The sequence below is a fragment of the Trichomycterus rosablanca genome, chromosome 5 (genome assembly GCF_030014385.1).
Source record: "Trichomycterus rosablanca isolate fTriRos1 chromosome 5, fTriRos1.hap1, whole genome shotgun sequence".
Taxonomy (NCBI): domain Eukaryota; kingdom Metazoa; phylum Chordata; class Actinopteri; order Siluriformes; family Trichomycteridae; genus Trichomycterus; species Trichomycterus rosablanca.
In genome coordinates, this window is record NC_085992.1 from 43661344 (window position 1) to 43895886 (window position 234543).

At 39.7% G+C, this 234543-nt stretch overlaps 4 protein-coding genes and 2 long non-coding RNA genes across 10 annotated transcripts; 3 read left to right on the plus strand and 3 right to left on the minus strand.

Annotated features, from left to right (window-relative positions):
• The first annotated feature begins 23 nt into the window (after positions 1 to 23).
• On the plus strand, positions 24 to 5197 carry ccnj (cyclin J). Its single transcript, XM_062995254.1, has 5 exons — positions 24 to 92; positions 1841 to 2051; positions 2687 to 2986; positions 4192 to 4351; positions 4435 to 5197. Exons 1-5 carry the CDS (start codon positions 24 to 26, stop codon positions 4769 to 4771), a joined length of 1077 nt encoding a protein of 358 aa, XP_062851324.1. The 3' UTR covers positions 4772 to 5197.
• An 18528-nt stretch (positions 5198 to 23725) lies between these two features.
• Positions 23726 to 27250, minus strand: LOC134314598 (uncharacterized). The gene is made up of 3 exons (XR_010012406.1): positions 27177 to 27250; positions 24138 to 24322; positions 23726 to 23947 (listed from the first exon to the last, which is right to left on the minus strand). It is a non-coding gene; the product is annotated as an uncharacterized LOC134314598 (long non-coding RNA).
• A 4849-nt stretch (positions 27251 to 32099) lies between these two features.
• On the plus strand, positions 32100 to 89669 carry btaf1 (BTAF1 RNA polymerase II, B-TFIID transcription factor-associated). The gene is made up of 38 exons (XM_062996193.1): positions 32100 to 32158; positions 43306 to 43429; positions 43645 to 43759; positions 46820 to 46966; positions 57051 to 57250; positions 57524 to 57657; positions 57781 to 57910; positions 58339 to 58407; positions 58556 to 58645; positions 61724 to 61819; positions 61997 to 62173; positions 62295 to 62435; positions 62587 to 62711; positions 64574 to 64694; positions 64956 to 65060; positions 65140 to 65289; positions 66103 to 66245; positions 66512 to 66686; positions 68513 to 68716; positions 69092 to 69524; positions 71815 to 71999; positions 72235 to 72388; positions 73360 to 73469; positions 74975 to 75176; positions 75760 to 75908; positions 76750 to 76902; positions 79261 to 79382; positions 79489 to 79656; positions 80352 to 80429; positions 80508 to 80637; positions 81285 to 81426; positions 81844 to 81974; positions 82169 to 82291; positions 83153 to 83305; positions 83595 to 83806; positions 85675 to 85834; positions 85931 to 86101; positions 88270 to 89669. The coding sequence occupies exons 1-38, from the start codon at positions 32145 to 32147 to the stop codon at positions 88417 to 88419; spliced, it is 5586 nt and encodes a 1861-aa protein (XP_062852263.1). The 5' UTR covers positions 32100 to 32144; the 3' UTR covers positions 88420 to 89669.
• Positions 89670 to 98954: 9285 nt separating this feature from the next.
• cpeb3 (cytoplasmic polyadenylation element binding protein 3) lies at positions 98955 to 184148 on the minus strand. Of its 5 annotated transcripts, none has more exons than XM_062996197.1 (11): positions 183982 to 184148; positions 173533 to 174332; positions 163761 to 163845; positions 134312 to 134365; positions 123465 to 123488; positions 119611 to 119778; positions 118688 to 118777; positions 104533 to 104651; positions 103904 to 104018; positions 102972 to 103153; positions 98955 to 99337 (listed from the first exon to the last, which is right to left on the minus strand). In XM_062996197.1, the coding sequence occupies exons 1-11, from the start codon at positions 184019 to 184021 to the stop codon at positions 99110 to 99112; spliced, it is 1905 nt and encodes a 634-aa protein (XP_062852267.1). In that variant the 5' UTR covers positions 184022 to 184148; the 3' UTR covers positions 98955 to 99109. The 5 variants fall into 5 exon arrangements, with proteins under 5 accessions (XP_062852267.1, XP_062852264.1, XP_062852266.1 ...); XM_062996194.1 differs by having other exon boundaries at positions 163692 to 163845; XM_062996196.1 differs by lacking the exon at positions 183982 to 184148 and adding an exon at positions 174638 to 174781 and having other exon boundaries at positions 163692 to 163845.
• A 2589-nt stretch (positions 184149 to 186737) lies between these two features.
• marchf5 (membrane-associated ring finger (C3HC4) 5) lies at positions 186738 to 228684 on the plus strand. The gene is made up of 6 exons (XM_062996199.1): positions 186738 to 187082; positions 206669 to 206871; positions 222826 to 222956; positions 224378 to 224561; positions 225657 to 225823; positions 227773 to 228684. Exons 1-6 carry the CDS (start codon positions 187039 to 187041, stop codon positions 227887 to 227889), a joined length of 846 nt encoding a protein of 281 aa, XP_062852269.1. The 5' UTR covers positions 186738 to 187038; the 3' UTR covers positions 227890 to 228684.
• Positions 222818 to 225748, minus strand: LOC134315177 (uncharacterized). Its single transcript, XR_010012473.1, has 3 exons — positions 225642 to 225748; positions 223850 to 224016; positions 222818 to 222939 (listed from the first exon to the last, which is right to left on the minus strand). It is a non-coding gene; the product is annotated as an uncharacterized LOC134315177 (long non-coding RNA).
• Positions 228685 to 234543: the final 5859 nt, after the last annotated feature.

Sequence of the window (234543 nt, forward strand, 5' to 3'; positions counted from 1 at the left end):
AGCAGCCCAACACGTTTCATCTAATGGAGCTGGAGGGTCAGTGGTGGAAAGGCCAACTCGCAGGAGATATTCACCATGCCCTGCGTTACAAGGTACGTGCTGCATGTGTGTGTTTGCTTAATAATAGAAGATGTGCACATGAACCTACAGTTGATGTAAATTGTTTACATGCACGTGTCATGGTAATTTCAATTAGAAAACAAATGTTCAAATGCATTTAGTTATTTCATGTGTTTAATATGAATATCACATTTACTGAATTCACCTGCTTTATCTTTTGGTACAAGCCTGGTTGGATTGTTGTGTGCTTCACTTTATTTTCGTGGCACACACTTGACCTTTGAGTAAGATAAGATACGATTCCTTTATTGATCACTATGGTGGAAATTCAAGTGTTGCAGCAGATCTAGTACAGTGTAAGTAGAGTAAATAGAGTAAAATAAAATATAGTAAAAAAATTACTATTATACAGCAGTACGTGTATAATACATGGAATGCGGCCCCCAGACCAATGGCACCATCGGCATCGGCGGCGAAAACCTGGAGAAGACCACGAAATTTAAATACCTTGGCTCCATCATCAGTAGCGATGGCAACACCCTTTCCGATGCCCGAGCCCGGGTCAACGCGGCATGGCTGAGGTGGCGCCAAGTCACAGGAGTGCTTTGCGACCGCCATATGCCTGACCATTTCAAGGCCAAAATATACAAGACCGTCGTCCGCCCAGTGGCCCTCTATGGCACCGAGTGCTGGCCGGCATCTGTAAAACACGAGCAAGCGCTCCATGTCATGGAGATGCGGATGCTCAGGTGGAGTCTGGGGCTAACGCGGTGCGACCACATCACCAACGAGGACGTCCGGTAACGTCTGAGCATTGCCCCTATCCAAGAAAAGATGAGAGAGTCGCGAGGCTGCGCTGGTATGAACACGTCATGCGGAGCAAGGCAGATTCAGTGGCCCGAATAGCCCTGCAACTGAACCCTCAAGGGTGCCGGCCAAGTGGGCGACCAAAGATGCGGTGGCTGGACCGTATCAATGTAGACATGAAGATTGTCAACGCGGCCCCAGAAGACATCCTAGATCGCGCCAAATTGAGAAGACTGTGCACAAGAGCGGACCCTGCACTGCAGGATTAATGCCAGGACAGAGAAGACTATTATACAGCAGTACGACTAATACAACTATATAAGAAAACACAATCTATACTATATATAAACATATACATATCTGTGTAGTATGAAATGTAGTCAGTGCAGGGAAAAGGGTGGCTTGTCAGTGTCAGGACAGTCTGTGTATTCTGCTATTGTTATGCAGTCTGATGGCAGTTGGCACAAAAGAATGCCTGAAGCTCCCGTCTTGCTCTTTGGTGGAATGAGCCTATGATTAAAAGAACTGCCCAGCTGCCAAAGTTCCTCATTGAGAGGGTAGGAGGGATTGTCTATGATTGCCCTTATTTTGTCTTTCATCCTCCTCTCACAAATTACCTCCAAACTGTCTAGCTCCAGACCCGTTACAGAACTGGCTTTGCTCACCAGCTTATTTAGTTAGCCTTGTACAGTCCATATACTCCTGGTAGGATTGGGTAATTGTCCTACTGGAACTCCCAATTATGTACAAATCTGGGGTAATTTTACTTTTTCAGTATCTACTGTCTGCAGTGCACCAGTTCCATTAGCAGCAAAATAACAAATTACTATTAAGGGGTCTCGGCACAAATCAGTCAATCCCAGGACGTGCATGTAAACATTTGACCTAAACTGCACCTTCATTTTGCTTTGGTTTGGCCTCCTATACCTGCATAAAATTGTGATAACCATGCACTTGTATTTCCTTTTCTAAGGAGCTGATGTTACCTGTCTACAAAAGTCAGTCCCCTCAACTGAACCTTAGGCGTTACTTTGCAGACCTTATAGCTATATTGAGCAACAAGTTCAGGCTGTGTCCAGCAGCAAGACATTTGGCTGTGTATCTGCTGGACCTTTTCATGGACCGCTATGACATCTCTGTGCAGCAGCTTCACATGGTGGCCCTTTCTTGTCTGCTTTTGTCTAGTAAGTTGCTTGCAATTTATTTGTACAATTTACTACACACCGATGGTGTAATTTTTAAAGCATTATTTTATTAAAGAGTGTTATTGCAATTTATTAGGAACATACTTGGCAAACTTTTATTGGGTATTTATTACATCCCTACCATGTAGATGGCCTTTCCAGGTGTGCTTGTAATGTTACCCATATAATGCTGGGTGCCATTTGTCAAGGTACCCCCTACCCTGACTTACCTCTTTAAAAAAAACTTCAGCTGATTAAAATAGATATATGACTTAGCATGTTGAGACAATGATGTGATGTTTGTGTTGGTGGTTCTGGTATTAGTGTATCAGTCCTAGTGATGGCTCATGGCATTGGTGGTGGTATAAAGAGTGGCTGACATTGTGCATAGGTGTAAATAGGCAGGGGAATCATTGGCTCTATATTAAAGCCCAGGAGTCAGATACTTAATTTTGTCCACATACTAATTAAGTCCACATACTTTTGGACATATTGTGTATTGCTTTTTGTCTTGTTTTCTTCACTTGAATGTGCATGAGAAATGCTATGTAACATTTATCATTACTTTCCCAATGTCAAAACATTAATATTGGCATGATCAACAAACTACATATTTTGGTCCAATCTTGTTTCAGGTAAATTTGAGGAGCGAGAAGACAGAGTGCCTAAACTAGATACCCTGAACAGCCTGGGTTGTATGAGTTCCATGAACCTAGTGCTGACTAAACAGGGTCTGTTGCACATGGAACTGCTTCTGCTAGAAACATTAAACTGGAACCTGTACTTACCTACTGCTGCCCACTTCATAGACTACTACCTGTCAGTCGCCGTCAGTGAGATGGACTTGCATGATGGCTGGCCAATGGTGTGCATGGAGAAGACGATGTTATACATGAACAAATATGCTGATTATTTTCTGGAGGTTTCATTACAGGGTAAAGTTTATTCTGTTTTATTTGTATTTGTTTTCTTAGTTCTGTCCTAAAAAGGTCATCAAGAGTTCGAGAGGCTTTATTGTCATTTCAGCTATATACAATGCATATTGAAAGGAAACAACATTCCTGAAAATGAAAATGTTTTGTTTATGTAAATAATGCATGGTGTGTTTTCCCAGCCTTAAGTTTAAAAAGAGGTGTCTGTCATGGTATGGGGTGAATTGTAGTTATGGGTAACTTTTTTTTTGTACATCTATTACGGCCCTATTAATGCTAAAAAAAAAATCACATTTTAAAAGCGACATATGCTGACGTGACAATACCAAGCCATATTCTGCACCTGTTGTAATAACATGTATGCATAATAAGTGTGCATGTGCTAGACTGTTCTGTCTGCAGTTCAGAATGATAGTGTATAATCCCAATGAAGTACATAACGTACGGAGGCTAAGTGGGTAGCACTGTCGCCTCACAGCAAGAAGGTCCTGGGTTCGATCCCCAGGTGGGGCAGTCCGTGTCCGCGTGGGTTTCCTCCCACAGTCCAAAGACATGCAAGTGAGGTGACACTAAATTGTCCATGACTGTGTTTGATATGACCTTGTGCACTGATGAATCTTGTGTAATGAGTAACTACCGTTCCTGTCGTGAATGTAACCAAAGTGTAAAACATGACGTTAAAATCCTAATAAATAAACAAACAGTACATAATGTACAAATGTTTTTAGTATAGACTTTCTGGAATTATGGTTTGTCAAACAATAGACTGGAACATTTACACTGGGGCTCTTGGATGTCACAGCAGGTTAGCTTGCTAGCACAGTACTGTTCAAACTAAATTCAAATCTCAGCAGAACCACTGACCTGCCGGGCAGCCCCACACACGCACACAATTGATCGAGTAAGAGGGGGAAGGTTGGACGAGGTTTACCTTTTCTGACTGGGACTGGACATTTCTGACTTCCGCTGTCTGGTCATCTGCACAGGGTGTGTGTTGGTCACAGAAAGCCACGCTATGCTCTGGCAGGTGATGCCAAGCAACAGGGTGCATGATGGTCTTGAAGTAGGCATGACTTAGGGCAAGCAGCAGCAGAGTTACAGTAGGAAGTGTAAAATGACTAGATTGGGAGAAATAAGGGGGACCTTATCTCCCTGAAAGCTTTCTGAAGTTTGGCTTATTGGTTAAAATGCATTGTTTTCTTCCTCAGACCATGCATTTCTACAATTTGCCCCATCACTGGTAGCTGCTGCCTGTGTGGCTTCCTCTAGAATAATCCTCCGTCTGTCCCCAACCTGGCCAGCTCATCTACAACGCCTGACCACCTACACCTGGGAACAGCTGCTGCCCTGTGTGGAGAGACTGCTTCTGTATGTCATTAATGTAACAAGATAACTTGCATTATTCCAGATGGTACCCAAGTATGAACTGAAATTTGCTTGTATTTCTGCAGTGCCCATGATGGAGATTTAAAGGAAGCCAACAAGCAGAAGTGCAATCTCCTGCAGCCTGGTTCACAGCCAGTGCAGGCCATGTATCCACCTCAAAGCCAGAGTGCCACAGTAGCCCAGTTTGTCCACAGGCCAGCGTTGCAGTATGCCCAACAGAGCTGCCAACCTGTTCTGGTCTCAGCCCATGCCCCAGGGGCCTACCTGTCCTCAATGCAGACTTCTATCGGTGCTTCCCAAGGGCAGTCACAGACTATCGAAGTACCACTGGATGCTAAGATGAGCAGACCATTTCAGGTGAACTCGGTGTACTCGTACACAGCGCCATGCTTTGACAGGTGATTAATACAGGTGATGAACTTAGTGGCTTACTACAAAGTGGAAAAGGTGTTCGTGGGACCTCACAGCGGGAAAGATAAAACAGAGTTTGTTGCATCTCAAACTGGTTGACTTGAACTTGTTTTAATTAAAAAAATAGAAAAAAAAATGGACAATGTGTGAAATACTGTAATTACTGGACAAGGTACAGTGTATTAGAAGGGCCAGTGATAGCTCAGTGGTTAAGGTACTGGACTAGTAAACAGAAGGTTGCCGGTTCAAGCCCCACCACCACCAAGTTGCCACTGTTGGGTCCCTGAGCAAGGCCCTTAACCCTCAATTGCTCATCGTGTTCCACTCATTGTGTAAGTCGCTTTGGATAAAAGCGTCTGCTAAATGCTGAAAATGTAAATTAGAACAATCTTGAGGCTTGCTTGTCTTATCCTATTCCTTCCCAGTGGCCTAGGATTTGTTTTTTTCCATATTGTTTAGTTTTCTTTCCCTGAGAATGCATGCTAGTGAAGCAAACATGGCAAAGAAAATCAGCTATTGGAAAACCATGGTGTGTTTTCTTTTTTACTTTTTTTAATTTCACTAGCAAGCTCATGCAAATGTCAGTCAGAAATGCTGAATACAGGCTATTTGCCTGTGATGTTACAAATGCACTTTATTTTTAAATTTAAATATAGCACAGATGTGTGAGTAGTATAATTGTTGTACAGCATCTGATCGAAAAAAAAAATCATGCTTTTGGTGTGTACTATACTGGTTGAATTTAATAGACAATTGCATAAAAATATTTGACTATAAAGGATAATTGCTTTACTTATTTCCAAATGCATTGATTTAGTTTAAAAAGTAGTTATTAGGCACAGTGGGATTTTCCGCTAGCACACCATCGCTGAGATTCTGAACTCCTCAGTTCAAAACTTGGCTTTGCCACCAGTTGGCTGGGTGCCATCTGGCAGGTATAATTGGCAGTGCCTGCAGCAGATACTAATTGGCCATCGTATCTGCTAGGGCGGGACGATCGGACTGTGTGTGGGTGGGATCTTCATAAGCTGTGTAATTCAATTTGTCATTTACAATGTGCATGCACAATGTAAACGAAAAAGAGGGTGTGGTTTCACCTCGACACAGGTACTGTACAAGGTACAAATAATGTGCAATGTGATGTGCAAACAGCAAATAATAAATGGAATTGGATACAGATAAAAAAAATGAATAGAATTTAGTCTATAATAGTGCACGGCATATTAATGTGCGGATCGGGGAGGATAGTGGTGTAATCCCGATGAAGTCTTTGGAATGTATTGAGTGTTCAGGGTAACCAATGATGAGTAGCACGGTTCCTAAACCTGGTTGTCCGAGAGCCGAGACTCCTGTAGCGTCTCCCAGAGGGCAAGAGGGAGAACAGTCCGTAGTTGGGATGTGTGGAATCTCTACTGATGCTGAGACCTCTGCGCAGGCACTGTTTATAATAAATGTCATTTATGGCAGGAAGCTTGGTACCGATAATATGTTGGGCTGCCTTGACAATTCTCTGTAAGGCATTCTGGTCCGCCGATGTCCAATTACTGTACCATACTGAGATGCAGCCAGTCAGGATGCGTTCAGTGGTACAGTGTTAGGAGTAAGTAAGTATTTTTGGTGATAGTTGGACATTTCTTAATCTTTTTAGGAAGTGTAGTCGTTGCTGAGCTTTCTTTACCAGGGTTTGGGTGCGTGTTGTCCATGACAGATCAGCACTGATGTGTATTCCAAGAAATTTGAAGCAAGGGACACGCTCCAGCTCAACCCCATTGATGTAGATGGTGAGTGGTTGCTTTTAGACTTCCTAAAATCCACAATCAGTTCCTTTGTTTTTTCCACGTTCAAGAGGAGATTATTAGAGGAACACCCGGTCGTGAGTTGCAGAATTTCATCTCTGTAGGCTGTCTCGTTGTTGCTAATACAGCCTATCACAGTGGTGTCACCTGCAAACTTCATTATTGTGTTGGACTGGTGTGTCACCTGGCAGTCATGGGTAAAGAGGGAGTGGAGTATGAGACTCAGAACACATCCCTGAGGGGTGCCTGTGCTGATGATTAAGGTAGAAGTGTTTTCCTAACAGACTGAGGCCTGTTGGTCAGAAAATCCAGGGTCCAGTTACAGAGTGAAGGGTTAAGGCCAAGGGTAAGGAGTTTAGCTGTTGGCTTTGAGGGAATGATGGTATTAAAAGCCGAGCTGTAATCGATGAACAGCATTCTGGTATATGTGTTCTGATGCTCCAGATGGGTCAGGGCAATATGCAGGGCAATGGCATCTTCAGGGTAAGGACCCTGATTGGCGGAAGAGACGCCTGTGCAAAATGCAGGGGTGGGAAGAGGAGGGCTGTACACGTGTCGGAGGAGGTGTGAGCAGCAACATGCCCCCTCGGATGCAATAGGGTATCCCTCAGCAGCTGACTGCTAAATTGGGAGGAAAATGAGAAAACACATTAAAAAAAAGTAGTCATTAAAGACGGGGACAGAGGGCAGTAAAATCATTTTTAATCTGGGTGTGCACTAACTGGAACATCTTGTCTTTTGTAAGTGACTGCGGTTTGTCTGGCCAAAAAAAATTATGAAGGTTAAACTTATTGCTTCAAATTTTGTAACAAGGCTTATACAGTAGACCCTTGACTTACGAATTTAATTGGTTCTGAAGGGCTGTTCTTAAGTCAAAATGTTTGTTAATTAATAAAGCAATAAGCCACGAGAGGCCGTGCATTACTGTGATTTTAGCACGGGGATGACGTTTTTGGCACGACGCGAAGCGGAGTGCCTAAAACTTCTTTCCCCGTGCTAAAATCATAACAGTAATGCACGGTCTCGAGTGGCTTATTGCTTTTATAAAACGGCGGTCAACATAAAATATAATAAATACAACAATGTTTAATTCATAAATGTATTTATTGTGTATAAACTTACAATAAAGCATTCTTCCGCGACGCAAAATAGTTCGATTAACAGTGTTGCTAGGCAACATGAGGGCGAAAATAACATAATTTTTTTCTATTCAGTGGCGTATTAATATGGAATGATGTGAGGTGGTCATAGGTGTGCGTTTATCGGGGATTTTACAACGGCTTCGAACGCGGCTCAGCCAATCAGATTTTAGGACCGGAACTATCCGTTTTATAAACCTATTTTTCTTATAAGTAATCATGTAAATAGAATTAATCTGTGCCAGACCTCCCAAACCACATCCTTACCTAACCTTTCTAATGTCTTAAATGGTCTTTTTTGTTATAAATACAAGCATATTTTCCCTTAAACCTTAAATTATAGAATAGACATTCCTGTAATAAACAATAATAAACAACAATACACAGTAGTACTGTACTGTACATAAAAAACACATCACATTTCAGTACAGTACGTGTGCTGTACCATGCACCATAATAAATTTCCTTCTTTTTTTTAATAAAATGTATCTACCAGAAACGACAGTAACTCTCATATTTCTCTATTATTTCCTTCTTTATTTCAATAGCGTTGTATTTTGTAGGTGTAATTGCACGAAAGAAAGAATACTTTACTGAGCCGAATTCCTTCTTCTCTCTCAAGTGACATCTAATGGCAGGAGTAATTATACAACAACAAATAGTACGTAATAGATTTGTTCACTTTCTCACCACTGCACTTTCTCTGCACCTTCTTTGAGGCCATTTTAATACAGAATTTACAAAATATAAAGAAAACACCGTCCGCTGTCAGAGAGAGAGCGAGAGAGAGAGAGAGACGCTCAGTCAACTTGTTCGTCACGTGTTTCGCGAATTTTGGTTTGTAATCCGAAATTTGTTCGTACGTTAAGCTGAAAAAGATTGTTCATAACCCAAAATGTTTGTATGGTAAACCGTTCGTAACTCAAGGGTCTACTGTAGTTATATGCAATATGCATTTTAATTATACTATGATTTAATTAAAAATAGTAGTATAGCAGTTCTACAACAAATACATTAAGTAATACAGTTTTAGTTGCATTATTTTATATTTAAGCCATGCCACTTAAAGAAATTAGAAGTTTTGTCTTTTGTAATTGCAGAAACCTACAAACCTTTTCCTCCTGTAAAGAATAAATAGAGGAATGTACAGTGTTTCCTTTTGCCGTTTGACAAGTGTGGTCAGGAAGACCCACACAGAAAGGATGTTATTAGGATAGGCCTGAACGTGGACAGCCAGGGCAAATTCTGTGCCTGGACTCTCAGTACTGTGAATCCTTGTATTACAGACTGTTTTAATGTGGCGTATATCCACAAATGGAATGTGAACCACCACTCTGTTAACTGAGAAGGAAAGCTGTGATGAATAATTACAAGATAAATCTTATAGATCCATCATATACACAGATATGCCAAAACATTAGGACCACCCCCAAAAATGGGCATAACAGTGTCTACCTTGTTACAATTGTGCCTGTCAGTCAGGAATATAGTAAACATTGGGCTGATTGTAGTTCTCATAGTACACATGTTCAATGCAGCATAAAGACCTGAGTGGCTTAAAGTCAAAACAGTAAGGGGTGCTAACAAGCAGCCATGGTAAGTACCTACCAGCAGTAGATACTTGGGCAGCCAAGATTCATTGATGCCAAAGGATGTGAATTCTATGGCATCTAGTACCCTTCTGTGTATTTTCAGTCCAAAGTGCCCATGCTAACTTCTGTCTATGAGTACCAGTTGGCACCAGGATGTACTGTAGGACAGTCCACCTCATTCCACCTCTGGTGTATTCCTGCCCCGCACTGATCATGTATGCGTGACACATTTGTCTGGTTATTGTTGATAATGTTGAATATTAATTGATTTATTTATTTTTACTAATGACTTGTATCCTGGTCAGGGTCACAACGGGTCTAGTGGCACTATAAAGAATAATGACAAACCACTTATTTCTAGTTCTAATTCACCCTGTGACTGCATACTGTACAATCACTAAATAATCTCACTGCTGGGCCTCTGATGTACGGTTCAGGAGTCATATACTGTCATTCCAAAACCTGGTTTAAAGGACCACTTTGTTTATTTAAACAATGCAGTCAATGTTTGAAAGCATGCAAATCATGCAGTGTATTTTTACATGCTGGATAATTGTGCACTGTTTACATTTTGTGTACGGATGAAGCAGTCCACAGTCTTAAAAGGACAGAAAACATCAGATATTTGCTAATGTCTGTTGTCTTTGCGATTCCACAGCTGCTTTGTTTGGTAAGAACAAACGCTGTGTCTCCCTGAAAGAAAAAGTATTCATGACTCATGTAACCTTTCTAAAGCATTATATTACTGAACCTCACTTGACATTTAACAACAATACATCTTTACTCTCCTTACGCAATAACTCATACCCGGCAGAACAAAGATGTCAGATTCAGCCCTGTAGTGAAAAGTCGTCTTACTCATTTTGTGAAAGGTCAGGTTTATTATATGAATTAGAAGTGGACCTAAAGTGCATCAAACAAATAAGTAAATATTTCATTCAGAAATCAAAAAACACTAACCACAAAAAATAAATCAAAAAGGATTTGGGAGAGCAAACAAGCAAAAGAGGCGCTTGGATGGTGCAGTGGTCTATTACACTAGCCCACCACTGTTGAGATGCTATTGATGGCAGATCGGGTGTGTACATAGACATGATTGGCTATGTCTAAGGAGAGGATGGCCGAGCCCTATGATGGATTGGCGCACTGACCAGGATACTGCCTTGTGCCCAGTGCTTCCTCATTGAAGTGGGGGTGGCACGGTGGCCAATGCAAAGTTCACACTACACGACTTTCCAAATCGTCAGGTCGCTGTACAGTTCACACTACACGACTGGATCTCTTGTAATCAGGAGTCTTTTAAGTCGGTGTGGCTTTCACACTACACGACTGATCGGCGATAGGGGGATTCACACTACACGATCTATCACCAACTGAAATAGCAGGCGAACTTCTCTGGTCTCCAAAACTACATTTTGTCACGAAAACAAACGTGAGAAGTGACGAAAGGTTTAATGATACCACGTCCAAAAATGCACGTCAACAAGTAGCGATCAAAGTTGTTAGTGCGCTGATGTGCAGCGTAAAATCAAGGAGAAAAAATAAATGAATCCGAGTGGATTTGGCAACGCGACCAGCAGGGATTTTGTTCTGTAGTGAGTTGGAGGTTAATAAATATTTTTTTTGTGATGCAGGTATTATGGTTCGGCATGGACGATAAGGTTGCAAATATTGTAAAGCTTGTGTGTGTGCCGATGTATTCCGATAGAAACTATATTATCCCTCTCACCACACTCATTGCCAGTTGCAACCGACTGATCCAGATATTCAGCATGCTAGATATCTCTCCTCAGTTGGCGAGCGTTCGGCGAGCCGCTCGGATCGAGTTGTTGAGTAGTTCACACATAGCGATTGAGAGCCGAGTTTAGATCGCCAAGCAAACGCCGAGTTGCTCCCGAGCTGGCAAATCTAGCGGCGACCAGTCGCGAGCAAAAATTAAGGGCAAAAATTGTGTAGTGTGAACTAGGCATAAATGGGTAGCACTGTCATCTCACACCAAGAAGGTCCTGGATTCGATCCCCAGGTGGGTCCTATCTGTGTGGAGTTTGCATGTTCTCCCCGTGTCCGTGTGGGTTTCCTCCGAGTGCTCCGAGGTGAATTGGAGACACTAGATTGTCCATGACTGTGTTTGATATAACCTTGTGAAGTGATGAACCTTGTGTAATGAGTAACTACTGTTCCTGTCATGAATGTAACTAAAGAGTGTAAAAACATGATGTTAAAATCCTAATAAACAAACATTGAAGTGGAACCACACCAACCCTGATCAGGATAAAGTGGTTGATAAAAATGAAATGAATGAGCAAAGGTGCATATTGTGGAGTCGTTATGACACATACAGAGTTATATACAGGATGATCTTGTCTTCACCAATCACCTCCTAATATTTTAACAGGTCAGACAGGATCCCAGTTTACAACATTTTTGACAGACCAGTGACTGGAGGAGCCAGGGCTGCAATCACAGGGACATTATAAGTTGTCATTTTTTTATTAAATGAAATAAAGTTACGGCTTTTCAGGTCATCTATTAAATGTTGTTATATTGTTTGAAACTTCTATTAGTGCAAATGTGGCTCTGTGTGTTGAATTTCTATTTTTACTCACATTTTATATGTAAAACACTTCCCGAAACCTCATACGGATGATAAATAATTATGTTTACCTTGTTCTCATTTAAAGAAATTTGCTCATTTTATAACACTGTATTTATCATACTGAAGTATTACAAAACTTAGTGTGTAAGCACTAAAAACCAAAGAAAACCAGTCAGCATAAAGAGCTGGCACCACAACATTATTACAACATTATTGTTATTATATACATTTTGTCCCCTAATGTAGTCATATCCAAATACCCTGATTGCATTATGCTACCCCCTATCGATACAACCCTCCACTGCTGATTCAGGAGCTTCGCAACTGACACACGCCCCCTCCAACACGTGTGCAGTACCGACTGCATCTTTTCACCTGCATGAGGCGAGTTCATATGCGGATCGGCCTTGTGCACAGAGAGCCACATTCTGATCAGCATTATTCCCTAACTCTGCTCAGGCACCATCAATCAGCCAGCAGAGGTTGTATTTGCACCAGTTTTGAGGAACCCTGGTCCAGCTTTTCCCACCCTGTGAACAACAGCCAATCGTTGTTCGTGTAGCTTCCCAGCCCAGCTGGATGGCAGAGCTGAGATTCGATACAATGTATTAGAAATCCCAGCTCTGGTGTGCTAGCGTATTTTACCGCTGCGCCACCTGAGTGGGACCAGCTTATTTGTTTGTAGATAAAAAGTTGAGACGGGATGAAACAAGATTGAAACATTCCACAATAAGCAGGTGAATTGGTAACAGGTCAGGGAATCACAATTGTGTATAAAATTATATATTGGGTATTCTGAAATTTCCATTTGGGGATGAACAAAATAATCAGTTAATCAACTGAAGGAGGGTCCACCACAGGCTCAGCCTTTTCAAGCAAAGATGGGTCGTGGCTCACCATTTTGTGCCAAGCTTTATTTATTTATTTTATTTATTAGGATTTTAATGTCGTGTTTTACACTTTGGTTACATTCATGACAGGACAGGTAGTTACTCGTTACACAAGATTCACCAGTTCAAGTCTTTTAATTTTAAACACAGTCATGGACAATTTTGTATCTCCAAATAACCTGACTGCATGTCTTTTGCAAATTATATCTGTCTGTTTATATTGTTTCTACAGATCCAGTATTTTTGGAATTGAATTTCTATGCTGAGAAAGGACTTTCTGCAAAATTCTTTGGCAGCTCCTGCAGAGGAGGAACTGGTCTGAAAAACTGTAGTACCCACTCTCTTCCCTTGGCAGCTTGCTCTACAGCACCTCACAAAGTCGTATATGTAGTCCAGAAGTCTGTCAGACTCTTATTCGGAACAGAAAGGAACCATGACTCAGAGCTCCCACTGATCATTACATAACATATCTGAGGAAAGAACTAAATCACATAATGCAATCAGAAATCCATTTTACTTTTAGTTCCTGCAGGCTTTAGTAGGTAACTTGACCAAATTGATTTGCTAATACTTACTAGGCAATGAAGCTCTGGGAATTCTTTATATCCATCATTAAAAATGTGAATACAATTTAGCAAAAGTGTTACTTTATATATAAATGTGATACAGCTGAATGTCGATGAGCAGTGATGCTCACTCTAACGTTAGGAATTTGATTCAGGCTGATATGTGGTTCGAGGGTTATGAAAACATTTATGTAACTGTGTTTATCCTGCTCTTTGGGTAGAGTCATCTTTTGCAGAATTGTGCTCATCCGACCAGCTGTAGCCCAGCAAAGCTGGAGGAGTGTCCAGTTTCAGAATGCAGCTTATCTAAGTGTATGCAAAAACACACAAGCACAGCACACAGTATTTCTAACCACTTAAAATGAAATGTGTTTATGTAAAATGAATCAATTGGCCAAAAGAAATTATACAATTCACAATTTTTTTTTGTTTAGTTGTTATGAAGTTTATCAACCACATCAGTTTTTCCCCCAGAGAACAAAAGCAATTTCAGATTTAGGTTTTGTGTTTTTAGTCAGATAACAGTGTACTTTTTGTTATTTATCTAAGTTGCGTACAATCAAATCTATGTGTAAACTGAACGTATGTACACCAATCAGGCATAACATTATAACCACCTTCCTAATATTGTGTTGGTCCCACTTTTGCTGCAAAACAGCCCTGACCCGTCAAGGCATGGACTCCACTAGACCCCTGAAGGTGTGCTGTGGTATCTGGCACCAATATGTTGTCAGCAGACCCTTTAACTCCTGTAAGTTGTGAGGTGGGGCCTCCATGGATCAGAGTTGATGGTCCAGCACATCCCACAGATTCTCAATTGGATTGAGATCTGGGGAATTTGGAGGCCAAGTCAACACCTAAAACTCGTTGTTGTGCTCCTCAAACCATTCCTGAACCATTGTTGCTTTGTGGCAGGGAGCATTATGCTGCTGAAAGAGGCCACAGCCTTCAGGGAATACCGTTTAAATGAAAGGGTGTACATGATCTGCAACAATACTTGGATAGGTTAAATGTGTCAAAGAAACATCCACATGGATGGCAGGACTCAAGGTTTCCCACTGCCTCCACCGGTTTGCCTTCTTCCCATAGTGCATCCTGGTGCCATGGGTTCCCCAGGTAAGCGACGCACACGTTCATAATCCGTGCCAGACCTCCCAAACCACCCCCTTACCTAACCTTTCTAATGTCTTAAATGGTCTTTTTTGTTATAAATACAAGTATATTTTCCCTTAAATCTTAAATTATAGAATAGACATTCCTGTAATAAACAATAATAAACAACTACACAGTAGTACTGTGCATAAAAAAAACACACATTACATTTCAGTGCAGTACGTGTGCTGTACCATACACCATAATAAATGTCCTTCTTTTCTTTTTTTTATAAAATGTATCTACCAGAAACAACAATAACTCTCATATTTCTTTATTATTTCCTTCTTTACTTCAATAGCGTTGTATTTTGTAGGTACAGTGTATCACAAAAGTGAGTACACCCCTCACATTTCTGCAGATATTTAAGTATATCTTTTCATGGGACAACACTGACAAAATGACACTTTGACACAATGAAAAGTAGTCTGTGTGCAGCTTATATAACAGTGTAAATTTATTCTTCCCTCAAAATAACTCAATATACAGCCATTAATGTCTAAACCACCGGCAACAAAAGTGAGTACACCCCTAAGAGACTACACCCCTAAATGTCCAAATTGAGCACTGCTTGTCATTTTCCCTCCAAAATGTCATGTGATTTGTTAGTGTTACTAGGTCTCAGGTGTGCATAGGGAGCAGGTGTGTTCAATTTAGTAGTACAGCTCTCACACTCTCTCATACTGGTCACTGAAAGTTCCAACATGGCACCTCATGGCAAAGAACTCTCTGAGGATCTTAAAAGACGAATTGTTGCGCTACATGAAGATGGCCAAGGCTACAAGAAGATTGCCAACACCCTGAAACTGAGCTGCAGCACAGTGGCCAAGATCATCCAGCGTTTTAAAAGAGCAGGGTCCACTCAGAAAAGACCTCGCGTTGGTCGTCCAAAGAAGCTGAGTGCACGTGCTCAGCGTCACATCCAACTGCTGTCTTTGAAAGATAGGCGCAGGAGTGCTGTCAGCATTGCTGCAGAGATTGAAAAGGTGCGGGGTCAGCCTGTCAGTGCTCAGACCATACGCCGCACACTACATCAAATTGGTCTGCATGGCTGTCACCCCAGAAGGAAGCCTCTTCTGAAGTCTCTACACAAGAAAGCCCCCAAACAGTTTGCTGAAGACATGTCAACAAAGGACATGGATTACTGGAACCATGTCCTATGGTCTGATGAGACCAAGATTAATTTGTTTGGTTCAGATGGTCTCAAGCATGTGTGGCGGCAATCAGGTGAGGAGTACAAAGATAAGTGTGTCATGCCTACAGTCAAGCATGGTGGTGGGAATGCCATGGTCTGGGGCTGCATGAGTGCAGCAGGTGTTGGGGAGTTACATTTCATTGAGGGACGCATGAACTCCAATATGTACTGTGAAATACTGAAGCAGAGCATGATCCCCTCCCTCCGGAAACTGGGTCGCAGGGCAGTGTTCCAGCATGATAATGACCCCAAACACACCTCTAAGACGACCACTGCTTTATTGAAGAGGCTGAGGGTAAAGGTGATGGACTGGCCAAGCATGTCTCCAGACCTAAACCCAATAGAACATCTTTGGGGCATCCTCAAGCGGAAGGTGGAGGAGCGCAAAGTCTCGAATATCCGCCAGCTCCGTGATGTCGTCATGGAGGAGTGGAAAAGCATTCCAGTGGCAACCTGTGAAGCTCTGGTAAACTCCATGCCCAGGAGAGTTAAGGCAGTTCTGGGAAATAATGGTGGCCACACAAAATATTGACACTTCAGGAACTTTCACTAAGGGGTGTACTCACTTTTGTTGCCGGTGGTTTAGACATTAATGGCTGTATATTGAGTTATTTTGAGGGAAGAATAAATTTACACTGTTATATAAGCTGCACACAGACTACTTTTCATTGTGTCAAAGTGTCATTTTGTCAGTGTTGTCCCATGAAAAGATATACTTAAATATCTGCAGAAATGTGAGGGGTGTACTCACTTTTGTGATACACTGTATACATTATACAGAATAATTTACTTAACCGAATTCCTTCTTCTCTCTCACTCACTGTCCCCGCTGCCTGATACACAGTGACATCTACTGGCAGGAGTAATTATACAACAAATGTAATAGATTTTTTCATTTTCTCACCACTGCGCTTTCTCTGCACCTTCTTTGAGGCCATTTTAATATTGAATTTTACAAAATATAAAGAAAACACCGGAAAAACACCGTCCGCTGTCCAAATGTTCGCTCACTGTATATATATAGACAGAGGCGGTCGGAGTCAACTTGTTCGTGACTTCACGTGTTTCGCGAATTTCGGTTCGTAATCTGAAATTTTTTCGTACGTTACGTTGAAAAAGATCGTTCGTAACCCGAAATGTTCGTATAGTAAAGCGTTCGTAACTCAAGGGTCTACTGTATTTATTTAACAATGATTAACAATAGTTATTATTTAACAATAATTGCTGTTAAATCATTTAAAAGTATTTTACATAGGAATTAATATCAGTCAGGAATGGTTTGCTGTTCTGTCTGCAGTGTGTTGTGCCCAATGATTCCAGAGAAGCCAGACCCACCACCACACTGATCAAGATACAGTATCAATAAAACACGACATTTCAATCATTATATTAATAATAACAATGAAATACTTGTAATTAAGGTCACATTGATTCCGAGGCTTTAGCCATGAAGACAGAAAGGAATTTACCCTGGACTGTGCACCAGTCACAGGGCACCTCATACTCATTTTTACGCTCTCACACATAAATGAAATTAAGTAAAAATCAAGATAATGTAAAGAATTTGAGGAGAAAAATGCTACATAGTTATTGTGCATACAGCACTGAAACAGATCATTTGTTTAAATATTCACAATATTATTGGTAAGGATGAACTAAGTTCTACATAACCAGAATTATATAAGCTTGTACAGCCCTAGTTACGTAATGAGTATAAATAAGAGTTGGATTAAGGTAATGGACTAGTGATCAGAAGGTTTCCTGTTCATGCCCCACTACCACCAAATTGCCACTGTTGTATTCGGTCACAACTGTAAGTTATAAACTGTAATTGGAAGTCGCTCATTATTCAGTGGATCATGACCTGGTTATGCTCCACAAGTATTTGTTTGTTTGTTTGTTTATTAGGATTTTAATGTAATTTTTTACACTTTGGTTACATTCATGACAGGAACGGTAGTTACTCATTACACAAGGTTCACCAGTTCACAAGGTTATAACGAACACAGTCATGGACAAGTTTTGGTCAGTTCACCTCACCTGCATGTCTTTGGACTGTGGGAGGAAACAGGAGCACCAGGAGGAAACCCACGCAGACATGGGGGGGAAATGCAAACTCCACACAGAAAAGACTCAGACCGCCCCACCTGGGGATCGAACCCAGGACCTTCTTGCTGTGAGGCGACATTGCTAACCACTATGCCACCGTGCTGCCTTCCACAAATATTTGCCACAAGAGGCACATCTGTATATCTTTACTCCACCGTCTCCACTTTTTTTTTTTTTTAAAGTTTATTTATGATCTCTATCTATTCTTAGCTAAAACTGAATAAAATCGAGCTGGTTTTATTAAAATATAGATAATTTGAGGCGATTCAAATAATAAACAAATAAGGGCAGCATATGCACCTCAAGCTGATTCATCAAGTACGTTTACTGAATAGGTGTTTGGTAGTTTCCATAACACAATGCTACTTCTGTATTTGTGATCCTGACACAGGACTCAAACCCCAGGTACACATTTTGCATTCTGCCACACAAGCTCAGAAACAGCCGCCCTATATTGCTGAAGGGCATCTGGCAGTAAACTTAACTTTGCACCCATATGAAACCTCTGCAGGAATTATATGCAAAATGCTTGTGCAAAATGAGATTTGATAACTACATATATGCCTAATTGCCCACTTTATTAAATGTAATGATAATAATTAATGTATTTGTTCACCTAGATCCAACACAGTTCATTTATATTTATCTAGTTACTGTGATACAAAATAACAACACTTTACAACACTTAAAGATAATGGATTTTGGCTTAATCACCGAATATTATTCTCTATGTGGTCTAGTGGGTGGGAGTGGGAGTGAATGATAGAGACAAAAGGAGAGAGGAAGAGATGAGTCAGTGAGTGTACCTGTGAGAGTCCTTTTCCTGAGTGGTACTTTTTCGTATTTCTGCAGCCCTTGTGTACATCTACTTCAAACAGAACTAATGTCCCAGCAATTTATTAAATATGCACATGAAACTACACTGATCAGCCATAACATTAAAACCACCTCCTTGTTTCTACACTCATTTTATCAACTCCACTTACCATATAGAAGCACTTTGTAGTTCTACAATTACTGACTGTAGTCCATCTGTTTCTCTGCATGCTTTGTTAGCCCACTTTCATGCTGTTCTTCTACAGAGTAGGTATTATTTGGGTGGTGGATCATTCTCAGCACTGCAGTGACACTGACATGATGGTGGTGTGTTAGTGTGTGTTGTGCTGCTATGAGTGGATCAGACACAGCAGCGCTGCTGGAGTTTTTAAACACCTCACTGTCACTGCTGGACTGAGAATAGTCCACCAACTAAAAATATCCAGCCAACAGCACCCCGTGGGCAGCGTCCTGTACAACTGATGAAGGTCTAGAAGATGACCAACTCAAACAGCAGCAACAGATGAGAGATCGTCTCTGACTTTACATCTACAAGGTGGACCGACTAGGTAGGAGTGTCTAATAGAGTGGACAGTGAGTGGACACAGTATTTTAAAACTCCAGCAGCACTGCTATGTCTGATCCACTCATACCAGCACAACACACACTAACATACCACCACCATGTCAGTGTCACTGCAGTGCTGAGAATGATCCACCACCTAAATAATACCTGCTCTGCAGTGGTCCTGTGGGGGTCCTGACCATTGAAGAACAGGATGGAAGCAGGCTAAAAAAAAGTATGTAGAGAAATAGATGGACTACAGTCAGTAATTGTTGAACTACAAATTGTTTCTATATGGTAAGTGGAGTTGATAAAATGGACAGTGAGTGTAGAAACAAGGAGGGTACTGTAAGAAGTCAAGTTCTCAAACAGGTAGGTTTCTAGCACCATCTGGGAGAACTGAGCAGGGGATACTTTTCTTCTGTGTGTCTCACCTTCAGCTGCCTTACTAGTGTAAATGTGTCCCTCTTAAAATTCCTTCAAAACACATACAAAGAGAAATCTACTGCCTCACACTGACCTAAATATAAAACATCAATTATTTTCTATTTGCATCACTGCATTAATCCTAAAACTTTCAGTCAGTCTCAAATGCTTTAATCTTTTTTATGTCGCTTTATCTGGTCATGGTTGTGGCAGGTCTGGCTCCTCAAAAATCACTAGACGCAATGCAGTAACACAGTAACTTCCATTGTCTGTCCAAACAGGTTTTTGTCCAAACGATTAAAAACCCACCTCTTTACTAAGCACTTCAGCTGACATGTACTTACTTACATTCTTATTAATTTCTTTGGTTCTAAGAGGGTTTCAGCAGATTTATATTCTTGGACTGTTGTCTACTTAACCTAGAGTAAATTAATTTTTACTTCTATAAGTCGCTCTGGATAAGAGCGTCTGCTAAATGCAGAAAATGGAAATGGAAATCTAAATGCCGAATATGTAAATGCAGTAACACACATCAGAAAGAACGCCAGTCCATTGTGTGGCCTCGGCTACCCCCATTCAGACATGGCCAATCATGTGTGTATGTGCACTTACACTTACACTTTCAGCATTTAGCAGACGCCTTTATCCAAAGCGATTTACAATTGGGACCATATACATTGCAAGCAATTGAAGGTTAAGAGCCTTGCTCAAGGGCCCAACAGTGGCAAGCTGGCTGATGTGGGGCTTGAACCAGCAACCTTCTGATTACTAGTCCTGTACCTTAACCACTGTGCTGGCACTGCCCTAGACATGTACAGGCGTGACCACCCGATTGCATTGCTGTGGATTCGAATGAGATGGTGCAGCATTACACCACTTTGAATCTCAGCAGTTTGAATCTCAGCAGAGCCATGTCCTAGGCGGCATCCACACAAACACAGTTGGCCATGTTTAAGGGAAGGAAGGTGGTGGAAGGGATGGAGTGTCTTCCTGCTGCGGCTGTGATATCCGCTCTCCAGGAATAGTCCAAGCATCTGTGTAGGTTGCGGGGGATTCACATATAGCTTAGTGTGGCTCTCCATACACAATATGGTTCTGTGTGGGAAGAGACCGCAGATTTGACACGTGTCGGAGGGGAGGTGTGGAGATTTTCTGTGATCAGATCAGGGGTTGTGCAAGCAGCCAAGTGAGAACTGGAAAGGACTGGATTAGGAGATAAATGGGGGGAAATGTCTCTACACTTCCATGGAATATATTTATTAATTTAATTTGAATAACCTCTTTAACCTGGTTGGGGTGACAGTGTTTCTATCACTGAAACAATGGGAGCAACCTTTAAACAGTCCCTCTTTCATACACAATTTTATTGGTCAGGTCAGTGTAGAGGCCTGGTTGGCTGGCACCACTAAGATTCGAACCCAGATATCAGCAGTGGTGGACTTGTGCAATAGACTGCCGTGCCACCCAGGAGCCTTTGTTCATAATTTTAAACTCAGTTCAGGCATTTACCAAGATAGTTTTAGAAGGTGAGAGAAAACCCGAGTACCCAGTGGATTTCTATACAGACACGAAAAGAACATGACAAATTCCACACAGTGGAACAGTATCCAGAGCTCAAAATCAAAGCCAGGACCCTGGAGCTGTATGGCACCCACACTGCCATATGCACTGCCATTTAAACCTTGGATCTGTATGTACTTGTGTACATTTTACTACACTAATTATTCCTAAAGCTTGATTATGATTATTATGATAATTTAATGTCAGTTTTGTATCTTTACATATTGGGATATTAGGGCCACTGTACAAAATGCTTATTTGATCCAGTATTAAAACTAGCTTGAAACTAATGTATTATCTTTGCTGAACAGCTGAGTTACATGCATTCAAGAATCACATGTAAGAGGAAAAGAAACCACAAAGTAAGCCAATAAACATCCACACCCATCCACCCCCCTACACACATTTCCTGAAACATGTGCACATGATTTACTTTCCAAAAAGCTATATTTGTCTATCATAACAGTATTTCTTAATGCCTATCATAACTCTGTTTACTTAATGTACTACAGTTTTTAATTTTAGACTTCAGTGTAAAAGCAAGATCATTCAATCTACCAACAATAACAGCATATAACAAACAGCACAACATTAATCTGATACTGTAATGTGGCTCATCTGCTAAATTAATTCTGCAGTGAGTCACATTAAGAGTCGTGTCCTTCTGTGTTGCCATTTTGGTTGGCAGAAGTTGAGAGAAATGGTAGTTATTCATTACACAAGACTCATCAGTTCACAAGTTCAATGTCAAACACAGTCATGTACAATTTGGTATCACCAATTCACTTCACTTGAAGGTCTTTGGACTGCGGGAGGAAACCGGAGCTACTGGAGGAAACCCACACAGACATGGGGAGAACATGCAAACTCCAAACAGAAAGGCCCCACCTGGGGATGGAACCCAGGACCTTTCTGCCATGAGGTGACAGTGCTACCCACTGAGCCCAAAAACGTTTTTATATATATATCACAGTTTCTCCCTTTTACACTTGCCAGATTCTTTGTTGAGATATTTGCATTTTTCTTAACCCGTGATATTTTGGGCAGTGGTAGCTTAGCGGTTAAGGTACAGGACTAGTAATCAGAAGGTCGTTGGTTCAAGCCCAGCATCTGCCAGCTTGCCACTGTTGGGCCCTTGAGCAAGGCCATCAACTCCTAAATTGCTTGCAATGTATAAGCTCAGTTGTAAGTAGCTTTGGATAAAGGCGTCTGCTAAATGCTGAAAATATAAATGTGATAATGGGCGGCTCTTTCCGACTGGTCTCGGTCTGGTACGCAATGCCAGCATTCTTTAGTTTTCTAGAAACTTACCTCAGTGTTGCACCATTTTGGGCTTCTTGGTGGAACCGCCCTGAGAGAGCAGATTGCCCCTGATACACTGTGACATCCTTTTTCACAGCTGGCCCTACCCATAAATCTATGTTATGCATGGATCCCAGTTGGTGGGATAGGGGTTCCGCTCATGCATGGCCGAACAGGCAAGTTCTGAAAGTTCCCTATCTTTCCTGTTTTCCTGAGAGCTAAAGTTCTATTTATTTTCGTCTTTCCGAGAGTTGGCTTGTTGCAGACGATTGAAGAAGCCTGTCATATTGTAACATCCGGTTCTCTTTTCTTCACCTCCACTATCCTAGTTCTATTTATTTTCTTCATTGTGGGCTATCAGTGTTTTTTGTTTTTCATTGTTACTTTGTTTCTATTAATTTGGCCACCTCTTTTATTTGTAAGTATCCCCTTTTCGTCAGTGGCTTTTAGACACAGTATTGTTCTACCTTCGTTAAAGCTTTTGCGAAAGGTTTTAATTCCATTTGTGGATTCGCCTCATGATTTAATAGCAAGGTTACAGAAGGAGCTGGCCATGAACCCAGCATCTTGCACAATGAGTTTGCTTTTTTAATCTTGCAGGTATGGGATCTATGTGCACATAAAAACATTTGTCAATCATTATATTGTTTGATAACTTAAAGCATTTCAGTTTCTATATTACGTGAATGTCCTTGTCATTATTTATTATTTTTCCTTTAAGCTTCGCCCTAAGTACCACCCAGCAACACTCAGCGAAAACCATGTTAGACACAGCACCAACATTCACTCAGTTATTCACTCACTCACACATAAAGGGAATTTAAAGCAGCCATATTTGGAAGGTGGGAGGAAACTTCAGGGAAGCTTGGAGAGACATTGATAAATGCAAAACTTCAAACACGGTAACCAGACAGTTGCCAAATGAATCCAGGCCTCCAGGGCTTATGTGTCACACCCATTCTACCGGTTGCCTTATTGTGACGGCTTTCCTGCAATTTAATATATTCAGGAACTATTCCATGAGCTTGTGATAAGTTAAACCCCTGCTATTAAGCTAGACTCGCTACTCCCAACACCTGTGAAGTATGGTTGGACTAGGCACAGCAGTATTACCTCCATTGTTATGCTTTCCAGACATATAACAACTTGCATGTTAAATGTTTGCTTAAAATGAATTCTAAAGTAACTGGTAAGTGATTGTGCCTCTGAATCAGCCACATGTTTTCCACTGTAGAATATTTTTACTTTAATATTACATTACCCATTCAGGTCATTAAATGTATCAGTGGATTGTGGATAAGTAGAACAGGGCGCTAAGGCCCTCCATCACTGAGATCCAGATTTGAATCTCATCGGCTAGCCGAATGTTTACACAGACATGACTGGCTATATCTGGGGGTGGGAAAAGCACTGCAATGGATTGGCGTCCTGTCCAGGTTATTCCAGCCTTGCGCCCAGTGTTTCCTGGTGAAATAGAACCCGCTGCAACACTAACCAGGATAAAGCATTTTTTTAAATGATATTAAATGAATAAGTAGTATATGTCGGCTTCAATAAAATATGGATCTATTATTTAGTGTCAGTATTGTTTTCAATAGGTATATCCCAAGTTATAAAATAAATGGTGATGCTCAAGCCTGTGATGCTGCCTGACCTGTGGGAAATGCCTGTGCTATTCCTGCAGATTAGTAACTTTTCTTTGGCATTTTTCTGGTTTGGTAATGCTCATATAGTTCCAGCAGTCTCTGTGCCACACATGCTCTTGGCTGAACAGTGGATGATGGGTGAACACCAGTGCTGTTAAGTTCAAATCCAGTTGCCAGGGCTTCTTGATGTTATCTGCATAAAATTCAACCACAGGTGAGAAGGAAGAACAGACTTAGTTTAGCATGATGCTGAAGGGTACTATTCTAAATTGACCAAGATATTTAAGCAAAGATAGATAGATAGATAGATAGATAGATAGATAGATAGATAGATAGATAGATAGATAGATAGATAGATAGATAGATAGATAGATAGATAGATAGATAGATAGATAGATAGATAGACAGGGTTATATAACCCTTAAAAATAAAATTGCACATCAACACACACTGATCAGCCATAGCATTATGACCACCTCCTTGTTTCTACACTCAACTCCACTTACCATATAGAAGCACTTTGTAGTTCTACAATTACTGACTATAGTCTATCTATTTCTTTACATACTTTTTTAGCCTGCTTTCACCCTGTTCTTCAATGGTCAGGACCACCACATGACCACCACAGAGCAGGTATTATTTAGGTGTTGGATCATTCTCAGCACTGCACTGACATGGTGGTGGTGTGTTAGTGTGTGTTGTGCTGTATGAGTGAGTAAGACAGCAGCACTGATGGAGTTTTTAAACACCTCACTGTCACTGCTGGACTGAGAATAGTTCATCAACAAAAAATATCCAGCCAACAGCACCCCATGGGCAGCGTCCTGTGACCACTGATGAAGGTCTAAAAGATGACCAACTTAAACAGCAGCAATAGATGAGCGATTGTCTTTGACTTTACATCTACAAGGTGAAGCAACTAGGTAGAAGTGTCTAGTAGAGTGGACAGTGGGTGGACATGGTATTTAAAAACTCCAGCATGCTGCTGTGTCTGATCCACTCATACCAGCACAACACACACTAACACACCACCACCATGTCAGTGTCACTGCAGTGCTGAGAATGATCCACCACCTAAATAATACCTGCTCTGTGGTGGTACTGACCATTAAAGAACAGGGTGAAAGCAGGTTAAAAATGCATGCAGAGAAACAGATGGACTACAGTCAGTAATTGTAGAACTTCAAAGTGCTTCTATATGGTAAGTGAAGCTGATAAAATGAACAGTGAGTGTAGAAACAATGAGGTGGTTTTAATGTTAACTGTTGTAACATTACTCTAAATAAACATACTTTCTGAAACACAGTGTCTAGGCACAGGAATTATTATTATCAGTTCTTGAAAAGGTACATCTAGCATATCACCTCAGTCACGCACCATAAAAACCTGTTCATCAGGATTTAAAATTTCCAGACAGAGGCTGGCAGCATGTTACCATGTGCTCTCCTACACACCTACAATCACATTATTATCTGCAACATGCTGATCTAGCAGAACTCTTCACCACAAATACATTATATTACTAGAATTCAAGATTAACATTGTTGGTAAATACGTTATCTGTTAAAATCAGTCGGTAGGCCATAAATTATTTAATTGTCTTTGATAACTTTAGGTCTCTTACATACATAAAGACTTTTATCTTTAAGAAAGCAAGGTTTTAGATTACCTTCTATAATCATTTCAAAGGAACTGTTCAAAATATATTTATAAGATAAAAATTAGAAAATGATCAAGCAGTGAGTTGTTGCATTGATATGCGTACATTGTATATGAACGTATACTGTATTAATGTCTTTTTAGAGCAGTGGCGTAACTAGGAGCTCATGGGCCCCCTCAACATATACATACATATATATATATATATATATATATATACTGATAGCTGATCAGAATTAATTAAAGGTACTCACTAAGAACTCACTTCATGTGGCCTTCAGTAGACTTAAAGTCCAAATTCCTAAATCTGGTATTTTTTTAATGCACAGTTTTAATTATTTAAATTTTACTTAATGAAAATATAGTAATATAATATTAACGACATGGCAAGTGCAGCCAATGGGGGGCAATGAGGTGAGTGGTTGAGTTCATGTCGTGGAGGCCCCCCCCCTCCCCCCCGCCATGGGCCCCAGTGCACCTGCCCCCCCTGTAGTTACGCCCCTGTTTTAGAGACATGTAACAGCTCTATATTCACACTAAGCTTTTTCTACCTTTTCTGCACACGAGTACTCTTAACCTCATTCACACCTTTAGTGTTGACAACCACATCCTGACTCTGCTTCTTCTAAAGAAAAGCAGTCAAATTAGGTCAGTTCAGATTTAAATAAAAGCAAACTATTCGTTTATATATTAAACCATTAGTTCTACTAGGTACATAGAATAAACCTCTGCCGAGTCTAAAAACATCACGATGGTCTACTTAGATTCCTCAAACTCACGGCAGAAAAAATTCATTTATCAGAGCAGCTCTATAAAGAAAAAGAAACTGGGCTGCATTAGTACTACCACAGTGTACATAGCAATATTAAACACAGAACAAAAAGTCACCATATAAATCAGCTTTGTAGCAGCATGTTGTTTAAAATAGTCATATTGTACTGCAGTTAACAAATGAAACCATTTCAGCAGTAACTGCTTTAGCCTGATCAGGGTCACAGTGGGTTTAACAACACTGAGAGTAAACCATAAGTATGTTTTTGACAATACACCAAGCAACGTCCATTATACATACACAAACTATTTAAAAACCATACAGTCGGTTTGCCTCTTTGCTGCTATAACAGCCTTAATTTTTCTGGCATTGTATTTCATGAGGTTTTGTAATGTGTATAAAGATTTGGTTCAAAGGTATTTAATAAGGTTAAGATCAGAGCTGTGTTCAACAAACTTCACACCTTGTCTCTATGGACCTAATTTTGTGCAGCAGTCAGGCTGGAACAGGAAGGAGCCGTACCCAAATAGTTGCCACAAACTTGGAAACATCTCATTAATTTTAAGCAGTTTAGTTTATACGCCTGTTAGCGTTGGGTGTTGATGCAACTACTGACCTCAGTAAATAGTAGGGATGTCCAGCATTTTTGGCCCGATAGTGCATGTTTCTTACAAGCATATACACTTTTTAATTTAACTGTGCTAATGTTGGGCAGTTTCAACCATCCACTACTTACCATTCATACACACTTTGGAAAATTAATAAACAAAGTGTAAGGAGTAAATGGTTGTTGAATATGTATTACTGTTAGTGCTGTAGTAGGTTAACCTGAATTATGCTAACGCTGTCCAACGGTCCAACTAGAAACCTGACTAAATTGCAGTTAGCTAACCGGTTACTTTAAATTAAACTTATTTTGGTATGAAAAACTATTCTTTGCGAACCATGACAGGATATAAGCACAATGAATTAGTTAAGAAAACGTTAATGGTGAAGTATTTTATATTCAGACGACAGCTTTTTAACTTAACTAAATCTCTATCTGGTTGTGACCGTGTTGATTTTTAACAGGGGTTGCCAGGTGCTTAGATAACACTCTTATCATCTCTCACAAAACCCAAGTTCGTGTAGTGCACTCCTCTCAATAGTTTTTTTTTTTTTTCTTTGGTTTGTGCTGTGGACACAGTCTCATGTATTTTTTCTCATTTATTAGTCCAATCTTTGTTTTATGAATGCAATTGTTTTTTTTTATTCTCTAGTTCTTGGTTCCGCAGCAGGGCCATGGCCACCATAAATGAATCTTCGGCCACCCCTCCGGCCCCCCCCATCACCGCTTTGCCGGCAACTTTTTTTGCGGAAGCATTTCTGCACGCAGGTGTTCTCACAGGGACGCAGCGCACCTCAAAGAAGTAGTTCTCCCCCAAAACCGTGCAGTAATACACGACATAAAGGTCAACCACCAACACAATTACAGAAGCAGTACTACATAGTGCTACTAGTACTATTTAGTAGTATTTGTGGCGAGCTACGAATAAAGGCGCAACCGGGCTCTGCGCGTTCCAGTGTTGCCAGATTGGGCGGTTATCCGCCTAATTGGGCGGATTTTGTTTGAAAACAATTTAATAGCAGTTAAATAACACTTCTATTTAAAAGAATATATTCCGTTTTAAGAAGCTCCAGCATTGTAGAAGGCTGTTAAAAGTAAAGACTATTTTCAATGCTGATTTGGCTTAATAGTGTTGGTCAGTCTGTATCATATTGTTGAAAGAAAATTTAAATTTGTTTTCCATGCATTCACACTAGCATGTTCTGGGGTTCAAATGAGTCTCATCATTACACACAAGTTGGCAGCCAAATGATAATGTATTGCAAAGGAATAGCTTTGAAATTCTTCCTGATAATGTTAAGGTTATAGGCTATATTCTGGTTTTTCACTTGTCAGGGAAAATGAAGAGAGAAAAAAAGCTTATTATTCTTCGTGATGTAATTCTACATGGCACTTACTGCCTGTATAGGTAAATGAGTGAGTGACCACATAAAAAAAGGTATCAGTTTCTGTGCCACCCCTGTGTGAGCAATGGTCTCAGTCTGGCCACCCCTATGGAAATTGTCTGGCTCCGCCACTGTTCCGCAGCCGACGTTAACTGAGGGTTGCCAGTTGCAAGTCCTTTACGTCACATGGTTCCCCTACAGAGTCTTAATTTATTACGCAACATTTTAGTCTTGTTGTCTGGTGTAATAAAGCTTCTATGCAGCATACCAGATACTAAATACTAGAGGATAACTTACTCAATTAAATACTATTACAATAATATTAGTAAACTACCTAAAAGCATGTAATATTTTTTTTCTTTGGTTAAATGTATTTTAAAAACTTTTTTAGGTCTTGTTTAAAAGACACTTTATAAAGATCCATAAAGATGCACACACACACACAAATGTACTTAAATAGTTATTTACTAGATACATGTTCAGCTAAATAAATATAGATTATTATTATAACAAATAAATAAACATATAATATGTAATAATATAATATATAGTAAATAGGTTTACTTATAAATAAATAAACATGGCAGTTTGTGGTAGTTTTTATAAACACTGCACTATGTTATTAATGGACAAAAAATGTATAACTACATTTCTGAGACTCCTGATTAACAATATGTTTATACTATTATCAAAATGACAGAGCCTTAGGCTTTACATGATAATGGATCTAATGCTTTATTGAAAGACATTTTCTCCTCTATCCAAAATGTTGTGAATTTATTTTATCTGCTTTACTAGTTTGTCATGTGTGAAATTACGCATTTAGGCATTGTTAGCTTTGGGCTATCAACTGGAAGATTGGCGGTTCAAATCCAGGCTAAGCTATGCGGCCACTGTTGGGTCCTTGAGCAAGGCCCTTAACCCTGTCTGCTCCAGGGGTGCCGTACAATGGCTGACCCTGCGCTCTGACCCCAGCTTCCAAACAAGCTGGGATATGCGAAGAAAGAATTTCATTGTACTGTATATGTACAGTGTATCACAAAAGTGAGTACACCTCTCACATTTTTGCAGATATTTAAGTATATCTTTTCATGGGACAACACTGACAAAATGACACTTTGACACAATGAAAAGTAGTCTGTGTGCAGCTTATATAACAGTGTAAATTTATTCTTCTCTCAAAATAACTCAATATACAGCCATTAATGTCTAAACCACCGGCAACAAAAGTGAGTACACCCCTTAGTGAAAGTTCCTGAAGTGTCAATATTTTGTGCGGCCACCATTATTTCCCAGAACTGCCTTAACTCTCCTGGGCATGGAGTTTACCAGAGCTTCACAGGTTGCCACTGGAATGCTTTTCCACTCCTCCATGACGACATCACGGAGCCGGCGGATATTCGAGACTTTGCGTTCCTCCACCTTCCGCTTGAGGATGCCCCAAAGATGTTCTATTGGGTTTAGGTCTGGAAACATGCTTGGCCAGTCCATCACCTTTACCCTCAGCCTCTTCAATAAAGCAGTGGTCGTCTTAGAGGTGTGTTTGGGGTCATTATCATGCTGGAACACTGCCCTGCGACCCAGTTTCCGGAGGGAGGGGATCATGCTCTTCTCAGTATTTCACAGTACATATTGGAGTTCATGTGTCCCTCAATGAAATGTAACTCCCCAACACCTGCTGCACTCATGCAGCCCCAGACCATGGCATTCCCACCACCATGCTTGACTGTAGGCATGACACACTTATCTTTGTACTCCTCACCTGATTGCCGCCACACATGCTTGAGACCATCTGAACCAAACAAATTAATCTTGGTCTCATCAGACCATAAGACATGGTTCCAGTAATCCATGTCCTTTGTTGACATGTCTTCAGCAAACTGTTTGCGAGCTTTCTTGTGTAGAGACTTCAGAAGAGGCTTCCTTCTGGGGTGACAGCCATGCAGACCAATTTGATGTAGTGTGCGGCGTATGGTCTGAGCACTGACAGGCTGACCCCCCACCTTTTCAATCTCTGCAGCAATGCTGACAGCACTCCTGCGCCTGTCTTTCAAAGACAGCAGCTGGATGTGACGCTGAGCACGTGCACTCAGCTTCTTTGGACGACCAACACGAGGTCTGTTCTGAGTGGACCCTGCTCTTTTAAAACGCTGGATGATCTTGGCCACTGTGCTGCAGCTCAGTTTCAGGGTGTTGGCAATCTTCTTGTAGCCTTGGCCATCTTCATGTAGCGCAACAATTCGTCTTTTAAGATCCTCAGAGAGTTCTTTGCCATGAGGTGCCATGTTGGAACTTTCAGTGACCAGTATGAGAGAGTGTGAGAGCTGTACTACTAAATTGAACACACCTGCTCCCTATGCACACCTGAGACCTAGTAACACTAACAAATCACATGACATTTTGGAGGGAAAATGACAAGCAGTGCTCAATTTGGACATTTAGGGGTGTAGTCTCTTAGGGGTGTACTCACTTTTGTTGCCGATGGTTTAGACATTAATGGCTGTATATTGAGTTATTTTGAGGGAAGAATAAATTTACACTGTTATATAAGCTGCACACAGACTACTTTTCATTGTGTCAAAGTGTCATTTTGTCAGTGTTGTCCCATGAAAAGATATACTTAAATATCTGCAGAAATGTGAGGGGTGTACTCACTTTTGTGATACACTGTATATATGAGAAATAAAGTATATCTTCTTCTTCTTCTTCATCTTAAGCCCTGACTTTAGACTTATTAAACATCTTTGGGATGAACTCGAAGGCAGACTGTGAGTCGGTCCTTATCACTTCAACATCAGTTTCTAAAATGTTGTTGTACGTATGTATGTAACAAGTTGTTCGTCTGATGTGAGCTGCTGTAACAAAGGATCAGTAAAGTATCTATCTGTCTGTCTGTCTGTCTATCTGTCTGAAATGAGTGGAGGCTGTTATAGAAGCAGGTGGGACCAACTCCAGATTAATTTCCATGGTTTTGGGAGGTGATGCTCATGTGTGACAGACTCTGGCTGTTATACATTAAGCATGGTTGACAGTGTGTGAGAGATAATGAATGTTGTACTATATTAATCCACTTGAGTGGGAATCCCATATCCTGTCAGGGAGGATTTTTTTGGCTTCCTTCTGACGTGTGCGCGCTGATTGGTCAGCCGAAGCCCATGTAACCAATCAGGCCGCGGCAAGTGCGGAGGAAGGAATAAATACAAGATGGCTCCTCATATAAAATCAGCCTCCCGGCTTCTCTTTTGTGATCAACATAATTACTTTTCTTTACTTATTCGGGTGAAAATACAGTTCGGGAGGAGTGCTGAGGGCTGAACCCAGCTCAGCGGTGATACATGTAACTCTTTGTTTCGGTGTAGTCGAGGATATTTGAGGAAAAGCCGGGAGTCTGAGCGAATCCTGTGTACGGATGGTGTGCGGCACTGTCGGGCCTTTTCTCCTTATAGCAGCCGCTAGCTGAGCAGCTAAACCCGGTCAGAGTGATCATCTAACCCCGGTCAGAGTGATCATCTAACCCACATGCGGACTATTAATGCTGGTGTGTGGGTACAGAGCTCACCAGCATTCGATCTACCGCACCTAACCAGTTACCATGGCTGTTTCGAGGTGAGGATGATTTTATTCATGGTTTATTGTGTGTGCTGACTACTTAAGATACTTGCTAGCTAGCAGTATAGCTTTAAAGCAGAGCCACGGTGAGCCATGCATGCAGTAGTGAGGCTTCCACAGTTAGTCTGGTGATCAGCTCTAATTCACAGAGGATCATATTTATCTGCTTTTTTCACTCTTAAAAGACCTAAAATGTAGAACTGTATATGCCAATGGACGTGTTGATTGAATAATGACAATATAGACGTGAACACGTGGGTGTTTATCTGCATGTTTATTGTGCTGAAAGTTTATTCAGGCTTGTAACCAGTACAGCAGCCAGTGATGCTTCAGTGAGGTATCAGTCAGTAACAGCAGTAATAAGTAGTGCTTATTAAAACATGTTATTGTCAAACATTATGGCTTGCTTAGATATATAAGAGTTGTTGTGTAAGATCATGGCTGGGCGATTTGATATAACAAGATCACGATATACTGATAGGGCAGTTGTAGTCTAGCGGTTAAGGTTGCTGGTTCAAACCCCACCACTGCCAGGTTGCCACTGTTGGTTGCCACCCTTGAACAAAGCCCTTAACCCCTAATTGTTTGGACTGTATACTGTAAGTCCCTTTGGATAAAACCCTGTTATTACTCATTGAAATGTATTTCTGTGTCAGATGCTTAACCTTCCATTCTTTGTAGTTTTTCATTTAATGTTAATGTTCTGGAATCAAAATCTCACTGTAATGAAATTACACTTTCATTATATGGCTTAACTGGTTTGTTGTCACTTGGCGACACCCATAAGATATGCAAAGATCTTGCTTATGTCTAATGTTTTGTTTTTTTTTGTCATTTCTGTGGGGAATAAAATATAAAGTTAATTTTTTACATTTACATTATCAGCATTTAGCAGACGCTTTCATCCAAAGTGACACAGTATACAAGGGCCCAACAGTTGCAACCTGGCAGTGCTGGGGTTTGAACCAGCGACCTTCTGCTTGCTAGGCTTGAACTTTTTACAATTTTTTTAAATTAGAAAATTAACTAGAAACCTTTAGTGGTATGAAAGACTGACTGTGTATGCCTAAGCATCTTCCTTACCGCTTCCCACTATGTCTTGGTGTACCCCATGTGTTTACCCTCTCTGTCTTTTGTGAACCCCATCATAAACAATGTGAGCAGAACCTGAACTGTTAGCAAAGTCAGATTAATGAACTGGAAGGCAGATTGTGAGTCAGTCCTTATCACTACAACATCCGTTTCTAATATGAGTGGAGGCTGTTATAGCAGCAGGTGGGACCAACTCCAGATTCATTTCAAAGGTTTTGGACTTGATGCTCATTTTGTCACAGAATTTGGCTGTTATACATTGAGCATTGTTCACAGTGTTTGAGGGCTAATGAATGTTGTACATTATTAATCATCATTCATAAAAAAAAAAAAATGCAGACTGGATGTTAATGTGCTTCCTGTCTACATTAGTGTAGTTCTTATATGCCGATAAACAGAGTGAGTCTAATCAGTGGTGTGAGATCTGTACTTCCGCTCTAAGTTCATGTCAAGCCTCAGCTGTTAGAAATGAATTAAAGTGTTCTTTATAACCAACAGCTTTAACATTAACATTCTTTGTGGGTTATCTGTTAACCCATTAATTGTTGCTGTTTCTTGTCTGCGTGCATCCTTATTATTGAAATAAATTGTTTAGCCAAAAATCGCCAACAGAAATGCAATGTACACCATAAAGGCTATCTTGTATGGTTTCAATTTAAAATGATTTTATTTAATTGAATTGTATTATGGTTGGGCTATGATGAGTTCTAATGTCATGTGACCCATTTCACAATTACTCCTGTATGAAATAGCAGCCAATGTCAGTTGTATACTTGGCAAGTAATATCACGGCCACATCATTCTGAACTTTATAGCTTGCACTGACTTTACTGCTTTAAATGCCTTTAGATGTGATTTACGTGGTTCTGTACACATGAAGCTATGTGAATTTGCAGGCCACTCGTTCCCTCATGTAATAGCATTTATACACAGTCTACCACTGGTTTGATTATTTACAATGCATTGATGTTTGCCACAGAGCCGTATAGAAAGCGAAGTCATGATGCCAACCTATTTTATTAGCATTCCTGTGGGAACACCGTAAAGGTCCTCCACTGTTACCTTGGTGATATGTGTAATTTTGACTCCATTCCTGTGGATAACCAAGTTTACAGTTTGTGATGTTAAGGTGTGGGCTCATGGTGAGTAGTTCAGATTTCTTAAACATCTTTGGGATAAACTGGAAGACTGTGAGTAAGTTCTTATCACTACAAGATCCGTTTCTAATATGAGTGGAGGCTGTTATAGCGGCAGGTGGGACCAACTCCAGATTCATTTCAAGTTTACAGTTTGTGATGTTAAGGTGTGGGCTCATGGTGAGTGGTCCTTGAGGATACTTGGCTGCAAAAGCAAGTATTTCAGACACTTTCCCTGCATTGATGAATATCCAAGAAAGAAGGTTTAGATTTAGCTTGGTGTTATTTTTATCCTTGGCATCTAGTCCGCTCACAGCCACTGACTAGATCTTCAAAAGTAAGGTTAGCTGCACATTATCAGACAGCTTCAAGCGATTACTCAATGAAACCTTGAGCTGAAAGCACCAGATTTGTGTATAGATAGCTTTATATGGTGGAACTACACGGAATTTGGTTGTGTCTGAACGTGCTGTTTTGCTTGCACCTCTGCAGAAGTGTAGGCTGAAGCTGCAACAGGCTAGAGAGCCACACTTTCCTCCTTCTTAGAAAGTCACCCCATCTCAGAAAAGATTAATTGGACCGATTTAGAGTTCATTTGGCTGTTCTATTGGCTGTTCCAACAACTGCTTTTAAGCAAGCCTTTAAACTGTTTTCATTCCTTTTCAGAGAAAGCATTTATATATAGACTGGATCACTATTCATTTGAATTAGCATGTTTAGTTAGCGCTTGGGGTGGCTCAGTGGGTAGCACTGTTGCCTCACAACAAGAAGGTCCTGGGTTTTATCCCCAGGTGGGGCGGTCTGTGTCCTTTCTGTGTAGAGTTTGCATGTTCTCCCTGTGTCTGCGAGGGTGCTCCAGTTTCCTCCCACAGTCCAAAGACGTGCTAGTGAGGTGAATTGGAGACACTAAATTGTCCAGGCCTGTGTTTGACATTAAAAGACTTGAACTGATGAATCTTGTGTAACCACTAATTTCTGTACCATTTCTGTCATGAATGTAACCAAAGTGTGTAAAACATAAGACGTTAAAATCCTAATAAATAAATAAATAAGTAAATAAATAAATAAATAAATTAGTTAGCACTTGTAATAAGCAGTTCACTACCGACTCTACATTCTGAATGCTGAACTGGTTCTGTTCACAGTTCTGTTTTAGGTCGTCCCGGTGTCCTACATTACTGCCATGTTCACTACATTACACTGCTTTCTAATTGATAAAGCATTTGTGACTTGGTATGAAACTCAATGGTGTGTTTTTACATTTGTAACACGTTTAAGATCATTCATTTTATTGAAGGAAAAATGCTGTTTAGTCCTACCTGGCTCTATGTGACAAAGCAAACGCACCCATAGTGACTAGATTATTCAATTTCACTAGCCTCATCCGGGCATGCTTACTGCCAGACCTGTTGAATCAGAACATAATATAAATAGAACCTGTTTTGCATTGTGAAGCAGGCTAGTTCTCAAAAAGCAGCTCATGACACCTCGTTGTAAAGAGATTCAAATGTAGATGTGAAAAAAGTTCCTAGTCTGGAAAGAGATGCAAAACCATTGCTAAGGCTTTGGGACTCACAGTGAACCACAGTGAGAGCCATTATCCACCAAGGGAGAACCTTGAACACTGGTGAACGCATCAACAACTTATCCAGGAGGTCACAAAGGAAACCAGAGGAACATCTAAAGAGCTGTGGGCATCATATAGCTCGGTTAAGGTCAATGTAAACAATTCCATAATATGAAAGTCACTAGGCAGAAATGGCATTCATAGGAAATTCACCAAAGAGAACACAAAGCCTCATCTCATGTTTGTGTCTTTCTTCCCACAGTCCAAAGACATTTAAGTGAGGTGAATGAATTAGAGATGCAAAATTGTCCATGACTGTGTTTGACATTAAAAGACTTGAACTGATTAATTTTGTGTAACGAGTAACTACCGTTTCTGTCATGAATGTAACCAAGGTGTAAAACATGATGTTAAAATCCTAATAAATATAATAAATAGGTTTGTGCTTGTAATGAACAGTACTTTATATTCTGAATTCTTAACTGGTTCTGTTCACTGTTCTGTTTTAGGTTGTCTTAGTGTCCTACGTTACTGCTATGTTCACTACATTACACTGCTTTCTAATTGATAAAGCATTTGTTACTTCAAAGGAATCCAAAGGAACATCTAAAGAGCTGTGGGCATCATATAGCTCGGTTAAGGACAATGTGAACAATTCCACAATATGAAAGTCACTAGGCAGAAATGGCATTCATAGGAATGGTGACCAAAATGAACAAAAAGCCTCCTCATGTTTGCCATGTGAGTTTTGGGATGATGTTTTATGGACTGATGTGGAATTTTTTTTTGGAAGACATGGGTCCTGGTACATTTTGTGTAAAACATCACATTCCACCATAAGAACATCATACCAGCAGTCCAACATGGTGGTGGTAGTGTCATGGTCTGGAGCTGGTTTGCTTCTACAGGGACTGGACCACATGCCATTATTGATGGAACCATGAATTTTGCTCTCTATCAGAAGATCCTGCTCATGTATCAGTTTGTGACCTAAAGCTCAAGCACAGTTAGGCTATGCAGCAACACTGATTCAAAGCAAGTTTACCTCTTAATGACTCGGTAGCAAAAGAATGAAGGTGTTGGAGTGGCTGAGTCAAAGTCCTGACCTAAATTCCATTGAGATGCTGTGACACGCACCTAAATAGGCAGTTCATGCTGGAAAACCCTTCAGTGTAACCAAACGAAACCAATTTTCCAGAAATGAGTGGGCCAGTATTCCTCCACAGTGATGTAAAAGACAAACGTGAAAGTTTGATTGTAGTTGGGGTTATTTAAAACCTATACTTACCTATAATTGCCCCCTAATCTTTGTTTTTGCTAAATAAAATGTGCATTTAAAAGCTGCATTATTCGGAAGATCTAAAACATTTAAGTGTGACTATCAAAAACGGAAGAGATCTGGTGAGTGGCAGATAGTTGTTTATAAGACTGTAGGTGGTAGGTTTAGTCTGGCACCTCTGCTAAGACCTTTTTGTCACTGGAGACTAGGGATGTAACGATACACTCTACCCACGATGCGATACGATTCACGAGACTGGGTTTACGATATGATTTTTTTTCTTAAACGAAATAAAATTGAAGACAAATTATGACAAAGTTTCCTTTTATTATTTCTCTTAAAATAAAAATAAAAGACTGTATTTGTGCTTATCTTTTATTGATCTAAATAATAAATGCTCTTTCATTTCTGAGGTAGGTACGAACTTTGCCAAATAATGCTTATTGTGTAAAAAAACTGAAATTAAATTTGAAAATAAATCCCACATTATATAAATAAATGAATAATACAAATAAGGAAAGTATCCTCACATATAAATTTGGCTGGAAAATTCCGAACCTGGCATCTTTGTGAAGTGCCGTCAACCAGGTGAGGTGAATAGCACCAGTGCCCTCTGCTGTTTAAAGTGAATATCGATCCATCTTAAATGAATAACCGATTCGAATCGTGGCACGGGTACCAATTTTTAACTGTCTTGTGGTACATGGTCTTGTGGTACATCCCTACGGGACCCTGTCAGGAGGTAAAAGTCTAGACAATGTAGCTCTCTGCTTTCCTAATGCACACAAGCCTTCTCGCTGTACCAAGGCACCTCACCATGAGGAGGTTGTTTTATAAAAGCTCATCTGAATTTGAGGTTAAATGTCAGTGTCATTTATTATTGTTTCCATGTCAAGATGAAAATGTAATGCTTTTAAATTCAGATAATGTGTCTGCAGTGAATAAAAAAACTGAAATAGTTTTTATGTACACAGTAATACAGATGCACTATTGTGTCTAGCCGTCAGTAAATATTTGCCACTATTTAAGCATTACATTATTACATGAACTATTCATTACTTAGAAGTGTGTCACTGTTGACAGGTGCTGGTTCACACCTCAAACTCACACATGCGCTTGTTAGAAAGGGAAACCGTTTCTGCTCTAGTGCTTTTGTGGTAATCTAACCACATATTCCCTTTACACAGTACTGTTACACACACAGTGTGGATTGAAAATGGAGCTAAATGGTAAGAAGGTGGTGCATTTCTATTAGTAAAATACTTAAAGCCAGTTTTCAGTATTGTTTGGCAGGTATTTTCAACCAGGCTTTCACAGTCTATACTAGGGCTGTGCGATATGACTAAAAAACTCATATCTCGATATGCTTTTGAGAAGTGGCACTATACAAGCACAGCTCCCTGATTTGATTCCAATGGAATAATTCATTTGAAAAGAGTCGTTTCTGACTCTTTACTCAGTGATTCAGTTTGCATGAGTGTGCGTGCACGCGCCCACCCGCACGTGCGCTAGAGAAAGTGTTAAGCACAGCGCTTGTGCTCTGTCTTAAATGTTCTCAAAAAGGTAACCTGTGTATCCTAGACCTACTCGATATATCAAATATGGTCATTTTTAACATCGTGTACAAAGTAATATCGAATATATCGATATTCGCGATATAACGCCCAGCCCTAGTCTATACCCATCACATCTGTTACCATCCTACTAAGAGCCTGAGGTCTTTACCTGTATGCAGAAAAAAATCAGAGAACTTGAGGCTTTGCAATCAGTGTTTTCAAGTCGAGTTAGATTCTGGTTTAAATTGAGGCATTCTACAGATGCAACCAAAAATTCAACCCCCACTGCAAATTAGGTTTATTACCAAATTTTCTAAACTTTCAGCTTTTTGCAATAAACCAATCAAACTGCAACAATTTAAATAGCACAACACAACAAATATAATGAGAGGTATGCTGTTGAGGGGTTCAATGACACCCAAGCTTCAGCTTCCTCACAGAAGATATTCTGTTTTCTCCTACAATTCCCTGATACTTGATTGAATCCATCTTGCCCTCCACACGCTTCAGATTTCCAGTGCCAGATAAAGCAAAGCAGCCCCAGAGCATCACCAAACCACTCCGTGCTTTACTGTAGGCTTTACTGTAGGCAGGGTGTTCTTTTCAGTGTATGTTTCATTGTTTTATCGCTCTATAGAACAGAATCCCAATACTTATGTGGCTTATTCATATAGTTTACAGCATATTGGAGCTGACTTTCCGTAAGCTTTTGGGTCAGTAGAGGTGTACGTCTTCCAGTTCCCTCAGTGTACTTTACCGTGCAAACTGAAACCTCAGTGTCTGCAAAAGAGCTGAAGCAGGATCTGGTGCCAGCAGTCACTCGTGGGTTTTTTTAACCTCCTGCCTCCTCAGGAATCTGGTAGCATCAGGTGATAGCTTCCTCTCTCTGCCATGTCCGTGTAGTGTAGCCGGTGTTCCTTTAAGTTTGAACTTGTGAACTATTCGTCCAGCTGTATCTCTGTATATCTCTAGGAACAGTCAGTGCTTTTGCTATCTTTTTTTGTATCTTTATGTTTTGTGCAAGCAGCTGTCTTAAATTTTTGGACAGTTCTTTTGTCTTAGCCATAAACATCAGTGTCAGCAAACCCATAGCCTGTCCAGATATTTGATGTGTTTTTATCTCAAGCACACCTGATGCAACTAATGAAGCCATAGATAGATAGATGGATGGATGGATATATAGGTGGATGCATAGGTGGCTAGATAGATGAATGAATAGACAGACAGACAGATTTAACTTTATTGTAATTGCGCAGTACAGTTACAAGGCAATGAAATTCAGTTAGCATCTACCAGAGGTGCAAATAGTAGCACTGTGCAAAAAAAACAAAGAACGTCAGTAAACTTGTATATCTATGGTTAGTATAATAACTATAACTATACATTTTTGGCATTTAGCATATGTCTTTATCCAAAGCGACTTACAGTACTCTGACACCATACAGTCTCAGCAATTAAGGGTTAAGGGCCTTGCCCAAGGGCCCAACAACAGTAACCTGGCAGTGGTGGGGCTTAAACCAGTGACCTACTAATTACTAGTCCAGTACCTTAACCGCTAGGCTACAATGTCCCAATAGCAATGTCACTATAGCAATTTACATAACTGGTATTAGGTCTATGTACATATATTACTATGTACATAGTAATATATACATAATAATAATAAGCATAAGGATGGGAATAGTAATTAGGTATGTATAATAATCATAATAATAGTACAAATTAAATTAAAAAAATATATATGTGCAGATATCTGTAAAGTAAGTTGTATGTAAAGTGCAATAATAAATGATAATAAATAATAAGAAATAGGTCCATTGAGTTGTGTAGTCCAGGGTGTTAGTGGTGTTAACAGTGCATTTAGTGGTGGTAACCCTGTTAGCAGTAGTGGTGTTAACGGCATTATGTGTACTTGACAACACCCGAATTTGCAAATGTGTGCTCTTACGAAGAATTCTATTCTGGGGTTGAATAATGTTGAGACTCTATCAGTCATTAAAAGCAGCATTTTTTTTTGTTTATTTAAAGAAAACCACTTGTTAAATTAGTTGTGTTGAGTTCTTTAAATTGTTCTTGTTTGATTGGTTTATTACACACAGCTGAACGTTTGAAATTTTGCTAATAAACCCAATATACAATGTGGTTAAATCATTTTGATTGCAACTGTAGATGTATTACGAATGCATTAAATAATGCAAACAAAAGTGCTCAAATACTTGATTGCTATCACTGTATATGCATACAAGGTACACTGCTGTGTTTGTTTACTTTGGCTTTCATGGGTTTTGTTTTTTTACTGGAAAGTCATGGATTGCTTTGACTGCAGGTGTGCTAAAACAGCAAACTCGATGTGGTCACAACGTCTTTTACGCCCCTTTTGTAAATAAAGAAAAGGCAAATGAGGAATTCACTGGGTTTTTTTTTTTCCTGGGTGTTGCTTTTGCACACTGGTAAAGTTAGTAAAGCTTATATACGTATATAGCAACACCCAGAAAATATATATATATATATATATATATATATATATATATATATATATATATATATATATATATATATATATATATATATATATATATATATACATATATACATATATATATACATATACACATACAGGGGCTGGACAAAATAACTGAAACACCTGGTTTTAGACCACAATAATTTATTAGTATGGTGTAGGGCCTCCTTTTGCGGCCAATACAGCGTCAATTCGTCTTGGAAATGACATATACAAGTCCTGCACAGTGGTCAGAGGGATTTTAAGCCATTCTTCTTGCAGGATAGTGGCCAGGTCACTACGTGATGCTGGTGGAGGAAAACGTTTCCTGACTCGCTTCTCCAAAACACCCCAAAGTGGCTCAATAATATTTAGATCTGGTGACTGTGCAGGCCATGGGAGATGTTCAACTTCACTTTCATGTTCATCAAACCAATCTTTCACCAGTCTTGCTGTGTGTATTGGTGCATTGTCATCCTGATACACGGCACCGCCATTGGATGCACATGGTCCTCCAGAATGGTTCGGTAGTCCTTGGCAGTGACGCGCCCATCTAGCACAAGTATTGGGCCAAGGGAATGCCATGATATGGCAGCCCAAACCATCACTGATCCACCCCCATGCTTCACTCTGGGCATGCAACAGTCTGGGTGGTACGCTTCTTTGGGGCTTCTCCACACCGTAACTCTCCCGGATGTGGGGAAAACAGTAAAGGTGGACTCATCAGAGAACAATACATGTTTCACATTGTCCACAGCCCAAGATTTGTGCTCCTTGCACCATTGAAACCGACGTTTGGCATTGGCACGAGTGACCAAAGGTTTGGCTATAGCAGCCCGGCCGTGTATATTGACCCTGTGGAGCTCCCGACGGACAGTTCTGGTGGAAACAGGAGAGTTGAGGTGCACATTTAATTCTGCCGTGATTTGGGCAGCCGTGGTTTTATGTTTTTTGGATACAATCCGGGTTAGCACCCGAACATCCCTTTCAGACAGCTTCCTCTTGCGTCCACAGTTAATCCTGTTGGATGTGGTTTGTCCTTCTTGGTGGTATGCTGACATTACCCTGGATACCGTGGCTCTTGATACATCACAAAGACTTGCTGTCTTGGTCACAGATGCGCCAGCAAGACGTGCACCAACAATTTGTCCTCTTTTGAACTCTGGTATGTCACCCATAATGTTGTGTGCATTGCAATATTTTGAGCAAAACTGTGCTCTTACCCTGCTAATTGAACCTTCACACTCTGCTCTTACTGGTGCAATGTGCAATTAATGAAGATTGGCCACCAGACTGGTCCAATTTAGCCATGAAACCTCCCACACTAAAATGACAGGTGTTTCAGTTATTTTGTCCAACCCCTGTATATTAGGGATGCATCAATACCATTTTTTCCCAACCGAGTACAAGTACATGTATTTTTGTACTTGCCGATACCAATACCTTTTTAGAATGATGGAGTTAATGAGTTGGAGGTTAATAAATATTTTTGCAGTGTTGGTGTTTTTTTGTTGTGTTTTGTAGAGAATGATCAGGTCAGAAATACTGTAAAACGTATGTGTGCCGGTGTATTCTGATATAAACTATATTATCCCCCTGTCCCACCTGTTTACACTCCTCTCCTGCATTTCCCCTCACACCGTATCCTGCATTCTCATTGGCTGTTCGACATGTCACTCTGTGAGCCAGTCGGATCGAGTTGTTGAGTAGTTCACACTGCAACGCCGAGTTGCACCCGAGCCGGCAAATCTAGCGCCGACCAGTCGCCGAGCGAAAATCGGGGCAAAAAATCATGTAGTGTGAACCAGGCATAACGCAGCAACGTGCACTAGGCACACGGTCTCGGATGTTTCGTATCGGAGCCTCGTTTGCGAGCACGAGTACAAGTTAAGTTGATCAGACATCAACTTTTTTTTGTATGTTTTTTTTAGCTTTGTATGCTTTCTCAGCTTTTTTTGATGAGCTGTGTGCATGACTTGTGTTGTCTAAACTTTTGCTGTATTTTTTATATCAGGCTTGAACGTCTGTTCATTTTGCTGGACACCGGAACGACTCCTGTAACAAGAAAAGCCGCCGCTCAACAGCTTGGAGACGTGGTCAAGCTCCATCCACACGAGCTCAATAACCTGTTATCAAAGGTGAGCACATTACTCATCCAGCCCCAAACCCTTTCCCCTTTCTACAGCCTCCATGCACTTTGAAGCTTTAGTGAAGGTGCCATTTCCTCCTTTAAAAAAAAAAATATTTGTAGTTTTAATTACGCTGGCATGGCAATTAGCACTTTGCATTCAGGTGGCACATTCTGTAGGTTAAATTAGCACTAGCTTTAATACTGTGTATCCTTCTCTTTAAGGTTTTAACGTATTTAAGGAGTCCTAACTGGGACACACGAATTGCAGCTGGACAGGCAGTCGAGGCCATAGTAAAAAATATTCCAGAATGGAACCCAGCGCCAAAGCCAAAGGAAGGTAAATCACATTTTAAGCAACCCACTGTATATTTCCACCTCATAAACTGAACCATATTTCTGTATAGCTAACTTGCCCTCATGGTTATCACTGGTGTAGCCTGTGAATCTTAGCTGTGCTATCGACCATCTGAGGATGGGTGAATTGTAGGGATATTTAATTGCTGCTGAAATTGCAGCCTGTGCTGGCTTGTTAAAAGTGCCTGCAAAGAGATGAGACCCCCTCTCAGGGAGAGAAAAAGAAGTGGTTTGCAACTGTACATATCAGGGTGGTGGGGGTGGGGGTGTATGTTAAGTTAAGCCCTCTTTGGTCAGGGCAGGGGTCTATAGCACCGAAGGAACGATACAACTGGGTAATTGGATATGATTACATTGGAAAAGCAGCTGGACAGGCAGTTGAGGCCATAGTGAAAAATATTCCAGAATGGAACCCAGTGCCAAAGCTAAAGGACTGTATATTTCCACCTCAACAACTAAACCGTATCTCTGTATAGCTAATTTGCCCTCATGGTTAGCACAGGTGTACATTTGAATACATTTCAAACAAATCTGTGTGTGAATAAACAGTCAGTGCTGTCAGTCAATTTTGTCGATGGTGTTTATTATTTTAAGCATGACGCTCAGTGGCACAGCCAGCAGAATGAGTGCTGTGTGTCTTGTGAAAGGTGTAAACACCGCTGTAACCAGCAACGTGCGTCCAGCCTCGCCTTGAATGAAGCCCAAAACAAAGCAGTCTAACCCGCCAACACGCAATCGAATCTTAGCTGTGCTATCAACCATCTGAGGGGGGCAGGTTGTAGGGATATTTCATTGCTGCTGCAATAAAAGCCATGCTGGCTTGTTAAAAGTGCCTGCAAAGCGATGAGAACCCATCCCGGCCAGGGAAAAAGAAGTGGTTTGCAGCCGCACACATCTGGCTGGGGTTGGGTTGTATGTTAAGTTCAGCCCTCCTTGGTCAGGGAAGAGGTTTATAGTATTGGAGGAACAATACAACTGGGTAACTGGAGAAGAATTAAATTGGAAATGTGGCATGGAATATGGAACATTAAAGAACAAAAAAAAGCTCTAACTCTGATGTTAGGTCATGAGACTGTATTGTGAGGAGTTTGAGCAAACATGTCTCCAGTCCAGGACTAATGGTGAATGATCTATTTTGCACTAAACATTTGGTCACTGTACTGTTTGGCTCATCTGGGTTAAGATTTTAAAGGCAGGCAGTCGTGTTTACTCTTTCAAGTCTCATTCTGCTAAATGGTCAGTTGTCAGCTTACTTTGTTTGTGGACTGAATTTTATTAAATGTAATTTAAATAAGGCAACTTATTTTTGCTTTAATACTAAATGAAAAAAGCCACAATTTACCATATTAAAGAAATGATAATGTTATATACACAGATCAGCCATAACATTAAAACCACCACCTTGCCGCTCAGGTGGCGCAGCGGTAAAAAGACACGCGCTGCAACCAGAGCTGGATTTCGAAGGAGCGTCGTTTCGAATCCAGCTCTGCCTTCACGGTCGAGGCTGGGCGGCTATGGACAACGATTGGCCTGTTGTCCGGGTGGGGGGCGGGACTTGAGACCGTAGGGGATGCTCTCTCAGGAACGGGGCGGTTGCGCCCTCTGCTGGCTGGTTGGTGGCGCCTGTATGGAGACGGGAGGGGGTGTGGCGGAGTGTGTGATCCTCCGTGCACAGTACTCTGCCACGCTACACTCGTCAAGTGTGGGTGAGAAGACTGTGGGTCGATTGGCTGTGCACGTTTCGGAGGAGGCGTGGAACGGCCTCGTCAGCCCCAATCAGGAGCAGGAATCCGCACTAATGAGAGGATGATAGATGGGATAAATTGGACGTGCTAAATTTATTTAAAAAAAAAAAAAAAAAAAACGCCTTGTTTCTACACAGATTGTCCATTTTATCAGCTCCACTTACCATACAGAAGCACTTTGTAGTTCTACAATTACTGACTGTCGTCCATCTGTTTCTCTGCATGCTTTGTTAGCCTCCTTTCATGCTGTTCTTCAATGGTCAGGACTCTCACAGGACCACTACAGAGTAGGTATTATTTGGGTGGTGGATCATTCTCGGCACTGCAGTGACACTGACATGGTGGTGGTGTGTTAGTGTGTGTCGTGCTGGTATGAGTGAGTAAGACAGCAGCACTGCTGGAGTTTTTAAACACCTCACTGTCACTGCTAGACTGAGAATAGTCCACCAACCAAAAATATCCAGCCAACTCAAACAGCAGCAATAGATGAGCGATCGTCTCTGACTACATTTACAAGGTGGACCAACTAGGTAGGAGTGTCTAGTAGAGTGGACAGTGAGTGGACACGGTATTTAAAAACTCCAGCAGCGCTGCTGTGTCTGATCCACTCATACCAGCACAACACACACTAACACACCACCACCATGTCAGTGTCACTGCAGTGCTGAGAATGATCCACCACCCAAATAATACCTGCTCTGTGGTGATCCTGACCATTGAAGAACAGGGTAAAAGCAGGCTAAAAAAGTATGTAGAGAAACAGATGGACTACAGTCAGTAATTGTAGAACTACAAAGTGCTTCTATATGGTAAGTGGAGCTGATAAAATGGACAGTGCGTGTAGAAACAAGGAGGTGGTTTTAATGTTATGCCTGATCAGTGTATGTTGCAAATGATAAAATACAGAACATGTCAATATTTATTTACCATGTAGTTAATACACATAAGTTTCCCAATAACTGAATGTAGGCTTAACGTTACATTTCACACTTTTGTTCAATAGCAGATGTAGCTTGTTCTGTTTTCGTTAGTTTTAGAGAAATACTCTTCGAAACTGAAACTGTAGAGTAAACCAGTGAAAGTGAAGTGAAACTCTCTTTTGAAGTTATCAGATTGACATGCAAAGGTCATGTTCTTTCATCTTAATATCTTTGGTTAACATGTCAAAATTATTAGCTCTGTATAACTAAAATACATAGCGACGTTATGCATTTTTTGAAACCACAGAGAGAAGTTAATCACCACATTTTGAGGGATGTTTCTGGCCTAAGGTGTCCTTTCTATTTCTGTTCTTTAAGAATCTTGTGCAGAGGACATGTCTCCTGAGGACAGCACTTCAGACAGACTGAGTTTCTACAGGTTTGACATTTCCCGCTTGCTCAGACATGGCGTGTCCCTGCTTGGGTCTGCCGGTGCAGAGTTTGAAGTACAGGATGACAAGTCAGGTAGGTTATATAAGAACACACACGGTGTACATGATTTTAGGTTTTTCTAAGTTTTTAAGTAAATGTGGGTTACATTCAGGTATTACATTTTCTTAAGCAAAGTTATACTGTCCCCTTCACAATTGTTGGCATCCCTGGTAAAGATGAGTACAAAGGGTTGTACCAATCACATTTTGGTGAATTAGCCCAATCTCACACTTTTCATTAGAGTTTAGGGACTGAGATGAGCAAAAGAGGACCTGAGACCCAGGATGATCTGGAGAGATTCTGTAATTTTATACCCTGCTGAGTGCTGGGTATATAAAAATAACTGCTGTTTTATTGGATGGGGAGGTTTTTATTGAGTATTAAATGCAGGGGTGCCAATAATGGCACATGTGGTTTATAAATATATAAATAAATGTATTAAGATTTTAATGTCATGTTTAACACACTTCGGTTGCATTCATGACAGAACATGTAATCACTGGTTACACAAGATTCATCAGTTTAAGTCTTTAATGTCAGAACACAGTCATGGACAATTTTGTATCTCCAATTCACCTCACTGCATGTTTTTGGACTGGGAGGAAAATGGAGCTTCCAGGGAAACCCTATGCACACACAGGGAGAACATTCAAACTCCACACTGGGAATCGAACCCGGGGTGGGGTCGGGGGTTTGGGGTTGTATGAATTTACTGTAAAGGTTGATTTTAACAGGGTAATTCAGTGTGTTTTACAAAATGAGTAAGAATACAGCAATGTACCTTGATTTTTTGGGTTCTTAGGTGGCTGAGCTTGGCTTTGAACAGAAAAAATTGGTTGGTTTTTTGCTTTGACTAAAGTGGTAAAAAAAAAAAAGGTTAAAAAGCACTTAGCAAATATACTTTGTGCATTTATCTTACATGGTTTTTAAAAATATATATTTAAATCTAAATAGGCTTTTCTACGCCTGTTAAGAAGGTCCTGGGTTCGATCCCCAGGTGGGGTAGTCTGGGTCCTTTCTTTGTGGAGTTTGCATGTTCTCCCGTGTCTGCGTGGGTTTCCTCCGGGAGCTCCGGTTTCTTCCCACACTCCAAAGACGTGCAAGTGAGGTGAATTGAAGATACAAAATTGTCCATGACTGTGTTTAACATTAAACTTGTGAACTTGACGAATCTTGTGTAACCAGTAACTACCTGTCCTGTCATTAATGTAACCAAAGCGTGTAAAACATGATGTTAAAATCCTAATAAATAAATAAATTCTACCCTTGTTACAGTATCATGGCTAGGGTGCTAAAGTGGCTCAGCGGTAGAACACACTAGCCCACTGCGGAGATCTCAAGTTCTTCAGCTCTCTTGTCAGCTCTGCTATCAGCTGGTCAGGCACCTACACAGGCATGATTGGCTGTTTGAGAGTGGGATGTCCAAAAAAAACTCGTCATCTCTGCTGCAGTGGCAGACCTTTGCTTTCTGGTTGTGGCTATATGCCAAAGTTTGAACACTCCAGGTTAAGTGGTCTGTTTTGTATGTCTTTTTCTAAATGCAAACTCCATAAATCATTAGTTTATTGCATGTGCAAAGATTATAGGATATTTTCTGTACATTTTTGAATGAGATTTGACTAGGGGTGTGTAAACGATTACTTTTTTTTTTTACTGTGTTTGTGATGCTCGACAATCAGTTTGTGCGGCTTGATGGTAAACAGCAGTGCCTGAGTTCCAGGGGGCTGGAATTCTGGGTTGGGCTCACAAAAACAGAATGTGCATGGCATTACGGCTATTGGGAGGTGGGGCAGGGGGACACATTAGTTCACCTTTAGTGCATGTCCCATTTACATTTTCATTTTTGGCATTCAGTCTGCTTTACATATCCAGACAGGTTCTATTTCAGTGATGTTCAAATTCAGCATGTCTGGCATTGAATTTGGTCAACTGGTTGAATTAGTAGCTAAGGGGGCAATTACTTTTTCACACAGGGCCAGGTAGAGCTGAATATTTTTTTTTATTTTTTTTTTATTTTTTTTTTTATAAATTACAGTGGACCCTTGACTTACGAATATAATTGGTTCCGAAGGGCTGTTCTTAAGTCAAAATGTTCGTTAGTTAAACCTATTTTTCCCATAAGCAATAATGTAAATAGAATTAATCCATGCTAGACCTCCCAAACCCCCCTTACCTAACCTTTCTAATGTCTTAAATGGTCTTTTTTGTTATAAATACAAGTATATTTTCCCTTAAATCTTAAATTATAGAATATACATTCCTGTAGTAAACAGTAATAAACAACAATACACAGTAGTACCATACTGTACATAAACACATCACATTTCAGTACAGTACGTGTGCTGTATCATACACCATAATACATTGTATCTACCAGAAACAACAATAACTCTCATATTTCTGTATTATCTCCTTCTTTATTTCAATAGTGTTGTATTTTGTAGGTGTAATTTTACGAAAGAATAACTTCCTTCTTCTCTCTCACTCACTGTCCCCTCTGTCTGATACACAGTGACAGCTATTGGCAGGAGTAATTATACAACAACAAAAAACTGTGCTTTCTCTGCACCTTCTCTGGGGACATGTTAATATAGAATTTTACAAAATATAAAGAAAACACCGAAAAAACACTGTCCGCATGTTCGTAGTATGTGTGTATGTATATACAGTGGGGGAAATAAGTATTTGATCCCCTGCTGATTTTGTAAGTTTACCCCCTTACAAAGACTTGAACAGTCTTGAACATAATTTTTATGGAAGGTTTATTTTAACAGAGACAGAATATCAACAAAAAATCCAGGGAAAAAAACATTAAATAAAAGTTATAAATTAATTTGTATTTAATTAAGGGAAATAAGTATTTGATCCCCTACCAACCAGCAAGAATTCTGACCCCACAGACCGGTTATGTGCCCATGAGGCACACAAATTAGTCCTGTCCCTGTGTGGCGGTCAGAATTCTTGCTGGTTGGTAGGGGATCAAATACTTATTTCCCTTAATTAAATACAAATTAATTCATAACTTTTATTTAATGTTTTTTTTTTCTGGATTTTTTTGTTGATATTCTGTCTCTGTTAAAATAAACCTTCCATAAAAATTATAGACTGTTCAAGTCTTTGTAAGGGGGTAAACTTACAAAATCAGCAGGGGATCAAATACTTATTTCCCCCACTGTATATATATATATATATATACAGTGTATCACAAAAGTGAGTACAGCCCTCACATTTCTGCAGATATTTAAGTATATCTTTTCATGGGACAACACTGACAAAATGACACTTTGACACAATGAAAAGTAGTCTGTGTGCAGCTTATATAACAGTGTAAATTTATTCTTCCCTCAAAATAACTCAATATACAGCCATTAATGTCTAAACCACCGGCAACAAAAGTGAGTACACCCCTTAGTGAAAGTTCCTGAAGTGTCAATATTTTGTGTGGCCACCATTATTTTCCAGAACTGCCTTAACTCTCCTGGGCATGGAGTTTACCAGAGCTTCACAGGTTGCCACTTGGATGCTTTTCCACTCCTCCATGACGACATCACGGAGCTGGCGGATATTCGAGACTTTGCGCTCCTCCACCTTCCGCTTGAGGATGCCCCAAAGATGTTCTATTGGGTTTAGGTCTGGAGACATGCTTGGCCAGTCCATCACCTTTACCCTCAGCCTCTTCAATAAAGCAGTGGTCATCTTAGAGGTGTGTTTGGGGTCATTATCATGCTGGAACACTGCCCTGCGACCCAGTTTCTGCAGCGAGGGGATCATGCTCTGCTTCAGTATTTCACAGTACATATTGGAGTTCATGTGTCCCTCAATGAAATGTAACTCCCCAACACCTGCTGCACTCATGCAGCCCCAGACCATGGCATTCCCACCACCATGCTTGACTGTAGGCATGACACACTTATCTTTGTACTCCTCACCTGATTGCCGCCACACATGCTTGAGACCATCTGAACCAAACAAATTAATCTTGGTCTCATCAGACCATAGGACATGGTTCCAGTAATCCATGTCCTTTGTTGACATGTCTTCAGCAAACTGTTTGCGGGCTTTCTTGTGTAGAGACTTCAGAAGAGGCTTCCTTCTGGGGTGACAGCCATGCAGACCAATTTGATGTAGTGTGCGGCGTATGGTCTGAGCACTGACAGGCTGACCCCCCACCTTTTCAATCTCTGCAGCAATGCTGACAGCACTCCTGCGCCTATCTTTCAAAGACAGCAGTTGGATGTGACGCTGAGCACGTGCACTCAGCTTCTTTGGACGACCAACGCGAGGTCTGTTCTGAGTGGACCCTGCTCTTTTAAAACGCTGGATGATCTTGGCCACTGTGCTGCAGCTCAGTTTCAGGGTGTTGGCAATCTTCTTGTAGCCTTGGCCATCTTCATGTAGCGCAACAATTCGTCTTTTAAGATCCTCAGAGAGTTCTTTGCCATGAGGTGCCATGTTGGAACTTTCAGTGACCAGTATGAGAGAGTGTGAGAGCTGTACTACTAAATTGAACACACCTGCTCCCTATGCACACCTGAGACCTAGTAACACTAACAAATCACATGACATTTTGGAGGGAAAATGACAAGCAGTGCTCAATTTGGACATTTAGGGGTGTAGTCTCTTAGGGGTGTACTCACTTTTGTTGCCGGTGGTTTAGACATTAATGGCTGTATATTGAGTTATTTTGAGGGAAGAATAAATTTACACTGTTATATAAGCTGCACACAGACTACTTTTCATTGTGTCAAAGTGTCATTTTGTCAGTGTTGTCCCATGAAAAGATATACTTAAATATCTGCAGAAATGAGAGGGGTGTACTCACTTTTGTGATACACTGTATATATATATATATATATATATATATATATATATATATATATATATATATATATATATATATATATATATATATATATATATATATATATATATATATATATATATATATATATATTAGGGCTGTCGAAGTTAACGCGATAATAACGCATTAACGCGACCTCAATTTAACGCGATTAAAAAAATTAGTGCCATTAACGCAAATTCTAGTTCATGTTGACACTTGACTGGTAGAACAAACGTTTTAATGTCGGACTTGCCTCCGTTTTTCATTTGCGGTTTGTTAACATAATGTAACCGATCGTGGTAGTGATGCACTTGCATAATAAAGAAATAAATACACGCTATATTCACAAGTTGTCGGGAGCAGAACACTTTATTACACTTAATTAACTTCTTCTTCTGTACCGAATACCGGAAAGCTGAGTCGAGCACGTTAGTTCATAAACTATGGAAGCCCCAAAGGGTCAAAACACACTCACTTCGTGTAGAAACGTCCATCAAACCATCGTCACGATACAACCACAGACAAGTCTGTTACAATAACTACGCCTTATCCCATCTAAAGCACCGCTGATCTACAATGTTTGCTGATGGAGAAATTCTAACCTACAATCTGACATTTACTGCCTAGTATGTGAGTGAATAAAACTCCCTTACAGTTTTCTCTTGTCCCAGCAGTTTTTAACATAAGTACATTTAGCATAAAATGTGTTCACCATTTTAATTGTAACATTTCACTTAAAAATCCTTGTTTTCTATAACATTTACACAGATTTTTTTTAATGCGATTAATCGCGATTAACTATATGAAATTCTGAGATTAATCGCGATTAAAATTTTTTATCGTTTGACAGCCCTAATATATATATATATATATATATATATATATATATATATATATATATATATATATATATATATATATATATATATAAAAAAGAGAGAGAGAGAGAGACACGGTTGGAGTGAACTTGTTCGTGACGTCACGTGTTTCGGGAATTTCGGTTTGTAATTCGAAATTTGTTCGTACGTTAAGTTGAAAAAGATCGCTCGTAACCCAAAATGTTCGTATGGTAAACCGTTCGTACCTTAAGGGTCTACTGTTTATCATCAGCAGATTGGATAGCAAAGAAAACAACAGGAGGAAAGCTGTCAACTGCAGGCTCCCCCATCAGATATAAAACAAACAATCACTGCCTATATTAAAAATATGTGGCAGAAAGAATGGGAAAAGCAAACCCAGAACAAACTCTACAACATCCACCCCAACATCCAAGCACGGCCAAAACTGCTGACTGGAAAGAGATTGGAACAGACGATATATACAAGATGTCGTATTGGGCACTCTCACCTAACACATACACACCTGGTAAAGGGAGAGCACCCATCGATATGTGACCACTGTAATACACAGATAACCATTGAACATTTATGAACAAAGTGCACAAAATATAACAAAGATCCTCAAAGACTTGCAATACCAAATACAATGGTTGGAATTTTTAACAAAACCAAAACAGAGACTGATCAATTTTCTGAAAAATGCAAGACTGATAATACACATCTAGAACTAAACACAGAAAGGACACTAGACAAAGAACATGAATAAATAACCTGTACAAAATCTAGGTACCTATCTTGCCATGAGAATGACCAATGTGTAAACAACTAATTAATTAATTAATTAAAATAAGAAAGCTCTTTGTGTTTACTTGAGTTTTTAATACTGTAAGTAGTTTCCATACTGTGTTTGTATTTGGTTTATTTTGCCGTTTACTAGTCTGTGTTTGTTGCATCTTTGGATGGAAAGCAGGTGTCAGGAGTGCAGAATATTTGCTTGCTATTTGACTGACTCATTCTGACCTCTGTAAGGACACAAGAAAAACTAAATGTTTGAACTTGTAGGACGTTTACGTGTGTGGAAACCCACACAAACCTTTTTAAAAAACTCAAATATGTGAACTAAAAGCTTTGCTCTGTGCTCCTCATCTTTGTCCTGCATAAGTTTCAGTAATCCAGCACTGTGTAAAACACATCAGAGTTGGTGCTATTATGTAAAACTGCTGTTTACTCAGGTGTATGTGTTTGCTCTTGCTTGAATGTGTACATGTTAATGTGTCCTAATGCTTTTGTTATGAGGCAGAGATGCTTATTTTTGAAACAATGTGCTGAAAATACAGTTATGATAATTGTCAAATAATTGGCCGATATTATTGCTGGGATCCAGGGTTCAAATCCATAAAACAATTAGCTGGTTGAGCATCTACATACAGACATGATTGGCTATGTCTGAGGGGGCTGGTTGGGGCCTTACAATAGATTGCCACCCCGTTCAGAGTGTGTTTCTACATTGAGCCCAGTAAAAATATATTATTTTTAGTAATTTAAGTACGAAAAATGCTCATGGTGAATCTAGTCCCTACATTTATACATTTGTTACCTGCATCTGCAAATGTGTCTATGACATAGCAAATATTTCTGCATCACTACATACTGGTATTTCTATTAACAATACACCGATCAGCCATAACATTAAAACCACCTCCTTGTTTCTACACTCACTGTCCATTTTATCAGCTCCATCTAACATATAGAAGCACTTTGTAGTTCTACAATTATTGACTGTAATATGTCTGTTTCTCTGCATGCTTTGTTAGCCCCCTTTCATGCTGTTCTTCAATGGTCAGGACTCTCCCAGGACCACTACAGAGTAGGTATTATTTGGGTGGTGGATCATTATCAGCACTGCACTGACTGACATAGTGATGGTGTGTTAGTGTGTGTTGTGCTGGTATGAGTGGATCAGACACAGCAGCACTGATGGAGTTTTTAAACCTCACTGTCACTGCTGGACTGAGAATAGTCCACCAACCAAAAATATATCCAGCCAACAGCGCCCAGTGGGCAGCGTCCTGTGACCACTGATGAAGGTCTAGAAAATGACCAACTCAAATGGCAGCAATAGATGAGCGATCGTCTCTGACTTTACATCTACAGTAGTGTTCAAAAAAATAGCAGTGATTTTAAAAAAGTGAATAAAGCACAAAATCATTATAATAACTTTTGTTTCCATAAATGCAAATGCACTGAAAATACTACACTTTCAATTCTAAATCAAAACATTAACTAAATTTAGCCGGTTTGTGTTCATCCTTTACAGAAAATTAAGAAAAATGAATATTAGGCTGTTCAAAATAATAGCAGTGCCAGCATTTTTCATTAAAAACTCAAAAAATGTAAGTATAAACTGAATTTTTTTTTAAGGTTTCACTTTACTTTAAATTACTGAACTAATATTTAGTGGCAGAACAATTGTTTCCGAGATCTGTGTTGCATGGAGTCGACCAACTTCTGGCACCTCTGAACAGGTATTCCAGTCCAGGATGATTAGACGACATTCCACAGTTCTTCTGCATTTTAGGGTTTTGCCTAAAAAAAAACATGTTTCAGATTTCAGCCCACAAGTTCTCTATGGGATTAAAGTCAGGGGATTGAGCTGGCCACTCTATTACCTCAATCTTGTTTGTCTGTAACCAAGATGTTTTGGGTCATTGTCATGTTGAAACACCCATTTTAAGGGCATTTCTTCTTCGACATAGGGCAACATGATGATCTCAAGTATTCTGATATATTTAAACTGATCCATGATCCCTCGTATGTGATAAATAGGCGTAACACCATGGTATGAGAAACATCCCCATATCATCCTTTTTTACCACCATGCTTTACTGTCTTCACAGTGAACTTTGGCTTGAATTCAGTGCTCGAGGGTCATCTGACATACTGTCTTCGGCCACTAGACCCAAAAAAACTATTTTGCTTTCACCAGTCCACAAAATGTTGAGCCATTTCTCTTTGGACCAGCCAATGTGTTCTTGGCAAATGTTAACCCATTCAGGACATGTCTTTTTCTTAACAACGGGACTTTGCAAGGAGTTCTTGCTGGTAAATTGGCTTCACTTAATCATCTTCTGTACTCACTGGTAACTTCAGATGTTCCTTGATCTTTCTGGAGGTGATCATTGGCTGAGTATTTGCCCTTTTGGCTATTCTTCAATCCTTTCGAACAGTAGTTCCACGCTTCCTTCTGCATCTTTCAGGTTTTGGTTGTCACTTTAAGGCATTTGAGATCATTTTAGCTGAGCAGCCTAGAATTTGCTGCACTTCTCTGTATGTTTTTTCCTCTACAATCAACTTTTTAATCAAAGTACGCTGTTCATCAGAACAATGTCTGGAACAACCCATTTTACCCAGTATTTCAGAAGGAAATATGCTATGACCAACCTGTGCAACAATTGCCACCCTCCTACATTAAATAAGGGCCAAAATTGACACCCGTTCTTCTGCAGAATGAACGACTTCACCAGTTGAACTCCTCACTGCTATTATTTTGAACAACCCCCTTTCAATCAATGCTTTGATTACTCAGAATGAGCGGCATGCATGTCCTAATTGTTGGGTTTTTTTCGTTTTCATTACTCTACTACACTTTCAAGTAAATGATTTGCTATGTAGAAATATCACTTCTACTAAAAACAGTGATTTATCAGGTTAATGATGTTGGACTGCTATTTTTTTGAACACCACTGTACAAGGTGGACCAACTAGGTAGGAGTGTCTAATAGAGTGGACAGTGAGTGGACACGGTGTTTAAAAACTCCAGCAGCGCTGCTGTGCCTGATCCACTCATACCAGCACAACACACACTAGCACACCACCACCATGTCAGTGTCACTGAAGTGCTGAGAATGACCCACCACCTAAATAATACCTGCTCTGTGGGGGTCCTGTGGGGGTCCTGTGGGGGTCCTGACCATTGAAGAACAGGGTGAAAGCAGGGTAAAAAGGTATGTAGAGAAACAAATGGACTACAGTCAGTAATTGTATAACTACAAAGTGCTTCTATATGGTAAGTGGAGCTGATAAAATGGACAGTGAGTGTAGAAACAAGGAGGTGGTTTTAATGTTATGGCTGATCGGTGTATATCTTATTTTTCATTATTATTATTATTATTATTATTATTTTTATTAATCAGCTCACAGGTGTTACAGTTACACTAGCCCACTTCTGGGGTCTGATTTTGAATCTCAGGAGGTAGGAATACCCATGAATCCACTATGACCTAGACCAGAATAAAGCAGTTGATCATTGATAATTAAATAGAATGCTGATTATTTTACCAAGTAGTTTTTTTTTTCTATTGCCAAAAATAAATGTTACAAACAACAAGCCCTTGCAAACCTTTGACTACTAATTTGATCTCTGTTTGCTTTGCAGGTGAGGTGGACCCTAAAGAACGTCTGGCACGACAGAGAAAGCTCCTGCAGAAAAAGCTGGGTCTGGACATGGGTGCTGCTATAGGCATGGATACAGACGAACTGTTTAATGATGACGACCTGGACTACACCTGTTCCTCTAATTTAAACAGAGCGCATGCTGTTAAAGGGCCTGTGTTTCAGGGTTCACGCAGTCAAACAGTAAGACTAAGTCACATAACAGTTCTGTCTTTTAACCAATTATTTGAGCTAGATGTTTTTTAAAACTTTTATTAGCTGAGTCTGAACCATCTAAAAAGCTTTTTTATATATTACTCATTTGTGAAATACTAAGCTTTTCCTGTTCACTATAAATGAAAACAATCCATAATAATTACAAACATTTTTCAATACCCGCCTAAATATTACAAAACATGTTTGTTGAATTGTTGAGTCCTACTGGGCAGTTGAAAAGCAATTTAATCTTGTTCACAGTCCATGCAGGCGGCAGAGTTTATCGACTCCGAATTCCGACCAGGCATGAGCAATCGGCAGAGAAACAAGGCTAAAAGGATGGCCAAGCTGGTAGCAAAGCAGAGGTCAAGAGATCTGGATCCTAATGAAAAAAGGTAACAGCATTTTCAGCACACTGGTCTAAATACAATGTTGCGTTATATCTGATGTGGTGTTCAAGTTTATATAAAAATCTTCAATTAGCAGCAGTTTTCCTCTAACATTGTCTTCTTTCTCAGCAATGATAGCTTTGAAGGAGAACCTGAAGAGAAACGGCGGAAAACCACAAATGTACTCATAGAGCAGCCAGCTACTGAAAACAAAGTCTTAATCGATAACATTCCTGATAATTCCAGCTTGTTTGAGGAGGTATGTCAACAGAAATGATCAATTATGAACCAAGTACTTAATGCACCTGTCCAGTTTTACTATCCACACTTCATTTTTATTTATTTAGTCATGTTTTACACATTTTGGTTACATTCATGACAGGACAGATAATTATTAGTTATACAACATTCATCAGTTCACAAGTTCAATGATAAGCACAGTCATAGACACTTGTATCTCTAGTTTACCTCACTTGCATGTCTTTGAGCTGTGGGAGGAAACTGGAGCTCCGGAGGAAACCCACGCAGACACTGGAGAACATGCATACTCCACACAGAAAGGACCAGGTCCGTTCCACCTGGAAACCGAGCCCAGGACCTTCTTGCTGTGAGACATGTCTGTGTCTGTTTATACTTGTTACAAGCATATATGATATGCTTGTTTCTTCCCCATTTTCTCCTCACTAGACTCAAGAGTGGCCCCTGGAGAGTTTCTGTGAAGAGCTTTGTAATGACCTGTTCAATCCATCCTGGGAGGTAGGAGCTTAATCTTAGCGCTGAATTCGGTTTTATATTTGTTTTATTATGACATTCTAATATGTTGGACTTTTATTAGTGTTCTGTTCCTACCAAAACTGCAGAAATTAGTGCTATGGTGGTATTATGGTGTTTTTATATATTGCAGGTCCGGCACGGTGCTGGTACAGGCCTGAGGGAGGTGTTAAAGTGTCATGGTGAAGCAGGAGGGAAGATGGTCGATAGCACTTCAGAGCAGGTAAAAAACAGAAAGGACAGCAGATGGAATTCTTAACCAAGTGTTTCAATATATAATCATTTTTCTGAATGTGCTGATGGACATCTAATCTAGGTTGTAATCTAGGTTGATATTTCATCACAAGCTTGATCTGATTATCAGAAATAGTCTAATCACTAAATGCAGTAAAATCATGCTACCACATTTTGATGTATTCCAGAAATTAGTGCAGATTAACTCCGGCACAGCGAGATATTCCGCTAGCACACCAGCGCTGAGATTCTGAACACCCCGATTCGAATTTCAGCTCTGCTACCGGTCGGCTGGGTGCCATCTAGCGTGCACAGTTGGCAGTACTTTTAGCAGACAAAATTGACCATCGAGTCTGCTGGGTGGGAAAAAAGACTGGACTAATAAAAAGTGTGTGGGTTCTTCAAATGCTGTGCAAGGACCCTAATTAGTAGACCAAGGCACGTGTCAGAGGGGGTGTGGGGCAGGCGAATATACCCTTCTCAAACGTAAACGGGATCCCCAGCAGTGGAAGACTAATTGGCTACGCCAAATCGGGAGAAAAAGGGAGAAAAGCATAAATGAATAGAAAAAAAATTAAATAAACAGTCAAGTTTTTAATTGTACAGTTCTGTGTCTCCCCCCATTATGAAAAGCAACATGCTAATGCTTTCATCTAATTTAGTGGGTTCTATAGAACAGCATGGGTCCTGGGAACCTACTTGCTATCTGAGGAGTTTTGTATTTGATAGATAGATAGATAGATAGATAGATAGATAGATAGATAGATAGATAGATAGATAGATAGATAGATAGATAGATAGATAGATAGATAGATAGATAGATAGATAGATAGATAGATAGATAGATAGATAGATAGATAGATAGATAGATAGATAGATAGATAAGCATAATACAACAAATAATTTACAATACAAAAGCAAACAGAAAAGTAAAAATAGAACTGAGTCTTTCTTGTGATTAACATAAAATGAATAACTGGTAACTGTAATGATGCATGAGGTATATTGCTAGTGTAAAAATTGAATAGTAATTAAATTATTAAATTACTATTAAATAGTAAAGTGAGCTTTTTTATGTGGCTGCACAGGTTTTCTTCCATTTCCCAAAAATTAGGTATATAGTGGATAAGTTGCTCAGATTTACTCTGTGTGTGTGGTGTGTGTTGCCCTGTAATTAATTGCCCCCTGTCCAGGATGTATGTATCCATTGTGCCCAGTGTTTCTTGGTGGAATTGGTGCAAATGAGCAAATAAATAATGCACTGTTGCGTGCCTGTTCTTATGCCCATTTCAAATCTCTGTATGCACAATACAGATCACAGCTTTAAGTCATTAATACCTGCACATTATAACTTTGCACTATTTCAACATAATCACATGGGAACTCGGCACAGTGGGCTTAACGTGCTAGAGTGCAGCATGTTCCATGTACTTTGTACTACAGACAATTGTTTGTACGTATAATCCTGGGATCTTAAGTTGCTTATGAATTCCTTGGTTGTTGAAATCTAAGATCTACTTTCGTTATCTGTACAGACTTTCCTATTATGATGCTTGTGGCTTAGTCTAATCAGTGCAGCCAAACAAGCCCTTTTAAGTCCAGAATAGTCACCAGCAGTCTATCACAATCACTAGTTGAATATAGATAGAGCGGTGTCACGGAATTAAATGAAATTTAGTCTTTTGATACTTTTTGATCAAATTAATAATTTGTTTCTTGATATTTTTATGCATTTTCTTCAATGTTCCTCCTAATCTAGTTTTATCCAGTTATCCTATTGCATTTTACTGCCTCTACTGCTCCTGACCTCCACTTTAACTGAGGAGGATTGGGGCTAACACACACCCCCTATAACATCCAGCAGATGATGTTTGTTTATTAGGATTTTAACGTCATGTTTTACTCTTTGGTTACATTAATGACAGTTAATGACAGTTACTCATTACACAAGATTCATCAGTTCACAAGGTTATATCAAACACAGTCATGGACTATTTCGTATCTCCAGTTCACCTCACTTGCATGTCTTTGGACTGTGGGAGGAAACCCACACAGACACGGGGAGAACATGCTAACTCCACACAGAAAGGACCTGGACCACCACACCTGGGGATCGAACCCAGGACCTTCTTGCTGTGAGGCGACAGTGCTAGCCACCGTGACGCCCTTCAACAGATGTTGTAATTACAGAGCAATCCCCTCCTGCACTCCCACCCTCGGACAAGCCAATCATAGTCCGTATAGGCGCTCGGATTGTCTGTATCAGAGCTGAGATTCGAACTTGCGAGTTTGAGATGTCAGCTCTGGTGTGCTAGCTGTGTTTTACCACACAAGCGACCTCTTGATGTATATTTTGACCACACAGAATTTTAAATATTTTTAGAAACGCACAATAAACTGGCTTATATCAGCCTGGTTATTATTAGTAAAAAAAAAAAATAATGTGTATTTAAATTTCCTCCCACTTACCTGAAACTAATGGAATGTTACAGGGCCACACTTAACTGTAACTCTGAGGACAAAAAATTGACACTGGCCAGATTTATGCAGTTAGTAAATAATCTAAGGGGTTTTTTTTGTATTTATTTATTATTTTTCCTGATTTAGCAGTCAGTTTGTCTTCCACTGCTGGGGGATCCGTCATTGCCTTCGAGGAGGGTATGTTGCTGCTCACGTCTCCTCTGACACGTGTGCAGCCTTAGCTGACCCCTTCTTTTTGCCCTTGCATTCTGCACAGACGCCTCTATCTGCTAACCAGGGTCCTTACACAGCGTTTATAGAGCCCACCCACATAGTCCGGTCATCCCACCCCCTAGCAGACACGGTGGCCAATTAGTGTCTGCTGCAGGCACTGTCAATTATGCCCACTAGATGTCGCCCAGCCGACCTGTGGCAACGCCGAGTTTTAAACCGAGGAGTTCAGAATCTCTGCGCTGGTGTGCTAGCGGATTATCCTGCTTCGCTACCTGAGCGCCTAATCAAAGTTTTTGATTTCTTGTTTTTTATTTACAGTATATATACACTTGTTTTACTAAATCCTAAAATACCTGTTCTTTATTTTCCTCAGTTGATCCAGCAGCATCAGGAGTGGCTGGAAGACCTAGTCATTAGACTCTTGTGTGTCTTTGCTCTTGATCGTTTTGGTGACTTTGTATCTGATGAGGTAAGTGACTTTCTGGTCTTTCTGGGGTTTTTTTTATCCTCTGCAACCACTCCATGAAGCTACACATTCTTGTTTTTAAATTAGTGTGACTGAAATTAAGTTTCAAGAATTGTAGACATGCTTTTAGGTAATATAGACCACAGGTTGAGATCCCTTTCTTCATTATATTACCACCAGGTTGTTGCACCAGTAAGAGAGACGTGTGCACAGACGCTAGGCGTGGCATTGAGACACATGACTGAAAGCGGCGTTACCATGACTGTTGATGTGCTGTTGAAGCTGCTGACTGAAGATCAATGGGAGGTTCGGCATGGAGGACTATTGGGCATCAAATACGCCCTTGCTGTTAGACAGGTGCCAGCAGTTTGTACCTTGTCATGTTTGTGTGATCCTTATTGGCAAGTGACTTTGCCTTTATTTTTTTCTAATGAAAGTTTAATTTTGTAAACACCTGTTTGTCTTTATTGACCGATAGGATCTTATTCCCCTACTGCTTCCTCGAGTACTTCCTGCAATCACTGAGGGGCTTCAGGACCTGGACGATGATGTGCGTGCAGTAGCCGCTGCTTCTCTGATCCCTGTAGTGAAGGGACTTGTGCAGCTACAGCCTGCTAAGGTATATGTAGTAAGAAATCGATATATTAAATGGTTCTTTTGTCCTGTTTTGGGTCATTTTTTTTTAAACCATAGTGTTGAAAATGCTACTGATTAAGCTTTTAAGCTTGAAGCCATGTTGATATTAATAAGCTTTTGTTTTAATGGTGTAGGTTCCTTTCATAGTGAACACTCTGTGGGATGCTTTGTTAGAGCTGGACGACCTCACGGCTTCTACAAACAGCATTATGACCCTCCTGTCATCCCTGCTTACATATCCTCAGGTGCTTCAGTGCAGGTATGCTCAGACATCTAGCCATACTGCTGCTTGCTAGGCTTATTGTATCAATTACTTTTACAACAGTTATTCCCATTTGTTTTGCAAGAATTATTCTATTAGTTCTTTTGTGGCTGTATAGCATGGTTGTTTTTTTTGTGTGTTTGACCCTATAAAATCTTGGGTGTTTTATAAGTTTGCTCTATAATGTTATACTTTTAATTTATAGCAACCCTCCCACATATTTAGTAAACACAACCCTGGCTTCAAGTCAAACTGATACATTTTCAGGTTTCAAATGGCATTTGGGTGAGACAGTGGTAAAATGTTGTAGTCCAGGATTTTTCAAACTTTTTTCAAGCGTCCCACATTTTGTCCATGATTTTTACCACGACCCAGGCAACACAAACAATGCATCATAACGAAAACGAAACACAAAAACCAAATGTACTACATTAATAAAAATGATGTCAATCTGGTCCCACTGTGGTCTACAAGATGTCATGTAAAAACTTCACAAAGGGGTGTTCATGTATAAGTTTATTTTGTTTTTATGAAATTACTTTATTTTTTATTCTTTTTTTTGTATTTATTTTTTTTTTGTATTTTTTTTTTTTTGGTGACGCATTTTTTCGGCCTGCGACACACCCAAGGGTCGTGACCCAGGATTTGAAGAACCCTGTTCTAGTCCATTACCACTGAGATATTATTGTTATTATTATTTCCAGGTTTCAAATATGGCTTCAATACTGGCTTCAAATCTAACTGATTGATTTCCAGGTTTCAAATGGCATTTAGGTGGCACACTGGTAAAATATTCTAGTCCAGGGCCAGTGATAGCTCAGTGGTTAAGGTACTGGACTAGTAAACAAAAGGTTGCCGGTTCAAGCCCCGCCACCACCAAGTTGCCACTGTTGGGTCCCTGAGCAAGGCCCTTAACCCTCAATTGCTCATTGTGTTCAGCTCATTGTGTAAGTCGCTTTGGATAAAAGCGTCTGCTAAATGCTGAAAATGTAAATGTAGTCCAGGGTCTTTAACGTTTAGCCTCCACAAGGGGACGTTTTTGTACAAGTTTATTTTGTACTTGTTAAAATGAGTTTGTTTTGGGGGCGGCACGGTGGCTTAGTGGGTAGCACTGTCGCCTCAAAACAAGAGGGTCCTGGGTTCGATTCCCAGGTGGGGAGGTCCGGGTCCTTTCTGTGCGGAGTTTGCATGTTCTCCCCGTGTCCGCGTGGGTTTCCTCCGGGTGCTCCGGTTTCCTCCCACAGTCCAAAGACATGCCACCAGGCTAATTGGAAACACTGAATTGTCCTATAGATACCTAGCCGCTAGATGTACAAACCAGTGCATTGTAGTGCCGGTCCCAAGCCCGGATAAAATAGGGAGGGTTGTGTCAGGAAGGGCATCCGGCGTAAAAACTGTGCAAAATCGATGCGCGGATCATGATCCGCCGAAGAGCTGACCCCGCAACCAAGCGGGACAAAGGCCCAGAAGAAGAAGAAGAAAATGAGTTTGTTTTGGAAGCCAAGGTTTGAAGAACCCTGTTGTAGTCCATTACTGCTGAGATATTATTGTTATTATTATCAAAAGTCAGTGGTGCTATTGACCATTAGGGCGTCTAAACAGACGTAATAAGCTGTGGGTTTGGGCATTATTATTATTTTATAATTTTTCTTGAGTTTGCTCCAGTATTGGGGTCACCACAGGGGATCATCCTGGTCCCCATACTTTATTCGAGACTTTTTATACCGGATGCCCTTCTTGACGCAATCCTCCTCACTAGATCTGGGCTTGGGACCAGCACTAAGAGCACACTGATAAATGCTATTTTAATTGGTTAATGGTTCAATGCTAAGAAAATTCTGCTCTATTTTTATCTGCAGCATGCAGCAGTCTTTAACAGTCCTGGTTCCCCGGGTGTGGCCTTTCCTGAGACACACCATTGCTTCTGTTCGACGTGCTGCCTTAGAAACCCTCTTTACGCTGCTGTCCAAAGCTGACCAGGTGGGTACTTCCTAGTAAAATGTAGAAATTTGTTTTAAGAGCTTGGTTACTTATTGATTCCAAATCTCATCCATGCACATGTACAGAAAGTCCTGCCTCCCAGAGCCTACAGGCTCTAAGGCATTTTTTGGCTACTAGTTAATATGCGAAGTTTTTCATTTCCTTACGAGTGTCTTCAGTTTTGATAGACCAGGTAAAAAAAGCCAGGGCAAGGTTACCCTACACTGTGTTTTATAAGTATTCGTTTTTGTTCCTTTCCAGACTTGTGCCATGTGGCTGAACCCCATCCTCCAAGACATGCTGAGACACATATTTCAGTCCTGTATTCTAGAGAGCAACCAGGAGATACTAGACCTCATCCAAAAGGTTTGTCGTGCATAAACAAAAAACATCTTCTAGCGTTTTATGGCTGATTGTGTCCTCATTGGCCATCTTGTTTTTAAAGGTGTGGGGAGAGCTGCTACGCCAGGCTCCACAACAGTACGTGGTAGCAGCCAGTTGTCCGTGGATGGGCGCTTGGCTTTGTTTGATGATGCAAGCAGCTCACATTCCCATTGACCTCAACATGCTGCTGGAGGTCAAGTCTCGCTCCAAGGTGAGTGCAAGCTGATAGCTTTTCTTTTCAAGCAGTTTTATTATTATTATTTTTCTGTCATTGCATTGTGTGCAGGGGCATAATCAGGTGGTTGTAGCCTAGTGGTTAAAGTACTGGAATAGGTCACTGGTTCAAGCCACACCACTGCCAGGTTGCCACTGTTGGGCCTTGAAGGAGGCCCTTAACCCTCAATTGCATAGACCTCATGCCGTCACAGTACTGTTAGTCGCTTTGGATAAAGGCGTCTGCTAAATGCAGAAAATCTAAATGTCAAAGATGGTCTAGTGTGTGATAAAGCTGGGTGGAGTATCATGTGGTCACTAGTTTTGTTTTACTGTTTTCCACTTTAGATGTTGGTCTCTGTTGATTGCATGACACCCTCACTAGCAGTGCAGGGCTGCAGACAAGCCTAAGACTTTTGTACATCTGTGAAGCCACAGACCACATATAGAAATCTCCCTGATCTGTTTGGACATCGATGTGTCTAAACAAACAGTGTTGGTTACATTGTATGATGTGACTTAATATTTCCAAACCACACATGGCTTTACTAATATGTAACAGAGTAACCAGAGTACCTAAATGAGGCCCATGCAGACCTTGTAGAGCTTTTAAAAGTCCTTAGAGACACATCTGCTGCGCAACTTTGCTGCCTGACTGGTGCATCTGCAGGAAGTTTTCAGTTGGCACTCAGATGGAAAGAGTAGGAGGCATGCTGATGAAATCAGTCCTCAGTGATTGGTCGATTGAAATGTTCGCAATTAGCAGTATTGTGGGTGCTGGTGGTGTTTTTAAATTGATCTGTGGTTGCAGGAAAAGGCAGGTGGGAAATCTCGGCAAGGCGGGCTGCAGGTGAAGGAAACCGTGCAGGAGTACATGGGTGGATCGGATACAATCACAGAAGATCAAGCCACGCGAGACTACGTAGTGACCCGAGCCCGGCTTATGGCTGCCAAGTGAGTGCTTCTTCATTCTGTCTGCTCCAAACATATTTTGTCCTAGAATTTCAGCCATCAGAGACGACTTTTATAGGGTTGAGAACATGAAAGGCTTGTTTGAGAAGGTTCCTCCAATTAAAATTCTGAACTTTTTAGACATGATATACAGTAAAACAAATGATCTTAACAAATAATGATGTACAGTTTCAACATCTGTCTATGCCATAAATATAACTTTTTCTTAACAACAGATTTCATTGTTTGTATGGTATATTTTCTGGCAGGCTGTTGGGAACGCTGTGCAGCTCTATCTGTGACCCACGTCTTAACAGCGCCACTCAGGAGATCAGGCCAGCAGAGTCGCTGGCTCAGCTGCTGCTCTTTCACCTCAATTCGAAGTCGGCTCTGCAGCGCATCGCTGTATCCATGGTGCTTTGTGAGTGGGCCTCTCTGCAGAAGGTGAGCAAGTTGCCTCAAAGTCTTTTTCCTAATGTCCATAAGCGTTGTTCACATGATCTTAAAAATCTTAAATACTGTCTTTATATTAGAAAACATTTGACGGGCCGCTCAGGTGGTGCAGCGGTAAAACACGCTGTTCACAAGAGCTGAGATCTCGAATACATCGTATCGAATCTCGGCTCTGCCTTGCCGGCTGAGGCAGAGCGGCCACATGAACAACGATTGGCCTATTGTTCAGATAGGGGCAGTATTAAGCCGGATGGGGACTCTCTCTCTCAGACTAGTGCGATTACGACCTCCGCTGGCTGGTTGGTGGCGCCTGCACGGAGATAGGGAAGGAGTGCGGTAGAGCGGGTGGCCCTCCGTGCACAGCGCTGTACCGCACTGCACTCGTCAAGTGTAAGTGATAAGATGTTTGATTGCTGTGCACGTGTCGGAGGGGGTGTGAAGCAGCCTTATCCTCCCCAATCAGGAACGAGGACCAGCATTAGTGAGAGGATGATTGACGGGCAGAAATTGGATGCGCTAAAAGTGGGAGAAAAAGGGTTGAAGGAAAAAAAAGAAAACATTTGACAAGAAAAGCATTTGATTCTGGAGTTTTAGCCATGTTTTTAAATTTTTTTCAAAAGGTTAGTGTTTTAATTATAGTCCTACAGTCCAACATATAGAGAAATATCTAGCATATAATCAATGCTTTATTTGTGTCACACCGAGTAACACATAGTAAAGGATTTGTAACACAACTTTTAGGAATGACATGGAGGAAAAAAGCTTTTCTGTGCTTGTAACAGCTATTTACAACAGCTATTTCTTAGTCTATCGAAAAGATAATTACTAATGGCAATTATGCTATCCATTAGTACACAAGTCTGCTGTTCTTTATTTCCTGGCGAAGTTTTTAATGCTGAGCTGCTGCTCTTTGGTAGATAGCTCTTTCTTGTGGTTCTTAAATTTTGCCACTCGACTTGAATCCGGTCAGTTTTTCCCATAATTCCCCAGAGTGCAGTGCAGTAACACACCCCGAACAGGATGTGAGTCCATCACAGGACCTTGTCTGTCTCGATTGTCTGACTGGCATTATGGATTCCCAGAAATAGCTAGACATTTTAAGGACTATTGTGCCTTCTGTGGCGAAATTGAACTTGGTGATAATTGGATCATTTCCAGCAAGACATGACTGAGGTCATCACTGAGATCACATCGCTGACCACCCACTTTTCTACAGACAAAGAGAATTATATGTTTTTCATGTAAACAGTGCTGCTTACTATGCATTTCTGGGGCAGACTTGCTTTTGAGGTAAATAAGGAATCATGGCAGAGGAATAATGACAAGACCACACACACTTTTTTACTACTACACTACCACACAAATTAAGTGAGTAGTTTGAAGTAGAGAGTTTAAACTGTGACCACTGCATTTCTTATGAAAAGTTAATATGCCCAGCCGGGTAATGATAATGAAAAAGATGAAGAAGATATACTTTATTTGTCATATATACATATACAGGTGTACAGTACAATTAAATTCTTTCTTTGCATATCCCAGCTTGTTTGGAAGCTTAGGTCAGAGCGCAGGGTAATGGTTTATATTTGTAGTATACCATTGTAGTTAGGACTAAATGCACATAAACGTGATGTGAAATCTTAAAAACAGGTCACTTAGGTTTCAGCTAAAGAAATCTGTCACCTACGTAATGCATCCTGTAGTTAGCTTGAAACAACTTAACTGCTAGGATGCCTTTTGCTTTGTATCAGACGCATTAAACCAGAGTTGTACAATTACACTAAGCTTTTGGGTCTGTTTTGTACCTTTCCCTTTCTCAGGAGTGTGAAGTGGTGTCCAGTGTTGTGCAGCCTCGCTTGCTAGCCATCCTGTCAGAACATCTGTACTATGATGAAATTGCCATCCCCTTTACCCGAATGCAGAATGAATGCAAGCAGCTCATTGCACTGCTCGCTGATGCCCATATTGATGTCAGGGAGAAACTCGACTGCAGTGTTTTTACCATCGATCAGGCCCATGAACTGGTGAGTGCAAACTAACAAGTGGACCTCTACACTTCTAATACTGAAACCAGGAACTCTGTTCTGTCCCAGAGTTTTTTGATTATATGGGCTAGAAGTTTTAAAGCAGTAATACACAGCTCTTTTCTTCTGTAGACAAGATGAAATCTTAGCAGCTGCTTGAAAAATCTCAAGTTTACCTGAAGCAAAATGATATTACAGTGTTGCTCATTTAGTGCCAAGTCACATTGGCTTCTTTTAAACGCAATAACCTTTTATCAAAGCATTAAAGTGTCATAAGAGCACAATGTTAGCAACAGACTTTACCTAAATATCATGAATATGCTGTAATGTCTATTCTCATTTCAAAATTCTTCATATCCTCATTTGTTTCATCAGGTGACCACTATCTTTTCCGAGGCCACATCGTCTCTAAACCTAAAGTCTCGGCAGCTTCAGCCGTTGGACAGTAAGCGACAGCAGACGTCCTCAACGGTGGCAGAGACCAGTGCTGAGTGGCAGCAGTTGCATCTACGTGTGCACACTTACGCCGCGTGTGCCGTGGTGGCTCTGGCAGCACTGCCCGAAAAGCTCAACCCTGTAGTGCGCCCGCTCATGGAGGCAGTCAAGAAGGAAGAAAACGTGCTGGTGCAGGGATATGCGGCCTCCAGCATCGCCCGACTGCTGCAGCTCTGCACGGGTCGCACGCCCTGCCCTAACTCCAAAATCATCAAGAACCTATGCAGCTCTTTGTGTCTGGACCCCATGCTTACTCCTAATGCAGAATGCCCTGTACCACCACACACACCCTCCACACAGGATAGTGGGAAAGGTAGGAATATAGTATTTAGGTACTGGAGATAGAATAGAATATAATGCCTTTATTTGTCATATATACATATACAGGTGTACAGTACAATGAAATTCTTTTTTTTTTTTTTTTTTTTTTTTTTTTATATAAAGTAAAAGTCTAGCTTAGTTTCATAGAAACAAAAGATTCCCAGTGTTCTCCACTGAAGTGTCGATTTAAAAGGACGAGTCCAGTTCTGTTACATGATCCCCATGAGTGTGAGTTCCTCTGTAAAGAGGAGTTTAACACACACTGCTCATACGCCCCTCAAAGGCACGCCCTCTTTCCCTTTCCTCTTTGCTTTCTGACGTCGTTTGCAGCAGATCACTGTTAAGCCAATGTTAAGGGCCTTGCTCACAGACCCAAAAGTGGCTACATGGCAGAGCTGTGATTCGAACTCTCAACCGTTCAATTAATAGCCCAAAGCTCTACCCACTAGGTTAGCACTGTTATACTGAAGTAGACTAGACTGCCACAAATAAAAGGAACATCAGCGGTATTGCTACATGATAAGTTAAGAAGGTCACAAAGTGTGTAAGATGTTATTGTAAACTTATCGATTTTACAATTCTTAAGCAGTGAGCAGACCTAACACATCATATTCTACTAAAATAAGTTTCATTTGGCTAGCATTGGCGCATGTAATAAATGTTCACATTCAAATTCAAAACTATCCATACTGTACCTAATGTGCTATTTGCACAAGGTTACTCTCGAAACTAAGAGGAAAAACTATAAAAAATTTTACCAGATACATCCCAGCGGTGGTGGCACGGTGGCTTGGTGTGGGTAGCACTGTCGCCCCACAGCAAGAAAGTCCAGGGTTCAATTCCCAGGTGGAATGGTCCAGGTCATTTCTGTGTGGAGTTTGCATGTTCTCTTTGTGTATGCATAGGTTTCCTACAGGAGCTCCAGTTTCCTCCCACAGTCCAAAGACATGCAAGTAAGGTGAATTAGAGATACAAAATTGTCCATGACTGTGTTTGACATTGAAAACATGACTTTAAAATCCTAATGAAATAAAATAAATACACCCCTGCATCAGAAGTAAACCAAAAATACATTGGAAAATGCATAGATCAAGTAACCTACATTAAATGTAAAATAGGCTATTCCAGACTGACGCACCAACATTTAATAAGAGAGTAAGACCTCACACAACGCAAACTCTCATCACTATAAAACATATCCTGGCAGAATGCCCTAAGAACAACAGTAAAGGACTTATGCCTAAAACATTAAAAGAGACCATCGCTCTATTGCAGGAACATTTCTAAAAGCACATACATAAGATCACAAACAAGCACAAAAATGCCATTAAACATAAACATGGCCTAACAAAACAAATAAACAAACAAGAAGCAGGAGTAAAGACTGTAAAGAATAGCATTAGCAGCAAGACGATTTTCGGGTAGCCCCATGTTGTCGCGGTGTTTCATTTTCTGTAGCTTTTTGTTTTCTTTTAATACAATCTATTGCTGTTGGGTTTGGTGATTTCATTTAACCAAACAACTGTCTGTATTTTCTTACCCCACCCATACAATCCACTCACTCACTTAACCGCTTATCCAATCAGGGTCGCAGGAGGGTGCTGGAGCCTATCCCAGCTTTTCAATGGACGCAACACCCTGGATGGGGCGTCAGTCCATCACAGGGCAGACACACATATACACACACACACTCATTCACCTATAGGGCAATTCAATGTCTCCAATTAACCTGACTGCATGTTTTTGGACTGTGGGAGGAAACCAGAGCTCCCGAAGAAAACCCACCTAGACACGGGGAGAACATGCAAACTCCGCACAGAAAGGACCCGGACCGCCCCACCTGGGGATCGAACCCAGGACCTTCTTGCTGTGAGGCGACAGTGCTACCCACTTAGCCACCAAGCCATACAATCCAGAATAACCAAATTTAACATGAGTACTTGGGTACAGTTCTGCTTGGCAATGGAAATAACCTCTAAATTTGTGGACACAATTAAAAAACCATAGGGTAAATGCAGATTTTCTTTTTTTGGAGGTGTAATCAAATATCAAACTGCAGAACAAGCTGTGGTCACTGCTTTCCATAAGAGCAAAAAGAAACTAATTAAGGAGCTGTCAACTTTTTTGCTTAGCTAGTTTGGACTGCATAACAGTCCAAAACCACCTTATATGTATGCTTACTGCATAGGGCTTTCTAGAACCTGTAAGCATGAATTATTTATCTGTTTCTGTTAAAACATTAACATTCCTTACAGCTCTTTGTTTTGTTTTATACTTTTTAGCCAGCATGTCTGAGAAAGATGGCCTGCACCACATGGTGAACAAGACAAAAGGCATCATCACTCTGTACCGTCACCAGAAAGCAGCTTTTGCAATCACCAGTAAAAGAGGCCCTGCCCCCAAACTACAGAAATCCTCGACCAATGACTTACCTCAAAGCAGCTTCATCTCCACCGAGACTGATGAGGTCAGGTTTAAAAATAATGTATGCTTTAATTAGATACACACTGTTCTTTTTTGAAAGACGATGGTTTTGGCTGGTACTGTTTTTATACTGATAATTTCATTAGTACCCACAGTATCAGAAAACAGTAGTTTTTGTGTAGCCTGTATTTATCCTGATTAAAATTTATGCTAATTTAATAACACTGTTATGCTGATAAAATCTTTAAAGCTGATTGAAATTGTGCTTACTTCCTCAGAGTAAGAGGCCGAGCCTCATTCAGAGGAGAGGTGCAGAGTTCTCACTGATGACAATGGCTAGACACTTTGGGTCTGAGCTGACCACTTCTTTGCCTTATCTCTGGGAGTCAATGGTTGGCCCATTAAAAGCACTGATGGACTCACAGGTTTTTGGTAAGCATTGCAGCTCCAGTGACCAGTGTGTCACGGCAGACTACACAAGATGAACGATTATTTTTTTTTTTACCAGTAATGAATGTCCATCCCTCTTGTTAATTTACAGTTTTTGGGTTTTCAGTGTACATAAAGAAATCATGTGTTTAATCCTCAGTTGTTTTGAATCCCAAATGGGTTTCTCTTTACTTCACACTTGCTCTACTTAAGGTACAATTTTGGGCAGTGTTAGCTTAGTGGTTAAGATACTGAACTAATGATTAGAAGGTTGTTTGTTTAAACCCCACTACCACCAAGTTGCCATTGTTGAGTCTTAATTTCTTAACCCTTAATTTCTTGCACTGTATCAGTTCATGCAAATAATGAGGGTGTGGTGAATCCAGAGATAAATGATTTGGATGGTTTGTGAAATTAGTTACAAGATTTAATTCAAGTCATGTGGTGATATTTGGGTTTACATAAATGTCCACATGGACTACAGTGCAATATTGTAAAAAAAAATTGTCAATTGTGTCTTTTTTTCCTTTACTAATTGATTGTTTAAATAATTACTATGTCTTGTGTATCACATCTGAATCCATAAGACAAACTGATCTCAGTTTTTTTTATTTTATGAATGCCTTTGGATAGCAATCGATTCATGTCTGTTCTAAAATATAAACATCGGTGGCTCAGTGGGTGGCACTGTCGCCTCACAGCAAGAAGGTCCTGGGTTTGATTCCCAGGTCTGGCGGTGTGGGTCCTTTCTGTGTTGTTTGTATGTTCTTCCCGTGTCTGTGTGGGTTACAGTTTCACAGTCCAAAGACGTGCAAGTGAGGTGAATTGGAGATACAAAATTGTCCTGTAATTACCTGTCCTGTTGAATGTAACAAAAATTTATAAAACATGATGTTAAAATCTTAAATAAATAAAATAAAAGCTAAATGTTAACTAAAATGTTTTAAAGTTTTATTAAATGTATTGTGCTTTAGATTCTCAGCAGCTCTTGGAGAAGGGTGACTCTGTAGCCCAGGAGCTGGTGAACTCTCTGCAGGTGTTGGAGGTCACTACAGTAGCCATGACTCAGGAGCTCAGGTCTCAGGTAAATCACTACATATTACTAATAGCCATTACCTCAATCTTTACATGTTGTGCTGCACTAAATAGCCAATAACCTGTGGACACCAATTTTAAACATTGAGCTCAAGTCCTTCAGCCACACGTGTTGCTAACGTGTAAAATCAATTACACTCACCAAGCATGTTATTAGGGACACTTGGGCGGCACAATGGCTCAGTGGGTAGCACTGTCGCCTCACAGCAAGAAGGTCCTGGGTTCGATCCCCAGGTGGGGCGGTCCGGGTCCATTCTGTGTGGAGTTTGCATGTTCTCCCCGTGTCTGTGTGGGTTTCCTCCGGGAGCTCCAGTTTCCTCCCACAGTCCAAAGACATGCAAATGAGGTGAACTGGAGATACAAAATTGTCCAGGACTGTGTTCAACATAACCTTGTGAACTGAATAACGTTGTGTAATTAGTAACTACCGTTCCTGTCATTAATGTAACCAAAAGTGTAAAACATGACGTTAAAATCCCAATAAAACAAACATACAATATTAGGGACACTTACCTGGTATGTACACTCATTGAGCATTATCTGCACCTACCATGCAGATGAGCTTTGTGGCTATACAATTACTGACCTGTAGCTCATCTGTTGATCTGTACACTTTGTCCCCCTTCTGTAACACATTTAGCAATTGAAACAGACCCCCGTAAACCCTCACTGACCAAATGAGTGTGGTGGACCATTCTCAGCACTGGCTTGACACTATCCTGGTAATAACAGAACAAGCACACATGCCAAAAACTATCAAAGAGATTCTCACACAAGACAACACAAGAAGACTTTTAACCTACCTTGCAACCATAAAAATAAACATATAATATGGACCAAAATATGAAGACACATACATAATACCTATTACTGCCATTAAATGAGACCAATGTGTTAAACATGGCGTTAAAACTTAAATAAATAAATAATCCTGGTAATAACATGGTAGTGTGTGTTGTTCTGATATGAGTGTCATCTGTAGGTTTAAGTAAGTAAGTAAAATTTATTTATATAGCACTTTTCACAGATAAGAATCACAAAGGTTTAAGGTTTAAGCACTATTTAAAAATCCCAACAACACTGCTCACCTGATACAAAGTCTACAGAGCAATGGATGGACTACAGTCAGTATTTGTATATGCACAAATCTTATCTTGATGGTTGGTGTAGCTTATAAAATAATTAATGTACATGCTTAATAGATGTACCTAATATATGCTTCCAAATTTGGCAGCAGTTCTGCTCTTGAGCTGTTGATCACAAATGGGTTGCACTGTAACCTTAATTGCGAGCCTGGGTTTTTTGTCTAACATCACAAGTTTTGTGGAAGCTTTTCCCAAAAGACTGAGGATATTACCACAAAGGGTTTGTGGGGTCAGATTAGATGTCCACATACGTGTTGGACCTTTAAATAATTATAGTGGAAAGAAAAACAACTGCTGTTTAGAAGGTTTTTATCAAACCCTAATCATTGTTTTTCTTCCTCTTCTCTAGCTGTTGGAACAGTTGCCTCTGCTGTGTATGTGTCTCCATCACCCGTACACATCTGTCCGCCACATGGCTGCTCGCTGTGTTGGTGTGCTCAGTAAGATTGCCACTATGGAAACAATGAACATCTTTTTGGAGAGAGTGCTGCCATGGCTGGGTGCTATTGATGACTGCACCAAACAGGAGGGAGCCATCGAGGCCCTGGCTTGTATCCTTCACCCCAGATCTTCTACTGTCCTGTGAAGCCTTGAGTCACTTCAGGCTTTTGCATTATAAAAATTCAAATGCTTCAATGCTAGGATTATGCTTTACTCCAACTAGTAAGTGAATTAAGTAAAGATGAGGTGTAAAACAAGCCATAAATCAACACATTTAATGTGGTTGAAAAATAAACAATATGCTGACAATGGGACACCACCCAGCGTGGTCAAATTAAAACAGTTCTTCAGAGAGGGACCCAAATTCTTCCATAGCTATTTATTAATAAAAAAAAGTTTGGTTGCAGTTTTTCCTGCTGAAGGTGGCACCAGTGGACCAGTTATTAATTTTTGAGGAACAATAAGCTTTCTAATAGGAGAGCCAGGGATTGCATGAGCTTTTTCCCTTTATATATAAAATAATTTATAAATTTTGTTGTTGTATTTGTTTTAAGACTTTTGCTCAATTATTGCATGTTTCACATAATTGGGTTAATTAGGAAGGACAGATTCTTTATAATGTGAGAAATGCTTGTTTGACATGTTATTGCAACATTGTGGGCTCTTTGCTTAATCCTTAACCAGAAATCTCAGGTGTGATGGAGCAGCTGGATGTGGACATCGTGCCCTACATTGTGCTGTTGGTAGTGCCTGTGTTGGGCCGGATGAGTGACCTCAGTGACAGTGTGCGCTTTATGGCCACGCAATGTTTCGCCACCCTTATAAGACTGCTGCCTCTGGAGGTACACGCTGCTCATCTTAAACAGTCTTACTGTCCAGAGAGTAACCAATAAAACCTTTTGTTCATCATTAAACTGTTTCATGGATGCACTTCAGGATTATGTTGCACAAACATTTTTCAAATCCCAAAGTTTGCCGCTTCTTTGCCAACTTTCTGGTAATAAGTACATTTTGGACATTTGTTCAGTAGACACAATCGATCTAATCCATATCAAATCTAGTTTTATTTCAGTAGGAAGTTTTCTGGACAGTACATAGCATTGTATTTGGCTAAAGAATGTTGACAATGATACTCAAAGGGCGCTCAGGTGGCACAGCGGTAAAATACGCTAGCACGCTAGAGCTGGGATTTCAAATACATCGTATCGAATCTCAGCTCTGCCATCCGGCTGGGCTGGGCGCCTATATGAACAACGATTTTCCGTTGTTCTCAGGGTGGGAAAAGCCGGACCAGGTTCCTCATAACTGGTGCAGTTATGACCACTGCTGGCTGGTGCCTGCGCAGAGTTGAGGAATAATGCTGACCAGTGTGTGGCTTTCTGTACACAAAGCTGATCCGCATATGAACTCTCCTCGTGCAAGTGAAAAAATGCAGTCGGTACTGCACACGTGTTGGAGGGGGCATGTGTCAATTGCAAAGCTCTTTAGTCAATAGTGGAGGGTTGTATCGGTAGAGGTTAAGCGTAACACAATCAGGGTAATTGGATACGACTAGATTAGGGGAGAAAATGGGGGGGGATTGAGTATCATTTTTTTTTTTTCTCCAATTATACAATGACTTTATTCAGTTATGATCCCATTCAACACGAACAAGTGTGTTCTTACGGCTGCTGTCATTTGTAGGCTGGCATTCCTGACCCACCCAGCATGTCTGAGGATCTTATTCGTCAAAAAGCCAGAGAGCGTCACTTCCTGGAGCAGCTGCTGGATAGCAGGAAGCTGGAGAACTATAAGATCCCTGTGCCCATCAAGGCAGAACTCAGGAAATACCAGCAGGTAGGTGGTTTATGGTTTTGACCTTTACATAATGCATGTATATCTATTTAAATGTCTTAGTATTAAAATACGCCTCATTGTAAGGGTATTCATGAATGACCATAAATTCCCAACATTCTTCATATTTATTACAGTGAGTAGGTTTGTGTGTTGGTGCTGACGTTTTCTCTGCTGCATGCATTTGCATAGTAACTGAGTGTGCTGAATACTCTCCTCTCCTCTGCTGTGCCTCTCCAGCTGAATGCTGGGTGAAGTATGGCCTCTGCCTGCTCTTTTTGCACTTTAATTAAACCGTTGACCACTCAGCACTTCGTCCCTTCTTCAGAGTGTTTCTGTCAATATTACAAACAGCTTTTGTTGAAAATGAATAGGAGTTGGTGGGTGTGTGCTGACGACAAGAAATTACATTTAACCACAACAAAAAGTAGCTGTTTCATTTACCTCTAACACTGGCACAACACCAATCCTGAGTGAAATGCCTTGCTCTGGATTTGGCTATTCTTATTCTTTTAGGGTCTCAAACATTGGGTAAGAAGAAATTTCAACTTTATTTAGGAACTGTTACTGTACAGGTATATAAAAGAGCATCCAGTGTTTGGAGTTAGGATGAATAAGCTGATGAAGAAAAAAGAAAGTAAAATACTGAGCATTTTAAAACTTACAATGATGAAAATTATTGTCATGTGGGGTGATCCGCTCAGATCTCGTGTCTGCATGGATTTTATTAGAATGCACCAATTTTTGATTGGATTCAAGTGGATCGATTGGGCCAGATTGTCTTAGGCATGATTAGTTTTTGCCATGCAACAATATGAAGTTCTGGTTCCACGTCTACCACAACCATGACCAGAATAAAGTGATCACTGCTGCTTCGAAAATGTGTCTACGAAATAAAATTTCGTACATCTAGGTCAGTGACAATAACACCTAAAGTGTGTTGGAAATTTAATTGCACTTGTAGTGATCTCTTACTACCTTGGGGTAGTAAGAGATCCTGGGATCCTGGGTTTGATCCCCAAGGTAGTAAGAGATCACTACAAGTGCAATTAAATTTCCAACACACTTTAGGTGTTATTGTCTCCTATTACCACAAGGGTGGGAGCAGTGTCTCATTGCAGTGAATAAAATCTCAGGATACCTGTATGGTCTAGGGATTATTTGTCATGTCTTTTAACCGATAACCAACTGTCAGTATTTGATGGGTAACCTATAATCAAAGAGCTCAAACCTTCCCATCAAAATATACAACACATCAAGTTTTATAGTAACATGTCTTTATACAGTAGTTTATTTAATAAACAGTGTAACATAGTGAACATGGCACTGATGTAGAACAGTAAGAACAGTAATCAAAACCACTTTAGCATTGAGAATGTAGATTTTAAACAATAGCCAACAGCAAATCACTCATTGCAAGGGCAAAAAAGAAATGCTAATCATAATTGAGATACACTCATTAAATAAAAGTGTAGTTATTATAAAAATACCTTTATACTGGGACATCGTTTTTGTGAAAAACTAGATCAAATGAAGCTTTAGCTGTTGGAAATAAATGAAAATGACCTTTTGTGACCTACAGCATTAATGGAACAATGACTTCTATGTCAGTTATAGGCTGAACGGGTAATTATTAACCTTCCTAGTATTAGTTTTTGCTTTTGAGATTTCTAGAGAAGCTAAAGTGAATGTGCAAGAAGATCCTGGGTTTGATCCCCAGGTGGGGAGGTCTGGGTTCTTTCTGTGCAGAGTTTTCATGTTCTCCCCATATCTGTGTGGGTTTCCTCTGGGTGCTCCAGTTTCCTCCCACAGTCCAAAGACATGCAAGTGAGGTGAATTGGAGATGCAAAATTGTCCATGACTGTGTTTAACATTGAACTTGTGAACTGATTAATCTTGTGTAACGTGTAAATACCGTTCCTGTCATGAATGTAACCAAAGTGTAAAACATGACGTTATAGTCCTAATAAATAAATAAATATATAAATGAATGAATAATGAATAAATTCAAGATGGCTTTCCTGCCATCTGGCAGCTTGTTTTTTTAGTAGCAGTATAATTAACCTTTATCCATCCTATATAAATGTTACGCCTGCCCACAGAAATCCCAATAAGTTACTGAGAAGAAGTCTATAAATAGCTCTGTGGAGGGGACACTTCCTTAGATGTTATTTGTATAGATAAATATTTAAGAAGTTCCCCCCACGGGCCACTCCCTTGCTGGTCGTAAGATTGCTCTAACATTTCAGTCCTTGCCGACAGTAAGATAAGAAAAGGTTAAACAAACAGGTTCTGCTCTAATGGTGTAATTTAGGACTTGAATCTGATGACTAAAAATGGCTTGTTTTCTGTCTGTTATAGGATGGAGTGAACTGGTTGTCATTCTTGAATAAGTACAAGCTGCATGGAATCCTGTGTGATGACATGGGTTTGGGTAAAACCTTACAGTCCATCTGCATTCTTGCTGGAGACCACTACCTCAGGTACACCACAGTGCCAATACGCAAATGCTGGCTAAAATTGTAATGTAGTTAGTTTTATAGTTAAATGTTTAAGCCTAATTTTCCATGTTTGTGTTTTTGTGTGCAGGGCACAAGAGTATGCCAAAACCAAGGCTTCAGACTGTTCTCCTCTACCCTCCATAGTAGTTTGCCCCCCTACTCTGACAGGTCATTGGGTAGACGAAGTGGGCAAGTTTTGCGCTAAGGAGTTCCTAAACCCTCTGCACTATACAGGGCCGCCTACGGAGAGAGCACGGTATGGGTTCATGCTGATGTAGTTAAACAGGACTTGCTAAGGCTTTGTACTTGAATAATGTAGGCAGAATGTTATATTAAAGCATGACAGACTCACGCTCGTACAACATCTACTGCCTCTTGCCATTTCTGTAATGCCTGCCTATGTTGGTTTCCCACTCAGACCTGTATTGCATTTCCAAACACACATATATACACACACACACTTGCAAGCACCCAAACCAGTCCCAGCAGCAGGAAGAGACACCGTCTGACAGTCCCTGGCCCAGCCAGGTCGGTGGCTCTGCTGAGATTTGAGCTTGTGAGTTCGAACAGTCCTCAGTGGTGTACTAGCACGTTGGACTGCTGTGCTATTGTATAAATTTAGGTTCCCAGTTAGTTTTATGTTTGTTTTATTTTCAAAGTTACATTAAGGGAGGTTCATAATAAAAAATTTACTTTGTTTAATAAAAAAATATATATTTTTGAAAACATACTAGATAAGATGCTTGATCATATGTGGTCACTACAACACAGTGGCACATCTTAAATGTTTCTGAGTCCAGCTGCAAACACACCTGGAACAAATCAGCAACATGCATCAATCACGGTTAGGGGTTCATGTGATCTCATTTAAGTTGGAAACAGGCCTAAAAGCTTTTACTGACGTCAAAGGTGCATAATAATTTAGTCAGTCATTGATTGTTTTTGTTTCAGGCTACAGCACCAAGTGAAAAAGCACAACCTTGTGGTAGCATCATATGACGTAGTGCGGAACGACATTGACTTTTTTAAGTAAGCATCACTTTTCACTGTATGAACTTGGTATCATGTTTTCAGCTTTCTAACCAATAGTCTTTCTTTCCTCAACAGAAATGTTAAATTTAATTACTGTATCCTTGATGAGGGGCATGTTATTAAGAATGGAAAGACCAAACTATCCAAGGCTATTAAGCAGCTGGCTGCCAACTACAGAGTTATTCTGTCAGGAACTCCAATTCAGGTAAGTCTGCACTTTTTAAACTCACTATTAAATGCTAAATTGATCTTTTTTTTCCCAGTTTCATTATCGGGCAGTAGTAGCTCAGTGGTTAAGGTAATGGACTAGTAATCAGAAGGTTGCCAATTTAGGCCCCACCATTGCCAGTTTCCCACTGTTGGACCCCTGAGCAGCGCTCTTAATCCTCAATTGCTTGAATTGTATTCAGTCATAATTGTAAGACGCTTTGGATAAAACTGCCTGCTAAATGGTGAAAATGTAAGTCATGGTAAATATTGTGACCAATATAGTAAAACTGTAGTCAACACCATTATAATATCAGAAATTACTGAATTAAAAAAAAGCTGTGTTTTTTTAAATGGACACGTTTTAACAAGAAATCATTGTATTATTATATGTGATGCAACTTTAGTGTTGGCATTTGTTTTTTACGTGTTACTGTTTTAAACGTGTTTTTTGGATTATATTTTTGATTATATTTGTATATTTTTAGTTACAATTTGTTAAACATGATCATTTTATGACTTACTATAGTTACTGAAATAGACTTGGTTGAATAAGGATGCTAAAATGAAAGGCTTGTGGCATGTTTTGTTACCACTTTAAATTCTGAGTAAATATTTACCTGAATGATTGACCTTTTTTTATAGAATAATGTTCTGGAGCTGTGGTCTCTCTTTGATTTCCTGATGCCGGGCTTTTTGGGTACGGAACGGCAGTTTGCTGCCCGCTACGGAAAGCCCATCCTTGCTAGTCGAGATGCAAAGAGCTCCTCTCGGGAACAGGAAGCAGGTAGAGCTGCCATTTCAGTTTCCTTGTATTATAAAGTAACAATAGAATTTAAATTTTGTCCCATAGATAAGGACTGGAATATAAGATTACTTGCCCTTGTTGAGATCCTCTACTGAGGGTAGTGATAGCTCAGCAGTTAGGGTGCTGGACTAGTTATTACAAGGGCACTAGTTTGAACCCCACCACCTTGATGGGCCCTTGAATAAGGCCCTTAAACCTTAATTGCTTGGATTGTATTCAGTCGTAAAGAATTACGTTGCTTGTGGTAAAAGCGTATGCTAAATGCAATAAATATAATGTAAATCTTAGCCATTATTTTGTTAAACCGAGATCTTTAGTCATTTTACTGACTGTAGGAGCTGCTACATTTTTGTGCAGTGCTTTTACTGTTGTGTTTTAATTGAGAATATATTTTAGGGGTTTTGGCTATGGAGGCTCTGCATCGACAGGTTCTTCCCTTCCTCCTAAGAAGGATGAAGGAGGATGTCCTCCAAGATCTGCCACCCAAGATTATACAAGACTACTACTGCAATCTTAGTCCCTTACAGGTATCCATCTGCACTTTTTTGATGTTGGTCAGTTTTTCATTGAATGGCAGCTACAGTGTAATTATAGAAGTCAGTTAAAAACAGGAACTTTTTCAGGAAATGTTCCTAAGCAGTGGGTAAAACTGATTGGTCCAATGTCATGAGTTAAGTGCTCTGTTAGACATAGTTTATTGTGTGTGTGTGTGTGTGTGTAGGTTCAGTTGTATGAGGACTTTGCTAAGTCCCGAGCCAAGGTGAGTGTGGATGATGTCATCTCCACTGCAGCACAGGATGAAGAGGATAAACCCAAGCTAAAGGCCACTGGACATGTGTTCCAGGTAAGGTGTGCAGTGGAATTAGAAAGTATTTAGACCCTTGACTTTTTTGCTCACTTTATTGTGCTGGGCATTTGCTTGGCAGTGAATATAATTGGCAACTTTGCCCATCAGTTACTTAAAACTCAATTATCCATAATAATGACATTAAAACAGGGTTTTTGAGAAAATAGTTGCAAATACTTAATTGAAATCTTATTAACAAAAGTGGCACCTATTTAAACTTACATGAAGTGCAGTTGATGCCATGTAAATTGATTGGGCCCACCTAAGTCTGTAAGGACCCACAATTTACACTGCATTGAGTCAAAGCAACTGCAAAAAGTTCTGGCAGGGCATAGATAAGGGCAAGGATATGAAATGGTTTTCAAGTCATCCCTGTACCACTGTGGTCCTAATTTTGTAATGAAAAGTTTGGCACAATCACAAACCATCCTAGAGTAGGCCATCCGGCCAAATTTGATAGCTGAGCAAGAAGGCCTATGTGAATTTGCAGGCTAATGTTTTACATTAATTTTTATAAGTAATCTAAAATTATTGATCATCTTAAATTTAATTGAAAATAATTTAAATGGTAGATAGGGTATTCAGAGACCTGCTGATCAGGGCTTTTTATACATTGTACAATATAGCTAGATACACCTGATCACCAAAACCATCCTTTTCTCTCTTATAATAAATAAGAGTATAAACTACATCCAGTAGCTCATTAAAAAGCTTCAAATTATTATTGACCCAAATGTATGGCACCCTGTTGGGTACAGTTGTATATACACTAGCCACTCGATATATATAAGGTAAATGATCAAAGTTAGACAAATAAAAACATGACCAATTTAATCATGTATTGTGTGTATTGTCTAGGCCCTGCAGTACTTGAGGAAACTCTGTAACCATCCAGCACTGGTCCTGACCCCTCAGCATCCTGAGCACAAGCGCATCAGTGAACAGCTCGCCACCCAAAATTCCAGCCTCCGAGACATCCAGCATGCCCCCAAGCTCTCGGCTCTCAAACAGGTAGGCTGCTTTATCTCAAGTCTGAGCAAATCTTTGTTTTCATTTGTGCTTGTTTAGCCTTCCAATTCGACAGGCATGGCCAATCATGTCTGTGTAGGCGCCCAGTTGAAAGCACAGCAAAGATTTGAACTGAGATTCGATTGATCTCAGCAGTGGTGGGCTAGTGCATTACACTGCTACGCCATCCGGACACCCAGGAGGGAATGTTCTTGTTAACAGCACAGCTAGTTATAGTGTATATTGTGGTTTTTCTTTAATTTCTTGTATTTTCTCGTCTCTTCACATGCAGTTGCTGTTGGACTGTGGTCTGGGCTCGACTGGCAGCTCAGACGTTGGCACAGAGGCTGTGGTGGCTCAGCACCGTGTGCTGATTTTCTGCCAGCTAAAAAGCATGCTGGACATGGTGGAGCATGACCTGCTAAAGCCTCAGCTGCCCAGCGTGACCTATCTGCGGTTGGATGGCAGTGTGCCTGCAGGCCATCGTCACTCCATTGTCTCAAGGTACCAGTCATCATTGTCTCATCATCTGTCTTGATGCTTGGGTGTCAGTATATTGCTAACTAAGTAAATACACTATAGATATGCCCAAAAGTATGTGGACCCCTGACTAAGGACCTGTTGGGATCACACTTGTTCCATCGGCTCTCCCTGCCCTCTCCCCTTTGGCTTCTGAGAAAGCATTTCACAAGTCTGTCTGTTCAAATTGATGCCTAGTCAGACAAGGGAGCATTTGTGGAGTATGCTCCACTACAAGGCTTGGCTCATAAATGACATTCTATTTTATCTCAAAGCTGTTAAGTTGGCGTGGACGTCAAACAACTGAACTGAGTAAGCAGAAGGGATGTTTATGTATTTTTAACCATATTGTTTATTATTGTCATTTTATAATTGGGCTCTTGGGTTGCACAGCTGCAACATGCTGGCCCACCATCACTGTGGTGCTATCAACTGGTCAGGCATATGAGGTGCCCTTGTCGGTGAGTTCTCAGTGCCAGTCCCAATCCTGGATCAAACCAAAGAGGGTTGTGCAGAAAATCAGGTATGTGGACCAGAATGATCCACTAGGGCTGCAACTAACGATTATTTTAGTAGTCGACTAATCTGACAACTATTTTTATCCATTAGTCGACTAGTCAACGATTATGTATGTCATACCCTCCATCTCTGCCTTAACATAACAAAACTCTGTTATGTCATTTAAGTTGCAATATCAAATTAAAATAATGACCCATGAAACATGAATATGAAACTTAAGCTTGATAATTTAATATAAATGTTTGAAACATTAATACACAATCACAATAATAAAATTCAATGAAATAAGAAAGCTTTGGACGGCATTAGAAACTGTTATGTTTCAGAAGTTATCACTCTGGAAATCAAAAACATTTATAACATGTGGTTGAGAAACATGTGAATGCTGTCTGTGAAGACCTCAGCCATTTGAGGGGTGCATGAATTTCTTCTCTTCTCATCCACACTCCATTGCTTAGTGCTATTAATAGAAAGAGCAAAAGAGAAAGCTGTATTAATTATCACAAACTGAAGGCTATTTATCATAGATTATTACAAATAGTGTACTGGCTATGCCAACTAAACCATAACAGGGTAAATATCTTAACTGAGCTAACTAGCTATCATTAAGTGGAGGAGGCTTATTATTTAGAATGAATGCTCTCATTAACGAGAGCAAAAAATATGGAAGACGAGACAGGGTAACGTTAGGCTATAATGTTAAGTTATATAATGTTAGTCATATAAATTACTGATTAACTATTGCACTTAATGCATTAGCTAGCAAACAAACCTAAAAAATAGCGAACTCTTAGGAAGTTTTCCAACAAGTACTCTAGCATTAACAAACATTAACTACGTTGGTTAAAGCACAAAGCGGTGTAAAAACTTACCTGTCCGGAATAACGCTGGTCATCATGGCTGCAGGGTGCTCGCGTTTCACCGTAGTGCTGGCGTGAAACCATAACTCTGCTTTGTAGCGTCTGCGTTCAGCTCGTTTCTTTGGGTTATTTTGGCTGAAATGCTCCTGAAATACTTTAGAAAGTTTCGGTCTCTCTATCTTTACCTCTCTGTCTTCATAAACTCCACGCTGCGCCATGGAAGCGATGCTGCGCCCCCTGCAGTTCCTTTAGTGCGTTGCAAAAATAACGACGCGTCGACAAATTTGTATAGTCGACGTTATCGATTATGTCGACTAATCGTTGCAGCCCTGTGATCCACTGTGGTCCTTACATACAGAGCAGCTTGAAAGAAAGAAAAATGTATTGTATCCATAATGACTAGGTCAAATCTCAAGTCATATATTAGTCCAGGTCAGATCTCCTCTCACCTTCTTCCATCTTTTCCTTCTTCAGGTTTAACAATGACCCATCAATAGATGTCCTGCTACTAACCACACACGTTGGTGGTCTAGGCTTGAATCTGACAGGAGCAGATACTGTGGTGTTTGTAGAACATGACTGGAATCCAATGAGAGACCTACAGGCCATGGATCGAGCTCACAGAATAGGACAGGTAAGTGTGTGTGTGTGTGTGGTAAAACTGTTATTTACATTAAGCTCCTTGCCATTTGCCTACAGGATTTAAAGATTGGATGTGTCTGTGTTTCAGAAACGTGTCGTCAATGTGTATCGTCTGATCACGCGGGGCACTCTGGAGGAGAAGATTATGGGCCTGCAGAAGTTTAAGATGAGCATAGCTAACACTGTGATCAGCCAGGAGAACGCCAGCCTCCAGAGCATGGGCACAGAGCAACTGCTCAACCTTTTCACTCTGGATAAGGTCAGTTTGTCATACACCCTAATCTTGCATGTTTACTTATGTGATTTCTAGGACTGTATGGCAGTTATTTATTAAACATTGGCAAAAGCGTCTTGTATAGTAGTGGTGGCAGCAGCCATAATGATGGTGAGATCACTTCTTGGCCTCAAACATTGGATCACACCTAACATTGGGTTGAATTTAAACTACAGTGGCCTTCCCTCATAATTTTAAATCTTGATTTCTTTCTGGAATGTTTCGTTACATATTTCTGAGCAAGTGAATCTGCTGATTAGGAGAAACTACTATATATATACAGTATATATATAAAGCTTTTTCTAAAATGTAGATACAGTGGTACCTTGAAACTCGACGTCAATTGGTTCTGGGACTGGCGTTGAGTTTCAGTTTTTCCCATAAGGATGTATACAAACCTGTTAATGCGTTCCATGGTCCAGTGGACTTACATATATTTTAGGCTTATGTAAAATAATGGGGTTGTTTTTGACACTTTTACACTGAAAATAACATTATCTTATCTTACCACGGTGTTCTTTTATTGTAGTAATACAAAATATTTAAGTTTTTTGCTAAACAATGACTAACAGACTATGATATGATCCTTATTTTAGAAAAAAGGAAAGATTGAACGATCCAGCCATGAATGTAACCAATGTGTTGACATGGCATTAAACCAATAAACAAACAAACAAAACTAAACATTGAATAAATAATCAGATAAGTCACTGTTGACAAGTCAAAGATCCTTTACAGCAGTGGTCCCCAACCACTGGGTCATTTATTACCGGGCCGCACAGAAAGAATAAATAATTAGAAATCTCTACATCAGCAATGAAAACACTTCTTCCATTTCCAACATACGGGTGTTTATCATCTCAGATCACCCCCAGGTGGAAGCAGCGTCTCATTGCAGCGAAAAAATATAGTCACTTCAAATTTGTTATTTTTTGTTTTCCCCCTCGTCCTTGACTCAGTAAAGCAACCTTGGCTATTACTATCTACATATAATATTTTTTACATTTTTTTTTTTTATATAATATCCCTCTGTATCGGAGCATTTGTAAAGATGCATTCAAGAGCCCAAAGTCTTTCCACTTATGTGGATGTATGCACCCTTTCACACTGTCCTACACAAACAGCCCTTCACAATAAACAATAGTGCAAATGTTCACACTCAATAGTAGTGGGGTTTAAGTTTTGCATGGTTCAGCATATGTGCATACAGATCGACCCCCTCGCACAGAACAAAACCCCTGCCACTGGATAGCATTGCTCACTTTACACACAGTTTCCCTTTATATGTAAAAATGCATGACATTCATGTGTTGTAATGGTCATGCAGAGTGGATCATTGTAAGCCAGTGGTGTACAAAAACACCACATACAAATGACCACAGTTCTATTGTAAAGCGTGGCAGCTGTTCTAACGGTAAATGAAAAAGAGGTTTTAACCATTTTGAAAAAGGTATTTTAAATGACATGCCAGAAGTGATATCAACTGCCATATCCTCATTAGGGTCACAGCAGGTCCAGTTTCACCGGTAGTACTCTGGTCGGCTAATAGCACCACTGAGATTTGAACCCGGCTCTGGTGGTGATTGGCTAGAGTAATAAACAGGGTACAGTTGAGGCAGTGGCCTATGATTGTTGTCATCATAAAATAATTAGGCCTGTTCAACTGTAATAATGTCAGGGTGGCACAGTGGCTCAGTGGGTAGCACTCACAGCAAAAAGGTCCTGGGTTCAATCCCCAGATGGGGTTTCATCCGGAAGCTCTGGTTTCCACCCAGTCCAAAGACATGCAAGTGAGGTGAATTGGAAATACAAAATTGTCCATGACTGTGTTTGACATTAAACTTTGTGAACTGATGAACTTTGTGATGAGTGACTATCGTTTCTGTCATGAATGTAACCAAAATGTGTAAAACATGACCTAATAAATAAATACATAAATAAATGAGTAATAATATCTATTTTGTCTCATACTTGTATGCTAGATTATTTAATACCATTTTTTTAAATGTTTATCATTTAGAGAATGTACCTAATGTGATCAATGTAAAAGAATCATGACTATCACAATCATTCTATTACTAATTAACCCTAAACAATAAAATAAGTATTGTCATTTTTGACCTGTTTGTCTAATATTCATTATCTATTTGCAGGGTGATAAGGCAGATAAGAGTGAAGCTGCATCCTCTTTGTCTGGAAAGTCCAGTATGAAATCAGTGTTGGACGGACTTGGGGAACTGTGGGACCAGCAGCAATACGAAGCAGAGTACGACCTGGATAGCTTCATGCACTCGTTGCGCTGATCCAGTGCACCCTACTCAGGCAGCTTCCATACATGAAGTGCACCGTTGCTTTTTGTTTATAACCTCTCTCATTATGGACCTTTACATACCTGTATACCTGGGCTGTCTATGCCCCTGCTGCTTTAAACCCCATCAGCATAAAGACATTTGTTCAAAATCTCTGTAAGAACTCGTACACTCCATGTGAACGCTCAGCTAATGTATACTGCCAGGTCAGTTATAGCTGAAAAGGAACAGGGTCCCATTTCTCTTTAAGTCAAGTTATTTTCTCACATGCTGTGGGATTCCTGAGTATTACTTTTGGGAGTCATTAGGAGTGTTCATCAGTATCATCCACCATCCGGGTTCCTAGATATGGTCTTAATACCAACCCCAGTTCAGTCACCTATCAGTATTTGAGCTTATACCAAATGCTGTTTTGTATACTTCTGCCTGGTCATCGTTTAGTTTTGTAAACTGGATAGCCATCTTAAATCCTTCATTTCTTAAAAGGCTTCTGCAGCCTTGTCTCTAGATCACCAGGGGACGCTGGTGCCACTTTTTCACTGGACAGTGTGGTTCAGCATGGTGCAGTTGCTCATCTGAATCCCAAAATGTTTACATACAGGTGAAAATACCAGTGTCTGTTTTCTGTGACATCCAGCGACTGTATCTCTGAATGTATGAGTTCTCTGAAGATTGTTGGATTTTATGTAGATCATAAATAAGGAAACATTACTGTCAGTAAATTAGTCTAAAAGATTATGTTTCATGATCTGTAGTAGTGCTATTATGGCTGTTTTTTTGCTGGGACATAAATGTAAACAAATTCTAAAAGGATCTCAGGATCACAGGTTTATAAATGTACCCTGCCCTCCCACACTAGCTGTTAAAAACTGCATCCATGTATTAAGAAGGGGGAGAGGGGGCTGGAATGAAATATTTATCATCTTTTCCACTGAGATGAGATGCTCTCACCTGTAAAGCGCTCTGCCCATTAGTCTTTTTCCATCACTTATCTCAGACCAGATCGAATCAGGACACAAGATCTACTGCAGCACATTCACACCCACAGAAAATGTGAACTGTCTGTCCAGGAGAGCACGGTGCTAGTTTCAAACATAGGTACTATAGACTCGGCGGACATATGATGGTCATGAAGCCGCGTTGCTTAGTTTTAAATAAGAAAAAGGAAACATGTAAATATTTCTGTAATTTGCCTTTGATTAAGCCAGTAGAATTTTAATAAATTCTAATGAGCTTTCTTTAAAGTCTGTTTCTTTATTGTGTATAAACAACAAAAACAAGCCACTCAGAACTGGTTTGAGGAATGAGGAAATCCTGTATTTGTTTTAAGTCTGGAGGAAAAGTAAGAATTTTACCTTTAACACACACATTTGTTTTATTTTGGACACCCTTAATCAAATGTTGCAGATTTTTTAAATAAAAAGAGGTTAATGTCCTCTACAGGAAACAAAGCTTTGTACATTCATTTCACAGTAACTGTTTATTTGCTAAATGTAACATATTGGGCACCCAGGTGGCGCAGCGGGATATTCCGGCACACCAGCACAGAGATTCTGAACTCCTCGGTTCGAAACTCGGTGTTGCCACCGGTCGACTGGGCGCCACCTGGCGGGCATAATTGGCAGTGCCTGCAGCAGATACTAATTGGCCACCGTATCTGCAGGATGGGGGCCGGACTATGTGTGGGTGGGTCTTCATACGCTGTGTAAGGACCCTGGCGGAAGAGACACCTGTGCAGAATGCAGGGGCGAGAAGAGGAGGGCTGTACACGTGTCGGAAGAGGCGTGTACAGGGACGTGCTCTCCTTGGATGCAATCGGGTATCTTTTATCAGCGAAAGACACAATTGAGTGTGCTAAATCAGGAGGAAAATGGGGAGAAAATGCATATAAATTTTTATTTTTTTATTTTTTTATTTTTATGTAACATATTGGAGGAGTGTTTGGATGACGGCGTTAAACTGCACTAACCCACTACCACTGGGATCCAGTGTTCAAATAGCCAGCGGTGCTATCAGCCGGTCGTGCATCTACATACAGATCCCTTGATAAACTGGCGTGTGTTGCTGCATTGGGTTTGGTAATTTCAGGGAAACCGGACCCGAACAGAGTAAAGGTGTGGTACAACATGAAATTAAATAAAACGTATTTTTGGGAAAAAATAAGCATTTTCAGGCATGTTATGACACATTAGATTTTTTTTTATGTTATATTTTACATTTCTGAAAAAAATTGTACACACAAATAAGTTACAAAATGCCATATTTATGTAGTAAATTTAAGTTTGATTACTGTGGTAACTTTTCGTTATTGTAGAAAATCAATAAAACATTGAATTTTATAAGAATGCTAATCAGTGTGATTTGAATTACCATCTTGAATAAAATTACTTTAAAAAGTACTATTTGATGAATGTACCAAATTCATTGTAATTATTTATTTTTACATTTGTTTTACAGTTGTTTTGTGGCTCACAGTTAAGTCAGTAAGTTTAAACACTATTACAAAAAAGTCCCAGCAATCAGCAATACCTGATTCTCTAATACCAACACATGTGCAGTGGACTTTCTGGTACCTTATAAAGTCCTCAGTGAGTAAATGTAGTGCTGTAAAAAGATTAAATGCTTTTTTTTTTGGTTTTTAATTTACATTTGTTACTCTGAATTCTGATGCAGTCTATTATGTTTCATAATAAGAAGTAAAAACATTCTGTACATTTTATATTTTTAACGGGCAAAGATATCTGAAATCTATATCACAATTGTTAAAAAATAATTGGTTGCACCACATTTGGCAGCAATGACTCCCACTTAATGCTTTTGGTGATGTTAGTGTTTAATATTAAAGTGGAGGAAAATTTAGATTACTAGCTTTTGCAACTAGCTACTTACCGTTCTAACTTTTCTCGCAGGCCATAACATTAAAACCACCTCCTTGTTTCTACACTCACTGTCCATTTTATTGGCTCCACTTACCATGTAGAAGCACTTTGTAGATCTACAAGTACTGACTATAGTCCATCTGTTTCTCTAAATACTTTTTTAGCCTGCCTTCACCCTGTTCTTCAATGGTCAGGACCCCCACAGAGCAGGTATTATTTAAGTGGTGGATCATTCTCAGCACTGCAGTAAGATGGTGGTGGTGTGTTAGTGTGTGTTGTGCTGTATGAGTGGATCAGACACAGCAGCGCTGATGGAATTTTTAAATACCGTGTCCACTCACTGTCCACTCTATTAGACACTCCTACCTAGCTGGTCCACCTTGTAGATGTAAAGTCAGAGACGATCGCTCATCTATTGCTGCTGTTTGAGTTGGTCATCTTCGAGACCTTCATCAGTGGTCACAGGACGCTGCCCATGGGACACTGTTGGCTGAATATTTTTGGTTGGTGGACTGTTCTCAGTCCAGCAGTGACAGTGAGGTGTTTAAAAACTCCAGCAGCGCTGCTGTGTCTGATCCACTCATACCAGCACAACACACACTAACACACCACCACCATGTCAGTATCACTGCAGTGCTGAGAATGATCCACCACCCAAATAATACCTGCTCTCTGGTGGAGTTTTGACCATTGAAGCATGCAGAGAAACAGATGGACTACAGTCAGTAATTGTAGAACTACAAAGTGCTTCTATATGGTAAGTGGAGCTGATAAAATGGACATTGTGTGTAGAAACAAGAAGGTGGTTTTAATGTTATGGCTGATCGGTGTAAATCAGACACTGGTTATTTTAAGAATGTATGAATCATACACTGGGTTGTGGCAGGTAATCCAGAACACACCTTTTATAGGTGCCAATCCAGTGCAATACAAGGTCACTTACAGCTAGAAGAAATTTGCCTAGTTTTTTTTTCATTCAGCTAGTTCTTTTTTTATTAATACAATCCATAACAAAAGGTTTGTGGACACTCCTTAAAAAGTAAATTAACCAGTCTGTTGCCCCAAATTTGAAGGCATCTCAAACCCCGTTCCTGTTCCAGCACGACCATTAAGGATTATGAAGACTTTGGTTTGGAATGTTGTTTGCAAGTCTTGTCTTCTCATCCAACATCAGTGCCTGATCTCAAATGTGTGTGTGTGTGTGTGTGTGTGTTTTAATAAATACCCTACTAGGATGTACAAAGCAACTCCAAATTAAGGTCCATGGTTTTTGAATGGTATGTCCAACAGGCCCATGTTTTGTGTCCACATACCTAATTACAAAAGTTTATATCACATCTCTTTAAATTACAACCTATTTTATAAAGGGTAAAAAGTATAGAAAAAATGGCATATTTGGTTCTACCTATGTGATTAATCTTCGCAGCCTTTATTCTTCTAGTAATGGGCATGTATGCCAAGATAATAACAATGCATGTAACTGCAGAAGCAGCCTGCTATTAGATCTATGCATGGTTGTGCTGTACAGTGCATGCATGTAACATTAGAGTTCCAGTAAGATTAAGACCATGCAAAAGACACACACATTTTGCAGCATCATACAACTATGTTTAATAAGATTTTGCTTATTAATACATAAAAGGGGGAATTAATGAAGGTGAAAACTACAAACTTGAAGCAAATTGTAAGCAATAGCAGCATTGCCCTCCTTTTTAACCACATTTGAACTACATCAGACAAGCACAGGTCCAGTTTAACAATCGTATTTTTATGATAGAACCTGTCAGTAGTTACAAAATAAATATTAGAAAAGCAAAACATATTTTTTAATATATATATTCTTGTTTTGTAGAGATCACAACATAAGTGTGTTGTACAGAACACCCAGAGAATGAGCATGAAGCACAGGTGAATAAATAACTACCCAAATCTATTGTTACACCAAATATATTCACATCAGCAGTGTGAAGCAGCCATCATCACACGAGTCGGTTTCTCATTTTCTACCGTTTAGTGATCTTATCAATTTTATCTTCATATTACAAGGAGGATTAAACAGGTGCAGGATAAGCCAAATAAACATTACAGGAGGACACAAGAAGGTTAGTATGCAAGTTTAGGATTAGTAAGTGATTGGAACAAACTAGTACAAAACAGCAAGCCAAAAGGACATTCTTTCATGATTTGACCTTAGCTCAGAGGGGATTACCACACCACCAGTGCTGGAGCATTTCCCAAATCCCTTCTGTGTGTTGTTCATGCTCATGCCAGGTTTGTTTTGTAAAAATCTTTACTTTCAATTCTCAACCATTATGAATCTGAAGGCTGCATCAGTAAGTTTCTAAACACGTGTTACTAAACACATTCACTCAGCTACAATCAGAAAAGAACATACAACACAATAATTTAACAGTATTTTTTTTTCTTAAGGTTTGCTAGTTAGAGTCTGGTCATTGTCCAGCACCCTGGAGCAAACGAGGGTGAATAGTGGCAAACTCTGGGATTTGACCTCTAAATCTTCTGGGTTTGGTTGCACCAAGAGGATAAAAAAACCTATCAACCTATTTTTAATTAATAACAGAGTTTCAATTTTTACACAAGGTATAATCTAATGGACTACTGAATCTTATTTCACCTAACAGACAGAAGCTCTTTTGCATGTGTCACATTTTTATGTTTAATATGTTCAAGAAATAAACAGTAATTTTACTCAAAACAGGAAAAACAGAAAACATGGAATTTGACGAAACGTTTAAACTTTGTTATAAAACTATTAATATTATTTATATGTAATGTAGGGATTATTTGTAAAGGAATAATAAGTAGTTGGGTATAATATCAGCATTTTGTTGATTTATTTTTAGTGTTTTTAATAAATGTGACTATTGACTAGAAATTATTCTAGGGTTTTTTTCACAATCAGAAAAAAAAAAACATAACTTAACCCCTGGTTACATGGTCATGACTGGCTTTTGCTTTTAAATGAAAAGGTGTGTGACTTCAATGAATGTAAACTCTTTAAAAATCAACATTGGCTGCTAACTGATTCGGCTCTTTGCTCATTTAGCCCTGTTGGTGCAACCAGCCACTGGTCACTAATACAGAAGTTTACCTGGTGAATTATACCTACCCTCTATATGCCGTCTCATCGGTCTTGGTCCTGAAGATAGCAAAGCTTTTACACTGAGCATTGTGGTAAACTAGAATAAGCAACAATTTTAGCCATAGCAGTTAACATTACAGTACACAGTAAGTGGGCTTTAAGTGGTAGAAGAGTTCTAGTACTAACGCAGCTACCACAGTATGAGAACATTCACCTCACATTAACTCCATTTACTTTTATTGCCCATTCAGTCAATAACAGTGCCAATCATTGTTCATTACCAAGCATCATTACCGTTCCCCCATAACTGAGATCTTCACACTAATGTAATCACTAATGTAACTTCAGCAAGTTAACAAAAAGCTTTGCATTTCAAAAAATCTAGACACTTTAGTAACATTACAAAAATTCTCAGCTTTATCAAATTAAATGAAAAACAAAAACCTTATTTAAAGAATTACCATCATAAAATTAATTTATTCCAAGTAAAAATACAAAAAAATAATAATAACGACATTGACCAGATATGAAAGTCTCCCCCACAAACAGCCAATATTAATGGAAATAAGTCTGTAAAGAAACATCAAATAAAAAAATGAAAAAATATGTCAATGTTTAAATTCCTTTCTTTTTGCAAAAATCTCTAAAAATAATGAAAAAAATTTCTCAGTACAAAGGCTACATTACCACTGGAAGGTACTAGCATGTAGAGTAGGTAAATACACAGTAGAAAATGATTTTAGTGAATCACAATGCTTGCAATGAAAATAAATCTGCAATAAAGATTTATACCTCTTTTTCTTTTCTTTTTATCTTTTTTACAAACAGTACAAACAGTATTGCACATTACAACAAAGAATCGAGGTTATAGCCTTAAAAAATGGGACTAATTCAAGTCTTAGGTGAATAGAAGGCCACCGCGCCGCTGATGCACCTCGGGGGCTTTCAATCAAGTTACAGCTGAAACTATTCAGATTTTCACTTTAGTTTTTTAAAAGAACATTCTTTCTCTTCATTTAAACAACAATCCTCAACGATCAGTTTAGCTTTGTTTAGGGCAATCTGCTTTTACAAAACAAAGAGTTTTATTTAAGAAACGTAAAAAAGTCTTCTTAAAAAAATCACAAACAAAAGATTTAGTTGACAGGTCAGTAAATGTGATTACAAACGTACAAAAGCATGGGAAGTAGTATTGTCAGGTTATTCTCTAAGCACCAATTGGACTGTTGACAGTAAATATTATTATTACTTTTTGTAGGAGTGGGATTTGTAAAATAACTAATTTTTTTTTTTTTTTTTTTTTTTTTTTTTTTTTAACACTGAGGGCGGTGAATCTGTTATGCTGTTTACGCTGTTACGGTAGGCTCTTCACTTCAGCTATCTCGTCCTCTACTAATAAAGTTATAAAGCTCTAGCTCCTTCAGTTGCTTTTTTATATATATATTTTTTTCAAAAAATAAAATTAAACATAAAAGCAAATAAACATGACAAAAATAAAACTAACCATCTGTTAAATCATTTAGCAAATTTAAATTAATATATATATATATATTGTATTTGAATAAACGTACTTAGAAAATATTGATTTCTCTCCTATATTTCAAAATTGAGGTATTGCAAAAATTATGTCAGTCAGAAAGCACACGTTTTAGTTTAGTTTTTTTTTTTGCTTTGTTTTTTTTTTTCGTCTAGCTCGCTCTCAACAAAAAACAGCTGACTGATAGCTAACCAACTAGATACAAAGAGTAGTGCATAACAAATGTCTATTACAGAAAACGAACAGATCTAGAAAACTCTTATGAATGGGGAATATTACAAACCCCACAGAATTCATGTCCATAAGGATCCTCATTGCTAATCGTGATTAAATTCTCTCCATCAGTAAAAAAAAAAAAGTAGCTCTTGTTTTCATTATGTTCAAAAGTGTTCCATTCCATTCAAGATGACAGTTTAGGACTGAAACACATAATTCAGGGCTGCAGGCCTTTCCAACATCACTATGGAACAGAGATGGGGCATACATGATTTGAGAACACACTGGTATTACAAACCCCATCTTGCTCATAATTATACGCATCACGTCAGCAGCCAATACACGCATTGTCCTTTACTCCCACCCACCCTGTCATTCCCATACCATAGTACGATTAAAAGTATCCACCATCATTATTAGGTTGTTTCATTCAAGCTTTGCAGGAAAATCTGTATAGATCTAAAGTGTGTGCAATGTTAAACCAATGCTCTCTCTGAACTCTTAACACTCTTAATGAGTCTGACACCCACACATCACTGTAGCAATGTTGTTTGTTTGCTTGCTTTAATAACCTCACTAGTTAGGCAGGAGCTACATGTCGTGATGGACTAGTTCTTAAGTATGCTGGGTGTCTGTGGTTGTGTGTAGAGAGTTCTTTCGTGTGTGTGTGTGTGTGTGTGTGTGTGTGTGTGTGTATTTTGTTTAGAAACAGGGTGTATAAATGGTACACACAGAGAACTTGTGTTTCTCAGAGTCAAGCTTCATCTATCTCTGCATCCTGTATATGTGAGAACTATCAAATGTGTGTGTGTATGTGTGTGTATCAGTATATGTGAATGCGTGACTGCACTCTTAAATAAAGGTGCCAGAACAGGTTCTGTATAGTAGTGTCATAGAAGAACTATGTTTGGTTCTGCTGTTGCATGTATCGCAAGAAATCAGTAAATCATATATTTATAAGGAAGGTTCTTTTTAGGTATGAATGGATTCATCATGAGTTCTACAGGGCCAGAAAACCTTTACCGGGATCAGTCTAGTAAAATATGTGAGGGATGTGATTGTGGTTTGAAGATAAATACAAAACTGTATCAGGCAGGAAATGAAACTCAGTTATGTTTGCCTCCTGAAGGCATAGCTCAAATAAACAGTAATAGACGTGCTGTATTCAATCTGCACTGTAGTGTACTAAATAGTATGTCTAATTAGTGTGCTATCAATAGTACAGTATGCACAAACTATTTAGCGGATTAGACGTGGTTTGAGATACAGCCAGAAAATCGGTCGTGTCTTGTTTAAACAAAGTCTACCTGTTAAACCACAGATGTAAAGCACTCGTGGCTGGCACAATGTGGGCGTGGCCTGTGCTTAATTTTAGTTTGTCAACTTTTGTTAAGACTTTACCCATTATAGATCTTAATGGCCTCGAGAGATTAGCTCATCATAGAACCTTGTGCTGTTAACAAAATACTGTGTTTTATGGCATGTTGGAAAGAACTTTCTGGAACCTTTATATTTTAAGTGTATGCTAGGGACATGGTTATATGGAAGACTGTGTGTGTGTGTGTGTCTGTGTGTGTGTGTGTGTGTGTGTGTGTGTGTGTGTGTGTGTGTGTGTTTACTGTATACTCTGGTTAAGTTTCACAGGACTTGTTAGACATCAAGAACAGTTAAAGCGAATCACAGTACTAGGCATATACTCAAAACTACATACTCTATAAAAAATTGCACAATTATATTAACAATCACCGAAACTAAAAACTTCTTCACCTGTTAGAGACAGCTGGTTTGAAAGTTATCTATGATACATCAAGGCCTATAAACTCAGAATTAGAAATCTGCTCATGCTCCATCAACTGTCAACATGATCAGCAAGATTAAAAAAAATGGCCCTAGTTTGACTTCAGAGAGATGTGCTTTCCTCTCAAGGCGCCTCTGTCCTGTCTGTTTTCCTGCCTATTTTTGTGCAAAGTGGGCCGAGTAGACTTGATACTAAAAATGATATTGTGTGCAGCGACCTGATTTGAATAAACATGCAGTTCGGGGGCAGACACCAACATCCCGAGGGCGATGCCCACTCCACCTCATGCTAGCCTGTGTATCTCCGAACCAGGTGCCCTAATGTATTCTCCTCCACATCCTAGCCTGAATAAAGTACTATGGTATAGATTCATATACCATGGATTTAGCAGCAGAAGCTATTGCAGCATTACATGTACATAACACTAAAAATAATATTATTTAAAAAATAAAGGCCTAAAAATTAAAAGCAAAGAAAGAATTGTGCACATGAGGTATTAATAGTACTAAGCAAAATTTAGTTTGGGTGAATTACTGTTTTTTTTTTTTACTACTGAATGCCATGATTGCTTAATTTTGCTACATTATTTTGCCACCTATAACTAATCTTTTCATTTTACCTTTGGTAATTTTTTGTCTCACATTTTAGGGGCAATCATATACTATTTTTGAAAATAAGTGCATGCTCCTCACAAAAAATCTCAAATGAATTATCTATGTTTATAGATAGATTAAAAAACAAAACAAAAATATATTCTTTTTTTTAAATATATAAGTATATAGATGTATATAGATGTGTATATAGTATCACTGATCTAATGATATCCTATAGGGAACACTGAAATAAAAACTGGAAAATATGGAAAAGAACAGTATCTCATGACCTAGCTAACATCAAGTGTGTGTACATGTGTGCCAAAGTGCAAATTTTTCTGAGCAGAGGGACTCAAACCTCTTATTTGTCTGAACGTTAGCAGAGAGTATAGTGGACAAATAGTAAGAGCTGTGATTTTTTTGTACTCCTAAAAAGAAAAGATAAAAGTTGACCCAGGTTATGTTGGGTTGTAGTCGTGATGGTGGTGGTTAGTTGGTTGAAGGGATAGATGGGATGAGATGGGATGGGAGTGAAGGGGAGACGAAGCGCCCCCCTCATCAGCTCCAGCGGAAGGAGACGTGGCGTGGTCGGTCTCCTCCTTCCTTTACCAGCGGTTTGTGGAACTCGCGGCCGGCGCGCGAGTGAATGCTGGCCCAGCAGTACTCGCAGTAGTACTGCAGGCATGTGACATTGGCACAGAAGAACGGAGCAAACTTGCCCCCACAGCGGGCACCCTGGCATTCGTCACACATCTGATCGTCCAGCACATACGGCTTGACCTCCACCTACAGATAAAGAAGATATAAGTTACTACTGAAAAACTGATCCAGGGAGCAAAGGGCAGTTTATTAAGAAACTAGGTTTGTAATATTATGTATATACACCGATGAGGCATAACATTATGACCACCTCCTTGTTTCTACACACATTGTCCATTTTATCCACTTACCATATAGAAGCACTTTGTAGTTCCACATTTACTGACTGTACTCCATCTATTTCTCTACATACGTTTTAGCCTGATTTCATGCTGGTCAGGACTCTCCCAGGGCCACTACAGAGCTGGTATTATTTGGCTGTTGGATCATTCTCAGCACTGCGGTGACACTGACATGGTGGTGGTGTGTTAGTGTGTGTTGTGCTGGTATGAGTGAATCAGACACAGCAGCGCTGATGGAGTTTTTAAATATCGTGTCCACTCACTGTCCACTCTATTAGACACTCCTACCTAGTTGGTCCACCTTGTAGATGTAAAGTCAGAGACGATCGCTCATCTACTGCTGCTGTTTGAGTTGGTCATCTTCTAGACCTTCATCAGTGGTCACAGGACGCTGCCCACGGGGTGCTGTTGGCTCGATGTTTTTGGTTGTTGGACTATTCTCAGCCCAGCAGTGACAGTGAGGTGTTTAAAAACTCCATCAGCATTGCTGTGTCTGATCCACTCATACCAGCACAACACACACTAACACACCACCACCATGTCAGTGTCACTGAAGTGCTGAGAATCATCCACCACCTAAATAATACCTACTATGTAGTTGTCCTGTGGGGGTCCTGAAGATTGAAGAACAGGGTGAAAGCAGGCTAAAAAAGTATGTAGAGAAATAGATGGACGACAGTCAGTAATTGTATAACTACAAAGTGCTTCTATATGGTAAGTGGAGCTGATAAAATGTAGAAACAAGGAGGTGGTTTTAATGTTATGGCTGATCAGTGTATATGCAAAGACTGCCAATTCTGTCCAATCACCACACTTTTTCCTGAATGTAAAAATGAGCTAAACTACTAGATAGATACTAGATGTAGAGACACGAGGAGAAACATCTTGTAAACAAAGCAACACTGTTGTAGACCACAAACAAAAATTAATGTCTGACCCCAATTGTTGGAAACTGAGGCATTTTGGGGGGAAATGTCAAATTATCACAACAAAAATAAAAAATAAAAAATCTAAAATAACTAATCTAATCTTACTTCACTTCCCTTTTATTTGGTCCATTTTCCCCCTATTTCTAAGCTTTGGCATATAACAGCCTATAAAATATTTTATATAAAGAGATTTCTACCTATGCTGTGATACTTTATTGGTACAGTAAATTGTCAAATGGTCCTAGCGTTGGTAATGACTACCAAAATATACCAAAGTAAAAAGACTCTTTCTTTATTATCTCTCCAACTCTATTCAAGACACAGAATAAGCACATATGAAATGTCACAGTCACCTTTGTGGCACAAAGGCCCAAAGTTACAGCGAAATTAATGACACACAGCCTTTTCTTTAAATATCACACCTCAAAAAGCAAACGCAGCATCACACTGTGTAAACAGAACCGAAGAATAGTTTGGGTGCAGGATGAAATGATGAGATGGTGGTGCCAGTCTGGCACTTTCAGTAACATTAAACAGTGTTCTAGGGAAACCGAATGTGCTGGGTGAAGAAAGACGTTTCTGTTGGTAGGCCAGAATATAAAAAAACACCCAAAAGAGGCTGTTGTTGACAGCACAAGATTCTGTCACATACATACAGCCCTGAGTCAATCCAACCGTCCAGGCAGCCTGCCAGTGGTCGTCTGCTCAACATCAGTTCTACCCAACAGGAAAACACGCCTAAAATAGGTAACAGATCCATGCATGTGCACGCAATAGTAAAAAAAGCCAAGACCTATAATTAGCCAGACGGCGTGTGTGTAACTTCAATTGGCTGTCAGCTCTCCAGAAGCAACTGGTCAAGCAGATTACACAGCCTGCTTCAGACTTTCCATTTTCTCTGTATTCTTAAATAAAATCAGGATAGTCTGAGGATGATGGCAGAATAACTACCTGCTTGTGTGTATATACACTGTTCAGCCATAACATTAAAACCACCTCCTTGTTTCTACACTCACTGTCCATTTTATCAGCTTCACTTACCATATAGAAGCACTTTGTAGTTATACAATTACTGACTGTAGTCCATCTGTTTCTCTGCATGCTTTGTTAGCCCCCTTTTATGCTGTTCTTCAATGGTCAGGACCCCCACAGGACCCCTACAGAGTAGGTATTATTTGGGTGGTGGATCATTTTCAGCACTGCAGTGACACTGACATGGTGGTGGTGTGTTAGTGTGTGTTGTGCTGGTATAAGTGGATCAGACACAGCAGCACTGATGGAGTTTTTAAACACCTCACTGTCACTGCTGGACTGAGAATAGTCCACCAACCAAAAATATCCAGCCAACAGCACCCTGTGTGCATTGTCTTGTGACCACTGATGAAGGTCTAGAAGATGACCAACTCAAACAGCAGCAATGGATGAGACCAACTAGGTAGGAGTGTCTAATAGAGTGGACACGGTATTTAAAAACTCCAGTAGCGCTGCTGTGTCTGATCCACTCATACCAGCACAACACACACTAACACACCATCACCATGTCAGTGTCACTGCAGTGCTGAAAATGATCCACCACCTAAATAATACCTACTCTGTGGTGGTCCTGTGGGGGTCTTGACCATTGAAGAACAGGGTGATATCGGCTAAAAAAAAGGATGCAGAGAAACAGATGGACTACAGTCAGTAATTGTAGAACTACAAAGTGCTTCTATATGGTAAGTGGAGCTGATAAAATGGACAGTGAGTGTAGAAACAAGGAGGTGGATTTAATCTTATGGCTGATCAGTGTATGTTTATATATCTTGAAAGAAACTCTATGGACTCAACATACACACACCACGGCTGATACAATGTTTGTTAAATTAATTTTTAATTCAAGAGATTTTCACTTAGTTTTCAGATTTAGGAACTTTAGTATGGAGTACCAAATAAGGCTTAGATTTTTGTAGATCCCAAATGAGAAGTGTAAATGTGTGTGGGCAACATAAGACACAGTTACGTGATGAATTGGGACGTTGGCAAACATATTAAATGTGTTTCTGCTGGACTCTGGGGGTGAGATACAGAACCTTTTTTTTTTTTTTAGAACATTGTGTAAGCAAGAACAAACAGCTTGCCATTTTCCATGTTGTTGTTTTTTTTGTAATTTTGCACTTTTTATCCACACACAGTTTATCAGGAATACATTTTGGGAAAGACCAACAATAAATGAATCTGTATAAAGCACCCAGTAAATTACCCAGACTAATGAGGAAGTGCACTTCTTTGAAATTACTATAATTTTACTCTGAATACACAGATGCGGTACTATATAAACATACATTTATAATTATAATTTATTATATGAGTTTTAATTGTACATCTATATAGTCAAAGCTTTTCTACATATCCTTGAATGCAAACTACATTTACATTTTACATTTGCAGCACTTAGTATTGACATCACAGAAGAATGAATCACATTGGTGCTTCACTATCCGAAATAAAAACATTAGGTGGTTGCAGCCTTAAGCCACAGGAACACTTCCTGTACACAACTTGTGTACTTACCCGCTTGTCGATGTCATTGTGCTGCAGCTGGACGAATCGAGCGCTGATGGCAGCGATGTAGCTTTGTTGATTGGAGAAAGCCACTCGACCTGCTCCTTTTGGGTACTTCAATTCAGGATCAGTATCAATACCAGCATAGCACACGCCTCCATACAGCCGGTCCATAATCATCGCTAACTCCACTGCAATCACAGACAGTAATACAAGCACAAACCTGTTTTATGACCTTAAAATATAACCAAACCGCAACAGGTAGAATAAATACATGCATGTACTAGAATTTTATTTAGAGGAGTAAAGTATATATTTTGCAATTTAATTTAACTTATTTAGGAAGCAAAAGCAATCAACACACATTACCTTTGTAGGTAATTATGCCATTACTGGTTACTCAGTTAATCAAATTTAATTGGTGATAAATTAAGATAAATTTCAGCCAGCCCTGTAAAATATAATTCAAGATTTCCAAGGGTGTCCAACTTTTTTTGAAGAGCCATATTCCCCCTACAGATATAATAATTTATACTACTAAATTAGTGTTTCACCGAATATTATTATCATATAATTGAAGGCAGTGTTAGGACTTGTGGAAAGACGAATGAAGTATGAATAAGCAAGAATGGCTGATCTGTCAAATTATCTTAGACTCAACAGCAACAACTCAACCAGGGTGTCACACAGATCCCAAAAAAAACATGTTAAGAACTGCAGAAGTATCTAGCTTTAACTTGCGTGCTAATGACTTTACGATATAAAAGAGAAGACAAAAATGGAATTCATTAGAAAGATGCAAGGCAGAAACCACTGCTAGCCAACCAACTAAAAAAGTAATGCTCACCTAACATCTGCAATCATTGACAAACAAATATCCACCTTGGTGACCCCCAAACCGATATAAATATTATCCTATAGCCTGATGAACTTTTCCTGACCTGCACGTAAAGGTCGGGGGACGCCTCCCACAAAGATGGTCTTGCGAGGGTCCAGAGGCTGGGAACCATCCATCACAAAGTCACTGTCGCTCAGGTTCCATGGGCGAATCTGGACCTGAAGAACAAAAAAGTGTCAACATTAATTAAAAAAGAATGCTTCCTGAAAAGCTGCACTGCAACTGTTTATTAATTAAATTGTTTAACTTTAATTATGAGTGTGAAATGCATGCAGTAAAATCACAATCACAATTAATCCACAATAAAACCCCAAAACAAACTGCAAATCTGACATTTAGGGTAACCACAAAGCGATTTTTCATAGAAGCTAACAGATCTGAAACTCAACAACTAATTAAATTCAGTCATTTCTTTTCAGAGCCACAGCTCAAACACACATGCATAAACACTGCTTAGAACCACTGAATGCTGATGTACTGATTAGCAATCAACACATCATGCTGATTGGTTGATAACAGTCTGCGTAAATCCTTTTAAATCAGTTTAAATGCTGGTTACTAGGGCCCTTCAGATGTGCAATGTCTAGACTACTCAATAGAATGCAAGTTACTGTTTATATGAATAACATCTGGATGCAAAGTGGAGAAACGTCACTTGGTTTTTAAACTTACCGGTTTATCTTTAATGGTGGGGCTGGAAACGCACAAATACAGCTTTCCATCTTCCTCAATACAGGCGTCAATTAGTGCCTGAACTGAACTTTCCTCCTGGAAAAGTAGGAAGGCATAACCTGCACAGAGAGAGAGAGAGATAAGACACACTACGGTCACTCCAGGCCAGGTGTTGATTCTGCGCTGTTATTTGGAAACATTAAAAACTGCATAAAATACAACATAATACAATTAAACACCACATACTACATTGTTTGGAACAGTGGTAACCTAGTGGGTAGGGCTTTGGGCTATCAACTGAAAGGTTGAGAGTTCGAATCCCAGCTCTGCCATGCAGCCACTGTTGGGCCCGTGAGCAAGGCCCTTAACCCTCTCTGCTCTAGGGGCGCCGTACAATAGCTGACCCTGCACTCTGACCCCAGCTTCCAAACAAGCATGGATATGCGAATAAAAAATTTCATTGTACTCTACATCTGTATATTTATATATGACAAATAAAGGCATTCTTCTTCTTCTTCTTCAAAAGCACAGCCACAAAAATCACCACTAACTTATATAAACATCTCTAGATTTTACCTCCTGTATTTCTTTAAAGATAAGAAGGGAAGACCTAATTTCTTGTTAGCGATAATGATACACTATATCTAATATAACTGCACCAAAAAGATTCATGAAATACATAGATCAACGAACAAGTAATCTAAGAACCACCAAAAACAAGATGAATTAGAAGCTGCTGGAACATGAGTATCACTGTCTAAGCTTTGTAGTCCAATGATTTTAAAGGTGCTGAGAAGCAAAATCAGCATCAATTGCTGTATGAAGTAAGACTCATTAGACTGAAGACAGTGTCACTGTTTTAGTAGCTTTTCATTCATGGCTGATATTTTTTGATGGTTCTCAAGATTGAAATAGACCATCCAGACATATTTGCTGTCAGAATAAGGTGATATCCGAGGTTTAAAAGCCAACCTTGACAAAAGAGCAATATTTTAAATACATTGTACACTGTGCAATGAACCCAGATATAATAATTAATTAGCACACCATACTACACTATCACATGAATAATTAATGTTGCTGGATAAACATTATCCAGAAATCTTTTAGACAGATTTGTAAACAAGAACTTCATTTTTTAAACAAATATGTATAAGTTCCAACTATTTATAAATTAATTAAATACCAACATTGCATAATAAACAGTCCCATTTGAAGGTATTGGAACAACATGGCCAATTCTTTTGTATTTGTTTTACACTTAACACATCTGGGATCATTTGTTTGTTTATTAGGATTTTAACGTCATGTTTTACACTTTGGTTACATTCATGACAGGAACGGTAGTTACTCGTTACACAAGATTCATCAGTTCACAAGGTTATATCAAACACAGCCATGGACAATTTAGTATCTCCAATTCACCTCACTTGCATGTCTTTGGAATGTGGGAGGAAACCGGAGCACCCGGAGGAAACCCACGTGGACACGGGTAGAACATGCAAACTTCACACAGAAAGGAGCCCACCTGGTACTCGAACCCAGGACCTGCTTGCTGTGAGGCAACAGTGCTACCAGTCTAAAACCTACCACTTTTTTCTTCCAATGAAGTACTCTTTTGTGCTGACAGTGTTTTGGGTTATAATATTGCCTCGTGATTAAGACTGAATTCATTTATTTCTAAATTGGCAAAGAGAATGCTCTTTTTTTTAATTCATTTTATTTAGACCATCATAATTTAATGATCAAAGAAGATAATGAATCTATTTCAGAGACACCCATGCAACCCTAAGACATGGCACTATCCCCACCATGCTTACATTTGTTAAATTATGAGCAGAACACAGTGGCCTTTCTATTACTTTGGTAGATGTTAATCTCTTCTCAGTAATCCATAAAACTATGCTTTAGACATTATGTGGGTCATTTCCTTATAAATTCTTGTCTGGCCTTAAAAGTTATTGCAGCTAATAAGCTGTTTTACCATTACCATGTGGAGGTTTTTAATAAGAAAAAAAAATTTCTTCACAACTTTCATAATGTTTGTCATCAACTGATGTTGTTAGTACACCAGTGGTTACTTTCTTATTCACAAAAATTTTAAATGTAGCATTAACTTCGCCCAAAGTCTGTGCAATGGCTCTGACAGATTCTTTCAGCTTGAAATAGCTTGCTTTCATCCCATAGCCAGCACTCTGGTGTTAATGTTGGCTGTTACTTTTTAACAACAAATTCACTCTTCACAGTCAGGTCAATCATCACAGATCTAACAAGCTCTAATATAGCAAAATCTGTACATTTTTCCATCATCAAACAGCGTATATCGTCATATTGTCCAGTCCTACTGCAGAAAGAGAAAGAAGAAAGAGAGTATTTGAGTGTACATAAGCACTTTTCTCCAAAGGACTGTAGCACTGAAACAAAAATCAGGGCCAAGACTGCACAGAGCCACATGAGAATAATGGAACACCATGTTCTGTCCATCAGAGAGGAAAAGAAACAGGGGGAGAGAGGGCAGAGGAAAGAAAGTAGGAACATTTAAATAAGCTCTACTTAAGTCAAAAACTTTGGGTCCTAGGATAAACCCTGAGAAACACTCAGAGATAAGAAAAGAGGTCATATAAAGAAGTAAAAATAAAATTAATACAATATATTAAGGTAAGAAAAAAAACATTATCTGGATAATACTCTACCTACAATAAAAAAAATGGCAGTGGCAATATTATGCTGTGGAAGTGCTTCTGCAGGACAGGGAGACAGGTAAAACATAAGGAATTAATAAATTCAGAGAAACGCAAAGACATCCTTAAAAAACTTTCTGAACCTTCTTGAGTGACCTAGCCAAAGTCCAACCTAAACCCCCTTTAACACCTAAGAAGACACCTAAAAGTGACAGAGTTTTCAGAGGATCGCCATCCACTCTGACAGAGCTTGAGAGGATCTGCCATGAAAAATGGGATAATTTGCCCAAATCCCTATGTGCAAAGCCTGTAAGGCATATCCAAAAATAAACTTGCAGCTGTAATTGCTGCAGAAGTGTTGAGTTTTAAGGTATTTTTTCCCATAAGGATGTATGGGAAACCTGTTAATGTGTTCCATGGTCCCGTAGAGCTGCATATATTTTAGGCTTATGTAAAATAATGGGGTTGTTTTTGACACTTACACACTGAAAATAACACAAATCAATCAAAATACAATAAAAACTGCACCTGACCTTTACTTCTTTATTGTTTTCTTGTGCTTGTTAATTAGTGGAGAGGACTTATAAGCAGTAATAATTAACAGAGGTTTAGTGTTTCTATGTTGTTCTTTTAATATATTAAGTTACATTACTATAATTTTTTTTACGATAAGCGTTTTAGACTCTCTTGGAAAAACTGATTCTTACAATCTCTCAGAACCTCGACTGTAACAAAAGCTTAAAGTGAAACAGGAGAAAAATCCAGCTGAATATAGATACATGTGGAGCTTTCAGAGTAAATTTGACGATTATTCCACACAAATGCAGATTCATCTCAAGCCGAGCGCTGAGCAAAGCAGCAGTCGCACACACGTTGAGTTTAAGGGTACAAATTTCTCTAAGAAGAGTGTTGAGTTTTAAAGATTTTGAGTTTAGGGGACATTGAGTTACAAGGAACCACTGTACTACTACATCAATAGTATGCAAATTTTGTAATCAATGGTGCTGATGGAATTTTGACATTCTATTTCGCAAAGTACTGTATGATTTGGGACACAGCCTAATGTTTGATAAGAAGGGTATACTAGTTCCTATATTTTTTATCCTCTTTGGACCTGCCTACCATTTGTTGTCTACTTTAGACTTGCCATCTAACTCCAAAATGCACAAGCACCCAATGAACATCCCAAGGTGAATCTCCAACACAACCCCAACCACCAAGCCAATATTTATTCTCATTTTTAAAAACAGACACGTTTTATATAATACAAATTTGTTGGTCATTTTTATTCATTTTATTTACTTTTAAGTGACATCCCAAGCCTAACACACTCAGCATAGCATGACTGATGGTTGTGTTTCATTACAGTAGCAGTAAAAGACAGGATAAACCCACCCTCCTCTGTGTCTATAAAAGCAGTGCTCTTATCTACTTTTCAGATTTATGAGCGTGTGGAGGGATACAGGGATTAATCCATAAAGACTACAGCTCAGACGTAGCTCAAACAGAACACTGAGCAACAGCCCCTACAGGACAGTGTACAATGTGACACTACCTGACCACAGAGTCTGATATACAGCAGAGTTGTGTTGACAAAGTACAGACCAATTGAGCATGACCTGACTACACAAACAGACTGAGGAAGAAAACATGACGGGAACAGCCAATCAGAAGAGCCGCAGTGACACCGTCACACTGCAAACTTTAAAAGTAAATATCCTCCCTTCTCAAATTACCAACCATCTTTTTTTATATTTGGAGAAAAGAAACAAGTGATTTGGTTGAACAATTTATCACTTACTGCCAGAATCTGAAAGAATTGTGCCACACACAGTTTGAGGTTAAATTATTTGAATCCAGTAGGAAATACACGATTTCAATGTTATTTTATAAAAAAAAAACATATAAAACAAAAAGAAAAATACTATTTATTTGTATCAAGAAGAACGTAATACAAGTTAACTTTGCAGGTATACAATTACTGACTGTATGCCATCTGTTGCTATGAACACTATGTCCCCCACTGACCAAATGATCTTTGGTGGAGGACAATTTTCAGCACTATAATGACAAGTGTATCAGGTGCAGCAGTGTTGTTAGGAATACTAAATACTGTTCAATACTTACTGACCACTTCATTAGCAACACACACCGATCAGTCATAACATTAAAACCACCTCCTTGTTTCTACACTCACTGTCCATTTTATCAGCTCAACTTACCATATAGAAGCACTTTGTAGTTCTACAATTACTAACTGTAGTCCATCTGTTTCTCTGCATGCTTTGTTAGCCTCCTTTTCATGCTGTTCTTCAATGGTCAGGACTCTCCCAGGACCACTACAGAGTAGGTAATATTTGGGTGGTGGATCATTCTCAGCACTGCAGTGACACTGACATGGTGGTGGTGTGTTAGTGTGTGTTGTGCTGGTATGAGTGGATAAGACACAGCGATGCTGATGGAGTTTTTAAACACCTCACTGTCACTGCTGGACTGAGAATAGTCCACCAACCAAAAATATCCAGCCAATAGCGCCCTGTGGGCAGCATCCTGTGACCACTTATGAAGGTCTAGAAGATGACCGACTCAAACAGCAGTCAATAAGTGGAGCTGATTAAATGGACAGTGAGTGTAGAAACAAGGAGGTGGTTTTAATGTTATGGCTGACCGGTGTATATACAGGGTTTCTTAAAATTAAGGAAACACTCACATAAAATAAAGACGGGTTGGCAGGTGGTGATCTAATTTTAGACACACGCTACAGGAAGAAGGGGGAAACCTGTTAGACCATGTCACCAGTGTGGACGTTGAATCAAACCATCTTGGATTAAACTTTAGTTTTTTTTAATGGAAAGGCAGGCATGTGACACGTTAAATTAGTAGTACATTTTACCAGAAAAACAATGGTGTAAGTCATGTTAATTTTATTCATTTGCCCCACACCCACAGGGTGTTAAATGGGTGTTTCCTTACTTTTGAGACACCCTGTATATGGATGCCCAGGTACCAGGATCTACAACTACACAGGAATAGACTGCTTTGGAATGCATCCCAAATCGCATACCACTGTACTAAGAGGTATGACAATAATAGTAATGATGATAAAAATAGTGATAATAATAATAATTCTGACATGTTTCATTCCACAAAAACCTAAGCAAGTCCTACTAACAATAATTATGTCAAAACTGCCCCATCTAAAACCATAGATTATAAATGTCAAAGTTAGTAGTTATAAGCCAATCCCTAAACTGGCATTCTGCTCATCACTAGTCAGCAATGCTAATCCAGCATTCTAAAACAACACTCACAGGCAACAATCTGAACACAGGCACCCAGCGCCTCTGATCCACAGGGATTCTAGCAATGCATACTCCAAATAAAAACTACTGGACTGACATGGCGCAGGACAGAATGTTCCAAAAATCATTTACATTTTCAGCATTTAGCAGATGCTTTTATCCAAAGCGACTTACACAGTGAGCGGAACACAATGAGCAATTGAGGGTTAAGGGCCTTGCTCAGGGACCCAACAGTGGCAACTTGGTGGTGGCGGGGCTTGAACCGGCAACCTTCTGTTTACTAGTCCAGTACCTTAACCACTGAGCTATCACTGGCCCTGCCATTGTTGCCAATGCCTGTAAAGCACATGCTAAACCCTGTGGTTAAACTGTAAACGGAAGAATTCCAGGGGGTGGTGGATTCAAATGATGGGGTACCACAGGAGTGTTGGCTTGGCAACACCTAAAATCTAGCTGCAGATTAGGAGTGGGCGATATAATGACATATAGTGTCCAGCAACAGAAACATGCGCTGGTAAAGAGTTGCTCCACAATTTATACTGCATAATTTACGGCATAAATATATTATTAGCGCTGTGCTTTAAAAACTGTCCAAAACAGTTCAAGTTATTTTTAATTGAATAAATTAAACAAACCAAAGTTTTTCCACTAGTGGTGTTTAAACACCCTCCCCTCCAACAATGAAATGCATGGTTTTAACCATTTTTACTCCTAATGTAGTCGCTTCTAATTTCACACTGCAATTCCTCTGCCACATGCACAACACCCGTGCTGACCAAAATGATCGGAACACAAACTTCTTTATTCACCAACCTTTTGTGTGATATGAATTTAAGTTGTTTACAGTTATGCAGGTTTTATATGATATATTTCCACGGTTGAAAATATACATATTGCAACTCAATTTTTTGGTGTAAAAAATCTATTTAGCTTTTTTACATTTACATTTTCAGCATTTAGCAGATGCATTTATTCAAAGCAACTTACAGTACTGTGACAGTTTACAGTCTAAGCATTTGAGGGTTAAGGGCCTTGCTCAAGGGCCCAACAGTAGCAACCTGGCAGTGGTGAGGCTTGAATCGGCAACCTTTTGATTACTGGCCCTGCACCTTAACCCCTAGGTTACAACTGGCAGTTGTAGATGCAGTTTGAACGGCGTCTACATTTTACTGTAGTAATTCTGACAGATGAAACAAAAATTAAGTTATTCAGCCTTAGTAACTAGTAGAACAGTGGAACAGAAAAATAAATCTATTTTATTTATGCATTTTCTTCCATTTTCACCCAATTTAGCATAGTCAATTTGTCTTCCACTGCTGGGGGATCCCTGACTGCAGTCGAGGTGGGTATATTGTTGCTCACACCTTCTCCAACCCTTTTTTTTTTTTTTTTTAAAGTCTGCTGCCATCAGGAAGGAGACTGCGGAGTCTACGGGCCAAGACCAGCCGACTGAGGGACAGCACCATCCACCAGGCGGTCAGGATCCTCAACTCGCTTCCTGTTCTCCAAAAACTTACATCCCCATTATCTTTTCAATGCACACATCACTTTAATCTATCTACAGATAATCGTTTTTGGTCATTTTTGGTCATTTTACTTCTATATTTTCATATTTGTGTCAGTGTATATATATTTGCGCTTTAGTGTGTTTATTCTTATTCTATTTTTATATTCTTCTTTTATTCTAGGTTTATTGTTTAATTAATGTTTAATGTTGCACCATGGGTCAGAAAGAAACGCAATTTCAATCCTCTATATGTCCTGTACATATTGCAGTTTTGACAATAAAGCAACTTTGACTTTTTCACCTATGCATTCTGCACAGACGCCTCTATCTGCCAATCAGGGTCCTTACACAGCGTTTGAAGAACCCACCCACATGGTCCCCCCAGCTGACCGGTGGCAACACCGAGTTTCGAACCGATGAGTTCAGAATCTCAGCGCTGGTGTGCTAGCGAAATATCCCACTGCGCCACCTGGGCGCCAAAGGTAAGGCATTTGAACCCAACAACACTGTGCCAGTTATTAAGTATGATGAATATAATATTATGGTCCAGGACTGTTTAGCTGCCAGTGCATTGCAAATAGAATAATACCAGAATAATGATAGAATAATAACAGAAAATACAGCTGGGTGTTTCAGCAAAACCACAACCCACCGGTCAAGGTAAAGGTAAGCTGTTTAAATAGCTTACCTCAATAAAAAATGTGTGTATCATGCTCAAAATTCAAGCTCAGGTCAAAAAAGTAAAGTGATCACAAATCCAAGCCAATTACTTAACTGTAGTTAAAAATATTAACTAAAGTAACATGAAATCAGTTAAACCAGAACAACCTCCTTTTTTATATTTTTGTTTATGCATTTCTCCCGACTTTTTAGCGTATCCGATGACCCAATTCCCAATTATGCTTCCTCTCTACTGATGCCGATCCTTGCTCTGATTGAGGAGGGCAAAACTGTCACATGCCCCCTCCAACACGTGTGCAGTAGCCGACTGCATCTTTTAACCTGCACAAGGCGAGTTCATAAGCAGATCAGCTTTGTGTACAGAGAGCCTGATCAACGCATTATTCCTTGACCCTGTGCGTCAAACAGCCTTTAGTTATGCGTAATTGCCTTAGTTATGAGGTCCCTATCCGGCTACAACCCTGTATGAACTGCCAATCGTTGTTCATGTAGGCACCCAGCCGACCCGGATGGCAGAGTTTCGAACCGACGAGTTTGAAATGTCAGCTCTGGTGTGCTAGCATGTTTTAACGCTGTGCCACCTAAGCGCCACTATAACAATTTGCTATATAAAAACATACCCAAATACACCTTCTTTCAGTTGTATTGTCTGGGGGGGATTTCTCAAAAACCATTTCCTCTTTAGTAGTCCCTGAGCTTACCTATTGTAAATAGTGAAACATACAGTGTAACCTGGTGTGTAAATCTATGACTTAAAATGTAAACCCAGATAACAACAAACTGAAATCATATTAAAAAAGAGAGATTCTTCAAACTATTTAAAACTGCAATCATGGCACTAGGTTGCATCTCAAATTGCTCCTTGAATAACACAACCAGAACACTGTGGTCTGGAAACCTGTGCAATACTCTACAGAGGTAGGTCTCACTTAGGGTGGCCAGCCCTCCGGTTTAAGGTCGGACAGTCCGGCTTTTCAGCTGACAGTCCTCCATTCACGCAACACTAGGACGGACACTTAAAAATCCTCCTTTTGGAGTAAACTGGTTTCATTTTTGATCAATATTATTTGTCATTGGCTCGGGTACATGTCAAAACAAATGCTTTGTATTTCATTGGTTTAACAGCCTCATTTGACTGCGTATAGTGCTACCACTGGCCAATCGCAGAAGGTCCGCCCTCTAATTGCTAGTCTGTGATTGGGTGGTTGAATTTCGCCCGCCCGCTCTGTTCTGTATACACCTCTAACAGAGTCAGTTAGTCAGCTCTCATGCTCAGGAATGCTGTGAAAATGCCAAAAAGTAAACTTTTGGAGGCAGCGAGGAACGGACTTAAATATCAAAAGTAGACACAACATTTAGTGAGTAAAACAGTAATTTGTTATAGAATTCTTACTTAAATTGGTCAAAAATTCTCTCTGTTATATGGGTTATGGTTTCATTCTGTGTGTTGCAGTATCATGTCCCTCTGTTCCTGGTATGATGTCCTCCTTTTGGGTGTAATGTCCTCCTTTTTGGGGTGTGATGTCCTCCTTTTTGTGGCTATGAATGTGGCCACCCTGGTCTCACTGCTCTACCAAACACTACAGACTATTATTTTTCACAAATGATTTAACACATACATATTGGAAAACCATATGGCAAGTTGGGTATTGCTGGGTATTGCGTCTTGCCTTTGCTATGAGTCAGCCAACATGGGAGAAGTATTACACAGGTTCAGACACATACACACTGGTTTTACACTGCATGCCATGTGCCGTGAGCAGCGTCTTTCATTCGCTAAGCCTTCAGCACTGTGAAACAGCAGTAGAGATTGATTATTACTGGACATGAGTTCCACATCTGCTAAAGATGAACTACTGCAAGCCAGACAATATCTCATTCAATCAGATTACACATCTACAGAAACATGACATAAATAAAAGGAACATGAGGGGTTTAACAGAAGGGTGAAAATGAAGATTTATTAGTTATAACTGTATTTATCGAAGTAATTGCCAAAAAAAACAGCTCTGGAACAACGTAACAAAGTTTTCCACTTATGGTGTCTGAACACCCTCCCTCCCAACAATTACATGTATGGCTTTTAACCAATTTTCCTCCCAATGCAATGACTTTCAGTTTCATAATGCAATTCCTCTGCCACATGCACAACACCTGTGCTAACCAATGAGGGCCCCAGACCAGCACACCTCCCTCAAACACACGGTAAACCAACAACTCTTGTACAGAGCCCTATCATGTTTGACTAATCACACTGTGGCCTTCGTACTCCTCCACCACTTGTGCTAGAATCTAAACCAGAAATCTAAACCAGTAAGTCCTACTAACAGTAATAATGTTAACACTGCCCCATCTAAAACCATAGCTTTTAACTATCAGTTAGCAGTTATAAGCAAGTCCCTTACTCAGCATTCTGCTCATAATTCATTGTCAACTCAGAAACAGTCAGTAATCCATGTCTGACTTATCACACTGTGGTCTTTGTATTCCTCTATCACTTGTGCTGGCACCTTAACCAGACACCTTAAACTGTGTCTGCTACCAGAGATTTCAGTATTAAGACTGATGTGCTACCAAAGCACCCTCACACATAATTCCACACTTTTGTTTCAATTTATAAATACATACTTTTTGTTTTGATTAATAATTATAAAGTCAACTGATTTTATGGTAATTAATTTAAAGTGTATATATGCACTGGAATACTGTATAACAAATGCAAACAAAATATATAAATGTATAAAAAATGCAACTACAATTCAAAAGAATGTAATCCAACTAAACAAGCAGTAATTTTACTGAGTTTTGTCAACATATGATAATTCATAAAAAATAAATCCAAAAAGGACAAGGCAGTTAAAAACACTCTTTTTGGAACTTTCATGATGGTTCACAGCAAAAAACTCTAAGTAAATAGTCTGGAAAATAAAAAACAACATTTCTTAATGCATGATTGTAGGGAATTGAATTTTACCATCTATGGTCCAAATCAATATTAGGCTTAATCTCACTGATCTATGATTTCTTTGATGGCACTGCAGGTTTCTGTCCATGTACATAAATATATAAACTGGTTATGGTCTAGCTCTAGGGCCGCCGCAATTGGTCAATCTAATCGATGCATCGTTTTTAAAACTATGTTTATAAATGATCCCTTTTAATTTCTACAATTTTTCTACTCATATAACCGTTCATATGATTTCCCTCAGCACTACTTGTTGCGTACTACACAGCAGCACTAGCGCGATGTTGCACGTCTATATTGTTTCATTAAGCTTCTTAATCGCAAGATCTTGGAATACCATATTTCTTAGCGAGTTCAGTTTAGGGCACATTCATGTGAGAAGCTACACGTGTCGCGCATTTTTGCTGCGTCGGGTTCACGATTTTTGCAGTTGCCGCAGAATTCAAAGCGCACAAAGCTTCTCATGTAAATGTGCTGTAACGCTTACCACTTTGTTTACAAGTTTTGAGTGAATGTGTAGGTTAGAATCTGGGCTCATACTGTACATTGGACTTAATGAGACGTGCCTCCCTCTAACTATTTTATTTCTGCTATAAGTTTAAGCACTTTGCTTTGTGTACAGAATGCCATAAACACATGCTGCACTTTGTTTAATATGGAGCACTTGAGAATTTGATAATATGGACACATTTAGTTTTGTGCCATATTATTATGCCATACAGTTTGTTGTTAAAATAAAAGAAGCTTAAATGAGATTCTGAATAACATTTTTTGGAGGAAAATTAATCGTTTAGATTAATCGACTAATCGATAAAATAGTCTATAGATTAATCGATAGAAAAATAGTCATTAGTGGCAGCCCTATCTAGCTTATCTGAAATGGACTAATGCAAAGTAATCTGACAAATCCACATTTTACATTGTTTTTTTCTCATGGTCAAAGAGAAAAAGAGCCAAGTATTGAAGCCAGTGTCTGCCATGGTGTGTTAGTGCCAACGACATGAGTAAATTGAATAGCTGTGAATATCTTAATGAAAAGAAGAAGGATGCACATACATGATCATTCCCCTAAATGCTGTTACTAAACTAAACTAAAAAATAGCATTTTATTTATGTTAGATGAGTGAAATAAACAATTATGATGTCATGATTTCAGTGTTTAAAATAATTTACATATACAGTCAATCCTCTGACACCTCTGAACAAACTTCACTCCAACCCAGTGTGGTGTGAGACCTATTTTGGAAACCAGTGATGTAGCGTGTGTTTTATGAATCACTGTAAGTAGTGCTGAAATGTAGAGGTTAAAAAATTTTGGGATATGGTCAGGCACAGATCCATCACAGTGTATATAATCCCGCTGTTAGCCTCAGAAGAGAAACCTCTTTTCCTCGAGCACTCCCAAATTACACTGACAGCCCTACAAGGATTGTATCACTACATTCCTCGATCACACTGAGCACAGAGCTATTTCAGCAGTGTGTTTTTCAATTCCAAAAAAAGATGAGAGTAAAGAAAAGGAAAAGGAAAGTCACTGGCACCATTTTTAGGCCTTCCCCTGCTGCAGCACATTAGGCTTAGCCTGAGGAATGCGAGTCACTTCCAGGCTCACTTTAATAGTTTCCGTAATATGACAAATGAAGCAGGATGGAAGAGCTCACTCGGAGATGACAGAGGTTCTGGCCAGCCAGTCAGGCTGTGATAACCTGGCCAAGTCAAACTCTTTCTCACTAAAGCACTCAGCTCCTGTGACCTAACCTCAAAAAAAACATCCTTCCTTCCAGCTGCACCTGCAGGAGGGGTGTATGGGTGTGTGTGCATGCGGATATGCATACAGAGCGCATGTGTTTCAGTCTGAGCATGCTTGTCTAGAAGTGTCTGTGCATGCCATTGCCATGGGGCAAGTCATTATTTTACACAAGAAATATATTCAGTAAGAATATAATGACCTTCAGACAGACAAGCAAGCTACCAAAAGTTTAGGTGTTTTTTTTACTTGCCAGAATGGAACCTCCTTAAACTCATCATGTGATTTTTACTTTTTATGCATAAAATCTTTCTTTCTAATTACACAGATAATAAATAGAAGTATTTTATTAGTCCAGTGTTAAAAAAGAACCGCATGATTTGCAAATTTTTTTTAAAGATTTTAGAAAAATGTGCAACTTTTTTAAAATGAGGCACTTTATTTTCCTCTCAATCTAGTCATATTTAATTACCAGATCGCATTTCACTTCTACTGCTGCAGACCTCCACTCCACTGACCAAGGAGGGTTATGACTAGGAGGGTTGTGACTAGGGCTGGGCGATATAATGTAAACTTAAAGTACAGTGGCAAACCGCTGCCCGTATTTTAGCTTATTTGGTTTACAAGTTATCTTAAAAACACAAAATACTGTAGTTCTGATACATTCTGACAGAATTACAGTGTTTATATTCTGCTGAATTCGGAAGCTCTGATTGGTTTATTCAGCTGTTTTTCAAGGCTTGAACCACGAATGAATCTCTTTCACAAATGAATTGATTCATTTGTGTGAGCAAAACGAATTAATCTTTACCATAGATAAGAGCACAGCTACCTGATTCGATTCCAATGAATAATTAATTTGAAAAGAGTCGTTTCAGACAGGGATTCAGTTTGCATGTGTGTGCGTGCACGCGCCCACCCGCTCATGCGCTAGAAAAAGCGTTATGCGCAGCACTTGTGCTCTGTTTTAAATTTTCTCAAAGGGTAACCTGTGTATCCTAGACATACTCGATATATCGAATATGGCTATTTTTAACATTGTGTAAAAAGTAATATGACACGTGTGCAGCAGGTGACCAGCAGAGGTTGTAGCTGAAGCAATCCCACTGGCCCTGCCTCCCCCAGACAAGCCAGTTAATGTCCGTATTGACGGTTGATAGCAGAGCTAAGACCAGTACTGGTGGCCTTAATGAGACTTGAAACTGTCTGACATTGACATGGGCTAGAAAAAGCTATCACTATAAATGGTAGTCTTAATATAACTGTTTTTACCTTTAGGAGGAAAGTAGGACTTGCTTTCTGCTTTATGAGGCCAGTCCACCACCAGGTGCCCATAGCGACGGAAACTGTTGGTTATTTCATCTACAGAGGGAGGAAATCAGAACAGGATTTTAGGACAAAACCCATGACCTCAGACATCATAAAATAAAAGCATGTGACATCATCGGCTTGAGCAGGAATAGAGGAGTGTGTGTGTTAGTCGAGGACAGAGGAGTGTGTTAGAGGTTCAGAGCAGAATACTGGACGTCCTGACCCACATTTAACACACTCCAGAAAGCACAGACAGCCACCACGATGAATTGAAACTTTGGCTATTCCTGCATGTAGGCTTGTTCAGGTTTTTAGGAAAATAAATTAAATAAAACACAAATATTTATTTTAGATTATTTGATTTAAGGATATCAGAAAGGCTACTGTGGCTCAAATTGCAGATTTTAATTTAATTGTAGTATTTAATTTTAATACCGGTGATGAGGTGAATGTACCACAACACACAGTTCATCAAACCTCTCTGTCCATTGTCTTGTGTTCCCACATACAGCCATCCTGCCTATGGAGAGCTGTGCTAAGCTTCATATGACTCCACCCACTTGAGCAGGTGCCCAGACCAGTGTTGAAGATCAAATATCAAAGTGGCAGTGGAAAGAGACCCTGTCAGACCTTCCCTCTCTCAAAAGTCAGGTTGTGGCTGTACTGAGATTCAAACTCACGAGTTTAAACACTCTGCAGAGATGCGCTAGTGTGTTAAATGTATCTGCCCACTTTTTCAGCTATAACTGTCAGGCCATTGTATACGTGAGACACCATGGGATTCTTTTCCTCTAACTTGTCAGTTATTTCATAAAAGGAAAGCTTTAATATACACTAAATCTTACATATCACTCCCTAACAATAGTGGTTTGTGTGTTGGTTACCTTCATCAATGTCTGGAGGCAGTCCACCAACAAAGACCTTCCTGGAGTAGCGTTCCATCCTCTCACCGTTCTGACAGCGAGTGGGGGAATTTAGCCCTGGAGTGAGAGACTGATCCCCATGAGCATCATCCAAGAAACCATCCTCGAAAGGAAACAGTGATGAGCGACCTACAGAGAGAGCAGGGGTGAGAAGGGAAAACAAAGAAGTGAGGTTGAAATAGTTTATTTTTCTAATTTAAATGTAATTTACTGAATTAATTAATTTATAACAGACAAACAGAAAATATTACTCAAATCTTTCCCAAAAGCATCAATGTAGTAAACAAAATGTACACTCCCACAACAGTTAATGAGGAGCAGAGTGCTGAATTATAATGGGTGTAATGTTTTAATTGAGGAGTTTATGATTTCAGGCTCAAAGCAAGAGTTTTCAGTTAAAAGCAGAGTGAAACAGGGTCAGTCCACTGGGATTCAGCAACAAAATAACATAGTGAGTGAGGAAACTGGGTTATGGCAGGAAATATTAAATTATACTGCAATGCTGCAAAATAGCAAGCTGTTTCACATATGTGTTCACACACACACACACACACACACACACACACATTTGCACAAACACACGAAACAACACAATACAGATGAACCACATCATAGGCAGATGGACTGGGTTGGGGGAGTGGTGGAATGGTTGTGAGTGACAAAGGTTTACAAATGATATAATAGAAGTTATTATAATTGGTAATGGTAGTAGGAACTGTACAGTGGCATAGCCCTAGGGGGAGTGCTGCACAGAAACTAGCTACAGGGGACCTGGGTTAGACTTGAGAGTTTGAAAACCATGAGAATTTTTTTTAATTCTCCTGTTTTCTCCCACATTCAGAGTAATTTTCACCAGAACTGTAAGACAATTGATAATGATAGGCTTGTAATGAATAAAATGTGTTTGTTTGTTTACTAGGATTTCAATCGTCATGTTTTACACTTTTTTGGTTACATTCATGACAGGAACTGAAGATTCATCAGTTCACACAAGGTTATATCAAACACAGCCATGGACAATTTTGTATCTCTAATTCACCTCACTTGCACATCTTTGGACTGTGGGAGGAAACCGGAGCACCAGGAGTAAACCCACACAGACACGGGGAGAACATGCAAACTCCACACAGAAAGGACTCAGACCGCCCCACCTGGGGATCGAACCCAGGACCTTCTTGCTGTGAGGCAACAGTGCTGCCCACTTAGCCACCGTGCCGCCCAAAAAGATTTGTAATAAATAAATATGATATGGAGTGGATCTATATAATAACAATGTAGTTCAAAAAATAATCAAGAAAGCAGTGTGATGTAGAATAAGCAGGAAACATTACCACATTAAAAAAAACATAAAACAAATAAATTTATATAATCATGACTGGAGGGATTATGGACTCTTAATTCAATTCAATGCAAAGGTTATTTATTGGTATGACAAACATTCTCATTGCCAAACAGATTTAAAAAATGAATTAAAAAGATACAGTATTATTTGTTAATATTGATGATAACAACAGTCAAAAAGACAAAATGTCAAAAAGTTAAAATAAAAAAAATAACTGACTCTCTTTTTCTCTCCAGCTCCATAGTATTACATTCACCCTTTCAAGGTCTTTCCACATTATTTGTAAATTGTTCATTTTATTAAAGCTGTAGTCATTTTTTGCTGGAATTTTAGCCCATGAATTTGGAAAATAATGTCAAGTACAGACGCATGCTTACAAGACCATAGTAAAAAGTCAACTAAACCTAAATATGCTTACGTTCTAGCAATGAGTCTTTTCATACATGTCAGCAATCCAAATTACAATAAATCATGTCCACTAGCATTAGAATAATAGCCAAAGAAGTCAATGTGCTTTCATGTTTAACATAAATAGCCAAATTTTGAAATATGACCAAATAAAATTATTAGTTTTTTCATGCCTTACATGAGCGATTAACTTTTTCCAAAAATAATTAAATACCTGTGTTAATTAAAAGCTATACTACAAGTCAAAAAGTGGTTCCAATAAATGTGTAAGACCCTCGAATTTTTGTAGAGCATTTATCATTTTTAAAATGTCTAATAATGAAAAGGTTATAATATTTTTGTGCAATCAGACTAAATTTACATTTGCAGCATTTAGCATACACTTTCATCCAAAGCAACAAAAAATTTTGACCAAGTGACCATTATGGAGCAATTAAGAGCAATTTAGGGGCCTTGCTCAGGGGCCCAACAGTAGCAATTTGGCTGTGGTGGGGCTTGAACCAAAAACCTTCAAATTACAAGTCCAGTACCTTAAATTACTGAGTTACCATTGCTCAGTGAGTACTCAAAAACATATGTAGTGTAATTAAAAAGGAATTAATTAATCGTGTGTGTATTCATCTAAAATCAATCAACTTAAGCAAAAAAAAGCCAAGTAAAAATCCCAACAACACCGCTCAGGTGGCGCAGCGGTAAAGACACGCGCTGCAACCAGGGCTGGATCTCGAAAGTGCGTCGTTTCGAATCCAGCTCTGCCTTCACCGGTCGAGGCTGGGCGGCTATATGAACAACGATTGGCCTGTTGTTCAGGTGGGGGGGACGGGATTTGAGACCGGACGGGATACTCTCTCAGGACTGGGGCGGTTGCGCACTCTGCTGGCTGGTTGGTGGCGCCTGCATGGAGATGGGAGGGGGTGCGGCGGAGTGTGTGATCCTCCGTGCACGGTGCTCTGCCGCGCTGCACTCGTCAAGTGTGGGTGATAAGACGGTCGATTGGCTGTGCACGTGTCGGAGGAGGCGTGGAACGGCCTCGTCAGCCCCAGTCAGGAGCAGGGACTGGCATTAGTGAGAGGATGATTGACGGGATGAAATGGGATGCGCTAAAATTAAAAAAAATTATAATAAATAAATAAATAAATAAAGTAAAATAAAAAAAATCCCAACAACACTGTTGCACCTGATACACTCACACTAAAACAACACATTACCATGTTATTACCATGCTAGTCTCTTTAGTGCTGAGAATGGACAACCACCTGGTCAGTAGGGGGGTCTTATGGGGTCTTTTTAAGTGATAAATCAGGTACAGAGGGGTGACAAAGTGTACAGAGCAACAGAAGGGCTACAATTAGTAATTGTATACCCACAATGTTCATCTGTATGGTAGGTGGAGCTTATAAAATAATAAAAAAATTTATGTACCAGATAGGTGAACCTAATAAAGTGCATGGTAAGTGTAGTTTACACAAGGCCTATAGAAACCTGCATATACAAAAAATAATTATAACATTTTGGCGCAATAAACCTTGTTTATTAAACAGCTGGTAACATTATTAGTGACTTGTGGGTGGGACGTACTGTCCAGTATATTTTGATGATAAGCATGCACATGGCTATTATAATTTACTGTCTATGTTACAGATGTGGCTTGAACAATCAGACCTGATCTGCCTTTTTTGTTGTTGTTGTGGCGTGTTGGTAAGGCTATTAACACACATCACGAAGCACTGTGTTAAACATGAAGTACACAATGACTCAGGCGCACTAAGATGATTGGCCCGGCAATTTTCTTTTCTCAGAAAGAAAACAAAAAGGCCTGTGTTAGATGTTAGAAAATAGACGGGTAAAGCACATTTCGCCCACCTGCTTAATTATACGCATTGATGAAAATATAAACTATAATCCAGTGAAGGGCCTGAATTAATACATCATCATCCAACCACAGCACTGATTAGGCAGACATTTAGTCATCTCCACCCCCAATCACAAGCCCTCAAAAAAAAGCTCAAGTGAACAAGCTTCTTTATTTCTACCAGCACAAATACAGAGAGAAGCAGCGGGTTACCTCGTCTGCGACCATAGCTCCGGTCTGTTCGGGTGCACAGTGGGAGAGAAAGAGGAAAACAAAACAGGGGATGGGGAGAAGAAAGGTACACATCAGAGAGGGAAATGTTGAGAAAGTAACAGACAGACAGACAGACAGACAGACGGGTATTGAGGGCTAATGTTAAAAAAAAAAAATCACCAAGGCCAAACACATGAACTGTATATATATATATATATATATATACATATAGAGGTGGAACCGGCCCAATCAGATCAAAACATGGGAACAGTTTCATATAAACAAGTGTCAGTGTCTAATCTAGAGACCATTTCAATGCAAAAAAGCCAGTTTCAGCCTCCAAATGTTGCTGGTCTGGATCCATTTAAAGACTGGGAGTGGTGGTGTTCGTAACAACAACAACCAATTTGAGTCATTATCATTACTGGCTTAACAGCTGATGTAAAAAATACATTGCAGGCATAATTTCATGGTCTATTGAAAGAAACAACATGGTTACTGGTAACTAAACTGCAGCTACATTGCTTAAGTCATTGCTTACCAAATATTTAGGGAAGCTATACATTCAGAATGCACAGCTCAAAGCCATTTAAATCCCTTTTCCCAGTGTCTAATTTGTGTCTTTGAATTTGCTCAGTGCATGAAGTACTGCATTAAGTAACAAAACGACTGGGACCTGGAATATGAAACTGTGTTTTTTTTTCCCTTTTTTAGCATTGACCGTCAATCCAATATCAAAAATCCAGTTTTATTAACAAAGGTTACAGTTCCAGTAGAACTTTATACATACACTATATGAAGTACAGAAACTTTTAGTAAATAAATACAGTGGTACCTTGTAACTCAACGTCCCCTAAACTCAAAATCTTTTAAACTCAACAACCTTCGTCGAGAAATTTGTACGTGTGCGACTGCTGCTTTGCTCAGCGCTCGGCTTGAGCAGTGTGGTACAACATCATGCGAACATGAGATGAATCTGCATTCATGTGGAATAACCGTCAAATTCACTGTGAAAGCTCCACAAGTATTTGAGTTCAGCTGTGTTTTTCTCCTGTTTCACTTTTAAACTTGTGTTACACTCAGGGTTCTGAGAAATCGTAAGAATCAGCTTTTCCGAGAGAGTCTGAAATGCTTATCGTAAAAAAAAAAAATGTATTAAAAGAACAACACTGAAAGACTAAACCTCTTTTAATTATTACTGCTTATTTGTTCTCTCTACTAATTAAGAAGCATAAAGAAACAATAAAAAAAGTAAAGGTAAAGTGCAGGTTTTATTGTATTTTTGATTGATTTTGTTTTTTACTTTTTTAATTGTATTTCAGTGTTTTTATATTATATTTGTGTTATTTTTAGTGTATTTTAAATGCCAAAAACAACCCCATTATTTTACATTAGCCTAAAATATATGCAGTTCCACGGGACCATGGAACGCATTAACAGGCTTCCCATACATCCTTATGGAAAAAAATACTCTAAAACTCAAATGGCTTTCAAACTCAACGCCACTCCCAGAACCAATTGATGTTGAGTTTTAAGGTACCAGTGTAATGAAACTTTTTTTGTGGGTTGGTCACCAATACAGTAGCTTATTTACTCACTTTAGCACCAAAGTTAAGTTTCAGCAGCCAAAAAAAATCCAACGTCTGTACCAAATGTACTTTTAAGATTAAAGGTTCAAACACAGAAATGTTAATCCAGTAATTGACTGCATGTTGTAATGAAGACAGAGTTGATTTTAATGTTATCACTTTAACTGGAACCCAGAGTTCTGCCGACTCATATCTGAATTGCTTTCTGTTTTTTAATGAGCAGCGAAAAAACACCTTTGTGGTGTTTATACATGCTGAGAGATTTAATCATGCATGTTATATACACTGATCAGGCATAACATTATGACCACCTTCCTAATATTGTGTTGGTCCCCCTTTTGCTGCCAAAACAGCCCTGACCCGTAGACCCCTGAAGGTGTGCTGTAGTATCTGGCACCAAGATGTTAGCTGCAGATCCTTTAACTCCTGTAAGTTGTGAGGTGGGGCCTCCATGGATCGGCACATCCCACAGATGCTCGATTGGATTGGGATCTGGGAGGCCAAGAATTTGAAGGCCAAGTCAACACCTCAAACTCATTCCTAAACCATTTTTGCTTTGTGGCAGGGGCATTATCCTACCGTTTCTATGAAAGGGTGTACATGGTCTGCAACAATGCTTAGGTACTGTAAGTGGTACATGTCAAAGTAACACCCACATGGTTGGCAGGATCCAAGGTTTCCCAGCAGGACATTGCCCAAAGCATCACACTGCCCCCATAGTGAATCCTGGTGCAATGTGTTCCCCCCGTAAGCGACGCACACACAAACCCGGCCATCCACGTGATGTAAAAGACAGCGTGATTCATCAGACCAGGCCTCCTTCTTCCATTGCTCCGTGGTCCAGTTCCGATGCTCACGTGCCCATTGTTGGCACTTTCGGTGTTGGACAGGGGTCAGCATGGGCAGCCTGACTGCAGCTATGCAGCCCCATACACAACTAACTGTGATGCTCTGTGTATTCTGACACCTTTCTATCAGAACCAGCATTAACTTCTTCAGCAGCTTGAGCTACAGTAGCTCGTCTGTTTGATCGGACTACACGGGCCAGCCCTCGCTCCCCACATGCATCAATGAGCCTTGGCCCCCCCATGACCCTGTCGCGGGTTTACCACTATTCCTTCCTTGGACCACTTTTGATAGATACTGACCACTGCAGACCGGGAACACCCCACAAGAGCTGCAGTCTTGGAGATGCTCTGACCCAGTCGTCTAGCCATTACAATTTGGTCCTTGTCAAACTCACTCAAATCGCCCATTTTTCCTGCTTCTAACACATCAACTTTGAGGATAAAATGTTCACTTGCTGCCTAATATAGCCCACCTACTAACAGGTGCCGTGATGAAGAGATCAGTGTTATTCACTTCACCTGTAAGTGGTCATAATGTTATGCCTGGTCGTTGTATGTTCTTAAAGACAGAAGTGCAGGTTGTAAAACTCCCTGATCAGATTACGTAATGTTTTGGCTTTAATACCAGTGGAAACAATCCCGTTCTTGTAAGAACTTGCTGGTTTCCTGAATGACTGCTGGTTCTGGGAGCTTTTCAGTGATAGGGAGTAAAATTAAGAGCACTGATTTAGTAACTAACTGTTATGCTGTATATAAATTCTTGTATACTGTGTGGGTTGGTGTTTTCTCCACTCCAACAAACTCAGGTTGCCTGAAGATGGGCTGAATAATTAATTAATGAGCTGGAGAGATGTGTTAATACGAGCTTATCCGTCATTTCCAGTGGACTCCTTGACAGCCAAAGTTTTGCTTAAGTGAGCTAAATGTCACCGTGCTACAGCCGCAAGCAAAGATTATTTATTTTTAGCACATTTTAACATTTATGGTCAATGCCCTACAATGCAAAACAAAGACTATCTGCTGCATGGGGTAAAAGTGTGATATGTTGCTACGATAAAGCTAATGGCTCCATAATAAAAGATAAATGACTGGTGCACCTTCACTTGGTGCGCAGATCTGCCAGGGAGCATAAAAATAAGGTAATTTATGATTTACTTTATTTCTATGTAACAGCCAAACAAATAAATCTGGAAAGTTATAGGTCACGTATAGTCACATAGGGCACAGTTTTAAAGCTTAATCTGTCCATTTTTTTTTAATATTTTAAGACTGCAATAATGCAGACCATTAAACTGCTGCAGTCCACAGAGAGGAGGAGTCTAGCCAGTCATCCACCAAAGATCCTTCTCTTTTAATTGTGTTCTCTTTTTCAATTGTGCTGTCAAACATTTCATGTGCTTACTGAGGTCTATAGGTCATTTGCTCACTCCTAGGAAGATTGGCAACTGTCTTGAAGGTGCTTAACTTGTAAACAACCTCTTTAACTGCAGAACTGTTAATTTTAAATAATAGGATAATTTTCCCAATTTTCCTCCCAATCTGGTCGTATCCAATTCCCTGATTGCTTTACGTTTCTTCTCTACTGATGTTGATCTCCGCTCTGACTGAGGAGAGCTATGACTAACACACACACCCTCCGACACGTGTGCAGTAGCCGACTGCATCTTTTCACCTGCATGAGAAGAGTTCATATGCAGATAATTTTTGTGTACAGAGTGACACACCCTGACCCTTATTAATCTTCGACTTAGTGCAGGCGCCGTCAATCAGCCAGCAGAGTTCTCTTTTTTTATGCATTTTCTCCCCATTTTCCTCCTGATTTAGCACACTCAATTTTGTCTTCCGCTGGTGAGAGATACCAGATTGCATCCAAGGAGAGCACGACGCTGTACACGCCTCTTCCGACACGTGTACAGCCCTCCTCTTCTCGCCCCTCCATCTGCACAGGCATCTCTTCCGCCAATCAGGGTCCTTACACAGCGTATGAAGACCCACCCACCCACACATAGTCCAGCCCCCACCCTGCAGATACGGTGGCCAATTAGTATCTGCTGCAGGCACTGCCGATTATGCCCGCCAGATGGCACCCAGCCGACCGGTGGCAACACCGAATTTCGAATATCCCGCTGCGCCACCTGGGCATGCAGAGTTCTCTTTTAATTGGGCTGCCAAACATTTAATGTGCTAACTCAGGTCTATAGGTTATTTGCTGGAATGTTCACTCCTATGAAGACTGGCAACTGTCTTAAAGGCGTTTAACTTGTAAACAACCTCTTTCACTGCACAGTGTATTTGAAATAATAGGAAAAACAGACCCATGCAGCACAATTTTTTAATATTTAAAAAATTAATTAAGCTTACCTTAACATTATCTAATTACATTTTTAAAAGCACCGATTTTTACTATTGTTTTTTTCTGTTGCTGTTCTGTTATAGAATCTGACTTTAATTCCTGCACAATTAAAAGATCTTTAGATTAATTGGAAAATGTAAGAAATAAACTTGGCTCACAAAGACTGCTGAAACACAGCAGACGTAAATTTGCATTCACTCTTGGAAAATGTGCAAATTCAGTTTAAAAAAAAAATGCTGGTTAAGCCGTTGTGCTCCGAGTTGAGCCGACACCTTTGTGCTGGCCCCTCCTAACTCTAACAGAAAAGCCAAAGGTCAGTTGGCATCTGAGCAGATTAGACAACATGCTCATTCGCTGATATATATGACACGATCAAATACACACAATATCAATCATGCTGATATTTTCAAATATCGGTGGAAATTAAACTAATTTGTGTATTTGGATTAAATTTCATTAGTATGTTTATTTGTGTTTCATTTGCATCGTTAGTGCATTACTCAAAACTCCAGATCCCTTAAGGGAAGCTGGATACAGACAGCATGATCTACAATAAATCCCAGATCCAATAATGCTGTAAGCATGCTGTGTTTATCATGTTTTTTAGCTGATGAGTATGTTTAAAGATTCAGTCAATGATTGCACACGTTAGCTGATAATAGCTATTTTAAACCTTAAAATGCAGTCTTTTTTTTAAGTTTCCACCCAAGAGCTACCGTCAAAACACAAGCAAATGGCTGAAAAATGTTCAAATGCGAAGACTGCGTTTACATGGACGTTCTTGGCATTGGTGGTGGTGTCGTCGGTGTATATATATATATATATGTATATATATGTGTATATGTATATATATATACAGTGTATCACAAAAGTGAGTACACCCCTCACATTTCTGCAAATATTTTATTATATCTTTTCATGGGACAACACTATAGAAATAAAACTTGGATATAACTTAGAGTAGTCAGTGTACAACTTGTATAGCAGTGTAGATTTACTGTCTTCTGAAAATAACTCAACACACAGCCATTAATGTCTAAATGGCTGGCAACATAAGTGAGTACACCCCACAGTGAACATGTCCAAATTGTGCCCAAAGTGTCAATATTTTGTGTGACCACCATTATTATCCAGCACTGCCTTAACCCTCCTGGGCATGGAATTCACCAGAGCTGCACAGGTTGCTACTGGAATCCTCTTCCACTCCTCCATGATGACATCACGGAGCTGGTGGATGTTAGACACCTTGAACTCCTCCACCTTCCACTTGAGGATGCGCCACAGGTGCTCAATTGGGTTTAGTCCATCACCTTTACCTTCAGCTTCCTCAGCAAGGCAGTTGTCATCTTGGAGGTTGTGTTTGGGGTCGTTATCCTGTTGGAAAACTGCCATGAGGCCCAGTTTTCGAAGGAAGGGGATCATGCTCTGTTTCAGAATGTCACAGTACATGTTGGAATTCATGTTTCCCTCAATGAACTGCAGCTCCCCAGTGCCAGCAACACTCATGCAGCCCAAGACCATGATGCTACCACCACCATGCTTGACTGTAGGCAAGATACAGTTGTCTTGGTACTTCTCACCAGGGCGCCGCCACACATGCTGGACACCATCTGAGCCAAACAAGTTTATCTTGGTCTCGTCAGACCACAGGGCATTCCAGTAATCCATGTTCTTGGACTGCTTGTCTTCAGCAAACTGTTTGCGGGCTTTCTTGTGCGTCAGCTTCCTTCTGGGATGACGACCATGCAGACCGAGTTGATGCAGTGTGCGGCGTATGGTCTGAGCACTGACAGGCTGACCTCCCACGTCTTCAACCTCTGCAGAAATGCTGGCAGCACTCATGTGTCTATTTTTTAAAGCCAACCTCTGGATATGACGCCGAACACGTGGACTCAACTTCTTTGGTCGACCCTGGCGAAGCCTGTTCCGAGTGGAACCTGTCCTGGAAAACCGCTGTATGACCTTGGCCACCATGCTGTAGCTCAGTTTCAGGGTGTTAGCAATCTTCTCATAGCCCAGGCCATCTTTGTGGAGAGCAACAATTCTATTTCTCACATCCTCAGAGAGTTCTTTGCCATGAGGTGCCATGTTGAATATCCAGTGGCCAGTATGAGAGAATTGTACCCAAAACACCAAATTTAACAGCCCTGCTCCCCATTTACACCTGGGACCTTGACACATGACACCAGGGAGGGACAACGACACATTTGGGCACAATTTGGACATGTTCACTGTGGGGTGTACTCACTTATGTTGCCAGCTATTTAGACATTAATGGCTGTGTGTTGAGTTATTTTCAGAAGACAGTAAATCTACACTGCTATACAAGCTGTACACTGACTAAGTTATATAAGTTATATCCAAGTTTCATGTCTATAGTGTTGTCCCATGAAAAGATATAATGAAATATTTGCAGAAATGTGAGGGGTGTACTCACTTTTGTGATACACTGTATGTGTGCTGTGATGCTAGTTACTTGTAGTATATTTGTTGAAATAGGCATACAGGAGCCGCATAAAGACCTGAGAGAGTTTGATGAGAGCCAAACTGTTATTTTCAGTTAAATGAGCAGCTTTGGTGAGCACAGACAGGTCTGAGAAGAGACAAGCCATGAACCAGGACATGATAGGTTAATGGTTAGGGTATGGGACTATTATTCAGAAAGTTGCTGGTTCAAGGCCTGTCACTGGCAATTGCCACTTTTTGGCCCTTGAGCAAAGCCCTTAACACTGTACCACTGGATTAAGGAGTTTGCTAAATGCTGTATTTGTATATGTAAATTAACCACCAACTGGTTGTTGGGTGGCCAAGACTCATTAATGCCAGAAGACATGACGGCAATGTGGTTTAAATCGCAGATGATTTTAATACTGGTGATGAAGTGAACGTGTCTAAACACAGTGCATCAAACCCTTCTGTGAATGGGGCTTTGTAGTAGACAGTCAAGGTGACCATGCTAACTCTGGTCAACTGTCCACCTTTGAAAGTATCTACAATGCATTTTTTTCCAGAAAATTAACAGAATGAATGTATACAGAGACATTGTGCAACTTGTTTGTCAGGATTTCTATTGAATCAGTATTGAGCTTGCTTTCGGTGCGTTATCAAAAATAGATAGTGGTCAATTCCCTCACAGCCACTGAACCCTGGATACAGTAATGAGCTCCAGCAGTAGCACAGTTTGGGTCACATGATTCTGTAAGTCCTTGGCAGGATGGACACCAGGCCTGAATACAGCTCATGCTGAGTCTGGTAGAAGAAATCATCCAATGAGCTAAACAGTTCCTCTTTATAAACATAGCCCCCCTGAGATAGGCCAATATTACCCAATTGTGTGCCATTCTCACTGCTGGAAGACAATGTTCACTGTGGGCTGGTACATAGCATGTTTGGGCCTTTTCATCAAAGGTGTCTCTTTGTGTGTCTAGCTGCTAAAATCAGACACAAGATGCCTGATGAGAAGAGGTCAGGGAGTCTAAAGCGCCTAGCAACGAGACGAAGACCAGAGAGCGAGAGGATCGAGTGTGTTGTGAAACCATATTAGCAAACCCTCATAGAGAGTTGAGAATGTGGTCCAAAGTTTAAGTGTTTCATGGGGCGGAATTTGATTTAAAGCTGTTGGTAAAGGTTAAGATAACCTGCTGATAATAGTGTTTGTTTGTTTGTTTATTAGGATTTTAACGTCATGTTTTACACTTTGGTTACATTCATGACAGGAACGGTAGTTACTCATTACACAAGGTTCATCAGTTCACACAAGGTTATGTCAAACACAGTCATGGACAATATAGTATCTCCAATTCACCTCACTTGCACGTCTTTGGACTGTGGGAGAAAAACTGGAGCACCGGAAGTAAACCCACGCAGACACGGGGAGAACACGCACACAGAAAGGACCCGGACCTTCTTGCTGTGAGGCGACAGTGCTACCCACTTAGCCACCGTGCCGCACGCGGATAATAGTGTCACAATTTAAGATGACACAAGATGAGGAAGGGAAATCAGTGGAATACGAAGCTCTGGGTCTGTTCTTGGCACGGGTTTAATAACAGTGAGAATGCAAGTCACAGTGTAACTAGAGGAAAGCTTAGACAGAGGTCCTGGAGATGATACTCAATGTACCAACAAATATTACTTCAATTAGGTTTGGTGGAAAAATTGTACTAGGATTGTACAGATCAAGTCAAGATTTTACATAAATTTGGAAGGGAAGTATGTGGACATTTGCTTAATTATCAACTACACCCATTGAGAACAGGTGTATAAAATAAACTCTGACTTAATGGAAGAAGGGTCTTTAGGAACACCAGTGGCATGCACACAGTCCTAAAAATCAGCCCCACTAAACATCTTTGGGAAACAATGGAACACGGATGTGTGCCAGGCTCTTTTCGTCTAACGGTAATGTCTTACAGATAGTCATTTTAACTAAATGGACACAAATTTCACAGAAGCACTTGGTGGGGGAGTGTTGGAATGAGATGTCCAAAAAGCTTATGTCCACATACTCCTTTACAAATACTTACAAAAACGTAAACAGATGATTCACAAACAATGATGTGCATGTAGTGCCCATTAACCCTGTTTTTGTTTTACTTTAAGCTTCAATAAGGCGCTTCTAAAGGAGGTTCTGTGGCAGAAGTGGTCTACTTCATGGCCATGACAATCATATCACGAACCATGAAATGAGCCTTTTTCTGTGTTATATGCAATTTGCTGTAAAATTAAAAATGTAAAGTGTTAAATTTAAGCGTGTGTTAAGCACTTAAATGTCTCACGTTTACTGGTGGATTTGCACTATAAGGTGGTCCTAGCAATCCTACAGCAATCGGTTAGTCAAAATGTCCAAGATGTCGAAGCAGCTAAAAACACTACTCAAGTAACGGGGTTTGGAAAACTCAAATTCAATTATGTGGACGCAGGGGGGGCTGTTCTAGGTAGGCTGTGCTTTATATTGTAGCTTCCATTTATTCTATCATTCAATGTATGGGTGTAATTTAATGACTGTTAGTTTAATGTCTTTAGACCAGACAGCTTCTCAGCAATGCAACCGTTCCCAACCCCAACACTCAGCCCGACTGAGATATACCCAACACCAACAAGATCAACATTGCACAAATCAAATTCCTAAGTGGTACAGGTAGTGCCATACACTCCTAACCCAATGACCCAAAGTGGGTAAACAGGACAATGGCTTGTTGATCAAAACCAGACTTGTTTTTGGAACCCTCACAAAGGCTTGAGGCAACTTTCAACCCTGACTGTCCCATGTGTCCGTATGGCACCTGCTGAAGGGGACAGAGAGACTGTATAGCATTTCAGAGCTGTTATTTTTAGTGGTAGTGCAGTTTAAGGGGTGGCTATATGTAGCTCTTCCCAGCTGGCACCAGTGTTGATGATAGAAACAGAGGGTCAGGAAGCAGGATTGATAGAATCAAAAACACAGGGTTAGGAGGAAGTACATGTAGTCAGTGCCAGAAAAGAGTATTGTGAACAGGCAAACTTATAACAGACTTGCAGTCATCTGTTCTAGAAAAGGACAATGAACCAAAATAAAGAACCACCCTACATTAACAAATAACTCTTAGATGTTTTATTTAGCCATTTTATTTTAAACATTGTGCTGTACTGTTTCCAAGAGTGTAGGTTTTTTTTGTCACTCAGTGAAAATATGTGGGGTAATGTGTGAAAGGTAGTACTGATCTGTATACCATGATAATTTAAAATAACCTTGTTCTTGTTCATGCCTCATAACTGAACAGCAAAAATAATAATTCAACTGTGGCCAGTATGGGTAAAATTTCAGGAATTCCCTTTCCTTGGTTTATGAAAACAAAAAACTCAGATACTTTCAGCAGTGTATGAAGTTCCCCATCTAAAACCTTGGGCTTTACTGACTCCTAATATCTGTACACTGTGTGTTGGGTTAGTCTCAAAACAGAGGGCATCTTAAAATTTAAAATGTAGGGCTCAGTTTTGGTTTATTTAGAACACTGGTTTTACACTGACAGCAGATATAGATCATTTAGAAAGACAAGAATAGGGGAAAAAACGTACTCAGTGGCATTATGTGTTCTGCTGCTGGGTGATGAAAGTTCAAACCCATACGTCCTGTGGAAACACAGAAGAGAAAAAGATTTGAGAAATCAACTCTTAAAAAAAAAGAGCATAACACCAATTAACAAAGCATACATTCAGTGTTTAAATGTGGTAATTTTACAAATCAAGGTTCGAATCAAGGTTGCATTGGGTCTCAAGCCTACTTGTATCACTGGCACATAGTCAGCATGAACCCTGTACAGGGCACCAGTCCATCACAGGGCATCCAGACTTGCAGTCATTTATGCACACACTATTATAAAATTACTAAAATTATAGTTAAGTTTTGTTTGTTTTTATAACACCATGTTGTCATGTTTATGGTATTCATGGCAGGAATCTGTGTTTAAGCTAGTTTTATCTGTTTTGTATCATATTAACAATTACATATATATATATATATATATATATATATATATGTATATATTATAAACAATTATACATAATTGTTTATTATACGTTTAGATAGTGTTCCTTTTTATTATTTAAATTATTTATGTATTTTGACACCTACACCAAAAAAAATTCCTTGTACATCTGGTACTTGGCGAATAATAAAGATTGTGATTCTGATTTTATTGTATGTTTTCAGTTTTATATTGTTAAGGAAATTGATCATTATTTTATGATTGGCTCATGTCAGAGGGGGAATGGTCAAAACAGTCTAGCCGTTGGGAGGTGGACTTCTCAGTCAGTCCGTTATTAGTGCCAGTCCCAAGCCAGGATAAAAATAGGAGGGTTGCATCAGGAAAAGCATCCAGTGTAAAAACTGTGGATGGTATGCGGACCAGATCTGTGGTGAACCCTAAATATACAAGCAGCCGAGAGAAAAAAATTGAAATAAAATAGACGTACTTCACACAGTTTGGAAGATAATCATTTTCACTTGGAAATACAGAGGGTGACACTTATTTACAATACAGCAGAGCATTTACAGTTTAAATGAATTAAAAAAATAGAATGGAATTTAATCAGATTAAAATAAAATGAACAGAACTACAAAAGGTAATAGTAAAATCAAACAAGATTTAATTAAGAAAGGGGTAAAAAAAATTTTTTTTAAAACACTGGACCAACAAGTGTTAATATAAAAGTGCCAATATAAAAAAACTGTGTTAATATAAAAAAACGGATAGACAAACTGACATTTAAAACAGTGAAGTAAAAGGATTATGATAAAACAAATGAAAATAAATGAATACAGTAAAATAAATAAAAAGAAATAAAGACAGTATTGGGATTAAAAAAGTTAAATGGTTACAGGCTGTTTGAAAGTGGCTAAAGAAAAAGTTTAGCACAACTAAGTGACACCAGCACTGTGGCTAAAAGCAGGTTTTACCAGTTTAGTAAAAACTCTTGGTACTTGACAGGTGATCCAGTCACTAGAGCAAGTCTGATAACTACTATGATTATGTTTTTATTAGTATTTTTTTCATTAGTTTTTTATTTAAGTATTTGTTAAATTGTTATTATTAGAGATTATGATTAGATATAAGCTGGCATATGGCTAAACAATGATTTATAAATCATATGTTGCCTGTCCTGCTGCTAGTAAGTAAGGCTGTAGAACCAGCGTCTCAAAGCAGAGTGATCAACTGAATCCAGTGGTTTAAGGGTTCTGTCAAAGGTATTTCTATGAACATCACAACCGTAGTCAATGACTGATAGTGAGGTTTCCTCCCCGACTGGCATTTACAGACAGGCAAAATCCAGCCAAATGCCAAGGTGCTTATTTGCTTTGACTCGCTCAGAGCTGGATCCTGTCAGGGAAGTATTAAAATCAATATTTGAAGATCTGGACAGTACATAGTTCTGCAGTTGTAAATTGAAATGACTTGTGATCTGGCAACCCTGCCGACACACAGGGCAAACACTTCACAGACTGAAACCCAAGACGGTTTTTTAACCCAGGTCCCCACGACCCTGAAGCTGTCCAGGATTTACACTTCCAGCTCTCTTCTCTATTTAGTCAGAATAGAACTAGACTGTGCAGACAGTGAAAGAATCTCTTTTTATTATTTAATATAAAACCCCTAAAAAAAACTTCCAGTGCATGAATTTACTTTCTAAATCTGCACACAATGTTTTTGTGCCTGTTAACTCATAAACATTAAAAGAGAAATGTAATTACAGTAAGAGAGGTTTTTAAAAACTATGCTTGGTGGAAAGATTTGATTTGAGCGCTTGGGTGGCACAGTGATCTAACCCAATAGCACAACACTGCAAAGTGTTTGAACATGCCGCTCAGCTGGCGCAGCGGTAAAAACACACGCTAGCACACCAGAGCTGGGATCTCGAATACATCGCATCGAGTCTCAACTCTGCCTGCCGGCTGGGCTGAGCAACCACATGAACAACGATTGGCCTGTTGTTCATATAGGGGCGGGGCATTAAGCCAAATAGGGACTCTCTTATGACTGATGCAACTATGACCTCTGCTGGCTGGTTGATGTTGCCTGCACAAGGGCGGGGAAGGAGTGCGTTGATCAGGGTGTGTCTCTCCGAACACGGAGCTGATGCGCAGCTGATCTCATCTGGTGACAAAATGCATACGGCTGCTGCCCACGTGTCGGAGGGGGCATGGGTTAGCTTCGTTCTCCTCAATCAAAGCATGATGCAATTGGGCAATTGGATGCACTAAAAGTTGGGAGAAAAAGGGGAGAAAATGCATAAACAAAATATAAAAAAAAAAAACTCGTGATTTAGAAGCCCAGCAGAGCAACCAACATGACCAGACATCCACACAAAAACAGTTGGCCATGTTTAAGGGAGGGAAGGTCGGACTGGGTCTTTTCTGGCTGCTGCTGCAACAGGTTCAGGCAGCTACACGAGTGGAGAACAAGGTGGAAAGGGGGGGTCACAAAAAGCTCAGTACTCGATTTGGCTCTGTGTGGGAACTCGACACTGGTGGGCGATAAGAAATGACCACAGACAGGACACATGTCAGAAGGGATGTGTAGTGATCCGGCTCTCCTTGATTAGATCGGGGGAATCGAGAATTATGAAAACATGTTTTATCATCTCAAAAACATGTAAAATATAACCTTAAAATCAAATTAATTGAATTTATGCAATTTTCTCCATGATAAAGCTGATTTGGTTACTTCTAAATAAAAGCACATAAATGTGTTTGTGTAAGAACACACTTAGGTCACAAATGAGACAATTTCCTCACCTCCTAAACCTCAAGGGCATGTAATGCTTATCTGTGGTTACAATAATTAAGCAAATGCTGATTGGTTGGGCAGGACATGTATCCAGAATGATATGTAACTCACATAAGATCATTATTTAAAAAAGTAGGCCAAAATAAATTCTTAATGTAAGCTGTGGCAAACCCAAATTAATCAACATGAAACCACCATGCTAAACATCTATTCATGTGGATTTTCAGATGGGCAGATGGAAGCGTTCAGATATTTCTGCCAAGAGCAGCAAAGCCGAGACAGATTCCTAGATTGTGTAGCATTAAGGGTGTTTGATAGCTAAAACAATGAAGAAGAGAATGCTGTGATTTTGATAAAGAAGCTCAGCCATCCTGGCCCCGTCTCAAGTGTAGTAGGAATAATTCCTCTTATGTATTTTTTAAATTTATTTATAAACAGTGGTAGCCTAGGGGGTAAAGCTTTGGGTTATCAATCTGAAGATTGTGGGTTTGAATCCAGCCTCTGCCATGCAGCCACTGTTGGGGCCTTGAACAAGGCCCTTAACACAGTCTGCTCCAGGGGCACTGTACAATGGCTGACCCTGCGCTTTGACCCCAGCTTCCAGACAAGCTGGAATATGTGGAAAAACGATTTTGTTGTACTGTACACGTGTATATGTATATATGACAAATAATGGCATTATATTTAAGCAATAGAACACGAGAGGGAGCGTGTTATCGCGAATAACATCACGGCTGTGATTTGGCCGCAGGCACGACCCGAAGGTGAGTGCCGTAGACCATCACAGCCGTGATGTTATTCGCGATAACACACGACCTCGAGTGTTCTATTGCTTTTATACAACAGTTTTTACAAAATAAAGAAAGAAAATAAATCAAAGAAGCCCTGAATTTCATAATAAATATGCTTTAATATTGACAATACCTTCCACCAAAAAGTAGTTCCACAGCGAATATAAAGTTTAACACTACAAAGCAGACATCCCAAGTTGCAAAAACTCATTTCAGGGAGGTAAGAACAACAAGAAGAAGAAAGCAAGAACCTCCGAAGGGAAAAAAAAGAAATAAAAAACCTCTCGCACACACCAAAGGATATAGGTGAAAACAGAACTTCTAGATGCTGCTAACAGGGCTATTAAGCTAACTGTTCGCGTTACAAACACATTAATGTCCCCTACATAGTGCACTAAATTGTGTATCAGATCATGGATATATGTTCCCTACATAGTGCACTAGATAGTGAATCAGACAATTGATTTATGTTCCCTACACACTGCGCTAGATTGTATATCAGATAACGGAATTAAAACGTGACCGGGAAAAAAAGTCTGTGTCGCCTGTGTGCGCGTTTGTGTACATGAAGCTTGTCGTTACTGGTAACGCGTCAGCGGAGTAATACCATTGTGTTGTGAAAAGACCGTGCTGTTATCATGAATATCAGCACGGCTAGAACGCTTCTCAACCAATCAGATTGTAAGGTTGGAACTAACTGTTGTATAATCTATACACTAATCACACCTTTTCCACTGACTACATGGTCCATGTTCTCAATGTATGTTTCCACCAGGTACTCTGGTTCCCTCCCAACTCTTAATGACATACAGCAGAACATACAGTCATGTGCAAGTAAGCAGTCAGTGAAGTAGTTTGGGTTCGAATCTGCTGATGCTAGGTGTTTTGAAACTCAAAACAGAAACAAATACAGCCGCTCCCTTTAGTTTTCCTTGCAAAGACAAACCTTTAAAATACATACGCACACTGTCTACGCTAGCACAGCTGAGCGTGAGGCAAGTAGAGACGCCTCTTTTTCCAAGACTGGTTATACACCGATCAGGCATAACATTAAAACCACCTCCTTGTTTCTACACTCACTGTGCATTTTATCAGCTCCACTTACCATATAGAAGCACTTTGTAGTTCTACAATTACTGACTGTAGTCCATCTGTTTCTCTACATACTTTTTTAACCTGCTTTCATGCTGTTCTTCAATGGTCAGGACCCCCACAGGACCACCACAGAGCAGGTATTATTAGGGTGTTGGATCATTCTCAGCACTGCAGTGACACTGACATGGTGGTGGTGTGTTAGTGTGTGTTGTGCTGGTATGAGTGGATCAGACACAGCAGCGTTGCTGAAGTTTTTAAACACCTCACTGTCACTGCTGGACTGAGAATAGTCCACCAACCAAAAACATCCAGCCAACAGCGACCAGTGGGCAGCATCCTGTGACCACTGATGAAAGTCTAGAAGATGACCAACTCAAACAGCAGCAACAGATGAGCGATCGTCTCTGACTTTACATCTACAAGGTGGACCAACTAGGTAGGAGTGTTTAATAGAGTGGACACGGTATTTAAAAACTCCAGCAGCGCTGCTGTGTCTGATCCACTCATACCAGCACAACACACACTAACACATGTCATTGTCACTGCAGTGCTGAGAATGATCCACCACCCAAATAATACCTGCTCTGTAGGGGTCCTGTGGGGGTCCTGACCATTGAAGAACAGAGTAAAAGGAGGTTAAAAAAGTACGCAGAGAAATAGATGAACTACAGTCAGTAATGGTAGAACTACAAAGTGCTTCTATATGGTAAGTGGAGCTGATAAAATGGCCAGTGAGTGTAGAAACAAGGAGGTGGTTTTAATGTTATGGCAGATCAGTGTATATAGGTGTTTTTTTATCATTTGTTATTTCTCATTTACAGAATCGACAAGACAAACATTTTCCTATAAACTAAATTTCATTAGCTGTAAGAATATTACACATGACAAAAAATGGTCTGACCCAATAAGAAAAAAAAGCCACGTCTGAAGCAGCTGCTGAATGGTTCAGCGTCGGTTTGGTAGCCTGCAGTTTCTGTAAGACTGTGTCAGAGTTAATAACACATCCTGTTGTGCCTTGTGAGATTCTCACCGGGACGCCTGAAGCTTTAACAGACGCCAACTGGCTTGTATGCAAACACAGTGGCAGTAAAAAGGGCACCTGTGTGAATTTGCACAGTAGGCCCACCATGACACACAGCCACTGCCGGAGGAGAAGCCTCCAGCCTTATAGTGACTCAATTCACAGGCAACCTGCTTGTGCAACAAACTGAAGGTTTAACCGACACAGACAGCCTAACACGTATCTTACTAACATGATGCAAACAACCCAACTACTGGTTTAACACATGAATAGCAGGCATTTCCAAGGTCCGGCGCGCAGACCAAATGCGGGCCATAGAAAGATTTTAAATAGCCAGTGAAGTTTATCTCACAGCTCTTTTCCATTGCACAGTACCCACTGGTACGGTTCATTTTCTAAATCCGTGATGCCACATTTAGTGGTCGTTTCCACTGGCAAGTGACCTGTACGGTACCCAAGTACCCATAGTAAATTTGGTTATGCCTCTAGGCCAGGGGTCGGCAACCTTTAACACCCAAAGAGCCATTTGGACCCGGTTTCCACAGAAAAGAAAACACTGGGAGCCGCAAATACTTTTTGACATCTAAAATGAAGATAACACTGTATATATTGTTTTTTTACCTTTACGCTTCGTATAAACAACTATAGTGTGTTGCTTATGTAATGAACACATTTTGAACTCTTAAAAAAATAATAATAAAAAAACACGCCGAGTTGAAGGTCTCTTTTAAATGAATTAAAAAGCTGAACTTTAATTATCCATGTAGCAAACAAAATGCCGTGAGCCGTCATCCTTATATCACCTTTGGGCTTTCGGAGCGTGTAGCGGAGCCTTGACCTGAATTTAAAAAATAAATTGGAGAAAAAACACTATGCCACTAAACAATGAAAAATAAATATTTGCAAAATATCTGCATAAATATCTCGATAAATGCACGGCGTTTTGGCGGGTATACCGGCTTCCGAGAGTGTGACGGTTATTTTGAGCGACGAAAAATAATAAAATATAATTTTATTTTAATATTTAAGATCACAATAATCTTCCAATTTAGAACTACAATTTAAAAAAAGAACTAACACAAATAAAATACACTTCAATTAAATACTTATAATTTATTTTCCCAAGCCACGCGGAGCCGCAGTAAAAGGATGAATGAGCCGCATGCGGCTCCGGAGCCGCGGGTTGCCGACCCTTGCTCTAGGCCAAGAACCGAACAGACTGTATGGGTGGAGCATGAAACAGTGCAGACTTTGATTGGTCAAATGGAATCATCAGAGAATATAAGCACCTCATAGATTTTGTCATGATCTACATGTGTATAGTAAAATGAAATTTTCTGCATACGCTAACTTGTTTGGAAGCTGGGGTCAGAGCGCAGGGTCAGCTATTGTATGGCACCCCTGGAACTTTGAATGTTAAGGGCCTTGTTATTTTTTTTTTTTTTTTAGTGGATCCAATTTCTGCCCGTCAATCATCCACTCGCTAATGCTGGTCCCTGCTCCTGATTGGGGAGGACGAGGCTGCTCCACGCCCCCTCTGACACGTGTACAGCAATCGAACATCTTATCACCTACACTTGACGAGTGCAGTGCAGTACAGCGCTGTGTACGGAGAGCCACACCCTCTACCGCACTCCTTTCCCATCTCCGTGCAGGTGCCACTAACCAGCCAGCAGAGGTCGCAATCGCACTAGTCTGAGAGAGAGTCCCCATCCGGCTTAATCCCGCCCCTATCTGAACATTACTCGTTACTCATTACACAAGACTCATCAGTTCACAAGTTTAATGTCAAATACAGTCATGGACATATTAGTATCTCCAATTCATTTCACTTGCATGTCAGTGGACTGTGGGAGGAAACCAGAGCTCCCGGAGGAAGCCCACGCAGACACGGGGAGAACATGCAAACTCCACACAGCAAGGACCTGGACCACCCCACCTGGGGATCAAACCCTGGACCTTCTTGCTGTGAGGCGACACGAGCTGGTTAACATGAGCTGGTTATTTTAATTTCTAAAGCACCGTGTTTCTACTATAAATTAGCAAGACAAGACAAGGCTCAGATCGTTCTGTTATAAGCTTCCAAAGTGTTAGGCACACAGGAAGTGTGTGTGTGTGTGTGTGTGTGTGTGTGTGTTTAGGTTACAGCAGCCATGGCTTGTTAAATACCTCAGCACTATTTTGCTTGGTCCGTGCCACAGACTTCATTGTCACGTTGCTGCCAATGCTAATATCCTAATACAATACCAAACAGGTAGTGTCACAACTGCATTAAGGGGGTCGCTTGAAATCCGGAGTGCATTTTGGTAAATAAAACTGGTTATTTTGTGTCGGAAACATGCTGAATGTTTTCAAATTACATATTGGCACCACATTCAAAGAAATATATCTAGGAATTAGAATATTATCAGCTTTACACATTCCCAGCAATAAAAAAACATAACATAAAAACCATTGCTTTAACAGATCTGCATTATTGCTTCTGTGAGTATTGTGTGCAATTAAAACTGGGGGAAACCCTCCCTGAACTGGGAATATTTACTAGGGAACATGGGACAATCTCTTCAACCAAGAGTTATGCCTAGTTCACACTACATGACTTTAGCACTCATTTCCGCTCGGCGACTGGTCGGAGCTAGATTTGCCGGCTTGGGAGCAACTCGGCATTCGCTCGGTGATCGAAACTCGGCTCTCAATCGCTATGTGTAAACTACTCAACAACTCGATCTGAGCAGCTCACAGATTTCTAGCATGTCAAATATCTGGATCTGAGTTGCCCGACTGGCAATGAGTGATATGTCTAACGGTCAATGAGAACGCAAGGTACGGGGTAAGGGGAAACACATGGGAGGCGTTGTAAAAAGGTGCGACAGGGGCATAATATAGTTTATATCAGAATACATCGGCACACACATGATTTTTACAGTATTTCTGACCTTATCGTTCTCTACAAAACATAACACCAACCTCCAACTCACTATAGAACAATCCATGCTGTTCATGTAGCCAAATCCACTCAGATTCATTTAGTTTTCCTCGTTGTTTGTACGCTGCACATCAGCGCACAAACTTTGATCGCTCGCTACTTGTTGACGTGCATTCTAGGACGTGGTATCATTAAACCCCTCGTCACTTCTCGCGTTTGTTTTCGTGACAAAACGTAGTTTGGGAGACCAGAGAAGCTCGCCTGTGATTCCAGTTGGTAATAGATGGTGTAGTGTGAAACCCCCTATCACTGATCAGTCGTGTAGTGCGAAAGCCACACCAACTTAAAAGACTCCCGATTGCTAGAGATCCAGTTGTGTAGTGTGAACTGTACAGCGACCTGACGACTTGAAAAGTCGTGTAGTGTGAACTCGGCATTAGGTGTACAGCATCATAACACTGTTGCTCAAACTGGGGCTCAAACTATTAGGACACCCCTTCTAATTACTGAATTCACATGTTTCAGCCACAACAGTTCCTAACAGGGGTAATAAATTAATAATATAAAGGAAATTATTTGCTTCCAACTTTGCAGCAACAGCTTAGGGAAGATGTTTCCTGTTAGAACACACATCTCATTACTTCCATTTCGGAGTGTGTACAGATTTTAGGCTTGGAAGGTGCCAGTTCCTACAGCTACACGAATGTCACATTTACACCAACCCAGACACACAGAGAATAGATACGGAGTTCCAGCGTGGCATCACTACAATCAAAACAATACTTTATCTTAGTTACAGTGCTAAGGTCATGAAGCACCAACTTTCCACTACAACTAATGTAAAGAAGAGCTGTTATTCCTCAGCTTTCTGCCAACAGCCATGACTGTGTCCCTGTGCACACATCAAGCTTTGAAATGAACTGAAATATCAATTGATGCTTTCTTGACCAACATCAGTGATTAGCCACACAAATGCTCTTTTGACTAAACAGGCACAAAATCCCACAGACATACTTTAAATTCCTGTAAGAAGCCTTCTCATAAAACTGTTGTTGGCTGTCACTAAAATTATCACATAAAGATCACTATTTTAATACTAATTGTTTTTGAAATGTGATGTCCAATAAGCTTATGATCAGGTATCCAAGTATGTTTGTTTGTTTATTAGGATTTTAACGTCATGTTTTACACTTTGGTTACATTCACGACAGGAACGGTAGTTACTCATTACACAAGATTCATCAGTTCACAAGGTTAGATCAAACACAGTCTTGGACAATTTGGTATCTCCAATTCTCTTCACTTGCATGTCTTCGGACTGTGGGAGAAAACCGGAGCTCCCGGGGGAAACCCACGCGGACAAGAGGAGAACATGCAAATTCCACACAGGAAGAACCCGGACCGCCCCACCTGGGGATCGAACCCAGGACCTTCTTGCTGTGAGGCGACAGTGCTACCCACTTAGCCACCGTGCCGCCCGTGTCCAAATACATTTGGTCATACAGTGTAGCAATAATCTGGTTTGGAATTAGATTACTGCAGTATTTCATTCAGATTCATTAACAAACAAATAGAATAAACGGTTGCATTTAAATCACGGAATATGAATTAATTTATGAAATTTGGTGCTTGAACAGAGCAAACTAAAAACAAGCAGCAGAAAGGCACAGAGGTCATCAAATGGCATCATTCCAAGGTAAATCAAAACAATATTAGTAACAGGACACTGGCAGCTTTAGGCCGATTTGTAACTGCATTTCCAGGACTGAAATTTTTCAGATCATGTTTTTCGCTCAACAAATATTCAACAACGCTTTGCTGTTTACGCCTGACTGACAGATCAAATCATTCCTATTTACGTTTCTATCCACAGATCCATTCCAGTCACTGACAGCAAACGTTTTACAATCTGCCGAGTAATTTCCTTCAGACATCTGTTGCCACGTGCCTGCTGACGGAGCATTAAAAACAAAAAAAATACATCACACTGACAGCAAAGTGACTTGGGAGGTGATTATTATTTCCTCCACACAGCTGCAGTCACATGACTGACCTGAAAATCCACAACGATCAGACGGATTTGTTATGGAGCACAAAAGCTGGTGTCAGAAGGCCACAAGTGTAATGCTGTAATCACAGTACGAATGCTAATATCATGAAGACACCTGATGTTCAACCTTAATCTGATGGAAAGAGTCAATATGCTTTTATCTTCTCTCAGGTTCCAGGAGATCTTCAAGTCAAAAGATTTTTAACTTCCCCCTCGATGACCAAGACAAGGGAAAGACGATACAGTTCTACATTCAAACCCCATTTCTGTCAGGTTGTCACTGTTGGGCCCTTAAGCAAGGGCCTTAACCCTCAATTGCTTAGACTATATACTGTCACAGTACTGTAAGTCACTTTGGATAAAAGTGTCTGCTAAATGCTGAAAATGTAAATGTCTCTATAAGCTTTTCACACCTGGATTTGAGCAGGTTATTACATTCTTCACTGCAGATCATCTTAAGACCTCTTCATAGTTGTTCAAATAGGGTTTAAGTCTGCTTTGGCTGGGCCACTCTTGCCTTCAATCCATTGTCATATTGAAATGTAAACTGCCATCCCAGTGTGGGTGAGCTCTGGAGAAGCTTTTCAGCAGGTAGCTTCCTTTATTTGGCTGCATTCATCCATTCCTAAATACTTATCAATACTAGAAAGGTAAAGGCTGTGCCAAGCCTTGTCCATTTCAAAACCATTTGGGCTACCATGGTCCAAGGAAGACTCAAAGCCTTACATTTTGTTTCATATCCTTGTCCTGATCTGTCTTGCTACAGAGACAGACAGACACTACACTTTGGACGTCATGGACTGGTTTTTGTATTGTTAATACAGTGTAAACTATGGGCACGTACAGATCCTGGTGTGCGTCTATTCAAACCATGTTCAGCCCATTCAAATTGCAACAGGTGGAGTACAATTTGGTTCCAGACAAATCTCAAGGATAATTAAAGCAAACATGACGCACCTGACCACAATTCGGAGAGCCACAGTAATGAGTCTGAATGCTTTTGTAAATAAGAGATTTTAGTTTTTGATTTTCCATAATTTTCTCTGATTACTCTTTGAATTAAAAACAGGTTTTCTTTGTATCTTTATGAGTGATTTAGTGCAGATTGATGGGTAAAATTAGTGCTGGGTGGTATGACATGGTATGACGGGGAGTACAATCGCTATACCGTCTTTGAGTCCTCATACCGTATAGATTTTTCATATACCACCATACCGTAACACAGTTAATACAACAGCTGTAAGCTTCAGTAGGCCGCAAATCATATAACATTGTCGCAGCTAAAAGCGCTATGTAATGTTGTGCAGAGTAGATACAGCCCACAAGTTAGCCAGGTAGTGTTAGCATAACAGTATTAACAGATGGTAGAGACTTTATCGATATGGTGAAAAAAACAGATGGAGGATGAAGAGAGGAAGACCAAATATGCACCGGAAGAACCTGCCAAAGAAATGAGGCGTATCGGCAGTTCAGAACAGACTAAAACTCCATATACTGTACGGTTTGTCGAGCCACTGCTGTTGCAAACAGCTACATTACTGACGCAGTAACAATAGTAAAAAGTAAGCCCTAGATAAAAATGGCAATTCCAAGCAATATCTGACAATAATTGGCAAATGGCAAAACAGCAATAAAGTATTCAAGCTTAAGTTGTTTGTTTGTTTGTTATTAGGACTTTAACATCATGACAGGAACACAAGGTTTTATTGAACACAGTCTTGGACAATTTAGTGTCTCCAATTCATCTCACTTGCATGTCTTTGGACTATGGGAGGAAACCAGAGCTCCCGGAGGAAACCTACACGGACACTTGGAGAACATGCAAACTCCACACAGAAAGGACCCGGACCGCCCTACCTGGGGATCGAACCCAGGACCTTCTTGCTGTGAGGTGACAGTGCTACCCACCGAGCCACAGTGTTGCCCAGACTATCACTGTTTGTTCATACTAGCCTAATGGAGAAGTGATGAAAAAAAATAAACAATGCACCGGAAGAACCTGCCAAAGACATGAGGCATATCGGCAGTTCAGAACAGACTAAAACTCTATATACTGTACGGTTTGTCGAGCCACTGCTGTTGCAAACAACTACATTACTAACGCAGTAACAATAGTAAAAAGTAAGCCCTAGGTAAAAATCTCAAGTTGTAAGTCATAAAAAAATCTCTGACAAACACTGTCATACAGCAACGTAAATCCTCCTCATTTTAACAATCTACAGGCATGGAACTAAATTTAGAATCAGACATAGATGGAGGAGTACAATTAAACTGCTAAAAGTAGCAACATAAAGGAACAACGACACTTAAGCACAGTTAGAATGATGTGTACAGTGCAGGAATGTAGATTCAGGAAGCTTCACAGAATGACGATGTTTTGCATCATGTCTCAGTATAAAGGTAGTCTAGGTCTGTAGTCTTATAATAACTACACTAATGATGTCAGGAAAAGCTTTAACACCGCATTTCTGTTATGTTATTAGCATGCTTAGTTAGCACGTAATTAGCAGTTCACTACTTCACAACTTACTTTATTTAGTGTCTAAGTTCTTGTTACTGTTCTCCATTAATGCTCCATTTTCTATATTACGCTAAATTGTTGATATGAAATACAGTAGACCCTTGACTTACGAATTTAATTGGTTTCGAAGGGCTGTTAAGTCAAAATGTTCGTTAGTTAAACCTATTTTTCCCATGAGAAATAATGTAAATAGAATTAATCTGTGCCAGACCTCCCAAACCACCCCCTTACCTAACCTTTCTAATGTCTTAAATGCTCTTTTTTGTTATAAATACAAGTATATTTTCCCTTAATCTTAAATTATAGAATAGATAATACTGTAGTAAATAATAATAAACAACAATACACAGTAGTACTGTACTGTACATAAAAAACACACATCTTACCTATACCATACAACATACAATACCATACACAATAATAAACTACCTTCTTTTTTTATAAAATGTATCTACCAGAAACAACAATAACTCTCATATTTCTCTATTATTTCCTTCTTTACTTCAATAGTGTTGTATTTTGTAGGTGAAATTGAACAAAAGAAAGAATACTTTACTCAGCGGACTTCCTTCTTCTCTCTTACTCACTGTCCCCTCTGTCTGATACACAGTGACAGCTACTGGCAGGAGTAATTATACAACAACAAATGTAATTTTCTCACCACTATGCTTTCTCTGCACCTTATTTGGGGCCATTTTAATATAGAAAATATAAAGAAAACACCGAAAAAACACTGTCCGCTGTCTGAAAGTTCGCTCTCTCTCTGTCTCTCTCTCTCTCTCTCTCTCTCTCTCTCTCGAGAGAGAGAGAGAGAGAGAGAGAGAGAGAGAGAGAGAGAGACGCTCGGAGTCAACTTGTTCGTGACGTCACGTGTTTCGCGAATTTTGCTTCGTAATCCGAAATTTGTTCGTACGTTAAGTTCAAACAGATCATTCCTAACCCGAAATGTTCGTATGGTAAACCATTCTTAACTCAAGGGTCTACTGTATAGTGGTGTGTTTATATTTTGATCAGTGTTTATGCTTAGCAGTTAACAGTCGACCAATCATGATTGCTTATCAGTTGAAAGAATAAGAACCACGCTAATCAAGGTTAATCTGGCCCTTACATTTTATACATTTGTGATGACACTGATGTTGGTCAAGAAAGTCTCAACGGATGTTCCAGTACAGTCCAAAGCTGTGGTCAGGACACTGTGCAAGACTGGAGTTGATTTAAACCAAGCTTTTCTTCATGTCTTTATAGAGCTTGCTTTGTACACAGGGGCACAGGCATGCAGAAAGGAAAAACAGCCTTCCCTAAACTGTTACAGCATATAATAACCTTTATATAATTTATTTAATACACCTATTAGCAATTGGTTTGTCTGAAACACATTGATGTCACAACACTTTTGTCCATATAGTGAGTGGGAGTGTGTTTGTGGGGTTTACAATCTAGCAATTTGGGGGGGGGGACATATCAGTGTGCCCTTAGGACCTGGATAAACAGGAAGGTTGCATCAGAAAGAGCATCCGATGTGAAATCGGTGCCAAATCAAATAAGTGTATATTACGTGATTACTCGTGTAAAAACACACATCTCATTACTTCCATTTCGGAGTGTGTACAGATTTTAGGCTTGGAAGGTGCCAGTTCCTACAGCTACACGAATGTCACATTTACACCAACCCAGACACACAGAGAATAGATACGGAGTTCCAGCGTGGCATCACTACAATCAAAACAATACTTTATCTTAGTTACGGTGCTAAGGTCATGTATCAACTGTTCAACTTTCCACTATAATAAAAACAGCTGTTATTCCTCAGCTTTCTGCCAACAGCCAGCGACAACATTAGACAGCGTAATCTTTCTCATATTAACAGTAAATAATTTACTAGCCCCTGTGCCCGGCACAAGCATATTTGTAAGACTATCATTGTTTGTTTATTTATTAGGATTTTAATGTCATGTTTTACACGTCATGTTTTGGTTACACTAATGACAGGACAGGTAGTTACTGGTTACACAAGATTCACCAGTTCAAGTCTTTAATTTTTTTCTATTTTTCCCACTTTTTTCCCCCAATTTTTCTCCCCTAATCTAGTCGTGTCCAATTACCCTGATTGCGTCCTCTATACTGATTCGACCCTTCACCGCTGACTGAGGACGCCTCTCAACTGACATACGCCCCCTCCGGCACGTACAGTCAGTACAGACTGCATTTTTCACCTGCACGAGTCGAGTTCATACACTTGACGGGCACTGTGTATGGAAGGCCACACCCCCATCAGCATTATTCCTCAGCCCTGTGCAGGCGGCATCAGTCAGCCAGCAGGGGCCGCAGTTGCACCAGTTATGAGGACCTATGATCCGACTTTCTTACCCTCTAACCCTAAACAACAGCCAATCGTTGTTCATGCTACTGCTCAGCCCAGTCGGAATGGCAGAGCAGAGATTCGATACGATGTATTCGAAATCCCAACTCTGAGTCATGGGCAATTTTGTATCTCCAGTTCTCCTCACTTGCACGTCTTTGGACTGTGGGAGGAAACCGGAGCTCCTGGAGGAAACCCACGCAGACACAGGGAGAATATACAAACTCCACACAGAAAGGGAATCGAACCCAGGACCTTCTTGTTGTAAGGCGACAACACTACCCACCGAGTCAACGTGCAGCCCAGACTATTACTGTTTTTTCATACTAGCTTAATGGAGAAGTGGCTCAACAGGCAGCTGTATGAAACAAACAATCTACAGTGTTTCTTCTATTAACCAATAATAAGCAAAAATGTTTTATAAAGCAGGTTTATTTTTATGTATGACAGTATACACAGATCAGGCATAACATTATGACCCCATTCCTAATATTGTGTTGGCCCCCCTTTTGCTGCCCCACAAGAAGCAAACTGTGATGCACTGTGTATTCTGACACCTTTCTATCAGAATCAGCATTAACTTCTTCAGCAATTTGAGCTACAGTAGCTCGTCTGTTGGATGGGACCACACAGGCCAGCCTTCGTTCCCCACGTGCATCAATAAGCCATGGCCACCCATGACCCTGTCGCCGGTTTACCACTGTTCCTGCCTTGGACCACTTTTGGTAGGTACTGACCACTGCAGACCAGGAACACAACAAAGAAACTGGACTCTTCACAGACAAGTAGATCTGCATTGGGCAAAACAGAACACATTTGTACTACAGCTGATATTTCACTCGCTATTTACTGATGACATACATTTGTACTGCAAGCTGATGTGAAATCATTTCTTGCCACCAATCCTATTACAATGGAAATTCAGGTACAAAATTTCACATCCAAAAAGTTTGATTAAAGCTACAGATGTGCTTTTTGGCTAACAGCTTAAGTACTTCACAAGGAAAAGGTCCTTGAATCTCACACAAGGACTGTGTGTGTTAATGTGTATGTGAAACCATAACTGTGCTGTTATTGTGGGTGAAAGCACAAGGCAGTGCACGTGTAAATGCATGAGCTTCTACACAAGGCAGCTTTGTGTTTGGCAAGAGAATCTTTGGACAGTGGCGCGCCTGTTTGTGCCCGTGTTCTGAGGGGGCAGTGAGGCTTAATGCCTAACTCGCTACCCAAGTTAACCCCAGGTTAGGGTCACCCATTACTTTAAGCATGTTGTCTGGGAAAATAAAAGGCTGTGTTTGTTCAGGAATTCTCTTTTCAGCCTTTCTACTCTGCAACAAAACACGAAATCCCTGCACATTCCAGTCCAATCAGATTAATGTGCATTCAGGAATGAGAGTGGATCACAAGAGGGGATGAGAAAAAACCAGACCCTCCTCCACCTCAAACGCCAAAAGCCTTTTCATTGACGGTTAATGGGACTACACTGGGTGATCTACTTCTTTTTGTTTGTGCAAGGCATGGTGCCTAATAAATGATATTATCTACATTATACAACATTTTTATTTAACCTTTATATTTTATTTAACATTAATACTGTGTTTAATCAAGCAGCAGGTGGCTGGATCTGGAAATGAAAGTCTACTGGAATGGTGTGTAATGGCAACAAGGAACGTATAAACAAATCACGAGTCCGAGTCAAGACACGAGTCTTTAGGCTAGAGTCCGAGTCAAGTCACGAGTCTTTAGGCTAGAGTCCGAGTCAAGTCACGAGTCTTTAGGCTAGAGTCCGAGTCAAGTCACGAGTCTTTAGGCTAGAGTCCGAGTCAAGTCACGAGTCTTTAGGCTAGAGTCCGAGTCAAGTCACGAGTCTTTAGGCTAGAGTCCGAGTCAAGTCATGAGTCTTTAGGCTAGAGTCCGAGTCAAGACACGAGTCTTTAGGCTACAGTTCGAGTCAAGTCACGAGTCTTTAGGCTAGAGTCCGAGTCAAGTCACGAGTCTTTAGGCTAGAGTCCGAGTCAAGTCACGAGTCTTTAGGCTAGAGTCCGAGTCAAGTCACGAGTCTTTAGGCTACAGTTCGAGTCAAGTCACGAGTCTTTAGGCTAGAGTCCGAGTCAAGTCACGAGTCTTTAGGCTAGAGTCCGAGTCAAGTCACGAGTCTTTAGGCTAGAGTCCGAGTCAAATCATGAGTCTTTAGGCTACAGTTTGAGTCAAGTCACGAGTCTTTAGGCTAGAGTCCGAGTCAAGTCACGAGTCTTAAGGCTAGAGTCCGAGTCAAGTCACGAGTCTTTAGGCTAGAGTCCGAGTCAAGTCACGAGTCTTTAGGCTAGAGTCCGAGTCAAGCCACGAGTCTTTAGGCTAGAGTCCGAGTCAAGTCATGAGTCTTTAGGCTAGAGTTCGAGTCAAGTCACGAGTCTTTAGGGTAGCGTCCGAGTCAAGTCATGAGTCTTTAGGCTACAGTCCGAGTCAAGTCATGAGTCTTTAGGCTAGAGTCCGAGTCAAGTCATGAGTCAATATAATATACACAAAACATATAATGAAAATGTAGCGAAAAATAACAGATTAGCAACAGAATGTAACAGAAACAACAGATTAGCGACTGTATTTTGCCATTTTACTTAGTGCCTTTACTTTCCTAGATACCATTTAAAAGCTCAAACTGATACGTTTTGTTATCATTGCAAAACAAAAGCGCGAAAAATCAGGCACAGCAGCCAAAATCCAAAACACAGCAAAAAAAATCATAACTACTGCTTACCTTAGCTTATGTTCTTCCAGATGATATTAAATTTATAACCGTGTGTCCCATTAGGAATATAATCCGTTAGTTTGTAAATGTGCTTATAATTAAAAACCTCCAAACTTTGCCCGGTTGTGAAGTAAAACACTAACTTGTTAGAGAGCCAATCAAGCATTTCATTGACAATCATCTGTGTGACGCTGCAAACAAAATAAATACAAATAACAGCATTTCTTACTAAAAATTAAAATCAGAAGGTCTGATTGGTTCAGAAAGCGGTTCTTCCAACCATTAGCGCCAATTCTGTAGAAGCGTTTCATTCACACCAGCTGTTCCTGTGAAGTGCACTAAGTAGGGTATTTCACCATTTTAAGTGAGATTCCAATCCAAAGAAGGGAGCAGGGAGCGAACCTTCATCACTACGCCGGAAGCTGGCTGGAACATTGCGTGCGTTGCGGGTTAAAACGTCTGGAGCAATTTTGAAGAGCAGAAATGACACGATCAGAATGATGTCGATCATATACAGTGTATCACAAAAGTGAGTACACCCCTCACATTTCTGCAGATATTTAAGTATATCTTTTCATGGGACAACACTGACAAAATGACACTTTGACACAATGAAAAGTAGTCTGTGTGCAGCTTATATAACAGTGTAAATTTATTCTTCCCTCAAAATAACTCAATATACAGCCATTAATGTCTAAACCACCGGCAACAAAAGTGAGTACACCCCTAAGAGACTACACCCCTAAATGTCCAAATTGAGCACTGCTTTTCATTTTCCCTCCAAAATGTCATGCGACTTGTTAGTGTTACTAGGTCTCAGGTGTGCATAGGGAGCAGGTGTGTTCAATTTAGTAGTACAGCTCTCACACTCTCTCATACTGGTCACTGAAAGTTCCAACATGGCACCTCATGGCAAAGAACTCTCTGAGGATCTTAAAAGACGAATTGTTGCGCTACATGAAGATGGCCAAGGCTACAAGAAGATTGCCAACACCCTGAAACTGAGCTGCAGCACAGTGGCCAAGATCATCCAGCGTTTTAAAAGAGCAGGGTCCACTCAGAACAGACCTCGCGTTGGTCGTCCAAAGAAGCTGAGTGCACGTGCTCAGCGTCACATCCAACTGCTGTCTTTGAAAGATAGGCGCAGGAGTGCTGTCAGCATTGCTGCAGAGATTGAAAAGGTGGGGGGTCAGCCTGTCAGTGCTCAGACCATACGCCGCACACTACATCAAATTGGTCTGCATGGCCGTCACCCCAGAAGGAAGCCTCTTCTGAAGTCTCTACACAAGAAAGCCCACAAACAGTTTGCTGAAGACATGTCAACAAAGGACATGGATTACTGGAACCATGTCCTATGGTCTGATGAGACCAAGATTAATTTGTTTGGTTCAGATGGTCTCAAGCATGTGTGGCGGCAATCAGGTGATGAGTACAAAGATAAGTGTGTCATGCCTACAGTCAAGCATGGTGGTGGGAATGCCATGGTCTGGGGCTGCATGAGTGCAGCAGGTGTTGGGGAGTTACATTTCATTGAGGGACACATGAACTCCAATATGTACTGTGAAATACTGAAGCAGAGCATGATCCCCTCCCTCCGGAAACTGGGTCGCAGGGCAGTGTTCCAGCATGATAATGACCCCAAACACACCTCTAAGACGACCACTGCTTTATTGAAGAGGCTGAGGGTAAAGGTGATGGACTGGCCAAGCATGTCTCCAGACCTAAACCCAATAGAACATCTTTGGGGCATCCTCAAGCGGAAGGTGGAGGAGCGCAAAGTCTCGAATATCCGCCAGCTCCGTGATGTCGTCATGGAGGAGTGGAAAAGCATTCCAGTGGCAACCTGTGAAGCTCTGGTAAACTCCATGCCCAGGAGAGTTAAGGCAGTTCTGGGAAATAATGGTGGCCACACAAAATATTGACACTTCAGGAACTTTCACTAAGGGGTGTACTCACTTTTGTTGCCGGTGGTTTAGACATTAATGGCTGTATATTGAGTTATTTTGAGGGAAGAATAAATATACACTGTTATATAAGCTGCACACAGACTACTTTTCATTGTGTCAAAGTGTCATTTTGTCAGTGTTGTCCCATGAAAAGATATACTTAAATATCTGCAGAAATGTGAGGGGTGTACTCACTTTTGTGATACACTGTATATATATACTGTATATATATATATATACAGTGTATCACAAAAGTGAGTACACCCCTCACATTTCTGCAAATATTTTATTATATCTTTTCATGGGACAACACTATAGAACTAAAACTTGGATATAACTTAGAGTAGTCAGTGTACAACTTGTATAGCAGTGTAGATTTACTGTCTTCTGAAAATAACTCAACACACAGCCATTAATGTCTAAATGGCTGGCAACATAAGTGAGTACACCCCACAGTGAACATGTCCAAATTGTGCCCAAAGTGTCAATATTTTGTGTGACCACCATTATTATCCAGCACTGCCTTAACCCTCCTGGGCATGGAATTCACCAGAGCTGCACAGGTTGCTACTGGAATCCTCTTCCACTCCTCCATGATGACATCACGGAGCTGGTGGATGTAAGACACCTTGAACTCCTTCACCTTCCACTTGAGGATGCGCCACAGGTGCTCAATTGAGTTTAGTCCATCACCTTTACCTTCAGCTTCCTCAGCAAGGCAGTTGTCATCTTGGAGGTTGTGTTTGGGGTCGTTATCCTGTTGGAAAACTGCCATGAGGCCCAGTTTTCGAAGGGAGGGGATCATGCTCTGTTTCAGAATGTCACAGTACATGTTGGAATTCATGTTTCCCTCAATGAACTGCAGCTCCCCAGTGCCAGCAACACTCATGCAGCCCAAGACCATGATGCTACCACCACCATGCTTGACTGTAGGCAAGATACAGTTGTCTTGGTACTTCTCACCAGGGCGCCGCAACACATGCTGGACACCATCTGAGCCAAACAAGTTTATCTTGGTCTCGTCAGACCACAGGGCATTCCAGTAATCCATGTTCTTGGACTGCTTGTCTTCAGCAAACTGTTTGCGGGCTTTCTTGTGCGTCAGCTTCCTTCTGGGATGACGACCATGCAGACCGAGTTGATGCAGTGTGCGGCGTATGGTCTGAGCACTGACAGGCTGACCTCCCACGTCTTCAACCTCTGCAGCAATGCTGGCAGCACTCATGTGTCTATTTTTTAAAGCCAACCTCTGGATATGACGCCGAACACGTGGACTCAACTTCTTTGGTCGACCCTGGCGAAGCCTGTTCCGAGTGGAACCTGTCCTGGAAAACCGCTGTATGACCTTGGCCACCATGCTGTAGCTCAGTTTCAGGGTGATAGCAATCTTCTTATAGCCCAGGCCATCTTTGTGGAGAGCAACAATTCTATTTCTCACATCCTCAGAGAGTTCTTTGCCATGAGGTGCCATGTTGAATATCCAGTGGCCAGTATGAGAGAATTGTACCCAAAACACCAAATTTAACAGCCCTGCTCCCCATTTACACCTGGGACCTTGACACATGACACCAGGGAGGGACAACGACACATTTGGGCACAATTTGGACATGTTCACTGTGGGGTGTACTCACTTATGTTGCAGCTATTTAGACATTAATGGCTGTGTGTTGAGTTATTTTCAGAAGACAGTAAATCTACACTGCTATACAAGCTGTACACTGACTACTCTAAGTTATATCCAAGTTTCATGTCTATAGTGTTGTCCCATGAAAAGATATAATGAAATATTTGCAGAAATGTGAGGGGTGTACTCACTTTTGTGATACACTGTATATATATATTGTATATATATATATATATATATATATACAGTGTATCACAAAAGTGAGTACACCCCTCACATTTCTGCAGATATTTAAGTATATCTTTTCATGGGACAACACTGACAAAATGACACTTTGACACAATGAAAAGTAGTCTGTGTGCAGCTTATATAACAGTGTAAATTTATTCTTCCCTCAAAATAACTCAATATACAGCCATTAATGTCTAAACCACCGGCAACAAAAGTGAGTACACCCCTTAGTGAAAGTTCCTGAACTGTCAATATTTTGTTTGTCCACCATTATTTCCCAGAACTGCCTTAACTCTCCTGGGCATGGAGTTTACCAGAGCTTCACAGGTTGCCACTGGAATGCTTTTCCACTCCTCCATGATGACATCACGGAGCTGGCGGATATTCGAGACTTTGCGCTCCTCCACCTTCCGCTTGAGGATGCCCCAAAGATGTTCTATTGGGTTTAGGTCTGGAGACATGCTTGGCCAGTCCATCACTTTTACCCTCAGCCTCTTCAATAAAGCAGTGGTTGTCTTAGAGGTGTGTTTGGTGTCATTATCATGCTGGAACACTGCCCTGCGACCCAGTTTCCGGAGGGAGGGGATCATGCTCTGCTTCAGTATTTTACAGTACATATTGGAGTTCATGTGTCCCTCAATGAAATGTAACTCCCCAACACCTGCTGCACTCATGCAGCCCCAGACCATGGCATTCCCACCACCATGCTTGACTGTAGGCATGACACACTTATCTTTGTACTCCTCACCTGATTGCCGCCACACATGCTTGAGACCATCTGAACCAAATAAATTAATCTTGGTCTCATCAGACCATAGGACATGGTTCCAGTAATCCATGTCCTTTGTTGACATGTCTTCAGCAAACTGTTTGCGGGCTTTCTTGTGTAGAGACTTCAGAAGAGGCTTCCTTCTGGGGTGACAGCCATGCAGACCAATTTGATGTAGTGTGCGGCGTATGGTCTGAGCACTGACAGGCTGACCCCCCACCTTTTCAATCTCTGCAGCAATGCTGACATCACTCCTGCGCCTATCTTTCAAAGACAGCAGTTGGATGTGACGCTGAGCACGTGCACTCAGCTTCTTTGGACGACCAACGCGAGGTCTGTTCTGAGTGGACCCTGCTCTTTTAAAACGCTGGATGATCTTGGCCACTGTGCTGCAGCTCAGTTTCAGGGTGTTGGCAATCTTCTTGTAGCCTTGGCCATCTTCATGTAGCGCAACAATTCGTCTTTTAAGATCCTCAGAAAGTTATTTGCCATGAGGTGCCGTGTTGGAACTTTCAGTGACCAGTATGAGAGAGTGTGAGAGCTGTACTACTAAATTGAACACACCTGCTCCCTATGCACACCTGAGACCTAGTAACACTAACGAGTCACATGACATTTTGGAGGGAAAATGACAAGCAGTGCTCAATTTGGACATTTAGGGGTGTAGTCTCTTAGGGGTGTACTCACTTTTGTTGCCGGTGGTTTAGACATTAATGGCTGTATTTTGAGTTATTTTGAGGGAAGAATAAATTTACACTGTTATATAAGCTGCACACAGACTACTTTTCATTGTGTCAAAGTGTCATTTTGTCAGTGTTGTCCCATGAAAAGATATACTTAAATATCTGCAGAAATGTGAGGGGTGTACTCACTTTTGTGATACACTGTATATATATATATAAATAAAACACATGCTGACTTTTGTTGTATACAAGTCATTTTTCGCAAGTCACTAGTCGAGTCATTTGAAACAAGTCCGAGTCGAGTCTAAAGTGTGTTTGCGACTTACGTGCGACTTGGACTCGAGTCCCTATCTCTGGTATAAACCAACTGGAGTTCAGTATTAAAATATCAATATGCATATCTAAAAAGTACCATATTTTTGCCTTAGTCAACTCACTAGCCTGCCAAATAAAAAAACTGATAGCAATGACACAATGTACATATACGTCATTTAGCAGACACTTCTATCCATAGTAACTTACAATTATGACCATAAACAATCCAATCATTTGAAAGTTAAAAGCCTTGCTCAAGGGCTCAAGTGTCAATCTGGCAACCTGGGGATTACTTTTACAGTACCTTAATCAGTAAGCTAGCACTGCCTCATTTTGCAAAGATGCTTTATGCTTTACAGGCATCAGAAATGTATGAACTATTGTTTTGTATTGGGGGTAGCCTGGAGAAATCTCTCTAAACAACGTGTCCTAAATTTGGACTCTCCTCTGCAGTTATTATTTCTAAAAACATGTAAATGACTGTGGGTGGAGCTACAACCATCATTTGCTAGACTATTTTGTCAGCTAAGCAGCAAATTAGAAGTGTGACCGCACCTAATGTGTAGTGCTACTATATATGAACGGGTAAGGTTCACACTAAGCTGCTTCTAACAAAAGCCATACAGGACATACCGAGCACTCAGTACTATCTCTAATAATCAGTGTCACTAATTTTCTAGTATCTATGTTGATGCAGTATAGTTGGGATGCAAGCTCAGTTAAAACAGACAGCTTAAAGTGAGAAGTCATTTAAGTGCTATGGGTGCGTCCGAAATCGCATACTTAAACAGTACATACTAAATTGGACGCAGTGTGCTCAGTAGGGGTGGGTTTATAAAATCAATTTTTCGATTTTAATCGATCTTTATTTGAACGATCCGATATCGATTCATATAAATGTGAGATCGATTTTTTAAATACGCCCCTTTTTACGGTGCACACGGAAATCTGTTACCCCCTTTAATTTCGTGTGACCAGCCACTGTTTTTTCATGCAACGAGATCTGACCTGCACATCAGTTTAGCATGGCAGAAGCTCAAGTTATGACCACTACACAACTTTTTGCACTGATTTTCGCTCGGCTCTGGATTCAGGAGGAACTCGGTGTTCGCTCTGCGATCAAAACTCGGCTCTCAATCAATGTGAGAAACAGCGAGGGGAAACACAGGGGAGAGGTTGGAAACAGGTGGTGGAGCGCAATATAGTTTATCAGAATACATCAGCACACGCGACCTGATCGTTCTCTACAAAACAAAATATTTATTAACCTCCAACTCACTACAGAACGATCCATGCTGCTCGTGTTGCCAAATCCACTCAGATTCATTTATTTCATCAGCGCACAAACTTTGATTGCTCGCTACTTGTTGATGTGCATGTTTGGACGTGGTATCATTAAACCTTTCATCACTTCTCACGTGTGTTTTCGTGACAAAACGTAGTTTTGGAGACCAGAGAAGCTCGCCTGTGATTCCCCCTGGTGATGGATGGTGTAGTGTAAAACTCCCCATCGCCGATCAGTCGTGTAGTGTGAATATTACAGTGACCACGTGTTAATCAGAGTGTCGTGTAGTGTAAACTTGGCATAAGCTGTACAACAGCCAGGTGTATGTTTACATTACATTTACAATGTTGTAGCATGTCAGACAAATGGAAGAAAACAGTAACATTCATTTTTTATTATTATTTCATTTGTCTGACATGCTACAACATTGTAAATGTAATGTAAACATACACCTGGCTGTTGAATGTTACTGTTTTCTGTTTTGGATTAATTATTTATGTAAACAAAATACACAAATATTTTTAATAATGAGTGTTCTTTGTACAATTATCACATTCGTTCTCTGAACATCTGTACATATGTAAACAAAACCTGTTAATGTAACTCAAATATGCCTAAATGTGTTGAATCGAAAATCGAATCGAAAATCGAAAATCGAATCTCGAATCGAATCGGGACCTGGTGAATCGGAATCGAATCGATCCAGGAAATTGGTGGCGATACCCAGCCCTAGTGCTCAGCCAGTAAAGCAGTAAGTTCTAGTACGCAAGTGTGCAGTATGCACGCAACTTCAGACGTACTACATTCGCCATCTTACCAACGTCACGTGACACATGACGTCACATCGCCACAGTTAGAACCAAAATCAGACAAAATGAATTCAGTTGTTCTCCACAAAGCTACTCATAATGTTATTCAGGGTTATTCATAACGCTATCTCCGCCATCTTTCTTCTTCGCTACGAACGCCTGTGCAGCTCCAGTTGAATTATGGGATAGATTATCGGACCACAGTGTGCTATGTTTGCATACTCAAAAATGGCCGCCCAGGCAGTGGGTAATCCAGGTACTTTTCGCACACTGTTTAATTAATACTACGTATTTGTACACACTATTCGCTCTTGCCTACTGCTTTCGCATACTGTTCAGTATGGAAGTATGCGATTTCGGACACAGCCTATATGTTTCACCACAAAGATTAATAATAAAACATTTTAGCAACAAGCTAGTGACTTTAGGATAATTGTGCTTCCAACCAAACATCAACAAATAAATGGCATATTGGATGAAATGACTTCAAATGTATGTAATGAAATTAAATAGGTGAGGTTTTTTAATGGCATGAGTATTCCTTAAATTATATCTATTAGTCTTGTTGCTGACTGTTCTCTCTCTCTTGTACCTTCAATTCTTCCAAGCTGAACTGTCTTATGCAATACAAACATTTTAATAATACAGTAAACAAATCCCTTAATATAGAAATGTAATTTAAGAAAATATAAACAAAATCTCATGAAATAACTGGCATTTGTAAAGCAGAGTTTATTATTACTATTATTTTTTTAATTTTCTGTTTTTCCCACTTTTTCCCAATTTTTCTCCCCTAATCTAGTTGTGTCCAATTACCCCGATTGCGTCCTCTATACTGATTCGACCCTTCACCGCTGACTGAGGACGCCTCTCAACTGACATACACCCCTTCCGGCACGTACAGTCAGTACAGACTGCATTTTTCACCTGCATGAGTCTAGTTCATACACTTGACGGGCACTGTGTATGGAGGGCCACACCCCCATCAGCATTATTCCTCAGCCCTGTGCAGACGCCATCAGTCAGCCAGCAGGGGCCGCAGTTGCACCAGTTATGAGGACCTATGATCCGACTTTCTTACCCTCTAACCCTGAACAACAGCCAATCGTTGTTCATGCTGCCGCCCAGCCCAGTCGGAAAGGCAGAGCAGAGATCCGATATGATGTATTCGAAAGCTCAACTCTGGTGCGCTAGCGTACTTTACCGCTGCGCCACCTAAGCGACTCTGTTTCTCCTCTTCTTGATGTGCCATATATTTTCAGTAGGAAACATATCCGGACTGCAGGCAGGCCAGTAAAGCACATGCACTCTGTGTCCATGAAGAATTCTCTCCGAAACTTTGGCACAAAGTGGTGAGCCATGGCTTATGTTTGCTTCCAAAGCCTGAAACTTCGGTGGATCCTACTTGTATACCAAATCCTATTTCCCTCGCCTGTTACATATTCACCTCACCTACTTATTGTACAAAGTTTCAGAACGATGTACTATTCACTCAGCTTTGTTAAGTGTGTGTTTATATTTACAAAATCCATTCAAGTTGGCCTGCCAAAACAAATTCATTTTGTGTTTTTATCAGTTACATAAAGATTGAAGAGAATGAACAAATCACATTTTTTTGCATTTTACATTTAATTTAATGGTGTAGCTGTAAATAAACATTTTGATAGGGCAGGCCATTTATTTTGCCTCTAAGGAAAATTTAAAAACAAAACTGTTGCACATGAATTTAGGATCCTAATCATATTGCTTACATGCATTCAAGGAGTCCACTTTAAAAACATGATTATTTATAGGCTCTGTGACATTCTCATTGCTGCTGTCTTGCCTCAGAGAGAGATTCTAAAGTAGCTGTGCTATGTTTCTCGAGAAAACCTAAGTCTCATCTGATCTGAATCTTTTAAGTTCACAGCAGCAGATCAGGTTTCCCAAGTCAAATGCAAATAGGTTAGTAAATGCTGATGCTTTTTACAGCTTGTTTTCCAAATCCATTCATTTCAACATGCATCAAAGATGCCATACATTATATCATATAGGTTTTTGAATAGTGGAAAAACACTTTGTACAATAATAATAATAATAATAATAATAATAATAATAAAACCATTTTTAATGTTTTCTTTAATCGAATTTTGATGCATTGACATGCCAAATCAAAAACAAACCTGATATATGTATGTATGTGGGTGTATGTGCTGCTATAAGCAGCAGTGTTATGTGTGCACTGCATGTAAATAAAATAAAGAGCTCAGTTTTAGGAAACCAATAGCTGATCAATAGCTGATCAAACTAAGAGAATATAAGTACCTAATGCTAATCCTTTACATCTATCCAATGCATGTGTTAGCACTCACTCTTCCAAATGGCTATTATGTGATGGAATAAACTCAGTGAACAGGTGGGAGTTGGCAAATCATACACTGGAATGAAAATAGGTGAAAATCCAAACTTAAACCTGACACTGGTGAATGTAACTTCATAATGGTGGGATGAACAGTGTTAGCATTGTGTGGAAGCGGGACTTCAACACCAGGTCACAAATAAAATTCCGTTTAGACGTAAAGCCTTTAAAAGAACTGCATATGTTCAGTTTTATATATTATTGTGCATTTGGGAGTTTTGTGTCGATAGAAAATACAGATATAACAATTGCTGAGCTCCAGCAGGGCTCCAGAGATCTACAAGCTTACACAGCAGGAACTGGAACCATAATTAGCTGGCAGCATAATTAGCTCTACAGTCAGATTTTGTATTGCAGACAGGAAAACATATGAATGGATCAAAATAACAACGCCTAAAAGCCAAGTGTGAAACGTGGAAACAATATGTTTAGCACGTATAATTACATACAGCTGATTTTGCAGGTAAGGTGGTGATTAAATCACAATCATTTATAGTGTCATACCAGCTTCTAAAAAACAAAGTCCTCAAAAATAAACACATCTGTGATAATTTGAATGCTAAGGTGCTAAAAATAAGCATGAATTTATAAATATTCCTAACCTGCAAAATGATTCCTCCACACAATATCAGCGATAGTCATTGGTGGGCCCCCGACAGGGTGATGTTTACCTTTGTCGTGGTCAGTCCTTATGATATCCATTAAGGAATTCTCCAAAGTTTGCAAGCTAAATGGATCGAAGGGCCGATTCCGGTCCTGAAAGACAGAAAGATAAGACGTTAGACTAAAGTAACAGTTCTGTCAGCAGGTTTCCTGAAATTTATATCTTATTTATACTTATTTACAAATAATCTTGGGCGGCACGGTGGCTAATTGCTTTTGCCCTTTCTCTGTGGAGTTTGCATGTTCTCCCCGTGTCTGCATGGGTTTCCTCCGGGAGCTTCGGTTTCCTCCCACAGTCCAAAAACATGCAAGTGAGATTGTCCAAGTCTGTGTTCGATATAACATTGTGAACTGATGAACCTTGTGTAATGAGTAACTACCGTTCCTGTCATAAATGTAACCAAAAGAGTAAAACATGACGTTAAAATCCTAATAAACAAACAAATGATCTGGAGTAGAATAGCTTCACATTTTAGTACTCATCAGCCATGCTTTTCTTTTTAAATGGCTGTTAAAAAATAACCACACAAATAAATTAAAGGGATGCTTAATCGTGACAGTATAACACCAAGTCAGTTAAATTTCAGTGATCAATCTGTCCAGTTAGGAAGCAAAAGCGATCGTGAATCAATTTTACTGGCTTTGGTGCAAATAAAGGTGACAACAGGTGCACAAGAGTGGCAACAGCAAGACCTCCCACAAAAAGCAATGATTTTGAAGATGACGGCCACAGACAGTTACTCTTTCCCTATCCTTAATGACTGATTCTTCTTTAGTCCTGCATTTTGCTAGCGTCCTAGTCACTACTGGTAGCATGAGGCGAAACATGCAGCCTATTCCGGTTGCACAGGTAGTCCAACTCAAGTATAGCACATCCATACAGCCATCACAAGAAAGTTTGGGTCTCCCAGCACAGTTTCAAGATGATTGAGGAAATATCAGGATAACAGTTACAGAAGAGCCGGACAGGGCTGTAGAAGGGCATCAATTCAGCAGCAGGACTGGTATATGCTTCTTTGTACAAGGAGGAGCACTGCCAGAGCCCTAAAAAATGATCTCCAGTGTGCTACAGGTTGGTATGCATGTTTCTGACCAAACTGTCAGAAACAGACTTTATGAGTATGGCATTATGGCCCACCCCCTCTAGTGAAACCTGCGCTCACAACCAAGCACCATGCAGCTTGACTGGCATTTACTAGAGAAGACCGCATAAACCTCCATGTGATAGTCAAGGGTTCCCTGATTTCTGTTAGGTACGAGATGAAGTCCTCAGAGCCACAGTCAGACTTTACGCTGATGCATTGGCCCCTGGGTTTCTCATTGTGCAGGATAATGATAGGCCTCATATGGCCAGAGTATGAAGACGTTCCTGGATGATGAAGGCGTCGATTCCACTGGCTGGCCCTCACATTCCCCAGACCTGAATCCAACTGAGAACGTCTGGGACGTTATGTGTCGGTGCATTCAATGCCACCAGGTGCTCACTGATGCCCTGATCCAGGTCTGGGAAGAGATCCCACAGGACACATCCGCCGTCTCATCAGGAGAAGATGTGGTCAAGGCACAGAACCCTGGACAACCAGTGGGCTGTTATGACTGCAATAGTGATGATACATGGGTGTTAAACTCAGCATTGCTTTAGGGATATACTATGTGACAGAGGTGCTTGGTCATGTCTGCACAGCTCCACGGCCAAGTGTTCTCCAGTAGCACCACTAATGCAGTACTTTAGCAGGGGACTTACATTAATATTTAGACATTACACAACGTGACAATATAAGACCACATGCAGTGTAGTAATTGTGAAAAGTTATAGTTCAAGTAATGTCGGTATAAAAGGTCATTTAAATAAATTTAACAGTTGAAATAAAATAATTGCTGTTTTCCCAGGTTGTGTCTGCTTTTCTACATAAAATGCAACACACTGGCATCACACTGGCAATGCACTGAATATTAAACAGAATGGATACAGCTCCAGACTAAAGCATAACTATACTGTAATTTACTGTATTAAAAATCACACCCATTACGTTTCTATATACATTAATGCTTAAATCTGTAATACTCGTAATACTCATTTCACAAGGTGCTCAAGTGGTGCAGTAGTAAAATGTGTGAGCCCTCTACCGCTGTGATCCAGAGCTCGACTACCCAGCGGTGCTGTCGACCAGTCGGGCGTCTACATACAGACATGACTGGCTGTGTCTGAAAGCAGTGGCTGTGTCTGACAGCAATGAAGAGGCGTCCTGTCCGGGGTGTGTTACTGCACTGCACCCAGTAATTCATAGGAAACCAGGATAGGGTGTTGGTTAAAAAATAAAAATGAGGCCGCTCAGGTGGCGCAGCAGTAAAACACGCTGGGCTGGGTGGCTACATGAACAACGATTGGCTTGTTGTTCATACAGGGGGTGGAAGCCGGATAGGGACCTCATAACTGATGCAATTACGACCTCTGCAGGCTGATTGATGGCGCCTGCACAGAGTCGAGGAAAAATGCTGATCAAGTTGGTAAGTGACCTAAGAGGTCATATTTCTATAAAACACTGGCATTTCAGTTCTTTTAAGTGCTAATTGTGAGTAGTGCATCCAGACCACAAATGTGTGTAATAGATGATCTGACACAGAAACACAGTTCTAGTCCACACCACACTTTAATCACTGTACTGTGCAAACTACTGAAATCAATTGCTCGAGACTGCCACTTTTAATCACAGAAAAGAGCACAATGCATGATTTATTATTCACTGACAAAGGATGTCAGATCAAAATGAGACCATCTTTGGAAAACAATGAATGGGAGATCCAGATCTGCTATAAGATATTATTTAGCACTTTTTGATACATTATGTGGTATTTGGGATACATTAGCCGTTTTCATTAGCTAGCTACACTGATCAGCCATAAAATTAAAACCACCTCCTTGTTTCTACACTCACTGTCCATTTTATCAGCTCCACTTACCATATAGAAGCACTTTGTAGTTCTACAATTACTGACTGTAGTCCATCTGTTTCTCTACATACCTTTTTTGCCTGCTTTCACCCTGTTCTTCAATGGTCAGGACCCCCACAGGACCACCACAGAGCAGGTATTATTTAGGTGGTGGATCATTCTCAGCACTGCAGTGACACTGACATGGTGGTGGTGTGTTAGTGTGTGTTGTGCTGGTATGAGTGGATCAGACACAGCATCTCTGCTGGAGTTTTTAAATATCATGTTCACTCACTGTCCACTCTATTAGACACTCCTACCTGGTTGGTCCACCTTGTAGATGTAAAGTCAGAGACGATCGCTCATCTATTGCTGCTGTTTGAGTTGGTCATCTTCTAGACCTTCATCAGTGGTCACAGGATGCTGCCCACTGGGCGCTGTTGGCTGGATGTTTTTGGTTGGTGGACTATTCTCAGTCCAGCAGTGACAGTGATGTGTTTAAAAACTCCATCAGCGCTGCTGTGTCTGATCTACTCATACCAGCACAACACACACTAACACACAACCACCATGTCAGTGTCACTGCAGTGCTGAGAATGATCCACCACCTAAATAATACCTACTCTGTAGTGGTCCTGGGAGAGTCCTGACCATTGAAGAACAGCATGAAAGGGGGCTAACAAAGCATGCAGAGAAACAGATGGACTACAGTCGGTAATTGTAGAACTCCAAAGTGCTTCTATATGGTAAGTGGAGCTGATAAAATGGAAAGTGAGTGTAGAAACAATGAGGTGGTTTTAATGTTATGGCTGATCGGTGTACACTGAGGTTCCATATTCAGCAATATAAGCAACGCTTCTAATAATTGAGAAGTGCACCCTACATAACTGTTAGCCGAGAATTTTGGAAGATATCAGAGGCTCAGTGACTGATGGGATTGAGGAGCAGTACACACTACAAGAGCACTTAAGCACTTATCATGGGCACACTGAGTTTAGTAATGGATTAAAGGAAAACATGGGCACCTCCCCAAAATGAGTCAGCCACTGGAAAAATCGCATGGTTCGTTATATGACGCAACTGGTAAAAAAAAAAGTTGTGACATACATGGTGTAAATTCAGGGTTCAACTGTGTAGCTAACTCTACATCTGAAACTGTAAGACACTAGGTGACTTCATTAGTATTTTGGTTTACAAATGTGTGTGCGTAAGTTGGCTAATCCTGCCCAGCAACCCAATTTGCTCACCACCACATCTATTGTCATGCAACTGGCTGAGCCAGTCAAAAAGTGTTATTTCCCCTCTCTGAGCCCTGATAGAAATCTGCTCGCTTTGTACTAATCATGTGCATTCAAACCGCTGAGCTACTAAACAACACCTATCAAACTCACTGTACTCGGTCACAGTGGGAACCTTCTCATCAAGACTATAAAGTTAACATGTTCTCTTTCACTGTGCTAGTCAAAAAGGTCTGAAAAGCTGTGTAAACAATTCTAAAAAATAAAAACAAATCAATAAAACAGTGGCAAAATATGAAAATGAAATTAAAAAAAGTAATTCTTTACTTAGATTAAATGGGCTCAAATTCTCACAGACACACTGTGGTGGGCAATTACATTTTCCAAGAGGCCACATAAGAAACTGGGACTGTTGTGGAGGGCCGGACTAATAGGGTGAACTTAATTCTGCTCAATATTAGTTGTATCTCTTTATAAAAAGCATACATCGTATCGAATCTCAGTTCTGCCTACCGACTAAGGCTGAGCAACCACATGAACAACGATTGGCCTGTTGTTCAGATATGGGCGGGACCTAAGCCGGATGGGGTCTCTCTCTCTCCTGACTGGTGCAATTACGACCTCTGTTGGCTGACTGATGGCGCCTGCACAGAGATGAGAAAAGAGTGCTCTCAGGGTGTGTCTCTCTGTACACAACGCCGGGCTGCACTGCACTCGTCAAAGTGTAGGTGATAAGATGCATACGGCATGCTGCCCACGTGTAGGAGTGGGCGTGGGTTTGCTTCGTTCTCCTCAATCAGAGCAGGGATCAGCATTGGTGGAAAGGAAGCATAACGCAATCGGGCAACACGCTAAACAGGGAGAAAATGCATAAAGAAAATAAAAAATAAAAAAAAGAGTAGATGTTACAATCGGAAAATGAAAATAAGAAGTAGAGTAAAAGCATCATTATTTGACTATTTGATCACCTTTCTTAAAAACAGATGCAAACAAAATTTGCAGGTCTGGTCTAAAGTCTTATGAAAAGAATTAATGTCCATATTAATCTATTGGTTTAAAATAGCAATTCCCAGCAAGCTTCTGTGTATCACAGCTTGTTTAGAAGCTGGGGTCAAAGCATAGGGTCAGCCATTGAATCCTAGCATAGGCTCAGCCGGGATTCAAACCCACAACCTTTCGATTGATAGCCTAGAGCTTCACCCACTGAGCCAACAGTTCTTCTTATTTGACCTTCTTATTTGTTCTTCTTCTTCTTATTTGTACAAAGACACTGAATTTAAGGTGGACACTAGCAGCACATCAAACAAAAGCAGAACTGGTTAAATAATTGGTTGTCTTTAAGGAAAACATAAATATTTTATATTTGTTTTACAAAGTGGGAAATCTCCTATTTGAATCTGACAGCTAAGTGATAATTCCAAACTATGTAGTCATCAAGGGTAGCTCCAATTCACAAGGACTGTAGATTGTTACACCATAAGAATTTGCAAATGAAACAGAGATAGGTTACTGGTGGTTCCAGCTCATTTCCATAGTCATCCTAACTCATTTGACTGTGATCGGACAAGCACCAGAATACAATGTGTATGCAGATGAAATGCCCATTTTCCACGGCACGGTACCCTTTGGTATAGTACGTTCTTAAATCCCTGGTTCCACATACTGTGGTGTTTTCACTACCAAGTAACATTATTTGCTGATATTCCAAGCTCTGATATCAGTAATATTTATTTTATTTGGATTTGAATGTCATGTTTTACACTCTTTGGTTACATTCATGACAGGACAGGTAGTTTCTGTTTACACAAGAATGATCAATTCAAGTGTAATGTCAAACACAGTCATGGACAATTCTGAATCTCCAATTTACCTCACTGGAGATCCTGGAAGAAACCCCACAGACACAGGGAGGACATGCAAACACTACACAGAAAGGACCCGGACCACTTTACCTGGGAATCAAGCCCATGAACTTCTTGTATTTAGACAACAGGGCTACCCACCGAGCCACCCTCTGATATCAGTAATATCAAAAAGAGAGAGTAATGGTGGGATTGGAGCACCCTGTTATTAATATTGTGCTACATAATCCTAGAGAAATTGTGGCACAGCTGGTAGAGTGTATGCTGCAGCAGTATGGGTTATCTGGGTAATCCCACTTCTACATGGGCCATAAAAATATGGCCCAACCCATGAACCAATATAAAAGCTAAAGTGATAGTTTAATATTTATTTATTATTTATGTATTAGGATTTTAATGTCATGTTTTACACACGGGCAGCACGGTGGCTCAGTGGGTAGCACTGTTGCCTAAGGTCCTGGGCTTAATCCCCAGGCGGGGTGGCCCGGGTCCTTTCTATGTGGAGTTTGCATGTTCTCCCCGTGGCTGCGTGGGTTTCCTCCGGGAGCTCCGGTTTCCTCCCACAGTCCAAAACAAAAACCACACAGTCAAGTTAATTGGAGACACTGAATTGCCCTATAGGTTAATGGGTGTGTGTGTCTGCCCTGCAATGGACTAACGCGCCCCCCCCCCCGACCCTAATTGGATAAGCGGTTAAGACAGTGAGTGAGTGAATGAGTGTTTTACACACTTGGGTTTCAGTCATGACAGGAACGGTAGTTACTCGTGACAGTGCTACCCACTGAGCCATCGTGCCGCCCCTTGATAGATTTATATAATTCATATTTTTCAATACACATGCAAAAGAACAGACAGTTCCTGTTCATGTGCTACATTTTTTTTTCAAATGCAACCGTCTGTCAAACTGCAGCTGAAACTGTCCTATTTTTAAAGTATGACATATAGTTTATAGTTTGTACTCAAAACAATCAAACTACACAATACAGTCACAAGCCACGTAAGTTGTCAGAGGAGACACGAGGCAAAAAGTGACGCTCAGCTGCCCCACAACAGCCTACGTGACTCATCAGTTTTCTCGTTGCCGCAGTGCTGACCTTTTCCTCTGGTGCAAAAGTACAGCTAAAATAGGACTAATCTACTCCAGACAACTGCAAAGTCATACCGTACTAATGCATGCCATGGGACGTTTCATTTCATCTCAAATACCATCTTGTCATCTGGGATCTTCTGCTATAGTAAAACTACTAGACTGTAATGAATCATTTTCATGCTCTGTGGTATGGCTTGCAATATTATAGCTAAAGTATATCACATATGATTTTTAGTACGTATCACATTTGTTTGGTTCATTCATTTTTCAGCAGCAAAAATGCAGTGAGCCTGGAGCCTATCCTAGAAACACTGAGCACAATAGAATAAACTTACGACAGACCAACCGTCTATTGCAGGGCGTCACACACTCACTCATTTACACTCATTACACACATTTACATTTATTGGGAATTTAGTCCGGGCCAGACGTAAAGGGTTATATTTTGCAGAAGTGGGAGTAAACAAGCAACCAAATCAGCAAGTAAAAACCCTGGTGAAGTTTGGAGAACAGATCAGAACTCACAGACACTAAGAGATGGCGAGGATCAAACCTGGAACTCTGGAGCTTGACATCTACATTACATATCCAACATCTTATCAGAATATTTTGATTTCCTAACAAAGTGCCAGCAAAAAGAAAAACATACAGTCATATGAATTATATTTTTGTCTTATGTTGTACATTGTACAGCTGGTGGGACATAGCTGGTAACATGAGTGCCCGAGAGCCCCTGAATCTTGGGTTTGATCCTTGCCTCAGGTCAATTCCTGTTTTACATGTTTCCCCCAATGACTAAATAGGGTTCCTTTGGGCACCTTGGCTTTAGATTGTTTCTGATGTGTACGTAAGAAAGTACGTGAGGATAAAGCAGTTAATGAAAACAAATAAGTAGTGAATTCATTTTCTCTTACAGCTTCATCTGGCTAAAGTCTGTAGTGGCTCTGGTACCACCAGAAAACACACTTTCCATCACATTTATCCTAACCCCGAAAGACATACAGATTATGTATTCATCATAGCAGAGCAAATAAAACAAATTATGTATCCCTGTCAGCCTATTGAAAACTACTGGGCAATATGCTTTGGGCACCTTGGCTTTAGATTGATTCTGATGTGAGTGTGAGGAGGTACGTGACTAAGAAAAAGCATATTGCCCTGTCATGGAAAGTGTGTTTTCTGGTGCCAGAGCCACTACAAGCTATAGCCAAGATGAAGCTGTAAGTAAAAACTAATTAACTACTCATCTGTTTTCATTAACTGCTACACCCTGGACAGAACACCGATCCATAGCAGAAGACAGTAAAAAAGAAACGAATGAATGTCAGCACTCCACAAGGATGTTCAAGATTTTCATTTCTATTAAATGATGGTTTCACTTTTTTAACTACATGGTTAAGCACTGTTTTTACTCTAAGAGAAAAATGCATTCGTTTAAAGGAGCCATAATGCAGGAACAGGGGATATGCAGATGTGGGTTTCCATCCATGACAGCTAGAACAAACCCAGATCAGACCTGAGTAAGGGAGGAGACCTAAACTCCACCCCCTCTTTACACTCAGCCAATCAGACTTCAGCAATAGTCCCTTTAAAGCACTAAAGTGAGTTGGCAGAGCATAATGATAATGAGCAGCAAGAAATTAACCCCTTAGGTTCACAGTAGCTCAGAGACTGCTGGATTTTCTCCTTTACAAAATGTAAAGAAGGTTTATTACATTTGCAAAATTTGCCTGTGTGACCTAAATTCAAACGTATATTTAAAAAAGGTGCCTGAATTGAGGCAGGGATCAACTAAGGGCTGGTTATCAGATTCAGGCCTACATGGAACAGTGGGTAATTCATAATGGATTAAAGAAAACAAAATATATAAATGTGGAGATAAATTGTTTAAACAAGTCTAGTTTTTATTCTAAAAACAACTGTTGCACTATGTTATACTTTAAGAATGTATTTATCAAATAATAAATGTAAGCTGTTCAATTATGCCGAACTTTTCTACACAATTGACGTACAGTATTTGCTTTGTTGTATTTAAGCTGATCTACTTTATTTACACTTTCTTTTAACCTTGTTTTAACCCTTTCTTTTTACACTGACTTATATTTCTGTTGGGTTTTTTTTACATCTCAACATTAAATTGTCACGACTGTATTTGGCATCTACCATGACAGCGTCAGAAATGAAAACAAATGAAAGAATTGAGAGACAGAAACAAAAGAGAGCAAGACTGAACCCAGTATTTGACCTTCATGTAAAGGTTAGTCAGACACTGTCAACTGCGCAGTCATTTCAACTATTCATTTAAAGGTCAGCATAGAAAAACTATAGATTTTTGCTAATATAATCATTATAATCCTAAAGAACAAACAGATTATGTACGCATCATATCAGAGCAAATAAAACTGTCAGCCAACTGGAGTGAGTGGACAGACAGACAGACAGACAGACAGATAGATAGATAGATAGATTTTGTTTACAGATCCTGAATTTTTTACCAAAATTTAAACCGGACCTTTTGGAGACAATTTCAGCTGATTGTTTTGCAAATAATGGTTATGAATGGCTTAATGTTACACCATAAATTATTATATTATTTAGTAATTAGTAGCCTATTGTAATACTTAAACAATAGTCGAGTACATCAGATAACCCAGCTCACCTGAAAAGGTAACATGTTGCCGTTGTCGGTCCTGAACGCGTTGTCCTCCAGCCAGGGTTTGTGCGCAAGCGGTCCGGCTCTGGGGAACTTCGGCGGAGCGATCACATTACCCGGATAGGGCTTCTTCATCGGAGAGATCGGGGTGAGAGCAGGAGGCATGCCGACCCCGACCGATCTTCGCGGATCCCGGCCAGCCGGTATCCCGCTCCATGGGTTCGAGCCGGAGCTCCAAACTGCGCTGTGCTGTGCGTTCCAGCCCGAAGTAGAGGAGGACGGAGAGGCCTTGCTGTTCATGACATGGCTGTACGCGTTCCTCTGAGGAAAAGCAGCCTGGTTCGGACTGACTGGAGATCTCCTCTGCTGCTGCTGCTGCTGCTGTACCTGCTGCTGTTGGGACAAGCCGATCTGTGGCGAGAATCCGCCTCCGAAAACCGTATGCGGGAAGTTCTGGAACAGCATGGTGCCGTTAACCGACGGGATCCCTTGGAAAAACGGATCATCCACGGTGTTCGCGGTGCCTGATGACCAAGTGCTGGCGAACGACGGAGACAGCGAGTTGCCCCCGGTCTCGGGGAAGCCCAGACCGGGTAATATAGGCGATTCCATGGCTACTTTGCTGTTGGAAAGCGAAGGCGCTTGACTAGTGCAGCTGGACGGGCTGCTGTCCTCGGAGACGCTCGGCTCTGAGGAGGAAGGAGTCGGTGTGGAAGGAGGATCGACGCACGCTGGGTCTGGTTGCTGTTGGTGAGCCTGAGCTTTGCTTTTGTCCATCAGTAAATCATCCTGCATGGTTTGCTGAGCTGCGAGGGGGAGAAACAGAGACGAGTTATTATTGAGGATATCGTACACCACATTGGTCGGACTGCTACGGTGCTTGGATGATGGGAACGAGGCAAACTGGTTATAGCTGCCGCCAGTGCTGAGGAGCGCCGACTGCACGGAGAATCCGTAATCACCCATTGAGCGCAAACTGGCGGCGGTACTGCGCTAACTGGATCTCCGCTAGTGACAACCCTTACACCGTGTACACTGTCCTCAAACACACAGACCTCTCCGAATCAGAATAAAGACTAAAAAAAGAACCTTCAAATGCACCGATATTCACCGAGTTTATTTTCGCCACGTCTCGTTTTCTCCTGTCACCGGAACTCCGGACTGCAATGTGAAAGTGATTCTGGTTCCTGTTTTTTTTGCTCAGATCTCCGCCCTCCATATGGATTTGCATACGTCAATAAATACAGCTACGCCCTTCGGCAAGGTTAAATGAGAAGCACATACTGTCCCATTATTAAAGAACACCCTACACTGCCCAACAAAAGTATTGGTTTAACTGCCCCAACACGAATTGTACAGCATACACTGTTCTAACATTACACATATAGGCTGCACTGACCAATAAGTCCACATGATATTAATCTACATTCTTACAGACCCATTATTAATAAGGACACAGCTTAACAGTCTCTTCAGTATAAGTACAACATACACTTCACTGTCCCATTATTAAAGAACACCCTACACTGCCCAGTAAACGTACTGGTTTAACTGCCCCAACCTTAATTGTACAGCATACACATACATATGTCTACATATATACACATTTATGTATATATACATATATGTAGACATATGTATGTGTATATAAGTATAAGTGTGTATACAGTTTATATATATAAATATTTATATATGTGTGTGTGTGTGTGTGGATTTGTATTTGTGTATAGTAATCACATCTATATAGCATTATGTTGCAGTTTCTGCACTAGTCACTTTTACACACTTGTTCACTTTAAATTGCTCTTTTTAAATTATATTGTTAATTTTTCTACACTTTACATTTAAAAACATTTCTATATTTTTTGTATAATATATATTTTGACTATTTTGTAGGTTTTGTAATTACTGTGGCTGAGCAGTCACAAAAGCATTTCACTGCCAGTTGTACTGTGTATGACTATGTATGTGACAATTGTGACAAATCAAAAAAATTATTTGATTTGAATACACTGTTCTAACATTACCGATATAGGCTGCACTGACCAGTAAGTCCATATGATATAAATCTACATTCTTACAGACCCATTATTAATAAGGATACAGCTTAACAGTCTCTTCAGTATAAGTACCGCATTTATATGCTTCACTGACCCATTATTTACAGGTACAGCCTACACTGTACCTGTACCAACCAAAAATATATCCAGCCAACAGCGCCCCGTGGGCAGCGTCCTGTGTCCACTGATGAAGATCTCATCAAGATGACCAACTCAAACAGCAGCAATAGATGAGCGATTGTCTCTGACTTTACGTCTACAAGGTGGAGCAACCAGGTAGGAGTGTCTAATAGAGTGGACAGTGAGTGGACACGGTATTTAAAAACTCCAGCAGCGCTGCTGTGTCTGATCCACTCATACCAGCACAACACACACTAACACACCACCACCATGTCAGTGTCACTGCAGTGCTGAGAATGATCCACCACCTAAATAATACCTACTCTGTGGTGGCTCTGTGGTGGTCCTGGCCATTGAAGAACAGGGTGAAAGCAGGCTAAAAAAAAGTATGTAGAGAAACAGATGGACTACAGTCAGTAATTGTAGAAATACAAAGTGCTTCTATATGGTAAGTGGAGCTGATAAAATGGACAGTGAGTGTAGAAACAAGGAGGTGGTCATAATGTTATGCCCAATCGGTATAGGCTGCAGTTTCCAATTAGTCCAATTGGTATTTCTAGGGCTGGGCCGTATGACCAAAATTTGTATCACAGTATTTTTTAAGATTCTGACGATTTCATGGTAAATCACGGTATGTTTCTTTTGTATGACTGGGACTTTTTATATGTCTGTGGCTTATTCTACTGTCATAAGCACATAGAATATAAAATACCATACCGTACGAGGAATCAAAGATGGTATACCGAATGTACCGTCATACCGCCCAGCCCTAGTACTAACCTACATTCTTACAGACCCATTATTAATAAGGATACAGCTTAACAGTCCCATCAGTATAAGTACAACATATACTTCACTGTCCCATTATCAAAGGTAAAGCATACATGGTCAATTACCGCATTTATATGCTTCACCAACCCATTATTTACAGGTACAGCCTACACTGTCCAATAATTAAAGGTACAGACTTCAGTCACAACATACAAGTACAGCATATACTTTACGATTATTAAATGTATACGGTTCACTGAGTCATTATTAAAGTTACAACCTACACTATACAATTATTAAAGGTTTACACTTCACTGTCCTGTTATTACTGGTAAACATACTCTGCTTTCTGCTTAAAGGTATAGCCAAGAGTGTTTAGATAAAACTATAGCCTTTACTGGTCCTCTTTTTACATATTTTGCTTTTACTGTCAGCTTATTAAAAGAGACATTCTATAGTGTCTGGTGTCCATTTCTAGCAGTAATAGTCTATACTGTTTGATTATTGCAAAGGAACGGCACACTCCCTATTGTTGTACACTGTCTACTTAATAAGGGTACAGCCTGAAATATTAATATGTTCAGTGTTCATTTCATTAAGGTAGCCTATAGCCTACACTGTTTGCTTATTAAGGTTACAGGTAACACTAGCTACTAATTACATGTATTGTACACCATTTTACGTCAAGGCAAGGCCAACACTGACTACATAATAAATGTATAGCCTACACTATCTGATTACTAAATATATGAAAGAAATCTAACAAACAGAAGAGCCAGGCAATATTAATTTTGCTTGCCTGTCACTGGGTGCACTTTGTTTACCTTTCCATCAAGAATCGAAGAAACAGAGCTGTTGGCACTTACTGAAATTAATGGACTGTGCGCTTGGGTGTTGCGGCAGTCTAATACGCGAGGCTTAGTCTAGCCAGGACACAACTGACCTTGGGAGTTAACCTTTCTGGAGCTGCAGCAGCAACTCCTACGTGCCGCATAAGCAATGGAGGAATACAAAGAGAGTAGCATGGTCCTCCTTGACAAATGCACAGCAAGCAAAATTGAGATTATACAAATTAAAACATGGGAACGCATATGCGCCATAGTAAGTAACATCTATTAACACATGGACTAAAAAACTGTTCGTAAGCTTGGACGGACAACAAATAAAAAGCTTTTGTGAAAGCCTCCATGTTTTACCATTTCTTAAACATGCAGCAGTGCTGACATAAAATCAAGTTCCAGTTTCCCATGTCAGAAGCAAATAAAACACTTTAGTAATTTTAGCTATTTTTCATTGTGTTGTATCTAAAACCTACATTTTTTTTTTTTTTTTTTTTTTGCAAAACCCCTTAGATGGAACTTGTAATACTAAACCATATTTATTGTAGATTTAGAGAACAATTTGATTACAAATTCTGTCTTGTATGATTTTTTTTTTAAAGATTTCAACACTTTCACTAGTTAATAAGCAGTCTTTGTTTGGGGGGGGGGGGACAATGTATAGCACAGCTCTGATGATATATCTATACAGTGGTAAAGATGTACAGTCAAATTTTACAAACAGGTGCATTTCGCCCAACCCTACTGTAAATGATAAAAAATACAGATTCGATTTGGAAAGGAACAGAATGCTCATGTGAGTTGCCCTTAAGGTACATTCGTTCCAAATTGTAGATTTACCAAGGCATATATTTTTGAATCTCATCAAGTTTATTAACTTCAGTTTTAAAAATTGTAAGGAGTAGTGGTATATATAATTGATCTCAAATTAGTAATGATCCTACTGCAGCAAATGGCTGGTCGAAACAGGCAGAAGCAGTATGCTACACAAACCATCTGAGAATGGTGTATGAAATAATGTACAATATCACAATTACAACCTTTTTTTGAAAAGACCCCAAAATCTATAGATATTATGATAGATTATTCATGGACAATATAGCCTAAATCTTATGTTATGTGTAACATTGCATGGCTATATCAAAAGCTAACTTTTTCTTTTGCAAAACCCTTTAGATAGAGTTGCAGCCATTTGATTACAAATTTTGTAAAAAATTGTTACAATTTTTGAAGGTTTTAACACTTTTACTAGTTAATAAGCAGTGCTTTTTGGGAGGGGACAGTGTATAGCACAGCTCTAATGAAGCTCTAATGATTTATCTATACAGTGGTAAAGATGTAGAGTTCATTTTACAAGCAGACACATTTCTATTATTAGGGTGTATGTGATCATATTGCCCAACCCAACTATAAATGATAAAAAATACAGATTAGATTTGGAAAGGAACAGAATGCTCATGTAAGTTGCCCTGTAGGTATATTCGTTCCAAATTGTAGATTCACCCAGGCACATCCAGTTTATTAACCACAGTTTTAAAGACTGACCACATGTAAGGAGTGGTATATATAATTGAGCTCAAATTAGTCTTAAATGATCCTACTGCAGCAAATGGCTGATCAAAACAGGCAGAAGCAGTATGTTACACAAATGGTCTAGTGAATGGTGAATGAAATTATGTACAATATACAACTTTTTTTTGGAGAGACCCTAAAATCTATGGATATTATTATAGATTATTAATGAACAATGCAGCCTAAATCTTATGTTATGTGTAACATTGCATGGCTATATCAAAATATACCTTCTTTTTTTTTTTTTGCAAAACCCTTTACATAGAGTTGCAGCAATTTGATTACATTATATTATAAGTTTATCCTTTATTAATATTTTTGAAGGTTTCAGCACTTTCACTAGTTAATAAACAGTGCTTGTTTGGGAGGGGACAATGTATAGCACCGCTCTGATGATTTATCTATACAGTGGTAAAGATGTACAGTCAAATTTTACAAGCAGACGCAGTTCTATTATCAGGGTGTATATGATCATATACAGGAAGAGAATGCTCATGTAAGTTGCCTTGTAGGTGCATTCATTCCAAATTGCAGATTCACCCAGGCCCATCCAGTTTATTAACTACAGATCTAAAGATTGACCACATGTAGGGAGTAGTGGTATATATAATTGAGCTCAAATTAGTCTTGAATGATCCTACTGCAGCAAATGGCTGGTCGAAACAGGCAGAAGCAGTATGCTACACAAACAATCTGAGAATGGTGTATGAAATACATGGTGTATGATGTACAATATTACAATATACAACTTTTTTTTTGAGCAATCCCAAAATCTATAGATATTATAATAGATTATTCATGGACAATATAGCCTAAATCTTATTTTATGTGTAACATTGCATGGCTATATCTTTTTTTTTGCAAAACCCTTTAGATAGAGTTGCAGCAATTTAATTACAAATTTTGTCCTGTATGATTTTTTTTTTTTTTTTTAGGTTTAACACTTTTTGGGAGGGGACAATGTATAGCACAGCTCTGATGATTTATCTATACAGTGGTAAAGATGTACAGTCAGATTTTACAAGCGGACGCATTTCTATTATCAGGGCGTATATGACCATACACAGGAACAGAATGCTCATGTAAGTTGCCCTGTAGGTGCATTCATTCCAAATTGTAGATCCAGTTTACTAACTACAGATCTAAAGACTGACCACATGTAAGGAGTGGTATATATAATTGAGCTCAAATTAGTCTCAAATGATCCTACTGCAGCAAATGGCTGGTCGAAACAGGCAGAAGCAGTATGTTACACAAATGATCTAGTGAATGGTGAATGAAATAATGCACAATATTAACGTGTTATTTAAAATAAACTTTAAGCTTAAAACTACTTATTAATATTCCTGAAGTAGTCCTTTTAAAGAAGAAAAGTCTGGCTGAGAGCTATGCGACACTTTCAGCTGAAATAGCCCAGGAGGTGTAGTTTGCAGTGCACTGAACACTGCATGGCTGACTGGACTTTATATGGTGCATATCTAATCTATATGAAATTATTCATTTCTCTGTACACGCACTGTTTCCAAGGCTTTTGCAGGTAATCCATGTTTTCACATTGCTTTACAAGAGCCACTCATTCAAGGTCAAAAAAGTGATCAATCCAGCCGGTGGAAGTAAACACTACACGCTCACACATTTACACAGGACAAATATATATAAATATATAAATGGCTCCTGATGTAAACCCTCGACATGTCGCTATGTTTAATAGCCAGTGGGGACATTCGGAGGGGAAAATATCATGCATCCTCCTGCACTAATCCTCCACTGCACCGACACACAGCGAGCCGCAAACATATGCTACAACAAGCATGCTTCTTCTGCACTTCCAAACTACACCAACACAAACTTTACCTTGTCGTGCACCTTTCTGATGCTGTAAATAAGGCTATTAGTGATCGCCTCGTCTGAGTAATGATAATAAAGCAGCTAGCCGAGGTCGAGTCAGCACTTGCCTCAACAGCTGATTGACTGCGGCGCATGGACGGCGCACAGGAGGATCATGGGAAGTGTAGTTTTTTTTTTCACCCACCAGCAAGCCTAAAGAGCTTAATGATTCATTTATTTATTTAGGATTTTAACGTCATGTTTTACTCACTTTGGTTACATTCATGACAGGACAGGTAGTTATTCGTTACACAAGATTCATCATGTCAAACACAGTCATGGACGATTTAGTACCTCCAATTCAGCTCACTTGCACGTCTTTGGACTGAGAGAGGAAACCGGAGCTCCCGGCGGAAACCCACGCAGACACGGGAAGAACATCCAAACCTCACACAGAAAGGATCCAGGGCGCTCCACTTGGAAATCGAACCCAGGACCTTCTTGCTGTGAGGCGACAGTGCTACCCACTTAGCCTCCGTGCCGCCCTAACGCTTAATGAGTCATTTATTTATTTATTAGGATTTTAACGTCATGTTTTACTCACTTTGGTTACATTCATGACAGGACAGGTAGTTATTCGTTACACAAGATTCATCAGTTCCCAAGTTCAATGTCAAACACAGTCATGGACAATTTTGTATCTCCAATTCACCTCACTTGCATGTCTTTGGACTGTAGGAGGAAACGGGAGCTCCCGGAAGAAACCCACACAGACACGGGAAGAACATGCAAACTCCACACAGAAAGAACCCGGGCTCCCCCACCTGGGAATCGAACACAGGGCCTTCTTGCTGTGAGGCGACAGTGCTACCCACTGATCCACCGTGCCGCCTAATGAGCTTAATGACTAATTTGGAATGATCCTCAGTACAAATGTTAACATTATACACACACAGTGGACAACGCTAATAGAACACAATCTTTGTGGCAAAGATTTCACAAGTATTAACAAAATAAATATGTTTCACTTTGGTCCATGTTGACATGATTACATCAAGAAATTGCTACAAATCTTTAGCTGGCACGTTCATTCTGTAGTTCTTCCATTCTACTACTCCCCAAAAGATTCTCTAACTGATTTAGATCGAGTGACTGGAGAGGCCATTAAAATACACTAAAGTCATTGTAATCTTCATGGAGCCAGTTTAAAATGACATAGTGAATTACCATGCTGAAAACCCATTATAAGTATCCATTATAATATACAGTATAATGGAGCATTAACTGAAGCTCTTGACCCTTGTCTGTATAAGTGTATGCACTGTGCTGCATCTACATGATTGCTGATTGGATAATTATATGAGTAAGCACATTTGTGTGTTCCTAATGTAGTGGCCTGTTAAGTGTTCATCCTGCTTTATCACAGCAGCACTGATGATGCTAGCAATAAACACTGTTCGACCGAATTCATCATAAGGCATCACACATTTATTCACTCACAATTAAGGCCAATTTACAGTAACCAGTCCACTTATTGTATGTTTGTGTGTGGTGGTTGGATACCCAGGTACCTGGAGGAATTCCACAGGGACACAGAGAACATGCAAAACTTCTCACAGACGGTGATTGGAGGCAAGAATCAACACAACAAGGTTCTCAGAATCCATGTTACTGTAAGGCCATTTCTGTACCATCTAAGATGGTTTCTGCTGCCAAACATTAACTACAAGGGTAAAAGGTATAATTTTTAGGTATGCATTACATACAAGACTATAGAATAATAAATTAATACTGCGCAAAAACAATAAAATTGTAATTATTCAACATATGTAATGACTTACAAAGAACACATAGTTTACATGATGATTTTAGTTTTGGTCAGTGGCATGATGAACATTTTAGCATTAAAATCATTTATTTTACACAGGCAATTTAATTAAGTAAACACAAAACAAGCAATATATTATTTGTATTTGCATTATAAAATTTTGTATGAGATAAAATAGGTGATGTACAGTAACAAATTAACCCAAATCTGATCAATATTTCATCTATGGGTATAACATGTGCATATCCTTATATCTTAACATGCAATAACACAATGTGCAGTAATTATCATAGTATAATCACTGTGTATTTTTCTGCATGTGCACTAAATAACTACTATGTGCAATTTTCATAATGTCAGTATTATTATATTTAACTTTAATATATGTATATAATATATGTATATATGTACCTCTTTTAATCCTACGTATATATATATATATATATATATATATATATATATATATATATATATATATATATATATATACTGTATATATATATATATATAGTTAATTTTTTTATATAGGAACAAATTGTATGTATATAATTTTTTTCCTTCATTACTATTTTATATATATTTTCTATTTTAAACCTGCTGTGTTTTTAGCATGAACCAATGCACGTAATTTCGTTGTAATTCAAGTAAATCTTGAATCTTGAATCTTGTAACATGACTCCTGTGGACCTGGTTTTATTTCTTGCTTTCGGTCACTGTATGTGAGAAATTTAGTATGTGTGTATGCTTCTTCCAGGTACTTCAATTTGGTACTTTTTCCCTTAACCATGCAGAAGGTGGAGTGGTTATGCAAAATTACTCAATTACTGAGTAAATGTGTGAGTGTTGCTGTGCAATTAAATGACATCCTGTTCAGAATGTATTTCTGCCCTGCACCTAAATAGAAAAATAATAACTAAAAGTTTGGTAGTTTTGTTTGTTTGTTTGTTTTTTATTATTATTTTATTGTAGTATCATTTTGTCAGGTTAAAAATGTACTTTAATTGTTTTGATTTATAGCTACCATTAATAAGTACAAGTAAATATATTTCTGAATTATTATTAATAAATTATTACATCAATAGTACTTGTTTTGATTTAAATGTGTATACAATCAAAGAAATACAGGCTTAATAGTAATACAACGTTTTCTGCTTCTTCTGTTGCCAAAGTAATAACATAAAAAATGATATTAATGATTATTACATTTCATGCTTTGATGGAAATAAAGAACTTGATCAAAGCCATGTGAAAATGTCCAATAGGAAAGAAAAACTGTGTGGATCATTAGCAGAAGATAATACAGCAGATAATTAAATATTGTAAATATTTATAAAGGTGCACCATTAGGTAAAAGCGTGTAAAGTATGCTGGTAAAATATTAACTAGACTAGATTTTGGTAAGCAGGTGGTTGAAACAGAAACGTGGTGAATTTCTTACCGCAGTATGAAGTGTTTTGTAGCCATATGTTGATCTTCATTGTGCTTCTCTTTCCATGTGTCTCCTGTTCAGACCCGCCTGCTCGTGTTAGAACATAAATGTGATATTTAGGCTATATGTGGAGAATGGAGTCAGACTGCATATCCCAGAATTCCTGGCGAGCCGTCCACAGGAGGTTGTTATGATTGGTGACGCAGTGCGCACTGTCTCAGGCTGCGTCTCAAACCGCTTAATGTACTTACACGTCAAATAACAACAACATTTATGAGCTGAAATAAAATAATAATAAACTTAAACTATATTAACCACAATAACAGCTAAACAAACGTAATTAACTTACTGGAAACTCAGTAATCACTCTTTATTTGCTTTTGCTGTTATATGTAAAGTTGCTTTGAATCAATGTTCATTGTAAAAAGCACTATACAAATAAAATGGACTTGACTTGACACCACCCAAAGATTCAAGTGTTCAAAGTGTGTTGAATCATGATGAAAACTGTTACAAAAGCTGTCAGAGAAGATAATTCATTGCACCAAAGGGGCAGTTGAATAAGAAGATTTCCAAGACCTTAAACATTACTAGAGACACCATTGGGAGTATCGTCTGCAAGTTTCAAAGTTATGCCGCAGCAGCAAACCTGTCTGGCCATTGAACAAAGCCCAAAATTTTATTCAGAGGCCATCACATTCTCATCATGACAATAAAGGAAAACCCCTGTGTTACTGCGAAAGACTTTCAAAATGACCTGGTGAAGGCTGGGACAAATGTGTTATTGGTAACTACAGGAAGATCTCTTAACAACCAAAGACCTCATGGTCAGCCTCCATGATGCAAGCCACTGTTTACCAAAAAGTACCGGAAGGATTGACTGGAATACACAGAAGGAATTCTAAAGGACAGTGGGTTCTGGGACACAGTTCTATGGGGTAAAGAATCAAAACTGGAGCTGTTTGGCTATATAGATAAGTGGTTTGCCCTGTGTAAAAAAAGTGAGGCTAATGACTACAATAATATTATCCCTAGCATGGTCGTGGGTCAGTGATAATGTGAAAATGTTATTTCTGCTGTAGAAAGTGGCAATCATGACCATGTGACTGACAACATGAATTCACAGAAAACCAATTTAAGGAGAAATGTTATGCCTTCTGGAGAAATTGAACATTGGTGATTATTGGGCTTTCCAGCAAGACAATAATCTCAAGCACACTTCCCAGTCAACAAGGCTTGGTTGATGAATCAGTTCCCGGAATATCTTGGAGTGGCCTTCTCAGTCTTCAGATTTAAATCATATAGACAACCTTTGGTGGGATTTAAATAAAGCAGTTGCTGCATAAACGCCATTAAACCTAAATGAGCTGGAAACCGATGTATGTGCAAAGTGGCACATATTTCTTTGAAAATCTTTAAACTAGTCCATAATGCTGCAGCTATCATCCTTGCCAAGTAAAAAGGATAATTATTATCATTATATTATCATTTACTTAGTTTACTCTCCAGCAGCAGCAACATAATTATAGTGTATTTATCAGTCATTAATATTTAATAACTGCTTAAATCCAAAACATTGGCAAAGAGGCAGTACAACCTGGACAAAGCTCCAATTCATCACACCTCTCACTCGTTTATTGTTTTGCACCTTGGGACAATTTAGACCAGCTAATATACTTAGTGGCATGTTTGGGGGTAAGTGGAAACCAAAGCGCTCAATAAAATTTGCATGGACACAGTCAAAAGTCTAAATTGCTCTTAGTTGACTGGGTGATTCCCTGTGATGGACTGGCATACTGCCCAAGGTGTCCAGATAGATAAGGATGTCGCAATGAAAATTTATAAATAATTTTCTCTTCACTGGTTTCCTGTAGCTGCACGCATTCAATTTAAAACACTGATGCTCACCTACAAAGCCAAAAATGGACCAGCCCCAAGCTACCTTCGAGGTCTAATCAAACCCCGCTCTGTACCATGCAACCTTCGAGCCACTAGTCTCGCCCGACTTGATTCTCCACCCAGGACTAGAGGAAGACAAGCATCAAGGCTCTTCCCTGAGTCTCTTGCTGTCTTTAAAAAACGATAAAAAACCCACCTATTTACTAAGCACTTAAGCTGACATGTACTTACTTACCTACACTCTTATTCATTTCTTTTTCATTGCTATTTAGAAAAAAAAAACACTTTGGTTCTAACAGGTTTTTAGCAGATTTGTGTTCTTGGACTGTTGTTTACTTAAACTAGAGTAAGGTAATGTTTACTATGAAAGCACTTCTGTAAGTCGCTCTGGATAAGAGCGTCTGCTAAATGCCGAAAATGTAAATGAATTATGATAAACTTATTTAATATTAATAAATAATAATAATTAATAATAATTTTAGAATCAATATATATATTTACATTTTTACATTTTCGGCATTTAGCAGACGCCTTTATCCAAAGTGACTTACATTACAGTTACAATATACAGTCTGAGCAATTGAGGGTTAAGGGCCTTGCTCAAGGGCCCAACAGCAGTCAGCTGTGAGGCTTGAACCAGCAACCTTCTGATTACTAGTTCAGTACCTTAACCACTAGGCTACAACTTGCACTTACAATTACTATATTATGTTTATTCTAAAAGTATACATAAATATTGTAAGAATGGTAGTTTTATAAAACCACACTCATTTCTACAGTGTATACTAGGTAGGCGCACTATGTAGTGCTCACTGTGCAGGATTGGGATGCGACCTCCGTGTTAGCTCGGTCAGAGCAGTTAATGGAGACAAGCGGTCACACTGATGCGCTCATATTAATAACACCGGATTATTAGTGGTGTGCACTAAGATATTTATCAGTTATTCTGTGTGTTCGGTTAGTTTGCATTGTTAGTTAATTATGTGGTGTGTTTTTGTTAGTTATCCTGTAGTTAAGTGTGTGTCCGTTGCTAGAAGCTAAGTGCTAATTCATCCTGTTCAGACACACTTGTCCTCTCACAGGCCTAGCGTAGCTAGCTTCTGCTAAGCACAGATAGTTTCTGTTTACAGCATTATTCCCGAGTGCTGTCTGGCTCTTAAAGAAGACATGGTGGACGAGAACGCGGTTGTTATGCAGCAAATATTAGACAGGTATGTAAATTAATTTCATTATGCTGGGAATGAACAGACGAGCTAATGTTTTTAGCTGGATAACGGCTAACGTTGCTAGTCATGGTGGCGTGTTAAGGTTAAAATAGCCTACCGATGTGTCACAATAGCTTGTATTCCAGCAACTCCCTAAATCACCTAGAAGACGTGATGTAAAATATATTCTAATATACTCTAATACATCTTATTTTACAATTACTGTAGTGATAGCATGCTCATGCTTAAACATGATAAAATAGAAAGTGAAACAGATCGAACAAGCACATTTTTGACTGTGTGATCAGTTACTTTACATACAGTTCAGTAATGATGTTAGGGTTCACCAGCTATATGCAGACAGGTAACAAATTAAAGAAAGAAACTTAGTAAATAAATGGAAATACAGAATTCAGATGATTTGTTGTCATTTATCTGGCATGGCTTTTTCCACTGACATGGAAGAGCTACAAGGATTTAAATTAGATTAGATTAGATTCAACTTTATTGTCATTACACATGTACAAGTACAAGGCAACGAAATGCAGTTTAGCATCTAAACAGAAGTGCAATAAGCAGCAAGTGCAGGATAAATGGTATCTATGATATACATTATTTACAGGATATGGGCAGTGGTATGAACAAGATATACAGTTGAATATATTATAGAATGTACTATAAACTAAATATATAGATTGCTATAGACATGATATACAGATTAAGGTGCAGATTAAGATTAAGGTGATATGTAGATTAAGGTGATACAGATTAAGATTAAGGTGCTATGTAGATTAAGGTGATACAGATTAGGATTAAGGTGATATAGATTAAGGTGATACAGATTAAGGTGCTATGTAGATTAAGGTGATACAGATTAAGGTGCTATGTAGATTAAGGTGCTATGTAGATTAAGGTGATACAGATTAAGGTGCTATGTAGATTAAGGTGATGCAGATTAAGGTGCTATGTAGATTAAGGTGCTATGTAGATTAAGGTGATACAGATTAAGGTGCTATGTAGATTAAGGTGCTATGTAGATTAAGGTGATACAGATTAAGGTGCTATGTAGATTAAGGTGCTATGTAGATTAAGGTGATACAGATTAAGGTGCTATGTAGATTAAGGTGCTATGTAGATTAAGGTGCTATGTAGATTAAGATGATACAGATTAAGGTGCTATGTAGATTAAGGTGATACAGATTAAGGTGCTATGTAGATTAAGGTGATACAGATTAAGGTGATACAGATTAAGGTGCTACAGTGCCTTGCAAAAGTATTCAGCCCCCTTGAACTTTTCAACCTTTTGCCACATTTCAGGCTTCAAACATAACGATATGAAATTGTAATTTTTTGTGAAGAATCAACAACAAGTGGGACACAATCGTGAAGTGGAACGAAATTTATTGGATATTTTAAACTTTTTTTAGAAATAAAAAACTAAAAAGTGGGGCGTGCAATATTATTCAGCCCCTTTACTTTCAGTGCAGCAAACTCACTCCAGAAGTTCAGTGAGGATCTCTGAATGATCCAATGTTGACCTAAATGACTGATGGTGATAAATAGAATCCACCTGTGTGTAATCAAGTCTCCGTATAAATGCACCTGCTCTGTGACAGTCTCAGAGTTCTGTTTAAAGCGCAGAGAGCATCATGAAGACCAAGGAACACACCAGGCAGGTCCGAGATACTGTTGTGGAGAAGTTTAAAGCCGGATTTGGATACAAAAAGATTTCCCAAGCTTTAAACATCTCAAGGAGCACTGTGCAAGCGATCATATTGAAATGGAAGGAGTATCAGACCACTGCAAATCTACCAAGACCCGGCCGTCCCTCTAAACTTTCAGCTCAAACAAGGAGAAGACTGATCAGAGATGCAGCCAAGAGGCCCATGATCACTCTGAATGAACTGCAGAGATCTACAGCTGAGGTGGGAGAATCTGTCCATAGGACACAATCAGTCGTACACTGCACAAATCTGGCCTTTATGGAAGAGTGGCAAGAAGAAAGCCATTTCTCAAAGATATCTATAAAAAGTCACCTGGGAGACACACCAAACATGTGGAAGAAGGTGCTCTGGTCAGATGAAACCAAAATCGAACTTTTTGGCCACAATGCAAAACGTTATGTTTGGCGTAAAAGCAACACAGCTCATCACCCTGAACACACCATCCCCACTGTCAAACATGGTGGTGGCAGCATCATGGTTTGGGCCTGCTTTTCTTCAGCAGGGACAGGGAAGATGGTTAAAATTGATGGGAAGATGGATGGAGCCAAATACAGGACCATTCTGGAAGAAAACCTGTTGCAGTCTGCAAAAGACCTGAGACTGGGACGGAGATTTATCTTCCAACAAGACAATGATCCAAAACATAAAGCAAAATCTACAATGGAATGGTTCACAAATAAACGTATCCAGGTGTTAGAATGGCCAAGTCAAAGTCCAGACCTGAATCCCATCGAGAATCTGTGGAAAGAGCTGAAAACTGCTGTTCACAAACGCTCTCCATCCAACCTCACTGAGCTTAAGCTGTTTTGCAAGGAAGAATGGGCAAAAATTTCTGTCTCTCGATGTGCAAAACTGATAGAGACATACCCCAAGCGACTTGCAGCTGTAATCGCAGCAAAAGGTGGTGCTACAAAGTATTAACGCAAGGGGGCTGAATAATATTGCACGCCCCACTTTTCAGTTTTTTATTTCTAAAAAAAGTTTAAAATATCCAATAAATTTCGTTCCACTTCACGATTGTGTCCCACTTGTTGTTGATTCTTCACAAAAAATTACAATTTCATATCGTTATGTTTGAAGCCTGAAATGTGGCAAAAGGTTGAAAAGTTCAAGGGGGCTGAATACTTTTGCAAGGCACTGTATGTAGATTAAGGTGATACAGATTAAGGTGCTATGTAGATTAAGGTGATACAGATTAAGGTGCTATGTAGATTAAGGTGATACAGATTAAGGTGCTATGTAGATTAAGGTGATACAGATTAAGGTGCTATGTAGATTAAGGTGATACAGATTAAGGTGCTATGTAGATTAAGGTGATACAGATTAAGGTGCTATGTAGATTAAGGTGATACAGATTAAGGTGCTACAGATTAAGGTGCTATGTAGATTAAGGTGATACAGATTAAGGTGCTATGTAGATTAAGGTGATACAGATTAAGGTGCTATGTAGATTAAGGCGCTATGTAGATTAAGGTGCTATGTAGATTAAGGTGCTATGTAGATTAAGGTGATACAGATTAAGGTGCTATGTAGATTAAGGTGCTATGTAGATTAAGGTGATACAGATTAAGGTGCTATGTAGATTAAGGTGATACAGATTAAGGTGCTATGTAGATTAAGGTGCTATGTAGATTAAGGTGATACAGATTAAGGTGCTATGTAGATTAAGGTGATACAGATTAAGGTGCTATGTAGATTAAGGTGCTATGTAGATTAAGGTGATACAGATTAAGGTGCTATGTAGATTAAGGTGATACAGATTAAGGTGCTATACAGATTAAGGTGATACAGATTAAGGTGCTATGTAGATTAAGGTGATACAGATTAAGGTGCTATGAACATAATAGAGGAATGTATATATAAAACATAGTAAACAGATGAATACAGTATAGATGGAAATTGTGAACAAATGAGATATGTACAAATGAGACATATGAAACGCAGAAAAAAGATTTGTAGTGCAACCTTTACCAGAAGGAGAGATGTGGGGGGTTATCGGGGGAGACAGCTCTGGGGAAGAAGCTGTTCCTCAATCTGCTGGTCTTTTAGTTGACAGTTGTTGAAACCAGTCAGTAGGATTTTTGTCTTTGTTGAAGTGGTCTTCTTTAGGATGACATTAAAGTTATGCTCAGGGCACAGAGACAGTGTGGGCCTAAATGGTTTGCAAAGTATGACAAATGCAATAAATGAGTGATTTCCTAACTTTTAATGGTCAGTACAACCCTGTATATAATACCCCTATTCACATCATTATAATTAACAAAACCTTTAACATGTCCCTCTGTAATGTTCTATAATAATAACAATACACTTATAATAATAAGCATTTCCGCTTGTGAAACCACTAAAGGAAATCATAATGTGCATTTCAGTCACCAGATTTTTAATTAACCAAACACAAATAAGAGATTTTGGACTGATGTGTAAAACAGCACACTCCACCACCAGCATAACACACTGTGGAAACATCATTTGTAAGGGTCAGCACGGTGGCTAAGTGGTTAGCACTCACGGCAAGAAGGTCCTGGGTTCGATCCTCAGATAGGGTGGTCTGGGTCCTTTCTGTGTGGAGTTTGCATGTTCTCCCCGTGCCTGCGTGGGTTTCCTACGGGTGCTCTGGTTTCCTCCCACAGTCCAAAGACATGCAAGTAAGGTAAATTGGAGATACTAAATTGTCCATGACTGTGTTTCATATAACCTTGTGAACTGATGAGTTTTGTGTAATGAGTAACTACCGTTCCTGTCATGAATGTAACCAAAGTGTAAAACATGACATTAAAATCCTAATAAACAAACAATAAACAAACATCATTTGTAATAATGGTGTTCCATTTTCCACTATATTTTTAGAGACATTTACATTATTGGCATTTATACAACAGTTAGTTCCGACCTTACAATCTGATTGGTTGAGAAGCGTTCTAACCGTGCTGATATTCGTGATAACAGCACGGTCTTTTCACACCTTAATGGTATTACTCTGCTGACGCGTTACCAGTAACGACAAGCTTCATGTACACAAACGCGCACGCAGGCGACACAGACTTTTTTTCCCGATCGCGTTTTAAATCCGTTATCTGATATACAATCTAGTGCACTGTGTAGGGAACATAAATCAATTGTCTAATTCACTATCTAGTGCACTATGTAGTGAACATGAATGTGTTTGTAACGCGAACGGTTAGCTTAAAAGCCCAGTTAGCAGCTCCTAGAAGTTCTGTTATCACCCATAATCCTTTGTTGTGTTTAAGATGTTTTTTGTTTCTTTTTTTTCTCTTCGGAGGTTCTTGACTTTTTCTTCTTCTTGTTCTTACCTCCCTGAAATGAGTTTTTGCAACTTGGGATTAGGGCTGTCGCGCTAACCGCAATTTTGAAATATCGCGGTATAGACCAGCCAACTGCAGGGCATGCCAAGCAACCGCATCACCGCGATATTCACGTTTTTTCTTTCTTAACTTTTTTTTTTTTGCAGGGTCCATCTTGTTTTATACGCTTACAATCGGGCGTAATAAGTGTTAAATAAATTCATAATGAAAATGAGCTAGGAGCGACATTTTCCCGCAACCTGTTCGCATGCGTTGCTGCTGAGTGTCAGGCTTTGTGTTTTAAAATGTAAACAATCGCAACAGGAATTATAGGCAAGTTTATTAATAATCAAATTGAGTTCACACTCAATAAATACTTGTAATTTAGACTATATTCAAACAGCCTCGGCGTACTAAAACACTTAATGACGGTTAATATGGCATTGCAGCCTGCAAATATTCTCTTGCTGGCTTGCTGGAATGATTTAAATGTATTTTTTCGTTGAAGAAAAATGTATTGAAACGAATAATAACTTAAAGTGTAGTATTATTTTATATATTATATTGTTATGTTAATTATATCTACTAAATAGATAGTTAATAGTGGCGCAATAACCAGGCTAGATTTGCTTTGATCTGTAAAGTCGCATGCAGGATCAGTACACGTGTATTAGTGTAACATCGGTAACGTCGGGAACATCACTACCCCACTCAGATCCTCTCTAAACCACATCAGATGAACATGTTGGTTCTTCTAGCGCGCATGATAACGCAGGTTTAAACTCTTACAGACTTTATTCTTTATTCTATTTTTTTTTACCATATTTTGATTAGATGTGCGTTTAAAATATTTAGCCTAAACTCTTTTTTTTTCCCGTTTCACAGTGTATATCTATCCTAGGCTAGAAGCTAAATTTAAACCTTTTTTAATAGAGAAAAGACGCACATCCCTGCTCTGTTCTGTATTTAACATCAAACACGCATTTCATTGGTCTTAAAGCTGTCTCTTTTGTCATTATAAAGCAATAATATACCGAATCATAGCCTAACAATAAAGCTTGTTTATATAGCTCTAAAATCCAGATTAATTAAGTAATTAAAAAAAAAAAAATAAAAAAAAAAATGGCGATATCACCGCATACCGCGATATTGAGACAGGTTGAATATCGCAAGGGGAAATTCTTTCACCGCGACAGCCCTACTTGGGATGTCTGCTTTGTAGTGTTAAACTTTATAGACCGTTTCAATGAGGGTAAACAATAACAACGCTACTGCGCATGTCTGTTCCTTTCGCCTTTCCGGTAGCGCCACTTTTAAACATCCATCCAGCTGTCAACATGACGAGCTCGTACTTTGCGAGTCTCCCGAACGCGGAACAAACGCGATATTAGCAGAAATGAATGATAGATCATCAAGTATCTGTACCGGACCCTTTTGAGGAGAATTTAAGAAGTGTTTTTCCGCTGACCTAAAACGTTTGCCTGAGGTAACATACCCAGACGTGTATCACTACCCTGTTGAAACGGAGTGTGTTTACACCAGAGGCAGTGAAAGCACACCGCAGTTTGGACGCATACAATTATTTATTAAAATCATTATTGTGTCATCTCCCCTTTTGTGTCTGTTGAGTTAAGAGCCGTTATAATATGATAAAAATATGACAAACCACAGTGAATTACTTCTCATCTGAATTAGAACATATTAGCTAATGCTAAAACGATTTTTTATAGCCTAACTGGAAATACATGAAATATATTACAGTAAGCACAATGTACTCATAAATAGAATGTTTACTTTTTGTATTACAAAAGTAGAACCATGTTTCTTTACAGGTCTGTGTGTCATTTAATAATTAAGCTAAGCTAATTATTACAGCTAATTAAGCCGTTAATATAATTCCATATAGTGACATTTCCCCAAAATATAGTCCTATAAAGTTATGGCTTTTACATCGTATTCTCAGGAAAATGTAAACTTTTTAAGGCTTATGTTAGGTTTATGTTTATTCTGTTCTATTAATACAAATATTAAGCGCCTGCATATTTTAATACACTTAAGCTAAACGTCAGGGACAAGACACCAAGAGAACAGCGTTTAAGTGAGTACATTTGTTCACAATATTTTATTATGAAATAATATATATTACATTTATTATAAGAGTTGATGGTGGGTATCCAGCCGGCTCTATTTACAGCAGCAATCCAAGCGTTTCGCTGTGCGTTGTCTTTTGGAAATCTGTTCACCTTAATTTCTGAAAGCAAGTTTGTACCTGGCCTGAGGGAACATCCGACAACCGAACAACACGGTCCTAACTTTAATTTAGACATACTGTCAGTAAATCACAACTGAACTAGCGCAAAAGAATTGAAGCAGTTGTGGTCAATCGCTGTTGTTCTGAGCGCTGTTTACCACTAAGCGGAAGCGTCTTAGGAACATCAACGTCACTTCCTGGACTCATGAATATTCATTTGAAACGGTCTATATTCGTTGTGGAACTACTTTTTGGCGGAGGGTATTGTCAATATTAAAGCATATTTATTATGAAATTCAGGGCTTCTTTGATTAATTTTCTTTCTTTATTTTGTAAAAACTGTTGTATAAAAGCAATATAACACTTGAGGTCGTGTGTTATCGTGAATAACATCACGGCTGTGATGATCTACGGCACTCGCCTTCGGCTCGTGATGTTCGCGATAGCACACGACCTCAAGTGTTATATTGCTTAATTAGCAGATGCTTTTATCCAGAGTGACTTACAGTTGTGACTATACAGTCCAAGCAATTAAGGGTTGAGGGTCTTGCTTAGGGGCCCAACAGTGGCAACCTGGCTGTGGTGGGGCTTGAACTGGCAATCTTTTGATTACTGGTCTAGTACCTTTACCGCTAAGCTACTAGAGATGGGACGATCGATCGGCTACTAATCGGTATCGGCCTATTTTTAATCAAAATATGCTATCGGCGATATTTCCTAAAAGTAGCCGATCCGATCGTGTGATATATAAAGACCATGTTAAGTTAACAGCTCAGTGGATTGATCCAGACTTTGAGCTACGAAGCACCAACCATCACATCACCATTCATCAACAATCGTACAGAAACCATCTGAAAGCTCTTACGATGTAATTTTGCTGATTGTAATATTTACTTTAAAAAGATAATTCAACCCGGTCACATCTGAGTCGATTCTATCAGCACGTTATATAAACTCCTGGTTCACTTTGGTAAATCGTAAGCGGTTCTTACTTGTGATGTAGATGAGAACAGAAGACGTTACAGAGCCAATCCGAGGCAAAAGTTTATTCATTACCAAATTTGTTAGTTCAGGATCATCTGCTGAACTTTTAGAAAACTTTTAGCTCCTTAGACGGAACGAGTCTGACTCGGTTACAGATCTGTGGTAATAGCAGTTTAATTAAGCTTTTTAATGAAGCTTTTTAATGTAAGAGAGTCACACAAAATGTTCTGTAGTAGCTGGTGTTTATTTAAAACCACGACATTTAATTAATAACAGTAAACACGGAGAGATAACTGAGAAGAGAAACTTACGCTTCACATAAAAACGAATCAACTCATGAATCAATGAATCACTTATAGCGATACTGTGAACAAAGCGTCTCTTCTAAAGGCACAAACACACACACACACACACGCGCTGCTCCGGTTTATCCTTACTGTGAGGCTCTTTTTAAGTTTATTTACTGCTAATCCCCCCCCCCCCCCGATCGGAATCGGCTATCGGCCGATGTCCCTGAAAGGGATCGGAGATCGGAATCGGTGCCAAAAACCCCGATCGGTCCATCTCTATAAGCTACAACTGCCCTGAGACTTCTGCTTGCGATTGGTTAAAAGAAATTGGCTAAATTTCTGTCATGAGGATGATTACTGTTGGTAAAGTTTTTGGTAATTAATGTCTCTGCTAATTTGAGGCTTATATCAGTCAAAACTGATATGATACTTATTGAATATTGATGTGCACAGCTGATGCACCCCAAGAAGGTTCTGAAATTGAGTAATGGTTGTGTACTGTGTATTTAAATGGTTGTGTATTTAAAGTCTGCGGTTGCGTATCTAGTCAAGATCATTTTTCTACTAGACTGTACAGCAATTCAATATTTAATAGCCAAGTGGTGACTGCCAGCCAATACTTTCCTTTCTCCAGCGGTTGCATGTTTTGACATTCAGGCCACAAGTTTCTCTTTTTTTACTTACAGTAATGTTTTCTTACAGTAGTTTTCCTGTTAAATAAATTACTTGTTTATTTTGATAATGTATTTTTGTATTCAGTGTCAGAATAAAATTCGCCATTCCAGCACTGCTTTCTTAACTAAGCTTTGTTTCACTTGTTTGAAGTCTGCATGGAATCATTATCCTTGCTGGAAAGAGCGATTATCACCAAGGTTTAATTTCACCACACAAGACAATCCACCTCAAAATGCCTTGATGCATTTGTAAATTTATGGTTCTAGTCACACGGTCAAGATTGGCAGTTACTGCAGCAGAAAAACCTTCCCATGTCATCACTGACCCACCTCTATACTTAACTGTAGGGATAGTTTATTTTCTAGTCATTCTGCATGCTTTTCTTTTACCAGACAAACCACTGATCTATATGGCCAAATGGTTCCAGTTTTGGTTTGTCTCTCTGTATAACTGTGTAGCAGACCTCTGCTGGCCCATCTAAATTTCATCTGGTGTATTCCAGTCGACTCTTCCTGTGCTTCTTGGTCAAGAGTTGTGTTTGTCATGGAGTGTGGACTTATGATTGCCACTGACCCATTTCTCCATGGTTGCAACACATCTTAAATACTTTTAATCTCTGGGTGGTGTTTCTATAACACATTACAGCTGAAGTGTCTGAGGCGCGTTACTGAGTCCCACATGGGTTATTCACGTTGTAACCCAACTTTAGGTTAAACGGACTAGTAGCAGATTTTAAGCTCATCAGTGTTATGTTGGGGGTTGAATCAATGTGACAATTATTATTACCAAAATATCCTGCAACTAAAAATTATTACATAAATATTTGGAAATTTAGGAATGAAAAGTAAGAATTTATAAAACATTTTATTTTAATTAATCAATAAAACAGCAGCTTTACTACAAAAGATTATTAAGATAAGTTTTATAGGAAATTCACCTGAGAGGTATTAGTGTAAAGGGTGTTTATGTTCAAAATCATTATTTTCTAAAAGCATTTGTTTGGTTTATAGATTGGAATAGGCTGAATATATGAATACAACCGGCAGGTGACCATCTCTTTAAATAGGCTGAAACATGAGAGAATCTCCACATTTCCACACACAGCAGATGCACCTCCAATCAGTTCGGGGGAAATGGCGCAAACAGCAGCTCAAATAGCACGTTACACATAACACATCATACATTCACTTAGTCTTTAAAAATAATGTAAGTATAGGCTGTTTTGTAGCTCACTCTAGTGTAAACCCAGCAAGCAGTTCTCTAGCTGTACTGCTGACAGCAGATTGCTGACCCCTGCCACGTGCAGCAACAGATAGCAGCATGGTGTTGTATGTCACAGGCACTGAGTGAGAGGTTAAAGTGAAACGAACTCTTATCAGCTTTCAGCATACGGCTGAGAAGAGCTCTTATCAGAACCTGCCACCCCCAGCTACCTTCCTCTGCAATGCAGTCTTTCAATTCCAGAAAGCCAAGAACCAGACTAAAATCCTGTCTGGCCTTTGATTCCAGTCTTGTTAAATCAATGAATTCATGTTGTTTTTTCCCCCCACTTTTTTAAGAACTGCTTATTTAGTTTAGTTTTTGTTGCTGTGCCCTATTACAGATTCATTATGTGGTGTTTGGTTGAAGGTTAATTCAATGTGACTTTTTCATTTTTGCCCATGGTTTCATTTTTTGAGGCTTAAACTTGAATGGGACTAGAATCACACATGTAGTAAAGCCCAGTGTGACATTAATAAGAGGTGTATATGGTAGGCAGTGGTAACTTAGCAGTTTAGGTTCTGGACTGATAATCGAAAGGTCACAGATTCAAGCTCCACTACTGCTTGAGCTTTTAAACAAAGCTCTTAACTCTTAATTGTTGATTGTATGCATTCACAATTACCATTTGGATAAAAGTGTCTGCTGAATGCCATAAATGGTATATTGTAGGGATGTCCCGATCCGATCTCAAAGATCGGGATCAGGGCCGAACAAGGCATTTTTTAATTGATCGGAAACCCGATCTTAATCTCGATCTTTTGTGTTACGTCAGCATGTCCGCTGTGTGGAAATACTTTAAATCGAAAAGTAAAACAAGTCCAACAGTGAAGTGTAACGTCTGCAGTATGAGCGTTTCACGAGGCGGTGGGAGCAGAGCTGCGTTCATGTGTGAGAGTGTGTGTGAGTTAAGGATCACACCGGTTTACAAAACAACGTAGTGATGCACTCGTTTAATAAAGAAATAAATGCACAGTATATTCACATATTGTCGGGAGCAGAACACTTTATTAACTTCTTCTGTTACGGTACCGAATAGCCGACAGTTGAGTCAAGCACGCTATTTCATGTTCTATGGAAGGCCTAAAGGGTCAAAACACATTCACTTCGTGTACAAACGTCCATCAAACCATTGTCACAATACAAGCACTTTAAAAACTGGCTTTCCTTCATAACAAAAGAGCCTTTCCATTTTATTTTGGTATTCAGGTTTTACTGTAATGCTTTTAAGTAACTTTTTTTCTTATATTCAAGTTAAGCTGCTACACAGATTTCTGTTCATTTTTAGTGTATCACTGCATTAAACATTTATTTTCTTTGAATGTAAAGTTTAAAGTAAAACTAATTATCTCACTCATTTTGATTGATTTTGTAAAAATACAAAAACATTAAGCAATAGCTTGGATGCAGCATTTTTCCCTTCAGCACTGCAGAGCTATTCAGTTGTTAAACATGTACACTGGATTAATTTGAATAACTGTAATGTACTTGAAGTGTGCACTGTGTGAACAGTATTACCTAGTTCTTATCTAGACAATATCTAGAAAATACAAGTATCGGTTTGAGAATCGGTATCGGATCGGGATCAAAATTAATAATCGGGATCGGTATCGGGAACAAAAAAACGTGATCGGGACATCCCTAGTATATTGCTTCATTGCTCAACTCGAATCATAATTATAAAAGCAGCAAGCCTTGGTTACAGAATTCTGAATCTAGAAATGATACAGGATATTTAAAGAACAGCATATAATTTCCATGCCCAGGTGTGTAAATAACAGCACTGAATAAACAGTCAATTTAGTCATGCTATAAATAAGCAAAACAAACACAAGAAGAGTGAACCTTTAAAACAGTCAAAACATTTTATGCTGTTAAATTCATCTAGATGTTTTTAGGGTCCGATCAAATACATAGAGTAGGTTATTATGATACCACGGCTTCTACACACATTGCTTCCAAGTGCATACAGCTGGTTAGTCAAGAATCGTGGCAAAAACCCACATGTGCAGAGCCTCTCAGTAAATGCACATTTTGTTAGTCTATTTTCAAAGTATTGGGAAGGTTTTATTGATACATATTTGAAAGGCGAATGAGTCTAATAGCTTATTATGCTAGTATTCTTCCGGCCGGTTAGGCATCTACACAGACACGATTGGCTATGTCTGAGGTGAGGGGATGACCATAGGCCTGAGATGGATTGGTGCTCTAAAAGAGGTTGAGCGACATGCAGGTAAACAATTCAAGTCTTGAACACCAAACTGCTGTTATTTGTGTTATTATGGTGTCTATGTATTCTGGGTATAGATGACCAAGTTCACATCAAGAATGTCATGCTTAGGTGGCGCAGCAGGATATTCCGCTAGCACACCGACGTCGAGATTCTAAACCCGGCGTTGAGATTTGAAACCTGGCGTTGCCACCGGTCGGCTGGGCACCATCTGGCGGGCACAATTGGCAGTGCCTGCAGCAGATACCAATTGGCCACTGTATCTGCAGGGTGGGGCCTGAATATGTGTGGGGTGGGCTCTTCATACGCTGTGTATGGACCCTGATTGGCGGAAGAGACGCCCTGTGCAGAATGCAGGAAGGGGGCGAGGGCTGTGCACGTTTTGGAAGAGGCGTGTACAGCGACGTGCTCTCCTCGGATGCAATCGGGTATCCCTCAGGAGCGGAAGACAAATTGAGTGCTCTAAATCGGGAGGAAAAATGGGGAGAAAATGCATAAAAAAAGAATGTCATGTTTAGAACTTGAATGTTTAGAATTTGTTTCCTTTGTTATTAAGGGCTAAAATATTTTGGTTCATTTAAAGCAATATCTCCGCAATGTGATACAATCGTGGTATTACCAAGAGCTGCTGTTAAGCTTTAGATCAAAGCCTGTAATCCTCTGTGATTTGACTTTTTGTCCATTCGATCCCCATTTAAGTTTAATTAAAATATAGTTTAGCTGTGATCTTTGAGAGCTAGTGTGGTGCTAGAGTCTCATTAGAAGTAAAACGTTGCTCTACCAGTGTAGTATAACTTGGCTACAGGCAGGTAAAGAGAAAGGTAAGCAGGATCATTTTTCTGGCCTGTTGATTGTATCTAACAGACCCATAGGGTCATATCCTGAACATACTGAAATGTTAATGGTAAGCTATAGGTCTGGGACCTTCATTTTAAATGCCAGAGTGAGATTGCACTTCTCAATATCAGTGTCAATCTGTCTATAAATATAAGTGGTTTAAATATACACATAAACATTCCCCTCATTACCTTCAGTGATCCATGTGAATTTGGTGCTTTCATTATGCAAACTTGATCAGTTGACTTTTGGTTATTGTCCTTTTACCTGCACAGTCTGCTGAAAAATTTGCCCTCATTCAGTAAAAACAAGTTCTAGAGTTTTCTAGAGTGACAGTAGAGCTGACTTTCATATAATTTCTTTAATAAATAGTGCATTAAATTCTACCAAAAATCTTTCTTTCTCTGCATGAAAAAGTAACGTATCATGTCTGGCCTGTCATGGTCGAGTCTCAAATAAGGCCCAGGTTTGGGTTTCACGTAGGGGATTGCATTTCCGCACTGCTGAATTAGTCTGTCACGAAACAGGCTGAGTTACTGGAACAGGAATAAGAGAAACTTGGTGAACAAAACCTTTCTTTTGTTCCCCACCGTGCTTCTGTTTGCTGACAAGGCAAGAAGCTTATTTTCGGGCACTATTTTTCCATTTGGTCATCACACACTTCAGACGTTTCAGTGTTAAACTTTGTCATTTGTGGTTGTAAGAAGTGTCCACATAGTACAAACACAAATAAACTACTGTACTTTTAGCAGCGATTTAGGTTTCTTTCCTGTGCTATAATTACCAAAAACGTGGCAGGCCGGGCACTCGGTGGCACAGCAATTTACTATGTTAGCCCACAACTTCTGAGATCTGGGTTCAAATTCCAGTGATGCTGCTGGCTTGTTGGGATGTCTACACAGACGTGATTGGCTATGTCTGAGGGTATTAACGATTTGTGTTTCCTGGTGGAACTGGACCTTCCACCCCAAGCAGTATAAAGCTGTTGATTCAAATGTAAAAAACATAGCAGAGAAGTGTCTGATAGGTCATATTAAAAAAAAAAAAATCCACGACTGCAGTCTTCTTATTTGGTCTCATGTGGACATGTCACGGCTATTTGGACCAGCTGTATCAGAGGCTTATAGTCACTGTGTGATAAGACTGAGCGACAAGTCATTTAAGCAGCTCTGCCTCTCATGTTTTATTCAGAAGCACAGGATGGAAAGAATCACCTGAGAGATGGTGTGAGTGAGGAAGAAGGCAGCCACTGTCCTCCTGCAGCAGTGTAACAGCATGCTATGTAATGGCCGCAACCGACAGAAGACCAGAGATTTGCCTTGCATTATTCATAGCCAGCCTATGCTTTGAATTATAAATAGGGTATTATGCCAATGGGCTAAGGTTTGGCAGACTCTCCTTTAACATCCTATATGATGCTGGTGAAAGCTCGGCACGGTGTAGGTGGTGAACACTCCTACAAAGGAGACTCCCTGCTGAGGCATGACTCAAGACAGTTAAAATGAAAGCACAAAAATGCAGACGTTGTTGTTGCTATGGTTTTATTTTAATTCCTTCTTGCACGTTTTACTGACACCACCTAGTCTGAGTGAACTGACTGGCCTGTATGTTTAGCCTTAAATATTTTATCATTAGTGTTAACTTATTAATAAGGAGCTCTGGGTAATTTGATATTATATCTATATTATGATGAGATGGGATGGTTACCGACCTTTATTTTATAATACAAATATACAAATATGAATAGTTATATAACTTTAATCATGCATGATTACCAATAAGTTACAGTAAATAACTTACCCAAACTACACCGATCAGCCATAACATTAAAACCACCTCCTTGTTTCTACACTCACTGTCCATTTTTTCAGCTCCACTTACCAAATAGAAGCACTTTGTAGTTCTACAATTACTGACTGTAGTCCATCTGTTTCTCTGCATGCTTTGTTAGCCCCCTTTCACCCTGTTCTTCAATGGTCAGGACCCCCACAGGACCACCACAGAGCAGGTATTATTTGGGTGGTGGGTCATTCTCAGCACTGCAGTGACACTGACATGGTGGTGGTGTGTTAGTGTGTGTTGTGCTGGTATGAGTGGATCAGACACAGCAGCGCTGCTGAAGTTTTTAAACACCTCACCGTCACTGCTGGACTGAGAATAGTCCACCAACCAAAAACATCCAGCCAACAGCGCCCCGTGGGCAGCGTCCTGTGACCACTGATGAAGGTCTAGAAGATGACCAACTCAAACAGCAGCAATAGATGAGCGATCGTCTCTGACTTTACATCTACAAGGTGAGCCGACTAGGCAGGAGTGTCTAATAGAGTGGACAGTGAGTGGACAAGGTATTTAAAAACTCCAGCAGTGCTGCTGTGTCTGATCCACTCATACCAGCACAACACACACTAACACACCACCACCATGTCAGTGTCACTGCAGTGCTGAGAATGATCCACCACCTAAATAATACCTGCTCTGTGGTGGTCCTGTGGGGGTCCTGACCATTGAAGAACAGGATGGATAGATAAATAGATGGACTACAGTCAGTAATTGTAGAACTACAGTACAAAGTGCTTCTATATGGTAAGTGGAGCTGATAAAATGGACAGTGAGTGTAGAAACAAGGAGGTGGTTTGTTATGGCTGATCAGTGTACAACATACCAAATTTGTCAAACATAATACCACCACTGTTAATGGTGCACACGTTTAATCCTTTGTACTGCAGTAATATACAGTTTTATTTGTACATTTGTAATTGTAGATCATCGATATAATGTTGTGAAATGGTGAACCTTGTGTAATGAGTAACTACCGTTCCTGTCATGACTGTAACCAAAGTGTAAAACATGACGTTAAAATCCTAATAAACAAACTAACAAGTTATATTTTATTTTACAGATGTAATGCTCAGTCATGCTGTTGTTCATAGACTTATCCAGCTGTGTGTAATTATTATTCGATGTGCTCTGCAAATTGGTTGGCTTCTCCTCATTAGGTTCATGTGGGGCTACATTCATACAAGATCCTTAAATAGTGGTTTGTTTTGCTGCTTATCAAGAGATGTTGAATCATTTACTCAAATCGTGTTTTTGCACCCACACTGATATTATTTGGGTGGAGATTGTGTACAGGAAGATTAATCATTGGTGCAGTTCAGTAAAATACCTAATGCTCAAGGTACTGCAGGAATTAAGGAAATAGGATTGTGTCACACCGATCGAATAATTAAATGGTTGTCAATACAGAAGCAAGATGATGGATTGACACGTAATTGATTTTGATCATTTATTGTTCTAGTTGCTAGCAAATAGGATGCTACCGGGTTGGCCTGTTGATGTGTATACACATATTCTGCTTTAAATATTCAGTAAGGGATTATAAGCCACTTGTGCTACCGTGTCTGTGAATAATTGGTTCATTGAAACATGATGCCTTGAATATGTGGCTTAGGTGAGCAGCTTGCTAGGAAACACAGGTGCCATCAAAAACAGTAAACCTGGGTAAGACAGGATTAGGCTTCAGAAGTGTGTTATTAAGAGGTTGTACTTTCACCAAAAGACCTGCCATGTGTGTACCAATAGAGGTACTCATACTGGTGGGGGGAGTTGGGCAAAAAATTTAAATCTCAGATTTTTCTTTGTAAAAAGCTTAAATTAAAGTTCCTACTTCCTTACTGTAAAAACAAATTCATGATTCTGCCAAATAATTGCCATTCAGTCAAATTATACATCTAAGTATGTTTAAAAAAGTGGACTAACAGCTAAAAATATCTTGTCTAATAATTTTGTGAGGGCAAATTAAGTGTAAAGTGTGTAAAAGACACTCAATAGTAAGTGGGGAAAAAAACATAAAAGGTTTTTTTTCTGCACATCTGTTTAGGTGTAATTATAAATTGTGGATTTGTGTTTGGAAGTACAGTGGTACCATGTAACTCAACATCCCCTAAACTCAAAATCTTTGAAACTCAACCTTTGTCGAGAAATTTGTACCCTCAAACTTAACGTTTCCCTTAAAGTTTGTTTTTTAAAAATGGTTTATTTAATTTTAAATTAACAATGAACAGTCGCTTTGTTCAGCACTCGGCTTGAGTGGTGCGGTAACAGTGGTACCAGTGTATGTCCATGTCTTTGGAGCTCTGAGTTCTCTGCAGGAGCTTTTTTTGCCTTTGGGTATTGACAGGTCTAAAAACAGGTTCCCAAAAGGCCTGTGTTGAATGTTGTTTTAGATTCTTTAGCTGTACACTATGACAGCACTTTGTTATGGGTTCATATTTGTAACATTTTGTATTTTCGGGTTAGATGTCAAGTGTCGGAGCCCAACTAGTTGGAAAAAACGTGTTTTTCTGAAGTATTGGCAGTTCCAGGTTAAATGGCTGACCTTTTCAAAGTGCTGCCAATGAGACAAATTGTTTATATCAAGTGATCAGAAACTGAACCTGATTCTCACTGTTTCACAAAACCCTGAACTGTTAGATTGTACCTTACATTATAACCATGACACTGGCGCCTAAAATCGCATACTTAAACAGTACATACTAAATTGGGGGCAGTGCGCACTGCTCGACCGGTAAAGCAGAAAGCTCTTTCAGTTCGCAAGTGTACAGTATTCACGCAACCTCGTACGTCACGTGATGCATGACGTCTCATCGCCACTGTTATAACAATTTTTACAAAGTCCTTCACAAAGCTACTCATAACGTTATTCAGGGTTATACTTAATCATAATATTTTTAATGTTTGTCTTACTCCACTTTCCACCATCTTTCTTCTTCGCTACGAACGCCTTTGCAGCTCCAGTTGAATTATGGACCGTAAGTGTGCATCGTTTGCATACTCAAAAATGGCTGCCCAGGCAGTGGGTCATCTGGGTACTTTTTGCGTACTTTTTAATGTATACCACGTATTCAGACATACTAACCGCTCTTGCGTACTGCTTTCGCTTACTGTTCAGTATGGAAGTATGCGATTTCGGACGCAGCTATTGTGAGAAAAATATGGCATGACGACTAGCAATCTGTGAAATATGGAAATATCTGTGAAATGGTTTGCATTTTTGCTTGTCCTTTTTTTTGATATTCTCACGTCTTCAAAAGACAACCATTGCAGAGCTTTCTTCTTTTAAACGAAATACCTTTCATACAAAACTGCACGTACTACTATACTGTACTGTACTGTACTGTACTGTACTGTACTGTACTGTACTCAGTCAATCCTGCCAGCAGTATTGTCGATATTGTTTTTTGTTTTCTGTCCCTAGACTTGTGTAACTAGGGTATTTTAGGAGATTACATGTATTGAAACATTATGTGCATAGTGTCAGTGTGAAAAACGAATAGATTTTAATACAACTGTTTTGGAGATTTGTTTTATTCATTAGATGTCTGGCTCTTATTCTTGGTTAGAAGGCAGGATTTTATAGTTGTACATGGTCATATAAGTCATTGGCTTGGTGGAGTTTCTTTGGCTTGCTGTTTTTGTTTTCCTCCTGTTTTTCACTTTCACATTTTATCTCTGTGATGCTCAGCCAATGATTTTGTTTTATGTGTGCTTTGTCACTGACTCAGAATGACCCACAATCTAAGTTTCATTATACCATTTTAGAATGTGCTACTTTGGGAGTAGTCCTATAGCATTCTTTCAGGATGGGGTGATGTCATGTGGGTGTGTTGGTATTCTGGCTCTGGTCCAGATGCACACCTCTTACCGCTCTCCTCCCAGACTGGCTATGCATACCTCATCTACTCATAAAAAATGATGGATTTTTCTCATTTTTCTTTTCGAAGATATTGATCTGATTAAGATTTTCAGAAATCCAGTTATTGTTTGATTATGCTAAGCTTATGTAACTACACAGACATTGCAGTGACTAAAATCCCTTGTCATCAAGTGACAAAACATTATCAAGATGAGAACAAGTCAAGTACTACTGGACATACTGGTCTGTGCTATAGCTGTACACTGAAACCGTACAGATGAATGAAAATGTTTCACACGCTATTTCTGTCTCATCCTTCTGTTTATTCATCTTTTGTGCAGGAGTTGCTGGGTGTGTTTTGCTACGGATGAAGATGACCGAACGGCCGAGTGGGTGCGACCGTGCCGATGTCGCGGCTCCACCAAGTGGGTGCATCAGGCCTGCCTTCAGCGCTGGGTGGATGAGAAGCAACGGGGCAACAGCACGGCCCGAGTGGCCTGCCCCCAGTGCAATGCTGAGTACCTCATTGTCTTCCCCAAACTTGGTAAGATCAATACTGCTGCGTAGTTTGACCAGCAACATCATAATGCCGAGATGTAATGCTATACAATACAATACAATAGTACTTCATCTGTAATATTTTAACTATTGCTGAGGCCTGAGTTTCAAATCTAAGCTGTGCTATCAGCTGGTCCGGTCGACTTCTAGCACTGTCTGAAGGGGGGGAGTGCAAAACACCCTAGCCTTTGGGAGGTGCACCAGATCGGGTATGCAGACCAGAATAATCCGCTGTGACGACCTTTAATAAATAGGTCAGCAAAACTGAAAACAAGTCAAAATATTAATCAGCGAAGATATAATAATTGCCAATGTCAGTGGACAGTGACACAATGGGGTTTTATATGGACAATGCAATTATTGTATTGCATAAGCTTAACTATATGGTAAAAAATATGTGGACACCTGACCATATGCTTGTCAGATATTTCATTTTAAAACTATTGGAATCAATGGTGAGTTGGCCTTTTGCAGCTATAACAGCCTTTATTCATTTGGTAGGGCCTTTTTACAAGATGTTTTTGGAAATTTGTGCCCATTTAGTAAAGAAGCATTTGTGAGGTTAGTAAGTTTTTCTGATACATTGAAATCTGTAGAGCTAAACCAAAGCAGACCAAATAAGGCAAAGAAATTCAAATGAATTGCACATAGATTAGGGGCTAACAGGTGTACCCAGGATCTTAAAGGACTAAAGCCAGACTAATTCTTTAAAAATGAGTATTTTTTCCCTACACATCAACATCCCTTCTATGCTGATAAGGGCAGACAATTAAAATAATGTCATCGGGCACATTGAACTTGGAAATTGAACTTGGATTCAGTTTGAAGGGGTTTTTGGTCTGTCGGTCCTGGATTCTCTAAAGTTGCTTTGATTGCCAATGTCTCTTGTAAAAAGTGCTATACAAATTAGAGATGCATGAGTACCGATACTGGTATCGGGTATTTGCCCAATATTTTTTTGCCGCGCTCATTTACTTGTACTCGTGCTCGCAAACGAGGCTCCGATACTAAACATCCGATACCGTGTGCCTAGTGCACGTTGCTGCGTTATGCCTGGTTCACACTACACGATTTTTGCCCTGATTTTCGCTCGGCGACTGGTCGGCGCTAGATTTGCCGGCTCGGGAGCAACTCGGCGTTCGCTATATCCAATAGGTATCGGTATCGGTATCGGCAAGTACAAAAATACATGTACTTTGGGAAAAAATGGTATTGATGCATCCCTAATACAAATACTTTTTTGACCTGACTTGTTTCCCAACTGAAGCATGCCCAAAATATATGACACTTATGTCCTTATTTGTGGGACTCATGACTTACAAATAATTCAGTGTTGTTTACAAGGGCTTCTTCATCCAAAATTTTTAACAAAGGAACAAAGTGCACTGTGAGGATCAACTCGCTCATACCTGTTAGAAAATCAGGGTCTGATAGAAAAGGAGACATGGCAATATTCTGGCAGGTTTTGTACAGCAACATAAAGCTATGTGGTAATACAGGGGAAGATTGTGTGCACTGGCTTATTTAGGACCATAGCCATTTGTAATCCCTGTATAATGCTGCAAAAAACTGATATTGCACAAGCTATAAGTCTGTAATCCATACAACGGTGGCCCCAAAGCCATCATCACAGCCTTTCAGTACCTCATTTTCTCGTCCTTTGTAAGAAATCCTGCACTTGTGCTGATTGTTCTCCAATTCTTTTTTTCATCTCAGCTCCAATTAAGATGTGAATTACAGGCATGCAGACTCATTTTCTAAGTTCATTTTGTCCCTACAATCGTTTCCTTTGTTGTCTTTGATTCTTTAGCTGAGATGGTTTGGTGACATGACAAATAGCTGAGCTCTTGAATGTTTCAGGAAAAGAAATCTGCCTAGAACAGTACATTTCACATTTCTGGTGTCCATGGTGCGACCTCACTGATGCAGCAGTGTGTTTAGCTGTCTCTGGTACTTATCGTACGTCTAATAAACGTACGTCAGCACTTTCAAATTCCTACAAGGTGTTTGACCTCACTTGAGGTCAGCCTTTTCCTCTCTCATAGCTTCAAAACCCAGGACATTTATACCTGCTTCACACAGCTTAACATAATCAACATGTTTTGAGGTTGATGCCTAGTGCCGTCACAATCGTTTGTGTTACTTTTTGCACTACTTGTTTATGGTGGTGGCAGTAAACACAGCAGGAGGAAATTTATAGAGCCTTTACTGTGCTCTTGGTGACGGTCATCCTCACCTGATAACTGTAACATTGACGCACAGTGTGATCAGTCAGTCTCGCTCAGCTTCAGTTCTGCATCCTAACTGATTGAATAGCTGATTTTAGTGTTTCGTGACTAGCATATGATACTGTAAAAATGGTAATAACATCACTACTTTAATAACACAATATTATATGGTAGCATTTATAACTAGGGCCATATTAAATTTACTTCAAAATGTGCTTAATTTCACAGACCTCAAACATTTTTCAAAAATTAAAAGGGGGCAGCATGGTGGCTCAGTGGGTAGCGCTGTCGCCTCACAGCAAGAAGGTCCTGGGTTCGAGCCCCAGGTGGGACGGTCCGGGTCCGTTCTGTGTGGAGTTTGCATGTTCTCCCCATTTCAGCATGGGTTTTCTCCAGGAGCTCCAGTTTCCTCCCACAGTACAAAGACATGCAGTCAGGATAACTGGAGATACAAAATTGTCCATGACTGTGTTTGGCATTAAACTTTCTAACTGATGAGTCTTGTGTAACGAGTAACTTGCCTGTCCTGTCATGAATGTAACCAAAGAGTGTAAAACATGTTAAAATCCTAATAAATAATAAATAAAAAACTAAGAAGTGACACATTTTACGACAGTCATTGAATAACATACATAAATTGAATGATAGAATAAATGGAAGCTATAATACACAGCACAGCACCTACCTTAACGGCTGAATGTAACCTAGAACATTTAGCGACTGTGCGAGGCTTCATGTTTTGTCTCAAAGACAAAAATTCTTGTCCGTGTTTTGACACGCCCCCCTTTTTGTCCAAAGAATTGATTGGGAGTTTTCCAAATTCAGTTACCCGAGTCTTGTTTTTAGCTGCTTTAGACTTTGACATTTTGAAGAACTGATTGCTAACTGAATTGCTGAAGGATTGGTAGGACCACCTCATAGTGCTGATTAACCAGTAAACATGAGGCCATTGAATGCTACGCAAATGAAAACTGTTAAATTGCTTTTTTTTTTAAAAAGGAATTTTGTCTTCCGCTGCTGAGAGATACCAGATTGCATCCAAGGAGAGCACGTCGCTGTACATGCCTCTTTCGACACGTGTACAGCCCTCCTCTTCTTGCCCCTGTATTCTCCACAGGGCCAGTCAGGGTCCTTACACAGCGTATGAGAACCCATCCACCCACACATTGTCCAGCCCCCACCCTGCAGATACGGTGGCCAATTAGTATCTGCTGCAGGCACTGCCAATTATGCCTGCTAGATGGCGCCCAGTCGATCGGTGGCAACACCAAGTTTCGAACCGAGGAGTTCAGAAACTCTGTGCTGGTGTGCAAGCGGAATATCCTGCTGTGCCACCTGGGCGCTTAAAAACTGTTAAATTGCTATACACAAACCTTAAATTTTGCATATTACATGGGAAAAGGCTTATTTCACGGTTCAAGGCGTGTTTTTCACTGACGTGAATTAGGTAGGGCCTTATTTATAATGGACATGCTCTACGTAGCCTTGGCTAAGGAAGTGTAAATTCAAGCTTGGGATTTGATTCTGCAGCGAGTGTTCTGAATGTAATCTCTGATTCCAATAATCCCTGTTCTAGACGAGTCTGCTTATCAGTCTCTGTGATGTTTCATCTTCTTATTAACCCCTTCTGTTCCAGGCACTCTCTGTCTCTATGTGAATAGATGAAATAACCGTTTTTCTTTCATTCCATCTCCGTTTCCTTTGTTTTTCTCATCTTGTCTGTCTGTGTCTGGCTTGTATTGGTTTCTTTTGGAGTAATGCTATCTGTCACGTCTCATCCGTGACTGTGGTCAGCTGTGAAATTGCACTGCATGGGTGCTGTCCACCTTCAGAAATAGAGAGTTGGGGGAGGGTGTTCAGACAGAATGGAAGCCACCTTTGTCTTCTATTCTCAGACTTTCCAGACCATTAAACATTTTCTTTTGACATTCCGGCTTGGAAGACGGCCAGGATGTATTTGATCTGGGGCTTGAGATGTATTTGAAGAAGGAATCTTCTTAGTGGTGTACAGGAAGTATGCTGGAGAAGAACTGACACACACCAAAGTGAATAATGTTTTTTCCTTAATGAAAGATGAAATTAAAGCCTGTGCTTCGTACTCTAAATGTCAAAGTTTCATGGTTGAATAATCAGTATGGTAAAATAATTATAGTGCGAATTAGTCATTTCTGCATTTAGTTTTTAATAGCTTTAGCTTAGACCCTGACCTAGAACTGTTTTTTTACAGAAAAATCCTAATGACTATTTTTCTATTGATTAATCTATAGACTATTTCATCGATTAATCTAAACGATTAATTTTCCTCCAAAAAATTTACTTCAGAATCTCATTTAAGCTTCTTTTATTTTAACATCAAACTGTATGACATAATAATATGGCACAAAACTAAATGTAAACAGGGTTTACATCCATATTATCAAATTCTCAAGTGCTCCATATTAAACAAAGTGCAGCATGTGTTTATGGCATTCCGTACACAAAGCAAAGTGCTTAAACTTACAGCAGAAATAAATTAGTTAGAGGGAGGCACGTCTCATTAAGTCCAACGTACAGTAACGACAGGATGAGCCCAGATTCTAACCTACACATTCACTCAAAACTTACTTCACATTATAAGCGATGTAAACACAGTTTCACATTAAAAACTTTTTGTGCTTTAAGCGCCGCGGCAACCGCAAAAATCGTGAGCCCAACGCAGCAAAGTTCATGATGGTCTAACTGAACTCAGTAAGAAATACAGCATTCCAAGATCTCCGCGATTAAGTAGCTTAATGAAACTATATAGAAGTAAAAGTTTTGTCGCGTCTCATGCGCCCTAACTGAACTCGCTAGGGAATACGGTATTCCAAAATCTCCATAAGTAAAAACGAAATGATACAATATAGACGTGCAACATCGCGCTAGTGCTGCTGTGGTACCATCAAAGCATTGCACAGTGTATTAACCACATTTTTGTTTTGTGCCAGTTTTAAGTAAACCAAACTTTTGATGATTTGGGTCTTGGAAAACTTTTAGCTTTTCTTTGAAAGCTCTACAATCGACTTCTGGCTGCTGCAGACGGCATTTTTAAAGACGCGCTTAATGTCGCCAACCAGTGACTGGACCAAATACGACTTGCACCGTACCAAGCAGTGCTGAGGGAAATCATATGTACGGTTATATGAATGGAAACATTTATAAACATAGTTTTTAAAACTACATAGTGATACTGTTGTAAATGATATAGCCCTACTTTCTCCTTGTTACTCAGTAGATGAACTAGTCCTCTAGTGAAAGAGCAACTCATCACATCAGTATAGATCAGTGGTTATAAACCATGTCTGGAAAAACTTTAGTTAATTAACTCTGAACTGTTTAACTAACAGTAAAATGCACAAAGGATATGTGCTAGAGTTTGGGTTGAGATTGTGCTTATTTGCATCTCCGCTATTGTAATGTGTTGCCTATTTCTTTTCATTGACTTTAGTTTAAAGCTTTTAGACTAATGTTTGCTTTAGCGAAGGAGCTTTTGTGCAAAAAGCCATAAAGTTTATTAAAAAAAGAACTCCCACTGAGAGAAGGAGGATACAGGGAGGCTCTATCCCAGCATGTCACTCCACTTTTTACTTACTCAATATACAAAATCCTTACACTCCTAAGCTTTGGTCAGGCTGCAAGAAAATGATCATATACACAATATGGTCAAAGTATTTGGACACCTGACCATGAGCTGTTTGGAAATCCATTTTTAAAAACCAATGTTATTAAAATAGAGAGACATCTGTGTCAGCAGCTATATCAGCAGCCACTTTTTTGAGAATGCTCCTGACAAGACTTTGTGGTCTGTTGGAATTTGTGCCTATTCAGTCAAGAGAGCATTTGTATGGCTGGGCGCTGATGTTGGGCAATAAAGAATCACTTAATGTTGCAGTTCATGTCAGAGATGTTCAGTGAGGTTGAGGTCAGGGCTCAGTGCAGGCCACTGGATTTTCTTTAAACCAAGCTTTTCTAAATGTCTTTATAAAGCTTGTGTTGTGCACAGGGAAAGCACCTTCCCTAAACTGTTGCTGTAAATTTGGAAGCATATAATTACCTTTATAGAATTTATTTATTACACGTGTTAGCAATTGTTGTGACTGACACATGGGAATTTACAAATGAGAAGGGGTGTCCCAATATTTTTCCATATAGTGTAGTTCACTGCCAGAATGGATCTGATGAATCACCTTTTCAGACACCACTAGAGTCATACATAGAGAAAATACATCAACATTTCTATCAGTGTGCTGATGGGTAAGGTCAGCTGTGTTTGCAGAGAGAGTGGAAGAACTGACTGGTAACTTTGTTTTATTAGCATCCCATTGCCAGGTGCATTAAATAAATAGATGTATTTTTTTATAATGAGAAAGGAAGGACAAGATGTGTCATTGTTGATCACAAATTGTTCAGCACATATTCTGTTTGGCACTTGTAGGTGCTTGTAACTGATAGTTTTTGCAGTTTATGGAGTAAAGTGTCCTCCAGTGTTAATGATGCTACTGTATGATCACTAGAATCAATGGGACTATGCTCGGATTATGCTCCATTACAAGGAGTTTGAATCTCAACAATATGACTATGACCATCGTGGCCAGGAGGGCAAAAATGTGCAGTTAATTCCTCTATATCTGTCTGTCAGGGTAACACCATACAACTCCCACTGTCTTTTAACTTATGTTAAGCTGATCAGGAAACACAGTCCTCCAAACTAGAAGGTAGAAAAGATGATGAAACCTTCTTTATGTATAAAGCATCTTTATAGAGGAAGCACATGTCAGCTGATATTTGTGTGGGCGATAAAACAACAACAAAATGATCAAATCCATTTTCAGATAAAACATTCATTTGTTCAAGATAAAAGCTTATCTGCCCTTTATTAAACAAAGTGCAAAATGCATGAAGGGACAGTGGTAGCCTAGTAGGTAGGGCTTTGGGCTATCAACTGAAAGGTTGAGAGTTCGATTCCCAGTTCTGCCATGCAGCCACTGTTGGGCCCTTGAGCAAGGCCCTTAACCCACTCTGCTCCAGGGGCGCCGTACAATGGCTGACCCTGTACTCTGACCCCAGCTTCCAAACAAGCTGGGATATGCGAAGGAAGAATTTTGTTGTACTGTACACGTGTATATGTATATATGACAAATAAAAGCGTTCTATTCTATTGAAGGTGGGGGGTAAGTGTTGTTACTCTCCTTGTTTGAATGTTGTCTTGTTGTCTGTGAGTCATAATCAGATAATTAATAACTGACATGCCTATAGCAATATAAAACACATACAAGTCACATGTGCTTGATTGATTTATTAAACAGTGTAATGTTGTGACTGTGGCAGTAATGTAGAACAGTAAAATGAACATAAACTAAGTGAATTGCTTAGTACATGCACTAACTAATCATGTTAATCAAATCAGAGGTGCAGGTATGGAGGTATATTAAAGCTCTTCCTGTCAGCATTAGCACAGTTATTATAATAAAATTAAGAGAATTTACCTTGGTGGCACATGATGCAAAAAAAAAAGTTCCACAAAGTTCCACATGTTCAGTGTGAGTTTAACCTAACCTGGGTAGCACTGTCGCCTCACAGCAAGAAGGTCCTGGGTTCGATCCCCAGGTGGAGGGGTCTGGGTTCTTTCTGTGTGGAGTTTGCATGTTCTCCCCTTGTCTGCTTGGGTTTCCTCCGGGAACACTGGTTTTCTCCCACAGTCCAAAGACGTGCAAGTGAAGTAAACTGGAGATACAAAATTATCCATGACTGTGTTTGACATTAAACTTGAGCTGATGAATCTTGTGTAACCAGTAGTTACCTGTTCCGTCATGAATGTAACCAAAGTGTGTAAAACATGACATTAAAATCCTAATAAATAAATTAATATGAATTTTTAAAAATACAAATTCATAGAACGTTTACCTGTTCAGGTCTTGCTGAGGTGTTATGTATGGTAAAATATATTTGTTTATGAATCTGCTTATTTTAATTGGTACCTACTGTATCAAAATCTAGTTAGAATATAAATGTTCTATTTATATTTCACATTCCTCACACGCAAGGTCACTTTACAGTTATAATTACAGCTAAGGACTGAGTGTGCTGCAGCATGACAGCTTATTTTAAAACCCTGCAGCAGAATATAGACTCAGAGCTGACTTTAAGTACTATACTGCCTACACACATACATGCTGAAGTAACGTTTAGTATTCAGACAAGGCAGTATCCAAACTCGCAAACTACCCACCAGGGCTGAACTGGGACTAAAATTTAGCTCTTGACTTTTGGCCATATCCCACCACAATGAGGTCAATGTTATTAGAAAGGTAATTAGAAATTGTTGGTACTTCTGGCATTAACAGGCAGGTTAAGAAATGACCTAGAATGCTGATAAGAGAGACAGAGCAGTACCGTAGATTGTTCATTCAAGCAATAGAACACAAGAGGGAGTGTGTTATCGCGAATAACATCACAGCTGTGATGATCTACGGCGACCGCCGTGATGTTATTCACGATAACACACGACCTCAAGTGTTCTATTGCTTTTATACAACATTTTTTACAAAATAAAGAAAGAAAATAAATCAAAGAAGCCCTGAATTTCATAATAAATATGCTTTAATATTGACAATACCTTCCGCCAAAAAGTAGTTCCACACCGAATATAAAGTTTAACACTACAAAGCAGACGTCCCAAGTTGCAAAAACTCATTTCAGGAAGGTAAGAACAAGAAGAAGAAAAAGTCAAGAACCTCCGAAGGGAAAAAAAGAAATAAAAAACCTCTCGCGCACACCAAAGGATTATGGGTGATAACAGAACTTCTAGGAGCTGCTAACTGGGCTATTAAGCTAACCGTTCGCGTTACAAACACATTAATGTTCCCTACATAGTGCACTAAATTGTGTATCAGATCACGGATTTATGTTCCCTACATAGTGTACTAGATAGTGAATCAGACAATTGATTTATGTTCCCTACACAGTGCACTAGATTGTATATCAGATAACGGATTTAAAACGCGATTGGGAAAAAAGTCTGTGTCGCCTGCGTGCGCGTTTGTGTACATGAAGCTTGTCGTTAATGGCGGAGTAATACAGTTGTGGTGTGAAAAGGCCGTGCTGTTATCACGAATATCAGCACAGTTAGAACGCTTCTCAACCAATCAGATTGTACGGTCGGAACTAACTGTTGTATAAACTCTTGCATTTCATAGAACCGTAAGGCTGAAGTGCACATAAAACATAAACCATGATGCCATTGGTTCATGTTTCTCTGAGTTTTTATCTCAACAGTATGTGGTAAATATATACACCGATTAGGCATAACATTATGACCACCTTCCTAATATTGTGTTGGTCCCCCTTTTGCTGCCAAAACAGCCCTGCAACTGTGATGCACTGTGTATTCTGACACCTTCCTATCAGAATCAGCCCTTGTTGGATCGGCCCACACAGGCCAGCCTTCACTCCCCACATGCATCAGTGAGCCTAGGCCGCCCATGACCCTGTCGCTGGTTTACCACTGTTCCTTCCTTGGACCACTTTTGATAGATACTGACCACTGCAGACCGGGAACAAGAGCTGCAGTTTTGGAGATGCTCTGACTCAGTCGTCTAGACATCACAATTTGGCCCTTGTCAAACTCACTCAAAACCTCACGCTCGCCCATTTTTCCTGCTTCTAACACATCAACTTTGAGGATAAAATGTTCACTTGCTGCTGAACATATCCCCCCCACTAACAGGTGCCGTGATGAATAGAAAATCAGTGTTATTCACTTCACCTGTCAGTGGTCATAATGTTAAGCCTGGTCTGTGTATTTATATTACACAACAGCCAAATGTAAAGGGTCCTTTCCAAACAAATCTAACTACAAGCATTTTGCCTTTATGAAGTTCCTAGTTGCTGCTAATGCTGAGCGTAGACATTAGTCTGTGTAATACTGAAGAAAAGAGACATGTTTCTCCAGCCCTGGTGTAAGTGTCCAACATCAAGGACAGAACGTTTTTGTAGGTAGCCGACTGTTGGCACAGAGCTCGTGGAAAGACTTTTTCCATTAGGCTAGTGACTCACTTTACACCCTTTTTTCCGAAGTGGTTCACTTTGCACCCTGGTTTAAAAAAAAAAAAGATCTTATTATGGAATTTGCGACCAGTGGCAGAAACAAACGGCTCAGCTATTCCCCTTGCCAGTAGCCATTAAGGATGACCCCACCCCGCTCGCTCTTTGGGGACTTGATGTAGCGTTTAGGCAGAGAGAACACAGGAGAGATTCCAGTGCAGTCATCAGAGAGATGGATGTTCCAGCACTGAATATTGATGGACTTGGCACATACTGGAAAGGCTTAATATGCTTCCCCATAAAGATGCTGCACTGGTAATTTCAAAATGCAAAGCTCCCTAAGATAAGAGGCACTTAGGAAATTAAATTTGTGATTTTTTTTCCCTCTGTCTGTCTAGATTAACATTTCAAATGTGGAACATGATGTGAGCTTTCACAAAAAAAAATAAAAATAAAATAAATCAGTAACATTGAGTGGCTTTACATGCATGAACTAATCTGATAACAGCCAGTCATTCAATTATGACGGTTACATGTATTTTAGTAATCTGGTAGTGAGTTTACACTAGTCAGGTGGTAATCTGTGGTGGGACGAGATGTTTACTTTCTAATTTGAACATGGGAACAGAGGGTTTATGCTACAAGCAACTTTATTCCTGGGTTAAAATTTAAAAATCCACGACTTAACCAGACTAAGCAATCAGCTTTACTTCACATTTAGTTGTCAGAGTTTGCTGTTTACATGAACACCTAAAGGTTACTGTAAAATGAATTTATACTGAGATTAGTGCTTACCAGAAAGCTCACTTAGATTGTATTACTAAGGGTTTGAATGTCATGCTTTCATAGTTTAATATTGAGTTCCACTCAGCAGTGCTTGCTTTATTTGACCACTTGGAGTAAACATAGTGAAATTACTTCAACGTGATGAATAGGTGTTATTAATGTCTAACACAGTGACTGGCAATAACATGCATTGCTGCTATTTTTTTCTCTGTGTTTTTTAAAGCTTTGGTGATCGGGGGAATGTGTGAAAATCAGCCACACTGCACTCAGACAGGATGTAGGTGCTCAGGGTTTCGTGAAATTTACTGTTCTCATATACACCGATCAGCCATAACATTAAAACCACCTCCTTGTTTCTGCACTCACTGTCCATTTTATCAGCTCCACTTACCATATAGAGTTACTGACTCTCCCAGGACCACTACAGAGCAGGTATTATTTAGGTGGTGGATCATTCTCAGCACTGCAGTGACACTGACATGGTGGTGGTGTGTTAGTGTGTGTTGTGCTGGTATGAGTGGATCAGGGTGGATCAGCGCTGCTGGAGTTTTTAAACACCTCACTGTTCTTGCTGGACTGAGAATAGTCCACCAACCAAAAATATCCCGCCAACAATACCCCATGGGCAGCGTCCTGTGACCACTGATGAAGGTCTAAAAGATGACCAACTTAGACAGCAGCAATAGATGAGCGATAGTTTCTGACTTTACGTCTACAAGATGGACCAACTAGGTAGGAGTGTCTAATAGAGTGGACAGTGAGTGGACATTGTATTTAAAAACTCCAGTAGCGCTGCTGTGTCTGATCCACTCATACCAGCACAACACACACTAACACACCACCACCATGTCAGTGTCACTGAAGTGCTGAGAATGATCCACCACCTAAATAATACCTGCTCTGTAGGGGTCCTGACCATTGAAGAACAACATGAAAGGGGGCTAACAAAGCATGCAGAGAAACAGATGGACTACAGTCAGTATTTGTAGAACTACAAAGTGCTTCTATATGGTAAGTGAAGCTGATAAAATGGACAGTGTGTGTAGAAACAAGGAGGTGGATTTAATGTTATGGCTGATTGGTGTATCTTTGCCACTTTACCAATCTCACTGGTGGGTTGGTCATTGCTGCACACTTGAACTTTGCTCAAACCCACACTTTTTTTTAGTTGAGATCCAAAAGTATTATTTTATAAGTTCTAAATTACCGATGTCAAAAAACTAAAGGAAATTAAGTTTAAGGGGTTAAAAAATTGATCTGAACGTTTTGTATGTTAAAAAAACATGCAAACAATACATTAAAAAAGCCTGATGTATCAAATATGGTACAAAACAAAACTTATACATGCAAAGTCTTATTTAACTTCTTTTTTTGACAGAAGGTCAATTAGAATTTTGTGATAATTATTCAGTGGTTTAGGCCTTACAGGGTTAACAGTGGCATGTTGGTTCATATTAAGAAAACTAAAATGACAAAAATGACTATATTAAACTGAAATAAAATGATCCAATAAAATGAAAGAAAAGCTAGAAATTCTGCACATAAAACCAAAGAAAAAGAACAGAAATACCAGGTGCTTTGTAAAGCTAAATCTAAAAGACTTTTAGGTTCTTTTAGGAAAGAAAAAGCTGCAGGCCATCTCGTCACTATTGTAGAAGAAACGGATATGAGCTTAAAGGAGGCACTCGTCAGTGTTTGTTATTCTTGCTTCTTTCTCCGTCAGGCTGCGGTGCCATGGAGACAGTGCCACATCATCAGGCTTGTAAAGGTTAGGAGTGACCGGAGCTCAATTTAAATCTTTCTACATGGGCTCAGAAGCTAAAAAAACAGTGCTGGTTTTTATTAAACCCTGTCAAGTTTGTACATCCATGTCTTTGGTTCTCAGCAGGATATATATATTGGGTTCTATTGTATTTGTTTGAATTCAGTGTTTATCTGCTTATTTAAGTGCGCACGTTGACATGAACATCTTGGCCTTTTGACAGACACGTTTATCTAAAAGGGAATTCAATCTAAGCAACTAAGGGCTTTCCTTGAGAGTTTAAATCAACTGTTATGCATTTTTACAGCTGAGCTACTGTCTGTGCACTTCTTAATGTAAGCACTTTCTAATTTTTAGATCCACTATCTTGCAACTTTAAAGACAACCTCGTCAGAGGTCAAAACAGCAAAGCAGCTACAGGAATTGTTAATGAGACACATCGTTGGACGGAGGTCAACAAATTAAGACAACCTCTGAAGTTTTGCTTGCAAATTCTTTAATGCAAAAGAGGTTTGGGGCGGCAAGGTGGCTAAGTGGGTAGCACTGCCGCCTCACAGCAAGAAGGTCCTGGGTTCGATCTGCTTACACTGTTTACTTCGATCCCCAGGTGGGACGGTCCGGGTCCTGTCTGTGTGGAGTTTGCATGTTCTCCCCGTCTCTGTGTGGGTTTCCTCCGGGTGCTCCGGTTTCCTCCCACAGTCCAAAGACATGCAAGTGAGGTGAATTGGAGACACTAAATTGTCCATGACTGTGTTTGATATAACCTTGTGAACTGATGAATCTTGTGTAATAAGTAACTACTGTCACTGTCATGAATGTAACCAAAGTGTAAAACATGACGTTAAAATCCTAATAAACAAACAAACAAAAGAGGTTTGACAGCAATAAAGTAAAATGATCAGTATTTCTCACATATTATTGCATGCAGAAAGCTGCCGTTACGCTAGCCCATCACCACAGAGATCCGAGTGCTATCGGCCAGCTATGTGTGTGTGTGTGTGTGTGTGGGGGGGGGGGGGGGGGGGGGGGGGGACGGTGTATTACGGTGTACCAGACGGCCTTTCTGTTTTCAATTCATTTAATTTTTTATTATTTACAAGTGGTGTTAGTGAGATGTAAACAATGTACCCTCATTCTGCCCCTTTAATTCTTTTTTTGCTCTTGGTTATGAAAAAAAAAATGTTGAAGGCCTTCTCCAGGCACTCGTTTCTTTAGAGACTTATGAAAAGGCTATTAATAGCTTAAGGATGGACCTGAAAAAGGAAACCAGGTTGGCTGCTGGTAAATATTGCATTTTTCTTCCATAGCTGTTCTGTAACAGGAGTGGAGGAAGGAGAGGAGTATAGGTTACTGATTTGCTTAGTAATAATAGACCTATAAAAATTTCTGCCTTTCCCATTAAAGTATTTTAAGCAGTACCAGTCATTTTGCATTCCTCAAAGCATTTCACTGCACATTGTGTGTTGGAATGTAAACGGAAATGAACCTTGTGTTTTCTCATTACCCGTGTTCCGAGATTCACCTCACATTGTCAGTAGGTAGTGAAACGGGTGTGTATCATTCTCAGGTAATTTTAAGCTCAAGTGGGATCGTGCTCTAAAGTGTTCTAAAGAATGAAGTTCATTTTCTGGTCTTGTGAGGCTGATCTTTATTGCTTAATAGGTGGTAGCTAGGATTGACTTAATACCTGTTGCCCCAACAAAAGTTAGACCTTGGTGCAGCTAAGACAGGTCTTAGCTCTGTGCATCCATCCATGTGAACACATCCATAATAATTAGAGTTGCTAAGCAGCCTGGTTTACTTACACTGCTTACTGGCTACCTCATAACTAACTTAGAAATGCTGTGGCACCAGTAATGAAACAAAGAAGCAGAAATAGTAATATAATTTTTTTTCTGGTCTGCACAAAGTCCATCAGATAAAAAAAACACAAGACAAACGTAGGAATTCATAATAAAAACAAAACATGGCTAATTCCTGGCCAGGTGAAAAAGCTTGAATGGACGTAACTCTAATAAGCTGAACGTAACTCAACAGATTTCAGGACCAAAAACCCCTGATGAGCAGCCGAGGGCAACAGTGGCAAGAAAAAACTCCCTTAAATTTACAAGGAAGAGGAACCAGATGCAACAAGACCCATAGTGGGTGGCCTTGTGAATAGTTGAGTTCAATAAAATATGATGAAATAGACTAGATATGTAACAGTAATATTATTTCCTCACAAATGTGGAAAACAAATAATTTCAACAGAGTTTATCATCTTTCAGTCTTTTATCTTTTAGAATAAAGGAGAGAGGTCTGTTGTGATGCCCATTTTTTCATTCTTCCCCTGAGCTCGGTATTACAGAGAAAACATCAATGTTTAGTATCAGGATGGACAACTTGTCCCTCACTGCCTTGGATCCGACAAGTAAAACCTCCATTCTTTTCTCTGTGTGTGTGTATAAATTACACTAATGAATAAAAAAGAACAAATTTAATTACTTAGACATGTTACAGTTATATTTGGCTGTGTGTTGTCTGCAGAACATCTAAGTAAGGCTGAAGTCCTAATTCTATGTTCTGATGGCTAATTCAACACTGGTTCTGGATGTCCAGTGATTACAAGTTAATTAAACCACTAATTGAACTGGCTGACCACTTTATCAAACCTGATTCAGTGCCAGGTAATGGCTAATCAAGAAAAAATAAATAATACTGAGTATGCACCAATGAAATGCCAAAGAGAAGATTTGCTGCCCCCTGTTGGAAAGGCAGATTTTAAAAAACTCTAATTCCTTTTCTACCAACCAACCAGTCACCTGGTTTTTCAACACCTCTAAAAGTGAGGAGAAAGACATAAGAACCAACAGGAATTACACATATTTGAGCGTCCATTTGACAGGGTAAGCCATTGTACAGCGCCCGTGGAGATAATTAAGGGCTTTGCTCAAAGGCCTAACAGTGGCTGCTTGGCAGAGCCAGGATTTGAACGCACAACCTTTTGATTGAATGCCCAAAGCTTTACTCACTAGGTTAAAGTCCTACATTGTTTAAATTAAAGTTTGTCACAATAACTGCTATCTTTGCTTAACCCACTGTCTGTACCTCTGTGTCTGTGCAGGACCTATTGTGTATGTGCTGGATCTGGCAGACAGGCTCATCTCCAAAGCATGTCCATTTGCTGCAGCTGGCATCATGGTGGGCTCCATCTACTGGACCGCAGTCACGTATGGGGCTGTCACGGTAATGCAGGTGAGAAGGAAGTACACCATCACATTCACAGAGAAAAAGAGAACAACTTATAAATGCTCAGTATAATAATATAATGTAATAAATGCTTTATTAAAATTACTGTTCCAATGTGTTCTGTTTCTAGTGAAAACAAAAGATTGCACTTATAAACTCACCCATATGCACAAAAAAGTGCTTAACAAACTATACAGTTTTATTGCTTTAAATTGTACAGATTGCAGTGTAAAATATAGGATAAAGATTAATAGTTCTACTTTTAGTCACTTATATAAAAAAGCCTCTCACTTATTTTTACTAAGATTACTCTTACAAGTATGAGGGGTCGTAATAAATGCATGTCATTTAGTTCAAATATATTTATAACTCTGTTTTGACTAATGTATCTTTATTCAAAGTAGCTATTTATGCAGAAGAATGTGCAGGATATTGACTGTGAGTGATTTCCAACAGGGGCTCAGTGGAGGTGCACTGAATAGAAATGTACATAGTTTATGATCCTCTGTTTAGACAGAGGTCACATTGCTACATATTGCATATATATTGGATTTCAGTATCATATATAAAATACTATATTCAGACAGGCAGCTCGTATCTGAGTTGTGACCAAGCTGGCAGGAGCAAAAGTCAATATAGTTTGAGTAAAATAGAGTACAGTAGAATTGAGTAAAATTGGATTCTGAAATTTGACTTGCCCTGAGATCTGAACAAAGCCAACGTACCCCAGATCGAAATTAAAAATATCATTTGCTGTTTACATTGCAATACAGCGCTCTCTTATGTTAGTTCATTACTACACCGATGTGGGTTTGAATCTCAGCGGGGGTGGAGGAAAATCCGAAGCCCTGTTCCCCCCCCTTCCATACAAAGCCAATATGTCTGTGTTGATATCTGACCTGTGGCTCGGTGGGTAGCACTGTCACCTCACAGCAAGAAGATCCTGGGTTTGATTCCCAGGTGGGGTGGTCCGAGTCCTTTTTTGTGTGCATGTTCTTCCCGTGTCTGTGTGGGTTTCCCCTGGGAGCTCTGGTTGTCTCCCACAGTCCAAAGACATGCAAGTGAACTGGAGATACAAAAAAAAATTGTCCATGACTGTGTTTGATATTAAAGACTTAAACTGGTGAATCTTGTGTAACCAGTAACTACCTGTCCTGTCATGAATGTAACTGAAGTGTGTAAATAATGATATTGAAAGTCCTAATTAATAAATAAATAAATATACGGCCAGGCAATTGCACAGCTGAGATTCAAACATGTTTCCCTCCTTCCATTTGTAAACCAGTACTGCATGTACTTCATTTGAATGTGTAAAACTAGAATACAATTAAAATCAACTAAACATTTCCAATGAAAATGTGGTGTACATACTGGTTCACTGTGCTGGAAGTCAGTGGTGGTGTTTTTTTTTTTTTTTCTGTGATTAGGTGGTGGGCCATAAAGAAGGGCTGGATGTGATGGAGAGAGCTGATCCTCTCTTTCTCCTCATTGGACTGCCCACCATCCCAGTTATGCTCATTCTGGGCAAGATGATTCGCTGGGAGGATTATGTGCTTCGCTTCTGGAGGAAATATTCTAACAAGCTGCAAATCCTCAACAGCTTCTTCCCCGGTAAGAGCATTAGCCAAAATCAATGTTTGCCTTCTGTTTCTAGGTTTCTGGTGCTGCTATGACAAAATACCTGTGTTTGAAAGCCTGCTTAATTGCAGTGCTACGGAAAATCTAATGTAATGTCTGGATGGATTAAAGGATAAAGATCTGCCTACTCTGTGCTGTGATATTATGGTTAATGTACACCACAATTTACTAAATACATTTTGTTCTGTTCAGTTATGCATTTTCTCCTCCCGATTTACCATAGCCAATAAGTCTTCTGCTGCTGGGGATCACGATTGCATCTGAAGAGGGTATATTCACCTGCCCCATGCTCCCTCCAAGCCGTGTGCAGTCCCTCGACCCCCTCTTTTTCCCTTGTGGCTCGGTGGATTTGCACAAGAGGCTCCTCCACTTCACCTTAATAATCATTAGTGCCACATTTATTATTAACCCCTTGCACATCATTTGAAGACCCCACCCTCTTTATTAGTCCGGTTTTTTTCCACACAGCAGATTTGATGGCCAATTTTGTCTGCTGCAGGCACTGCCAATTGTGCCCGCTAAATGGCGCCCAGCCGACCGGTAGCAGAGCTGAGATTTGAACCGGGGTGTTCAGAATCTTAGCGCTGGTGTGCTTGCAGAATTTTCTACTGCAATATTTCACTTGGGCACATTAAATATATTTTAGTAAAATTTTATGCTTGTCTTCCTTGAGTCCTAAAGATAGAGCATTTTAAACCAGATGTGGCTTAAAGAAAAATTTCACACAAAACATTTTACACATTTCTAATTCAGGCCAATAATTTAATTTTATTGTTATTTTTTTTATCTAAAAGTGATGTATTATCCAGAAGGTATGGATGTTTAATCGACTTCACGCTTCTCTAATGCAGCACAAATGCGAGGCTAGTTTTTCTGTTCATTAATTTACCACGTTTGCTAATTAAACCCTGGCACAAGCTATCAGACATGAATGGAATTTTAATCAGTGGTGTCCAGACTTTTTGCACAGAACTGTATAAACTCACAGTCCCAGTATGCATTATGTGTAAAACAAAAGCTGGTTGTTGTACTACAAAAGGTCATTTATCGCACCTCCATGTTTTTCAGGGCTTGGATGTCCCGTTCCCAGGATTCCCGCTGAGGCTAACCCACTGGCTGATCACGTCTCAGCTACTCGGATCCTGTGTGGAGCACTGGTGTTCCCAACTATTGCCACCATCGTGGGCAAGCTTATGTTTAGCAGTGTCAACTCCAACCTGCAGAGAACAATCTTGGTACGCTCACATACACAACTTTTAAAAATAACTACGCTAGACATTTTAAAGATCCAGATTTAGGTAAAAGCTGTTTGAAATGTTAAACACAACTACTGAATTTTTAAGAGATGCCAGTGATGTTTTTATTTGTACAAGGTAAAGCTTGGTGTGAAGAGCTGTTAAGGGCAAATCTACAGCCGATTCAAACTTCTTGACTTTTCTGACACTTTATAGTGTTGTGGATTAGATTTTAAATTGGTAGATCTTTTACTCATCAATCCACACTTAATCACCCATAAATTTCAAAAATTAAGTTAAAAATCAAAAACTAAAATGTTATTCACAGAAGTATTTAGACCCTTTATTCAGTACATTGTGGGCAGCACGGTAGGTAGCATTGTCACCTTACAGCAAGAAGGTCCTGGGTTCGATTCCCAGGTGTAGCGATTTGGGTCCTTTCTGTGTGTAGTTTGTATGTTTGTGTGTAAAACATTACGTTAAAATCCTAATAAAATAGATTTAATACATTGTAGAGAAGTCCCATAGTTGTGGCAGCTGTTAGTTTGGTGTTGGTGTTAGCTTTGTGGTTAAGTTACTAAACTAGTGATCAGAACAAGTCTTGTTCAAACCCCACAATATTCACTGCTGGGTCCTTAAGCAATTGCTTGCATTGTATTAACACACAATTGTGAGTCACTTACAAATAAAGGTGTCTGCTAAATGCCTTAAATGCCAACCACATTGTGCTTAGCTAAATAACAACTAAGCAACAGTTTGACATTTTTGCTGATTTCTTTCTCTTGATCTAACAACAATAATAATAAGAATAATGATAATCTATGGTGGATGGAATTTACTCTCTTTGTCATATATACAAGGGATCTTCAAAAAGTTTCCGCACTTTCATATTATCGTTGGAAACGGTGAGGGTGGGAGGAGTAGTAATTGGCCGTGTCTGAGAGACTGAGAGAGCTTATAGTTCGTATTTAGCACCATCTGATTTCCACCTTTTTGGACGCTCAAAAAAAGCTTTAAGAGGAAGAAGATTTTCATGTGATGATGATGTGAGAGCAGAGGTGCATCAGTGGCTACTCGCTCAACCAAAAACATTTTTTTTGGTAATGGCATTAAAAAGTTGGTCGATGCTAGAAAAAATGCATTGGAAGGTGATTATGTAGTAAAGTGATGTCATTTGTTTTTGAAATTCTTAATAAATAGAGTTAAAAGAGTGTAAAAACTTTACATATTCCAGCTTTTTTTGGAAGCTGTGGTCAAGAGCGCAGATAATTAAGGGCCATACTCAAGGGCCCAACAGTGGCTGCATGGCAGAGCTGGGATTCAAACCCACAACCTTTTAGTTGGTAGACCACTGCTCTTCCCACTAGGCTTCCACTATCCCTTTCTTTAGGACTGCCCACACTTATTTTGTTCTTTTATCCTATTTACACATTTTACCCTTTTCTTTCCTGTATCTGTTCATATCAAATTACCGAGCTGTATCTATCCTCTATTGCTGCAGACCCCTACCCTGACCACGAAGGCTGTACCTCACACATGCCCCGCCCCCTCTGACGTGTGTAGTAGCCAACTGCTTCTTTTCACCTGCATGAGGTGGCTTCACACGGAGATCAGTATCCCAAACGGACAGCGTACGGGCTGGTAGCACAGCTGAGATTCAAGCTTGAGATATCAGCAGTGGTGCTAAATCACATAATAAAGCAGCATTAATCTCTTTACCACAAACGTTACCCAGAAGGCTGTCTACCTTCTTACTAAATATGTCATGTCAATGTTTTGTACAGTTACGATGATTGTTATCAGCATTTATTGCATCTTCAAACTTCGCCCTTCAAGGGCCCTTTGGGAAGGCCCTTAACTCCTACTTGGTGTAAGTTGCTTTAAAGAAAAGTGTCTGCCAAGTGATTACATGTAAATGTAACACATCCTGGTTCTTCCTTTTCCTGCAGGGCGGCATTGCATTTGTGGCTATAAAGGGTGCGTTTAAGGTGTACTTCAAACAGCAGCAGTACCTCCGACAGGCTCATCGCAAGATCCTCGACTTCCCTGAGCAGGAGGAGGCCTGAGGATCACACACGAACGGAGAGATCACGTCATGGCGTCTGCACCATCTCCTCTGTGTGTGTAAGTGTGCTGCAGAGCCAGTACCCTTCACTGCAGATGGAGTCGGCTCTATCCTGCTTACTGTGACTCCGATTTTATAGATCACGCATTCGAGGGTGAAGGCATGGACAGCGGGACGGGTGTTGCAGTACACACTGATCCCAAACCACTCCCCCTCTCCCCTTCCCTTCACATTCAGCTGTTCATGTTTGTCTCATTGCCTAACAATGTGATTTTTTTTCTCCTTCTGTCAGTTTGATTTGCAGGTTAATTGTCTTCTGTAATCATCGAAGTCAGGAGGGTTTTCTTGCATCTGTTTTATAGGTTGAGCTATTTTTAAAAGAAGAGAGTGAGATATGTGGAATTATTAAGAGAGTTTTATGTGAATAAATGCTTTTTTATGTTAAAATGCCTTTAAGGAGAAATCACATGTGATGGCTGAGAGGTGGTGATGAATCAGTGATTTTACTGTTTGTATCTAAAATTCACCCAAATCACCTCATTACGTTTTATGATGTTTCTGGACACCTGAGCCTAGTCTAAAACTGATTTATAGTGAGGAAATTGATTTTTTTTTTAAGTTTGTGACTAACGTTAATTTAAGGTACAGATACTGCTCAGAGTTTTGAATTTCTGAGGGTGCCGTGACGGCTGGATATACCCGAGCATGTACACTAAAACTTCTTCTTGTGCTTGAGATAAAAGGTCTCCTCTAATGAATTATTTATTAAAAAGCAGTCCAGCATTTCTCACTTGAATCTCTATATGCTTGGTTTGTGATGTAGGAATGATTACTCTAGACAACATTTCCCCCCTGTACTGAGAGAATAAGAGTAATCCCCCCCCCCCCCCCCCCCCCAATCATTGGGTGCAATACAGTAACACACCGCTAATCCATTAGGGTGCCAATCCATCGCGGGGCCTCAGACGACATAGACAGTCATGTCTATACGTAGACGCCCAACATGCCGACAGCACCACTGGAATTGGAACCCTGGATCCCAGCAGTAGTGATCAAGTGGTTAAAGTTAGCACTTTAACATTAGCAAAGCAGCTTTGTAAAATCACGAGTTTACTAATGCTCAAAATGTGCAGACGTTTGTTCCATGTAGAGGATACATTACTTCTTTTCATTGAGAAAATCAACTAAAACTTTATATGAACAAATAGCCAAACATTTGAATAATTAAGTGGTTAAATAAAAATAAACCACACATGCTTTTACACAACTTATTGCTTGCTAATCATTAAAGCCAAGTCAAAAAATCAGGTGATTGTACATGATTTTGCATTATATGATGTGTAGAGGTAACATGAGCTAGCTATTGCAAAAATAAGATGGGACACGTTAATAAGGTTGTTTCTCGTGTATTAGTGCCCCGTTTTGCTTAGCAGTAAGAAAACATTATAGTGTGCATTGATGTTTATTGGTTTACATTTTCTAGGTTTCAAGAAAGTGCCCCTATATAATCCTACAGTGCAGTTCACTGTTGCCATTTAATTTACATTTTCGGCATTTAGCAGACGCTTTTATCCAAAGCGACTTACTGTTGAGACAGTATACAATCTAAGCAATTGAGGGTTAAGGGCCTTGCTCAAGGGCCCAACAGTGGCAACCCGGCAGTGGTGGGGCTTGAACCGGCAACCTTCTGATTACTGGACCAGTACCTTAATCACTAGGCTACAGCTGCCCTAATTGTACTAGTTTTTACACAGCATGTTATTCCCATCTGGTGTAACCTCGGCCTTACACATTTATTAAAGCTGCAGTGTGTAGTTTGGGGAGATTTACAAACCTTTATGGTGGAAATGAGTGGATGATCGAGTGGCTCAGCAAACCTGGGTTCAAATCTCAGTTGTGCTATTGTTAGGCATCTGCATGGACATGATTGGCTAATGTTTGATGCGGGTGGCTGAAACCGCCTAGACATTGGGAGGCACACTTGTCAATGCGTTCTCAGTGCTGGTCTCATGCTCAGATAAAAATAGGAGGGCATCTGGCGTAGAATTGTGCCAAGTCTGATATGCAGACCAGCTCTGCTATGGCGACCCCTAAATACGGGAGCAGCCAAAAGGAAGAAAATGTCAGCTCTTGATGTATGATTAATCCGTAAAATCCACCATGATAATGGGGTGACTTGGAGCAGCACGAGAACTGATTCTACTGATTTAATAGTCCTGCTGTTAAAAAACATCCCATCCTGTAACACTGAGTCTTCTGATCTCAGGAAAATGTCATTGTGTTTTTGTTCCTGGTAGTCACGTACACAATGTGACGGATTATAATTAGGATCAAAATGCTGGATTCCTTGAACAAATGCAAATAGCAATCAACATTATGTAAGAGCATCAATTTAACATCAGAAGTTACTGCTTAGTCTGTTGTTTTTTGCAGCTCATTAAAGTGAAAACATCCCGTATGTAAGATTTGAAATGTTATGAGGTGGCATTGACAGTTCTGCAGCTGCTCAATGGTATAAAATATTTTAAAAACTCTGACAGCATCACTATTTGGATACGTCTTAGAAATTACTGCCACAGCAGATACCTCTTATTTTATAAACTTTTTCCCCATCTAGCTGTGATATCTAGCACTGTTCTAACCTTTACTCTCACTTTTCATCTTGAACTTGAAAGTGTTGCTAATCCATTTTTTTTCAGTGGTACTTTTTCAGTGATGTCTTCTCACACTTTGGTGTTGCTGCTGGAATCTCTTCTGGATAACACATGTCCTCCTTCAGGAAATATGAAATAAATAAGAAAAACAACATAGTACTGCTTATTATAGTACATGGAATCTGTGTGGATTATTAAACTGAAAGCTGCACGATTGGTAAACATGCCAAATGTGATGATAGAGCCAAGTGGATGGATTTAGGAAACCATTCTGGACTAAGTTCTCTCTGTATGTGTCCACTTGTGATTGCTATTTTTTATGTAATAATGAGGAATGGCAGAGCAAAGGTGTGCAAATACTTTTTTATTTTAATTTTTTCTATTATTTTGGAAAAATGGCATGCCAATACATGACCGCTGCAGTATGCAATAAAACAACTGTGCACTGTAAACTACAATCAGCTTTTCATGTAGTTAATGTAACCTTCAATAGACACATTGTTAAAACAACTAATAACAGCACTGAGGAACCACTAATACACTAAATTAAACAATATTTTAAAGGTTTAATAGTCACTTGCTGTTCTATATCCAACTCCAACCTTTGCCAGTACCAATCAATAGTTAACGTATTTAAATGTGTCTAACGGTCTGAATATAGTAAAACAGAATGCCAAACACAAAGCATCAATGTATAAATGTATGCATTGTACATAAGTATATTACTTCTAAATGAAAAGTTATGGTTGATTTGTGAATAAACGTATTTTTCCAATGCCTGACTTCGTCTCAAGTTTGAATTGAAATTATTTACTGATTTTGTCACAGTCTCTAAACTGCTGCTTTCGCTACAAAGCCGAGCAAAAGATGATTTTCTTTTGCTATTCCACTAAAAGAATGTTACTGTTGTTATTGTAACTGCACCTTCACAATACTGTTGGTACAACTGTAAAGACTGCATAAAAACACCTGCAACATCATACAGCATGGCTGGTTTGGTGTTGGGTCAGTGATGGTCTGGGGAGGCATATCCTTGGAGGGTCACACAAACCTCCACGTCATAGCCAGCAGTCATAGCTCTGACTACTGTTAGGTACCAGGATAAAATCCTCAGTCTGACGTTACACTGGTGCAGGACAATGCCCGGCCTCATGTGACCAGAGTGTGTGGGCAGTTTCTGTATGACAAAGGCATTGATGCCATTGGCTGACCCTCATGTTTCCCAGACCTCAATCCAATTGAGAATCTCTGGGATGTTATCAGTGCACCACCAAGTAAACCACAGACTGTTTGGGAGCTCACTGATGCCCTGATCCAGGTCTGAAACACATCTGCCGTATTATCAGGAACAGACATGGTCAGAAGTGCATACAGGCACATGTGGGCCAAACACACCACTGAGTCACATGATGAGTTGCCATAATGAAATGCATGGAATTGATCAGCCTGTGAGTTCAATTTTTTACTTGATTTTTGGTGTAATTTTGAATCCAGGCCTCAGTGGGTTGATGACTTTGGTTTCTACTTACCATTATGTCGTTTTGATCTCAACAAATTACACAGTTTGTATTAGTAAAGAAACGTAAATCTTTTATCATAATCCAATGTGTGATTCAAGTGAGCTAGCTTTTGCAAAAATAAGATGGGACACGTTAATGTGGTTGTTTCTCGTGTATTAGTGGCCCGTTTTACGTAGCAGTAAAAAAGGATTATAGTGTGCAGATTTTATTGGCTCATCATTTTAAAGGTTTGGAACTGTAAAGTTCCTCTCTATATAAACCTACAATGCAGTTCACTGTTACCACAAGTTGCCATTTAATTGTACTAGTTTTTACACAGCATGTTATTCCCATCTAGTGTAACATTTATTAAAGCTGCAGCGTGTAGTTTGGGGAGATTTACAAACCTTTATGATGAAAGAGTGGGTGATCGGGTGGCTCAGCAAACCTGGGTTCAAACCTCAGTTGTGCTATTGTTTTTGTGTGATTTAAGTGTAATTTGTAAGTATAATTTTTTGAGCATTGTACGTTGATCTTACTAGACACTGTAAGACTCGGTGCTCAATGCAGGAATGTCAGTAATTTTGACGTGTGATCTGAGCCCATGTTACAAGCCCACATCACTTCAGTGTCTTACATTTTAAACTGTGCCTCTGCTCACTGTCTAATTTGTTCCTTGTGTGTCGATTTATTTTGAATACATTACTTTTGCAAAAAAAATATCTACTTTCTAATCTAATTTGACCTTTACCTTTTCATTACAGGCTTCAAACAAAAAACATTTGCTGGGTCTGACTATACAAACCTCATTTTTAGATAAGCTGGAACATGTGAAATTAAATAAAACCAAGAACCTGTACTGTCAGTTAAATAAAGAATCAAGAGAACTACCAAATCACAAGGAAATGACTAATGGTTTGGCTGATCAACCTTATTTAAAAAAAAAAATATATATATATATTTTGAATTTAATATCTGTAACACTCAAAAACTTGGAAAAGAGACAAAAACATTAATATTCTATTAACTTTTCACAATAAGCAGTAAATTGGTAACAGGTGAGGAATCAGGTATATAAGGAGGATCCACTAAAGGCTTCAGCTCTGCAAGCAATGTTGGGTTTTGGCTCATGATTTTGTTGGCAATTGTTAAATTATTGTCAATTAGTTTAAAAAGAGCATTTCTCATAATATTAGGGAAAAGATTGGATACATTTCCATTCAAGCCCTCAGACTGCATTGCAAACTCTGCCATGCAGCCACTGTTGGGCCCTTGAGCAAGGCCCTTAACCCTCTCTGCTCCAGGGGCGCCATACTACAATGACTGACCCTGTGCTCTGACCCCAGCTCCAAACAAGCTGGGATATGCAAAGAAAGAATATCGTTGTACTGTACACGTGTATATGTATATATGACAAATAAAAGCGTTCTATCTCTATGTTACTGTGTTAAATTTAGTCACATGGGCTCAGATCTACTTTGGATCTGTGTTCTGTTGAAAATGTACATGTACACATGAAGGGAATTAGCAAAATTAACATAATATTTAGTATGTAATTTGTACCATGAACAAATTGGAAACATCTGCTGCATCATAGATTAATTTACTCGGGTAAGGATTTAAGCTGCGAGTGCCAGCTTCTGAACGATGACTGATTTTACCCTCCTATACCTTCCAATTAGATTACATCTTACACAAGCATTTACTAGCATCTTCATTTCTTTATTTAATCTGTTAACAATATCACAGCCCCAAATTTACAAGCAGAACATTTTCTGCTGTGGTGAAAGAAAGAAAACACACAAAAGCACACAATCAGTAAAGTGGTGGTTTTGTGGATTAAAAATATCCTGGATTCTTATTTTATAGTGGTTTAACCCAAAATGCCAGCATACTGTATAATACCTGGCTGGGTGACACTGTATACTGCACCCAACCACCACAGGTTACTAAAATCAATGCAGCCCACATTACAGATGACTGTAGAGTTACAATAATGGTTAAAAAAAATCGAAATGAGCTGGTTCGTGCCAATTTCAATAAAAAAGCAGTATATCTTGGCAGAACTAAGTCACAAGACTACAATCAACTATTACACACAAAGCAAACTAGGTGCACTAACAACTTCACTGACAAGATGTATGAAACTTAAATATGGATTTTCATTAAATAATGGATCTGTATCAGATGAAATTAGAAAAATGTTCAGCATAAACCACCGTCTGGTTCACACAACTGTGCAACAAAAGCTCGGTTAGTGTTAAGAACACCAGTAGCCAGAAGTATACCAAGTACTGGGGGAAATGGATAAGTAAGTGCACAATGGAAAAAATGGGATCAGTGCATCCCTGAGAAAACTGATGCAGATAAACGTAAAATGATAATGCAAGTAACAAGTAGAATGTGGTACAGATTTGAGACACTAGCTGCCGGCCCTGTGACATTATTGCTCTTAAAGTTATGTGCATATTTACATCCAGTAATATGCCTACTCTTCTGAAT

Bases quoted from the DNA above. Each gene is read 5' to 3' on its own strand.
- ccnj (XM_062995254.1), top strand. From the start codon at position 24: ATGGAGCTGGAGGGTCAGTGGTGGAAAGGCCAACTCGCAGGAGATATT. The intron at 93-1,840 runs GTACGTGCTGCA...TCCTTTTCTAAG, and splicing joins ACCATGCCCTGCGTTACAAG to GAGCTGATGTTACCTGTCTA. The intron at 4,352-4,434 runs GTATGTCATTAA...GTATTTCTGCAG, and splicing joins TGTGTGGAGAGACTGCTTCT to TGCCCATGATGGAGATTTAA.
- btaf1 (XM_062996193.1), top strand. The intron at 62,712-64,573 runs GTATGCTCAGAC...TTTTATCTGCAG, and splicing joins CCTCAGGTGCTTCAGTGCAG to CATGCAGCAGTCTTTAACAG. The intron at 83,807-85,674 runs GTACCAGTCATC...TTCCTTCTTCAG, and splicing joins CGTCACTCCATTGTCTCAAG to GTTTAACAATGACCCATCAA.
- cpeb3 (XM_062996194.1), bottom strand. From the start codon at position 184,021: ATGAAGATCAACATATGGCTACAAAACACTTCATACTGCG. The intron at 103,154-103,903 runs GTCAGGAAAAGT...CTGTGATTGCAG, and splicing joins CCCCCGACCTTTACGTGCAG to TGGAGTTAGCGATGATTATG. The intron at 99,338-102,971 runs GTAAGTACACAA...CTTTATCTGTAG, and splicing joins ACAATGACATCGACAAGCGG to GTGGAGGTCAAGCCGTATGT.
- marchf5 (XM_062996199.1), top strand. From the start codon at position 187,039: ATGGTGGACGAGAACGCGGTTGTTATGCAGCAAATATTAGACAG. The intron at 206,872-222,825 runs GTAAGATCAATA...GTGTCTGTGCAG, and splicing joins CATTGTCTTCCCCAAACTTG to GACCTATTGTGTATGTGCTG. The intron at 222,957-224,377 runs GTGAGAAGGAAG...TTCTGTGATTAG, and splicing joins GGGCTGTCACGGTAATGCAG to GTGGTGGGCCATAAAGAAGG.